This window comes from Leptopilina boulardi, unplaced genomic scaffold (genome assembly GCF_019393585.1).
Source record: "Leptopilina boulardi isolate dan_hultmark-lab unplaced genomic scaffold, ZJU_Lbou_2.1 LbouV2_341, whole genome shotgun sequence".
In the NCBI taxonomy this organism is placed as follows: domain Eukaryota; kingdom Metazoa; phylum Arthropoda; class Insecta; order Hymenoptera; family Figitidae; genus Leptopilina; species Leptopilina boulardi.
The window spans coordinates 5,850,503-6,073,538 of NW_026137909.1; the positions used below are offsets into that span (position 1 = coordinate 5,850,503).

The 223,036-nt window shown below is 29.7% G+C and overlaps 1 protein-coding gene and 1 long non-coding RNA gene across 13 annotated transcripts; one reads left to right on the plus strand and one right to left on the minus strand.

Annotated features, from left to right (window-relative positions):
* Positions 1-38,738: 38,738 nt before the first annotated feature.
* Positions 38,739-212,022, minus strand: LOC127285826 (disintegrin and metalloproteinase domain-containing protein 11). Of its 12 annotated transcripts, none has more exons than XM_051312025.1 (25): positions 211,541-212,022; positions 125,837-125,887; positions 121,260-121,408; positions 117,425-117,484; positions 117,243-117,322; positions 111,933-112,002; positions 99,487-99,633; positions 98,240-98,437; positions 97,466-97,540; positions 95,934-96,106; positions 88,747-88,916; positions 87,201-87,364; positions 86,798-86,968; positions 84,953-85,257; positions 83,691-83,810; positions 83,538-83,619; positions 82,978-83,073; positions 82,578-82,743; positions 71,377-71,476; positions 60,466-60,621; positions 56,922-56,990; positions 45,583-45,722; positions 45,062-45,497; positions 44,216-44,416; positions 38,739-39,781 (listed from the first exon to the last, which is right to left on the minus strand). In XM_051312025.1, the coding sequence occupies exons 1-25, from the start codon at positions 211,623-211,625 to the stop codon at positions 39,262-39,264; spliced, it is 3,984 nt and encodes a 1,327-aa protein (XP_051167982.1). In that variant the 5' UTR covers positions 211,626-212,022; the 3' UTR covers positions 38,739-39,261. The 12 variants fall into 12 exon arrangements, with proteins under 12 accessions (XP_051167982.1, XP_051167983.1, XP_051167974.1 ...); XM_051312026.1 differs by having other exon boundaries at positions 44,216-44,413; positions 71,338-71,476; XM_051312017.1 differs by having other exon boundaries at positions 44,216-44,419; positions 71,338-71,476.
* Positions 117,906-120,874, plus strand: LOC127285852 (uncharacterized). Its single transcript, XR_007843640.1, has 4 exons — positions 117,906-118,112; positions 118,508-118,597; positions 119,197-120,175; positions 120,529-120,874. It is a non-coding gene; the product is annotated as an uncharacterized LOC127285852 (long non-coding RNA).
* Positions 212,023-223,036: the final 11,014 nt, after the last annotated feature.

Here is a 223,036-nt window from a genome sequence, read left to right on the forward strand (position 1 = left end):
AAATAATTCTACAATTTTGCAAATAAAATTCTACAGTATAATATATATAATTTTTTTTTTTAATTAATTTCAATAGTTTTAATTCAATTTTTCAAAAATTCAATTATTTAAATTGTTTTTTAATTAATGTTTATATTTACAACTAAATTATAACTTTTGAAATCTCAAAAAAATGAAATAATTTCTAAAAATTATCACTCCATTAAAATTCAATTATTTTGAACATATTTCAGATGAAAATTCTCAAAATTCAATTATTATTGTCTGAAATTTGTAAAAATAATTTTTTATTCAAATTTATAAAAGTTTCTATTGAAAATCTCCTGAAATTCAATTATTTCCGAAAATTTGAAAACAAACACTTGAAAATTCTAATATTTTTGAAATTTTAATTAAAAATCTTCTGAAATTTATAATTATTTCACAAATTTTCATTTGAAATTAATGTTTTTTTTCAATAATATTTTAATCAAATTCTTCGAAAATTTAATTATTTAAAACATTTTCCAAAATTCTGAATTCGAATAATGTGCATAAATCAGACTTGAATTTTTTTTTTAATGTAGGGTAAATGTACTAATTACGGCGCGTTTCTAGTCAAAATACCTTTGAAATAGAAAATTCGACATTTCTATTGTATAAAGTAAATTTAAGACTTATTAAACTAAAAGCTTATATTATATAGATATTTGAAAAAAATTTAAACTTTATAAAAATCGATTATTTAAACAAATATGAGAAATTAAAACTAATACCGTAATTTTCTATTACGGTGCGTTTGTATTAGTTTTGGTGTATCAATTTCGGTGACCAAAATTACGTGTATTTTGAAGATACTTTGCCCGCCGTAATTGAAACCAATGGAAATCTTAAAAATGTTTCAATTACGGCGAGGAAAAAAATTTGATCTCAAATAATGAAATTAATAATTGTTTAAATATGCATCTTTATAAGTAATTGTATCAAAAAAAGATTAAAATAATTTTTTTTTAATCATTTTGCAACAGTTATATTAAATATACAAGTAATAATAGTTATTTTTTATCAACTTTAATGAAATTTAAATTATTATTTTTGATGTTATTGATGTACTCGCCGTAATTGGTACACTTATCCTAACTTTAAATTTTTGAAAATTTGTTTCGAAAGTGAATTATTGGAATTAATAAATTTTATTTAATTTCTAATAACATATTGTTACTAATAATAAAATATTTATCAACTAATTAAAATTGAAAATAAACTAGGTTCTCATTTCATGACCATTTAGCTTCCTCATCGCACTTATATTCAAGATTAAAAGAAGGATTACAACTAAAATAGCGATCAATTTTATAAATATTAGTAAAATGTAAACTTTGTATATCTCAATCGATTCGTTTTTATGCCAGGAAAGCAATTTTGACAAGAATTAATTAAAATTTTTATATCAGAAAAAGTTATTTCAAAAAATACAAAAAACGATTATTTTCAAAAATTCAAAAAAAAAATGATTTAATCTATAGATTACAGTAAAATATGAACTTCATATATGTCAAATTATAAATTTTTTGATGTTTAGAACCTGTTTGAAAAAAGTAATTTTATGGTTATTTTCTATACATGGGTCAATCCGTTATATTTCGAATGAAGTCGTCGCTGGCTAATTTTTAAAAATTATAATACTTTGCAGGAATGATTTTGAAGTTATCAAGATCACGAAATGAAAAGAATTTTATTAAAATTTTAATTATTTATTGGAAAATATGAATTTAAAGTAAATGAGGTGCTGAAAACTGTCAATTTTTTAGCCATTAAAAAATATGCAAAAATACGTAGAATTTACCATAAAAATAAAAAAAAATTGTTGTAATTTACTAAGAATGAATAAATTTATCATTATCAATTGATATAATTATTTAAATATGTGAAATAATATATAAAATATGATTTTCAAGTTCACCTGTCAAATAACCTAAATTTGCAAATTTCATCTATTAAATGTGAGAAAGAGAAGTCATTAAATTGAAAAAAACCTTACCAAATATAAAGTACCTGTGACTAACTTTTAATTTTTCTTAGCACTTTTTTCCTTTTTTCTTCATAAATGTGAAATAAAAAGCAATAAAAATTAATTGATAATGATAAATTTATTCATTCTTAGTAAATTACAACAATTTTTTTTTATTTTTATGGTAAATTCTACGTATTTTTGCATATTTTCTAATGGTTAAAAAATTGACAGTTTTCAGCACCTCATTTACTTTAAATTCATATTTTGCAATAAATAATTAAAATTTTAATAAAATTCTTTTCATTTCGTGATCTTGATAACTTCAAAATCATTCCTGCAAAGTATTATAATTTTTAAAAATTAGCCAGCGACGACTTCATTCGAAATATAACGGATTGACCCACATACATTATTGCTGGTTATAAAATGACTCATTTCAGTTAGTTCATTTGTTCTTGAAACTGCACGTCAGCCATTTCAAATTTCGTAAAAAAAATATTTCGAAAAAAATTTCTCCTTACTATAAGAATTGTTTAGCCCGCTTGAAACTCCTAGGATTGGTTCTACATATTGGTAAGAATTTATGGTAAAAATTTGAGAGAAAAACAAGTTGTAAATTCAGATGTTCATTACATGAACATTTTGCTTCCTCTTTACGATCAGCAAAAAAATTTGCTTCCTCGTGGAGAAAGCAAAGTTTTATTGCTAAAATGAGAATTTCTGATTTTTAAACTTTCATTAATTCTTTAAATTTACCTCAAATGTATACTTCATATATATCGAGCTAAACTAGAAAACAAATTCGGAAAAATTTTCGAAAAACTTAATTCGCGGGATAATCGTTCGGGAATACCACCAATAAATTAGGGAAAAAGTTTCGAACAAAAAATTTATGGCGCACTTTTTGATTGGTCCAGCGGATGCTGAGCTATAATAGAAAACAAATTTGGAAAAATTTTCGAAAAATTAAATTCGCGAGATAATTGTTCGGGAATACCGCCATAGTGATTAGAAGAAAGTTCTGAACAAAAAATGTATGGCGCACTTTTAGATTGGTCCAGCGGATGCTGAGCTACACTAGAATACAAATTTGGAAAAAATATAGAAAAATTAAATTTGCGAGATAAACGTTCCGGAATACCGCAAATAAAATGGGGAAAAAGTTTCGAACAAAAAATGTATGACGCACTTTTTGATTGGTCCAGCGGATGCTGAGCTACACTCAAAAATATTTTGGAAAAATTTTCGAAAAATTAAATTTGCAAGATAATCGTTCGGGAATACAGCCATAGTGATAAGAAGAAAGTTCTGAACCAAAAATGTATAGCGCACTTTTAGATTGGTCCAGCGGATGCTGAGCTACACACAAAAATATTTTGGAAAAATTTTCGAAAAATTAAATTCGCGAGATAATCGTTCAGGAATACCGCCAAATTCTTTAGCAAAAAGTAGCGAACAAAAAATGTATGGCGCACTTTTTGATTGGTCCAGCGGATGCTGAGCTACACTAGAATACAAATTTGGAAAAAATATAGAAAAATTAAATTTGCGAGATAAACGTTCCGGAATACCGCCAATAAAATAGGGAAAAAGTTTCGAACAAAAAATGTATGGCGCACTTTTTGATTGGTCCAGCGGATGCTGAGCTACACTAGAATACAAATTTGGAAAAAATATAGAAAAATTAAATTTGCGAGATAAACGTTCCGGAATACCGCAAATAAAATGGGGAAAAAGTTTCGAACAAAAAATGTATGACGCACTTTTTGATTGGTCCAGCGGATGCTGAGCTACACTCAAAAATATTTTGGAAAAATTTTCGAAAAATTAAATTCGCGAGATAATCGTTCAGGAATACCGCCAAATTCTTAAGCAAAAAGTAGCGAACAAAAAATGTATGGCGCACTTTTTGATTGGTCCAGCGGTTGCTGAGCTACACTAAAAAATAATTTGGAAAAATTTTCAAAAAATTAAATTTGCAAGATAATCGTTCGGGAATACAGCCATAGTGATAAGAAGAAAGTTCTGAACCAAAAATGTATAGCGCACTTTTAGATTGGTCCAGCGGATGCTGAGCTACACACAAAAATATTTTGGAAAAATTTTCGAAAAATTAAATTCGCGAGATAATCGTTCAGGAATACCGCCAAATTCTTTAGCAAAAAGTAGCGAACAAAAAATGTATGGCGCACTTTTTGATTGGTCCAGCGGATGCTGAGCTACACTAGAATACAAATTTGGAAAAAATATAGAAAAATTAAATTTGCGAGATAAACGTTCCGGAATACCGCCAATAAAATAGGGAAAAAGTTTCGAACAAAAAATGTATGGCGCACTTTTTGATTGGTCCAGCGGATGCTGAGCTACACTCAAAAATATTTTGGAAAAATTTTCGAAAAATTAAATTCGCGAGATAATCGTTCGGGAATACCGCCATAGTGATTAGAAGAAAGTTCTGAACAAAAAATGTATGGCGCACTTTTAGATTGGTCCAGCGGATGCTGAGCTACACTAGAATACAAATTTGGAAAAAATATAGAAAAATTAAATTTGCGAGATAAACGTTCCGGAATACCGCAAATAAAATGGGGAAAAGTTTCGAACAAAAAATGTATGACGCACTTTTTGATTGGTCCAGCGGATGCTGAGCTACACTCAAAAATATTTTGGAAAAATTTTCGAAAAATTAAATTCGCGAGATAATCGTTCAGGAATACCGCCAAATTCTTAAGCAAAAAGTAGCGAACAAAAAATGTATGGCGCACTTTTTGATTGGTCCAGCGGATGCTGAGCTACACTAAAAAATAATTTGGAAAAATTTTCAAAAAATTAAATTCGCGAGATAATCGTTCGGGAATACCGCCATAGTGATTAGAAGAAAGTTCTGAACAAAAAATGTATGGCGCACTTTTAGATTGGTCCAGCGGATGCTGAGCTACACTAGAATACAAATTTGGAAAAAATATAGAAAAATTAAATTTGCGAGATAAACGTTCCGGAATACCGCAAATAAAATGGGGAAAAAGTTTCGAACAAAAAATGTATGACGCACTTTTTGATTGGTCCAGCGGATGCTGAGCTACACTCAAAAATATTTTGGAAAAATTTTCGAAAAATTAAATTCGCGAGATAATCGTTCAGGAATACCGCCATAGTGATAAGAAGAAAGTTCTGAACCAAAAATGTATAGCGCACTTTTAGATTGGTCCAGCGGATGCTGAGCTACACACAAAAATATTTTGGAAAAATTTTCGAAAAATTAAATTCGCGAGATAATCGTTCAGGAATACCGCCAAATTCTTTAGCAAAAAGTAGCGAACAAAAAATGTATGGCGCACTTTTTGATTGGTCCAGCGGATGCTGAGCTACACTAGAATACAAATTTGGAAAAAATATAGAAAAATTAAATTTGCGAGATAAACGTTCCGGAATACCGCCAATAAAATAGGGAAAAAGTTTCGAACAAAAAATGTATGGCGCACTTTTTGATTGGTCCAGCGGATGCTGAGCTACACTCAAAAATATTTTGGAAAAATTTTCGAAAAATTAAATTCGCGAGATAATCGTTCGGGAATACCGCCATAGTGATTAGAAGAAAGTTCTGAACAAAAAATGTATGGCGCACTTTTAGATTGGTCCAGCGGATGCTGAGCTACACTAGAATACAAATTTGGAAAAAATATAGAAAAATTAAATTTGCGAGATAAACGTTCCGGAATACCGCAAATAAAATGGGGAAAAAGTTTCGAACAAAAAATGTATGACGCACTTTTTGATTGGTCCAGCGGATGCTGAGCTACACTCAAAAATATTTTGGAAAAATTTTCGAAAAATTAAATTCGCGAGATAATCGTTCAGGAATACCGCCAAATTCTTAAGCAAAAAGTAGCGAACAAAAAATGTATGGCGCACTTTTTGATTGGTCCAGCGGATGCTGAGCTACACTAAAAAATAATTTGGAAAAATTTTCAAAAAATTAAATTTGCAAGATAATCGTTCGGGAATACAGCCATAGTGATAAGAAGAAAGTTCTGAACCAAAAATGTATAGCGCACTTTTAGATTGGTCCAGCGGATGCTGAGCTACACACAAAAATATTTTGGAAAAATTTTCGAAAAATTAAATTCGCGAGATAATCGTTCAGGAATACCGCCAAATTCTTTAGCAAAAAGTAGCGAACAAAAAATGTATGGCGCACTTTTTGATTGGTCCAGCGGATGCTGAGCTACACTAGAATACAAATTTGGAAAAAATATAGAAAAATTAAATTTGCGAGATAAACGTTCCGGAATACCGCCAATAAAATAGGGAAAAAGTTTCGAACAAAAAATGTATGGCGCACTTTTTGATTGGTCCAGCGGATGCTGAGCTACACTCAAAAATATTTTGGAAAAATTTTCGAAAAATTAAATTCGCGAGATAATCGTTCGGGAATACCGCCATAGTGATTAGAAGAAAGTTCTGAACAAAAAATGTATGGCGCACTTTTAGATTGGTCCAGCGGATGCTGAGCTACACTAGAATACAAATTTGGAAAAAATATAGAAAAATTAAATTTGCGAGATAAACGTTCCGGAATACCGCAAATAAAATGGGGAAAAGTTTCGAACAAAAAATGTATGACGCACTTTTTGATTGGTCCAGCGGATGCTGAGCTACACTCAAAAATATTTTGGAAAAATTTTCGAAAAATTAAATTCGCGAGATAATCGTTCAGGAATACCGCCAAATTCTTAAGCAAAAAGTAGCGAACAAAAAATGTATGGCGCACTTTTTGATTGGTCCAGCGGATGCTGAGCTACACTAAAAAATAATTTGGAAAAATTTTCAAAAAATTAAATTTGCAAGATAATCGTTCGGGAATACAGCCATAGTGATAAGAAGAAAGTTCTGAACCAAAAATGTATAGCGCACTTTTAGATTGGTCCAGCGGATGCTGAGCTACACACAAAAATATTTTGGAAAAATTTTCGAAAAATTAAATTCGCGAGATAATCGTTCAGGAATACCGCCAAATTCTTTAGCAAAAAGTAGCGAACAAAAAATGTATGGCGCACTTTTTGATTGGTCCAGCGGATGCTGAGCTACACTAGAATACAAATTTGGAAAAAATATAGAAAAATTAAATTTGCGAGATAAACGTTTCGGAATACCGCCAATAAAATAGGGAAAAAGTTTCGAACAAAAAATGTATGGCGCACTTTTTGATTGGTCCAGCGGATGCTGAGCTACACTCAAAAATATTTTAGAAAAATTTTCGAAAAATTAAATTCGCGAGATAATCGTTCGGGAATACCGCCATAGTGATTAGAAGAAAGTTCTGAACAAAAAATGTATGGCGCACTTTTAGATTGGTCCAGCGGATGCTGAGCTACACTAGAATACAAATTTGGAAAAAATATAGAAAAATTAAATTTGCGAGATAAACGTTCCGGAATACCGCAAATAAAATGGGGAAAAAGTTTCGAACAAAAAATGTATGACGCACTTTTTGATTGGTCCAGCGGATGCTGAGCTACACTCAAAAATATTTTGGAAAAATTTTCGAAAAATTAAATTCGCGAGATAATCGTTCAGGAATACCGCCAAATTCTTAAGCAAAAAGTAGCGAACAAAAAATGTATGGCGCACTTTTTGATTGGTCCAGCGGATGCTGAGCTACACTAAAAAATAATTTGGAAAAATTTTCAAAAAATTAAATTTGCAAGATAATCGTTCGGGAATACAGCCATAGTGATAAGAAGAAAGTTCTGAACCAAAAATGTATAGCGCACTTTTAGATTGGTCCAGCGGATGCTGAGCTACACACAAAAATATTTTGGAAAAATTTTCGAAAAATTAAATTCGCGAGATAATCGTTCAGGAATACCTCCAAATTCTTTAGCAAAAAGTAGCGAACAAAAAATGTATGGCGCACTTTTTGATTGGTCCAGCGGATGCTGAGCTACACTAGAATACAAATTTGGAAAAAATATAGAAAAATTAAATTTGCGAGCTAAACGTTCCGGAATACCGCCAATAAAATAGGGAAAAAGTTTCGAACAAAAAATGTATGGCGCACTTTTTGATTGGTCCAGCGGATGCTGAGCTAAACTCAAAAATAATTTGGAAAAATTTTCGAAAAATAAAATTCGCGAGATAATCGTTCGGGAATACCGCCATAGTGATTAGAAGAAAGTTCTGAACAAAAAATGTATGGCGCACTTTTTGATTGGTCCAGGGGATGCTGAGCTTAACTAGAAAACAAATTTGGAAAAATTTTCGAAAAATTAATTTCGCGAGATAATCGTTCGGGAATACAACCAATAAAATAGGGAAAAAGTTTCGAACAAAAAATGTATGTCGCACTTTTTGATTGGTCCAGCGGATGCTGAGCTACACTCAAAAATATTTTGGAAAAAATTTCGAAAAATTAAATTCGCGAGATAATCGTTCAGGAGTACCGCCAAATTCTTTAGCAAAAAGTAGCGAACAAAAAATTTATGGCGCACTTTTTGATTGGTCCAGCGGATGCTGAGCTACACTCAAAAATATTTTGGAAAAATTTTCGAAAAATTAAATTCGCGAGATAATTGTTCGGAAATACCACCAATAAAATAGGGAAAAAGTTTCGAACAAAAAATATATGGCGCACTTTTTGATTGGTCCAGCGGATGCTGAGCTACACTCAAAAATATTTTGGAAAAATTTTCGAAAAATTAAATTCGCGAGATAATCGTTCAGGAATACCGCCAAATTCTTTAGCAAAAAGTAGCAAACAAAAAATGTATGGCGCACTTTTTGATTGGTCCAGCGGATGCTGAGCTACACTCAAAAATATTTTGGAAAAATTTTCGAAAAATTAAATTCGCGAGATAATCGTTCGAAAAATACCGCCAAATTCTTTAGCAGAAAGTAGCGAACAAAAAATGTATGGCTCACTTTTAGATTGGTCCAGCGGATGCTGAGCTACACTAGAATACAAATTTGGAAAAAATATAGAAAAATTAAATTTGCGAGATAAACGTTCCGGAATACCGCCAATAAAATAGGGAAAAAGTTTCGATTAAAAAATGTATGGCGCACTTTTTGATTGGTCCAGCGGATGCTGAGCTAAACTCAAAAATAATTTGGAAAAATTTTCTAAAAATTAAATTCGCGAGATAATCGTTCGGGAATACCGCCAAATTCTTTAGCAGAAAGTAGCGAACAAAAAATCTATGGCGCACTTTTTGATTGGTCCAGCGGATGCTGAGCTAAACTAGAAAACAAATTTGGAAAAATTTTCGAAAAATTAAATTCGCGAGATAATCGTTCGGGAATACCACCATAGTGATTAGATGAAAGTTCTGAACAAAAAATGTATGGCGCACTTTTAGATTGGTCCAGCAGATGCTGAGCTACAGAAAAAAATAATTTAGAAAAATTTTCAAAAAATTTAATTTGCAAGATAATCGTTCAGGAATACCGCCATAGTGGTTAGAAGAAAGTTCTGAACAAAAAATGTATGGCGCACTTTTAAATTGGTCCAGCGGATGCTGAGCTACACTCAAAAATATTTTGGAAAAATTTTCGAAAAAATAAATTCGCGACATAATCGTTCGGGAATACCGCCATAGTGATTAGAAGAAAGTTCTGAACAAAAAATGTATGGCGCACTTTTAGATTGGTCCAGCGGATGCTGAGCTACACTAGAATACAAATTTGGAAAAAATATAGAAAAATTAAATTTGCGAGATAAACGTTCCGGAATACCGCAAATAAAATGGGGAAAAAGTTTCGAACAAAAAATGTATGACGCACTTTTTGATTGGTCCAGCGGATGCTGAGCTACACTCAAAAATATTTTGGAAAAATTTTCGAAAAATTAAATTTGCAAGATAATCGTTCGGGAATACAGCCATAGTGATAAGAAGAAAGTTCTGAACCAAAAATGTATAGCGCACTTTTAGATTGGTCCAGCGGATGCTGAGCTACACACAAAAATATTTTGGAAAAATTTTCGAAAAATTAAATTCGCGAGATAATCGTTCAGGAATACCGCCAAATTCTTTAGCAAAAAGTAGCGAACAAAAAATGTATGGCGCACTTTTTGATTGGTCCAGCGGATGCTGAGCTACACTAGAATACAAATTTGGAAAAAATATAGAAAAATTAAATTTGCGAGATAAACGTTCCGGAATACCGCCAATAAAATAGGGAAAAAGTTTCGAACAAAAAATGTATGGCGCACTTTTTGATTGGTCCAGCGGATGCTGAGCTACACTCAAAAATATTTTGGAAAAATTTTCGAAAAATTAAATTCGCGAGATAATCGTTCGGGAATACCGCCATAGTGATTAGAAGAAAGTTCTGAACAAAAAATGTATGGCGCACTTTTAGATTGGTCCAGCGGATGCTGAGCTACACTAGAATACAAATTTGGAAAAAATATAGAAAAATTAAATTTGCGAGATAAACGTTCCGGAATACCGCAAATAAAATGGGGAAAAGTTTCGAACAAAAAATGTATGACGCACTTTTTGATTGGTCCAGCGGATGCTGAGCTACACTCAAAAATATTTTGGAAAAATTTTCGAAAAATTAAATTCGCGAGATAATCGTTCAGGAATACCGCCAAATTCTTAAGCAAAAAGTAGCGAACAAAAAATGTATGGCGCACTTTTTGATTGGTCCAGCGGATGCTGAGCTACACTAAAAAATAATTTGGAAAAATTTTCAAAAAATTAAATTTGCAAGATAATCGTTCGGGAATACAGCCATAGTGATAAGAAGAAAGTTCTGAACCAAAAATGTATAGCGCACTTTTAGATTGGTCCAGCGGATGCTGAGCTACACACAAAAATATTTTGGAAAAATTTTCGAAAAATTAAATTCGCGAGATAATCGTTCAGGAATACCGCCAAATTCTTTAGCAAAAAGTAGCGAACAAAAAATGTATGGCGCACTTTTTGATTGGTCCAGCGGATGCTGAGCTACACTAGAATACAAATTTGGAAAAAATATAGAAAAATTAAATTTGCGAGATAAACGTTTCGGAATACCGCCAATAAAATAGGGAAAAAGTTTCGAACAAAAAATGTATGGCGCACTTTTTGATTGGTCCAGCGGATGCTGAGCTACACTCAAAAATATTTTAGAAAAATTTTCGAAAAATTAAATTCGCGAGATAATCGTTCGGGAATACCGCCATAGTGATTAGAAGAAAGTTCTGAACAAAAAATGTATGGCGCACTTTTAGATTGGTCCAGCGGATGCTGAGCTACACTAGAATACAAATTTGGAAAAAATATAGAAAAATTAAATTTGCGAGATAAACGTTCCGGAATACCGCAAATAAAATGGGGAAAAAGTTTCGAACAAAAAATGTATGACGCACTTTTTGATTGGTCCAGCGGATGCTGAGCTACACTCAAAAATATTTTGGAAAAATTTTCGAAAAATTAAATTCGCGAGATAATCGTTCGAAAAATACCGCCAAATTCTTTAGCAGAAAGTAGCGAACAAAAAATGTATGGCTCACTTTTAGATTGGTCCAGCGGATGCTGAGCTACACTAGAATACAAATTTGGAAAAAATATAGAAAAATTAAATTTGCGAGATAAACGTTCCGGAATACCGCCAATAAAATAGGGAAAAAGTTTCGATTAAAAAATGTATGGCGCACTTTTTGATTGGTCCAGCGGATGCTGAGCTAAACTCAAAAATAATTTGGAAAAATTTTCTAAAAATTAAATTCGCGAGATAATCGTTCGGGAATACCGCCAAATTCTTTAGCAGAAAGTAGCGAACAAAAAATCTATGGCGCACTTTTTGATTGGTCCAGCGGATGCTGAGCTAAACTAGAAAACAAATTTGGAAAAATTTTCGAAAAATTAAATTCGCGAGATAATCGTTCGGGAATACCACCATAGTGATTAGATGAAAGTTCTGAACAAAAAATGTATGGCGCACTTTTAGATTGGTCCAGCAGATGCTGAGCTACAGAAAAAAATAATTTAGAAAAATTTTCAAAAAATTTAATTTGCAAGATAATCGTTCAGGAATACCGCCATAGTGGTTAGAAGAAAGTTCTGAACAAAAAATGTATGGCGCACTTTTAAATTGGTCCAGCGGATGCTGAGCTACACTCAAAAATATTTTGGAAAAATTTTCGAAAAAATAAATTCGCGACATAATCGTTCGGGAATACCGCCATAGTGATTAGAAGAAAGTTCTGAACAAAAAATGTATGGCGCACTTTTAGATTGGTCCAGCGGATGCTGAGCTACACTAGAATACAAATTTGGAAAAAATATAGAAAAATTAAATTTGCGAGATAAACGTTCCGGAATACCGCAAATAAAATGGGGAAAAAGTTTCGAACAAAAAATGTATGACGCACTTTTTGATTGGTCCAGCGGATGCTGAGCTAAAGTAGAAAACAAATTTGGAAAAATTTTTGAAAAATTAAATTCGCGAGATAATCGTTCGGGAATACCACCAAAAAAATAGGCAAAAAGTTCCGAACAAAAAATGTATGGCGCACTTTTTGATTGGTCCAGCGGATGCTGAGCTACACTAAAAAATAATTTGGAAAAATTTTCAAAAAATTAAATTTGCAAGATAATCGTTCGGGAATACAGCCATAGTGATAAGAAGAAAGTTCTGAACCAAAAATGTATAGCGCACTTTTAGATTGGTCCAGCGGATGCTGAGCTACACACAAAAATATTTTGGAAAAATTTTCGAAAAATTAAATTCGCGAGATAATCGTTCAGGAATACCGCCAAATTCTTTAGCAAAAAGTAGCGAACAAAAAATGTATGGCGCACTTTTTGATTGGTCCAGCGGATGCTGAGCTACACTAGAATACAAATTTGGAAAAAATATAGAAAAATTAAATTTGCGAGATAAACGTTCCGGAATACCGCCAATAAAATAGGGAAAAAGTTTCGAACAAAAAATGTATGGCGCACTTTTTGATTGGCCCAGCGGATGCTGAGCTACACTCAAAAATATTTTGGAAAAATTTTCGAAAAATTAAATTCGCGAGATAATCGTTCGGGAATACCGCCATAGTGATTAGAAGAAAGTTCTGAACAAAAAATGTATGGCGCACTTTTAGATTGGTCCAGCGGATGCTGAGCTACACTAGAATACAAATTTGGAAAAAATATAGAAAAATTAAATTTGCGAGATAAACGTTCCGGAATACCGCAAATAAAATGGGGAAAAGTTTCGAACAAAAAATGTATGACGCACTTTTTGATTGGTCCAGCGGATGCTGAGCTACACTCAAAAATATTTTGGAAAAATTTTCGAAAAATTAAATTCGCGAGATAATCGTTCGAAAAATACCGCCAAATTCTTTAGCAGAAAGTAGCGAACAAAAAATGTATGGCGCACTTTTAGATTGGTCCAGCGGATGCTGAGCTACACTAGAATACAAATTTGGAAAAAATATAGAAAAATTAAATTTGCGAGATAAACGTTCCGGAATACCGCAAATAAAATGGGGAAAAAGTTTCGAACAAAAAATGTATGACGCACTTTTTGATTGGTCCAGCGGATGCTGAGCTACACTCAAAAATATTTTGGAAAAATTTTCGAAAAATTAAATTCGCGAGATAATCGTTCAGGAATACCGCCAAATTCTTAAGCAAAAAGTAGCGAACAAAAAATGTATGGCGCACTTTTTGATTGGTCCAGCGGATGCTGAGCTACACTAAAAAATAATTTGGAAAAATTTTCAAAAAATTAAATTTGCAAGATAATCGTTCGGGAATACAGCCATAGTGATAAGAAGAAAGTTCTGAACCAAAAATGTATAGCGCACTTTTAGATTGGTCCAGCGGATGCTGAGCTACACACAAAAATATTTTGGAAAAATTTTCGAAAAATTAAATTCGCGAGATAATCGTTCAGGAATACCGCCAAATTCTTTAGCAAAAAGTAGCGAACAAAAAATGTATGGCGCACTTTTTGATTGGTCCAGCGGATGCTGAGCTACACTAGAATACAAATTTGGAAAAAATATAGAAAAATTAAATTTGCGAGCTAAACGTTCCGGAATACCGCCAATAAAATAGGGAAAAAGTTTCGAACAAAAAATGTATGGCGCACTTTTTGATTGGTCCAGCGGATGCTGAGCTAAACTCAAAAATAATTTGGAAAAATTTTCGAAAAATTAAATTCGCGAGATAATCGTTCGGGAATACCGCCATAGTGATTAGAAGAAAGTTCTGAACAAAAAATGTATGGCGCACTTTTTGATTGGTCCAGCGGATGCTGAGCTTAACTAGAAAACAAATTTGGAAAAATTTTCGAAAAATTAATTTCGCGAGATAATCGTTCGGGAATACAACCAATAAAATAGGGAAAAAGTTTCGAACAAAAAATGTATGTCGCACTTTTTGATTGGTCCAGCGGATGCTGAGCTACACTCAAAAATATTTTGGAAAAAATTTCGAAAAATTAAATTCGCGAGATAATCGTTCGGAAATACCACCAATAAAATAGGGAAAAAGTTTCGAACAAAAAATATATGGCGCACTTTTTGATTGGTCCAGCGGATGCTGAGCTACACTCAAAAATATTTTGGAAAAATTTTCGAAAAATTAAATTCGCGAGATAATCGTTCGGAAATACCACCAATAAAATAGGGAAAAAGTTTCGAACAAAAAATATATGGCGCACTTTTTGATTGGTCCAGCGGATGCTGAGCTACACTCAAAAATATTTTGGAAAAATTTTCGAAAAATTAAATTCGCGAGATAATCGTTCAGGAATACCGCCAAATTCTTTAGCAAAAAGTAGCAAACAAAAAATGTATGGCGCACTTTTTGATTGGTCCAGCGGATGCTGAGCTACACTCAAAAATATTTTGGAAAAATTTTCGAAAAATTAAATTCGCGAGATAATCGTTCGAAAAATACCGCCAAATTCTTTAGCAGAAAGTAGCGAACAAAAAATGTATGGCTCACTTTTAGATTGGTCCAGCGGATGCTGAGCTACACTAGAATACAAATTTGGAAAAAATATAGAAAAATTAAATTTGCGAGATAAACGTTCCGGAATACCGCCAATAAAATAGGGAAAAAGTTTCGATTAAAAAATGTATGGCGCACTTTTTGATTGGTCCAGCGGATGCTGAGCTAAACTCAAAAATAATTTGGAAAAATTTTCTAAAAATTAAATTCGCGAGATAATCGTTCGGGAATACCGCCAAATTCTTTAGCAGAAAGTAGCGAACAAAAAATCTATGGCGCACTTTTTGATTGGTCCAGCGGATGCTGAGCTAAACTAGAAAACAAATTTGGAAAAATTTTCGAAAAATTAAATTCGCGAGATAATCGTTCGGGAATACCACCATAGTGATTAGATGAAAGTTCTGAACAAAAAATGTATGGCGCACTTTTAGATTGGTCCAGCAGATGCTGAGCTACAGAAAAAAATAATTTAGAAAAATTTTCAAAAAATTTAATTTGCAAGATAATCGTTCAGGAATACCGCCATAGTGGTTAGAAGAAAGTTCTGAACAAAAAATGTATGGCGCACTTTTAAATTGGTCCAGCGGATGCTGAGCTACACTCAAAAATATTTTGGAAAAATTTTCGAAAAAATAAATTCGCGACATAATCGTTCGGGAATACCGCCATAGTGATTAGAAGAAAGTTCTGAACAAAAAATGTATGGCGCACTTGTTGATTGGTCCAGCGGATGCTGAGCTAAACTAGAAAACAAATTTGGAAAAGTTTTCGAAAAATTAATTTCGCGAGATAATCGTTCGGGAATACAACCAATAAAATAGGGAAAAAGTTTCGAACAAAAAATGTATGTCGCACTTTTTGATTGGTCCAGCGGATGCTGAGCTACACTCAAAAATATTTTGGAAAAATTTTCGAAAAATTAAATTCGCGAGATAATCGTTCGGAAATACCACCAATAAAATAGGGAAAAAGTTTCGAACAAAAAATGTATGGCGCACTTTTAAATTGGTCCAGCGGATGCTGAGCTACACTCAAAAATATTTTGGAAAAATTTTCGAAAAATTAAATTCGCGAGATAATCGTTAGTGAATACCGCCATAGTGATTAGCAGAAAGTAGCGAACAAAAAATGTATTGCGCACTTTTTGATTGGTCCAGCGGATGCTGAGCTACACTAGAATACAAATTTGGAAAAAATATAGAAAAATTAAATTTGCGAGATAAACGTTCCGGAATACCGCCAATAAAATAGGGAAAAAGTTTCGAACAAAAAATGTATGGCGCACTTTTTGATTGGTCCAGCGGATGCTGAGCTACACTCAAAAATATTTTGGAAAAATTTTCGAAAAATTAAATTCGCGAGATAATCGTTCGGGAATACCGCCATAGTGATTAGAAGAAAGTTCTGAACAAAAAATGTATGGCGCACTTTTAGATTGGTCCAGCGGATGCTGAGCTACACTAGAATACAAATTTGGAAAAAATATAGAAAAATTAAATTTGCGAGATAAACGTTCCGGAATACCGCAAATAAAATGGGGAAAAGTTTCGAACAAAAAATGTATGACGCACTTTTTGATTGGTCCAGCGGATGCTGAGCTACACTCAAAAATATTTTGGAAAAATTTTCGAAAAATTAAATTCGCGAGATAATCGTTCAGGAATACCGCCAAATTCTTAAGCAAAAAGTAGCGAACAAAAAATGTATGGCGCACTTTTTGATTGGTCCAGCGGATGCTGAGCTACACTAAAAAATAATTTGGAAAAATTTTCAAAAAATTAAATTTGCAAGATAATCGTTCGGGAATACAGCCATAGTGATAAGAAGAAAGTTCTGAACCAAAAATGTATAGCGCACTTTTAGATTGGTCCAGCGGATGCTGAGCTACACACAAAAATATTTTGGAAAAATTTTCGAAAAATTAAATTCGCGAGATAATCGTTCAGGAATACCGCCAAATTCTTTAGCAAAAAGTAGCGAACAAAAAATGTATGGCGCACTTTTTGATTGGTCCAGCGGATGCTGAGCTACACTAGAATACAAATTTGGAAAAAATATAGAAAAATTAAATTTGCGAGCTAAACGTTCCGGAATACCGCCAATAAAATAGGGAAAAAGTTTCGAACAAAAAATGTATGGCGCACTTTTTGATTGGTCCAGCGGATGCTGAGCTAAACTCAAAAATAATTTGGAAAAATTTTCGAAAAATTAAATTCGCGAGATAATCGTTCGGGAATACCGCCATAGTGATTAGAAGAAAGTTCTGAACAAAAAATGTATGGCGCACTTTTTGATTGGTCCAGCGGATGCTGAGCTTAACTAGAAAACAAATTTGGAAAAATTTTCGAAAAATTAATTTCGCGAGATAATCGTTCGGGAATACAACCAATAAAATAGGGAAAAAGTTTCGAACAAAAAATGTATGTCGCACTTTTTGATTGGTCCAGCGGATGCTGAGCTACACTCAAAAATATTTTGGAAAAAATTTCGAAAAATTAAATTCGCGAGATAATCGTTCAGGAGTACCGCCAAATTCTTTAGCAAAAAGTAGCGAACAAAAAATTTATGGCGCACTTTTTGATTGGTCCAGCGGATGCTGAGCTACACTCAAAAATATTTTGGAAAAATTTTCGAAAAATTAAATTCGCGAGATAATCGTTCAGGAATACCGCCAAATTCTTTAGCAAAAAGTAGCAAACAAAAAATGTATGGCGCACTTTTTGATTGGTCCAGCGGATGCTGAGCTACACTCAAAAATATTTTGGAAAAATTTTCGAAAAATTAAATTCGCGAGATAATCGTTCGAAAAATACCGCCAAATTCTTTAGCAGAAAGTAGCGAACAAAAAATGTATGGCTCACTTTTAGATTGGTCCAGCGGATGCTGAGCTACACTAGAATACAAATTTGGAAAAAATATAGAAAAATTAAATTTGCGAGATAAACGTTCCGGAATACCGCCAATAAAATAGGGAAAAAGTTTCGATTAAAAAATGTATGGCGCACTTTTTGATTGGTCCAGCGGATGCTGAGCTAAACTAGAAAACAAATTTGGAAAAATTTTCGAAAAATTAAATTCGCGAGATAATCGTTCGGGAATACCACCATAGTGATTAGATGAAAGTTCTGAACAAAAAATGTATGGCGCACTTTTAGATTGGTCCAGCAGATGCTGAGCTACAGAAAAAAATAATTTAGAAAAATTTTCAAAAAATTTAATTTGCAAGATAATCGTTCAGGAATACCGCCATAGTGGTTAGAAGAAAGTTCTGAACAAAAAATGTATGGCGCACTTTTAAATTGGTCCAGCGGATGCTGAGCTACACTCAAAAATATTTTAGAAAAATTTTCGAAAAAATAAATTCGCGACATAATCGTTCGGGAATACCGCCATAGTGATTAGAAGAAAGTTCTGAACAAAAAATGTATGGCGCACTTGTTGATTGGTCCAGCGGATGCTGAGCTAAACTAGAAAACAAATTTGGAAAAGTTTTCGAAAAATTAATTTCGCGAGATAATCGTTCGGGAATACAACCAATAAAATAGGGAAAAAGTTTCGAACAAAAAATGTATGTCGCACTTTTTGATTGGTCCAGCGGATGCTGAGCTACACTCAAAAATATTTTGGAAAAATTTTCGAAAAATTAAATTCGCGAGATAATCGTTCGGAAATACCACCAATAAAATAGGGAAAAAGTTTCGAACAAAAAATGTATGGCGCACTTTTAAATTGGTCCAGCGGATGCTGAGCTACACTCAAAAATATTTTGGAAAAATTTTCGAAAAATTAAATTCGCGAGATAATCGTTAGTGAATACCGCCATAGTGATTAGCAGAAAGTAGCGAACAAAAAATGTATTGCGCACTTTTTGATTGGTCCAGCGGATGCTGAGCTACACTCAAAAATATTTTGGAAAAATTTTCGAAAAATTAAATTCGCGAGATAATCGTTCGGGAATACCACCAAAAAAATAGGCAAAAAGTTCCGAACAAAAAATGTATGGCGCACTTTTTGATTGGTCCAGCGGATGCTGAGCTACACTAAAAAATAATTTGGAAAAATTTTCAAAAAATTAAATTTGCAAGATAATCGTTCGGGAATACAGCCATAGTGATAAGAAGAAAGTTCTGAACCAAAAATGTATAGCGCACTTTTAGATTGGTCCAGCGGATGCTGAGCTACACACAAAAATATTTTAGAAAAATTTTCAAAAAATTAAATTCGCGAGATAATCGTTCGGGAATACCACCATAGTGATTAGATGAAAGTTCTGAACAAAAAATGTATGGCGCACTTTTTGATTGGTCCAGCGGATGCTGAGCTACACTCAAAAATATTTTGGAAAAATTTTCGAAAAACTAAATTCGCGAGATAATCGTTCAGGAGTACCGCCAAATTCTTTAGCAAAAAGTAGCGAACAAAAAATTTATGGCGCACTTTTTGATTGGTCCAGCGGATGCTGAGCTACACTCAAAAATATTTTGGAAAAATTTTCGAAAAATTAAATTCGCGAGATAATCGTTCGGAAATACCACCAATAAAATAGGGAAAAAGTTTCGAACAAAAAATGTATGGCGCACTTTTTGATTGGTCCAGCGGATGCTGAGCTACACTCAAAAATATTTTGGAAAAATTTTCGAAAAATTAAATTCGCGAGATAATCGTTCAGGAATACCGCCAAATTCTTTAGCAAAAAGTAGCAAACAAAAAATGTATGGCGCACTTTTTGATTGGTCCAGCGGATGCTGAGCTACACTCAAAAATATTTTGGAAAAATTTTCGAAAAATTAAATTCGCGAGATAATCGTTCAGGAATACCGCCAAATTCTTTAGCAAAAAGTAGCGAACAAAAAATGTATGGTGCACTTTTTGATTGGTCCAGCGGATGCTGAGCTACACTAGAATACAAATTTGGAAAAAATATAGAAAAATTAAATTTGCGAGATAAACGTCTCGGAATACAGCCAATAAAATAGGGAAAAAGTTTCGAACAAAAATTGTATGGCGCACTTTTTGATTGGTCCAGCGGATGCTGAGCTACACTCAAAAATATTTTGGAAAAATTTTCGAAAAATTAAATTCCCGAGATAATCGTTCAGGAATACCGCCAAATTCTTTAGCAAAAAGTAGCAAACAAAAAATGTATGGCGCACATTTTGATTGGTCCAGCGGATGCTGAGCTAAACTAGAAAACAAATTTGGAAAAATTTTCGAAAAATTAAATTCGCGAGATAATCGTTCGGGAATACCACCAAAAAAATAAGCAAAAAGTTCCGAACAAAAAATGTATGGCGCACTTTTTGATTGGTCCAGCGGATGCTGAGCTAAACTAGAAAACAAATTTGGAAAAATTTTCGAAAAATTAAATTCGCGAGATAATCGTTCGGGAATACCACCAAAAAAATAGGCAAAAAGTTCCGAACAAAAAATGTATGGCGCACTTTTTGATTGGTCCAGCGGATGCTGAGCTACACTAAAAAATAATTTGGAAAAATTTTCAAAAAATTAAATTTGCAAGATAATCGTTCGGGAATACAGCCATAGTGATAAGAAGAAAGTTCTGAACCAAAAATGTATAGCGCACTTTTAGATTGGTCCAGCGGATGCTGAGCTACACACAAAAATATTTTAGAAAAATTTTCAAAAAATTAAATTCGCGAGATAATCGTTCGGGAATACCACCATAGTGATTAGATGAAAGTTCTGAACAAAAAATGTATGGCGCACTTTTAGATTGGTCCAGCAGATGCTGAGCTACACAAAAAAATAATTTAGAAAAATTTTCAAAAAATTAAATTTGCAAGATAATCGTTCAGGAATACCGCCATAGTGATTAGAAGAAAGTTCTGAACAAAAAATGTATGGCGCACTTTTAAATTGGTCCAGCGGATGCTGAGCTACACTCAAAAATATTTTGGAAAAATTTTCGAAAAATTAAATTCGCGAGATAATCGTTCGGGAATACCGCCATAGTGATAAGAAGAAAGTTCTGAACAAAAAATGTATGGCGCACTTTTTGATTGGTCCAGCGGATGCTGAGCTAAACTCAAAAATAATTTGGAAAAATTTTCGAAAAATTAAATTCGCGAGATAATCGTTCGGGAATACCGCCAAATTCTTTAGCAGAAAGTAGCGAACAAAAAATGTATGGCGCACTTTTTGATTGGTCCAGCGGATGCTGAGCTACACTCAAAAATATTTTGGAAAAATTTTCGAAAAACTAAATTCGCGAGATAATCGTTCAGGAGTACCGCCAAATTCTTTAGCAAAAAGTAGCGAACAAAAAATTTATGGCGCACTTTTTGATTGGTCCAGCGGATGCTGAGCTACACTCAAAAATATTTTGGAAAAATTTTCGAAAAATTAAATTCGCGAGATAATCGTTCGGAAATACCACCAATAAAATAGGGAAAAAGTTTCGAACAAAAAATGTATGGCGCACTTTTTGATTGGTCCAGCGGATGCTGAGCTACACTCAAAAATATTTTGGAAAAATTTTCGAAAAATTAAATTCGCGAGATAATCGTTCAGGAATACCGCCAAATTCTTTAGCAAAAAGTAGCAAACAAAAAATGTATGGCGCACTTTTTGATTGGTCCAGCGGATGCTGAGCTACACTCAAAAATATTTTGGAAAAATTTTCGAAAAATTAAATTCGCGAGATAATCGTTCAGGAATACCGCCAAATTCTTTAGCAAAAAGTAGCGAACAAAAAATGTATGGTGCACTTTTTGATTGGTCCAGCGGATGCTGAGCTACACTAGAATACAAATTTGGAAAAAATATAGAAAAATTAAATTTGCGAGATAAACGTCTCGGAATACAGCCAATAAAATAGGGAAAAAGTTTCGAACAAAAATTGTATGGCGCACTTTTTGATTGGTCCAGCGGATGCTGAGCTACACTCAAAAATATTTTGGAAAAATTTTCGAAAAATTAAATTCGCGAGATAATCGTTCAGGAATACCGCCAAATTCTTTAGCAAAAAGTAGCAAACAAAAAATGTATGGCGCACATTTTGATTGGTCCAGCGGATGCTGAGCTAAACTAGAAAACAAATTTGGAAAAATTTTCGAAAAATTAAATTCGCGAGATAATCGTTCGGGAATACCACCAAAAAAATAAGCAAAAAGTTCCGAACAAAAAATGTATGGCGCACTTTTAGATTGGTCCAGCAGATGCTGAGCTACACAAAAAAATAATTTAGAAAAATTTTCAAAAAATTTAATTCGCGAGATAATCGTTCGGGAATACCGCCAAATTCTTTAGCAGAAAGTAGCGAACAAAAAATCTATGGCGCACTTTTAAATTGGTCCAGCGGATGCTGAGCTACACTCAAAAATATTTTGGAAAAATTTTCGAAAAAATAAATTCGCGAGATAATCGTTCGGGAATACCGCCATAGTGATTAGAAGAAAGTTCTGAACAAAAAATGTATGGCGCACTTGTTGATTGGTCCAGCGGATGCTGAGCTAAACTAGAAAACAAATTTGGAAAAGTTTTCGAAAAATTAATTTCGCGAGATAATCGTTCGGGAATACAACCAATAAAATAGGGAAAAAGTTTCGAACAAAAAATGTATGTCGCACTTTTTGATTGGTCCAGCGGATGCTGAGCTACACTCAAAAATATTTTGGAAAAATTTTCGAAAAATTAAATTCGCGAGATAATCGTTCGGAAATACCACCAATAAAATAGGGAAAAAGCTTCGAACAAAAAATGTATGGCGCACTTTTAAATTGGTCCAGCGGATGCTGAGCTACACTCAAAAATATTTTGGAAAAATTTTCGAAAAAATAAATTCGCGAGATAATCGTTCGGGAATACCGCCATAGTGATTAGCAGAAAGTAGCGAACAAAAAATGTATGGCGCACTTTTTGATTGGTCCAGCGGATGCTGAGCTAAACTAGAAAACAAATTTGGAAAAATTTTCGAAAAATTAATTTCGCGAGATAATCGTTCGGGAATACAACCAATAAAATAGGGAAAAAGTTTCGAACAAAAAATGTATGTCGCACTTTTTGATTGGTCCAGCGGATGCTGAGCTACACTCAAAAATATTTTGGAAAAATTTTCGAAAAATTAAATTCGCGAGATAATCGTTCAGGAATACCGCCAAATTCTTTAGCAAAAAGTAGCAAACAAAAAATGTATGGCGCACTTTTTGATTGGTCCAGCGGATGCTGAGCTAAACTAGAAAACAAATTTGGAAAAATTTTCGAAAAATTAAATTCGCGAGATAATCGTTCGGGAATACCACCAAAAAAATAGGCAAAAAGTTCCGAACAAAAAATGTATGGCGCACTTTTTGATTGGTCCAGCGGATGCTGAGCTACACTAAAAAATAATTTGGAAAAATTTTCAAAAAATTAAATTTGCAAGATAATCGTTCGGGAATACAGCCATAGTGATAAGAAGAAAGTTCTGAACCAAAAATGTATAGCGCACTTTTAGATTGGTCCAGCGGATGCTGAGCTACACACAAAAATATTTTGGAAAAATTTTCGAAAAATTAAATTCGCGAGATAATCGTTCAGGAATACCGCCAAATTCTTTAGCAAAAAGTAGCGAACAAAAAATGTATGGCGCACTTTTTGATTGGTCCAGCGGATGCTGAGCTACACTAGAATACAAATTTGGAAAAAATATAGAAAAATTAAATTTGCGAGCTAAACGTTCCGGAATACCGCCAATAAAATAGGGAAAAAGTTTCGAACAAAAAATGTATGGCGCACTTTTTGATTGGTCCAGCGGATGCTGAGCTACACTCAAAAATATTTTGGAAAAATTTTCGTAAAATTAAATTCGCGAGATAATCGTTCAGGAGTACCGCCAAATTCTTTAGCAAAAAGTAGCGAACAAAAAATTTATGGCGCACTTTTTGATTGGTCCAGCGGATGCTGAGCTACACTCAAAAATATTTTGGAAAAATTTTCGAAAAATTAAATTCGCGAGATAATCGTTCGGAAATACCACCAATAAAATAGGGAAAAAGTTTCGAACAAAAAATGTATGGCGCACTTTTTGATTGGTCCAGCGGATGCTGAGCTACACTCAAAAATATTTTGGAAAAATTTTCAAAAAATTAAATTTGCAAGATAATCGTTCGGGAATACAGCCATAGTGATAAGAAGAAAGTTCTGAACCAAAAATGTATAGCGCACTTTTAGATTGGTCCAGCGGATGCTGAGCTACACACAAAAATATTTTGGAAAAATTTTCGAAAAATTAAATTCGCGAGATAATCGTTCAGGAATACCGCCAAATTCTTTAGCAAAAAGTAGCGAACAAAAAATTTATGGCGCACTTTTTGATTGGTCCAGCGGATGCTGAGCTACACTCAAAAATATTTTGGAAAAATTTTCGAAAAATTAAATTCGCGAGATAATCGTTCGGAAATACCACCAATAAAATAGGGAAAAAGTTTCGAACAAAAAATGTATGGCGCACTTTTTGATTGGTCCAGCGGATGCTGAGCTACACTCAAAAATATTTTGGAAAAATTTTCAAAAAATTAAATTTGCAAGATAATCGTTCGGGAATACAGCCATAGTGATAAGAAGAAAGTTCTGAACCAAAAATGTATAGCGCACTTTTAGATTGGTCCAGCGGATGCTGAGCTACACACAAAAATATTTTGGAAAAATTTTCGAAAAATTAAATTCGCGAGATAATCGTTCAGGAATACCGCCAAATTCTTTAGCAAAAAGTAGCGAACAAAAAATGTATGGCGCACTTTTTGATTGGTCCAGCGGATGCTGAGCTACACTAGAATACAAATTTGGAAAAAATATAGAAAAATTAAATTTGCGAGCTAAACGTTCCGGAATACCGCCAATAAAATAGGGAAAAAGTTTCGAACAAAAAATGTATGGCGCACTTTTTGATTGGTCCAGCGGATGCTGAGCTACACTCAAAAATATTTTGGAAAAATTTTCGAAAAATTAAATTCGCGAGATAATCGTTCGGGAATACCGCCATAGTGATTAGAAGAAAGTTCTGAACAAAAAATGTATGGCGCACTTTTTGATTGGTCCAGCGGATGCTGAGCTTAACTAGAAAACAAATTTGGAAAAATTTTCGAAAAATTAATTTCGCGAGATAATCGTTCGGGAATACAACCAATAAAATAGGGAAAAAGTTTCGAACAAAAAATGTATGTCGCACTTTTTGATTGGTCCAGCGGATGCTGAGCTACACTCAAAAATATTTTGGAAAAAATTTCGAAAAATTAAATTCGCGAGATAATCGTTCAGGAGTACCGCCAAATTCTTTAGCAAAAAGTAGCGAACAAAAAATTTATGGCGCACTTTTTGATTGGTCCAGCGGATGCTGAGCTACACTAGAATACAAATTTGGAAAAAATATAGAAAAATTAAATTTGCGAGATAAACGTTCCGGAATACCGCCAATAAAATAGGGAAAAAGTTTCGAACAAAAAATGTTATGCGCACTTTTTGATTGGTCCAGCGGATGCTGAGCTACACACAAAAATATTTTGGAAAAATTTTCGAAAAATTAAATTCGCGAGATAATAGTTCGGAAATACCACCAATAAAATAGGGAAAAAGTTTCGAACAGAAAATGTATGGCGCACTTTTTGATTGGTCCAGCGGATGCTGAGCTACACTCAAAAATATTTTGGAAAAATTTTCGAAAAATTAAATTCGCGAGATAATCGTTCGGGAATACCGCCATAGTGATTAGAAGAAAGTTCTGAACAAAAAATGTATGGCGCACTTTTTGATTGGTCCAGCGGATGCTGAGCTAAACTCAAAAATAATTTGGAAAAATTTTCGAAAAATTAAATTCGCGAGATAATCGTTCGGGAATACCGCCAAATTCTTTAGCAGAAAGTAGCGAACAAAAAATGTATGGCGCACTTTTTGATTGGTCCAGCGGATGCTGAGCTACACACAAAAATATTTTGGAAAAATTTTCGAAAAATTAAATTCGCGAGATAATCGTTCGGAAATACCACCAATAAAATAGGGAAAAAGTTTCGAACAGAAAATGTATGGCCCACTTTTTGATTGGTCCAGCGGATGCTGAGCTACACTCAAAAATATTTTGGAAAAATTTTCGAAAAATTAAATTTGCGAGATAATCGTTCAGGAGTACCGCCAAATTCTTTAGCAAAAAGTAGCGAACAAAAAATTTATGGCGCACTTTTTGATTGGTCCAGCGGATGCTGAGCTACACTCAAAAATATTTTGGAAAAATTTTCGAAAAATTAAATTCGCGACATAATCGTTCGGAAATACCACCAATAAAATAGGGAAAAAGTTTCGAACAAAAAATGTATGGCGCACTTTTTGATTGGTCCAGCGGATGCTGAGCTATACTAGAAAACAAATTTGGAAAAATTTTCGAAAAATTAAATTCGCGAGATAATCGTTCGGGAATACCACCATAGTGATTAGATGATAGTTCTGAACAAAAAATGTATGGCGCACTTTTAGATTGGTCCAGCAGATGCTGAGCTACACAAAAAAATAATTTAGAAAAATTTTCAAAAAATTAAATTTGCAAGATAATCGTTCAGGAATACCGCCATAGTGATTAGAAGAAAGTTCGGAACAAAAAATGTATGGCGCACTTTTAAATTGGTCCAGCGGATGCTGAGCTACACTCAAAAATATTTTGGAAAAATTTTCGAAAAATTAAATTCGCGAGATAATCGTTCGGGAATACCGCCATAGTGATTAGAAGAAAGTTCTGAACAAAAAATGTATGGCGCACTTTTTGATTGGTCCAGCGGATGCTGAGCTAAACTCAAAAATAATTTGGAAAAATTTTCGAAAAATTAAATTCGCGAGATAATCGTTCGGGAATACCGCCAAATTCTTTAGCAGAAAGTAGCGAACAAAAAATGTATGGCGCACTTTTTGATTGGTCCAGCGGATGCTGAGCTAAACTAGAAAACAAATTATGGAAAAATTTTCGATAAATTAATTTCGCGAGATAATCGTTCGGGAATACAACCAATAAAATAGGGAAAAAGTTTCGAACAAAAAATGTATGTCGCACTTTTTGATTGGTCCAGCGGATGCTGAGCTACACTCAAAAATATTTTGGAAAAATTTTCGAAAAATTAAATTTGTGAGATAATCGTTCAGGAGTACCGCCAAATTCTTTAGCAAAAAGTAGCGAACAAAAAATTTATGGCGCACTTTTTGATTGGTCCAGCGGATGCTGAGCTACACTCAAAAATATTTTGGAAAAATTTTCGAAAAATTAAATTCGCGAGATAATCGTTCGGAAATACCACCAATAAAATAGGGAAAAAGTTTCGAACAAAAAATGTATGGCGCACTTTTTGATTGGTCCAGCGGATGCTGAGCTACACTCAAAAATATTTTGGAAAAATTTTCGAAAAATTAAATTCGCGAGATAATCGTTCGGGAATACCGCCATAGTGATTAGAAGAAAGTTCTGAACAAAAAATGTATGGCTCACTTTTAGATTGGTCCAGCGGATGCTGAGCTACACTAGAATACAAATTTGGAAAAAATATAGAAAAATTAAATTTGCGAGATAAACGTTCCGGAATACCGCCAATAAAATAGGGAAAAAGTTTCGAACAAAAAATGTTATGCGCACTTTTTGATTGGTCCAGCGGATGCTGAGCTACACACAAAAATATTTTGGAAAAATTTTCGAAAAATTAAATTCGCGAGATAATCGTTCGGAAATACCACCAATAAAATAGGGAAAAAGTTTCGAACAGAAAATGTATGGCGCACTTTTTGATTGGTCCAGCGGATGCTGAGCTACACTCAAAAATATTTTGGAAAAATTTTCGAAAAATTAAATTCGCGAGATAATCGTTCGGGAATACCGCCATAGTGATTAGAAGAAAGTTCTGAACAAAAAATGTATGGCTCACTTTTAGATTGGTCCAGCGGATGCTGAGCTACACTAGAATACAAATTTGGAAAAAATATAGAAAAATTAAATTTGCGAGATAAACGTTCCGGAATACCGCCAATAAAATAGAGAAAAAGTTTCGAACAAAAAATGTATAGCGCACTTTTTGATTGGTCCAGCGGATGCTGAGCTACACTCAAAAATATTTTGGAAAAATTTTCGAAAAATTAAATTCGCGAGATAATCGTTCAGGAATACCGCCAAATTCTTTAGCAAAAAGTAGCGAACAAAAAATGTATGGCGCACTTTTTGATTGGTCCAGCGGATGCTGAGCTACACACAAAAATATTTTGGAAAAATTTTCGAAAAATTAAATTCGCGAGATAATCGTTCGGGAATACCGCCAATAAAATAGGGAAAAAGTTTCGAACAAAAAATGTATGGCGCACTTTTTGATTGGTCCAGCGGATGCTGAGCTACACTCAAAAATAATTTGGAAAAATTTTCGAAATATTAAATTCGCGAGATAATCGTTCGGGAATACCGCCAAATTCTTTAGCAGAAAGTAGCGAACAAAAAATCTATGGCGCACTTTTTGATTGGTCCAGCGGATGCTGAGCTAAACTAGAAAACAAATTTGGAAAAATTTTCGAAAAATTAAATTCGCAAGATAATCGTTTGGGAATACCACCAAAAAAATAGGCAAAAAGTTCCGAACAAAAAATGTATGGCTCACTTTTAGATTGGTCCAGCGGATGCTGAGCTACACTAGAATACAAATTTGGAAAAAATATAGAAAAATTAAATTTGCGAGATAAACGTTCCGGAATACCGCGAATAAAATAGGGAAAAAGTTTCGATTAAAAAATGTATGGCGCACTTTTTGATTGGTCCAGCGGATGCTGAGCTACACTCAAAAATATTTTGGAAAAATTTTCGAAAAATTAAATTCGCGAGATAATCGTTCGGGAATACCGCCAAATTCTTTAGCAAAAAGTAGCGAACAAAAAATATATGGCGCACTTTTTGATTGGTCCAGTGGATGCTGAGCTACACTCAAAAATATTTTGGAAAAATTTTCGAAAAATTAAATTCGCGAGATAATCGTTCGGGAATACCGCCATAGTGATTAGAAGAAAGTTCTGAACCAAAAATGTATGGCGCACTTTTTGATTGGTCCAGCGGATGCTGAGCTAAACTAGAAAACAAATTTGGAAAAATTTTCGAAAAACTTAATTCGCGAGATAATCGTTCGGGAATACCGCCAAAAAAAATTTTTGGAAAAAAGACGATAAAAATTTTTTTTTGAGGTATTTTTAAAAATCCTTTGGTCAGATTTGAGATATTAATATGAAAAATGTGCCTACCCAGATCCGAGTAGAGGAAGACCATTTTTACCACCAAAAACGCATCCAAAAGCATAAAAAACTTACCAAAATATTGTAAATTCAGATGTTCATTAGATGAACATTTTGCTTCCTCTTTACGATCAGCAAAAAAATTTGCTTCCTCGTGGAGAAAGCAAAATTTTATTGACAAAATGTGAATTTTTGATTTTTTAACTTTCATTAATTCTTTAAATTTACCTCAAACGAATACTTTATATATATCGATCGATTCGTCTTGACGTATAGAGTGCGTATAGAATACGATTTTATTATATATAACCTTAAATTTTTCTATTTAAAAATTTTTTCGATTAAAAAAAAATTTTTGGAAAAAAGAGCATAAAATTTTTTTTTGGAGTATTTTTCAAAATCCTTTGGTCAGATTTGAGATATTAATATGATAAATGAGTCTACTAAATTTTATCTAAATCCATTAAAACCTGTTAAAGTTATCTTCTAAACAAAAAAGGGATCCACACACACATACATACATCCGGACAATTGATCAGGATCTCATATAACATGTTTCTATAAAAAAAAAATTTGTTTCCTCCACTTTGAAAAGTTTTATAAACGAAAGGACTACAAAGCTTCCTCCACGAGGAAGCAAAAAGTGGGGTTTTTGAGAAAATTGACTTTAATGATTTTTAGAAAATCATCTCCTGTTTTATTAATTTTGAATCTTTTTTCAAATTTCAGATGGGATTTTAAAGAGGAATATACCCTCTACAAGATCCAAGAAAAATAATTTGATTGCATTCATTAGAAAAAAAATTACAGGCGAAACAATTTTTTTTCATTGTTCTTTCGAGTTTTATTACTCAAACTTCAAATATGACCATAACTTCGTTAAACATAATTTTTATGAAAAATAAAAAAAATACGTGTCTCTTTATTTTTCATTTAGAATAACATATTTCATCGACAGAAAAATCTACAACCTGAAGGTGATCGGCCTGTACGTTTTGAAATGGATTCAGCCTAATCGTGTAGGCGGGTTTTCCTGAGTGCAATATTTAATTTGTACGGTTATATTTTGTTGTATTTAATCGTTAAGAATTTTTATTATTTGTTTTTAAATTTTATTCCGCATATTATTGTGTAGAATTTTTTTTTTCAGAGTTAACGGTGTAGGGTTTTCCTGTGTGCAATTGAATGTGTAGAATAAAATTATGTTTGCGATTTAATTGTGTAATGTAAAAAATTGTTAATTAATTTTATTTTTGCTTATTGTCCAAGTGTAGGATTTTTTTTTTGTAAAATTATCGGTGCGCAATTTTCTCGAGTAGGGTTTATTTGTGTAGAATCTATACTGCCTCCAGGGAAATTAGGGAATTTTATAAAAAGTACTGGAAAAATATCAAATTTCGAAAAATGCTACTAAAATTATAATTTTTGATAAATTTACCAAACTTTTGCTTCTAAAAATTGTTGTCTTACATTTTTATAATTGCCTAGGCCTCCTGATTGACTTTTGAAAGAAAAAAAAATCAATTTACATTACAAGAAAAGTCTAAAAAGTCCATTTTTGCTTCCTCATGAGGAAGCTTTGCATTCGTGACGTTTTTCGATTTTTAAAAAATTGGGTTATATGGACTCATTTTCATCTAGAAATAATATATATGAAGTCCTGAGCAAATGTCCAGATGTATGTGAGTGTGTGTGTATGTCACAAAATATTGTGAACAAATTATCTCAGGAACGTTTTAACGGATTGTCCTAAAATTTTGTATGCTTATTGTAATCATTAATACCTAAAATCTGATACAAGGATTTCCGAATATATTCACAACATTTTATTTTTTACAATTTTTTCAAAATTAAAGAAAAAAATTTTTTTTCAAAATATTTTTTTCTTTGTAAATTTTATTTTGTTTAGTAAAAAAAAACTTATTTCTTGCATTAAAACGAGTCGATTAGCCTATATAATGTTCATATTTTACTGAAATCTATAGATTAAATCATTTTTTTTGAATTTTTGAAAATAATCGTTTTTTGTATTTTTTTAAATAACTTTTTCTGATATAAAAATTTTAATTAATTCTTGTCAAAATTGTATTCCTGGCATAAAAACGAATCGATTGAGATATACAAAGTTTACATTTTACTAATATTTATAAAATTGATCGCTATTTTAGTTGTAATCCTTCTTTTAATCTTGAATATAAGTGTATCATGATGAGGAAGCTAAATGGTCATGAAATGAGCACCTAGTTTATTTTCAATTTTAATTAGTTGATAAATATCTTATTATTAATAACAATATGTTATTAGAAATTAAATAAAATTTATTAATTCCTTATAATTAGAATGTTTTACAGAAATATTTTCAAGAATTTTTCATTTTAAACCACCGAATTAAACAGAGACAAATTTTCAACATTCCAATAATTCACTTTCGAAACAAATTTTCAAAAATTTAAAGTTAGGGTAAGTGTACCAATTACGGCGAGTACATCAATAACATCAAAAATAATAATTTAATTTTCATTAAAGTTGATAAAAAATAACTATTATTACTTGTATATTTAATATAACTGTTGCAAAATGATTAAAAAAAAATTATTTTAATCTTTTTTTAGATACAATTACTTATAAAGATGCATATTTAAACAATTATTAATTTCATTATTTGAGATCAAATTTTTTTCCTCGCCGTAATTGAAACATTTTTAAGATTTCCATTGGTTTCAATTACGGCGGGCAAAGTATCTTCAAAATACACGTAATTTTGGTCACCGAAATTGATACACCAAAACTAATACAAACGTACCGTAATAGAAAATTACGGTATTAGTTTTAATTTCTCATATTTGTTTAAATAATCGATTTTTATAAAGTTTCAATTTTTTTCAAATATCTATATAACATAAGCTTTTAGTTTAATAAGTCTTAAATTTACTTTATAAAATAGAAATGTCGAATTTTCTATTTCAAAGGTATTTTCACTCGAAACGCGCCGTAATTAGTACATTTACCCTACATTAAAAAAAAAATTCAAGTCTGATTTATGCACATTATTCGAATTCAAAATTTTGGAAAATGTTTTAAATAATTAAATTTTCGAAGAATTTTATTAAAATATTATTGAAAAAAAACATTAATTTCAAATGAAAATTTGTGAAATAATTCAATTTCAGAAGATTTTTAATTAAAATTTCAAAAATATTAGAATTTTCAAGAGTTTGTTTTCAAATTTTTGGAAATAATTAAATTTCAGGAGATTTTCAATTGAAACTTTTATAAATTTGAATAAAAAATTATTTTTACAAATTTCAGACAATAATAATTGAATTTTGAGAATTTTCATCTGAAATATGTTCTAAATAATTGAATTTTAATGGAGTGATGATTTTTTTTAGAAATTATTGCATTTTTTGAGATTTCAAAAATTATAATTTTGGTGTAAATATAAACATTAATTAAAAAACGATTTAAATAATTGAATTTTTGAAAAATTGAATTAAAACTATTGAAATAATTAATTAAACAAAAAATTATATAGATAAAAATTTAGAAAATAAAATTCTCAATTCAATTAACATTTAATTAATTATTAAATTACTAATTGAATTTGAAAGAGTTCGAGGTAAAATTTTTTTTTGATGTAATTCAATTTCAGAAGATTTTAAATAGAAACTTTCATAAATTTTAATTAAATAAAATTTTTTTTGCAAACTTTAAATATTGATAGAATTTTAGAGTATTTTTGTTTGAAAAACTTTTTATTTTTTTAATTTAACAAATTAAATCAGCGAAGAATTTTAAATAAAATTTTTGGAAATAATAGAATCGTAGAGAATTACAGAGAATTTTCAATTGAAAAAATGTTATAAAAAAAATATTGAATTTTCGATTTTTGAAGTTTTCAATTAAAATTTTAATAAACTTGAATTATTGAAATTTTTAAATAATTATATAAACAAAAATTTAATTTTAAAGAATTAATATAATTAAAAAACGTTTTATGTAATTGAATTTTTGAAAAACTTGATTAAAGTTATTAGAAATAATTAATTCAAAAAGAAATTGAAATTGAAAATATCTATTTTGGAAAATTAATCCAAAAATATGAATAATAATTATTTCTATTTTTAAAGAAGAAAAAATACGTTAAATCTAATGGCAAAAATACCTATTTTGTAAAATTAATTCAAAAAATGACAATTTTAAAAATTACTGTCTTGAAACAGAAAAAAATACGTTAATCCTATATAATTAATTGAAAAAGAAATTGAAGTTAAAAATTTGAGAAGTAATTGATTTTTGAAAGAACAATAGTTAAAATTTTTGTAACTAATATTGAATTTCAGGAGATTTTTAATTAAAATTTTCGTAAATTGGAATTTTTGACGATATTTTATAAGCTTTAAACAATAATTAAACTTTGGAGAATTTTGAATTTGAAAATGTTTTAAATAATTGAATTTTCAAAAATCTTGATTAAAATTATTAAAATTAAATTATTCAACAATTTCAATTTTAGATAGAAAATTTAGAAATAATTGTATTTCAGAAAAGTTCGAGTTAAAATTTTTAGAAGTAATAATTGAATTTCAGGAGATTATTAATTGAAACTTTCATTTTGAATTAATGATTTTTTTTTAAATATAAATATATAATAAAAAAATAATTTTTATACTTACTTTTTTTGATATAAAATTTCCTTCGTATGACAGTTTCTTTCTTCATTTAAAATATTTCGTTGATTCAATTGATTAATTTTTACAAATTTTATGTATACTTTAAAAATATTTCTTTATGAAAACAATATTTGTACCAAGTTGAGAATAGAATTCTTGAATTTAACACTATTAATTTTACCAGATATATATGAATTATATAATGAGAAATAGTAATGAGATGTCAATATCAAAAGAATATTACATTGTCCAAAAAATTCCGAATCTCTAAATATTAATTTTTAACGTAAATCAAAATAACAATTCCTAATAATATACATAATCGTTAAATATTGTAATTTTAATTTTAAACGTAGAGAGAAATTTTTAATTTAATTTAAAGTAATATAATTTCTAATTGGAAAAAAAAAATAATTTATGATTAAAAAAATAGTTTTAAATTCGCAATTTTTTGAACCTTTTCTTTAAAAATATCTACATCCCATAACACTATTGAATTAATGAATAATGAATCTTAACAATGAACAATAATAATAATATATGAATATTGAAAATCGATATTTTAATTTTAATTATCATCATAACTACAGCAATATTAAAAATATATGGTAAAAATTGTAACAAATAAATTCATGTTAAAAGATTCACGATTCTTTTTAAAACAAAAGTTATTTTATTGTTTCCTCATGAAAATTGTATACATTTGACTACAAGAACTTTGACAAACATTATTTTTATTTTTTTTTTTTTTTTCCAAAAACGTTTTTAATTCTAAGAAAGGCATTCTCATCTTTGGTGGCATTTTTTCTACTTTTTAAATAATTAATTTTTCTAATTCATCGCAATTATTTATTTAATTTGGGCAAAAAAAAAAATTTAATAAAAAACGCTATTTATATAAGGACCGATTTCAATAACTCTTATGGGAAATTTGACAATTTATACAATTAAATTTAAAAAATATAAATTAAATTTACTAATACTTTCATTTAGTTTTAGTAGTTTTTTTTAAAAGTAATACCTATACATACATAGAATTTAAATTCGCTTTTTTAAATAATTTTTCCTTCATTTCTTGTAGTAAAAAAAAGTATTACAAGACGAAATTTATAAAATTTGTAATGTTTTTTTGATTCTTTCGCTTAAGTACAACGAACAAACAAATATTTATTTTTGTTATTAAGTTATAATAAATATTTTTCAATTCTTTAAATTTAATACTTTAAAGAAAAATACTAATTATTTCCAGTAAATTATTTATGCAAATATTTTATGTTATAAATTAATATTGTATTTGTTAAACTTAAAATTTATTTAATTATAATTTTTTTTTATCATTTATTGTATCAGTTTTCTGTACGTATATAATTTTAGGCAAAAATTAACAAATATTTTTTAAAAAAATTCAATTTTATCAAAAATTCGAATTAATTATTATATTACTAAATTACAGTCGATGAAATCGGTCCTATTTGTATTAAATTACATTCTAACTTGTTTCTTTTTTTAAATTAAATTTTCCTTGAATTTTGACTTTTTAAAAAGTTCTATTACCTACAAGGTATATTAGAATTCAAATACTTTCCAACGAAAAAATCGCTTTCGGTGTATACGTTTTATATATCCAGTAAATACATTTTTAAAAATACATTTTTGTTCATCATAGTTTAGAAAAGTGTACCTGTGTTTTTTGCAATTAAATAAAAATATGATGTTATTATGATATTATTAATAATAATATAATAAAATAATAATTGTTAATAATAATAAAAATAATAATAATAATAATAATAATTAATAATAATTAATTATTCATTAAAATAATAGTAATGTTAAAAAGAAAGTACAAAGGGTAAATAAAAATTTTCAATTTATTTTAAATAATATTTAAAATATATTTTAAAAGAAAGAAAATTAAAATTATGACATTTTACTATTTCTAAGCAAAGTATAAAAATTTGATTTAATTCATGAGAATTACAATTTTCTAAACAGTAAAAAACAATTTAGATAACATAACCTCAAAATTTGACGATAATTTCTTTGAGAATTTTGTTAATCTTTATTTGAATAAAATATTTAATTAATAAATTTTTTACTGAAAAACGTTTTTAATTAAAAAAATATATTTCATTAATTTTAATTCCATATATTGGAATATTTCTTTTTAACCCTTTGCGGTACAAAAACCATTTTTGAATAGTTTCTCATTATTATGTGGCATGTATTTAAATATATTAGGTTCGCTAAAATAAATTTTAAAGTTAGATTTTGAAAATTTAAAATGGCGGATTTAAAATGGCGATATTTTTTTTTAAATGAATTCATATTAAATTCGTTATTCGGAAGAAAAAATCCCCATAATTAATAAGTTTCAAGTGAGAATCAAAGTAATTGAAAAATAGATGTCAAATTCATGTAAATTTCAATGAATTTTTAAAAAATCTTCCTCCATTTTGGACCAGCCATTTTAAATTTTGAAAAACAGATGTCAAACTTGTAATCAACGACCTTGAAAACCCCCGAGTAACAAATTTCAAGTGAATCCAATCAATTTTTTTAAAAATCGTCCGCCATATTGGATCCGCCATTTTGAATTTTGAAAAACAGATGTCAAACTTGTAATCAGCGACCTTGAAAGTCCCCGAGTAACAAGTTTCAAGTGAATCCAATCAATTTTTTAAAAAATCGTCCGCCATATTGGATCCGCCATTTTGAATTTTGAAAAACTAATGACTTTGTAATCAGCGACCTTGAAAACCCCCGAGAGTAACAAGTTTCAAGTGTATTCAATCAATTTTTAATCCTAGACAGTACAATTGACTATCTGTAAGCTTAACTGTCATGGCGGCACACAAACCTTAATTCAGTTTAGTTATATCGAACTATCAATTTTGACCCTAGCGGCGATTATTTACTTTTATAATAACTAGTGGTGATTAATTGAAAATTATCATTATTATAATATTATATAAAATCGATTATTTTGTGAAATGATGCAGAAGAGCAGTTTGCCAGGAACACACGTACAGAACCACACCCAGTATTTGTGAAACTTGCTAGGAAATTGATTGAAATATTTATTAAAATTAATTTGAAAATATAAAATTTGGAAAATTTTTCATTATTTTACATATTATGATTATTCAGAATAAAAATTATTGATTAAACTTATTTTGATATTACTTTTTAGGGATTTTTTTCATTAGGGAAAATTCTTGTTTTTTGAACTTATTAAGAGTTCCAATTTTTTTTTCTAGTTTCAAAAAACGTTTATTGGGCCTTCAAGTACATCTATTCTTAAGGCCAGGTCCAAGTGAGGCAGCGCCATCTACATTGAAACTAAAATTTTGGAAAATTTTCAACAGCCTTTTCTTGAAAACAAGATGGTGAAATGCTTTTTCCTTTATGGATAATTGATTATTGGCAAGATATACACCAGCTAAAACTTTTTTTGAGTTAAAAATAATAAGAAAAATTTCATGTCAATAAATTAAATATGAGCACTTTTTTCACAAAAACTGTAACAGTACTTTCTCAGAAATTACAATCAAAAATGCAATTTCCATTTGGAAAATTAATAAACGCTAAAAAATACACGACCTAAGATTTACCAATCACGAAAATAACAAAAAAAAAGTATTTTAACATAACATATTTTACTCATTATGACAGCCGTTTGGCAGGTTATATATGTCACCAGACGATTCGCAGTTTTGCCGAAAGGAGGAGATTGGCGCTGTTGCTAACCACCTGAAATACATAATCTACCAAAGGGCTGTCACAATCAGTAAAGCAGTATCAATATGTTAAATATTTAATAAAATTTTTTTTTGTGATTTTCGTGATTGGTAAATCTTAGGTCGTGTATTTTTTAGCGTTTATTAATTTTCCAAATGGAAATTGCATTTTTGATTGGAATTTCTGAGAAAGTACTGTTACAGTTTTAGTGAAAAAAGTGCTCATATTTAATTTATTGACATGAAATTTTTTTTATTATTTTAACTCAAAAAAAGTTTTAGCTGGTGTATATCTTGCCAATAATCAATTATCCATAAAGGAAAAAGCATTTTACCTTCTTGTTTTCAAGAAAAGGCTGTTGAAAATTTTCCAAAATTTTGGTTTCAATGTAGATGGCGCTGCCTCACTTGGACCTGGCCTTAAGCTATAGACCTAAGCAGAATAGCTTCGCGAAAGACGTTCGCGAACGTGAAACATGAGTTAGAAAAGGACAGAGATATATTCGTATCCTTTTCTATCTCATGCATCTCGTTCGCGAATCTATTGTGCGTTGGTCTTATGTTGTACTGTCTAGGGTTAAAAAAAATCGTCCGCCATATTGGATACGTTATTTTGAAATTTGTATTCAGCGACCGCAAAAACCCTCCAATTAAAAAGTTTCAAGTAAAATCGAATCAATTTTTAAAAATCGTCCGCCATTTTGAATTTTGAAAAACTAATGACAAATTCGTAATCGGCGATCCAAAAATAAAACCCCCTTAATTAACAAGTAAATCCAATCAATTTTTAACAAATTTTTTAAAAACAGATGCGAAATTTGTAATACCCCTGAAAATCTCCGAATAACAAGTTTTAACCGCAAAGGGCTAAGGAACCTATAAATAAAATATTTTTTAACTAAAAATTTTTAAAATACTTTCCGTAAAAACAAAAAGAAAAAAAACGTCAACAACTGGCACGACAACTAGTACATATAATATTTATAGATGAATTGCATGGATTTTATTTTGTAATATGAAAAAAGTGTAATGTAAGTTTTTTTTTTTTATATGTGAGAAATAATTCGGCAGGCTTAGAATTTCGATCTCATCGTACATTTATTCGTCCGTCATAAACAATAGAACACAATTAATCGTGTATATATAACAAAGATTATTTCGTTTTTTTTTTTTTTTTGATCGGGCGGTGGAAAAAACGTACGCCGTCGGCAATAATAATAATTTTCTCGATCGACGTTGTTTCGCGTGATACACACGCGCGCTTTCAGCAATATCTCGATTTAAAAACCGAATATCTTATATAGAAACCTGGACGAGGAATCAGGAATTCGCTGATCATTATTTATTTATTTTTTTTTTTGCTTGTCGCCAGCGAGTAATTATCGTACAACGACTCTTTTTTTTCCGTTATAAGTTTAATAATCACTTTTGCTAATGTTTATTTCATAAAACATTTTTCATTATAGATTAATTTTAATTCAATTTATTATATTTATATATATATATATATTTATATATAATTTAATACCTGGTTGTCGCAATGATAGTTTATCGTTATTTACACTATTCAGTATAAAATGCGAGTTCGAGATTAAGTCACACCACTAGATCTTTATTTTTTTTTTTTAATTTTTTTCTTTTTTTTTGGACACTATCTGTCGTCGATTAATAAATTATCAATGCTTGTACTCGGGAAAATGCGAAGAGGGCTGTAGGGCAGTATTTCCATTATCACTAGCGTTGTTGGTATTTAATCCTTTAGGGGAACCGTTATTCATTATGTTACAATCTAGACTAAAGTTACCGTCTAGTGGGCATTTTTTAATATTAGGCGAGTGTTTCACATCGATTCCACGTACGTCGGGGGGATTTTCTTGTTGGGATTGAGCATTTTCAGCCTCGTCATTGACGAAGCCATTATCGGTGTGGGGTGGGGATGGATAGTAGCCACGCTGTTTGATTGGCTTTTGATCCGTTGTCAGATGCTGTTGCTGCTGCTGCAGTATTATCTGTTGAAGCTGTTGATGATGATGATGATGGTGGTGATGATGTTGGCTTTGCTGCTGCTGCTGCAACGGCATCGGTGATACAGCCAATGAAGGTGGTGATGGCGGTGGCTGCTGTGGTAGTCGGTGTTGTATTCCCTCCTCACTCGTCCACCGGGCTACTTGTTGTTGAGCTTGAATAAATGCATCACTAGAAAATAACAAGATTATACGAGCCCGTGGGATCTATTTCACGACCGCTAGTGCTAGACGCGAATTTATATGTAAAACTTAATTCCTCTTTTAATAATCCCACATCTAAATTTGCAGCAATACATTGCGGGAATAATAATATTCTAATGTGATACCTCAGATGAAACAAATGAAGAAAGGGAAGAATTTCATGTGACGTCACTGCCACTAAAAACTGCTTGGGATTACAAATAGCGACAGCTAGTGTTCTAAGGACAGTAAATTACGTCAAGAAGAGAAAGAAGATTACGGTAATTTACCGGTAAATTACCGGATCGTTTTTTCTCTGAGAATTTATGAGAATTTTTACTTGTACTTTTATCCTTGTCTGACACGTGCGTTGTCATGACAACGTGTATGACGAGGATAAAAGTACAGACATATGTTCCTGACTGTATAATTATTATTATAATGAAAAATATCTTTGTTACAATATATAATATATATATTAATATATTAATATTGATATAATATTACATTATTATATTGAATCAGGTACATTTATATGCCTGCACTTTTATCCTTGTCTAACACACATGTTGCCATGACGACGCACGTGTTAGACAATGATAAAAGTGCAGGCATATATACCCGACTGTCATCTTGTCAGTAAGAACACAGAGAAAATTAGGGTGCAGTCCCATGGAGCAGATTAGCAGATTAGACGTTGACCAATAAAAAAACAGTCTCTAACGGAAATGCAAAATTTGCCGCGAGAGACTAACTTTTGATTGGCTGAAATCTATTCTGCTAATCTGCTCCATGGGACTGCACCCTTACAGTCTATTATATTCATTGTTCAAATTATTCATTTAATAACATGTCGGTCGTTTATTTATAACTTACATACTATAAAAATACATATTTAAATTTAAAAAAGGCAATTATCAATCACTTAAATGAATATTCTCATAAATTCTCTTTTTTTCGGTAATTTACCGCAATTTTCTTTCTTACATTCTCAGGTTTCAATTTTACCGAGAATTTTAAAACACTAGCGACAGCGCTACGAAGATTTCGCTACGTAGCGATTCTAAGCAACATTCACTTTAAAAATTTTTTTAGCTATCGGGTGACTCAAAAAATGGTATCATTTTGATAGATAGTACAATTGTTTTTCTGTGTATTTTTTCTCATATTTGCTTTATTTTATAATTTAACAATTTTTTTTAGAATCAAGAATGTATCAAATTCATAAGGATTTCCCACGATGAAGAAATGAAGCAATTAAAAGAAATATCTAAAAGCCTGACAAATTTTTCAAGTGTAACACTTCAAATCGCAAAAGTTATAAAAAAGACAATTCTAGACAACGATAATAATTAATATTATTATATTAACATTTTTATTTCTAAATTTAAACCTTAAATTTTTTTATAATTAATAATTATAAACTAAATAAAACATAATAATAATAAAGAAAAAAAGGAGACATTTATTTCCAATTTCCATCTTTACAAAAAATCAAGAAAATAATTCAACTTTATCCAATAATAATAAACTATTTACTTTTCTATTTTATATTAATAATTAAATATTTATTGCATTTATATTTATTATCTTTTTAATAGGATTAAAAGTTTCTATTAGACATTGTCTAAAATGGGAAAAAAAATTTAATTAAAAAAATTTTGAAGATATTACCTCGAAAATAGAATTTTTGTTCTCACGCAAGGGTTAACTAAAAAAATGTATACGGCATTTTTTGTGAGTTAAAGAGTTTATCAAGAAATGAAAATTTAAATCATTTTAATTAAAAAATTATTAATTAATTTAATTAAAAAAATTTATCAATTTTTAAATTTAGGCTGGTAAAGAATATCCTAATTTTAAATCTCATGCAATTATTATTTTTAATTCTTGCAATATAAGATTAATTTTCTTAATTTTTATTTATTAAATTAAATTTAAAAAATTTATTTCCTTTATAAATTATTTTAACATTAAACTAGATAATTTATTTTTAAAGTTGTTATTTATTAAATTAATAGGTTATTTACAATATTAAAGTACAATTTATTTCGTCACTAGTTAATTATTTTATTTGAAACTAACAGTTGGCAAACATGAAGTTAGAGATTTGATTCCACCTTCATATTGTATTTGTTTGCTACGTAAATAAAATATTTTAAGGAAATTGACATGAATTCTATGTCAATGTCCTTATCTAGAGGGGTTATGTTTATATTTTCTTCTAAATTACCATCTTGCAGTTTAAGCTTTGAAGAAACTGTCAACGGTAATTTATTTTGGTCATGATTTGGAACAAGTTTCACTAAAAATATGTAAGTTTTTAATTCTAAATAACGAAAAGCGCTACATAGCGACTAGCGCTATTAGTAATCCCAAAGCTCTAGTTGTAAAGCTACTATTTTCTCAATTTTAATTTTATGACTCCAGTAGTACATGACAACATCGGGATATTTCGTGTGATACCGAGTATTTTCGACGAAAAGTAAACAAAGCGATCTTTCTAAATAAATACCAACGAAGTTCAAAAAGTAAAGAAATAAGTGAGATTAAAATCAAAAAGTGACAAAATTGATAATAATCGTCGTTAATTAGCAATTTTATAATTCAATTTTTGTAAATTCATTCCAATGCATTAGAAAATTTTTTAGGTTAAAAAATATTTTTTTTTTTATTTTTTTTTTAATTTAATGAATGTAATTTAATTTTGTGCTGTCAAAATATTACGTAAATAAATTTCAAAAATATATTCGCAAATAAATATTAACAGGATTGCCACAAGTCAGGGAAATGGCAGGTAAATTAATTTTTGTCAGGGAATTTAATAAAAAGTGATGGAAATATATTGTAAACCTAGATTTCCTTTAAAATATTCATTTGTTATGAATTTATTATACCAAAATAACAATTTTACAGTTAAAGTTAAAAACGGTGACTACGAATACGCGAAAACCATATTAATTTAATTTATTGCTGCAATTTTAGATTCTGTGGTAGTAGATACAAAAATTCGTTATTAAATTATCATCTTCCGAAAAGAATCTCGACGCAGTGCGTTTTGTATAGAATACAAAAAAACTTTGTTTTAAATAATTGAATTTTCAAAGACTATTTATTTAAAAAAAGAGGTAAATAATTGAATTGTATAAGTTTGAAAAAAATAATAGTTTTTTTTTGTTTTCAAAAGTTTCTGTATACTTTGATTGAAGAAAAGAATTGTTCAATATTGAACGTTTCATTTTCAATGTTTGTGTCATTATTGTCACCTGTCGAAATTTGCTTCGCTTTTCTTGAATATAAAAACAAAATTTCAACATTTGGCAAAGCGCGACAAACGAAATACCTTTATGTCAATTTATCAATGAACATTGACGTAAAGTGCTCATTTTGGTTTCACCTTTTCATTTTATTTGAAAATAAATTCTTATGACTAAAATTCAAATTCATATTATTAAAAACAATTAATTTTTCTTGTAGTATTTTTAAATTTAGATATTCTTTTTTAGATATTTTGTATATATATGTATTATTAAAAACGATTAATTTTATATTGCAATCCATTTTTAATCACTTTTTTTATAAGAACAAAAAGCATTGAATCCCTCTACATATTATATAGATTGCATGTTTTATATCATCGGCATTTACTGTGTGCTGATTTTATTTATCAATAAAATGTTTATTTCCAAAAAATGTGTTTCATCAAAATTAAAAAAGGTTTGGATTTCATTTTATTGCATTTGGAGATATTTAATTTAATCCATTCTTCTTTTTTTTCCCTCTTTTTATAACTTTTTGTAACAGTTTATATATATATATACAAAACTGTCCGAATAACGACTTCATTAAATTGACTTCTTTTAATTTACTGGAATTGATAGGCATTAAATTGAAACTCTTCAATTGAATTTAATTATTCTGTTCCAGCGTACGATATTACGTAAATGAAAAATAATACCTATCAATATAGAAAATATTGTCTTAAACTTTCAATAGGATGTAATTTAGAAATTTGATTTGTAATCAGTGTTTTAAAATATCAAGGATTAAAATATTTCGTAAAACTGGTTTTTTTAAAATCAAAATTTTTCTTGAAATAAAAGCTTAATATCTACTTTTTTGACGCACTGCTTCGGTATTCTTTAATATAGTGTTAGTGAAGCGAACTGCGAAGTTTTGGATAAGGAGAGAGAGAGAGACACGATAAGAAAATTCGATTTCAACAAATTGGATTTTAAAATAAAAGTTAGAAAGTGAATATGTAATGCAAGTGGGTCGTCGAGTCTACAGAATTCGAATAAGAGTTTAAGGAAACAATTCCGGAATACGGTTCTAAAAAGGGTTCCGAATAAGCTAATTTTCTAAAATCGGTGTCGGACGAACTATATATATATATAGAAACTAAAATGATTATTATCGATACCTTTCGCTATCGGGCGTATCGCCCCTATGATTTGAGCTTCCATCTTGATCAGCAGTTTCGTAGATTCCTTCTTCCTCATGTAATTGGTGAACATGCTGATGACTATGCTGATGAGATCCGTAAGGACTTCTCGCCGATGGCTGCCGATATCGACCGTAGATAAATCTTGGGTCGTCATCACGACCTCTGCTACACCTCCTGCTTCTAAGTGATTTATTTTATTAGAAGACATTCTTGAAATTTACTTTCTATGAGTGTTTATATCATCAATTGCAACAGGAAGTATTTTCTCCTGCGTTTTAAGGGAGGAAATCACAGGAGTTTGGAAACCCCACATTTGCCAGGAGAGTTCAGTTCAGATTTTGATACCAGCACGTCAACTTCATATACAAAATTAGAACTACTGTTACTCTGCCCGATTTCATACTCAAGTTCGATTTAGAAGAATCTCTGTGTCAAGTGTTAAAAGTTTCTGAATTAAGAAGAATTAATTCAAGTATTCAAGGCTTTGACTTTGCCATAATATTTGGAAATTGTTTAAAGTGCTATTCTGAAATGTGCAACAGAACTGATCTGTGGACTTCCTCCAATTTAGGGAATTTAATTGCTAGTAGAGAGCTAATTCTTCACGCCTAAGAATTTTCGCTTTTGGAATTCGCAAAAGTTCACAATGTTTGGAGATCTCCCACTTAATGTTAATCCCGTAGTTTGGACTTAAGCTGTTCAGTGGGAGATCTCAGTATTTAGGGAATTAGATTAGATTCCTTATCTCCGTTTAATGAATATTGTTCCTACCTAGATTAATAACATATACTTTTTCTGATAATTGAAGGAAATAAAACATACCCTTGGGACGATTCACTGCAAACTGATGAAGCCACTCTGTAAGGACGATCGGCTTCTGTTTCCGACATCCTAATATCCTCGGATTCACTAGGACTCATGTGTCGTGCCGAATGATGTTCTAATTGTCTAATGATATCTTCTAGCGTGCGTATACGAATAGGTCCACCACAAGATGGTAACTCTTCCTCCTCATCATCATCCTGGTTGTCAATATTATCCTCATCATTTGACTTTCGATAAGCGTCACCATATCCACATTCAGCTAGGGATTTTCGAATGGATTCATCATCCAGTATGTTAACACTACCGGACGGTGTTGTTGACAGGCCTTGATGGCTCGCCGCTGTTCTCAACGCCTCAAGTATATCATCATGATAGCCATTCAAACTATTGAGTGTTGTTTCAACATCGGTTAGTTGGCCCCCGCTACCTATAGCTAACAAAAAAATTAAATTCATCTCCAAAAATTCTCCATTCGAATTAATCTTGAATTTTGTAAATTATCAGCGATCACAATATACCGTAACCATCGTGTTTCTTTAAAATTCCCTTCTCAGGCAACTTTGGAAGATTGTTTGCGTTCAGACCAATGAATGAAACAACGTCTCCTGTTCCCGTAACTCCTTCCTCAACGTCAACTCCCAGTCGTGTTTTATGCTCCCTGAAATGTCAACAATTCTCAAAGTTAATCACCCCTAGTTTCATAGTGTCTTGCGAAATGAAGTATTACGATATATTACGCTTTTTAATAATAAATTGTTAATATTTAAAGCGTTATGAACGTAACACATCTTTCGCATACAAATACATATATACAAAGAATTATTGTGCATATGAAAGCAGTGTGAGCATTTGTGCATGACTAAATATATATGATAAAAACAAATTTCAATGGATTTATTGTTAGGGAGGGTCGGGAATTAGGATTCAACAAAGTCTGATGAATACAATGAAGAAAGTTATAACTAGCAGAGTTTGAAGCTAGTGAAACAACGAAACGTGCTTTGTGTGTATACATATATATTATATTTGAGGAAAAGACAGGTCATATACAAGAGGTTTGAAATAAATTTCAAATTATAATAAAAACAAAATTCACATTGCAAAATTAATTAGCTAAATATGTTTTTTATTTCGGCAAAATCTGCGAGGGAAATTTAGTTCGAGTCGAAGTCATTTTAATATAGCCTAACGGAAGGTAGGAGAGTTGTTATTTATGGAAAAGTTTTGTACGTACTTCAATATAACTGTTCGTGTTGCGACAGTTAGTAAAAGTTAGCGCTCCGTCGAGCGTTAATTCGCAGTTCCTCCCATATACAATAATTCGCGATGTATTTTATATATATATATCTCTCAAAAATGATGATCGCGAGAGAGGGCGCCACACATCTATAGTCATTCAGTCACGCGTATATCGCGTTCAAACAGGAAAACTAATTGTCATTAAAAACAAATTATCTCCAAATCCATTTTAAATTAATTGAAATTACTGTAAATTCATTCCAATAGAAAAAATTTGAATGAAAAATTTTAAAATTCTATTCCCAAATTAAAAATTATGTAAATTTCAAAAATCTCGTTTATGGAATTAAAAAATTCGACATTTTTCCATATTATAGAGTTCAATTTCAACAATTGGAGACAAAGGTTGACTGACGCGAAACACGACATTACTACTTAAAAGCATACTGATGCGCGTCAGTAGTGACATTGCCTTTCAGTCAGCCAGTCTGCTATACTTTTTAACTAGACAGATTATTTCAAATATAAAAAGCAACACTTCATGCATCAGCTCAAAAGCAAAAAAGCTGTTGTCAGGGCTTTTCTAACTTTTCTTTTTTTTTTTTATATATTCTGCGTCATTTTTTTTTTTTTTCGTCAAATCGTTTTTTATGAGTTCAACTATATTATATACACCACTGCACTGTTTTTATTAATTTTAAAATTAACTAAATTTTATTTATAATTTTTAAATAAAATCATCCGATTTTAATTGCAAATAAAATGGAATTTAGGAGCAATTCTGTATTACATTAAACTAATTAACGTGGGTTAATTGAGGTTCTCATAGTGTCTCATATTTTCCCTGGATTCTGAGAGAAACTATCTAAGGAAACCTGAGACCCAGAACACATTATACCAAAGGCGACACTTTTCACAGCAGTGATCACTGAACTAGAACCGCCCCCTGCATCTTGAACGTGTCTGGGTTTGAACGACCCCTACAGCACATAAATCTTTCTTGTTAACCTTTGAGATTAAAATGTTTGAAGTCAATTACCAACACTCTAACAATAAGATATTTTAGGGATGATTTACATTATTTCCTATTTACATTTCTCATATTGTATACCATTTTTAACTCGTTTCTAAATTTTCTCGTTTTTCCTTCATGTTGCAGAAAATTGTGTTCTACTAAAATTAGATATGTAACTTTTCTATTTTAACCCAATTTGGCATTAGAATTAAATCTGTAACCCATTTGAATCGTTATACGAACCTGTCTAGAATTTTGTACAATTTTTGAATTTATTCCCGTTTTATTTTATGACATAGTCTTGAGAGAATAATATTAGAGGATAATGGAGGAGAGACTTTTTGGATTATTTACTTCATTTTTGTAACATCTGGATTGAATAATAAATTATTATTATTAAGAAATAATAAGGAGTCCCTGAAATACCCTTACAACACGTTCCCTGATTACTTTTTAATATTTCTCATGATTTAATTAATATAATCGATCTTGGAATTCCGTGACAAGAGAGCACAAGCATCTTGTGTATCATTTGTTTTGTCTGTCTTCTATTTTAATCCGCCATTTTAAAAATTATGTCATAAATTAAAAATGTTTAATTAAAGTGTTTGTAATTTTGTTGAATTTATTGTATTAATTCAAATTAATTTTTTTTGTGACAATATTTGTAGCATTCTTTCACGAATTCCCTTTCTCTACCGATTTATTTTGAGTAGCCGAGAAAATCAAGTCGTTGCAATTTATTATTAAATTTTTTTGTGATCATTCGCGGACAATTTTATTAATTTAAATTTTTATTTATTGGCAACGCCAGTGTAATCTTAAATTTACTTCTATTTAATTACAACTAGCGATGTATTCCTCGCTCGCTCGGTTAAAATTGTACTTATTGTTGTTTACTTATTGTAGTTTATGTATATTATATATATAATTTATGTTTTAAATTAATATCTTATTAATATTGTATAAAATTTATCTTAAAATTGAAAAAAGATGTTACATAAAAATAGTTTGTAAGATTTTCCAAAAGCATATATGCAAAGTATTTTGATTTATTTGAAAATAATTGATTATAGATTTTTCAAGGACGGTGTCGAGGTCACGGGGTCGGTGTCGTTTTTCGAAATTTGTTAACTTAATATAATAGAAGATGTTTCGTTTTAAATTAAGAAATGTTAAAATTATTAAGTTAAAAACATTTGATTTTAATGACACTTAAAATTAGACACAATATTATAGGTTACTAACTAAAAATTGAAAAAACAACAATAAATAATAAAAAATAATAATAAAAAATTGAAAAAATCAAAAAATTCTTAAAAAATTGCAAAATAACCCTTTTTCGGGATATAATTGCAAAATAACCCTTTTTCGGGTTAAAATTGAAAAATAACCCTTTTTCGGGTTAAAATTGAAAAAAGATGTTACATAAAAATAGTTTGTAAGATTTTCTGAAAGCATATATGCAAAGTATTTTGATTTATTTGAAAATAATTGAAAATAGATTTTTCAAGGACGGTGTCGAGGTCACGGGGTCGGTGTCGTTTTTCGAAATTTGTTAACTTAATATAATAGAAGATTTGCAAAAAGGGTTACAAATCTTATTTTAAAACCTTAACATTTCATTTGTTAATCTAAATTTAGTCTTTACTGATTATTAATTAAAGAAAATTAAGATGTTTGGTATTAATTAATTATTATTTAATTATGGAAGGTGGAATTTTTTTGGTATAAGAGATTAAATAGTTATATCTTTCTTTAATTTTTTCTAGTGTATCAATTGGATAACCAATTTTACGTTACGGCGACGTAAATTGATTGTCAAATTTTAAATTGCGGACTAGGACTATTCTTCAAAGAAAGGACCTACCTCAATGTAACATAAAACTTAGAAACTAACGACACAACATAACTACATGGGTAGTTGACCTTCGAACGCCATCCCTGGAATTCCAAATTACGAGGTTTTGCTTCTCACCCCATTGCAACATTCGAACAAGGGGAGAGAGTAACTCATAAATCTTTCCTTTATCGTTTCCTTGTGGTAACACTATAGAGAGGTTATTTGGCAAGGCGTTTCACGAACTACTTGAATCTTAAAAGCAGGATAAGTTTCCAAGATTTTTTTTACTTATTTTTCGTATAACCCTTATTCCTAAACTATCACTAGTTTACACAGATTTTAATCCACGACATTTAACCCACATTTCTCATCTAAAATGACCCATTGAATCCAAAAATAAAGTCCAAAATTAAAAAAGTATAACAGTTTTTTAAGATATCGTTGTTTTTTCACATTTTCCACAATGAAAAAAAAATCGATTTATTTAAATGTAAATATATTCGGTTCCAGTGAAAGGATTTAAATTTTCTTTTTATTAAATTAGAGGTAATTAATTTTCCAAGCAACCGTCTATAGAATATTTTTTTAATGCGACCATCGTCTTAAACGCTATTGATGAATATATCAAAAATTTTGATTCAAATTTATGAAAATTTAGAAAAAAAACTGGATTCTATTGATTGCGGTTAAATAAAATTTTTAATGAACCGATTCATGATTGATAATTAAAGTCTATAATGTGTAATGCTAAAAATAAGCGGTTATGAAAGAAAATCGGTTGAAAAATATATAGAAGTTGTATTTTAGAAAAAAATACAGAAATTCAATTTTTCACATTTTTATGATTATCTTGATTTTATTGAATATAGTGTTAATTTAAAATCTTTCAACATATTAAAAGTGACTTATGGATTATTTAGTCTTTCTTTTATATTGAGTTGTAGTTTCTCTAATTAGAAACCAACAAAATTCACTCAACATTGCTTCATCCCTAAATCCCAGGTACCGATTATCCATGGTCTTGAGTTGTTGGTGAAATTATTGTAATAATTATTTATTTATTATTATGTTATTATTATTATGATTACAATAATTCTTTTTCCATTATGAATAACATTGAAATTGTTTTAATAAATTACATAAGGAATAAAAATACTTCTAAATAAATATAAAATTTGCATACAAATTTAATAGTTTTTACAAGTAAATTTATGTTTATTTTGTTATTAAAATTTTTATTAAAAACTAGTTGAAATATCTTAGAAAAAAATAAAAAAAATCCTTTTGTTAAAATGTTTAAATAAGTTTACTTAATTTGTTAAAATAAAAAAAATTTCTCAAGACAATGGAAAATACCAGAGATTTTGAGATGAAGCGATGATGGGTGACTTTTGTTGGTTTCTCATTAGAGAAACTACAACTCAACATAAAAGAAAGACTAAATTATCCATAAGTCACTTTTAATATGTTAAAAGATTTTAAATTAACACTATATTAAATAAAATCAGTTTAATCATAAAAATGTGAAAAATTGAATTTTTTTCTAAAATACAACTTCTATACTTTTCAACCGATTTTGTTAAAATGACCGCTTATTTTTATCGTTAAAAAGTTGGAATCAAAATTTTCAATTAGCTTTTACTTTGGAAATAAATTAGGAATTTAAATATTTAATTGCAAAATTTATTTATAATATAGAAAACAATTATTGTTAAATTCAAGAAATGTATATTCCTAATAATAATCTAACGTCAAATTTTTGCATGGGCAAAAAGTTTCCTGCTTTTTATTTAAAAAACCAAAATTTTAATTCCATTATCATTTTTTTAAAAATGTCTAATCACGTTTTACTATTTTAATTTATTACTAATTTGCAAAAGTTGAATATTAAACAGTGCTCGCATGTATTGGATATGTTTTCTGTCCTCATTTTGAATTTGTAGTGGAATGGGTGCGAAAATAATGAAAAAGATAAGTTTGAAAAGCAGAGTTATGAATATTGAACGTGCACCAAAATCCGTGACGCGAGAAGCAATTTACTCTATGTTGGAGGTGGGTCGACCGCATCGAGTGTGTTTATAATCATGTGTTGGAAATTACGTGATTATGTTGCGGAGGTTCGTAGGCGTATTGGAGGGAGGGAGAGGAAGAGAGAGAGAGAGAGAGAGAGAGAGGATATAAAGCACAATGTCCACTTTCCACGCGTGGAGTGTTGCGTTCAGCGGTTAATGTTAGATTGCAAATATTACACGAGTCGGTGCTACCATAGCCAGTGATAACTTCTGTAATCGTGTGACGCGTAAAACCGCCGGGTTTCGCTAGGACTGCTTATTCGATTCTGCTCACTCGGTGCAGTTGTTTGCAAACGACAAATATGTACGTCACCCTACCTTTATCTCTCTCTCTCTCTCTCTCTCATCATCCATATATTGAATTTTAAATTATTCATCACAGCGAAATATTATATAAACAATATTCTATTGTATTTTAAAAAGTTTTATTTATTTTAAATATTCTATTTAATCCTCCCAACTTTTGCAAAACAAAAGAATTATATTAAATCATTTTTACGTATCAAATTAGCGGTTTGAATTTTTTAACATTGACGTTCGCCATATTGGATCCGCCATTTTGAATTTTTTGAAAATCGACCTAATTCGTAATTACCCTTGCAGAAATTTGAGTTAGATTTTAATAGGGACTTCGCTGTGCGTCCCTATTAGCTCCCTTTAATCGATTATTATTAAATAAAAATTAATAAATATTTAATAAATCCAAAAAACATATTCATATAAAGATCCAACGTCCTTTCTTGCGTGTGTGTTTTTGAAATTGTAGAGTTAAAAACGCCCGTTATGCTATTTATTATAGCCGTGAAGTTTAATTGAACTTCCTAACCTCCAAACAGTACTAACACAAATTTTAACCAGAATTATAAATAAAAAAGTTAGAAATCATAATATTACCTGAAGAAATTTGAATAATCATAGTAAAAATTAAAAATTTGCAATAATGATATTAACATAAATACAAAATTTGAGGTTAGAAAACCAAACAATATATTTTTTACTTTTAATATTCTAAGTACATATTTCATGTTTGTTGGCTTAATATTAAATATTCTTAAATTGATAATATTATGTTAATATTTCCCTTCTGATAAAGAAGATAATTGATTTGAGTCATCTAAATTGTCAATATCCATAACTTGCTTTTGAACATATTGCATTCTATTTAATTCAACGCGTACGGATTTCACCTCAAGATATTGTTTGCTACGCATTCGCGATTGCTTTTTTTTCCTCTCATTATTTTCCATTATTAATTAACAAAAGAACAATAAAATTCAGGTTCACACAAAATGACATGTGCACTTGCACCATTCATGTCATCATTCTCGACGATGGAACATCGATATATTGAAAACTTCGATACATCGATTTCGATATTTTCGATTTAAATTTAAATATTATTTTTAAATTAAATAAAAAGTGAAACTATATATAATAATGTAATTTATTAATAATATTATTTTGATTCTATCACTCGGTGGTATTTAATAATAAATTTAATTTATTTAATAATTTTATTATTATAATTTATTATTATTAATATTTATTCTTTTTATTATTATTTCTAAAACGAACATTTTAAAAATATTTGTGTCCCTTATTGTTGAACATAATTAAATTCATATTTTAAATAAAGAAAACATCGAAAAATAATCTAAAATTCGAGGTATTTCTGGCTAGAATTTAGTAAGGGCTTAATCAGATTTTTCTAGTTTGAATTGCCTTTCTAGAATTCAAACGGGATCTCAGCAGATATTTCTAGTCTGAATTTCTCACAAGAATCTAATCAGGTTCGAGTACGACTTTTCTAGGCTAAATTTTCTAGCGCGGTTCTAGTCGGAATCCGCATTATCACATTGGGAAGCTTAGGGACATTTCTACACGGGTCCCAAAAACCTCCGAGGAATGATTTTCGAGTAGATTCGTTAGTTTCAAAAAAATTGTCAAACTTTAAGTTAAATTTTTGTACATTTGGTCGCCTTAAAGAATTTAAAAATATAATCTATTTTAGAAAAATTGTTTTGGTGACAATTTTTTTTTTTAAGTAGATATTGAATTATTAATTTCGAGTCAATAAACGAAATAGATTTCTATTATGTCCTCTCGGCAAGTAATTAAATGTCAATTTGAGTTCGATTAAAGCCGTTGGAATACTTAAGTGTTCGTATAGCCTCGGGAGAATATATCAAGGCAAGTTCAATGTAATGATTTATCGCGTGAAACTAACACGTGATACTTGTACTTTTCTTGTCGACGCTTCAGTAACGTGATTATTTAAAGGGGACCTTTTGATTTAATCTGCGGTACAATTAAGTAGTGACTAGAGAGAAAGGTTGAATAATAAGGTGAAGAAGAAGAAGAAGGAGGATGAGGAAGGGGAGAAGACTTAAGCGACAAGAGTTTCAAGTGCAAAGTTTTAGATGATGTGAAAATCTATATATATAAACTCTTCAGTCTAGGAAAATTTCCCATCACTATAAATCCTACTAAAATGCTGAATATAAAATTTCTTGATTTGGAAGAATCTAACAATTTCATTCACCAACAAATTTTATTGAAAAACAAATTGTTTATCATTCCAAATAAGTCTGTTTTATTACAAAGCTTAATCCTTTTGAATCTTGAAACATTTTCGTATCAAAATTTTAATCCCTTTAAATTCGGAATGTTTTGGAATTAACTGAACAAAATCTTTAATATCTTTACTGATATTTTTTGAAAAGTAGAAAATACTTTTCAAATAAAATTAAATTCATATACAAAACGCAGCTCTATTCAAGAAATATATAACGTCACAAAATTCACCTCTGACTTTTATAGAGTAATTCCATTCTAATTTTTGTGAAGAAAGGGAAGATAATTAAATTTTATGTTATTTCACACACTCTTTGGCGTATTGCGCCTTCTTTTGTAATATCTACTCTGTCACTATTGAAAGCTGCGGGCCAAACGAACTGGAAAAATGAATATGTGAAAAATGAAAAAACATTTGAATGAAATAGAAGAGAAAAAAAAAAATATATATATATATATATTCGCGAAAAATACGAGGAATTCTTTTATTGCCTCATAACACGCTTTTGAAAACAACGAGAAAAATTGGTTCGAGTTGACTTTTGCTGCTTTCCGATGACCTGGAAAGTACGGGCAATAAACATTTTTGAGAATCGAGTGTTTGTTGCTGTAAAGATGAGTGATTGTAAAAGTGTAGAGAGAGTGAGATAAAAGTATTTTTTATTAATCTATAGAAAAGGTGTGAGACGAATGAAAATATACTCTTTCTTTAAAAATCATATCCTTTTGTTATTATAGCACAGAGAGAGAGATAATATTTCTTCATTCCTTCGATTTCACTCTTTTCATGGACAATAAAAATTTCTTTCAAGTTGGTTTTTGTGGAATCTAATTCTTGTTCCATTGTTCTCTACTTTTTAATGTCAATAGTAACACAAAAAAAACATTCTTTAACTCTATTTCACTTAAGAAGGTCATTATTTTCAAAAAAATCGATTTTTTTTATTAAAGTAAATCTAAGAAATGTTTACCTAAAGTTTCCATTATCCCCACTCGCCATTTGTCATATAATTCTCATCAACTACCTCACCCTGCTCTAGTAAAAATTTAGTGACTTTATTGTTAAAATTAAAAATTACTATGAAGTTAGTAAATTTTTACTAGAGCAGGGTGCGGTAGTTGATGAGATTTATGACAAATGTCGAGTGGAGACAATTAAGTCTGTGTCAGTTCATCGAGATATTTCGAGTTCGAGTATGACGTCAGATAGCTGCAGGGAAAACAAGCAGACGACACAATGTTATTCTAATGAGGAAACAAATTTTTTCTTTCTCTTTTATCAATTTTACTCATATTTTATACATGGAAATCGGTTGTTGATATATAATCAAAATAAAATGTGTGTTGATAATTAACTCCAATTTCTGGTTGGTTTCCATTGTGCCCACTCGTCATTTTTCATAATTCTCGTCAACTACCGCACTCTGCTCTAGTGAAAATTTAGTAAATTTATAGTAACTTTTAATTTTAAAAATAAAATCACTAAATTTTCACTAGAGCAGGGTGCGGTAGTTGACGAGATTTATGACAAATGGCAAGTGGGGACAATGGAAACCAATCAGAAGTTGGAGTTACGCCATGACATTAGGCTCGATTCACAATGTTTCGAACAACTTTATATGAAAATGTATAGTGTTTTGTAAATTTTATTGAAAAACTGAAAGAAAAATGTATTTTAGGATCCAAATCAATGGTGGAGAATAACATAATCTGTCAGTTAAAAAGCTGATTAATGATAGTTTCCTTATCTAAAATTCATAAATCAGATGTATGTATCTACTTTGTTTTCCTTTTCGTAAACATAACCTCCAATTGCAAATTATACATTTTTCACAAGTTTTACAGTGGCTGAACAAGTTCTTTCTTAATATTTTTTTTCTAAATGTTAAAAATGGTTTTTAAAGTGAAATAAAATACTAAATTTCGGTTAAATAAAACTGCCAACACGAGTGTCCTTATCATTTCTCAAATTACTACTTTTTTTAAGCACCAATTCCTTTCTTATTTATCAGGTATTTTTATCCTGGCTTTAATGTTCTTTTTCAATAATTACTAATTTAGTTTTAACAATCAATAATATTTTTTAAATCATTTTTTATTATCAGTGCAGTGTATTTTCTACAATTAGTGCTCGAACAGGTAAAATAATTTTTTTTTGCCGACAGTTGATAATACGACGCATCGTTTAGTCCTAAAAAATCGTCTTCAAGATGATGCGATTTAAATATTGTGGAAAGTTGGTTTCCATTGTCCCCATTCGCCATTTGTCATAAATCTCTTCAACTACAGCACCCTGCTCTAGTAAAAATTTAGTAACTTTTAATTTTAACAATAAAGGTACTAAATTTTCACTAGAGCAGGATGCGATAGTTGACAAGAATTATCACAAATGGCGAGTAGGGACAATGGAAACCAACCGAATCATGGTTTGCAGTTGCGTTGGTAGCCCTGACTTCAGGCCTCGGCAAGTAAGCCGCCTAATTTCGTACGGGGAAAAACCCATCACTATTTACGATGCCACGTGAGACTAAAACTATGAAATTTTTACCTCACTCTAAGTTTAATTTTTCTTTTATATTTTTTTATTGTTTTAATTGTCTTCTGTCTATGATATGTTTTGCGACTGATCGTATATATATATATATATATATATATATAACAAAAATGATTGATTTCTTTTTAAATTTACAATAAATATTATTTCAAAATTCATTTCATTAACATTAAAAAAATACATTTCCCTATCAAAAATTTCTTTAAAAATGTTTTGACAATATCTTTCAAATTTCCAGAACGTGAAGAATGTCTGGCAATTAAAAACTTTCCAGACTCGCGAAACAAGTAGAAAAAAAATAACATTAAATGCAAATTTAGAGAGAGGAATATAATTTTTTTTTACGTAGCGTGGAATTAAACGAAGCAAAAGTCAGAGGTGGAGATTTTTTTTACTCTCTCTCTCTCTCTCTCTCTCTCTCATTCTCTCGTGCAAGAGGCTCTTGTTTCTTATCTTTTAAAGTGGATGTGGATCTCTACTTATGTTTAGAAAAAGGTAGGAAAAAAAAAGAAAAAATTAAAATGAAAAAACCAAGAAACGTCGAGACGCGTGACACTTACTTGAGTCGTGTCCCGTCTGCATTGCCAATGTTATTTGGGGGTCGAAACAGCACGCGCTGGGTCTCGCGGCTAGAAATATACTAATATAGGCATGCCGCGGGTATTTTCATTAAAAGATTTAGTCATGTGCAACGCAATTGTAATTTGCAATTTGTCATCTTCTCTCTCTCTTATGAAAATACATCCGTAACAAACAAATATCGTAAACAGTTTTATATATATATGTATATATGTATATATATATATGTATATATAAATTCGACGCGAATTCACGACATGTTTACTATTCCCGCGGGAATTTACGCTTCAATCACATCTGTCAACAACTCAATTTTTTAGTTTTTTCCTTTAAATATAGAAATGGAAATATTAAAGTAAAAAGCTTTCAATTTTTATACCAGGCAACGGTCAAGTTTTTCAATTCAATGCGATATACAATAGATTATATATGTGAATCAATTTACAATTTTATCGAAAAAAAATCAAGTTACCGGAAATTAGAGAATTTTTTAAAAATCAACAGAATATATTACATATTTTTATATAAGTACTGAAAGAATATATTCAAATACAAAAAAGAAATGTAATTAAAAAAAATTTTGTCAAAAATATTTCTCTATAACATAAAATATTGTTATAAATTATTATAAATATTTTAATTAAAATTTAGTAATTTCTTGATTTTTAAAGAGAAACGAAGAGACTTAAAAAAATGAAGCACTTTACAAAAATCTTCACCGTTGTCTGAGCTGAGCTTGAGTACTAGAAATTATTAGCAAAATTGCACATTAACCCCTTAAGTCTCAGTGTAATTTATTTATTCACTGTCTTACGATTTGTGTTCTTGTTACATAAAATACATAATTTTTAATTATATTTTTAATATTTAAAATATTCACAACTTTTATATTCATTTTCTAATCACAGAAAAAAAGGTGGGTAAAAAGTTGTAAAGAAAGAGGATAAAATTCGTTAGGATACAGGGTAAAGGATAAATTTGTGATGGATAAAAATGTTACTAAAATATTACTAGAAAAATGGATGTCATATTTGGGTAAACTGTCTAATTTTAATAAAAATATTAGTAATTTTACACTTAACTTATTAAATCCACAAATTTTATATAAATAAGTAATTGCATGTGGAAATATTTTGCCTATAATTATTGTCTATTAATAAAAATATCTTTGACTAATACAACTGACAGCTGACGACAGTGCGTAAATAATCAGAACTGGGAAATTACAACTCAACGTCTGTATTGTTGCACGAAAGCAAAGTTGGGTAGTAACTGAATTTTTTGTGCATATTAGGCTGTGTCAGTTCATCGAGATATTTCGAGTTCAAGATATGACGTCAGAGGCCTGGAGAGACAACAAACAGACGACATAATGTTATTCTTACGGGGAAGAAAATTTGTTTCCACTTTCATCAATTTTATTCATACTTTAAACACAGAAAACGCTTGTTGACATATAATAAAATTAAAATGTGTGTTGATAATTAATTTTCTTATATATTTGATTCAATTGCATTTATAGATTCTCTGAATTCGTGATAAAATATAAATATTGAGGTTAGAAAAGTTTGTTTACTAATCACATTTTACATTTTAACATTATTAAACAATATCCAGTATGCATGTTATTAAAAAAGATATAAAATATATATTTTAAGTGGGAATTACCGCAGCAGTATAAGATTTCAAGTTAGTAGACAAACACCCCTAACCTCAAAATTTATATTTTATCATGAATCCAGAGAATCTATAAATGCAATTGAATCAAATATATAACAAAATTAATTATCAACACACATTTTAATTTTATTATATGTCAACAAGCGTTTTCCGTGTTTAAAGTATGAATAAAATTGATGAAAGTGGAAACAAATTTTCTTCCCCGTAAGATTAACATTGTGTCGTCTGTTTGTTGTCCCTCCAGGCCTCTGACGTCATATCTTGAACTCGAAATATCTCGATGAACTGACACAGCCTAATATGCACAAAAAATTCAGTTACTACCCAACTCTGCTTTCGTGCAACAATACAGACGTTGAGTTGTAATTTCCCAGTTCTGATTATTTACGCACTGTCGTCAGTTGTCAGTTATATTAGTCAAAGATATTTTTATTAATAGACAATAATTATAGGGAAAATATTTCCACATGCAATTAGTTATTTATATAAAATTTGTGGATTTAATAAGTTAAGTGTAAAATTACTAATATTTTTTTTAAAATCCGACAGTTTACTCAAATATGGCATCCATTTTTCTAGTAATATTTTAGTAACATTTTTATCCATCACAAATTTATCCTTTACCCTGTATCCTAACGACTTTTATCCTCTATCTTTACAACTTTTTACCCACCTTTTTTCTGTGAAAATAAGATCTTAATTAATTTATTATTAAATAAAAAAAAATCTAATTCAAATTTTCATTATGTTAAAACTAAAATTTCAATGCGAAATAATAATTTTCTCTTCTAAAAACAAACTTGAACCTTAAAGGGTTAACGAATATTGTAAAAGACAGCCAAAGAAATAACACTATTTTAGCAAAATTAGTGTAACTATATGGGCGTGTCAGTTTCGCCTAAAATGTTTTTTTTTTTTTTTTTTGCGAAAGCAATATATTTAGAAATATTTTTATTTTCAACTAAAAACTTTAAAAAATACTGAAATTTACATATATATATAAAAAATGAGACTTATATGAGTAAAGCTTGTTTATTTATATAAAAACTTGAAAAAATTGAATGTTGAATAATATATATTATATTTATATGTTGAATATCTCTAGAAATATATAGCTAAGCGGTAAAAAAAAATGTAAAACTACGGCATTTAATAAATAAAGAAAAAAAAAGTCCATTGAAAAAATTTACTTCACGGTACTAGAATTTTTTTTGACCACTGTAATAAATTTTTTCTACACATATATGAATAAGTATACATGTTCGATATGAATATCATGAATATGGGGGAAATAAGGTTCAGTTAGGAAAAAAGAAGCTATTTTAAATTTTTATGATTTCATTCTCTCTGAATGTCTCGCACTATCGAAAAAAAATATCGAAAATGTTATTATTATTGACTTTTTCCATTGAGATTTTATTTTTTTCAAGGAAACAAATATTTTTTGACATAAAACCAAAATTGCAAATTACCATTTTTTTGTATTCTAATGTGTAATTATTTTTTTTTTGTTACATCATTAAAAAATTGTACCCGGAAATAATTGAATTGAAAATAATTAAAAGTATCTGATTATCAACAGCCGATAAAGTAGGAATCTGACAGAAATTTTAATTCAGTCGATAAGGTATGAAAACTAATTCCTACCTTATCGGCGTAGTTGAAAATTTGTTAGATTCCTACTTTATCGACCGTTGATAAGGTAGAAATCTTAATTACCGACTTGAAAAAATCTCAAGGGAAGAAGTTTTAAATTTTTGTAAATGAATAAGTCACGAGTTAGTTTAATGAAAAAAAGTTAATGAATTCGTGTTTAAAGCGATTTGGAAAAATTAATGATCTCACCTGTACTTAGGCATAGTGTCAGTAAAAGTGATGATCTTATTGACGCTATCTAATGCTGCAACGTCTGAATGATGATTATTTGATGGACCACTAAAGTTCTTCGGTGTCGGTTTTTGCGTGTACGGTGGATCGTACTTGTGGAAAGTACCCTTCCGTCTGTGAGAAAATAGTTAGTTAAAAATTTTTTTTATTCAAATTCAACAAAAATGTTCAGAAGAACAGAATAAAGCTCATGCAAGCTACATTATAGGTTTACGAACTGTTCTTGGGCCAAGTGCATCAGTGGGCTAGAAATTTGTTTTTTTTTTTTTAATGAATTTTTTTTTCTGACTACACCGTAAGTGGACTAGTCACACATTCAGATTCGTTCACCATTTCTTTTTTTATCTCCTAATTCCTAAAAAAAATTCCTCTTTATATCTTATTTTTCATCCTTCCACTACTCTGTGTGCGAACATTCCATTAGATCTATTAATCAATCATTTCACTTATTAAATTTTTTTTTTTTAATGAACTGTTCAGTCATTCTTCCTCTACATATTATTTATATTATATGTATATGTATATATACAAATGCCAATAAGATACAAAGAGGATAAATATATAAAAACTCATTTGTTTGAAAAGTTTTACGGAATAAAAGAACGTAAAAATTTTTATGCAGAAAATAGTATAGATAGTATATAATATTATTCCTTGATAGATGGTCCTTCTTTTTTTTTCTCTCTCTCTCTCTTTCTCTCTCTCGAGAAAAACGTTCACAACTTTTATGGAGAAACAATAAATGCTATCAGTTTATGTTGGAAACGTTAAATAAACGATGAAAATCCGATTCGTTCTCGTGTGCACGACAGTAAAAGTTTATCTCGGAGAAAAAGAACGGGAACAAATCTGATGTTAGGTTATATTTTCATTTGGGGGGGGGGAGGGGGCTTTTGGCTATTTATATATCGGGGCTACCATCTACTCGTGGATTTCGCATGCGGTAAAACATAAATGGTCAACCAGTCAAATGGTACACCCGCAGCTGGCCTTTAGCCTTTTGTCTGCTTATTGTCGAGAGCCCTCCACTCTGCAGTACCCAATAATCAACGAGTAAAAATCATATCCTAATTTTCGACACGTCACACATTTTTGGAATTAAGACTTCAAACGATTCTCAAAGGACGCATCTTTTTTTTTTTTTACGTCCAAGAGAGATTTCACTTTTACATTATTTTTTTTTCATTAAACCTTGTAAAAATATTGGTTCTTAAAATATTTATAACATTTACTAAAATTATTTTTGAATTCATTTTTGATTCATGAAAAAAATTTGGCCCCATTCATAAAAAGCTGAAATTGGGAGAAAATAACTTACCGCTATATGTTCACAATTTATTTTTATGTCCTTATGTTAAACATAAGAAAAGAATTTATATTTTTTATGTTATTAACAGAAAAAATTATTGTATACATAGCCTTATGCCTCCTTTGTGATTTCACCTTAATTGCACCATAACTGGTAATTAGATATACGATCCATTCTGCAGCTGCTCAACCCTGGTGTTCTGAGAGTTTCTACTCTATATATTGTGAACTTCTGGTAAGTCGAACGAATATTATAAAAAAAATTGCTTGCTCCTTTAATTTATTTTAATTTTTTCAAATTCGATGTTTACTATTTGGTCGTGATTTTGTGTATTGTAAAGTTAACCTTAAAAAAAGTTTGAGTTGCTGTTCACTTTTATTCATTAAAGCAATGCGACTATTACTATTTGGTCGTGATTTTGTGTATTGTAAAATTAACCTCAAAAAAAAGTTTGAGTTGCTGTCCATTTTTATTCATTAAAACAATAATTGTTATTTATTATCAGTAAAAGTAATAAGAATTATTAAATCATTTTGTATTTCAATATTTTCAACAAACTAGCGTTTTTAAAATGTCAAAAATTTTGAGTTTCGAATTTTTCTTACTATACTGACTAATATTTAATAACTTATGTTACTAACATATAAAAATGATTGACTTTTTCTGTAAACTACATTATAAATAACATGATTACATTATAATAATGAAGAACATTAATCAACATTTGAAAAAAATTTTAAATCACGATAACTTTTTAAAAAATAAATATTTTTAGAATGTGAAAATTTTGATCCACGGAAGGTATTTTAAATAACACAAGTTTTATGTCATTTTTTAATTTATTGCTAAGCAACGTTTCGATGACATGGTTTTGTCATCCTCTTCAGGCAAGTATAAAATTGAAATTACATTTTTTGTAATTAGTCAAATGAATATGAAATTTTGCGTCTTATCATGGCAAGCGAATTTTCGAAACTGAATATTTTAGAATAAAAATGAATATTTTTGTATGAGATTTGAAATTAAGACGCATTTTACATGTGAATTGCTGAAAAAGTTACAAAAAAAAAATTAAAATATGATTTTTATCTAATTCATATGTTTAATCTATGTGTTTTTAATTTTAAATCATATCTGTACATAAATGATTGAAAAACGATGTGAAAAACCAAAATTCTTGACCAAGTGACGTCGCACGTAGACGACAAATTAAACATTTTAATATAATAGAAGATTTTACTATAAAATCGGTTGAGTATAATATTTTAGAAAGATGAATTTTTTGATTTTCACTTCTATAACTTATACAAAATCAGAATATTTGCTGAAAAGTTTTATCCCAATGGTATACCAACTTTTTGGTACTAATTTCAACCTTTTATGGAATGGGCTCAAGTTTCGCATATGCTTACTCCTCCATAACCTTTCCATTGTGCAACTCGGGATGTCACAGATTTTCATCCAAAGGAAAGAATTTTTTTTTTTATTTTTTACTCTATTCAATATTTTTATTTTAGTGGAAAAAAATTTGTTCCATAAAATTTATATATTTTTAAAAATCCATCAACACTATATATATACTATATGCTATGAATATTTTTCATGATGCGTTCATACAAGTGACAGCAACTGACAGATATCTGAAATAACGCCAGTGAAATCTCTCTCTCTCTCCCTTTATTTCACTACCTATGTACAGTAGTTTTTGTGAGAATCCGCAATATTTTTTTTTTCGTATCCTTCCTATAAAACAAAAATTTTGAATGCAGAAAAAATGGTGTAAAAAGAATAGAAATTAAAGAGAAGACCAACAAAAAAAATATCAGTTTAATTGTCAACTTGACACAGTTCGTAAGTAGGCGAATATTGCGAGAGAAATGCATTGTCGTCAGAATTTGTCAGGAACATGCTCGGTTACACTCGCAATGAGACTTACATTATATATATATAAGAGAGAAATGCATTCAATCTAATATAAAAATTCTTCTATTTTAATCAATTTCTTTAATAATATTTAAAAAATTTATTTTTATAAAAATATAAAAGAGACGAATTCAAATATATAAGAATTGAATGAAAATCTTTGAAAACTCCTCCCGACAATTAATTCTTTGTTTGCTCGCATGCTATCACGAAGCCGACAATCATAAAGCACTATATATATAATCAAGGTGCAGAGAGAATGCAAAAGAAAGGGTCGCCAATTTATTTTTTCAAAAAAAAAATTCGTTCAATCAGCATATGGATATTTATCGCTGTATTATTTATTATTAAAAAAACATTTTTAAATTCATGTCATTTGAAAAAAATTATAAAATATTTGAAATAAAAAAACAAAAAAAAGAGAGGAAAAATAGTTTTAAACCGAAACTTGGCGACCCTGTTTGTTCAAGTCCCATTAGCCAAGAGGCGAAACAGATACACACCGTAGAAAAATATTCACTTGGTTTAAAAAAAACAAACAATTAACATCTCGCGTTTCTAGTCACTTAAACTCTCGTCGTATTACGTTATTGACAAAAAACCGAAAAGCACTATAGAATTCGCCTTGTAAAAAATATCAGCCAAAGCGAAGTGATGGCAATGAGAGCATAGCTTCTATATGAATAAAACGATTTTGTTTTTTGAATTTTCATAAAGTGGTAGATTCAAAAGTATTTTATTTACTTTAAAAGGGAAAATTTGCTTGATTTATAAAAAAAAATTTTTTAATTCAATAAAAGTTTCAATCAAAATTATTTTCTTCAATTTTTGTTTTTTGATTTAATAAAATCTTTCCAATCAAAAAAAAATTTGAAATTCACAAATTCCTTTGATTCAGAGAAATTTTTTTTCTGGTGAAAGAAAAAGTAATAAAAATATTATTTGAAAAAAAATATAAACTGTTTTCTGGATTTATTAACGCATTAGTTATTTATTGTGCCAAGTTAATTATTAATATAATCATTAAATTTTAATCAAATGCTAATGCTCAATTAATAACTCTCAGTGCCATAACTGCGAAAGCGTTATCAATGCCCTTATATTTGCGGTTTACAGCGAGAAATTGCAACTTGCCCTTACTTCCTGTTACGTCACACCCAATCCAATCCGAGGTCCCTTTTCACTCTCCTTGTCATTTTCAGCATAGAATTTCATTCTTTATATATACATAAACAAAACCACTTTCATATATATATATAAAGAATGCAATTCAGATCTGACTTGTTTCAAATATATATTTATATTCTTTTGTTTTTAAACCCTATATAAAACAAATATATATTCTCGAAATGGTAAACGGAATGAAATTTTTTTTTCTTGAGAAATTTTAGAATTAATTTTTTTGAAAATTTTTTTCAAATTTATATAGTTAAGAAAATGAATTATAATTTAAGAAATTCAAATAATTATAACCAACAGTTAACGCATTTATTATTTTTGTAAAATTACTCATTGAAATATTAATTCAATGTATTTTACCTAAAAGAATAAAAAAAACGATTGAATCAAGAAAATATCGCTTCAAAAAATCAGAGGTGGCACTTCTTAAGGCACTCTCACACCTTTTTGGCTGCCTGCCTGCCTGCAGGTTACCATGACAACGCACGAGTGTGAGTGAGACAGAAAATTTGAATATTCAAATTTTTAAATTTTCTGTCGCACTCACTCTCATGCGTTGCCATGGTAACCTGCAGGCAGCCAAAAAGATGTGAGAGTGCCTTTACGAAAAAATTTTGAATTTCGAATTTTTTTCAAAAATCAATAAAAATTATCAAAAATAATAAAAGCTTGCATTTTTTTATTATATTAACTCAAATTTCACTGTAAAATAATTTCCTTTTCAAAAATAATTGATTTTAAATTTTTTTTTGAAATTTCGAATTTTTTTCAAAATCAATATAAATGATCAAAAATGATTAAAACTTGCAATTTCCTATTATATTAACTCAATTTCACTGTAAAATTTTAATTGAATTTAAATTAACCGTTATTTCGGTTAATTTCCATTGTATTCATTTCCAAAATTTGCACTTCCCATTTGTCATAATTCTCGTCAACTACCGCACCCTGCTCTAGTACAAACTTAGTAACTTTTAATTTTAACAATAAAGTCACTAAATTTTTACTAGAGCAGGGTGCGGTAGTTGACGAGAATTATCACAAATGGCGACTTTGGTGAATGGGGACTATAGCAACCAACCGTGTCAGAACCCAAGTTTACTTTGAAGTACAAACATAACCTAAAAATCATAACCCACAAAATAACAATCGCAAAGAAAATTTGAAAAATAATTCAGTTGTAATTTATGCATTGACCTGTTAAAATCTAATTAGCATGAATATAAACTTGTAAAATATTAAATTTTTTCTTTCCAGGAGTGTTCAAAATTCTTAAAATTACAATATCGTTTAAATCTTTAAACTTAGTTTCACGAATAGTGAACAATGGAAAATAACCTTCAAATTCTCAAGAATTAAATAATTTACTAAACTTTTGAAAATCATTGATAATAATTAGAAATAAGTGAAAAAATTTAGTTTCGAAATTTTTCCGCAAGGAACGCCACCTCTGTAAGTCCAATATAGGCTCAATGTATAGGTTTAAAATAAGTCGATTATAAGTTATGTAGATTCAAAATAGGTCCAATATAGATTATTAGGTTTAATGTTGGAAAAAATAGGTCAAATTTAGGCTCAATGATAAAGTAGGATCTAAATATATTTTGATATATAGAAATATAGATTAAATTTCGGGCAAATATAGATCTACATGTAACTAAAATGCATTGTAACCAAAAAAAAGGGTTTTAACTTTTTTGCTTTATTACTCTACTTTAGCAAGATGGAGATAATAAATTTTCCTCCTCACAGGCCTCTGAAAGTTTAAAATCTTAAAACATTTTTCTTTCTGGGCCTCTTCGTCACATCACTTAAAAAAAAAGCTTTTAAAGTTTTAAATCACTAGTAGAAATGGAAAAATATTTCAAAAAAGGACGGTAGTATATCACTGGTATTAAATATCCTGGGTTCATGACCCTGCCGACAAGGTCTCCCTAGAAGCGCACAGTGCGCGCATTGAGGTAAATGGGCTTTCAGGGAGCCTTCAGTTCATATCGGTAGGGGATGGTATGCGCCTTGTTTTAATGGCGGTAATAAAGCAAAAAAAAAAAAAAAAACCTTTTTGTAAGTAATTCTTTGAACTATTTTTTTTTGTCTATTTTTTTTTATTGTTACGTACATTTAGAAAGAGACTATTTTGCATAATTTATACTTTATCTTTCTTCTAAATATGCTCTAACATGTCTACAGTTTTTTTTTTTAATAATAACACCGGACTTATTTTTTTGAAATAAGCATTTTACTCAAAAATACTAATATTTAAGTTATTCAAAAGAATTTAAAAAAAACTTTTTGAAAATATTTGTTTGATTATAAATTATTTTTAAGGGTATTTACTTTAATTTTCAGTTTTATTTTCATTTTAACTGAAATTTCCACTAAAGAATGAAATTAAAAATGATAATGTTAGTTAAAATGAAAGTAAATGTCAAAATATTACAAAATCGTATCCCAGGTTGCTATGGTAACGCACAAGAGCAAGAGAAACAAAAAACTTTTCTATCCCTCTTACTCTTGTACGTTCCCATAGCAACCTGCAGATATACCATATAATAGAGAAATACTTTCGTGATTCAATGTCAATTCTATTTTAGAATATAGTAAAACTTAAGCATCACTAAAAAAATTTCTTTCCGTTTAAAAAAAAGTTAAAAATCGTTTTTTTTTTTTTGTAAGGTGAAAAAATTCTCATCAATAGTTTAGATTGCAAATAAGATGACGCAAGTGGGGAACGTCAACTCATTTAACTATAGATAACGTAAGAGAGATAAAGAGCAATTACAAGTGCGCTCGAGCGATGCGCGTGCAATGCGTCACACAGCCGTGAAACTTCGTCAAAATGTCAAACGATTCTCGTTTCCGTCAAAACAGGACAAAGTCAAGTATGTGTATATATATATATATATATATATATATATATATATGAAACTCCGCAGTCACAGCGACATGGCGCGCGAATCGGACGAAGAAAATCGATCGCCGCTATATACACCGATGTATTTGCGACGAGCGAGCAAATTTGCTAAACTACTACGTCGACGACCTCGAAAGTTAGACGATATTTCAAACCCCAAAGCAAACGATCCGATCGATACCTCGCAATCTCCAGATAATCTACTTCAAAGACGTCAACTCTCACAGCGGGACTCAAGCTCAATAAGAACTTTCATTAAATATTCTGATTATCATGTGCCACTCAAATTCTACTTCCTGCCCAAACGAATTGAGGCTTCGTGTACTCTTGTCAATGTTATATATATATATGTATAAATCATCTAGTGCTCAAAATTATTTCCCAATATAAATATGTATTGTTTTTTTTAGATATAAAATGGCATCTGTGAATCTCAAAAAAAAATCTTGGATTCTGCCTTTAGTTCTTCCTTTGTCTTATGAACTTCCAATTTTAGTAATATTTTTAACCTGTAGAGGGCAAAATCGACATGAATAAAATTAAGAAAGTTCACTAGAAGATCAAAAAATGCCCCTAGAGTGACATTGCAATTGTTGGAGATCCTGAAATTTATGTTTTTAATTATTATTTGAAGTTTTATTATTTTTATCGGGATCTTGAATACTACGATACGCCATCTGGTGTCGATACCGTTGTAGCAGGCATTTTTCGTTCCGTTTCTCTTTTAACCTATGTTCAAGAATTCTCCAAATTACCAATGTAGTAGGTTGATTTCCAAAATCCCCACTCGCCATTTGTCATAATTTTTATCAACTACCGCACCCTGCTCTAGTAAAAATTTAGTGACTTTATTGTTAAAATTAAAAATTACTAAATTTTTACTAGAGCAGGGTGCGGTAGTTGACGAGAATTATGACAAATGGCGAGTAGGGATTTTGTCCATGTGGAAACTATGGAAACCAACCATTCAATATGCCATGGATAGGAAACTTTTTACTGACTCCATTTCTAAAAATACACCCAATTGTATAAATACTCTTCTTCCGGTTTGACGGCTTGAAAAGTTCGGCTTCTTTACTAATTTTAATAGTTCGTGGCATGTTGGTGTATATTGGTTAAGGCCTGAGCAAAATAGAAACGTAACCGGAATAATAATCGCAAACGCAACCAAAAGAATGAGTTAGAGAAGGATAGACATATTGTTTGTCCTTCTCTAACTCATTATTCTGGTTGCGTTTGCGATTACGATTCCAGTGACCGGAACCGGAAGGACAGCATTTAAGCAGTTGGGTGTATTGTCATATTTCGATTAAAGATAAATATAAATAATAGTATTGAAATTTAAAAACTACTTAATTAAAAAGTTTTTAAAATAAACCATAATTTTCAGAAACAATAATATTAGAAAATAATTTTTTAACTATACAATCTTCAAAGACACAAATTTGTCTCGTATATATCTGAAATTGCTATATTTATGCAACCATATAAGTCAGTCATGATGAATAACACATCACTATTATGAATACCTAATGTTAATGTCAGTAAATCACTGTACCCACAAACATTTCATATTACATTGTTTCATTACACAGTTTCGGGTCTGTCTAAAATATTGACGGTGATTAAATTTACAATATTACAAAAGTAGTTGCGTACGGAAAGCTAGGTACGTTTTATTGCTTCAAAATGTGAAATTTCCAAAATTACATTTTTGACTTAAATTATATATGAAAGAAAATTGCATATTTTTTGTTAGTATTAACGCAAATTCTAATTATATATTATCTATAAATATATATATGTGAAAAATTATTATATACTAACCTCAAAAATTCTATCCAGAAGAATGAAGACACAAATAGTATTGTACTCAATATGTCAAGAACTCGACCCTTAAGTTTACAACTATAACGACCCAATTGGAAAACGTTTCTCATTGGCTAATGATATTTTCAAGTTTTTACCATCAGCCAATGGTAGCAATTTTCCATGACAATTGCCCAACCCTGATGCTTTCTTGTCACTCTAGTAAACAGACCCGACAAATTGCAATTAAAACAGCAGACACATTAGTTAGTTCAACCTCCATAGAATGAGGCGTTTCGATTGTGCAATATAAATGCAAATAATTTGTCACGACATGACAAAAATTCCAATTGGACGACATCTGCCGTTCATACTTTAGGTTGGTTTCCATTGTCCTCACTGGACAAAATCCCCACTCGCCATTTGTCATAATTCTCATCAACTACCGCACCCTGCTCTAGTAAAGATTTAGTGACTTTATTATTAAAATTAAAAGTTACTAAATTTTTACTAGAGCAGGGTGCGAGTGGGGAAAATGGAAACCAACCTTCAATGAAATCTAGTGAATGTTTACAAACTTTCTAGTTACAATTGAAATTTTTGGAAAATTACTAGAAAGTTACTAAACATTGACAATTGTTTACTGATGATACACCTGAGTGTTTGTTGCGTAACTTTACGTTTGTGTTGTACAACCGAAGCGCCTTATGCAATGGAGGCTGAACTAACCAATGCGTCAGCTGTTTCGATTGCTACTTGTCAGCCCTGCTAGCAAACTTCTGACCTCTTCTAATGTTAAATGTTATTCCTGTCCATTGTTTACTCTCTGTCTCATAACCCTAACAGCATCCGGATATTCAGATTATGCTATAGATGTCCCAAGGTTATGCTTTCAGTAATTAGGATCTAATTTCCAAAAGCATAACCTTAGGACATCTGTAAAATCTAAAATATTCGGTTACTGTACGGGAATCTCAAATAATTTCTAGACATAACCTAGAAATCGATATAATAGCAGATCTTGTTAGAATGATAAATGAAAGATGGAAATTAATTTTTATGTTCAATGATTATATAAAGCTGTTTCTACAACAACTTTTTTTTTGCATCCATTCACACAGTTAGGGTACAATCACATGTACTAGATTTCAGCCAATCAGGCGATTGCAATTTTCTGATTGGCTGAAATCTACTACATGTGAGTGTACCCTAACAATAAATCGATACAAAAAAAGTTATTGTAGACGCGGCTTAAGAAAATTAGTAACAAGTGTAACAAAGATGAAAAGAAGGGATTCGTTGACGTCTCCTGGTTTATTATGTTGGTAGAGGTAGTGGATCGTTTGCTTGGGTTTCGTGCGATGTAAAAGAGCAATTAGCGGCGCATCTCGATTATCGTTTATATGCAAAATAAAGAATTATAATTTTTTGATAACGTATAAGGACAGAGAGTATCTAAGTTGTGGAAACGATAAAGATGAATAAAAATGTATATATATAATATATATATGTATAAATTTGTAGGTAATATAAATATTTTTTTTTTTTTTTGTTTATATGTAAAATACAAATGAATAAATGAATTTGAATAACAATGATAATGAGAATAAAAAAAAAATATGAAGGACATATATATATATATAGAAAAGATAGATAGAGAGAGAGAAATTCTACGTGTAAGTATCTGCACACTAACCTGAGACAGAGGGAGAAGTTTCTATGTACTACGACTGACCTGTAGCAGAGAGCCATCAGAGCAAATACTACGAAAACACCCCCTACCACCGACATGAGCATACCAACTAAAAATACAGTGTTAGAGCCGTGGTAGTTCTCTGTGATTTCGTGACAAATGGTTGGACAACAATATTTGGTCATCCATAGCGAGATCGAGTAGGTACCATTTGCATTTGTACGTAGTGCGCGGTAATGTTGGTGGTTTAGTTTCCGTGAGCGTCCCACAGCATGCAGACAGACAGAGATGCCAGTGACAGACAGAAACAGACAAGAAACAGAGAAGCCAATATCAGCACATATAATTTACAATATGTATACACCATTGAGAATAAATACACAACTTTACGTAAATATATATATGTATATTATTATTTGCTTTCATATCTCAATCAGTCGATTGCTGTCTTTATTTAATACAAAAGAATTATTTATTAATGTAAATCACAAATTTAACTAATTGAGGTGTGAATGCACCTTTAATATACTGGAACCTCCAAAGTGTGGCACTTTCATAGTGTTTACATATTGGTTTCCATTGTCCCCACTCATTTGTCATAATTCTCGTCAACTACCGCACTCTGCAAAAATTAGTAACTTTTCATTTTAACGATAAAGTTACTAAATTTTCCCTAGAGCAGGGTGCGGTAGTTGACGAGAATTATAACAAATGGCGTGTGGGGACAATGAAAACCAAAGCTGTTTACAAAATAATTTCTGCTGTTAAGGACGCAGTAAAACGAAATCGAGTTCTACACTATAGAGGTTTCAGTATATTTTTTCATTTAGGGTGACCCTTAAATTCTAAATTTAACTCTGGATATTGTTATACATCCGTTCTTTCTGACGGCATTTTGAAAAGAAAATGTCCTCACTGTGCAAAGTTTCCGTTCGTCATTTGTCGTAATTCTCGGTCAACTACCGCACCCTGATCTAGTGAAAATTTAGTGACATTTTAATTAAAAATTGAAAGTTACTACATTTTTACTAGAACAGGGTGCGGTAATTGACCGAAAATTATGAGAAATGGGAACTTTAGGGTTGATTTCCATTGTCATTTGTCATAATTCTCGTCAACTACCGCACCCTGCTCTAGTAAAAATTTAGTGACTTTATTGTTAAAATTAAAAGTTAATAAATTTCTACTAGAGCAGGGTGCGGTAGTTGACGAGAATTATGTAAAATAGCGAAACGTTTTCTATTTTTTGTAAAAAGTCATAAAATATCCAAATATTTGGAAAAAAACCTAAAATTCTGATCTTCTCAGTAATTATAAAAATATTAATAAGAAAAATAAATTACTTTTTTTTGAGTTAAAGAAAATTATTTTTTTTTTGCAATAAGGGGCACCCTAATGTTTATATAATAATGTATGATATGACAATATTAATATATATGTACACTAAAAAAAAGAATTATTTTAGTAAAATTTATTTACTATATCATAATTGCAATAAAAATGTTTTATTTTATCAATATTTAGAAAATAATTCTTTTTTTAGTGTATTTATATATTTTAAAAACTCGTCGCACAATATTGTCGACTGGCATGGTTGGTCTATCTTTTTTTTTTTTTTTAAACAATGTTGGCACCTATAGAATATAAAAAAATTGTTTAAAAAAATTTACAAATGTAATATAAAATATATAATGCACCTAAAAATCACTTAATACTCCTTGTGATCGCAAACGATGCAGGTACATATCATTTTGGTGCATTTTTATTATTTTAAAATAGGTATCTTATTGTGCTTCAAGGAAAAATGGAACGCCGTTTATTATTTAAATTTAAAAATTTTTTTTTCTTAAAATAAATATTTATTATTATTATTATTATAATTCAAAGTCGGTCACATGAAAGTATAAAATTTGTTTTGTTAAAAAGTGATCAAAAAAAAAATATATTTTCTTATATTTATTAACTATAATCAATTTTCCAAATAAATCGTTCATATTATATATTTAAAGCATTTTGGTTGATTGGCGTCTTCACCATATTTCACTTGCAAAATACGGTCCGAGTGATTGGATTTGGTTTCTCTGAATGATGCATTAAATGATTCATGCATATATAATATTGTTTTTGAAACTTTGTGATAATATATTTCTTTAAGAGATTTATTTAATTTTCTTTTTTAAAATGTTTTGGTAAATAATTTTTTAATTACGATATATGTGATAAATTAATATATATAGCTCACGTAGCAACAATTAGGTTGAAATCAACAAAATGCCAAGAAGATAAACTAAAAGTTAATGGATCTCTCTTAAATTTCATATGAAATCAGACAAATGTTAACTTTCTGATGATGAGAAACCGTCAAGTTTCACACGATCAATTATCTCAAAGTTTCATGTAATAAAATGAAAGTTAGTCAAGTTTTAAACTCAAGAGTGGAAATTCATTTCGTTAATAAAAAAAAATAATTTATTTTCTATCGTCGCTATGTTTGATTCTATTTATAAGTAAAAAGAAATTAAAAAATATAGTTTTTTTTTGTTTGAATAAAACAAATATTAGAAAATGATGAGAGAGGGTTAGAAATGAAATTGCCGCCTTGAGATTCTTGACACAATAATTGATAAGGGCGAAGTCCTATGATAACGTTTTGTGTTATGTATTGTAAATAGACCATAATCGGTTGGTTACCATTGTCCCCACAACAAAAACCCCCACTCGCCATTTGTCATAATTCTCGTCAACTACCGCACCCTGCTCTATTAAAAATTTAGTGACTTTATTGTTAAAATTAAATGTCACTAAATCTTTACTAAAGCAGGGTGCGGTAGTTGACGAGAATTATGACAAATGGCAAGTAGGGATTTTGGCGAGTGAGGATAATAGAAACCAACCGTAAAGAAAGTATTGTAAAACAACCTTAACAAATGCTGAATGGTTGGTTTCCATTGTCCCCACTCATTTGTCATAATTCTCGTCAACTACCGCACTCTGCACTAGTGAAAAATTAGTAACTTTTCATTTTAACGATAAAGTCACTAAATTTTCCCTAGAGCAGGGTGCGATAGTTGACGAGAATTATGACAAATGTCAAGTGGGGATTTTCACGAGTGGGGACAATGGAAATCAACCCAGTCTATTGAGAAAACGCTGCCATGTGAATTCACCCTAATAGTGGTTATAGTAAAAGGGGAATACCTCATTTATATAGACTTTTCATAAGGTTAAAAAAGAAGGGGGAAAATACATACGTCGACGATTTGAATATAGTTATTGCGAAAAGAGGAGCGCATAAAAACAAAGTACATATATATATAGTAAGACATTGAATAAGTAGGCTAAATTAATGATAATATAAGAATGAGAGCACTGACGGCCACGTGCGATGCCTCCTTCAACCAGCTAGGCACGAATTTACGTGACGTCAACAGGCGTTGCTTTATTTATTATTATTTTTTTTTTTTTTATTGAACCCACTTAGCTCAATTGGGCTCAGTGGGCTCTCATCACTGCTAGAAATTTTGCTACTGTACCTGTAGCAAAGAGCCATTACTGTAAAAAGAATGAAGACGCCCTTCACCACACTCACTAGGATTACCACCAAAATCCCTCTGCTAAGAGAGCCGCTTTCTTGTCCTGAAACCACCAATCACTATGTACCCAAATGCCAATTATATAATTTTGCATTTTCGATCGGCACTTTTATTTTATCTTTGGTAAACTTTGGTTTACATTAGTTTTAAATTTTTCCTCTTATTTCAATAATTTTCACAAACTCCTAAGATTTAAGGCATAATTATTAAAATTATAAAATTGCGACGTATAAAAATCTATTACATAATAGTCTACTAATTATTTGTATTAATTAAATGTTTATTTTCATTACACAGATAGTTAACTAACTTATTAAAACAAAATTTTTACATTCATATCCTCTTTAACAATATTATTATTTTGGGTTGTTAAAAAATGTCATAAAAAAAAGAACTCCATAAAAAATGTTGTTTAAACGGAATATTTGCGTGAAAAGAATGTTTAATCGGCTTTTAGGAAATTTTACGTTGAACACGATGATTGCCGGAAATGCGTACGATCATAACCGTGTCACGTTTGGTCAAGCCCATATTCTCTCTCCAGTTTTAGTGTGTAGAAATTTTGGTGTTACGATCGTTCATGTGGATATGCTGCTAATTATATTGGTCAGAGTTAATGCGTTCCATGATAACGATCTAAAATTGCTGGTTGCATTTTCTTGAAATTGAGCTCATTTTGCCCCTCTAATACAACTGCGGGGAATTTATAGTGATCGAGAATTGACAATGGTATACGCAATTATATTCTCTTTACAATTGGCAGTCGTTTCAGTTATATATCCCCCTTTGCGAACTTATATGACACACGTTAAAATTTTCCATGTTTTAGCTTGATAATAAATCAGGCTAATTTTCCAAATTCTTGTTTTAATATTCTTGTTCGAAATTCAAAATTTAATTTTCAAAAAAAGGAGAGAATTAAAAAATTAAAAGAGAAAAATTAAAGTTTACTTATTTTTTTTTATTTTTTTTGGGGGGGAATTTGAGATTGTTTTACCAAAATTATCTAAAAACGTGACAGTTTTGGCCAAGTTTCTTACAAAGGCGAGACTCAATAATAAAGTTGTAAATAACACGTAAGTAACGAAATGCAGAGTTTCCGAATTCCATCGCTCCTTTAGAAGAAAAGTTTAACCGAACAGAATAACTTCGAATTAGAAGTTAGAGTTACAAACTCAACTCCAACTCATTGGAAGAAGCCTGGCACACTGCCATTGTTATAAAAACACTTTCATAACGTTGAAATTCTATTTTCTTGTTTTCAATTGAATCAACTTTTTTTAAATTACGCCAATGCATTGTTGATATCTGATAAGGTATTAAGGAGTTACACAACTGTAGAATTTTCAAAAAATCGAAATTTTTTTTTAGCTTTAAAAAATTCTTTGAACCTTCTAGAATAAGAGACAAAAGTATTCGACAGAATTCCTTTTTATTGTTGATAGTATTTGAAATATACGAAAATTAATAATTCTGATTAATTTCTATTATCGGCAAAAAGTTGAATATTTAAAGTCTTTTGTTAAAAATATAATTTTGAATTTTTTATTTTCGCACCGCGACGCAGTAAATAACGAAAGATAGAAAGCGCATGCGCGCAAATAATAGGTCAGGGTTGGTAAACTTTTTTCCTTGACTGATTTGTGTTCCTCACTTGTAAACTAGCCTTTATTGGTGACCGAGTCGAATTGTCGAAAATCTTGACGCGTCATTATTGGACTTCGTGTTAGAATAAATCATTAGAATTAACTATTGTAACGTGGTTACAGTAATTACAAGCCTGACGGGAATTTGACGATTGATACCGGAACTAGTCGAAAGTTTCCGACGGGCCAATTTCCAGATTCCCAAACTTGATACGATACTTGACGCTCTTCTGCCAGTCGCTCGTAAAATTGTTACTCATCTCTTGTGATAATCGACGACCTGTTTTCCCACATAATATTAAATATTCTCCGGATATTTATATTAATTTAATTAATTACACATTAATTTTTTATTACTATTAAATAGTGTTTTTATGAATTTTTTTTTTTAGTCATGTCGACTCAGAAGAAATCGAAATTCTACAGTCAAACCAAGGGAAAAAGCATGGAAAGTTAACTGTGGTAAAGTTTTGTTAAACGCAGTGATATATTTAGTAAGTAAATATTAATTATTATTCAAAACTGTTGAATGAAGAACTAGTGCATCAGCTTCTCATCCAAAAATGGAGGAATATGTAAACGCTTCGAATGTAAATATAACGAATTCAGTTTTGCACATTTAACCTAAAAATGAAAAATAGTTTAATTTATTAGAACCCAAATTTTGATTCCAACAAAAGTATCAACAATTGATACACTTATATCCCCCACAGAACCGAAACTTTCCTAAATATTTCCTAAAGATTTATTTGAAATGTTCGGAATATTTAATTGCAATGTTTCGTGAAAATTGTGAAAAAAAAATTTAAATGTCCCACTTGAATAAATGTTCAGAAAAGTTTCACACTAAACATTTATTTAATCAGGACATTTAAATCTTTACACTGTAAACTTGATGGTATAATTTTGGACTCTTGTTTCCCAACCCTGTTTGTTCACAAATATCATATATGTCGATTATGATATTGTGTAATAGGAAATTATTAATTGCATTAATTGACAACGCATTAGAAATATTTATCAAGCGTGCATTGCTTAAATTTTGTTCATTTATAATAAATAAATTATTGATAATTAAAGAGCTCCACGGAATAACGATCTATGGCACAAGTGAAAAGCTTGGTTATGAGCTTTCAAAAAATATAAAAATTTTATAAATTAATAGCTGTAAGCGAATTATTGTAACTAATAGAATTAATAATAGTTACCAATAGTGTAATAAATAACAATTTACATATACATACTTATTACAAATTTCATGAAAATTTACGTTTTTTGAAAGCTCATAACCAAACTTTTCTATTGTGCCATAGATCGTTATTCCGTGGAGCTCTTCAATTATTTGAACCACAAAAATAATTAAAAATTTTCAAGTATTGTGATTGTGAACTTAACATAAATCTTATGTGATAAACATAAATAAAGATTAGTGTATTTCATTTCATTTCGAAATAAATTTTTTCTTATTTAATTGCTCGCAATTTATAAGTTTTCGCTTCCTTCTTTCTTAAAATTCATAATAAAAGTATTTTTAATAACTGAATATTCAGTGCAGTGAATAAATTAATTAATAAACTTGTCAATGCCAGCCATGACAGTTATACTTTGATACCAATTCAGGTATCAAAAAATGATCCCATATTCTGGATCATTTCTAGAAAATGATTTAAATATTTGGATCAATTTGATACCTTATATCGAATCAAAACGTTGCATGAGTTGATCTTAATTCTTGTATCAATTTGATACAAACACAAGAAAACTGTGTACACAATTTTCACTAAACATTGCAATTAAATATTCCGAAAATTTCAAATAAAGCTTTAGGAAATATTTAGGAAAGTTTCGATGCTGTGAGAGATATGGATGTAGCAACAAATCAATAAATCGTCTAATAAAATATCGATTGGAAAATATATATATAACTATATGACACTATCGTTTAATGGAATATCGATATATTTTTCATGAAAATTGAAGGGAAGGGGAATAGGTGTGATACTATGATAGACAGGCGCTTATCAGAAATGAGCCAAAAGTATTGGCAATCCATTCGCGGAGTGACTTTCCGGATACTCGACAATATCGAATGTCCGATCGCAGGAGGGGTTGAATAATCCGCGTTTATATAACACTCCGGATAACGATTTCCCGCATGCCGTCGAGTGAAATTCAAGCCCATTTCCTGATGTGAAAATTTATCTAGACAAACTTTCACATACATCAGTATCACAATTATACATATATATATTCTTTGAAAATACATTTTTTCAAAAAAAAAAAAAAAATTGATATATGCATTCTATTTTATTTGCGCACAAAGCCAAAGCATATGATTACATTACATTTTCATAGAGAGCACACGTGTGAATTTCATTCACCTCGAATATTTCCTCAAAACCCAGGAAAATCCAGAGCTCATTAAAATCTCATCGAGTTGTCGGATTTGAGAAAATCCAACAAATTGGACATTTATTTTTCACATTACGCCAAAGGGCACTTGAAATAAAAAAAAAATAGATAGCTTTTCTTTTTTCTTTTAAATATAAAATAAATTTTTGTTTAACTAATTACTAGATATTTAATTTTTTTTTATTTCTGAATAATATTCTCTCACAACACAAGGATATTCAGGATATCCCTGGGACGTCCTGGGGATATCCATTTGCTTTTGGCGATTTGGATATCCCTAAGATATCCTCTGGATATCCATGGACATCTCTAAGATATCCCAGGGATATCCAAACCGCCGAAAACAAATCGATATCCCCAGGACGTCCCAAGGATATCCTGAATATCCTTTTGTTGTGAGGGTTGAAATATATATTTTTTTTTTGCCTATTTTCACATAATAATTAACGGAAACATTCTCAATTGTGTATTGCGCGATAAACGGGGATAAATGCTTTTTTTTAAATGCGAAAAGATTGAAAATAATTTATATTCACTGCACGTCGAATAATAAATTTTTTTTTTTTTCATTGTTTTGAAAGTTGGCCGAGAATTTTTTTCACAGAGTATTTTTATGTAATTCTATATCGATCCTTTAACGAGACACTTTTATGAATATTCACGCGTGCATATTCACTGCATTTGAACATGAAATATTCAAAAGGTCGAGTCAAGTTATCTTAACTATCCATGAAACTAGGATTTAATCTTCAAATTGAAATAATCAAGCTTCCCTTTATTAATAATAATTCTCGCATAAAACAATATAGTGGAGTTTACTTTCCATGAGAGATTTTCAATAAGTTTTTGAATATTATTAATTTCATTATTAAATAAAAAAAAATTTGTAAATTGAATAAAAAATATTAAAAAGTTTTTTTTAATTTGAATGAAAAATTTTTGAGATTGAAAAAAGAGGTAACTATTTTAATTTGAGAGTAAAAAAAAAAAAATTTTTCTTCCTGGCTTGTGATAAATTGAAAAAGTCGTAATCTTCTAAACACTAGTTGGGGGGAGAGAAATAAAAAGAGTGATAGAGAGGGGAGGGAAAAAAAACGCTTTGTATTTTGCACGGAGCCGTAACCAGAATCGAAATTTATCTCGAGCGATGTTTTTTCCGGAAAACTTTCAAGAAAAGAGCTTGAACAAACTTCCCTGATGGGGATTCACCTCTCCAACATCGATTTTCTCCTTGTAATAGAGCAAGAGAAAATCTATGTTAAGGAAGAAGAAGCCCGTTTATATTCACTTCGACGGTCTCTGGCCACTTTCAACTCTGCCAATAAGAGTTGGATTTTTAAAAAAAAAAAAATAAATGTCAGAAATCGTAGAAAAAGCAGGGCAAAGAAAGTAATTTATAGGGAAGTCGCACACAGGGAAGTAAACCCGAAATTAAGAATTTTCAAGTAGCAGGATGTCAAGGAGCTCGATGAATAGTTAAACTTTGATGAGCAAGAAAGAAGAGACACGGTTCAGGTAATGAGGAACAAATTGAAAAATGCATAAGATCGAAATCTAGGTAAGGACAAAAAAACAAATTGATAAAGAAACTAAGATTAAATTTTTTTCTTTTCATGATGAAAGAAGATAATATTGGAAAAAAGTATTCTTCCAAAAAAACACTAATTTCTTTATAATGACGTAAAGGACGAACTAGCTAAATGGAGAAATCCATTGGGTCAGAGTCTGTAATTTCTGGTAAATGCTTGGGTCTTGGAATTCAAACAGTCGGTGATAACCAAACACCAGAAGGAGCAACTAAGGACTGTAGTCAAGCTAAAACACTCATGGGAATTAATATAAATGAGAACAGCAGAATTCCGCAAAGTAGGTATGAAAGAGAGGCAAATCATAACAGGACTTAAGGGGTTACATAAAAATATGCCTAATATCCTTTAATTTAATTATCTTCCTATTTATCCTGCCACGAAAGAAATAGCAAAAAAAATGTTTAATTTCAGTCTCCTACAGTAGTGTAACCCCTTAAGACCAAATACGGAGATATGGGGAGGAAACGAAACCTTGAAACAAGTGGTTTTTCGTTATAATCTATTAATTTCTCCAGCCTGTTCGCTTCTTGTTGGTAGGTGACTACAACTATGAGCTTCATCCCTCGATTTCTAAAACTGTTACCTTTATGCTTTATAGTTTCTTTACTTCTTCTAGCGCCTAATAAACTTCTTCCTGGGTAAGGCAATCTAAGTCACGGATTTTAAAATAACGATCCACTGACTGAACCTTGAACATTACTAACGCTTCGTAGTGAAAGTCTTGTTAGAGTTGGCTACTATTTTAATCAGATGTCCTGCTTTGGTAAATCCAAACAATTCTCCTCTGACTGACGCGTCTTGATAAAGGAAGTTTGATCAGAATGTCCGCTGATGACTTTCCTTCGGCGCCAATGATCATCATCGTTGATCCTCGTCCTTTTTTTCGATCTTCGATACCTTTCCCTCTTTCTTTCGAGCTACTTCCTTCCTCTTCTTTAGTTAATCTTTAGCTTCTTAACTACCGGATCTATCTCGTTTTTAGCATATCTGGGTTTTTAGCATCTTAATTGATTGCATACAGTGGGTCTATAAAACCTAAAATACTCCATAGGTCTTCTATTGTTGGAATATCCTATTTTACTATTTCAGTGGTAATAACGAATGGTTTGTTAAACCACTAATTTTATTTATTTTTTACTTTCTTTTTTATTCAGACTCAAAAAACAGGACACTAAAAACAAAAAAATTCCTTAAAATTGATTAACTTTTTGTCATTTTTAACTTTAACCATTTAATTTATTTGCATACTAATATTTTCAGAACCAAAGTTTATACATTTTAGTGGCACTAATGTTTTAATTGTTTTTAATATTGTTTTATTCATTTTAATATTATACTATATGTCCTTTTTTATTATTGAAATTAAAATGTTTTCATTTAGTTTCTCAAAATAACTTGACACGTTTATTGTAATAAAAATGGAAATCTTTTTAAATAAATAATATATCGACCCTTTTTATATCACTATAATTAATTTAAAGATTTAAATTTTATATATATTCTTTTTGAGTTACATTTCTAAAGAGAGATTTTAAGATAAATGTTGTATTTAAATTCAATAGAAAGAAAATTACAAATTGCAATACGATCAACAATATTAAATCTTTACTAATTGCGGTTTTATTTTGAAAACCTTTTCGTTGCTAAATCCTTTTCAGTCTATAATTATATATTTCCAACGTTCGCCTTCTGAATGTCAGAGGAAAACATTTTCTCCTTGGAAATATAATCCATTTGGTAAACTTGTTTCTTGCGGAAGTTTTTTCATAATTTATATTAAAATTAAAAAAAATTACTTAATTCATAATTCACACAGTGAAATATTATGATTGAAACAAAATGATATGAAGAGAGAATGAAAAATATTAGATTGCATGTATTTTGTAAATAAATGTTGATGTTGTTAAGTTTAAATTTGATAAAGTTATCCTATACAAGAGGCAAAGTGGGATGTAGAGAATATAAGTAATCATATAAGTTATGCAATATAAAGTTTCTCTTACCGTAGGGGGTCTCTTTCTTGTCCAGTTTAATATCTGAGTTACTTGCGTTACCAGGGCCGACGGTGGTTGAAGTGGTTGAGGCCGCCGTTGGTATAGCTTGTTGTATCGAGCAATCGGGACCCGTCCAGCCAGGATTGCAGTAGCACTTGTTAATATTAGTGCATACCTGATAAACAGAAAAGTAAACTACAAATTTCCAACACTTTACATTGCGTCGCCATATGATGAAGTCAATTTTGATCCCTGAAACTAGATAAACATTGAAGATAACTTTGTAATAAAGTTCTATAAACAACGGTTTAATAATTATCAGATTTTCATTGGAAATAAAAATTACTGCAAAAAACTCTTTTCTCCTCTTCTCATATAATAAATAATAATTCTTTATATTCTAACTTACGCCATTTCCCGAACACTCGTTGTTATTATGATTGCTAGGACATTTTGATTGGTCCACATGAGGAAAGATGCTCGTGCAAGTATGATTCAGGCAAATCTGAAACAGAGACAATTATTTTTTTCCTAAATACAAAATTTATAAGGAGCAATTTACTGACACGACCATCAAACCTTTCATTGAAAATATGTAATAAAACGAGAATTTGATGAAAATATCGAAACGGAATATAGAAATAAAGTTTGGAAACTAATTTTATTTGGCAATTACGTGTAATCGGAAGAGCGTAAGGCAGAGTTCTGGACGATAGGGTAAACACTGGACATAGTACGTTTTGCGCACAAATTGAAGGTAAATAAAGCCTTTGTTGACGGTCAGATCAGTTTAAGCTGGAAATTAGATTCATTCCCTTCGAACCGATGGAATATTTTAACGTATAACGATCTGCTCGAAAAACAAATTTCCCTAATCGCTTTTTAAATTGCGACCAATGCGCGTACATCAGTGTGTTACAGATTTTTTTTTTTCCCGCAAACACATCCATTGACAATTTTTATACTCACCAAATTGTCTCCACAGGGCGTTCCATCACGAACTAATCCCAACTCTGGCATTTCAGCCCCCTCCACTCTTGCCGTTGTGGCTCTTTAAAAAAAATTTCATTTTTTTTTTAAAACCATAATAACTTTCTGCAAAATTGAATTTAATTTACTCACTTGCACTCGATTTGTTGTCCCTTGTTGTAAATTATGGTTGTAGAAAAAAGATCATTCTCTCCATTCGTTACTGGTTTAGTATTTCCATTTTTACATTGAAGTGAGCCACAACGAACATTTCTGTAACATAGAAAAAATTGATGGCAAAAATCAATTTTTAATTTCATTGAAGAAGCAAATTTGTGTTAAAAAATTGACGAGAGTGTGCGCTTCTCTTGAAAACGGAAGTTATCGATTAGTCAAGTGCTAATAAAGTATGCCACTGGGTCGTATCCCTTTTCTTTTGTTATAAAAACCTTAAAGCTTCAATTTCTTTATGTAATAAGATCTGCTCTTTTCTCAAAAAAAAAAAAAAAAAAAGATGGTTGTAAAGCAAACGCTAAGAAGACGCAACTTCTTAGGGAAACTAATTATTAGATTCCAGTTTCTCGTTAGATCATTATTTGACACTCTATAATTAGATTCTGAATATGAACTTTACAATAATTAAAGTCATCTTTAAAGTTAATTTCAGAGATAGACACGCGTCTCATAAATTTATATCATTTGTGAATAAATTACTGGCTAACTTGTAATATTAGATAATATAATAGATTTTTAAATTCCTATATAATTAAAAAATTAATTTGATAGCCTCCCTTAGTTTAAAAATTTTGAATTTAAAAAAAATATCCAACTTTTTAGGGATTTAATATGTCATCACGTAATCATTTTTTTTCGAGATTCATCTCTCTTATATAATAATAATCCTTTATAACAAAATCGGTTTAACTTTTATAATTCTATTACGTAATTTTTTTTTAAAAATATTAATATGGAAAGAAATTTAATCATTTTTTAATTATACATAATTTTAGCTTAAAAACCTCTTAACAAGAACGAAATGTAATATTGTAAAAGATTAATAAAATCGTTACGTATGAAATATTGAAGAGGAGTATTTGTTGTTCTGAATTGGAAAGCACCACGAGTGCTAATCGATAAGCAAGCTCTTGGAAGGATGGGAGAGAGAGAGAGAGAGGAAGGAAGAAAGGATGGTATATCGAAGCTCTGAAATCTCCATTTCTCAATTTGATATAGATTCCGTAGAACCGCCAAAGTGGGAGAGGGTAATCTCGGAAATTCATGCTCTCACATATCTGGTCGATGAAGCATGACGATTGTCTTGCTGTTGACGTTCGCAGACTATCGGACACATCTATTTTGCCGATAATCTACGTCAAATTGGCGGACACATCATCTTGAATAACAATTTTACTTACTCTGGTTCACACTTGATGTAGAGACCGGAACTGTCCATGCCGCAGTGACCGTTGATCGATCCCTTCGAATTGAATTGCTCAAAGCACTGTTTATCGGACGCTGAGCCGCCGTAGCCCCAAATCTGCTCGCACTGCATATCCAAGACTGGACAGAATCCGTTAAAGCAGTAGCCATTATTGTTGTAGCATGAGTTTCCGTTTTTCATGTAAACGTCCGGTGGACATTGGCCCGTCTCACCGGAGCACACTTCCGGTAAGTCACACTCATTGGTCGATTCACGACAAATGACTCCTCGCGGCCGCAACTGAAACAAAAGGACAATGCTTGTAATTAACTCCCAAGGAATTCAATTCAATTATCAACTCCAATATAGTGAACGTAATGCCGGAGGTTTCAACCTAACTGCTAACTGCACTTTACTATCAAGTGCACTCACGCTATATTGATGAATATATACCTATAAGGCTAGGTCGAGAATCTTCCGGCAAGTTCATTTATATTAAGCCCGGACTTCTTCATCGATAATTCCACTAAATATCCCAATTAAATCATCTTTGTTTTAGGAAACCGAAATTTTCATTGCGGGAGAAAAATTTATCACCAATATGATAATAATTTACTCGGTAACAATATTCGAGAAAATCAGGGAATTTAGTTTCTCTTGAACTGTGACTTTAATGACTCCCTTTGCTTTACAGTAATGATGCAATATTTAATTAATACATTAAATTGTATTACAACCTTCTATCATGGGAAACTTCCATTAATATTCAAATATCTAAATCTTCAATTGGAATATCGAGGGAACCTTCCACTAGATCCTCAATATTCCGGAATTAACTAAATTTCTCCACTATATTACACTAATGTAACAATCAAGTCTCCGCCTCATTCGCTTGCTAAATCGAAGGGAACTTATTTCGATGTCCAATGCCGTATACCTCGAGATAACTAAGTGATTTTTCTATATATATATTAAATTTTTTTATAATAAATGTAAAATAATTAAGTGACGACATTGAATAGAATTAATTTACTCTCAATTTTTTCTCACCCCAAAAAAAAAATTATCCTGAATACTGTAAACACTGTAATCACTAACAACTACAAACTATTCTCCATTTTTTCTCACCAGAAAAAATTTTAATAAATACTGAAAACACTGTTATCACTCACATGTGACATTTTAAATTTTATTTTTCTTGGAACTACAACTATATTTGCGACAATATTTATTTTCTATGTACAAATAGTGAAATTTAAGAAAAATTGTAAGGGTCCGTTTATGATCTCCCCACTTCATGTACATCCCCGAACGAAGGTCCTAAGGTAATTTGAAGCCAGTCCTCGTTTACCCGTTGTCAAAATAAAGCCTATACTATTTTTCATACCAAAAATCCTTGTGTACATTTTATTTCTCTATCCAGTCTTTGCGCGTATATTCTCTGTATTAAGTTAATATTCTAACAATATTTTAATTATGCTGTGAGTAAAAAATAACCTAGGATTAATAAATCAACTTGAAATAAATTTTTAGAAATTGCGCACAATGTTTTTCCAACCTTCCGTGATATAATTCTAAATGTGCTCCTGACAATACGATTCCTTTCAAGTCGTTTGACTGTAATTTACAAATTGGATATTTTATTCCATACAATTTAGAAATGTGAATTTTTCCGTCGTTCCAACTGAAAAACACTCCTCTCTTGGTAAGAAATTGTCTTCCAACTGACTCGAGAGATCTTGCGGAGTCTCATGTGAGTGAAATTGAAAAGCATTCCCCTTTCGTTTAAGTATAGAAAAAAAGAAGACGATTGAGACAAAAAAAAAGGGTAGACAAATACCTTACACTTGTTGCAACAAGGACCGGAGGCGCATTCAGCTTCGCTTGTCAGTTTGCAAGTGATGGGATCGCAGCAGGGATCGAACTTATGACATTCGTCAATATTTCCACAGTCGCATTCCTCCCCATCGTCGATTACCCTGTTTCCACATGTTCGTCTCTGAATTCCCGACTGCAATTTGACAAAAAGTCGCCTCAGTGGATCAATTCTTATTTATATATATAGAAAGAGTAATTTCACATTTAAGAAAATGAAATGGATGTAAGAGAAAGAGAAAAAAAACAAAGGGAACTCTTGATAAGAAGGAAATCGATCCAAGGAATCAATGTCTAATGCAAATATGATTCCCACTCAAGGAAGCGGAACGTGCACTGAATAATTAGAGAAACTCGAGTGTACTCACCTCGTTTGGTTTGTTCAATAGGCACATTCCATCACCTTTTTTTAATACCTCTGAGTAATCCGTTTTGCTACAATCAGAAAATTTATAGGGCTGTACATTTTCCAATCCCACGATAGACCGAGCCATGATACATCCGTGCCAGTCCCGACAAAAGCATTCTTCTCCTGTAATATGACAAATGATTTAAAATTATTTTTTTTTTGCTTGATTCAAAAATTAATTGTAAAATAGTAATTTAATTCGTCTATTGAAAAATAGAAGCTATTTTCCCGATGAATGCTTCTGTTAATGAGGAAAGGGATAAACCGTTTCATTATCCGGAGTGTGCGAAGACTAGGTTGTTGAAAAAGTAGAGAGAAAATTTTTATTGGTTCAAACTAATCATATCACGATCGCGTGATAAATTTTATTAAGTATTTTTCTTTTCTACAAACTATAAGAACATAAAGGAAATGCAAAGCTTAGATTACAAACGATTCTAGTTTTCCAAATTATAGGATTGCTGGAAAGCAATTTTTTTTAAGGTTTAAGAAAAAAAAAATGATGAATGCTTGCATCATCTCACGTAATCTAAAGCTACTTGAGTTAAATGTAGAGTACCGCGAAATGTAGTCATCTTGACCTCGTTAAATTCATCCTCGGAGCGGTCAAATTGCCTTCCTCTCCATCTTTTTTTTTTTTTATTCCACTAAAAGCAAGTTTCCAAGGAAATCGAAGATTACAGGAGGGGAAAAAAATGTGAACTAGTTTAGATTCCCTGAACATTCACGTAACAAGATATCAACGAATGGGAATTTCTATCCGCGCTTTTGTCGATATTGACCAGACATTTGCGGTTACACAACAATGCAAATATCCAACGATATACATTATTCATGTATACCAAATTAAGACTCGTCGATTTCTTAAAGTTTCACTGCGGTTTGCATTACAAACGAGTTTCCCTTTAATTTTCTTTCGCTAAATGTATTGCTAAGGAAATTAAACGCATTTCTGTTGTTTGTCGTTTATTTCGAATTCATTCTGGTCCTTAACGACCTCGTCTCTATGAAATAGTCTTTCTCTCTCTCTCTCTCTCTACACTTTTACGATCAACATTAACCAAGAAGGACCTTTAAAATGCGTCACAGCAACCACTCATAATACTTTTACTATTAGAAAAGGTAATACAAAATTTTCACCATTCTCCGTAATTATTTCTTCAATAAGTTTCTTTAATGTAATATGGTAATCGAATCTAATAGAGAGGTTTTAAATGGCTTATTTTACAATTGTAATCAACTGAATTTATAAGCAATTGATTTAAAGGTTTTTCAAGATTCGCATCATGATTACCATTTTGAGAAAAAATAACTTCGTATATTGTAAAAATAATCTTGAAGACGCCTTTATTACTTTCCTTTATGGTTATTGAACAACATACTTTGTCTATTGCCCATAGTCAGAAATGATTATAAAAGCACACAGGTGCATCGTGCAAACCACATTGTTTAGGCGGCAGAGATTGCCTAATTTAACGTCAATGAATAGTTGGTTCTATACTTACTTCCATCATCGTGTCCCATGCCGATGTTATGACCAATCATATGAGCCATCGTGCCAGCCAACACATGTGGTTCATAAGAATTGAGATCGACACTAATTCCTATGGCACGTTTACTACAAATGGTGCCTTGCGCAGCCATTCCCGATTCTCCGCCTTCAAAAGTTTCGCCCCTGTAATCAAAAAGAATTTAATGTGATATTACCATTAAAAAAGGTAATACCAGTTCTAACTTTCGAAAAATCGATTTTTTTGCATTTTCTTAAACTAAATATTTTTAGAAGTGTGTCTGTAAATTTTTATGTTGATCCAGTGAAAAATAAATAACATTACGAATCCGATGTCATTTTTATAAAATTCAAAATGGTGGACCCAATATGGCGGACAATTTTTTACAAATTATTAAAATTTGCTCGAAACTGGTTACTCAGGTATTTTCGGGGTCGCTGAGTACGAATCCGATGTCAGTTTTTCAAAATTCAAAATGGCGGATCCAATATAGCGGATAATTTTGTTAAAATTGATGAAATTAATCACAGATATACACACACACAAAAGCGCCATTTTGAATTATAAAAATCCAAAGTCATATTCATAAACAGCAACATCAAAAACATCGTAGTAACAAGTTTCAAGCAAATCCGATCAATTTTTCATTTTGTCCAACGTCATATTCGTAATCAGCGACCTCAAAAACCCCCGAATAACAAGTTTTAAGCAAATACGATGAATTCTTCATTTTGTCATCCACCATATTAGATCCGCCATTATAAATTTTGATAATCCAACATCATATTCGTAACGAGCGACTCAAAAACCTTCCGAGTAACACGTTTCAAGCCATTCCTATAAATTTTTCATTTTCTCATCCGCCATATTGGATCCGCCATTTTGAATTTTGAAAATCTAACGTCATATTCGTAATCAGCGCCCTCAGAAACCCACGAGTTACAAGTTTCAAGGAAATTCGATCAATTTTTAATTTTGGCATCCGCCATATTGGATCCGCCATTTTGAATTTTGAAAATATAACGTCATATTCATAATCAGCGCCCCCAAAAACCCACGAGTTACAAGTTTTAAGGAAATCTGATCAATTTTTCATTTTGTCATCCGCCATTTTAATTTTTGAAAATCTGATGCCAGATTCGTAATCAGCGACCCCGAAAACTTTATAGACATTATTGTTAGGTTATTTCCTATTGTTGTTTAGTCACAATTACATTTATTGTAAAAAAACGCTATTTTTAAACTTAATTTGTTTATAACATTTATTTTATTTATGACAAAAACTTTTTTAATGTAGTTATATTGTAATAGACTAGAGGGGCTACGCCACCCTGCGCGCTTTGCGCGCCAACCCCCCTGTTTTAATCATTTTTTTTTAATTTTCCATTGATCTTATTTTTCCAAATGAACCACCTATTTCAAAGAATTATTATTACAAATTCATTGAAATCTGAATAAATATTATTAAAATTAAAATTATTAAATTTTAATTAATAAATTAATTAAATTAATAATAATTAAATAATTAAATAAATAAAAATCGACATTAAGAAATTATTTTTAAAAATAATTTCAATGAAATTGACTAAAAACCAATAAATTATTAAAAAGTCTTGAAACGAACATAACCTTTAAATTCAAGTCATTTTTGGCGGGAACTCCACCTCCACTTGGGGCTATATTGAAAGTCTTGAAATTTTCGTAACCTTAAAATTTATGTCATTTTTGGCGGGAAATACAGAGAGAGATGAGGGAAGGGGGAAGGACTTACTGCTTTATTAGGGTCTTAAAACAAACATAACCTCAAAATTTAGGTCATTTTTGGCGGAGGAGGGGAAATGAGAGGAGGGAGGGGGGACTTGCGGCTATATTCAGAGCCTTGAAACGAACATAACCTCAAAATTTAGGTCATTTCTGGCGGGGAGGGGGGGGACTTGCGGCTATATTCAGAGTCTTGAGACGAACATAACCTTAAAATTTAGTCCATTTTGGCGGAGGAGGGGAAATGAGAGGAGGGACTTGCGGCTATATTCAGAGCCATGAAACGAACATAACCTCCAAATTTATGAGGGGGGACTCCCCCCTCCTAGGTCAAAAATTCTTGAAACAGCGTCGGCGGAGATATCTTTTTGTAATATAGGAAGATATTCTAAAATACATTTTAAATATATTTTGTTATTGAAATGTGTAAAATAGTGGCTGAAGTATTCAAAAAAGTGCAAGAAAAAAGGTGACACTCAGGAGTGTCACTATGCCGCAAAGGGTTATACATACACGGTTACTATTGAACATAACTTCATCTTAAAAAATACAAAATGTATATTAAATATTATTTAACAACAAATTGCAACTGAAAATAATTTTTTGATTTCAGGTCAAAGTATTTGATTAAGAAGCTGCATGTTCCACAGATTTTAATGCAAATGAAACTGGTGATATGGCCTACGGAAATCTGCTATCGATTATTTTAGAAGGCGAAGAAACTGAACAAATTGTATTAGACGGATCAAAGCTTTGTTAATACAACAAATTGTATTGCCTATTTAACAATTTAGTTTTGTTATTTCAACTGTTCCATAAAAATTTTCTTTGTTCATCAAACAATTCCCAAAAACAAATAGAACTGCTGGTTCTATATTGACAATCCGGAATTGTTGTGTGGACTTAATTTTTAGTAACCACAACAATTCTTTTTTCTCCGTGGCAATAGGGGATTTCCCTTTTATCCTCCTTTTCGGAAGAGAAGAATTGCTATATGGTCTAGGAATTGACGACTCATTGTAAAATGCATTTTTTTTCAATCCTTCGATTGGGAACTAGACAATCTTATAAGAAATGTAAATTAATTTCATTTTACATTATAAAATTTTTTTTTATTGTCAATTAAAGTTCTAGACACGTACTTTAAGGTAATAAATTAAAAAAAATTCATGGTGCGTGCAATGGAGCCCCTCCAATAAAAACCATCTTCGAAGAACAGCAAAACAAACGTTAAATTTCAGCCTCCTACAGTGGTGTAACCCCTTGGTAAAATTCTCATCCAACTAATATATTTACCAAATTATCATATTTTTTAAATAATATTGGTATTAATTGTTATTTGTTTCTGTTAGGGAATATTGAGAATGTGTACAAAACGAATTTTCGCGATATCGATATCGCAAACGCAGAAGGAACAAGAGCTTCTGAATTCCGTCTTCTCGGTTACCAGAAGTCCACAATGCATATCGTAATGAGATCTCTCTCTCTCTCTGTATTTTAGCCCCTTTCTTCCCACCCTTACTCAACCCGACCAACAGTCGGACTTCCAGACTTTGAGAAGACCAACTTTAATGACAAAATTCTAGAAGGCATATCTGACTCTCCGCGGAGGCGTAAACTTTCATGAAACTTGGACTTATTCTGATCCCTAAGCCACGAAGTTTAAGTCGATACGATTTTTTTTTTCAAAAAACCTTCGACCCAGTTTTTGCAATGACGCGATGAAAAGCATCTACAAGTTGTAACCTGTTACATACTATCAACTTTTGGAATTGGATAAAAATGAAGCAAAATCAATTAAACAAAAATCATTAGATTACTTTAAGAGATATTAATGCCATTTTTTTTATTATCCTTGCAGGCAGTGTCTCTGCTTGATTTTACCTATATATAGAAAATGTAATGGTAGAGAAACATATTTGTAATCTCTACATTCAGCCTTCGCGTGGGTGAAAAAAGGAATGTTATTAAAGAGAATTTTTTAAGAGATGTTCAATAAAAATTCGTAAGATGTAAAAAAAAGTTCTTGGAATTTTTTTATATTATCCGGTTCTTTTATATAATTAGAGAGGAATTTCTAAAACTAGGTGAGTTCCAGGGTTGGTGACCCCGGAGGGGAATGAAATCTACACTCCGGTGGTAACGAAACGTTATTAATATTCTAATAAGAGCTTAAGCAGAGCTCCACTGAAGGTTTATCTAACCCCGTCGGCTCGCCAGATTGGAAGGGTCCGAGGAACGAATTTGATTAAGTATCGAGATAATTTAGCGGAAAGCAGCTGAGGCGACAATATTATTCGAATTGTGGACAATAAATTTTCAAAGTCCAGTTAAAAAAATGGTTCTAATACTGACATAATTTAGGTCATTTGGAACTTGGGAAAGACGAAAATCATCAAGACATAATAATAATAATTATTATTAATTGATTATCCAAATATTTCGGAATATTTCCTTTTTTTCAATTTTGTTGTACGATTTTAAATTCCCCAGATTAATTCTGATGGCTTATTGGACAACGATTGTTGTTTCCGTCTCATTGAGAAACGGACTGTTGTTTTCTCTTGAAAGTCATGTTACCAGCGCTAATCCAAATCTCGTGTCAGTACTGGCTCAACATTGGAACGCTTATAAATTACCTTTCTCTCTCGATTGGAGAGACGAACTCGTATTTCTACCGTTTCGCGTTAAATGATCGAGAAGGATGAGGAAGATGTCCATTCTGCTTTCCGGAGTGGAACACTGGTCACCGGCTGACCCGAATTGACCGCATTAATCAACTGTTCCGCGAATCACAATCGATTGCGATACGTTATTGACAATCCCCCGCGATTCGAATGCGATTGAATGATTTAAAGCTTTTTCTCGTTCATGGTAATGCCTTTTTTCTAAAAAAAAAAAAAAGAAAAAAAAATCACCCAAACTACGCATCCTGTCTATTCAAAGCCTATCTGTATGCACCAATATACATATTGATTATGGGCTTTTAAATTACTTTTTCAACGAAAAAACATAATCATGGGATTCAAATTCGTTGACGAAATCGCTCTCGGAGGAGTTATCGGTTCAAGTTCTCTGGTTGTTTTTGTAAAACAAAGCCACGTTAACTAAATATATATTTCCCAGCATGCATCGCACAAAGAATTATTGGATTATTTTGTTGACTTTGGTATATCGTTATTAGTGAAATATTATTGTATACCATAAAATTAATTATGTTGAATAATTAAGTCGAATAATGGAGAAGAAATTAATGAACTAATATGTAATTGCAAAATGAAACAATTAATGTTTGATTGGAAAAAATTATTCCTTGTGAACATTTTATATTTTATTTCGATAATTGACAGGTTTCAATGAGCAAGATATCGCGATCGTTTTCCTCTTACAGCCACAGATAGGCAGTGCCTGTTCCAGTAGTACATATTGTAACGCGGCATTTTATCGCGTATAAATTATTTCAAAATAATAAATTATAATAGATTTTGTAAATAAATGACATTAGGGTGAGAATCCATTCATAATGGCTGTAAAATGTTATAAATTATAAAAATTCTTTTTATGATACTCACTTCTTTTTGTTTAAATAATAAATTCACGTATTAACAAACCAACTTGCTAAAGTCGTCAGATTAATAGTCGACTCGTAATGAATAAATTCGATTCTGATTTGTCCTTTCGTTCTGTTATGAAAAATTCTCGCGAGGCATTGAGGATTCTTGCTGGGTCATAAAGACGTTGAGGACATCACTATCTATCATTGAAATTAATTAGAAGTCATCAAGGGATGAGCTTTCTGGTTTATATATTAGGATGAGAGTTCCGAATATTCAAGAATACCAAGAAGACGAAATTGCTGTTTTGTTGACAATCTGTCAAATCAATAATAGCTGACAATTTCCTATGGACTTTTCGCATCAATCAATTTAACATCGGATAGTGTAGAGATCTGCATTACCGACGACTGCGTATCGATTATCGATCGCGGGTATTATATTATTGAATATTAATTGATCTCAATGACACCAAGAAGAGAGGCCGCTGTTTAGCGACGCTTTCGAGTTTGATTCGTCAGCCATTTTACTCTCATTCTCATCCTGGTGTTCGTAGAGTCAAGTTGTTTTCTATTCTTTTTCGTGTAAAATAATTAAAATTATAAAAATGAGACGAGGCTTCATCGTCGTCGTCAAATGGACGTCGAGTCCCAATAAATTAATTAGGAGTCGTTTTCTTCAGAATCGATCTCATTATTATTAAAGTATAATTGAATAAATAAAATATAAATCTTGTCTTTTGGCCTTCTGCCATTATTTAACTTTTTCTAAAATTTAAAGTGATAATTAATAAATAGCGACATTGTTATAGAATTAAACTATTACAAATTTTATATTTTAAAAGTAACTGCAGTGGTTATGTGAGAAAAGTCATTTGTTTAAATTTCTCGAAATAAGAAAATATGGATTTATCACGTTTTGAAAATTTGCTCCTCAGTTGAATTATTATAAAATTAGTATTTTTTAAAATTTCATTCTAATTCCCAATAAATCGTTTTTCCGTCATGATCCCAATCATCGATAGTAATGTACCGGTCGTCTTTAATTATGCTTTTAATTTAATTGTCCTGATTAATTTAAATCAAGAAATAGATTTAGAAAAAGTTATAAGTTCCAAGAACAAGTATTTATTGAATTCAAAAATTGTTATTAAATTGAATTTTAAATAATTACAATTATTAATTTTTTTTGTTATAACAGTAGAGCGCATATCCCATGATTTTGAATTTAGGTTAAATCATTTAGAAAATTGTTTTTGTGGATTTTTCTTTAGAGTCCCGTGCGTTGTAACGTATTTAAAAAAGAAAAAATTGAACTGTTACATAGACAAATTACGTAACTGCACTTTAATTTGTAACATATTCTTTTGCTGTATATGATGATAAAGGATCCAAATATAGTATGCTTGGCAATTAGAGCACAGCAAGTCGTTTTTGTCTTGTTGGTAACAAGCGGGCATGTTTGTTCTGTATATTTACAATTTAAACTTGTTTGTGAAGGTAAATTTAAATAGATGCAAATTTAGTGAAATGTAAATATCAAGAAACTGAGAAATTATAAAGAATTAAGAAATTGAAGAATTTTAAAGAAATGAAATGTATTTATTCTATCACTAAAAAAATATCAAAAAAAACATCCAAAGCAATTGAGGCTCCTCAATTGAGGACACACACTCGAATAAGTTTTCTTGATAAAAAATACAACTATTGTATTTTTATTGCTTTTTTATTATTATCGAAATTATAGATGTGATTGTAAATCATCAAAATGGATATATATATATCGATATTTCTCTAGACTGACGTTGCATCAGTATTTCATGTAGTAACGTTGGCAATAATTGATAATAGCCTTTGGTTGACTTACGTGAGCAGCTGAGTTGTATCGGAGCTAACAGTATACATGTGTCGCATATTGTAATCGTTGAAGCCCAGCAAGGCACGACCAATATCCATGGTTTTATCGATACTCGCTCGGTTACCGCCTTGCCATGTTTCGATGTATACTACTGATACTCTAGTGTTCAATGTACGGAAGTACTGTAACAGACATACGTCATTTACATTCCAAGACAGCTACACGCAATCTTTAAATAAACTATTTATAAGAAAGCAGGTAAAAAAAATCACTTTCCTTTAAAAAATTGCAATTTGCGGAAATTAAATTTATATAAATTTAATATGAAAATCAAATCGTTTTTCTACCTAAGATTACAATAATTTTAATTCTTCCGATTTGAACAGACCGGATCTATTAAAAAATGTTCTTATTGTGAAAATTTTACACACCCCGGTGAATTGAACGATGGAAGGAGAGGATCTCTATATACCTTTGGATAATTCTATGGACGAGGAACGTGCGACATAGCGGCCATCTTGAATTGTAGTATAGGTAGGGGAATAGTGTCAGGGTTGGACACATGGCTTTTTTTAAATAAGAACACTAGCGCCACCTGTGTGCGTACGTGACGAATCTTCTAGTAGTGTAACCTAACTTTTTGTGGCATTACATTTTTGGAGAATCAAAAGTAGTGTCTCCTGTGACTTCGGTGCAATCGAAGAGACAAAAAAAGTTTTGTTTGACTTGTGAATAAACCTAAAAATTGTGTAAAAAAAGCAAGAATTCGGCAAGGTAAGCTTATTGAATGTATTGTAGGGTACATAATTTAAGAAGAAAAAAAGTGAAAAATCGAATCGCGACACATGTCTGGTTATGGTTAGCACAATTCGAAAATGATGCTTCTAGTTAGGGTTGGACACCCATATTATGAATTTGACACAATTTATAAATAAATATACAAATAAATTTTATTTTATTGATATTACAGTGCAAAATTGTGCCAAAGATATTAGAAAAATAATACTTAAATTGTATAAATTTTGTTCATCATTTCATTGAGTTATTTGGAACAATAAAGCGTTATTTTTTGTAATTTGAGTTTATTCCTTTTTTAAACTCATGAAGCTTTACAATTTGTAAACAATAAGTAAAGATAAACATGAAAAACATTACAAATGTTATTTTACGTTTTTACCAATAATGGGTTTCGATTTTCAAAAAGTGTCCAACCCTGACTAGATTTTTTTTAAAAATGTTCATAACTTTTTTAATTTTGGACCAACATATTTAATTAATTCATATATTTATTGATTGTAAAACAATATCCAGGTTTTTAATATATCCCAGGTTCCACTCATGGCCTATCCAGAAGTATATAGAGATCATAATAAGATAATATATCATCTTCTATTTTCCATTGCGATTCACCGAGGTGATGTTACATATGAGTTACGTAACAATAATTTAAAATACATATATACTAATATAATTTATATATAAGAAAATAAATTAAAAGAATTAATAACATTTCAATATAATAAATATGAAAATTGACTTACCAAATCGGCAATATTGGCAATTTGAATAATATCGTGGACGACCTCAGCTCTAGAGCTACCGTTTCGTTTATCGAACTGAAAGTTGAAGGAGTTATTTGAAATAAACCCACGTCATAAAAGAAAACGAGAGAGAGACAATTTTTTTTTTGCAAAAGAAAACTGGGAATTCTTTATGGTGACTGTCGAAATAAAGATGGTACGATATTGAGATGTTTTTGAATTACGAACATTTCCATCACCTTTTCTATGATATAATAGAATTGAACGCGAAAAGCGTAGATGCAAGAAAAATGCTTCATTCAAAATCAAGTATTTCATTGCACACGATTCTTTCATGTTCTGATTTTTACATTTTGTCTAGATGTAAAAAAATTTTTCATCTCAATTTCATAAAAAAAAGCCAAATTGATATTTCAAATAAACTTCTAATAAATGAAAATTATTCGTGTTCAAAAACTTTTAAAAACAATCTTGAATGATCAGTTTTTTTTTTCAACGAAAAATTTAAAATTTATTTATCAATTTCACATAATTCAGTGTCAATTTTTCATAATTGAAAAAAGTTTGAATTTTTTTTTTTTATGTAAGTCCTCTCTGGATAAGAAAGTAGACTTATCCGTGGCTCAAAGATGAAATCTGTCACAATGAATTTAATGTTATACTCTATAAGGCAAATTGAAAAAGTGTGGGATGGCAGGAAAAGTTAATCCGATTTGAAACGGTCACTCGAGATATATAAAATGGTTGATGGAATGAGACAGATTTTTTTTTTACCATGGCTTTGTCGATAACGATGGCAGTTTCGATGAATTTCTCAGCTTCACGAACGTCTCTTTTGAAGCGATTGAAAATCGGTTCCGTCAGGCCCACATGTTTCTGCCTGCGGTTTTTCACAAGCCACTCAAGATTGCCCGAATTGGCGCAGCCTTTGCTAGCTTTTGTTTTTGCTTCAAATATGACGTGAGGATGTTTCTGCTAAAAGAGAGTTTAGTATGTAGTACACGATTCAGAAAAAAAATATAAAATACTTAAAATTTAAGAATCGAAAATATTTAGCTGAAGAATTTGGTATGTTAGAATTAATTTATTCGGTATTGTTGAAACGAAAATTAAAAATAGAATTGCATTTATTTTCTGCTTTTACATATTATTTTCTACTCTATTGGCCATTGTGTGCACTTTTCTGGCGAAAGAATGCAAGCAATGGTCTCTTCTAATTACAAAACGGGCGGTAAACACTTCGTTTCGGAGACCCTTTCTAAAAACCAAGAGTTTACACAAGTTCGGATGTTGCTGTCTTACCAAGAATCGTAATTCTTTGTATCCGGGATTTTAGCCATTAACAGTCTACGAGCTTTTACAACTGTTCCTTTTTTGCTTTTCCCTTTTACTGCAAATTGTACTGAAATTAAAACATCCAACTTCTTTTACCTCTCTGCACTATATTGTTATTTTTCAGTTCTCTTTTAACGTACTTAATTGCATATTAAAATAAAAAAAAAATACAGTCATTTGTTTGCGAAAGCTAATTCAATTGATAATTTATCAAAGATTTGTATAATTTTTAAATTAATGAAAATTTCATTAAATCCTTCTTAGCTGAGAATTAGGTTTTATCATAGTTTTACCAAGTTACAAAGTAACAAGAACAATTATTGTTATAAACGATGATACTCATCGGAACGTGAAACTCGGTTACAACTTTTGGCTCGATAAAATCATCCCAAGAATGTGATGCAGCTTCGCTAAACTTGTTAAGGCAACTCTCAAACGAAATTTCCACCGCCAAAATTATAATTTTGTTACACACAACACTAAAGAGCATGCATTAAGTTTGTTTCATTCTCAAAAAAATTATTCGCTTCATCAATCACAAACATGCGTCATTCGTCTCCTTTAATAATAATAATTGACAAATGTAATCTGTAACGATTAACAAATATATAGTAACTTTTTGTAATTTTTAAGTTATCAAAAGAAAAATAATTTATTATCTGATAATTAGGAACAAATAAACTGACCGACAAATCTCCTCCGTAAAAAGGATGTATGACAAAAGTCTCGTTGCCTAAGTGTATTACCCCGCTGACTCCGTTGCATGTATGAAAAGCCGCACTGGCACCTGGGTAATCCCTCACAGTGCCATGGTAGTAACAATGTTCTATTTCCTGTAACAATACACAAATACAATTGTCAAATGCTTCCATAGCGACGACTATTTATTACTTCCATATTTTCAATGCGAAACTGTTTTATATGTAAGATGAAGTGTAAGAGACTATAAAAGTAGAATTCCATTTTAAATTGATACCAATGTATTCGTAAGATAGAAAATTTGAAAATAAATTGCTACAGAAAATAAAAATTTACTTTTTGCTACAAATTACGAAATTAGCTTTAACAATTGATGATTTTGGTAATCAATTTAACAATTAATTTAGGTTATCAGATTACAAAAGTCTCCGATAAGACTTAGTTGATATTAACAGATTTGCTTCTCTTCATAACCTGTTGATAAAAGTTATCAAGATCAAGTTCCAGCGGAAGCTAATTTAACCAAAAATTAATTTCTTATTTAACGTCAAAGTACATAAAAATTAAATCTGTTAAGTCAAATTTGTGACCACTAATTATTAATTTTTTGGAGAATAACTCCTTGTTAAATTCATGCTACACTGTAAACAAGAGTCTTTAGCATATAGGAAAGGAGTAATTTATTTCAATTTTGTAAAATCATGTTTGCGATAATTAAAAGGTATAGCCACAAAATGCAAGAATCTATTTTGAACACACTCGATCATAGTCAACTGACCCTCAATAAGACCATAAGACAGAGTCAAACTCAATTATAGGTTTCACTAGTATAACGCCACACAAAGATATGTACTTCCTATACTGCTCTTAAAAGTTTGCTTCTAAACTCTACCCCAAATAATTAGTTGTAATTAAATTGAGGTGAATGTTAGAATAATCGTTATAAATTAATCAAACCAAAGCTAAACAACTGCAACGGCAGTTTCACCCAAGAAATTGCCAAACAGAGGTTAAGCAAATGATTATCTGTACACGTTATTTAGAATTATGTGGAAAATTTTGTTTCATTTAGTCTTCTATTGCTATCAATTATTTCTCTAAAATTTAAATAGACATAAGCAGTTAAAATTTTTAGATAATATTTTCAAGTGTGTAACATAGTTACAATTCTAAAATTAAATTTTAGATAACTATTGTAGAGCTCTAGTTACAATTAATAGTTACATTATTAAATTATAAATCACAAACAAGTTTATTGATTTCCAAAATTATTTTCTAACAGATTAATCTATAATATATTATTTTCACGATATTTTTATTAATTATAATTAATTTATTAATAATAATTATAATACCACTAACTTTAGTGTCTATTAATATAAAAATTAATTTAAAATTAATTTAAAATTAATTGTAAAATTAATTTAAAATTAATTGTAAAATTGATTTTATTTCAACATTACTGATTTTTGAATTATTAAAGAATTTAATAATTTAAAATTTTCATTATTGGAAAATGATTGACAGTAATACAATGGCATTGTTCTCGGAGAGCGTTAGAAACGTATTAATAGAGACAAAAGTCACTCTGTCCTTATCAATACAAATTAAATGTTATTGGATATATCCAAATTAGACGCAATGAAAAATTTTTGATAGAAAATATAGAGGAAATATTCCGAAGGCATATAATTAGAGATTATTAAATGAATTGTAAAAAATCAATTTAAAATATTTCAAATTGATATTGATTGTTTCCTTCAAATTGTATTAAAATTATAAAAAATTTCAACCACTTTAAAAATAATTTATTAAAAAAAAGTACAGAAAGTAAATTTAGAAAAGGGAACCAACAAAATGCAGTTTCGAAATAATTTTGAAAAAAATTTCCTTGTAAATTAACAATAAGTTAATTGACAATATAATTTCGAAGATTGACCGTAAATAGTTTCCTGTACTCCAATAATTAATAAGTTTCAGATATAATTAATTGAGTTGAAATTAATTATCTAGAAGGGAATTTTCAGAGATAGATCGATTAAATTTTCATTAAATAAATTATAATTTCTAATATTATTTATTAATTATAAAAATTAATTTAAATATAATAATATAATTATATTAATTAATTATTTTGTATTTACAGACTTTGGTTAGAGGTAAATTTTTATAAAAATTTCATTAACTTTATTATTAATTTTATTAATTAAGAACTACTCCACAAGAGTTATTTTATAAAAGACCTACTCTAATTTATTGTTTCTGCATTTATTCTGAGTGAATTGTTTATTTAGCCTGTAAACATTTGAATATTTGTCCTAAACTCATTCCTCTCTTCACGACCTGCATAACTGAGCAAAACCGGCGAGTGCAAATTATTTAGTTGAAACACGGTTGTTTGGTCTATTCTTAATTAAATTCAAGTTTAATTGAGAGTCTAGTTTAAATTGTAATTATTTGAGAATTTTAGGTTTAGCTTAGTTCGATTGACCTCAACGATGACAGACGAATTTTCCAGTATATCGAGGATATAAACATTAATTCTACTCTTTAAATGAATTTTAATTTAACTCTTTGATATAACAGAATGTAAGTAGGAATTGCTTTACTTCTCACAGAATTAAACAAAATTTTGGCTGCCTTGTGCTAGTATAATATATATAACTACTGATCAGAGAGATAAAAATTGTCATTAAATTCGAATGAGGTTATTTTTTTATCGCCTAGGAAGCGTTTCAAGTGTTTCTGATGTCAGCAGTATAGGAAGTTTGATTTAGTCTGACCTAGACAATGAGACAATCGAAGAGGAACGCGGGAAGTATTTAAAGCTTTGGCGGGAGGAAGCTGAGTGTCTTTAGAAGATCGAAGATGGTAAAGTCTTGCAAAGTCCAGAAGAATGTCAAAATGACTATTAAGGACAAACTTAAGACTCTTTAGGATCTTATCAGTGAGGTGAAGTAAAAGGACGCCCTAGATGATAATGGAGATAGCAACCTTGGTGGCACTATAGGCTATACGGAGGTGAATCAGGAAGATTGGAAGAGAGTGTATTCATGAGAAACGGATTTGGTGATTAATCATAGAGGCCTAGAAACGAAGAAAATGCTCTGGCAGTACAGAAAGGACTGACGCCGAGGAGAGACAAAGAAGAAGCAAGAGGAAGCACTTCTTGTCAAAAAGATTCCGAAGGTGACGGTAACACCGAATCCTAAGCAAACCAGTAAGAAGAAAGCAACGATTAGATCTACAATGGAGATCCGAGTCGCAACAGGAACAACGTATGCCGACGTACTGAGCAAACTTCGAAGGGAAGTGAATCCGGACGCAGGTCACAGGGTTTGTAACATGTAGGTCGAGGGTACAAGGCCTACAAGAAAGGGAGATATCCTGATCAAAATCGGAAGAGACTCCAATAAGGAGGCATTCATTGTTGAGGTTACCAAAGTGGTTGGAAGCATGGGAAAGGTGTAGATCGTGGATCGACAGGTCACATTGGAGATCTGACGTACTGAGCAAGTTTCGGAGGGAAGTGAATCCGGACGTTAGCTACAAGTAGGTCTTAGGTGCAAGGGATACAAGAAAAGGAGATTTCCTCATCAAAATCGGAGGAGACTCCAATAAGGAGGCATTCACTGCTTAGGTCATCAAAGCGATTGGAAGCTTAGGGAAGGTTCGACAGCTCACACTGGAGATCCGCGACCTGGATTGACTTACCCAGAAAGAAGAGATCCAACAGACTGCTTGGCTAAAATCTTCTAGAAGCCAAGAAGCAGAAAAGTGACGGTCCTAAGACCCAATTGACGAGGAATGAAGCTAGCAGTTGTAGTTACTGACCCAGAGGAAGCGGACAGGCTGGAGAAATTGGGACGCAAAAAGATTAGCTTTATGTGTTGCTTAATAAAAAAAAAAGGTTGATGGTCGTTTTGGTGTCACCGATGCCTGGCGTACGGACACATAGAAACAATCTATAAGGCAGCGGACAAATCGACTGCGTGCTTTAAGTTAATTTGAATCAAAATTAAAACTAAATTTTTATTTACTATTTCCCAGATTAAAAACAGGGTATTTCCAACTTACATTCTGATTCAAAATCCGTATTTTATTCCATAAAGTGATTTTATAATATATTTTTACTCGTATAATTTTACAACTATTAAATATTAAGAATTATGCAATAATCCTCATGTTTCTATATAATTCCATTTTTTATTTTTCCTTTTCCTGTATTTGATATAAGTAGGAGAAATAAAATTACAGTTCAAGTTATATGGTAATATTGCAAAGGTAGAACATATATATATATATTGTACAAACTGTTGTCATCAGTCAATATTATCATAACATTAAATCATAGCAATCTTATCTGCACGAACAGTGGCACATCAAGAGTGCATTGAATTATCATAGCCTGCATGTGTAAACCAATCGATCATACGTGCCAGTTGTGTAGATTGACATCTTCTCAATTTAACTTGCAGTGCAACTGGCATAGCATCTGCTTTAGTTTTCCCTTTGGAGAGATAAACTTTGACATATGATTTAATGGCTTTATTTTTATAACCAAAATGCTTTTTAAAAGCTATTAACTTCAATTCATATATATTCTTTTGACAATAAATTCATATATATCTATACTTTAAGATTGATTCAATGTTCCAATATATGAATGAAATTTTTTTTTCCAACTCGAATATAAATTGTGACTCAATTAAAAACTTTTTTTATAATTTTAAAAACGGATATTATATATCAGTTAAAAAAAATTTATTGAAAAATATTGGATTTTTCAAAAGTGATACTTGTGATTTTATCAATTATAAAGTTTCGAACAATGAAAAATGCTTTCTATTAAAAAAAAATGTTTTTAAACAACTTTTTTTTATGAAAAACTCTTTTCACTAATTTGTCTGAAAATTAGTAATCACCTCTGCATTTCGAGAGAATATTTTGAAATGGCCGGATATTTTTTTTTTAAATCCTGATATTACAAAATGGACGGGAGAAAAAATTGAAAAATGAACATTTTAATGATAAACGAATCGTGAATAATGAAGAGTGTCAAATACAAGCTCGTCAGTGTAATGAGAAAATCACGAAACGAATTTTTGCTATGTAAACACAAAAAGCAGACAGTACAATATAAATATGAAAATTATCACTGTTAAAAATATTGGCACATAAAATAGAATTTTAAATGAAATATAAACACAAGTGAAATTGAAAAATAATGAGTGAAAATATAAGGCAAATTAAATAAAATTTATATGTAAAATTAAAGTGATCAGTTTGTATACTAATTCACTTATTGTGTAAATATTTATATAAAATTTTTTTTTAGAACAACATTTTATTCAATTATATGATATGGAATTTACTGTACAATTTATTTAATCAACTTGCAACAAATTCAAAAAAAAATTCCTGTCCTTCTACTTTTTTATATAAGTATTATTAGAAATTGTATACATATTTTTCCTCTTTTTTTTATGGAACACATAACGTGTGCAATTTAAAAAGAAAAAAATTTCATTTCACGGAGTATATAAAAAATTAAAAATTAGAACGACTCCAAGGCAGGTGGCCTCGTATTAAGTGTCGGCAATATAAATGTGAAAAATGTATGTAATAAGTTATAAAGAATGTAGCGTAAAACTGAATAATAAAAAGTTGAAAGTGAAATAAACAAAATTAAATTTTTCTCTGGTTTTGTAATTTAAATATAAAATAAAAAAAAACTGCTGAATGTGAACAATTTTGAAAAAAATTTATTGCTAAACTAGATTTGGAATTAAAGTTTTTGTTAAGATTTAGTAATTTTTAATGATCTGAATAGATATATTTCGCAATATGTGAATATAAATAATTTAGTGGACTTTCATTCGTATGTGTATCGTTTTACACGAATTGGAAGTATTTATTTTTTTAAATTATTTCTTTTACATGAAATTAATTTATTGTGATTTAAAATACTTTAAACAAAGTTAACTATTACGGGAGAACCATTAAAAATGCGTTAATAACTTTTACATTTGTAATCAGCGAACTTCTACCTTTCTCTCCAAGTTGAAATTAAAGTTTTATGGAAGTAGGATTTTGTAATTAAATTAACACCTATTTACATTACCCTTTGAAGTATTTAATTTTTCAAAAGATTGGAGATTGGGGAACTACTATTTTCAATGCAGAAAATAAAGCAGAAGAGCAAAATATCTCCTTAAACGCACTGTTTACTATCCTATTGGATAAATTTATGTATCTCTATCAAAAGGAAATCCATAGAAAAACAATTAGCAAAACTATTCAATCTTTTAATATTGATGAATCTACTTGAAATTATCTTTCCCATGATATATTTTTCGATACTCAAAATTGTCAACGTAAAAATAGATACACCCTTATTTTTCTAATGAACGAGACCGGGCCGCGCCCTTGTGCACGCGTGCTAATTTTTTGTAATTTAATAACATAACATTTTGAACGAAAATTTATTACAATAACAAAGAAAAAGAATACAATACAATATATTTTTCTTGCCCAGTTCATAACTTCTTTAACACAAAAACTGAAATCACTGTAAAAATACGAAAATTAATTTTAATAGTGCACTGTAATCACTGATAATTAGTTACAAATGGTCACTAAATTTTTTCACACCAAAAAAAAATTATCATGTACACTGAAATCACTATAACAATTAATTACAAACTAACACTCTCAATTTTTTCTCACCAAAATAATTATCATGAATACTGAAAACACTGTAATCACTAACAATTAATTACAAACTAAATTCTTTATTTTTTCTCACCACAAAAAATTATCCTGAATACTGAAAACACTGTAATCACTTACAATTAATAACAAACTGACACAAAAATACACAACTTTTTCAGTAGTGCTATTATGTGCCTAGCACCACCAAATGCACAGGCTCACTTGAAGTTAGCTGCAAGTATCTGATGAAAGTATGTCGTCAGTTTTGACCAATCACAATTTATAATTTTGAATTCTACCAATAAGAATAGGTGTCTACACTTGAAGATAGGCAATTTCATGTTTTCTTTTTAAGATGGGAGGGTTGTAAGTCCCTCTACTTAATTCGGATTAAATATTTCAGTTATACTTGAAACTCAATTTCTATCAATTCCGTTTTGATATTTCGCTGACACTTTTAAATTCTTTTGAATTCTGTAAATTAAAAGTTCAAATCTTCAGAGCGTCAAATTTTTTCTGCACAAAATTTTAAAACCGAATTGAAAAGAATTTAACAATCTCCTTATTACATGCTAAGTTCTAATTATAAATAATAACAGATACCTTTATCTGAACTGATTATTTTATTTTGAAAATTATAAACGAAGATTTTAATCAAAATAAAATTTAGCATATCAAAGATCAAATTTTGCCATCAGAAAAATATTTTCCTTAAATAGAAGGTTTTGGATGATCACATCAACGATTTATAACTAAACATTTATACAAAATGAGATATAATCCTAAATGTTTTTTTAACAAAAGTATTTCTCCACAAAACAGTTTGAGGAGTAATGGCAAAGTTAGGCAAGGCTTTTCAAGTATCGAAAAGCGAAACGATCATCGTCACTGAAATGGCACTTTTAGCACCAACACAGATTTAAACTAGAATTTTATACGGATTTAAATAAAAACTTCGACTGCTAACCAGGTCGACAAAGATTTCTATCTGCTTGATATAAACTTGTGCTGTCATTCTGGATGATAATAAAAACAGATTGACATCTTTTATTTAGGTAAACGCATGAAATTGATTTAAGAAGTAGAAAATATTTATATACTTTTTGTCATACTGGAAGGGAATACGACTTTTTAGAAAAAAAATTCCAGTTAAAAAGAAGTTGCTTGTATAAATAAATTGCAATCGCAAGACTTAAACTACTGCGTTGGGCTCCAGTTCCATAGAGTGGGTTTCCTTTGAAGTTCGCTTAGCAGCGATATATTATGGTAGGCATTTTGTGGGCGTTCAGTAAAGTTGAACAATCTTCAATAATCAAGTTAAATTATATGCAAAATGTATTTCAGTGGAAGCAGCAAATTAAACTCTATCGATACTTCTGTTTCAATGCATATCAGTTTATGATTTTAGCTTTCATTTGATATTTAAGAATATAAAGTATATAAAATGAATAAATGTAACATTCTATTTAATTCTCTTTTGCGAAAAGCAAATGTGATTGAAATTTTGTTGAACATTTTTATGTATGAAATTTTAATATTTTGAAAATTTGATATGATATATATATACTTACAACAAAAATTATAGTAGTCTTAAAATTTTTTAGAATCGCTAATTGAATTAGATTTTAAACAGTCGAAATATTTTATTCAAATTGAAGTACAATTTTCATTATATCTCATTTTTCCCTGAATTTTGTTAAATGGACATTGAGCATTGAACCGAGATTTGGTATATAATTAGGTACGTACATTTGAATAACTATGAATCAATGCCAATACTGGCGGAGAGATGGAATGATATAAACGCAAATTCTGGCTCAGTTTGCCCGACTTTGGCTGCTATTACTGGACTAATATTAGTCATGTTAGATCAATGGATCCTAAATGAAAACTTGTTATTTGTGAAAGCAAATAGAAAACACGTTACTCATGAAAACAGATGGAAATTATGCTCTTATGTTTTAAAAACATTAGAAAATAGTTATTTTTCATATTTTCTGATTTAATTTAATTAAAGAATCAATTATTTGATTAGGATTTTTAATTATTAATGAAATCAATGACGCCAGGTTATTTTATAACAAAACCCAAAAATGGATTAATCTAGAGAAGGAAAATTATATTTTTCAAAAAGGAACCAGCTCAGTCGTAGCTGATCTTGATAAATATCTCGACATAAGTGTATAATTAGATTTACTATTATTCCACCATTTTACTAAATTACAAATATTTGATGACTTTATGAAGAAAATCTTTTTTTGATATTTTGGTGGAGGATTTCATTAATATTCTAGAAGAGGGTTCCCTTGATATTCCAGAGGAAAGTTTCCACGATGTTCTAGTGGATGATTCCCTTGGAATACTTCAAAGGAATTTTGGGAATCTTTCCCGTAAGTCATTAAAATAAATTAATTACATACACTCATGAATTTTAATTCTCATATCATTCGACGAGACATCCACTGATCTGTAATTCTTTAACTACACTACCTGAGGAGTGATACACAAGACTCTTCCTAATTACACTTAATATATCTAAATCGTTCCGCATTCAACTAATTGTTCCCTTTACTTTTATTTTAACACGTGAAGTGGCGCGGAACAGTTTTGAATTATCCCACACAAATTATCCTGACCTTGAGTAGTCTTGTATTCGTTTTTTTTAATATTTAATGATTGGTATCATTATTATTGTAATTAGGAAATCAGTATTCCTAATAAATTATATCCAAAGTAATATAATGTTACCTTATAATAACTCAAATTTCATTAGATTGTCAAAAATTCTAAAAACATACAATATACATACTATCCCAATAGTTAATAAACATTTAAGATCTATTATAAAATTAGGTAAGGATCCTATTGACAAGTGGGATGAAACGAACATTGTTTATAAATTTAATTGTAAAAACTATCCAGCGAATTACATTGGAGAATCTAAGCGTTCATTAAAAACACGTATTAATGAGCATAAAAATATTAAAAATAAAACATCTGCTCAATCAGTAGTTGGATTACATCGATCAGAATTGAATCATGAGTTTGACTGGGATAATGTTCTTATACTAGACCGTGAACAAAATTATAAAAAACGATGTTTTTCAGAAATGTTACACATAAAAATTAATGATTCCACTATTAATAAAAAAGAAGACATAATGTATCTAAACAAAATATACTTTCCTTTAATTTCCAAATTAGACTCGTGATTCTATTTTTCTGAAAATATTTCACTTCCACGTGCTGTTTACATCTAAGTTCATTGACTCCTCTATTTCATTTAGATTTTAAATTTTGTATTTTCAATTTAGTCATGACGATACTGGTCTATAAACCTGACGTGCCAGCTTAATCTGAGCAAAATAAAATTTTCTAACGCAAAGATGTAACGGTTCAACTAATTATTGGTAATTGTTATTACTTGTGTATTTTTATTATTTGAGAAAAAAAAGATAATGTGGTGTTATAAATAAAATTATAAATATTTTCATTAGATTTAACCAGAAGATGATGACGAACCAAGTCATTGAAACGTCGTTTCTTGTTTTGTGACAATAAACAATATTAATAACATACATTTTTTATGTTATTTTATTCCTTCCAAGGATCGAATTTTTCTCAACTTATTATTAAACATTCCGGAAGGGAAAATCCTTACTCTACAAATATATATATATATACGCAAGTGTCAACATTCAAAAGTTTAAGTTTTCGTGGGTACCAGTGTCTATCAAGCAATAAAAACAATTTTTACGAGCGGTCGTAAAATTTCCATAGAAGATCCAATCTTAGGTGATCAAGTGTTATAAGAAGATAATTGGAGACCCATCAATACACGTATTAAAGTAATAATACAAAACCTTATAAAAACAAGGATTATATGATTGTTCATTTAAACAAATATTAATTGTCAAGAAAATATCATTCTTATAATAAATAAATAATCTTTTATTTAATTATGTTCATTCATTTAATAACCTCTGGCCCAACTTAATTTCTCCAACTAAATTAAATTGAGGAATTAGAGTGGGGAATAATTATAAGTTCCTAGATTAGGAAAAATTAATAAAAATTTAAATTAAATAATTCACATGAAACTTGCATTTATTCTTTTTTTAATATCAGAAATCAGTATTCATAATAAATTATATCTAAGTTAATTACGGTTTGATCTACTTTCATTATCATCTTTATCATAAGAGATAATTTCAATTCATAATTTTCTTTTATAGAATTGACTTTACATGGTTGTGCTGTTTGGGTTTATATTTTGAGTTCACAATAAAAACCCGGGCTCAAAATGATCTAGCTAGCAGGATCATTTTGGTCCGCAGCAAAAAATGAGTCAAGTAGGTGGCGCCACATTCTATGTCTTTTAGCATTGGTTCATTTTTGCTGCGGATCAAAATGAGCCCAGGTGAACATATCGATATCCATTTTATACATCGATATTCCATTACTGATGACGAATATTGGCCAATTTAGTAAAAAAGGGAAAAAAATGCCTCTTGCATCGATGAGGGTATTAAATAAACTAATTTTAAAAGGAGGAGGAGAAGAGGGAAACAATTTAGTCGGCGACACGGTGGTGGCGGTACTAGTTAAAAGCTGTTATGCGAATTACCGGAAAATGAAGCTTAATTTATTTTTCAAAAGCGTGTAATGGGGTCTGCGAGGGAGAGAGAGGGAGAGAGTGAGTGAGAGAAGGAAAAAGTTCAACTAGTTTTGCATCATATTCTCGTTGCTGTTCCAGCAAGATTTTTCCTGCATTGATTATGGTAATGGTCCAGGGAGGTTGGCGCGCTCCTTTATATACCTTTTTACGTATAAAATATAAAAATCGAGATTACGCCGCTCGCTCTCTTGTCGACGTTAAACAGTCTTTCGCTTTCACTAAAAATAACTGCTGCGTGAAAACTTTTATGAATATGACAATGTTCTCCATGTGCTCAACTTTCCATTGCAGATATTTTTACCTTCTATGTGTTTTCTTTTTTTTTTTTTTTTTTTTTTTTGATATCTTTTTTTTCCATTTTTAGCTTGGGAAATTTATATTTCAAAGTTTACTTTTCTAGTTAAAAGTCGACATTTTCTCATATTTTACAATTCTTATATATGTATGTATCCTTTGTGTGACAAAAGTTGCCAACTTTTAGCAAAGCCCATGGATTTTCCAACTTGTAAAAGCATTAACGAAGAACGCTTCTGCAAGTGAAGAATTTGAATAATTTTTTTTTTTTTTTTGACAAAGAGAAAACAGATTTTTTAAAATTCTGACATTGACCTGTACAATCAAAGTTTTTAATGGTAAACAAGAATCCTTTGAATAAGATTTTTATTTTATATAAAAATTGATGTAAACTGAGATATAACAGGAGCTAATGTTTTATTTTTATATTTCATTATTATTTAAATAAACTATCACGATTTATTGAAGGTATTTAAAATTTTAAATAGAAAAATATATTTTTTGTAAAAATTAAAAAAATATAGAAAAACCAATATTTTTCAACCCTGTTTCTTTTTAGAAATATTCATATTCACTCAGGTAGTTTTAAACATATTTTCCTTATTTTACTCATGGAAAAACTTTTATTAATTAAAAAATATTGAATTTTCTAAATTTTATATGAAACCAGTAATTTTATGTTTACAAAAAAATTACGAAAAAATGTTTTGTAAAAAAACTATGTAATTAATATAATATTGTTATTACCTGTTTTGCAACTTGTTCCGCGTTCTCAACTAAAAAGTCTTTTTGAATCAAATTCGGTGCTAAAAGTTGCCTGAAACATATATAATATGCAATGTTATTTGTGAGGTTCGGGTATATATATATATATATATATATGAAAACAAACGAAGAGAAAAAAAAATTGTTTCTTTCATTACTTAATATTTCTCTAAAAGCTTCGATCCATTAAGGAACATGAATGTCGAGTGGAAAACAGCAAATAAAAAACGAATAAACTCTACTCTTAAAAATGTAAGTTTTAATGCATGTTTATTTAAGAGAAAACGCTATCAAGTCGTATATTTGAAATTATATTCCATTTCAAGTAAAATTCAATTTTTCAGAGCTTTTTTCCGAGGCAACGAATTCACATTTTTCCTCTTTTCCTGATGTATTTCTCGTTTAGTTTTTCAGCAATTTCTTTATTTTTTTTATTAATATATATTGAGCGTAATTAATAAGTTGCCAAAAAAGCTTTTAATTTTTTTTTGAGAATGAAAAATAAAAATTAATTAATATAATAAAAAAGGAAAATAAAATTTAGAATTAGTTATAGTAGATTATTTAGATTCGTGGGAATTCATTTTTAATTACGACATTTTGTTATTTTTCATTTCTAATGAAAATTGTTTTTCAATTGTGGAATTATTTCAATTGTAAAGAATACTAAGTTTTAAATTGACAAACTCAACCGGTTTTTTTTCGATAATATTGAGTTTAATTTTAAATAAAATTGACATGTAAAATAGAAGCCATTGTTTCATATACATACTACGTTTATCATATTGAAAAATACAATTATTAATAAAAATTCAATTTTTTCCTTAACCATATCTTTTCTTATACAATTAAATGATAACAATAGTCTATTATTATTTATGTAAACATTTTCATTTTTCAAGTTCTTGGAAAAATAGTAATTTTTTTTAGCAGAGAATAAACACTTCATACCCATTATTAAAATAAAGACTTTGTTTGGAAAAATATATTGTAAATATAATATTACAATGTTCGAGTCTAGAGTCATATTTCTAACTGCAAAGATCACAAAAATACAGTAGTTTAATTAATTACATTTATTTCAGTAGATTACATAAACTAATTTTTATTCGATTTTTGTTAAATATAAATTTTTTTTTGAATCAAACAAAAAAAGAGTTTTTATTTTATGACGAGTAAATAAAATTTTATTTATGTATATTGAATTTTTAAAAAAACAAACATAAATATACACGCAATATTATATGTAAAGAATATCATATATTTTGTATTGAAGAATTTCACAAGATTAGCTTGTGGAACTTGAACTGTCCTCGCAATAAATATTGCTTACTCAAGCTATTTTATTGCTTTCGAAATATCGGAAATAACTGCTCAGTCAGCAATAAAATTCCGATTTATATCGATGGGAATTTTCTCCTAAACACGTAGCATTCATTTGCAGTTTTTATATCTCCTTCTCAACAATGTTTTGATAACATATTTTTTTTTATTCGAATCTTAAAAATAAAGGCAATTATATTTTTTTATAAATTCCCTTGGAGGGATCACTACAATTAATTCAATGGTTAATTCAATTTAGACATGAATTTAACAGAAGGAATTTTTTTCATTCCTCGTCGGATGGGTTTTAGGACTGTCACCTTCCTGCTGCTTGGGTTCTGGAGCACTTCCGCCAACGCCTATTGGATCTCCTCTTCCTGGGTAAGGCAATCCAAGTCGCGGATCTCAAATGTGACCTGTCGATCTACGATCTGCAACTGCTCCACGCTTCCAACTATTTTGATAACCTCAGCGGTGAATGCCTCCTTATTGGAGTGTTCTCCGATTTTGTTCAGGAAATCTCCCTTTCTTGTATCCTTGCACCTAAGACCTGCTTGTGGCTTACGTCCGGATTCACTTCTCTCCGAAGTTTGCTCAGTACGTCGGATTTTCAATGTGACCTGTCGATTCACGATCTGCACCTTCCCCATGTTTCCATCCACTTTGGTAACCTCAGCAATGAATGCCTTCTTACTGGAGTGTTCTCCGATTTTGATCAGGAAATCTCCCTTTCTTGTATCCTTGCACCTAAGACCTGCTTGTGGCTAACGTCCGGATTCACATCCCTCCGAAGTTTGCTCAGTACGTCGGATTTCCAATGTGACCTGTCGATCCACGATCTATACCTTCCCCATGCTTCCAACCATTTTGGTAACCTCAGCAATGAATGCCTCCTTATTGGATTCTCCTCCGATTTTGATCAGGAGATCTCCCTTTCTTTTAGGCCTTGTACCCTCGACCTACATGTTACAAACCCTGTGACCTGCGTCCGGATTCACTTTCCTTCGAAGTTTGCTTAGTACGTCGGCATACGTTGTTCCTGTTACGACTCGGATCCCTATTGTAGATCTAATCGTTGCTTTCTTCTTACTGGTTTTCTTAGGATTCGGTGCTACTGTCACCAAAAGCATATCTTTCAACAAACCTCTTCTTACCAGGTAAGACAATCCAAATCCGATTCCAAAAGTTACTTTTCGATCCACCAACTGCACTTTTCCTTTCAACCCCTGCAATGACGGTCTGTTACGAGATTAAACACATTATTGTCTAGAACAATAAACGAAATAATCGCTAACACTGACGGCTGGTTCGACAATTTTATTTGCAGACAAACATCACGATAATAAATATGACGTGTTTAAATTTATATGTGAAATAGACGATGCTTCCATAAGTGTACATTTTAACTGCAATACATTAATAATCCTTCTGCAGGTTCACTAACGGAAATCATGTTACAACAATTACTTCCTCTAAATGTTCAAGTTTGGTCATCTTCCTCGGCAATGCCGAAACACTATCACGCACCAATCCGAAGTTATCACTAAATCATTCAATCGCCAATTGCATAAATTCTGTCCTTTCATTTTGACGATATTTTGAAAAGTCATGACACTTCTATAATATTTTTATTGTTTTATGATGTAACCAATGTGTACACTAATAAAATTATTATTATATTATAAGTGTCACGACTTTTCGAAATACCGTCTCAGAAGACGGAAGGAAGGACATCATTTATGCAATTGGGTGTATCAACGCTTATGACTTCCACTAACTAATAAATAAAGACACAATCCCTAGCACGAAGGAAGTTCAGTGGGTTTTCTGAGCCTCTTGGCTTAGGAAAATATGCTGATTCCTTTAGTCTATCGTTTCCAGAACACCTAAAAGGAATCACATACCTGTTATTGCTCATTCTCGTGCGATTAGAAGCCGCCTGTCCGCCTAAGAAGTTTTGGTAGTAAAAACCCACCGATTGAGGCTCAGGACTTTTAAGATACCAATAAGGTACGCCTATTTAACAGATTGAAGTATCGTTCGTTATCGGAATTATTATTAATAGGAAAAATCGCTTTGCACCAACTAAGTGCGGTCATCAAGAAAGAGTCCTCAATCTGTAAATCTTTACAGTATCCGGGTCTGGTGAAATCTTCCATATTGAGTCAAATTATGCCACATGGTTCACTCTTGGTATTGTCCCTTTCGTCAATTCCTTTAAGTTTCATCTTTACAAACATACTTCCACCCGAAATTAAAAATCTTCACTCATCTAGGTCGATAAAAAAACTTAACCTAAAATGAGTCCGGAATAATTCGGAATTTGTAAGCAAGAAATTTGGTACTAGTCAGCAATAATCCGGTCTTAATCTGGTATCACATATCTTAATCCAAATTGAGTCCGGAAAAATCCCCAATTTATATATGTACAAAATCATCATTGTTGTGGACTAATACCAAATTGTTTTACATACAGATTTTCAAGTAAGAGTTTAGATCTAACTAAATCGGAATTTGTTACATATAGATTGTCCACTAATTCGGAGTTCTTTCTGATTAAGATTTTTTTTCAGACTGCGACTAATGATTTAGTACATAATAATTCCGAATTCTTACGGATAGATTTCGGATGAGGATTTTTTACCAGATCTTAATCCGGATTGTTGCGTTCTGTTTGAGGATAGTTTACATAAAAATTTTGAATTATTTTGGACTCATTTTGGATTGTATTACTTGTAAGTTAAATAAAACGAAAATTATATAGCTCAGAATTTCGCCAAAAAATATTTTTCAATTACAAATAAATACCACTTACCAATTACCAATAAATACCACGATTTTTCACATAAACATTTCAGATTATTACGGACTCATGTCGAATTCAGTTTTTTGACAGTACTTAATAATAATTGTTACGTACTGTTTGCGGATAGTTTACATATAAATTCTGCATTATTCTGAACAGATTTTGGATTGTTTTTTTGATGTAACTAAAATCAAATTGTTGTAGGCTAATTGCGGATTTATTTCATTTCAATTTTAGACTATTCCGAACTGATCATGGATTAATCTTTTCATCCAGATTAATTGCTGACTAATACGGATCATTTTCAGATTGTTTGCGTATAAAACTAATGTAGACTGTATGTATTTAATCTGAAATCAGTCCAAAATTTTAACCAGGGCTATTTTTGTTAGCACACTATAACTATTGTTTAAAATTCATTTATGATAAAGTCTGTTCATCATTTTCACTTTCATTCTTAGTTTGTAACCTAGACATAAGGTTTGAGATTATTTATTTCTAGGGAAAAAACAGTCTCCATTGGTTCAAAATGATTAGAAATTTTTATTGTCAATTTTTATCTCCACTAATCTTTTTTAATATGTAATTAATATTCTTAAATTCTTAGTATGTAATTAATATCTCTTAAATAGATATAATTCCTTTTACCAAAGGTACAATTTTAAATTTCTATGATGGAATATTAATTTCACAGATTTTATACGATTTTTCAATTTGGCATACACATATTAAGTTACAAAATAATTCATTTAAAGTTCTGCAAATTTTTTTTACCAAACAATTTTTCATTTTAAAATTCATATTCAAAACTTGAGTTTCATATCGTATTTCAGAATAAAAAATTTATTCCTGACTTTTTTTCGGTGAACAAAAAAAAACTAAATGATAAATGACGATGACACGGATAAAATTGAGTAAAGGTATGCGAACTCCAGGACCCAAAAATACGAACTCTTAACATACCGTTAAAAGCCGGTTATAATATCCTAATGGCACATGTTCTAATGGTTTTTTTTTTAAACTCAAGATCAGTTTGTAAGATCCTAAAATAGCGACGGCGCTATAATGTTCCCATATGATACTAAATTACAATTAAATTTTTTTTCCTCTTTGTAAAATTTTCTTCTCACAATAGAAAAAAAAAAAAAGTGAAAACTACTTACGTATTTAGCTCTAAGTCTAGGCGAAATTTGTGATTGAAGGCCTTGATTAAAAGGGACGTCCGATGATAGTGTCTTCCACTCTGTAAGTACAAAAAAAATAATTTTTTTTTATAAAATACCACGTAAAAGATTGGCTATATTCCACAGTATAAACTTAACTAACGAATGCTATTAAAACTTACTCTGGGTCTTCCCCTAGCATTTTGATATCCGCTGTCTCCGAAGCCACCTCTTTGAGGGTACTGGAAAATTAGTTTTATATTTAATTTACATTCAATATTCTTTATTAAATAACAAAAAAAAAAAAAATTTCAACTTTTTTTTATTATGTTTACAATATGACATTTCATTTTCTTTTGGAAATTAGTAAGGAAAAAAAGAAAATAAAAAAATCTAAAATTTAATTAATAAATAGAAAATTTACAATTACAACTGATAACATAAAAAAAATTTATGTTTGTAAATTAAATTTAATTTACTCTCTAGGGAATATTTAATTAATTTTTTTAATTTTTGATCCGTTTTTTGTAATGTAAATACCAAAAACGAGATTTAAGGATAAAAATAGAATTTCAATGTAAATATTATTTTATCATTTAATAAAATGAATATATGTTTGAATAAATTAATATTTCAAAAGTAAATAAAAAATTTACATTTATTATCCATGAGTGAAAATATAATAGTAAGGGAATTTATCAGTTTATCTTTTGGTGACGTATGTGCTTTAATAATTTGTACCCATACAAGAAAATCCACTTTTTGTTTCGCATTCGATTCGTCAATATCTAATAACTACTTATTTGTAAAAAATATAAATTTCGACTGTAAGTTGAAAAAAAAAAGTTTACACATTTTTGGAACTAAAGGGTAATTAATTTCTAATTATTATTATTATTATTAGTAGTAATTTATTATTATTGTTTGCCTCTTGAAATTATATTTTAATACATCATTTTCTAATTTCAAAATTATTGTTAATAAAAATAATAAAAAATAGTTAAATTGTAATTTTTAATGTTTCTTACACTTTCTTCATTTTAAATTTTCTAATTTTTTATTTTAAATTACTCTAATCGGAAATTTTTTATTTCAATAATTCTGAGATGATAAAATTTATCAAAAATTAAAAAAAAAATATTTTCTAATGAAATAACATTGAAAAAAAAAATTCTATATAGTAAAATAGAATATTTATGATTTAATAGACTTCCTATCAGTCATTCATTTGAATTTTGAATGTAAATGTAAATTTTGTTATCTAGAAAAAAAAGGCTGCGTACTTATCATAATACAGTGACTCTTCAACAACAAAACTTGGACTAGTTGTTTATATATAAACTTTATACTTAACAGTAAATAATCAACTTGAATTATTTATTACGAAGAATTTTTTTTTTTGTTTAATTTGCTAAAAGTGAATTTTCACATTTTTCAGCATATGGTATAACGAAACTTTAAATAATTGAGTGAAAAAAAGCAATTTTATGCAAATGAATGACTCCTTAAATTAAAGAAAAAAGAAAATAAAAAAAACACACAAGAATTATATATAAAAAAAGTAAAGTAATGTCATTAACATTTCAACTGTTTTTTTTTTTTTTTTAATTGTTCGCAAATTGCCGCGCAAATGTTATTTTATTATTTTTAATTGTATTTCCGTCAATTTTAATGAACTCTGCAATTACTTTCACTTATTTACAAAAAAAATTATTTGTAATTTATTTTTAAAAATATTTCTTTTAATTTCCATTATCAAAATAATAAATTTTATCTCTCAATTGTTTTTCAAACATTTAAAACGTGTTAATTATTTTTATTAGTGAAAAAAAAGAGCCGTTTTTATAAATTTAAATTATTTTTTCAATAATTTTTTTTAAATATTTTATTAAATGTTAATGTCGATTGTGTAATTTTAACCAATAATTTTAATTTTCAATTTCTTTTTCAGAAGAAAAATTGTAATTCAAAAAGAAAACCTTCATCACGTAACCAAATTATTCAAATTTGTTAAAAATTTATTTTTTTTTTGTAAAAAAATTATTTACAAATAATTTATTAATTAATTTTTATTTTGAAAATTTTTGTTTTGAAATATTTTTCTAAAATGAATTCAACACAACTTATGGCTGAGGCAGATTCTAATAATAGCAATTCTTTAATTGGTTTTGTAATTAATAAAATTATTGGTATAATTGTTAATTCAATAATAGGAATAATTCCATTAAATTATTGTGTGAGAAAAATTGTTGGTGGTGCGTCAACGCTTAGTATTTTTGGCAATTGTGCATTAGACATTATTGCATTGATTCCAATTTTTACTCCATTTGTCGTTGCATTTCGATTGGGTTTAAGTACTGTTTCAAGTGCATTAAAATATATTACAAAAATATACAACATTATTTCAAAGATATTTAATTTCATTTTTGGCAGTTCAAATAATTCAACAAGTACCTAAAATTTAAAAAACAAAATTGATTCCTCGAAGAAAAAGAAATTTTTTATTAAAAAATTTTAATTACATTATCTGTACAAAAAAAAAAATAATTGAATTTAATTAATAATTCAAATAATTCAAAAAAATTTAGAATTATTATTCCTATTATTTAGAATTATTTACTATTTGATCAGGCAAATTTTTATTTATATTTTTTAATTAATTTAATTTTTGAAATAAATTAAATTTTTCTTTTCAACTATAATTACAATCGATATTGTTGAGAAATATATTACTTTTATTTATTTATCATCTATTTTATTATATTATAATATTATATTTTTATTAAATTATAAAATTATTGTTCTTATCAATAGGATAAAAATTTTATTTATCATTTTTATTATTTATTGACTTTTTTGAAGTAATTTTGGTTACCAAATGGTTTTCATCAAATTTTTTCCAATCTTTGGATAGTTTTTCACTTTTTTATTTTGTAAGTATATATTTTTCAGAAAATAATTTAACTATTGTAATTAATACACTGAAAAAAATTTATTTGATTCAAATAATTCATTACTTTGTCTATTATCAAATAAATATTTCCTTGAACTAAATACTTTTTTTTTTTGAGTCAATTAAATTTTGTTTCAAATACAAAAATTATTGATTCAAAAACAGTTTATTTATAATTCAAATAAAAATTATTTTTGGTTCAAATAAATATTTATTTGACAATAGTCAAGTAACCGATTATTTGAATCAAATAGATTTCTTTTTTTTTATTATAAGTAAAGTAAAACTAATTTTTAATTATTTACGATAATGATAAAAAAAATTTAATTTCAGAAGCATTTTTAAATGAATTGAGAAGATGAAAAAGAATTTTATTAAAATATTTTTTGTAAATTTGGACGAGAAAATTCTTAGTCAAAACGAAAGGATATGGATCAGAAATATTCAAAATGGCGGACGCAATATGGCAGTTTAATCTTGATCAAAATTTGCTATAGTACAGTAAAACGAAAATTAAACTATAGCAAAAAAAGGATAATTATATTACAAATATGTTATCATTATTGTGCAAGTTAAAAAAAAACAGCCAAAATTTCATTATTTTTGAAAATTTATAAATAATTGAAATTTATTAAAAATTGTTAATTTAGTGAAAGAATTAAAAAAAAATCGAATACTACTATAATCATAAATTTTTAAACCTCAATAAAATAAATTATAAAATAAAATTTTTTTTGTGGAAAAAAATTGAGTTCCTCAATAAGGAATAATAAAAAGTGAAAAGTACTTTTTTAAGAACATCGAAGAATTCATCAAAGATATATATATATATATATATATATATATATCACGACGACATAATATTCGAAGAAGACGGTGTTCGTGATCGTCCTTGCTTTTCTTGGATAAAATAAAAATATAAAGGAAATCAAATAAAATTACGGGGATCGCGTGATGCTCTCGAGGGGGTGGTTTTCTTTTTTTTTTTCCTATTCCTTATATTCTGCAAAAAAAAAGCAAAAAAAAAAAAAAAATAGATCGTATGATTCTTTTTTGTGGCTTACCTTGGGAGCGCTTGCGTCTCTTGTGGATATCCCCATTTTCTCGTGATGGCGAAGCTGCACTGGATAGATGATCTGATAGTAATGCGATCGGATATTTTGTACTAGTTCCTGGTTTTGTCGATACTGACGTAGTAGTCGTTCGACTTCACCTGAAAATCCATTTCTCGTTAAAATCAATGCCGCTCTAATTACTTTGGCATTGCTATATCCTATAATCGCTATATATATATATATATATATATATATAATATGTTCTCAAATGCTTATTATCCCCCCCTCTCTTTTTTTCTCTATCTTTTTCTTGTTTTTTTTTAAGAAAAAAGTTTTATATTTGAACCATCTCGTCACTACGCATTTTTTGGAACAGTAAAAAAACAATAGGGTGGGCATCAGTGGGCCACACTGTTTACAATGGATTATTTCATTTTTTTTGTTGGAAAATTATTTCAAAGAAATTAAAATTAGGCAAAAAATCAGAGTCGGTATCAATGGGCCACGCTATTTACAATGGATCATATCGGTTTTTTTTGAAAATTAATTTCCAAAAAACTAAAATTAGTCAAAACTATAGGGTAGGGATCAGTGGGTCACAGTTTGAAATTATTTCAAAAATACTAAAATCAGTGATAAAAATAGGATGGCCATCAGTGGGTCACAGTGTTTACAATGGGCTGTTTAAGTTTTATGAAAAATTATTTCAAAAAAACAAAAATTAGCCAATAAAATAGGGTGGGCATCAGTGGGCCACACTATTTCCAATAGGTTATTTTCCTTTTTCTAAAGAATTATATCAAAAGAACTGCAATTAACCAAAAAAATTAGGGTAGGCATCAATGGGTCACTGTTTTTACAATGGGCTGTTCCAGTTTTATCAAAAATTATTTCAAAAAAATAACCAAAAAATTAGGATGGGTATCAGTGGGTCATACTGTCTACAATGGATTATTTTGGTTTTCTAAAGGATTATTACAAAGAAACTAAAATTAGCCAAAACTGTAGGATAAAAAACAATGCGTTATAGTTTTTACAATGGACTGTTCCAGTTTTATGAAAAATTATTTCAAATTAACTAAACTTAGCCAAAAATTAGGAATTCCACACTGTAAAACGAGAGGTATTAATTTAATACCAACTTTAGGTACTAAATTACCTTTTGGTTCTATTTTAATACCTAAAATCGGTACTATTTTAGTACCTTCTTTTTACAGTGTATCAGTGCATCACAGTGTTTACAATGGGCTGTTTAAGTTTTATGAAAAATTATTTTAAAGAAACTAAAATTAGCAAAAAATTTAGGGTGGGCATCAGTGGGCCACACTACTTTCAATGGGTTATTTCGGTTTTCTGAAGAATTATTTCAAAGAAACTAAAATTATCCAAACAATTAGGGTGGGCATCAGTGGGCTACACTATTTACAATGTTTTATTTCGGTTTTCTAAAGGATTATTACAAAGAAACTAAAATTAGCCAAAACTGTAGGGTAAAAAACAATGGGTCATAGTTTTTACAATGGACTGTTCCAGTTTTATGAAAAATTATTTGAAAAAAAACTAAATTTAGCCAAAAAATATGAATTCCATAAGTGGATCACAGTGTTTTCAATGGGTTGTTTTAATTTTATGAAAAATTATTTTAAAGAAACTAAAATTAGCAAAAAATTTAGGGTGGGCATCAGTGGGTCACACTACTTCTAATTGGTTATTTCGGTTTTCTGAAGAATTATTTCAAAGAAACTAAAATTAGCCAAAAATTTAGGGTGGGCATCAGTGGTCCACACTGTTTAGAATGGGTTATTTCATTTTTTTTGGAAAATTATTTCAAAGAAACTAAATCTAGGCGAAGAATTATCGTGGGCATCAGTGGGCCACACTATTTACAATGGATTATTTCGGTTTTCTGAAGAATTATTTCAAAGAAACCAAAACTAGGCGAAAAATTATAGTGGGCATCAGTGGGCCACACTATTTACAATGGGTTATTTCGATTTTCTGAAGAATTATTTCAAAGAAACCAAAAGGTATCCAAAACTTTAGGGCGGGCATCAGTGATCACAGTGTTTACAATGGTCTATTTCAGTTTTCTAAGAAGTAATTTCAAAGAAACTAAAATTAGCCAAAAAATTAGAGTGGTCTTCAGTGGGTAACACTGTCTACAATGGATCATTTCGTTTTTCTAAAAAATTATTTGAGCCACGTCATTATTTCTAAATATGTATGAGAAATCGGAAAAAAACCTCTTTTGAAAAAAGTGGCCCACTGTTGCCTAATTTCTCTTAATTAATAACATTTCTTAACGTAAGCTGTTATAATGATATTTAAACTGATATTTTTAAACCCATTATTAGGTTATAACAAAACAGTAGTAATTTTTATGTAACACCTAATTTATATAATTATCATTATTATTGAATGTTTTTCTTTATATAAACAAACATTGAGTCATCCAATTTAAGTAAAAGTCCTCCCCGTTTGGTTAGTCGATTTTTTTTTTGCATTAATTAATCGCTAATTGCTTCACTTTCGTCAGATCCTAAAGAAATTGTTGAATATCTTAATACAAAGGTTTACTTTCATTCGAGAGGCAGATTCGCGAATCACTGAGTGAAGGCAATTCAACGCGGCTTTAATTAACGCTTATCGGGAGACTTTGAATTGTTTTCCCTTTGAATACAAAAGCAAAACTTTTTAAAGGAATGAAATGTTGAAAATAAATTCTTTTTTTATAGAGAGAGAGAGAGAGAGAGAGAGAGAGAGAGACAGTTGAAAACTCAATTTATTTACAGAACACTCTTTTTTTTGTAGAGATTTTAATAAATTATTTGTTTTCATTTCTTTTTAATTAATAGAAAATACTTTTATTTATTAAAAATGTCTAGTATTTTTATTTTTGTGATTTTGTTTGTTTTGTTTTTTTATTCCCCTGACAAGCGATATTTCAAGTATAAGAGAAATAGAACGATAATGAATCTTTTACTGGAGTTTTTTTTTAGAAAATTCCTCCCAAAGGAGAAGGATGATATTTGAAAATAAAATTTATTGAATTTTCGACGGTGACGAAATGTAATTGAATTGAGGTCGGGAAAGTGCTTTTAAATTCAAGACTAAGGAAATTTAAAAAGGAAAATACGTCAATTATAAAGAAGCTTCTAGTCACGTTTCAGAGTTGTTATTCTTATTGCTGATATAAAAGAGTGCTCCTTGGCTTGAGGGGTAACGTCACGGGCATTTGAGGATGGCACTTTAAAACGCCTGAAAGCCAAGCGGCGCTGATATAATCGATTGGGAGAACTGCGAAAGATAAACCCATTTCCCCTCTTTCTCTCTGCATTTATCTTAATTTCAAAAGAAAAAAGAAAGAAGAAATTAATAAGTAAAGAAAATAGTATCAGAAACAACAATAAAGATCACTATTTCTAAATGAATTTAAAAAGAAATAGATAAATTAAAACAGGAGACAAATTGTGAAAAAAGATGTAATTAAAAATGATTGGGTTGTGAAAAGACGAAAAAAAAATGGAAAAAAAAGAGATAATAAATAAGAGTGGAAAAGAAAAAAAGTTGTCATCGATCCCAAAGTAAAATCATCATTTCCCTCTGGATATAAAGAATTTCAGAACCCTGACTTCTCATTCCTTCGCTGACATTAAGGACCGAAAAACAAAATTACTCCCAGGAAAGTTGTCGTGTTGTTCAAGCGGAAAGAAAACTGGGCAGGAATTCTCACAAGTGTCTTGAGAAATTCAATTTGTCGACTGAAAATGGAATTAACGAGAGCTTCATTAAGAAGACAAAACTCAACGGCTGACAAGCTTTACGTGAAAGTATTTTTTAAAAAAAAAAATTTGAATCTGAATATTGAGAGAGGCGACTTTTCTTGGGAATGGAATTGATCGCTGAAGAAAAGGGAAAAAATAAATAATTATGATATTGACATTATCCAAATCAATTTACTTTATAGAATTCATTAAATATTTTAAATAATTTTCCTCAACATCGATATTAATATATAGCTCAGAATTTCGCCTATGAAGTTTTTAATTACAAATAAATATACCAAATTAAATATGATATCGAAATGAATTTACCTTAGAATTCATTAAATATTTCTAATAATTTTTACATCGATATCATAAATCATTGTTTTATAAATGATTATTTCATCCGGTGCTATTTTTTTTAGAGATTTGTAGACGAGACAAATGGTTGGAGATAAAGAGCGATGTCTAGATTTTCCAGAAAGTATATATAAAAAAAAAAACAGAAAAGAAAACAAGAAATCGACTATATTCCTAGACATGAATCTTTCTCTCCTTCTCGTTCGCCAGAAGACGTCTGCTTTATGGAGAATCTCAGTGAAATTCCTGGATCGCATGATAGCGATGAAACTTGCCACAATCTCTCCCCTCGCATGCTCGTAGAAACTTGACGCTTAATGGGATTATGGCACGAACTACGCGCAACGAGCAAATAAAGAAGCAATAAACTGTTATGGTTTTTCACCATATAATCCCCAATTGTTATGCATTTTGTGGCAAAAGAAAAAAAAAATTTTACAACCCAAAAGAAATATCACTCACCAGAAGGAGATTCCTCATTCCAAAAGGAATCGTCCAATGTATAGTCAGCTTCTGTAACAAAAAAAAATAATTTTCCCATTATTCTTTATTCTAATCTGTGAACATTATGTAGTAATTAACAATTATTATTAACAATTATATGTTCTAATTGAAGTATTTAATGATATAAGATAATCTTAGTCGATTATTTTATTATATTAAACTCGTTTGGAAGTTTAGTCACGTACTGACGACGTTTAGAAGATCTACTAATTTCGAATTAGATTATATGTAGAAGATTTTGATCTTGGGAGAATTATTTATTACTTAATTTGTTGTAACGGGGTGTATTTGCAGCGACATAAGAATCAATTTAACTTGATTGTAATAAAACCATCAGAAGTCGTATACCAATAGATTTATTTTTATTTAATTTCATTTACAATTACTTCTAATTAAAAATTAAATCAGGTAACAAATTAACGGAGGTTTATTGCTAAAGCAATACAACGAAATAAATAATTTGAATTTATTAAAACTGTCCACTAAAAATCTATTACACAAATCGAAAGGTCGGGTCCGGTTTTTGTCATCCGGAATCAGTTCAGCTAACTCCGAAATTTTCCCGATATGTTATTAACCAGTGAATCCGGAATTAATCAGTCCTCAGATTTTTTTTAGCATACAAAATTCATTAAAGTAAAGTTTAATTGAAATCATTATATAGTATTAAAAATCATCGCAAAAGCTTGTCTAAATCTTACAATCAACGAATTAGGTTCATTTAACAGTATTTGTATTCCAAAAAGTAGTAAAAATCTACTACAAAACTAATAGTTAACTCTTCATAAATAAAATGGTCGTGTTGAAAGTCTATCGAATAACATATATAGAGTAGTAAAAATCTACTATACATAAATTTTATTGTTAGTCTATTCCTACAACTCATATGTTGTTTTCCATTTAACTATGTATTTATGTAAATTTAACTACTGCTCGTTAACTATATAAAAGTAGTAAAATTTAAACTACACACAAAATGGTTAAACTAATTAAATACATAGTCCCTTTAACTACTTTCTATTAACCTGCATATAGAGTTAAATTTACTATACTCATGAAATGTTGAGTAAACATTATTACTATATATCACTATAGTTATTTTTTACAACTTGTTTGAAAATTGTATGAAAACAAATCATTCTTTGCGAGTCAATTTTATCTTCCTCTTAATTATTATTTTAATTATTTCAAAATTGACTATTAATTATTAACTTGATAAAAATAAACAGAACTTCACCATTTACAATCAGTACATAAAAGTTAAATTCGCCTAATACGGTATTATCTATTCAATTATCTGAATTTCCAGTCGGTCTTGATGATTAGAATAAGCTAAATCTTCATCGAAAGTTTTAATCATATATAACATTAAGCTAGAAACTTTGTCTTCAGTTTTTATCTTCATTAGACTTAGACGTTTCAAAGAAAAGTCACCTAATTCATCAAAAAATGAGCGCCTATTACCTTTGAAACTATTATTTTGCGTGAAATCAACATTTTATGTTTGAAATTCTGTATTTACATCGAGGCTTTAAACTCCGGACCTACATCAATAAATTTCCTGTATGTCCCGTCAACCACTTTACCCAGTTTTGGGAAAACTGTTTTATTATTTACTGCAATTATTATCAAAGGGGTTAAAGACCCATTTATTGCTCTTCCCTCAGGATATGGAGAATTCCAAACAATTGTAATTTTACTGATTACAATTTTCAAGAGATTTATTTAAGAGAGGATAAAAGTGTGACACAAGAGAATATTAATAAAATTAATATTTCCTCTTTACGAAGGATACGGTTACAAAGGAAATCTAGACACAGCGTCTTTTAATTACAATTAGAGGACAACTTAAATTAGAAAATTATTAATGTTTTAAAAAATCTAATTTGAGATCCTTAGATATTGTATTTGATTTTATTTCTTTTAAAGAAATAGTTATTTTTTTCAAAAGCTCGGATTTTTCACAAGCATTTTGTATATTGAATAGAGGCAAACAGAAAGGATGAGTGTGAAAACGAGAATCTGTAGACTTTATTATCTGCTCTCTATTATGACCCGTAACATTTGAGTACTTGACAGTTTGTATTGGATAATGGCGGCGATCGACAACAATGTAAACACGTAAATTGGTATAGCGTTGATGCTTCCTATATACTCTCTCTCTATTAGGCTTTCATCTTATCACCCCCCTGAGTGTTTACAAAAGGAAGGAACAAAAAAAATAAGGCTCTACAAGAAAAAGAACTGTTTGAAGATTAATACTAAAAAAAAATGATTTCCCAAATCCTAATTATATATATAATTACATTTGTAACAAGTTATTCCTATCATTTTGAGTTATTACTGTTATTCAATTGAGTCTAATTTTAATTGAGTTTCCAATTTGCTAATTGGATTTTGCATCCCTTGGTGTGTCGAAAAATTATGCTAACACATTGTAAAATGATTCAATTTAATTCCATCTCACAATTGTTGTGAATTAAAAATTGATTTTCAATATTAAATAAAGTTTCTGGTTTTTTTTGTCAATCTGAATTATTATCAATGTTCAATAAATTTTTTTCAATATAAAAACCGTGCCTAAATCTAATTGAAAAAAATGATATATGTAACGAAAAAAAAGGTGGGGAAAAAATTTGACGTACCATAAAGTTTAACTTGCATTTTTGAAATACGTTGCACGTCAATTAGAAAAAGTCGTAGTTCTAAAGAAAATCGGCAAAAGAAACTGCTTACTTACTGCCCTCATTCTTGCAGATTGGTGTAACTTGGTCAATTTTCCGAGTTTTCACATCAACCTTGGCTTAAAGTGTTCTTAAGAGTTTGTGAGTCAGGGCAAACAAAAACGCAAAAGTTTTTTTTGGGAAAAAAAAACTTTAAAAGATGTGTATGGGTTACTTAAATACCTCTTTCAATTTTACTAGTAGGTTACCAAAAAATTCACAAAAACTGTAATTTGACAATAAAAAAAAAAATTTATGTCGGATTCAGTTTTTTGACCCCTTTTTTTGTATCGTTCTACGTTCATATATTGTATTTCTAAAAATATATAATTAGAAGCGAGAAACTCAGTATTTCCTTAAAAGGACATAAACGAGTGTCCTCTTATGAAAACTTGATATAAAAAGGCTACATTTTTACGGAGAGTTCAGTTCAAAACTTTATATCATACACGTTACTTCTACTTCATATTTGGATATTTGGTGCCAGTTCATCGTTCTTATATATACGAAATCTAGTTACTTGGACGATTTCTATACAAGTTCATTTTACGAGTGAATTCTAGTCAAGTGTTATAAACCTCAACAAAAGGAGTACTCATCTATTCAAGGACCTGTTCTTTCCATATATTTAGAAAATATCTATCCTTCCTTTTTGTGGTGGAATCTCATTGTTGGGTCTTAGTCACGGCAATTCGAACTCCGGATCTGCGGTAATTACCTGGGCCCGTCAACCTTCCTGAGGTTGACTGGTACCAGCCTTTTTTCCTGCCATAACAGAAGACACCACAGTGGTTCTATTCATATATCTTACTACTAATTTAAAAGGTAAGTGTTTTATATTTTCACCCCCAACTTTTCCTACACTTCTCATAAATCTGTAGTAACCCTTGCATTATCCTTGTTACAGTGGAATGCTGAACTCTTTTTCCATGGATTGGTTGCTTCGAGATTCTCTCTCTTAAAAGAACAATTTTTACTCTAAATTGTTTGTCATAAATAAAGTGTAACGTTAACATTTGAAATAATTTCTCTTTCTTACCTGTACCCCTAGCCTTCTGCTCTGTAATTGAAACAGGAGAATCACTTAATCACCATAGCGGATATAAATAAAAATATTTTTTCTTTAGTTATTTATTTTGAGAAACACTTGTAAGTTAAATAAAACGAAATCATATAGCTAGGAATTTCGCCTAAGAATTTTTTTTTGATCTAACTAAAATTAAATTGTTGCTGGGCTAATTGCGGATTTATTTCATATTAATTTCATACTATTCCAGACTGATGTCAGATTTATCTTTTCATCCAAACTGATTGCTAACTTCTACTAAATTTTTCGATTTTTATAAAAATAAGAAAGTTTTCTTTTTTTTATAAACTAGTTCCAATTTTATTAATCTTTCTTTTGGAAAATTTTGTCTTTTGTTATAAAGCATTGAATTGACGCAGTGTAGTTATAGTAGTTTCAAGGATTAACCACAACACTTGGACTCAAAGAGAAATTGAGGTGCAAATGTTACTCCTCAATTCGCGACAAGTAGGAACCAAAGTCGCAAGTTCCATCCCCGACTGTAATTTGATTTGCGCCAGTTTACATCTAGTGGAGCATCAAGAGCCTTTATTCCCTCTGTCACTTGTATATATATATATATATATTAACCAAACCAGACTCTGATGATGGATTATCATAACTATAGAGAAAATTGAATAAAGTTAATTATTTACATAATAATAACAACGGGATTGAGCAGATAGAGAGAGAGAGAGTGAGGTGCGTATAGGTTTGTGGTATGCCTGAGGCGTGAAACATGTCTCAACGCGTTCCTGACTGTCGGAGTTGACAACTTGGAACACCGACGTCGTCGTCGTCGTCTTTTTTGTTGTTCTCGTGAAAAAAAATTTTAATTAATGTGCCACACAAACTTTTTTCCATCCTGGGAGAGAGAACAAACTGACAAAACGTCCCTCTGTATCCAACTTTTTAAACAAGCTCAACTGTCAATTAAAGGAATGAGATTTCACAAATTTATCGGGGAAAAATTGCAATTTTCTTTTCTTTACAAAAAAAAATATAATTATTTCGCATATTTTTCTATTAAAAATGAAGAAAATAAAGGAAGTTTTGAAATTTTTAGGGATTTTTAGGAAATAGATACTGCTTTGATATTGCACGCGACTTAAGGATCATAATCGAGGTCAGTGCCCGAATGAAAATTTCAGTTTGACCTATCTTTATGTTTACAAAATGTAAGTGAAAAAGTCACGATAAAAAGGGTTGCTTACCGCATAAGGAGTAAGCTTACAAAAAGTGCCGAGGGCATTGCAATGTTTTGAAACTTTAAATATAGGAGAATCGGTAAAGAATATGCGCATCTTTTTATTATAACGGGAACGCTTGTGCACGCGTGTTAATTTTTTGTAATTTAATAACATAAAATTTTGAACGAATCATAAAATTTATTTATTAATTTTAAATGTATAATTTTGTATATATAGATCATTTTTAACAATACAGTAAAACCCCGACTTACGCTATCCCGTTTTTAGCTAATTCGGAGATACGCGATTTTTTATGGCCGCGCGAATTAATTAATAAATAATTTATTATTGTTTTTTACGTTATTTTTATTAATAAAAATGTAAATAGTTTTCTTGCTTGATATTTTATTAAACATATTTCTTCTAAATTCTAAATAATTGTATTTATTTTATATGAAAACTTAAACCCCAATTTACGCGAATTCGACTTACACGGTCGTCGCTCGGTTCCATCTATCGCATAAGTCCGGGGTATTACTGTATTTTATGTTTGTTGACTTTCAAAAAACATTTAAGAGATTTCCCAAGACCAAATTCGTGAAAATTCAACATATAATTGACCATGATTAAATACATCTTTGCTTAGATCAAGTTAATAATCTCAAAAGTTTGCTTATCAAAATTAGTAAACAGATAATTTCAATTAAATATCACAATAACAAAGAGAAAGAATACAATACATTTTTCTTGCCCAGTTCATAACTTCTTTAACACAAAAACTGAAATCACTGTAAAAATACAAAAAATTATTTTTAATAGTGAAATCACTGTAATCACTGATAATTACAAATGATCACTCAATTATTTTTCACCAAAAAAAATTATCATGTATACTGAAATCACTAGAACAATTAATTACAATGTAACACTTTCAATTTTTTCTAACGAAAAAAATTATCATGAATATTGAAAACACTGTAATCACTAACAATTAATTGCAAATTAAATTCTTCATTGTTTCTCACCACAAAAAATTAACATGAATATTGAAAACACTGTAATTACTAACAATTAATTACAAATTAAATTCTTCATTTTTTCTCACCACAAAAAATTATCCTGAATACTGAAAACACTGTAATCACTTACAATGAATAACAAACTGATACAGCTGCAGGTATCTGATGAAAGTATATCGTCAGTTTTGACCAATCACAATTCATAATTTTCAATTCTACCAATAAGAATAGGTGTCTACACTTGAAATTAGACAATTACACATCTCGTTTTTAAGATAGGAGGATCTAACAAAAAAAAATTATTTAGATCTTTTTTATGTCATCACTCAAGAGAAAGAAAGTGTTATTTTTGTTAATGCGAAACTGGGCCACTGAATTCACTAGACCACTAGTTTCTGTCTTCGTTTTCACCTACCCCTTTTCTTCCCATTTCTAACTCCCTCTCCAACTTCTAATCCTCAACCCCTTCTCCCTTTAAAACCCGTCCTCAACGCTTGCCCTGCATCCACGATATCTCTTCGTCTTTCCATACCGAGGCTATTTTATGAATTTTCCGAAAGCTCGCCCGTATGGAAATGAAAAAGTTTCGTTTTAATGAAACTTTGCAAGGCAACTTTTTTTTTTTTTTTTTTTGCTGAATCAACCACACTACTCTCATCCGCAACTAAACCCCGCTATACCTACAACCTCGACTAACAAGACTTTTTAGTTTATACCTTGTCACGCAAAGCCAACCAGAAATCCAAGTTGGCAAGTGCAACGAGAAAACGAAAGATGGATGGATTTTATACATTAAAACACATGTTTCTTTTCATATATGTATTTTCATTCAACGCACATATATATATATATATATATAAAAAAAAAGCTTTTACTCACACAAATTCTTTCTCGAACTTTTTCGTTTCAAGGAAACAGATTTCGCATTAAAAACTATATACTAAATCCTCTTTTTATTTTTTGCTGAAGTTTATGAAATGTATATATTTTGTAGGAAATAGCCATTTATTTCTTATTTGCATTAGCGGTCTAGTTTTATATTATGGGATTGCTAAGGATCGAAAGTTTCTTTTGGACAAAAAGTGAGTCAATAAATATAAATAAGGTGTGATGATAAAAAAATATAAATGTTAAGAGGAGCAAAGCACTCCTAAGAATATAGATCAAAAGTTTATTGACTTTCCAAGAAAAAATACTGTATACGAAGAAACAAGACTTCTGAGCAAAAAGGAAAAAGTCGACTACACTTTTTTTTTTGAAAGGAAAAAAGTAAATTTAGAAACTCTTGTACAATATATAGTGTGTTTCCTGTGAAAGTTAAAAGGAACCAAAAAGTTAACGAAAACAGTTGAGAGAGAGAGAAACATTTAACAATTCTTACAACGCCAAACGCTTCTCTTTTACAATAATACTGTTTCACATACTTAATTTAATAATCCCTTTGGCTGAAAAAATCAAAAAATATCCAACTTTCTTTAATTGAAAATACTATATTAATTTTTAGACGTCAAGTTTTGATTAAAGATTACCGCTTGCAATCTTCTTAAACGTTGAGAAAAAGATTTCCGTTGAGATTCCACTTTTCTTACGTCTACCTATTTGTAGCACTTACTTATGTTACTTCTGGGAGCCGTTGGTCGTACAGAGGGTAAAGAAAGAAAGAAATTCATCAAGGATGAAAGTAGCAACATCTCTTTAGTGCAATAAATTGTACTCCTTGAAACGCCATCTTTTTCTTCAGTGAAAGAAGAAAAAAAAAAGTCTAAGACAATTCACCTCACGATATCAGTATAGCAAACCTGAAGGCGGCGCGTGGACATTCCAAGTGCTCGAGAGTGGGCGCCGCGCCCATTCCACAAACACACAGCAAAACTCTCAGATGCTAACGTCACAAAGAACCTCCCTTATCGCTTTCCATCCCAACCATCCATAAATCTACACTACAATTCTCTTTCTCTGTTCAAAAACTAAAAACGTGAATTATATCGGACTGCAACTACTCAGCCAGTATGGAGAGAGAGAGAGAGAAAGAGAGTTCTGTTAGTCACAAAAGTTGGAAAAATATGAAACTTTCTGAAAATAGAACATGGATATTTATCACTTTAGTGGCTTTGTAAAATTCAAATGCACAACGAATCAAAGTTAAGTGCCATATTTAATATTTCCTATTGTTTCAATGAATTTTATAAAAATTATTTATTATTATAACACATTACCAAATTTGTGTTAAAAAAAAATCTTCGTATAAAAATAAAGAGCTAAGAAATGTGAAATTATTGCTTTAATAACAATTTTCTTATATATTTTTTAGATTATAATAACTACGTCGTCGACTATATGAAACAGAAAAAAAAAGTTTTCAGTTCAATACAAATGTACTGAATGTTTTAGATCTTGATGAAAATTGGTAATTTTGAATTACAGCTTCAAAATTGTGTCTATGGAAAAAATTAATATTTCCCTCTCATTTAGGAGAAAATATTTTTTGGTGAAATTCTGAGCTATATAGTTTTGTTTTACTTAGTAAAAGTAATACAAATGTTATTAAAATTAAATAATATATCAATTAAGATTCGTCAAGATTTGCGGTAGAAAATCTACGCCAAGTAAAAAAAAAAATTCGCGAATATATTTTCTCAAAATATTGTCATTTTTCGATTAAAATTGGATATCTCGAAAAGTTCTTTACCGATTTCGTTCAAACCTTTTTTGCCGGATAAAGAATGTAAAAAAAAATTATTTCTGTGCTGCAAGTGGGAGTATTTCCAAAGAATTATGAAAATTAGGCTTAAAAAACTGAGAAATTGATGATTTTTTTGATTTTTAGCCACGCCTGGAGCCTATAGAGTTTAACGGATTAGCATATGAAACTTTCAAGTAATATTAATTATTGTATAATCTCGATATATATTTCAGGAAATTTCAATACACTCAAAAATTTTTTCAATTTTCGATGAAAAAAATTTTTTTTGATTGATTTTTAGATAGACGCGAAGCTCATAATTCTTTACCGATTCACATGAAACTTACCAATAATATTAATTAGATTAAAATCTCGATATATAAATGTGGATATTTAAATACATTCAAAAATTTTTTTAATTTTCATTTTTTATGACTAAATACTTATGTTTCAAAGATATTTGGTCATTTACTGTAAGTTTCGTATAGTTTTAACGGGCTATAATTTTCATCCTTTAAAAAATATAAACAAAAAACGTCGTTTTCTTGAAAATAATTAAATGAAATAATCATGCTTATAATAAATTAAGTATTTATTATTGAAATTTGTTGTTAATTAGTTTTAAATTAATTAGAAAAAAAACCACTTAATGGTGTAATAACGAAAATATTTACAAATAAACGTTACATTAGCGGCTTTAATCCGCTCTTCCCTATATTAAAAAAAATTAATTAAAACTTAACAATAATCTTAAAATTTACTTGGTTAACTCATTTCACGAATTTTTTCTATGGTTAAGATAATTTTTGCTTGCGGCGTAACTTTTTGCATCAAATACGTTTTTGTTGTGAAAAATTATTAAAAATAATTTAAATAGTAATAATAAGAAAATAATAATAAATAAATCTTATTTCACTGTCTCATCTTGAAATTATAAACTTCTTATTATGAAACAGAAAAAAGATTTGAAATTTAAATAATAAAAATTAATTTTCACCTAATTTAACGATTCCCGATTATTGGGAGAGACGAGACTTAAGTGATTTTTTCAATGCTGTATTTTGCAGTGGGAGACTCAAGGTGGCACGTGCCCATGACAGAGATGTTATTGTCAACGTTGTACAATGTATCGATCGCTGGGGAATTCGCGGAAGAGAATTCGAGTCATGCCTGCGCTTCGTAAGGACCAATGGGGGAGGAGAAAGGACGTGTCGAATATTCTAAAGCAGCCTTGCACCCTCAACCCCTAACTCATTCCCACCTCTTCCCTCCCAATCCCTTCTCTCTCTCTCTTACTCTCTAGTTTCACATCTCCACCTTACTCTTCATCCTCTGTCTCTAATTCTCTCTTCGAATTCAAATTGCGCTCAACCATACTCCCATCCTTCTATAACGCTGTCGTTACTGAATTGCAAGCGTGTGATGGATTCAAACATGGACACGAGAAACTGCTACGATTAGGATTAGAGAATGAGGGGGGTGACAAAAAGATGATATATTATTCAGTATTGAATGCTTATCCTTTTCCCTAGAAGTTTATTGTACCAGAAGATTGTCCAATTTTCTGTCCATTTATGGACTCATGTTTTATCAAACCCTTGAAAATTTTCAAGAGAGGGAAGTTTTATAGTAGCGAGATTGTTCGTTTTACCGATATATCAATTTCACACATGTCGCTTTTATTGGATTATTCCTATTAAATTATATTTGGTGTCGAATTACGGGGAGGGAGGGGGAGATGGAACTTCATATATATATATATATATAGTAGGAAAGTTGATACCTTCGATTTTTTTTTAAATTTCAATTTTTACGCACTCGCTATGAATATCATATACAGTGAAAATTGTCAGTTATTTGCTTTATTTCTGCATTTCACGAAAAATATATAAATTTTTTTTACAGATTTCAAAGTAATTATTGAAAAATAGTGAGAAAAAATTTTTTTGTATATACGCTTTGTGAATATTTCATTGATATTACACGTTTCGGGCAATGGAGGGAAAAATAAATTTATACTAAAAGAATCATTTGAATAAAATTGGATTAAAGTAGAGGAATCTCTTCTTTTCTTGATTGTAGACTGATTTTTTTTGAAAATAATTTGTGAAATACTTTTTTTAATCTCTCGTAGAAATATTTACAAATTCAACTTTGTAAGTCTCTTTCAATAGTTATATTCTTTAAAAATTCTCACTGTCTCGAATTAATAAGTATTGTCAGAGAAACTGAAAAAGTAATGTCATCGAAGAGAGCAAAGTATCCGGTATAGGAGGAAAAGTTCCGGAGATACTTGTTGGATAAGAGAAAGAGAAGAGAGAACAAGTTTTAAAGTCAAAAGTAATGAATTATCAAGATCAAAGATAGAGCTTTCACGTTACAGATGTTGCAGATAAGTTTCTTGAATTGAACTTTCATAATCCACTGTGTGAAGAAAGAGAGAGGGGGGGGGAGCAGGACGAACGTTTTAAGGATCGACGTTTGCGTGACGACAGAGACTTGGAGCGGATAACTTGGTTATAAGTGTTTTCAACTGTAAGTCCTGGCTAGATTTGAAGTCGAGTTTAAACGGACCGAAAGTCCGTGCTTGCACTTTATTCGCAACTGGCATTTCCGCCCTCTTCCGTGCTTCATACTCAATGGAAGAGTCCGTAAAAGATAATTCCTCCTCTGACGCCCGAGCGTGGCAAAGTTCGTTCAACCTGTAACTCTAATACCACTTTCCACGGCAATGAAACTTGCCCTGCAGAACTTAGCTACTTGTGCACGCGCTATCAAAGACGCTATTCTAGGAGCCACAAAATAGGATTTACAGTAATTGCCCAAACGGAAATAATGGACTTAGAAGGAAGAAATTATTTATGTACTATATATATATATAAAGAGATTTTGAAATCGGTGTGAGTATCTTCATCATAATGTGCTGCCATTGCAGAAAGGTGTGAAATTATTGCTTTGATAACAAAAAAACCTTATTTATTTTTTAGGTCAGGTTAATAACTACGTCGACTCAGAAAAAAGTGCAGTACCAACAAATCCTTATATCGTGTTGCTATTGGTAATTTTGAATTACAGCTTCAAAATTGTGTAGTGTCTTCTCTCTATTGGGAGAAAATATTTTTTGGTGAAATTCTGAGCTTTATGATTTCCTATTACTTAGTAAAAATAATGGATTGAATATATTTTAAAATTAAAATACACTATTTTACTAACAAGCTATATTTGTTCTGGTGCAAACAAACAATTGTAATATTCTGAAAACAGAAGCGTGATTGCCCAAAAGAAAAAGTTGCAAAAAGGAGTAAATTTGGCAAGACGGGGAAGACAAAACAATAAGAGAGGCTGCCGTGCCAAATCTCGTTCAATTTAGTCAGCTTCTAGAAGAGAATCGTGGTATCTAAGAATGGTGCTGACTCTAATTTCGCGCATATTTTAGAATTATTTTCCAGGTCTCAAATTTACCTCCTTTCTCGTAGTTATAATAATATTTTGATTCACGAAACATCTCGAATTTCTTTTACATAGCTTAATAAATACTCTTTTGGGAATGTTGCATACTTCAAATAGTGTACAATAATAAAATAAAATATCTGCAATACTAAAATATTTCTAAATAATTAATTACAAACTGAATCATTATATTTTGAAATCAAAACGGATTTATTTAAAAAAAAGATTGTATTTCTAGTTTTGTTTCCTAAACTCTAAATAAAGTTGAGATCAACAGAAATCCTCAAAGGATAAAAGTGATTGACGCACGAAGGGTCAACTTCCTGCTATCTCATGGGGGAACTTATTTATCCTTAGACACAAAACTTGAACTCAAATAATCATTATTCAAGATCCAAAGCATTATTTGAAAGATAAAATACCAAAGTGATAAAAGCCACGATGATTTAATCCGGGGGAATTGGGCTATATATTTGATTTTGCGACCAAACACATTTCACCTCGAGGATGGTCAGGTTGACCCAATATATATATATATATATAGCCGGATATGAGCGGTAAACGCTCGTCTATATTAATTTCCTTTTGAGAGTAAAAAATCATCGTGCTACAATTTTTAATTAAAAAAAAAATTTATTAATAACAGTTCCTCTTTTTTGTGTCATTTTTTTTTCAAATGCAATGACAATCAATTTCCAAACAAGCTTCCTTATCTTAGAATCGAACCTAAAGACGAGAAAAACAAGGTCAGGCAACCGGAAATGAGATAGAGAGACAAGAAAGCATTGTTCTCGGCTTCGAGGCGGGTAGAAAAGAAATTTTATCTATCAAAGTAGTCGATCTTTTAAGATCCCACCTGAACTTTAAAAAGTCAGACATTATCAATATTGTGAGGCGATTGTCTTTTACGGAAGATCAGAAACTTTATTTTTTTATTTTCGTAAAACTTTGATCCGGGTCGACTCCCTTTCTCCCTCCCTCTCTCTCTCTCTTTCTTTCCCAGTGAGAATGAATTAGCCTTAATGAAGACAAATAGAAGCACACAATTGTCCCTGTGTAAATTAAAGGAAATTAAAAAAGTAATAAGGTTTTAAAACTGCACACACATTCACGTCATCCCTTTAGCCATTAATTTTACCATTTGTGACTGCTTTTAAAAACTAAACTGCTTTTTAAGTCGAGCTGAGCTACTAAACAGTTTTATCTTTCAAACATCATGGAGAGAATAAAATATTAAGGAAAAATACTTTTTAAATTTTTTTATTTTAAGAATCTTAAAAAATTCACTAAACTCTTGTTATTAAATATTGTCACGTCACCGTAACATTTTTTTTATAAATAAATAATATTTTTTGTAAAATTAAAAGCCTTTATAGCTGGTCCCGCCAAAAGATTCACATACAAAAGTGTTTCTATATAAAGAGAAACCTTTAACATTAAAGGCAGTTCCAAAATATATATACGCAAGTGTCAACATTCAAAAGTTTAAATTTTCGTGGGTTACGGAGTACCAGTGTCTATCTAGTAATAAAAAAAAATTTTACGAACGGTCGTAAAATTTCCATAGAAGATCTAATCTTAGGAGACCAGGTGTTATAAGAAGCTAATTGGAGAGCCATCAATAATACAAAACCTTATATCGTGTTGCTATTGGTAATTTTGAATTACAGCTTCAAAATTGTGTAGTGTCTTCTCTCTATTGGGAGAAAATATTTTTTGGTGAAATTCTGAGCTTTATGATTTCCTTTTACTTAATAAAAGTAATGGATTGAATATATTTTTAAATTAAAATACACTATTTTACTAACAAGGATTATATGATTGTTCTTTTAAACAATTATTAATTATCAAGAAAATATTATTCCTATAATAAATAAATAATCTTTTGTCTAATTGTCATTTCGTTCAATTTAATAACCTCTCCCCAACTTAGTTTCTTTAACTAAGTTAAATTTGAGGAATTATTGTAGGGAATAATTATAAGTTCCTAGATTAGGAAAAATTAATAATTAAAAATCTTAAATTAAATAATAATGACATAACAATTGTTGACAGAATAATTTTAATTTTTCTCTAAATATAAAAATTTACATAAAAAATTTATTATAATTTCAATAAAATACAATATAATAAAACGTTTTTAAACTTTGTACTCAAACGTTCAACATTCTTAACCCTTAGTCGCATAAAGAATAAATTTCCACCGAAAAAGAATAAAATTCTTTTATGGCAAGTTTTCACTCCGATTTTTATCTCTAGATTCTTTCCATCTCCAGATTTTTATTACTCCAATATCCGGTGCATCTAAGAACCTCTACAAAAAGAAAATTTCATCTTTCTTTTTTTATCCCCCTGAAAAAAGTTTTTTTTTGCTAAAGAAAAACATTAAATTTTTTCTACTTTTTTTTTTTTTTTTAATGTTTCATTATAACTTGGGATATATAGTGAGAATGATAAAATTTATAGTTTATAACATTTATATGACAAATGCCTTTATAAGCAAGAGGTTATAAATGTCATCGTATATATATATTTTTATTTTACAAAAAGTGATGTACATATTTTCACAATTTATCTTCTAAAAAAAAAGTAGTTTTTAGATATATGTAAGAAATAATTTTCCATCAATCATTTTCAAAAGATCCTCAAAATTGAAAATCAATTTGCAAAACTATATCGACTTAATTGTAATTAATTTTCGAAATAATTAGGTTGGAAGATTTCGACGAAGATTCGAAGAAAGTTGAACCAAGTCTCTCCACTCTGTTTCCGTGTGAATGAGCAATAATCAAATGTCAATAAAATCCGAACAGAAATTCAGTAATCAATTGTCAAGTCATAAAACTTGGTTCTCTAAAGTGAATGATTCTTAGAATCACAGCGAGTGTGTCAATCGATATAGTTGCGAATATGTATATATATATATATATGAATACAGTTGCAGTGGTCTGAGTATAAAAGCCCGCGGCGGGTGGTTTTCCCGCCAAAAGTTGGGGCGTACTGTAAACCCAGAGGGAATCGGCCTAGGAGCGTCAAGTGCTTGCAGTTCAGCGCTCCCTGAGCAGCCTTCTCTCAAAACTACATAGGCGTAGAGACGTTGTGGATGCAGAATTGGACTCGTGGCACACTGCATCCCGCACATCTCGCAGGTGCAGGGCGTGGTACCTTGTCGGCAATATCGATTACAACCCGGGCGGTTGCGCATTTACGTCGACACGTGGACGGACGCAGCCAGACTAAATTTGCGTTGCCCTATATTTTAGGTCCGCACTCATCTGCCTCTCAAAGATTGATTGCTTTCCCCCTAACTCCGCGATTCCCTACTCCCCCTCTCCTTACTCTCACAAAATCCAAACGACGTGGCCAAATTCCTTTACCACCTCTCTCTCTACCACATTCACTCATCCTAGCTTGACCGACTCCCACCTTTTTTTCCTCCTTGGATCCTCATCCATCCAGACCATTCCAAGACGATAAGCACTTGTCGCGAGTAGGTGTGAAGAATCCTCGAGCGGGGGAGGGAGGTGATAACCTCCTGGAATCGCGAACTTGCACTCCATCGAGCGCGAGCACATAACAAAGAAATTTCTCAACAAACGTTTTTTTACATTATACAAATATTTGTAGCAAAAAATGCCTAAGAGAAATTGTGAAAACTGCAAAAAAAAGAAATCATGCTTCTTATGTATCTTAGGCTTCAATTTGGACTTCTAAAAGTTGTTTCTAATTTTATAAATTCTACTGGGATATTAATATGGAATTGGAGGATTCTTGCTGTGGTCAATGAAAGAGAGAATAATGATCGTGTCATCAATACCTACTGAGAAATTATCAAAGAAGTGAAGGAGGATTGATCATCAGTTGGGTGCTTTAAGATTATAAATCCGCAGATTGTAAGAAGAGCCTAACTTGCTTCTCGTGTTTAACTTAGCCAGTGGAGGATACGAAGTCTTCAGTTCAATTTTTGAGGAAGCACAGAAGAATCTCGTGATGATAAGGGAAAAATCATTAAGAATAAAAACGGTACGGAAGAGTCACGTAAGAGACAAAGAGATGTCACCTCTAAGAGGAACCGGAAGGTAGTTCAGTGAGCCAACCCTAACAGTATCCGGATATTCAGCATATCCTACGGACGTTCTAGGAATAACCGGACGCTGCTGGAAACTAGGATATCTATATGATTTATTAGGATTGTCCAAGTCTATAGACATTCATAGTTGACTGCAGTGTAAAGAAATTCTGGTGGTTCTAAACGATGGGGTTGACCAGGATAGCGCACCCCTCTCACGGATTAGGGATCTAAGGGAAAGTCGGCGTCAATTAGTCAATCGATACTAGATCTTTTATTTGAGAAGTCGCATTTCTGGAAATCTCATATTTTTCTAACAATCGCCTTTCATGCTTTTATTGTATTTAAGACGTGTTAAACCACTGTAAAATTGTCAAAAAATCGAAAAATTTTTGTTTTGGCTTAAAAAATTCTTTGAACTTTCTAGAATAAGGGAAAAAAGGATTTCAAACGATAGGAAAATTTTTTCCTTCAAATTTCGCATTTCTTCCCAAGCCGTACCGTTTTTTTTGGTCGAAACATCGACAGTAAGTAAAGTAATATCAAAAGCTCACCAATTTAACAAAAATGAATATTTTCAAAATCAGCCACGTATTTCTCTAGCTATTCTAATGTAAATTAACCCTTTGCAGCACACATTTTTCATTCCATTCAAAAATACAGATGATCACACCTATAAGGGTTTTTGGTGTCGCTGATTACGAATCTAAAGTCAGTTTTTAAAAATTCAAAATGGCGGATCTAATATGGCGGACGACCTTTTCAAAACTTAATGCAATTCGCTTGAAAATTGTTACTCGGGGATTTTTGGGGTCGCTGATTACGAATCTGAAATCAGTTTTTAAAATTTCAAAATGGCGGATCCAAAATGGCGTACGACTTTTTGAAAATCTAATGCTATTCGTTTGAAACTTGTTACTCGGGGGTTTTTGGGGTCTTTGATTACGAATCTGAAGTCAGTTTTTAAAAATTCAAAATGGCGGATTCAATATGGCGTACGATTTTTAAAATCTAATGCAATTCGTTTGAAACTTGTTACTCGGGGATTTTTGGGGTCGCTGATTACGAATCTAAAAATCAGTTTTTAAAAATTCAAAATGGCGGATCCAAAATAGCGGACGACTTTTTGGAAATCTAATGCTATTCGTTTGAAATTTGTTACTCGGGGGTTTTTGGGGTCTTTGATTACGAATCTGAAGTCAGTTTTTGAAAATTCAAAATGGCGGATCCAATATGGCGGCCGACTTTTTCAAAACTTAATGCAATTCGCTTGAAACTAGTTACTCATGGGTTTTTGGGGTCGCTGATTACGAATCTGAAATCAGTTTTTAAAAATTCAAACTGGCGGATTCAATATGGCGTACGATTTTTAAACTCTAATGCAATTCGCTTAAAACTTGTTACTTGGGGTTTTTCGAGATGATTTGGTAGCCTTGAAAAAAGCTGATTGTTATAGTTGCTGATTTCAAATATCACGTGTGTTTTTTAAAATTAGGAATGGCGGATCGTAAGTAAAATTCCATTTTTAGTTGTGATAAGCGGCGAAACAATTTCTTGCTGGCAATAGGCAGAGTGGAACATAGCAAGTTTTACAAATCCAGGACGTTCTCTTTTGGTCAGCTTTTGTACTACAATGAGCACATATTGGATCCACATTTTGAATTTTGAAAAACTAACATTGGATTCGTAATCAGCGACCCGAAAACCCCCGAGTAACAAGTTTTAAGCGAATTTCGTAGATTTTTAAAATTTTCGGTCGCCATTTTGGATCCGCCATTTTGAATTTTTAAAAACTGACCTCAGATTCGTAATCAAGGACCCCAAAAACCCCCGTGTAACAAGTTTCATACGAATTGCATTAGATTTTCAAAAATTCGTCCGCCATTTTGGATCCGCCATTTTGAATTTTTAAAAACTGATTTCAGATTCGTAATCAGCGACTCCAAAAACCCCCGAGTAACAATTTTCAAGTGAATTGCATTAAGTTTTGAAAAAGTCGTCCGCCATATTGGATCCGCCATTTTGAATTTTCAAAAATTTTAATTTGCCTAACAATAGCCTTCAATTTAATTATCTTCCTATTTCGTCTTTCACGAAAAAAATAGCAAAAAAAACGTTAAATTTCAGCTTGGGATAGTTTACATACAAATTTTGGATTATTCTGGACTCATTTTGGATTGTTTTTTGATCTAACTAAAATTAAATTGTTTGCCAGCTAATAATTCTTCATGAATTCTTCTGACTTTCCCTTTGCCAAAAAAGTTAATATTAATTAGACAAAATTATCATTCGTTTAATTTTCACTACTTGCAGAATTGTTACAGTTACTTAGAAACCAACAAAAATAGAAGAAAATCCAACTACGAAGATAGTAGAAACATGAATCCAGACGGAAACCAAAAACACTTATTCAAAGATATTAGAACCCTATATCTATATTCCTTTAGGATTCTATTAGCCATTTTTTACTTGGGATGTCATCTTGGTTATGAGAATGCTGTTTCTGTGAAATAATCCTGATATTCAAATGACTGTTATCAAATGTAATGTTGTCGACTTAGTGTAGAAAATGGAATATGATAAATAGAGATTGGTTGGGATGAAAATGAATGGGTATGTAATCCATATGCAAAGTATGATGGAGTATCTAGTTTTATGCCTTTTCTGTATTAGAAAAATAATTAATAAAGTGACTGAAGAAAGTCTAAAAAGGCTAAATAGTAGATAATACAAAGATTTTTTTAATCTAAGTTTGTCATACATTTATAATTAAATCTATTGTAAACGACACACACGTTCTTCAAGTCGCAAAATGTTAGAATCTATTTTGGATTCGTTCCAGCCTAATGAGACATAAAAAGAGGAAACAAATAACAGATCTAAAAATAGATACAGAATTCTTATATAATAGAAATATTATTGAATTTAGAAATGTTTCTTGTGATGAATCTAAAAGTTCCGGAGTGTTTTGTTAATTATTATAATCTTGAAAATCGAAATTAGAAAAAATAATCCAAGGTTGCTTACTCTTGTTACACTTGGTAAAATTTCACTGAAAAATTCAGGTGGTAAAAATTTGAAGAAAGAAAGAAGATACAATTTTTAATAATAATAAATATGTGTTTACCAAAGTGTTAGAATTAATTAAATTAGTGCCGAAAATCAATTTCTACTTAATTACTAGTCCTGTTATTGATGCTGCTTTTGTTCAATTTATGTTGCTATATATATACACCTAGGTAGAAGTTTGTTCAGTAATTACTGGTTTCATTCTAGTACCTTTGAAGTTAGAAGTAAGTTTTACTTGACAAGAAAATCTAGCAACTGATAAGTGTCTAAGCAGTTTAACTTGACATTCTTTTTATTAATGTACTTTTTCCAAAGTCACCAAAAAAAAAAACTGGTCAGAAGTTAATTTATCATCCAAGACATTTTAAAACTTTATTTAAATCCGCTAATTTTTAGTTCTTTCATATGTATTAAAATTTCAATATACTATTTCCAATGAAATTTTTTTTTTTATCAAAGTATATCAATTCTTTGAATGTTGTCGAAAAAGTTAAAGGAATTTGGAAAAAATTACACTCGACCGAGTGTGAACGGTTACGACGATGAAATTTCGCGAATTCTTTTTCAATTCGCGACTGTATTACTTGACGTTATATGGGAAGGGGATTTGAACGCGGATATTCTAGAATTTTACGCTTTTCGAAAAGCTCTAAGACTTTAATCGGCTTAAGTTTTACATCTTCAGCAGATGGAAAGCGCGCGCACACACAGAAAAAAAAGAAGAAATGACTTGTGTCTAAGGCTGTAAAAACATGCTTATTATTCTGCATGTAAGCGACCGCTGGAAAAGTAAGTGGAAATGTACTATATATACATATATACATATATGGGAATACCGGAAAAATTCTATTTGCATATTATAAACGAAACTCTGACATCAGGAGAAGGTTTCAGGTTGGAATTTCTCTGTTTCTGGAATGAAATTTTTATTTTTCCCGTGTGCACTGCAAAAGCTTCTTCTTCTTTCTCACATATAAGGATGAAAAGCTGCCAGTTTTCCCTTGCATTTGGCCGGGAACAATTTTCAAAAGCGGAAAGAATGAATAACTCAAGAATCTTGCTGAGTTTGGACAAAATAGTCTTATCACTCGGTGGTGAGGTTAGAAAAATGATGAATAATTCAAAAGGTTTTACATTTTTTGTGCTTGAGTTTAAAAAAAAGAAAGAAAAAAATTTCTCCCTTTTGTAAAAAAAAGTGTGATATCCTTAAATGTACTCATGTAAACAACACTGTTGGACTTATTTGAATTATTATTTTCATTATGTTTTGGAAGTCAGACAAATTTTTGTTTTCTAAGAATGGAAAATTTTTACAGGGTCAAAAATCTTCTGAGGATGCTTTCCCTAATTCTTGACGTTATCATAATTAACTGCAAGGTCACCTAAACTAAAATTAATTCCTTAAAGTAAATTTTAATAAAATCATTATTAATCTTAAATCATTGTGAATACTTTGCCTAAATTTTGTCATCATCTAAATTCATTGAAGAAAGTTTAATTACATGAACTGCAAATATTCCTATCTTAAAAACGAGACGTGTAATTACCTAAATTCAAGTGTGGACACCTATCCTTATTGGCAGAATTAAAAATTATGAATTGTGATTGGTCAAAACTGACGACATACTTTTATCAGATACTTGCAGCTAACTTCAAGTGTAGATACATTTCTTTATTGGTTATTTTGCACATTTTTTTTAATTTAAAAATAAAATTTAATATTTTCTAAAAAATAAATATTTTGCATGAAGTATTAAATAACATAAAGCTAACATTTTTTGAAATAAATATTTTACAAATAAAGATGTGAATCCATTAAAAATATAAATAAACTTATAAATTGGTGCAATTTGCTTTTGTCAGGGTTGGGTAGCTACCTTTATTTAAATATTTTCTTTAAGGTGTGCATTTGGTGACGGTAGGTACATGATAGCACTACTGAAAAAGTTGTGTATTTTTCTATCAGTTTGTTATTCATTGTAAGTGATTACAGTGTTTTCAGTATTCAGGATAATTTTTTGTGGTGAGAAAAAATGAAGAATTTAATTTGTAATTAATTGTTAGTGATTACAGTGTTTTCAATATTCATGATAATTTTTTTCGTGAGAAAAAATTAAAAGTATTACTTTGTAATTAATTGTTCTAGTGATTTCAGTATACATGATAATTTTTTTTGGTGAAAAATAATTGAGTGATCATTTGTAACTAATTATCAGTGATTACAGAGATTTCACTATTAAAAATAATTTTTTTGTATTTTTACAGTGATTTCAGTTTTTGTGTTAAAGAAGTTATGAACTGGACAAGAAAAATGAATTGTATTCTTTCTCTTTGTTATTGTGATATTTAATTGAAATTATCTGTTTTCTAATTTGATAAGCAAACTTTTGAGATTATTGACTTGATCTACGCAAAGATGTATTTAATCATGGTAAATTATATGCATTGCATTTTCACGAATTCGGTCTTGGGAATCTATTAAATTTTTCTTGGAAGTCAACAAACATAAAATATTGTTAAAAAGTATGTATATTACAAAATTATACATTTAAAATTAATAAATAAATTTTATGATTCGTTCAAAATTTTATGTTATTAGATTACAAAAAAATTAACACGCTTGCATAAGCACGCGGCCGGTCTCATAAAATAAATTGATTTAAAGTTACGTTGAATTTTGGTATTAATTGTGATTTAATATTAATTCTTACCTCGGCGTGATTTTTTTTTATTAGAAATTAGAATTTTAAATTAACTGTTCAATCTAAATAAATTTCAAATTCAGTTATTCCTCCAAAAATAATTCACTGTTTTAGGAAATTTCATATTTAAAGTCAAAATAACCGGTAAAAAGTAAACTAATAATTAAAATTAAATTTAATTCAAAATTAATTTAAAATTCTTTAAAATAATTACATAATTTAATAAATTAATTGAATATATATACATAAAAAGAGTGTCAAAATATTAAAAATCAACCTTGTTGATATGCCACTAGACTTTTGTTTTGATAACACATATCAATTCTTATTTTCAGAATTAAAAGTTTCATATATAATATTGTCAAAGCATTTATGAATATAACCAGCTTGTTACGCAAGTTGAGCTTTCATGTCGAAAAACATAGTCAAGGATTTATAAATTTATAATTATTATTCATAATCTGAATTAAAAATATAATAATGAAATACATTTGCTTTAATTATTAATTATTAAATTTTCAAAGACTCTCTCTCGAGTTCAAAGTGTATTTTGGTTTATCGGTTGATTTTACAGTAAACTAATTATCTCCGTAAGTTAATTAACATTAATTTCCAATATTTTATTAAATCATACGCTTTTATCAATTTAACCACAATTTAATGTTATATTATTACTGTCCACATTGTATATTATATATATTTAATAAATTTATTCAATATTTTACTCTCGGGAAGAATATTTAGCATTGTTAAACGATTTTGAAAAAATTAATTATTTTCTAATTTACAAAATATTTTATTTTTCACTTCTTCTTTAAAAAATAATATTCGAGATTGAAACTTTTTTTTTTATTTTAAATTTGAAAAATGGCGTAATTTAAAAAAACGGTCAAAGTTGAAATTGCAAAGCGTTTTATTGAAAAAAGGAGGAAAGTCGTCACCAGTGGTAGCAACAAAGGGATAAAAACTGAACAGCCGATAAAATTAATTTCACCGCAACTCGTGCGTTAAATGCGACTAGCGCACACGTGAAAATTGAACGAAGCAATCAATCGCACGTCCTAAGCGGCAGTGCGAATCAGTCGATGCTTGATTCGTAACTGCGATAGTTTAATGTTTGACGAATTGCTTTCCACTCTTCGTCGTTGTCGTTAACGTTTATTGTTAAACAATTTTTTTTTTCCTCACAAAATTGTTAAAACATATTATACAAAGTCGCAAATACTTACTTAAAAAAAAAAAAAAAATGTTATTGAAAAAAATATTTTCTTTTCACCCCTCTCAATGATACAAAATGTATTGCGCTTCTCTACTCTGCAATTTATTTTCACTGACAAATGGTTATCACATTCGAAATGTGATAACAACACTCATGTCCACGATTCAATCTACATTTTAGATATATTCCATCATTCGGATTTATTAGAAGCAATTACGAGTTTGATTACTGATTCGAAATTCAAATTTCATGATTTAATTTAGATAAAATGGAGAAAATACATTTCACAGAATTTCCAAGAATGTGATTTTCTTTTCAATAATTTTTCTGTTAATAATATGATTGTATTTGTAATTTTATTAATATATTCAATTTGAGGATTATATCTATGTAATTATTTATTTGTGAATTTAATTAACATTTCATGTATTATTTAAAATAATTATCACGATATAATTTTGAAATTAAATTAATTACCGTGGAGGATTTTGACGAGAAGTCAATAATGAATAAATAATTTTTCTTTTTTTTGGCAAATTGTTATCTCACAGAAAATTTTTGCTGATTAAAATTTAATAGATATGATAATATTTTTATAATTTATATTTAAAAACATATATAAATCCCCTTGTGGTACATTTGCTCTTCCTTTGAATTGAATTCAATAAGGTATTGATCTGTTTTACCTTTGAAAACGAAACCAAAGCCAGCTGCGAACAAATAAAAATGCTAATGCGAATCAACCCTCCAAAGTGATGACCAAGTCAGCTTCAAACATCAAAAGATGTGATATAGTGTAAATAAAGTGTCATTGTATTCGAACACCGAAAAGATAATTACTTTTTCGTTTGAAAATCTAATTTAGATGACAATTTGTATATAATATTATTCTCTTTTACGGAAAATAGTTTCCCTTTAGAAATTTAATTGGGAATTAAAAATCAGATCTTAAACAAAATTTTTGAATTCTTTCGAAAAATCTGGATTTTAGATTTTATGAAAAATCAGATTCAGAGTGTTGGAAATCAATTAAGGCTTGAGCAGAATAGAAACGTAACCGGAATCGTAATTGTAAACGTAACCGGAAGAATAAGTTAGAGAAGAAAAACAATATATCTATCCTTCTCTAACTCATTATTCCGGTTGCGTTTGCGGTTACGATTCCGGTTCTATTCTGCTTTGGCCTATACGAAGAATTATTTATATGTAAATAATACATTTAAATAAAAATTATTTTTAAGAATTGCTTTGAATATTTAAATTGTGTAACGAAAACTGTAGCCAAAGTTACGGTTACCACTTTTAAATTTATTAACAGAGGTGTCGAACCCTAACGGGAACATTTGATACCTCCGAAATTTCGTCTGCTAAAAGTGAAATGAGCGATGTAAACATGGAGAATCTCCATGGATAAATAAACATTATATAATTATTTATGTTGTGTAAAAACACAGTAACGAAGTAAAATTAGTAACTGCAAGTGAATATAAATTATTAAACTGTTTAAATTTTATTTTAATTATGGTTGTGATAAAAATATACTTTAATAAGATTTATATTTAAAATGAAACTCATCATTATTATTTGGATTTCTTTGAAAATAGTTTTGTAAATAGATTTATATTTTGTATTGCCTTTAAGACAATTTGTTTTGCAAGCTTTAATGGAACCACTAATCATATTTCCTTACTTTTCATTAAATTATTTACAAAAACCAGAAAAAAAACAAATCGATATAAAAACAATCAGTTTATGCAGGTTATGTCACGACAGCCATTTTGCGAAAGTTAGTTAGTAACTGTATGTCAGTATGTACACATTTTGTGTCAGTGTGGGTAACTAGTTCCCAAATTTTCCGATAGGTTCGACACCTCCGTTAATTGTAAGAGAAACGGGGAAATCAGCTTTCACATTTCGTGGGCTTAATATAGCAGTCGCCTTATACTACTTCGTGTGTATATCAATTCATAAATCAAAAATTTAAGGTTAGGTTTAATACACGTGAATTACTGTAGAAAACTACTGATGTAAATTACATGGTAAATTACTGTAAAAAATTGTAAATTACCTGAGGTAAATTACGTACCCATCCCTGATCCGTGCGTGTAGACCCTATATCCGGCCGGTATTACGGCGTGACGCCACTTTTACTTCGCGTCAAAAGCATGAACAGTTATAACCGTGGAAAAGTTTTGTTAAATGCAGTGATATATTAATAAGTAAATATTAATTATTATTCAAAAATGTTAAATGAAGAACTAGTGCATCTTCTCCGAAAATGGAGGAATATAAAAAACGCTTCGAAAATAAGAATAACGAATTCAGTTTCGCACACTTAACCTAAAAATAAAAATTAAATATTTGATTATTAAAACAAAATTTCACGCTTTCCCAAGAGATTTTATATCTTTGTACATATTTTTTGAATTTGGCGAAGGTGGCATTTTTAATTTTTCTGTTATTAAAATTCAGTAAAAATTGTTTTAAGGCACTCTCACACCTTTTTGGCTTTAAACTTAATATTCTCAAATATATTTAAAAACTCCAATTGACAAAAATTACTTTAGGAATAAACTGTACTAAACAGCAATGCAGGGCTCGGCACGTAGAAGAGCATTCTTTCTTATAGAACTGTGTGACTAATTTTGATTGGCTGGGTCTGCAAATTCGCTTAATCTACATCAGTATAGCCAATGAAATTCTAGTTTATACTTAGAGTGACCGTACTTTTAATACTTCAGATACAATTTACGTAGGAAAAATAACATTTACGTGAAAACACTAAAAAATCCACTAAAGAAGAAAAAAGATACTAAATTTCCTACTGAAATATTTCTCCCACTATAAAAGTTACTTAAGGACCAAAATCTTACTTAGTGGGAAAACCACTAACTTGGCATAATATTTAATTCAATGAATTATTATTTTAGTCATAGAACAGATTATTTATGCTGCTTGAAATCATCCATTCAACAGATGAACAAATATAACATTTGTTGGATAAAAATATAGAACCAAATTGAATTTAAAGGGATTAGAAATAATTATTTAGAATCAGAAACAACTTTAATGGGAGAATTACTTAAAAGGCAAAAAAAATGCAAAACTAATCGGAATTGATTAAAATGCAAGCGACATTATTAGCGAGTGAGTTTTTTTTTTTGTAAAGAGTTGTAAGTGCAAGGGCTTTGAGTGGCTTTTGGCGGCAAATGTGAGGGTGAAATCGAGGACGTGTCACCACAGGTTGTCTTCGGGGTTGGCACGTGAGGGTTGTTGCGGGGGTCGCTTTGGCAATCATATGTAGATCCCACGTGGCATCAATAACGCCGGCTTAAGTACCAGCGTAACTTCCGGGATCCTGCACTAAAGTAGCAACAGCAAACGAAGGGACTTGTGGCAGAGGACGACGCTCGTTAAATTGTCATTGAAACCCCAGTGAGCTGATGCTACATTGCCGTTGGCTTCTAGGCAAAATCTGCTTCACTTTCACGACTCCCTGTCTTCACTTATGTTGGTTTCAAACTAAACTAATTTCCCACTTTCTCAATATTATAATTTCATTATTAAATACGTTTTCCATTTGTTTTTCTCGATTTCTATTTTCACTATTTTTTTCTATTTGTAAAATTAAATATTTTTTAAAAATTAATATTCATATCGTCATTAATTTTCTATTTTATAATGAACCAAGAGATGCCAACGTCACGGAAAATCCAAATCCTTGCACTCTATTCAATTTTTCGAGAACCTATCAAGATTTCTTATTGTTCTTGGAATTAAAACAAAGCACTAAGAAATAAACGTCAATTTTTTCCTATTAATTTTTCAGTCAAAAACGGTAAAAAGAAATCAATTTTTGGTTTATGATTCATTCGAGTCGAAATTTAAATCAAGGTAATTAAAATTAAACCTTTTTTCTGTATTTAAATTCCCTAATTAAAACCTAATTATCAAAATAACTATTGTATCCAAAGTTTATTTAGTAAAACTGATATGTGATTAATTTCTATGACAAATATGAAAAACTTTTTCTATTTACTAGAACGATTCTTGTAATTAATTCAATCATTACTCTCACTATATTGTTATTTATTTGGAGTGAACAAACAAAATAGAAACTGTTAGGTTTAACAAACTTTTAAGATTGATTTCATCAAATTAAGCGATGATTGCAACGAGGGTTGAAATCTACACTATATGTACATATATATGTGTTAGGCAGCATTTTTCTTCTTTCCCCCAAAGCCCTAAAGTAATTCTTTCGGCTATAAGTAGATTGGCAGAAAGCAATTAAATTAAGTAGTTACGTTTATTTTTTTTTCTGCAGTAATAGATTTAACCACTTTAAACGTTGTTTTAATCAATATTTATTTTGCGCAAATAATTTTAACTACTTTTTCCTCTTGATAGGCAAAAATGCTCTTCTAATGTCTTCTTGCGCAGTAAATGGATTTTCAAATCAGCCGTTACTTTACGAAACAATTAATTCTTAATTGGTCGATTTTCCTTAATTATTTTTTAATTAAAAAAACTTAAACGGATATTTTTTTCGTGCTTATTTTTAATTTAATTTTATTTCAAATTGGGTTTTTTTTTGTTGTTTAATTAATGAAATAATTTTTTATTTTAAGTTTCTTTATTTCGTCGTCGATGATTGGCCAGTGAGCAGAAAATGTTTTATGGAACGTTGCCATTGCCCCCCACTCTACATATGTCATAATTCTCGTCAACTACCGCACCCTGTTCTAAGGGAAAATTTAGTGACTTTATTGTTAAAATTAATAGTTACTATAAAGTTACTAAACTTTCACTAGAGCAGGGTGCGATAGTTGATGAGAAGCATGATAAATGGGGACTTCGAAAAATGATGAAAATGGCAACCAACCGTGTGAGAACCCAAATTTACTTCGAAGTACAAAGAGAACATAACCTAAAGATCATAACCGAAATAAAAATCGCAAAGAAAATTTGAAAAATAATTCAGTTGTAATTCGTGCATTGACCTGTTATATCTATTCAGCATGAATATAAACTTATAAAAAATAAATTTTTCCTTTCTGACAATGTTCAAAATTTTTAAACTAACTTCGTAATATCATACACAAAATTAGGTTAGTTTATTCCCAAGATTTCTTCAAATCGACAAACAATAGTTTATATAATATCCATAACCTTAAAATTATTAATAAGATTAAAAAAAACTTTTGTTAATAATAAGATGAAATATGTCGGAAATAAAAATCGTATATACATTGGCGTTAGGAATATTGTAAAATATTTTGGAGCTACATGTATATATGCATGGCGTTTCTCTTATTTGGTGGGTCTGCATAAAGTTTGATTTAGAGCAAAGTGTGTTTCACTAAAAATTGTGTATTCCAAGGCATAGGAAAAATGGGGAAAAATAGAATGCAGTCTATATATATATGTGTGTGTAAAAGGTATTTTTCTTCAACGGACGTTCTACACTTCTTTGTCGGTAGATGTAAAAGGCTGTTGCGGAGAAAATGGGAATTTAATGCAAGATCGCACGATGTAAAAGTTATTATTTTCTCGCGAAGCAATATGTGTGAAAGTCGAGTATAATGTTATTTTAAATAGGGGATGCATTTTATTAAATTTTTTTTCCCTTTTTTATATATGCCTCTTGATACTCGTTTACCTTTATTTACGTATATACATGCGTCCAGTAGTTTCTATTTTCTTTCTCAATTTAAAAAATAAAGTCAAATTTTTTTTTTAATGATGAGAAATAGAAAATAAATTTTGATGAGGTGGGATATAATTTCAAAAAATATGCAATAAATTAGGAGTTTCAAAGTGGACTTCAATTTATTAATTACATTTTGTTTGCTTGCAGGGCTTCGCCGTCTATTTACAAAGCTCCTCAAGTTATAATTAGGTTTGTTATACGATCATAATTTCATATTTGCTAGACGCATGCAAGTTTCAACTGCTTTTGATTTGTATTCGTGACTGGAATTTAGATTGAAATTTGAGAAAACCCCTTTGAACATATATATATATTTAGACAAAAATTTGCAAATTCAGTACTACATTCCAAAGCAAATAGACTCTATTTTTTTGATTAATATTTAATTTTTAACAGTGTTGCATGATTCGTCGCACATTCATAGTTAAAAATGCAAAAAAAAACAGTAATTTTCATCAAATTTTTATTGATTTTCCACATTATTTACACTCACTGTGAATGTGCGACGATTTTGTTGCACATTCACAGTTTGCGTTTCACCATGGGTTATTCGCAAGAGTTTTGTTTAAAAATATAAAAAAAAAATATAAAAGAAAAACATATTTTGCAGCTTGATATATATTTATTGGTAACAATATATGTCACAATAATACAAAATGAAAAGATCACAAAGTCACTTGTTTCTTTTATTTTTAGCAATGTGGTCTGAAGGAGTTGAGTTTACCAAACAAATGAAGCAAGTTTACTTGAAATAAAAGACACAAGTGACTTTGTACTTCTTTTCTCTGTATTTTCCACTGTCAAACATTCGCAAGTCCATTTTATAATAAAATTGTTTACAAATTTCTTTTTATTGCACAATAAGAAAAGTATTAGAAAAAAAATTTTTTTTTCTCTTTTCCGATTTTTACAAATGAACACCAGAAAATAAAGTGAGGAAATAGAAAAAACAAAATAAAAAATTGTTGAAAGTCGAAAAAAAAAATTGTTTTTTAATTCCCACAATGTTCGACGCAAACTATACGATTCTAGGTACTAGAAAAAAATTTTGCAAAAAAAAAATGAACTTAGAAAAAAGCAACGGAATAAAGAACTGAATACTCTTGCTCTTAATTGGACACGTGTAATTTGGTATGTTTGAATTTGATTGCACGTTCGTTATTTGGACGCGGAGGGATCGAAAATTTAAAAAGATAAATAGAGACTGAAAGAGAGAAAAAAAAGGGAGAGAGGGCGAGAATGGGAAATAGCTGGAGTTGGCATGGCGTATTGGCCCATGGAAGCGAGGTGCAAACTCGACCGGGAAACCGAACAGCCTTTGCCTCTCTCTGTGTGAGAAAGAGAAAGAGAGAGAGAGAATTTTCGCAGTGAATCGATTCCCTCTCTGAAATGATGGGAGTTGCAATGCCACGCCGCCAACAGCAATCACAAAATACGCCGAAAGGCTCAGCTTGACACAGACAAGCCGATTTTAGAAATTCCCTATATCTGTCCGAACGATAATTCTATTCCAATTGTGTATTAAATGAGTAAAATTAGGCGCCAATGAAACTTTTACTGTGGAGTTTTACATATATATATATATATATAGATGCACTTGAGCTCATTATTATCACATCACACTGCAATTGATATACCTATACTCAATTATCAATTTCATCATTTTCATTAAATTCACTTGATTCTGTGAATTTCTCTGGCGAAAATTTATTCCAATGAATCAATTTTTGCTATCGTTATTTTCCAACCTTGTTCAATAAATTAAATCCAGTAGAATGGTTCAATATTCCCGAAAGTAAGTTTAAAAATTAGAAAACTAATTTTTCTAAAGATTTAAACGATTGGAATTTTAAGAATTTTAAACACAGCCGGAAAGGAAAAATTTATTTTTTATAAGTTTATATTCATGCTGAATAGATATAACAGGTCAATACACGAATTACAACTGAATTATTGTACAATTTATTTTTTATAAGTTTATATTCATGCTGAATAGATATAACAGGTCAACACACGAATTACAACTGAATTATTGTACAAAATTTTCTTTGCGATTGTCATTGTGGGTTACGATTTTTAGGTTAACGTACCCTTTGTACTTCAAAGTAAATTTGGGTTCTGACACGGTTGGTTGCCAACCAAAGTCCCTATTTGTCATAATTCTCATCAAGTACCGCACCCTGCTCTAGTGAAAATTTAGTGACTTTATTATTAAAATTAAAAGTTACTATAGAATCTCTAAATTTTCATTCTCGTCAACAACCGCACCCTGCTCTAGTAAAAATTTAGTGACTTTATAGTTAAAATTGAAAGTTATTATAAAGTTACTTAAGGTTGGTTTTCATTGTCCCCACTGGCGAAAATCCCCATTTGCCATAATTCTCGTCAAGTACCGCACCCTGCTCTAGCAAAAATTTAGTAACTTTTAATTTTAACAATAAAGTCACTAAATATTTACTAGAGCAGGGTGCGGTACTTGACGAGAATTATGACAAATGGCGAATGGGGATTTTGGCCAGTGGGGACAGTGGAAACCAACCTTAATTATCACTAGAACAGGGTGCGGTAGTTGACGAGAATGATGACAAATGTCAAATAGGGACAAACCAACCACACTCGTAGACATGCCATCTGGTGCTTAAAACCTAAACTAGTTTTCACCACCAATTTCCCTTATTTTCTATTACAGCTCTATTATTAATTATTTTATTATTACAAAACCGTATTTTCTTCCAAACAAAAAAAAATTGTCCTCTAGAATATAAGAAACAAGAAATATAATTTTTTTTCTTTTACCTTTAAACTTTCCTTCTTATTAAATTATTTTAAAGTTGAAGAAAACGGATGCAACTGTTATAAGAATGAAGTTTGCATAAGCGGGGAAGTGAGATTTTTGTTTCTTTTCTTATATACATTATAATAATAATAAACTTTAACGATGTTTTTATGAAAAGTAGATAATATTTGCACTGGGCGACGTCGGGAAAGTTTTATATTATGACTTTCTCCACAAAAGAGAGATATTTAGTTACGAGTGGATTAATTATGTTCTTCACCGACACAGAATCATTTGAGTCTCCGTTAATTAAGAACTGTATGATGAGAGTTATATATGTATAGCAACAATAAGAAAAGACGACTAATGAAAACCACAGAAAAAAAAGAAGGAAACAAAAAAACGATGAAAAAGAAATATAAGAGAAAAATAAAAAAAAATGGAAATGAAAAAAAGAATCATAACATTTTTAATAAACAAAGAAAGGGGGAGACTTACTTTTTTAAAAATAAGTCTTCTAAAAATATTTAGTAGAAAATAATTTCTGAAAACCAAATAACTGTTTTCTGCAAGTGTAAATTGTGCTTTCAATATCATGTTCCAAAATGAAAAACTTGAGAAGTACAGGTGTAAAGTGTAATAAAATATTTTCTACTTTCTTTTTTAAGATTGAGAAGGGTAATATTCTCGTATTTTCTTTAGAGATTTTTTTTTGGGGGGGGAAGGGGAGGGGGATAAGAAGTAGTCATTTGAGGCGTGAGCGTAAACATCGATTCAAGCGCGCGGATTCGATATCTATATATGTGTCACCTCTAACGATTGGTTATAGCTATGCTCCATTGCATTTCGCGGTGGTAAACATTGAACTACGGAATAAGCTGCTATCGAGGTCGAAAGAGGACGTCACAGCGCGCGTTCTCACTGTTTATTTTCCCCAACACACATTGGCGCCATGGATTCAGCATACTATATAGGAGGATTGGCCAACGGTATATTCCACTCTTTTTTTTCATCCCTCATCTCTCTCCGATATTTAATTGTACAAAATTGATTCTCCAATAAATCCAAACGGAATCACTGTCTCTACAAATAAATATATCCAAAAAACTTTTAATCAAACAAACGCGAGCCTTCAAATATCTAACCTTAGAATATAATATCCCTTTAGTGATAATAATTCTAAATTAGAAAATTACTATGGATTTATTATTATAAAATATTCTCCTATGGTAGGATTCTGTAAACTTCATTAAGGAATATTTGGGAAAACTGCTAATTACGATGGAGTCTTTAATCCCTGGGTAACATGTTCACTTTTAATCAAAAGCTGCTGTTAGCCGAAGGTGGTTACAACTTGGACGTGTCGTCAATGCGGATATGCTAAACTGAGAGACCACGCCCTTAATCGCTCGCCGGTTAACATTGCTTTTGTCAAAAGAGAGAGAGAGAGATGAGGTCATGTGGAATAACATCTCCCTCTCGAAACAAACATGTTTTATTATTTCTTTAAAGCACTTTGCATTTTTCATTCCTTTTTCTCTGAATTTATTTGAATATCATATTATTCAATGTCGGTGTGTCAATGCCTGTCTTGTTTCATAAAGAATTGATGTTTAAAGGGTTTCTCAAGTGCGAGATACTCTCTCTCTTTCTCTCTCTTTCTCTCACCATTGAAAAGATATCTCATTTAAAGAAGACTCTTGCCAATAGAATTCGTGATCCGAATTTCCACGGCTTCCAAATGGAATGCCACTGACATCACTTCTTCTCAGTAAACTTTTGTATAAACGAACGCCTCGCATCTCATCTCCCTCTCCTCTCCCTTTTTATGTTCCCCGTGTTTTTTTTCCAACCCCTATATCGGATTCCCTCACTCCTGCACACCTTTATCGTCGTCCTTTGACCTTTCTTTCCACTCAATTGCCACATGAACTTTCTTTATACTCTCCATGATGATACTTCCTCTCCTTTCTTCACCACATTTTCTTCATTTCTCAATCTACAAGTACTTCTTATTTTATCTCTTGTCTTATTTTGGCACTATTCTTCGCTCTTTGAGTGTTTCTTGCAATTGCCTGCCAACAACTCTTTTTATCACCCTCTCCTCTTGATATTTAAGTTTTTTTTTTAATTTATTAACTCTTTTTTTAGATGTAGATAGTATTTGAAAATAATTTCCCCGTTAACAGCATTTTCGTCGATTCGACAATGTTCCCTCTCGTGAAAAATGATAAATTTCTTCGCACCTCGCTGGAATAACAATCGAGTCATTTATAACGTTATATATATATATAGAAAAAAACGAGGCGCGAGCTACGCTAAATTCACTGCACTACTATATAAAAAATAAAAAAAAAAAAGAAAAAATAGAGTCCACACGAGAATCGATTAATCGCGCTTTTATGAACTCAGTACAGGGCACTTTATCTAATTTTATTATTCACTGGTCATGCGATAATTAAATTCTTCTCGATTATATCGATTTTTAATTATTTCATATGTCGATTTACGACATTCATATTTACAACTATGTATATATCGATTTTAATGTCAGACAAAAAGAAGTTTTCTAATATTTATCGGTTAAATTTTTTTTTAAAGATTAAAACTAATTTAAGGAAGTAATTTTCAAGAAAAAAAGAATTATTTCACTTGTATGGTAAAAATTAAAAAAAAAATTTTTATGGGAGAATATAAAATTTTTAATTTTTTTATAATTTTATTAATATTTACAAACTGAAATTGTAAGTGGATGACGTAAAATTAGTTTTTTTCGACTGTTATGCGCGCATATTACAGTCGTTAAAACTCGCCTTTAAGACGATGTGATTTTATTGTAGAAACAGCCTGAGGGTGTCATGGCGGCTGCCAGCGTCACGTGATTCACAAGACGCCATGAAAGCATGTTTACTTTCATTTCACTCTTGTTCCGTGCTTTCGACTTTTTGCTTTTTTTGGAATATATTAATTATAAATTACATAAATTTAAAGATTTTCTGAAAATATGGAGGCGAAAAATATAAAGTTTCATTAAGTTGTACAAAATTTTGCTGAAAAATATATCATTCGGAAATTTTAATTAAAACTTTGGGTATCATTTTTTTTTTGCTAAATTATATACAAAGGAACATTTATGTACAATATTAGAACAAAATATTTATTTGACAATCAGTTTTATAAGTTAAAAAGTGAAAAAATGCTTAAATTTCATTTGAATTTCTTGAAAAAGTTTATAAATTCTTAACGTTTTTATTTTTGCGGCGTGTAAAATATCACTTCAGCTACTATGGAAATATCTAATAGATATATTTTGTCAAAAAATTTTCACTATCCCATTAGTGTGCCACCACTAAAACTAAAAATACGAAGGTTTTGATTGAGTAATAGCACTTTTTAAAAAAATTCAATTGAACGTCTTCTTATGAAAATATCTATTACGGCGTTGGATAAAAATAAAATTTCAATGCATTTCTTAAAAGGTGAAAAACAAAAATTTTAAGACCTTCTTCAATGATGTGCCTTTAATTGTATTCCCGTGGCAACAATTTAAAGATGATAATAAAAATTGTGATTTCATTAAAAAATTTATACATTTTTGAAAGGCACAACTGCATTTTTGCTTTAAACAGGTCAATCTATGGTGTGATCGAAACATTTTCATACATATATTTGAACACAAAAACGCCGCTTAAGGATTTTGAGTGAAATAAATTTTATTAAGTTAAGAATATGCAGAAAAAACTTTTTTGGAGTCTTTACTCCCTCTTTTCTCAAAATTCTGACCCTGAGTAGTAATTTTTAAGTATTTTAAAATCATTTTTGTCATTTTTTGAAAAATCGTCCGCCATATTGGCTCCGCCATTTTGAATTTTTAAAATCTGACTTTAGATTCGTAATCAGCGACCCCAAAAATCCCCAAGTAACAATTTTTAAGTAATTTTTAATAATTTTTGCCATTTTTTGAAAAAATTGTCCGCCATATTGGTTCCGCCATTTTGAATTTTTGAAATCTGAATTTAGATTCGTAATCAGCGACCCTCAAAACCCCTGAGTAATAATTTTTAAGTATTTTTAAATCATTTTTGCCATTTTTTGAAAAATTGTCCGCCATTTTGAATTTTTAAAATGAAATTTGTAGTGCTAAAATGTACTTAAACGTGTATATTGGGATCGGCTAAACTGCAATACGCCATCTGGTGGGGACCCATTCTCTCCCTCCATTTTCTTTCTTTGTCTCTCTTCAATTAATAGGTTAGAAAGAGTAGAAAAAACAAAATGGAGGGAGAGAATGGGTCAAAGTTACTAGATTGTTACTAGACCACCGTTCCCAATAAGGTGACATCAATGTGCCTGCAAATTAAAAAAAGAAATTTTTTTTCTTGAAAATTTAAAGTTTCGTGGATGTATAGTTTTACTTTAAAAAATATATTTTCATTAAAAAACTATTTCTCTCTCACAAATTATTATTAATCATTCCAATATTTGAGATTATTTTTAAAAAAATTTCTGAATATGAAATACTTGATAATTAGTTCTAATTATGACTAATTAGCGAAATCATAGAATTTGAAATAATTGTAATAAATTGCAAATTATTTCATCGCTTTAGTGAATTCAAATAAAAACTTTTGCTAATTAATCAAATTTTGATTGTCGACCGAATATTCTTTATAGTCACTATTTATTTAATTATAAAATTTTACATTTTAAATTACAAAAAGTAATTAGCAATATGTGAAAATTAAATTTTTCCACATTCATTTATGTTTGAATTTAAAAATAGGAATCGCAAATTTCGCGACAACTTGATTTTCAATAAAAAAAAAAATTTTTAATATTTTACAGTCCTGTAAATCAATTTTTATAAGAGCCCATCCGACCACGAATTATTGTATTTGACGTTTGACGGTTTGAAACATTGGACAATTTTTATTGGACATCATATTTTCTTAAAAGCCTTGATGTATCAAATATTTTTTTTTTTAAAGAAAATTTCTTTTATTATTTTATTTATTTATTTATTAATATTGATATTTTGGTATTAATTATTAATATTCAATAAATTTATATTGAAATTGTAATTACTGGCGAAATATGAATATAGCTACTATTGTAATTTAAAATCCATAATTCCGAGGTAAAATATGGCTTAAACTCTTGTTTTATGTATAACGTACTTTTTTTTACGATTTCATTTTTTTTTTAAAGTCCGTTCTTTGGAGAATTAATAAAAACTCGGTGCACATTCATGTTTCACAGTGCGAAACTTTTTAACGCTAATATTTAACGTTGTTATTTAGAGTTTAAGCGTAAAAGTCTGAGTTGAACGCGCGCAAATGATGAATATTTTTCTTTAAGTGGCGTAAAAGTGTAGTAACGTTAAAAATAAACCGCGTAAAAACCAGTATGTCAGTTGCATTAAATTCTCGCAAAAAAAAAAAGAAAAAACAAAAATTATTTAAAGGCAACGGAAATAGGTTTTTTTTTTACTGGGTTGGATAATTTATAAACTATTAGTATTATTAAAAAAAACTAATTTTTTTAGACATTTATAATAGTAGAAAGCGAATAATTTAAATAGGTGTCTTTGGATATTTTTTACCGCGTTTTTTTTTTTGTTTTTTCTCAGTTGACGAAGCTTTAACAGAAAAAAAACCTTTCTGAAATTCGATCTATCGTATTGGTAACTCGACAAACTGTGTTTTATGCAGTTCAATTGCAAATATAGATAGTAATGCTAAAGTTTCGACCAATTCAGCGAGTTCCTCTCTCATTGGGCGGACAGTTTTACTTCGTTTCCACAGAATGAGATCGTTAATTATGTCACTCTACGTGAGCAGAGATTCCACAAACAGTCGCGGATGCGTTGTAACTTTCGACAACTCCAATCTGTCACTGATGGGCACAGTTATACAAACTTATTTTAATTCCTCCCCCTAATTCCACCTACTTTTTTTCCATCTTCATTTGGACAAAAACATTTTCCAAACTTTTTGGCACAGTTTGTTTAATTAACAGAAATTAACGAAAGTAGAATTCATAGAACTTTTCGGAAAAAATTTAATCTCGTTAAAATATTTTTTTTTTTTTTTTCAAGAACTTAACGGAAGAAAATATTTCAAAATTATCAAAAAGTATTGAAAATTTAATTGCGATTTGATGGCTGGAGATTAAGAGAAAAGTTGAGAATATGAAAACTAAATGCTCCAACTTGTTAATCTTCTCTCTCAATTGATGAGATTACTGAGACCTAACCATCAGCAGCATCAAGTCAATCGAACTACAATTGAATTTAACTTCTCAGCTGCAACAAGAGTACCGTGGTGGGATCAATTAAAATTGACACCAACACTTTACTCAATTTAATTGATAAGTTCGGTATCTTTCACCTATATCTTTTCTTGGGGTTTATTGGAAACTGTTACTCGGGACTCGTAATTCTCTTTCCAGTTTCTATCACTAACAGACTTAAAGAATTTTCCTGTTAACTAGTGCAACGTCATTCGCTTTTTCATTAGAAATTTTTCACTTCCATCTTTTTTTAACCATCAATTTTAAAATTTCAGTAGAAAAAAATCTTTTTAGAGATATATATATTTTTATATATTATTCATATTTACTATTTGTATATTTATTTACTTTAGAAGAGGTTTGAATTAAACATTATTGTTGGTCTTGTGAATTAAATAAAGAATAATTTTTTTTTCTAAATGTCAGAAAAATTAGGTCAAGTTTTTTTTTTATTCGATCAATGGGAAGATAAAAAAAACATATTTATGGCATTTTTAAAAGTTGGAACGTTTTTTCTTACGGGGGATATTAATTTTAATGAAGCATTTTAATAAATAATAATACCAAAATAATTAAAATTTTATCACTGTAAAATTAACCCAAATAGAAAATTATTAAAATTGAAATATACAGTTAAAAAAAAGAAAATTTTTCCATTTCAACTTAATTTGAATGACACAGAAAAAAAGGTGGGTAAAAAGTTGTAAAGATAGAGGATAAAAGTCGTTAGGATACAGGGTAAAGGATAAATTTGTGAAGGCCTGAGCAGAATAGAAACGTAACCGGAATCGTAATCGCAAACGCAACCGGAAGAATGAGTTAGAGAAAGATAGATAGATTGTTTGTCCTTCTCTAACTCATTCTTCCGGTTGCGTTTACGATTACGATTGCGGTTACGTTTCTATTCTGCGTTGTCATTGATGGATAAAAATGTTACTAAAAGATTACTAGAAAAATGTTTGTCATATTTGAGTAAACTGTCTAATTTTAATAAAAATATTAGTAATTTTACACTTAACTTATTAAATCCACAAATTTTATATAAATAAGTAATTGCATGTGGAAATATTTTGCCTATAATTATTGTCTATTAATAAAAATATCTTTGACTAATACAACTGACAGCTGACGACAGTGCGTAAATAATCAGAACTGGGAAATAACAACTCAACGTCTGTATTGTTGCACGAAAGCAGAGTTGGGTAGTAACTGAATTTTTTGTGCATATTAGGCTGTGTCAGTTCATCGAGATATTTCGAGTTCAAGATATGACGTCAGAGGCCTGGAGGGACAACAAACAAACGACACAATGTTATTCTTACGGGGAAGAAAATTTGTTTCCACTTTCATCAATTTTATTCATACTTTAAACACGGAAAACGCTTGTTGACATATAATAAAATTAAAATGTGTGTTGATAATTAATTTTGTTATATATTTGATTCAATTGCATTTATAGATTCTCTGAATTCGTGATAAAATATAAATTTTGAGGTTAGGGGTGTTTGTTTACTAACTTGAAATTTTTTACTGCTGCGGTAATTCCCACTTAAAATATATATTTTATATCTTTTTTAATAACATGCATACTGGATATTGTTTAATAATGTTAAAATGTAAAATGTGATTAGTAAACAAACTTTTCTAACCTCAATATTTATATTTTATCACGAATTCAGAGAATCTATCAATGCAAATGAATCAAATATATAACAAAATTAATTATCAACACACATTTTAATTTTTTTATATGTCAACATAAGCGTTTTCCGTGTTTAAAGTATGAATAAAATTGATGAAAGTGGAAACAAATTTTCTTCCCCATAAGAATAATATTGTGTCGTCTGTTTGTTGTCCCTCCAAGCCTCTGACGTCATATCTTGAACTCGAAATATCTCGATGAACTGACACAGCCTAATATGCACAAAAAATTCAGTTACTACCCAACTCTGCTTTCGTGCAACAATACAGACGTTGGGTTGTAATTTCCCAGTTCTGATTATTTACGCACTGTCGTCAGTTGTCAGTTATATTAGTCAAAGATATTTTTATTAATAGACAATAATTATAGGGAAAATATTTCCACATGCAATTACTTATTTATATAAAATTTGTGGATTTAATAAGTTAAGTGTAAAATTACTAATATTTTTATTAAAATTAGACAGTTTACTCAAATATGACATCCATTTTTCTAGTAATATTTTAGTAACATTTTTATCCATCACAAATTTATCCTTTGCACTGTATCTTAACGACTTTTATCCTCTATTTTTACAACTTTTTACCCACCTTTTTTTCTGTGATGAAAAATAATTAATTTTTAAGAATTTTTTTGTCGAATTCAAAAAAAAAAAAATAATTTTAGGGTGATTTACGTTTTTTTCATTTCATTCATAAAAGAAAAATAAAGTGACGTCAATATAAGGAAATAATATGTTCATGAAATGAACACAAAAAAGTTACGAACTCCAAATAAACGTTATGGTCACAATTTGGCAGCGGTTTTTATATAAAAAGTAGGAAAAAATATTTTAATATTTTCAAACGTTAAAAAGTATGAACGTATAAATTTAACGTCAAAAAATAAACTCCTATAGTAAAAGAAGATTTTTAAATAGATTTCAGAAAATTAGATCCATTAAATTAATCACTAAAAAAAAAAATTTTATACAGAATTTTCTATTAATTAATTCAAGGGCCAACGATATGTTCATCTATATACGATCCATCAAATTTTTAATTAACAATTTTTTGGTCAATTTTATTCACTACCCTTTGAATATTTAAAACTTGTTTGCGGATATATAAAGATAAAAAAATTATTATGCAACGATATCGAATTCCTTGCCGTTATGCAACGGAATTAAAATTTACAGAAGCAAAAATTAAATCATAATTTCAGTAAAAACGTTTATAATTTAAGTTTTAACTCTATATAAAGACAAAATATGAAGAAAACACGAGAGAAAGAGATAAAAAGAAAAAAAAATACATGAAAGATTCTAAAAGCGGAAAATAGGTACAAACAGTAAGATCGACTATTAGTGGGAGTTGATGCTTTTGCGGGTCATGAAATCGGCTTATGTGCAAACACATCCGTATAATCCTTAACCGTATGCGGCAGGAGAAGTAGATGCTTGAAAGCTCAAAGGGACGCGAGCTGGTTCCAGTTGGGCTTTAACGTAACTCGATATTCTATATCCTTCTAATGGAGCCTTGTGTGTGTATGCTAGATAAAACGACAACCAGGAAAGTCCTCTCTTTCTATTTGCTCTTCGACGTGAAATATTCTATCCATTTTTAAACCGACTCCTCTGATGCGTAAGGAACACGTATTCTCTTGAATACAAGCTTCTACTTAAAATATCCTACATCTGCGCTTTTTCATATAACGAAAGTTGAAAAACTTTTTTGCTTATTCAGAAAGAAAAAACTTATGTGGGATCTGCAGTATAAAGAAACATGTTATCAACTTCTTGCAGGACAACCAAAAAAGAAATTTTTTTTTCATTTTCCAATCAAAGAATATTCTCCGTATCAGAACTCAATATTATTTCTATTGATGAAAAACAATCTTTTAAATTAGAGGAAAATTCCTTTTCTTTCCTTTTAAAAAAAAACCGATTGAAAATTCCCTCTTGAGGCTGAAGGAGATTCATTCAAGGGAAATGCTTTTGAAATTATTTTCATGGAATCCTCCAAATTCATCTAAAAAAAATGTCAACAACATTTTTTGTTAATATTAATGTAAAAAAAAATTGATAGGCACAAAATTCAGACAATGGTTTTATTCAAAAAGGCTTCTCGTGTTCAGAAATTCTTTTCGATCTTGTGATACACATCCGCAGGTATATTGAATACGTCTGGGATGTATAATGGAATTGCTCAGAGCTATTTTCGAGCGGTTCCTCTCACTGAATATCGTATGTCTCGTGATATTCAATATGCTATTACAAACAATCGTAGTAGTGCACTTAATGATCCAAATTGGAAGCTGTCTCCAAATCCCTTTGGAATTATTAAGGAGATTTGTCTGAATCGATTAAATGTCCCATTAATGACTAAATAAGTATTTAATAATTCATCCGCTCACTACATCCTCTATTACCGTTTTAATCAATTGCTTATACTAAAAAGCATCATCCATCAGTGAAACATATTTTATGTCCTCTGATGAATATTATTTTGACATCGACAAATTTTCATCATCAATAATTTTATCAGACAACGAAAATTACATTAGCCCTCGCTATATGTTCAATGCAATTGAAAATTACGTCAACATTACTTTCAAAATGCAATAACGAAAATTCACAAGTGCATTTTTTCGAATATTCTCAAGAAATCCGTTATATTTAGCTTTTCTCCTGTCATACGAAGGGAACGAAAGGAAAAAAGGTTATTTTTTCTCTTTTTTTAATTAGTATGTTGTATTTCAGGAAAGTTTATACAAACTAATCACAGAAACGTAGGACGATTTCCGATGATGTGTCATTTCCCAATCCTACTTGTCTGCCATTATAGAAACAATATTATCACTCTCAATATTATTCTCGTCGATTTTTTTTCCTCACTTCCTTTGACGAGAGTTTTATCACATTTCCCACAAAGTAAAGCAGCTAGAAAGGGTGTCGACTTTGTATTTATTCTATCCAATGAAAATAAATCCTTAATTGAAAAGATTTTTAAAGATAGGAATTAAAAATCTGCACACGGAGAAAAATGATTTAGCTGTAGCAGAAAATATGCATTAGCTGAAATCAATTAGCATGTTGTGTAGGAAAATCATCTAGTCCAAATTTATAATAAATAATATATCGTTGGAAAGGAACCCACTTGGAAAGATTCCCCGGAAAGTGCCCCCTGGAGGTTCTATCAGAATTCCGCCGGAACTTCCAACGTAATTCCGTCGGAATTCCATCGGAGTTCCAAAGAATTTTCGATGGGATTCCGACGGAATTCCGATTAATTTTTTTCAAAATTTTTAGAGTCCTAATTCCGTCGGAATCCCATCGGAAATTCTTTGGAACTCCGATGGAATTCCGACGGAATTACGTTGGAAGTTCCGGCGGAATTCTGATAGAACCTCCAGGGGGCACTTTCCGGGGAATCTTTCCAAGTGGGAAATTACCTTACGAACCGTCAGTTGTAGAATAAAATCCAATAAAAATTGTCAGACTAGTTGATCAAAGTTCAAACATGCAAATTTTGATGATTTTTAGATACTTGTCTAACTTTTGTTAAATTTTTCTAATCCAAACAATAAACAAAGTTCATGTTTTAAATATTTTATCGATAGTCTATTATTTAATTACAAACATTTTTAACCCAAATAGAGCACAATCGGATGAAAAATAAAAATTCTACACTAGATTTAGTGAACAAAACAATTTTTTTTCGTAATCTCTCAAGTGATTTCGTTCTAAATCTTTTTTTGTATTAAAAAATCCATTTTTTTGATAAAAATTTAAATATCTTTGATTATCACATTAAGCTAAGGTTTTAAAAATCTCTAATCGTTTTTGGAACGAGATGCATGCGTTAGAAAAGGACAAAGATATATTCGTATCCTTTTCTATCTCGTGTATCTCGTTCGCGAACGACTGTTGCGAACCTATTGTGCGTTGGCCCTAAATCTAAGATAAACTCACGAAAATGACGTCACTTTTACTTTGCGTCAAAAAGCATGGACAGTTAAGAGTGGAAAAGTTTTGTTAAATGCAGTGATATATTAGTAAGTAAATATTAATTATTATTCAAAAATGTTGAATGAAGAACTAGTTTTTTTTAAAAATGAGAAAATATCTCTGAAAATAAGACATGGAGAAATATATAAACGCTTCGAAAGTAAGGTTGGATTTACATGTTGATGTAAATGCAGAATGCAAAACCGAAAATAATGAGAGTGAAAAGAACAGGGATATATCACTATCCTTTTCACTCTCATTATTTTCGGTTTTGCATTCTGCATTTACATCAACATGTAACTTCATCCTAAGAATAACGAATTCAGTTTCGCAAACTTAACCTAAAAGTTATATTTATTTATAATAATTTATTATAATAATTCTAGATAAAATTTATGAGCTTAAGAGCATGGAATAGACATTAAACTATAAAAAAAACACAAACAAAACATAACCATTAAATTCTTTTTCACTTTCCCAAGAGATTTTATATCTTTAATTTGACGTAGGCGGCATTTTTAATTTTTATTTTATCAGAATTCTGTAAAAATTGTTATAAAGTTAATATTCTCAAATATATTTAAAAACTCCAATTGACAAAAATTATTTGACGAATAAACTGTACTAAACAGCAGTGCAGGGCTCGGCACGTAGAAGAGCATTCTTTCTTATAGAACTGCGTAAATAATTTTGATTGGCTGGGTCTGTTACGTATAGGAAAAATGATATTTAGGTGAAAACATTAAAAAATCCACAAAGTAAAAACTAGATAATTATTTCTATATCGGTTGGTTTCCATTGTCTCCACTGGCCAAAATCCCCATTTGCCAAAATTCTCACCAACTACCGCACCCTGCTCTAATGAAAATTTAGTGACTTTATTGTAAGAATTAAAAATTACTATATAAAGTCACTAAATTTTCACTAGAGCAGGGTGCGGTATTTGGTGAGAATTTTGGCAAATGGGGATTTTGGCGAGTGGAGACAATGGAAACCAACCATAAACTTAAAATCAACTCAAAATCAAATACAGACAAACTTATCTCGACATATGACAAAATTAAATCTCTTATCATTTAAATAATAAATTTAACAATTTTCCTGCTTATAATATCGAGAAAAATAAATAACAATGAGAAAGACTTTCCGAATCATACTAAATATCACCGAGAAATTTCTCAAGTAATTCTGCTTTTGTTTTAAAAAAAAAAGATCGTGATATTTACTTTCTTGAAAGCATTTCAAGTCCAACAAAGGCACTAAAGATACATCAGGAAAATTGAAACTGAAAGAAAACAGTGACCGCGAAAAGTTAAATACTTTTTCGAGTGTAGAATGAGAGAAAGAGAGAGAGAGAGAGAGAGGAAGGGAAAAGATATAACGTTTACGGTCCTAAAATTTTTATAGCTCTTTCATTCGTCTGTACTTTCATCGTGTAAAAAAGAAGCGAGGAACTCACACTGGCAGAAATAACGATTCGGCTGCTGCGCATAGAGCTATTATGGCGTTGAGCGACACACAATTTCTGTTTCATTCTAATGAAGCTCATGGAAGTCAGTTATTGGATCCGTTTTGTGTGCCGGATAATCTGTCTCCTTTTAATTCACAGAGCTTTTTGCCAGAAAAAGGGACAGAAAGAGAGAGTGGGAGAGGGAGACAGTTGGCGCTTTTATAGAACGAGAGGAGGATCTAAAGCTCTATGGGACTATATAGAGATGCATGGAAGCGTGGAGGGCTATGCGAGAACTATACAGTCCTTGAGCGTTGGATACTATATCTTTCTAATTGAGTCCGGCGGTTCTGGTCGCCCTGTAGGGTCGATATTCTTTGTTCGCTGCGTGCTCATTGTTCCGTTGTTTTTTTTTTTCCTTTTTTTTTGCAAATCAGAGAACTGTATCAGATTCGCGACGTTTCACGAGACCTCTGCCCTATTTTGTTTCTCTGCAGCAGTTTCTGTGTAATGCGCACCTCTCTTTCTCTCTCTCATCGACGTATAGTGACGTGAGTGTGCGACTATCGCGTCATCACAACGGATAGAAATCTATATGCGCGCACGGATACAAGATCGAGGACTTTTTAAAAAGGCAAAGGTCTTATCGAGATCAAGAGGGAAAAACGTTTCGTTGAGCTTCGACTTTTCCATGAACCCTTTCCCCTACTCATGAGAGCAGTCTTTCATTTCTTCTCTCTCTCTCTCTCTTTCTCTACCTACCAAGAAACCGATATCTCCCTTACTTCCTGAATCAAAAAAAAAAAAAATGGTTCTTTTCAAGTTCTATTCTTTTATTGGAAACCTATTGGAAGATAATTTATTTACAAAAAGAAATAGCTGCTGCATTATTCTTTTATATCTTCAAAATGTACAGTATTGTTACAGAAAAAATGGGTAATAAATAGTTTTTTAAATTCGTCGGTTAGTTTCCATTGTCCCCACTCGTCATTTGTTTTAATTCTCGTCAACTACCGCACCCTGCTCTAGTAAAAATTTAGTAACTTTTAATTTTAACAATAGTCACTAAATTTTTACTAGAGCAGGGTGCAGTAGTTGACGACAATTATGACAAATGACGAATCTGGATTTTGGCGAGTGCAGGGATAATGGAAACCAACCTTTAATCAACGGCAGGGATGGGTAGGTAACATGTACAATGCGCGTGAAAACGAGAATGCGTCAGTCAGAATATAGTTACGTGTGAATAAAATGAATACAGTCCAAGTATATCCAATTTCAATATAAATTAATATTGTAAATAATAACAACATTGTAAATTATATGAAACAGATTTTAGCGTTAAAATTTTACTAAAATGATAAAATTTCATTAAATTAACGAATATATCCGCTTTAAGTAAAAAAAATTGATATGGATAAAAATTCATTGATAGATTTTACGTCCAAATTTTCTTGGATATTGGAAAGACAAGAATAAATTAGGTAGTCTTTCCCGATCACCGACGAGAAGTTCTGTTTTGAATTATTTAGATGTCTATATTTATTTTTCGATTTAAGAAACTAGCGAAGAGAGTTGTAAAATTTTAAGGGAATGTATCACAAACCAATTGACTTCAACGTCAGGGACAAATGGAATTTGTTAAAATTTTATGTAATATGGCTCCTTCCACAAATAGCTAAATCGCAAAACGTCTGCAAGACAATACGATTTTGCTATTGTGGAATCAGCGTAAGGTACACAACCTGTTGGTTTCCATTGTCCCCACTCGCCATTTGTCATAATTGTCGTCAACTACCACACCCTGCTCTAGTGAAAATTTAGTGATTTTATTATTAAATTTAATAGTTACTATAAAGTTACTAAATTTTTACTAGATCAGGGTGCGGTAGTTGACGAAAATTATGACAAATGGCAAGTGGAATGGAAACCAACCAACCTGCTCAAGTGAAAATTTAGTGACATTCTAGTTAAATTTAAAAATTACTATAAAGTCACTATAATTCACTAGAACAGGGTGCGGACCGAGAATTATGACAAAATAGCGAATAGAAACTTTAGCCATTGGCATATTTTCATTTTGCATTTAATAAATGAATGGAATAACGAAACGATATTAATTTACATAATATTAAAATTAAAACTACAGAATTAGAAAAATTACCCTTCTTTTGAGATGACATATCTCGCAAAAGAGTTATAAAGTTAATATCATTTTTTTGGTTCAGGACGATGTATATATTTGTGTTTTAGTTTTTGCTTGAGTTTTATTTGACGAAGAATTTAACATTATACATAGAACGTAGAGAGAGAGAGAGAGAGAGAGAGAGAGAGAGAGAGAGAGAGAGAGAGAGAGAGGTCATTTGCACAAAGAAGGAGGAGAAAAGTTATGTAAATACGTTTGCTAAGTCGTTCTATCTTTAAATTCGTAAACGCCTCCTTGATTCACGAGGACGTAAAAGAAACTTGAAATCAAATAAATGTGCAATCAGGGAACGACTGGGAAGGCGGTACTTTTCCCCTTTGAACAGCACTCTCTCTCACTCTTTCTCTCTCGTTGGATTTACTCATGCGATTCTATGCTCGTCGCGGCAATTTATTTACCAAGTTTATGGAACGTCTGAATCGCCGCCGTGTCACCGTGTGCGCGAGAAAAAAAAAATTAAAAAGAAAAACATTAACCTCTATATATATATACAGAGGTACGTTGGGAGATTTTTTTTTCAAATATTGATCTCGAAACAGTTATCAAGTCAGGTGAAATACATTTTTCTTGTGATATTCAATTTTATAGTTAAATTTTTTGTTCACTATGAGTGCGAGAGGGACAAATGTGTATCTTTATCTTTTTCTTACAAATGATCTAGTTACAAAATTTGACGCTTTAAGCTGAATCTACAGTGACGTTACGTTTTGTAACGAGATCATAAAGGTGATTCCACATTGGCTACAAAAATGACGCCAAGGTTGGTTTCCATTTTCCCCACTAGCCATTTGTCATAATTTTCGTCAACTACCGCACCCTGCTCTAGTGAAAAAGTGACTTTATTATTAAAATTAAAAGTTACTATAAATTTACTAAATTTTCACTAGAGCAAGGTGCGGTAGTTGACGAGAATTATCACAAATGGCGAGTGGGGATTTTGAAAACCAACTAGTTAAAATTTGTTGTGGCTGTTCTACAATACTTTCTTTACATCAGTAATTTTGAAAATTCCCTAAAAAATGAATTAACGTAAATTACAAAACGATAAATCGAAACCACTCAACCACATCGTTGTCAAATAAATATTATTAGAAAAAAAATTTAATTATTAAATACAATAAAACCATTCGTCATGCTGTTACGAAGTAACGAAAAATACTATTTTTTAGCATACATATACTGTTTAACTCAAACATTTCCACTTGATGATAGCTTTAATTTTACAATTTCCATTGCTATTGTCTAAATTAATTAATTAAATTAGTTAAAATATTGAAATCTATAATTTTGTAAAAGGCATATATTATTGCAACAATTTCGTATCTGATTTTGCTCTAATTAGTAGCTTTTACAACTAAATTTCAACAATCGACTCTTGATAATTATTATCAAACAAAACCAATTATTTTGAAAGCTGAACGTTCATTTCAAAATAATAGTAATTTTCTCATAATAAACGCGTCGAATTATGTAATATGAGATAATAAAATTAAAACTAATAGGTATGCGCACGAATAATTGAATTATATTTTTATATATCGCGGATTTTTCATGATCTTCGAGTTGAAAATTTGCGTGTACATTCGTCTCAGATTTCAAACGCTTTGCCACATTAAAATTTCGGTAAAGCGTAGGAATTCTAAAACAAATACCACGCCCAAGAAAATGTACTTAAAGCTTTCTTCTTCTTCTTCTTCTTTTTTGCTGTCCATTCAATACGTATTCTCTTTGTTATTCATCCCTCAATTTGTTTGGAAATCCGACGCCTCTTCTTCTTTTTTTTTGGACAAGTCTCCATTTTCAGGATTGATTGAACTTCTATGCGTGTCAACAGTTTTCTCGTCTTTCAGTATTTTTTTAAGTTTCCTTTCTCTAAAAAGAATAGTTAATTTTGTTTCTTATCATCGCCCACTGAATTTTTTTCCTTTTCAAACTATGAAGGCAAAATTTATATTAATTTTTCAGTTTTTTTTATAGATCTCTACATTAAGAAAAAAGATTCTTTATTTCAAAGACAGAATTTATTTAAATTAAAGAAAGAATTTCTTTGAATCAAAGACAGAATTTATTTAAATTAAAGAAAGAATTTCTTTGAATCAAAGACAGAATTTATTTAAATTAAAGAAAGAATTTCTTTGAATCAAAGAAAAAATTTATTTGATTTAAAAAAATTTTATATGGATAGTTAGCACACTTTATCTTTTTCCTAAATATTAACTTTTAACAACATTTTTCTGTCTATTTCCAATCTTTTTTGTTTGTTTCTCTATTCATGTTGTTTTTTTAACTTCATCTTTTGTCGCAACGTTTTTCTTTTTTTTTTTTTTTTTTTTTTAAAGTAATAATTAGTCAAAAAGAGACAAAGCGCTCTTTGGTGTTCGCCTCTGAAACCTTTCAAGAGAATGGAAGAGATGTCTCTCGATTCTTTCTCTTTTCCCCATTCTTTCCTGATGTCATGTATCTTGGGAGATTTTATTCCTGTCTTTCCTTAGGCTTTATAGAATCGACGCTTCTCGAGAGTTCACTCCTTCTTTCTTCACCCCCCCCCCCCCACCCCCCGCTGTAATTCGATGGGATTACGCGCCCTCCTAGTTTTTTCGTCTTCTTAATCAGCTTTGCCTCTTGGACAAAATCCTGACTCTTAGTATTTTTTTTTTTTCTTTTTTTTTCCTGCGCGATATATAGTTGAATAAGCTGCACTCGAGTGGAAAATCGATATTCGCTCTTTCTCTAAGTTTCCGTCTATCAAAAATGTACTTGGACTAGAAAAGGATCGATTTTATCGAATCAAAAGAATTCCATGCGCCTCGAGTAACTTCGATTAACTTGAAAAACGAAAAGTGTATCTTGCCTCTTAAATCTTAAATCTCGTGCGCATATCAACTTCCTGGTTATAGTCTTTTTTTTTTCTTCTTCTTCTTCTTAAAGTTACGTGTCGTAAATTTGAGTATTCGTAAATTTTCCCGCCCTTTTACAGTTGAGGTATCTGTTAAATAACAGTAGAAAAAAAAAAATTTTTTTATACTACAAATCAAATGTATTTTATAGATGATGAAATTCCTACAAATCTTTGTTTTTAGAGATCATTTTATTTTTTTCATGAATTTAAAATGGCTCAATACAAAAGACAGTTTTTGTGAAATTTAAAAAAAGAAATTCTAATCCAAATTAAATTTAAAATAAAAATTTTCATTTTGTTTTTCGATTCTCATTTAAATATTATTGTAATCCAATAATAAAGTGTTAATAATGTTGACAATGTTTTTTGTGAGATAAAATCTTTTCCCCTGCGTAGAATATAAATAAGAGCTTATCTTATATGAACAATCGTAGCTAATATTTATTTTTTAAATTTCATTCTTATTTCAAATATAGAGAACCAGCTTTAATGTATAAAAAATGCAAATAATTTTTCTTTTTCATGAGCTTATCTCTTTAATTAAACAAATTATTCTTATTTATTCCCGGGTTTTAGAAATTTTAAATTTATTTTATGTATAAAGGATAAAAAAAAATTATATATAGAAATATTTGTACAATATATTATAGTTGAATAAAAAAAATTTTTACATAAGTTTTATTTACATTACAAAGAGCAAAGATACCTTTTATATCAAAAAGTTGAAAAATATCTTTAAAAGATAAATTTTGTAAAATTTAATTGACTAAGCAAGCGCCGACTATCAAGTTCGCAGTAAATCAATTTAAAAATGCATAAACTCGTAGAAATTATTCTACACTGAGCTAAGATAGATTTAAATAATCAATTCCTTGGTGAGATACATGTCATCAAGTTTGGAGACTAAAAACTTCGAAATTTAAAAAAAAAATCTTTTTTATTGTCAATTATAAACCAGATAATTTTTAACAAATTATTTTATGATTTTCTTCAATTTGAAACATTTTTTTCATTATTATTTGTCAACTAGCGATGTATTCCTCGCTCGCTAACGCTCGCTCGGTTCAAATTGTACTTATTGTTGTTTACTTATTGTAGTTTATGTATATTATATTTATAATTTATGTTTTAAATTAATATCTTATTAATATTGTATAAAATTTATCTTAAAATTGAAAAAAGATGTTACATAAAAATAGTTTGTAAGATTTTCTAAAAGCATATATGCAAAGTATTTTGATTTATTTGAAAATAATTGAAAATAGATTTTTCAAGGACGGTGTCGAGGTCACGGGGTCGGTGTCGTTTTTCGAAATTTGTTAACTTAATATAATAGAAGATGTTTCGTTTTAAATTAAGAAATGTTAAAATTATTAAGTTAAAAACATTTGATTTTAATGACACTTAAAATTAGACACAATATTATAGGTTACCAACTAAAAATTGAAAAAACAACAATAAATAATAAAAAATAATAATAAAAAATTGAAAAAATCAAAAAATTCTTAAAAAATTGCAAAATAACCCTTTTTCGGGATAAAATTGCAAAATAACCCTTTTTCGGGTTAAAATTGAAAAATAACCCTTTTTCGGGTTAAAATTGAAAAAAGATGTTACATAAAAATAGTTTTTAAGATTTTCTAAAAGCATATATGCAAAGTATTTTGATTTATTTGAAAATAATTGAAAATAGATTTTTCAAGGACGGTGTCGAGGTCACGGGGTCGGTGTCGTTTTTCGAAATTTGTTAACTTAATATAATAGAAGATATTTAAAACCTAATTCATATCTATAACAATGTCTATCTAAAAAACAGAAGTAAAAAATGGATCCAAAATTGTTTTTGCTGATTTAAAAATATAACCTAAAAAATTATTAGATGCAGGATCTCTTATATATTTAGAAAATAAGTTAGCTGCCCATTCATGGTGGTGCTTAACTACCCAACCTTGGCAGTTAACTTCAGGTTGATTTCCATTGTACCCACTAGCCATTTGTCATAATTCTCGTCAACTACCGCACCCTGCTCTAGTAAAAATTTAGTGATTTTATTGTTAAAATTAAAAGTTACTATAAAAATACTAAATTTTTACTAGAGCAGGGTGCGGTAGTTGACGAGAATTATGACAAATAGCGAGTGGGAACAATGGAAACCAACCACGTCTAAATAAAATTTTTAGGTTATAAAAAAATTTTCATGACTTATCAAAAACCGATAAAACAAAACGACAAATTCCGTAAAATATGAATAATTAATCAAAAGCAAATTCAATTAAATGAAAATTTTTTTAAATACAAAATTTGATTTATTTAAAAATTGTTCAAAAAAATCCCATTAAATGACAATTCGATTAAATAAAAATTTGATAAAACAAAAATTCTCTTAAAAGTAAAATTTTTATTGTGTTTTTAATTAAAATACGTACGTATATATAAAATCTTAAAATGAAATAAATATATTTTTTATTTAAAGAAATTTTTGCATTAAAATAAAAATTTATTTCTTTGATTTAAATAAAAAATTTAGTAAAATTAGAGAAATATATTTCTTTGTGTTAAGAAAAAACAAGTAAAGAAATAATTTCTTTAAATCAAAGAAATTTTTTTTACCCTATAACATTGCACAAATTTCTTTGATTCAAAGAAACGTTTTTTGAAACAAAGAAACTGTTTTTTCTAAGTGTAAGAAATATTAATTAAAAGCGGAAATATGAGTCTATTTTGCCATTTTTTTCAGATGATAATAATAACAATACAAAAATAATATTATCTATTATATTTTCCCTACTTTTCCACATTTATTTTTCTTTGTACTTTTTGCCCTTTAATTTTTTTTTTGTAACTTTTCCCGCTCTTCATCCTTTTGTTTTCCCCTGTTTTTCGTATTTCTTTTTATATATATAGGTGAGTTGCGTGTGCGGGCTTTTATATATAGGGGAGACTTGCATTCAAGTATGAAGGGCAAATTGCGAGTGATGACAGACTCATTTCTCTGCGATGTCATCTTGAAATCGCTCTAGGACGTGTGAAAAATAAGATTCCAAGACTCCTGGACCATTTTCGATCAACTCATTTATCATGTATATACACAAAGCCTTTCCATGTAATCGCTTCTACATCCAGGCAATAAATATTTATCTATATATATAAAGCATTCGTAATAATTCATCTAACATTTGTAAAACATTTTATTATTATTGTCATGACGGAAAATTTCTTTTTTTTAAAAAAAAGAGCGCTTATTTCCGCTAAATCAAGTAACTAAAGAAATAACTGAACAACGTTGAAGTATTACGTGTTCAGATTAACTCGTGTCCAAACCCATAGTTGCGAGTAGGGCGCACGCTTGTAATGCTAAACGGATGAGAAATTTTAGTGGGACATAAAAGAAAGATTTGCGACTGCAGTAAAGGCGACCCTCATTTGTTTCGGTAAAGGCGAAATGGCCTTGTGAACCGACCGCACATGACAAACTTTTGAATAATTTTAATGTCTCAAGCGCGGAAACATAAATTAAATATTACTTAGTATTAAAATTTCATTGTATATATAATATATATCATATCTCCGAGGGCTTTAAATAATTTATAATGAAAATAATTCTACGAACGTACAATGTTATATTGTAACAGATTTTTCGCTGATGTGCAAAAAAAAGAAAGTCATTCTTCTGCAATTTTTACCAAGAGTTTTTATTTGAAAAATATATACATTTTTTTAAATATTGTGATAAGTTTAGTCATCAGAACAAAATTAAGAGACGTATTAAAATCCCAGAAATTTTATTGGGCAGAAATTTCCTGCACTTGACAGAATTTCCGTTAGGGTATGTTCACAATTCAGCTGCTTCAGTAGGGTCGTCATGGTAACCTATAAGAGTGAGAGAGATAAAAACATTTTTTTATTTCTCTTACTCTTATAGGTTACCATGACGACGATGACGATGAAAGTAGGGTCGTCATGGTAACCTATAAGAGTAAGAGAAATAAAAAAATGTTTTTATCTCTCTCACTCTTATAGGTTACCATGACGACCCTACTTTAGTACACAGAAAATTAATTATAAGGTATTAAAATAAGCTGCAACGCTTATTATTTTAATCCAATTTTGCTTATTTTAATACCAAAATGGATAAAAATAAGCAAAATTGGATTAAAATAATAAGCGTTACAGCTTATTTTAATGCCTTTTTATTTTCTGTGTAGCTGATCTGTGAACCTACCCTTAAACTAAAATATTAAGCTATGTTTACAATGAGAAAGAGATTGCCCCCATTCGCAATTTGTTATAATTCTCGTCAACTACCGCACCCTGCTCTAGTAAAAATTTAGTGACTTCATTGTTAAAATTAAAAGTTACTAAATTTTTACTAGAGCAGGGTGCGGTAGTTGACGAAAATTATGACAAATGGCGAATAGGGACAATGGAAACCAACCGTTACTTGGATTTGTCACGCATGTTACTCGTTTGGTTTGCTACCTAACGTTTGTTACATTTTATGACGTCAATCAAAAGTAAACATAGCCTCAATTTTTCTGTTTGCCGACAATCCTATTTATTATTATTTTATGTTTGAATTCTGTTTTAGAAATAAATCGGTGTGGAAGGCCTCTTAATATTCAAAATCGAAAAATATTCGTATTTTAAAATAAAAAATTCATGAAAATTATTTTGATAAATATCTAATATATTATTTCCGTAAGCAGTCTCTGATTGTAATAAATTGCTTTTATTTGTATATTTTCCTTTTAAAAAGTAATTTGAGCTAAACATAACACTACATGTTCTAGAAAAAGTGAGGTTTGTGACACATTTGCTACGTTTACGACAATTTGTTACGTATATTACATCATTTAGACGACATAAGTAGAAAACCTCGTATTTGTTACATTTACCCATCCCTGGGGACATTTCGTGTGACACGAGAATTTTCGACGAAAAAATAATCAAATCGATCTTTCTAAATAAATACCGACAAAGTTAAAAAAAAGTAAAGGAATTAGTGAGATTAAAATCAAAAAGTGACAAAATTGATAATAATCGGCGATAAATAGCAATTTTATAATTCGAAAATTTTTCTAAATTCATACATATCATAATGCATTCATTAGAAAATTTTGTAGGTTAGAAAAAATATTTTTTTTTAAATTTCTTTTTAATTTAATGAAAGTGATTTAATTTTGCTGTCAATATAACGTAAATAAATTTCAAAAATATATTCGCAAATAAATATTAAGGAAAATATAAGAATCAAAGTAAAATATACTTTTTTTTGTTATTGAGTAATGTCTAAGGTGTGATTTTTGCTTGTATTTTAAATTTTTTCTTTTTGTCAAATGGAAATATAATTCAAAGTTTATTTGCAGCTATTATTGTAAGTAATATATTAAAGTTGATATTATACATAAATAATTTTATGTATAATTTTTAATAAAAATAGACAATGAAATATTAAATTAAAAGAGATGATAAATTCACTTTTCAGTTATTTTTTCCATTATTCTAAATCTAAAATAATTATTAAATATTATTTAATATTAAAAATGCTATTTATCAAATAATAAAACTTGACAGAATTATTAATTATTAGCCTTTAAGGAGGATGGCGGGTCAACATAACCTCAAAAACCTGTCAAGACTAAAAAATTGTTTTTAAGGCAAACAAAAATATAATAAATATTAATTTAAAACAATTTTCGAAGATCTAGATTTCCTCCTATCGAAAAAAATTATTTTTTTCCAAAATATTTTGTCAATAATTATTTTTTTAAAATTTAGTTTTTTTTTCTTTTAAATCAGACAAAAATTGCAATTTTTAACCAATTTTTATAAACAAAAGCTTATTTTACTCAGTGAAACATTCTCTACAATTGTTACTTTTTTATATTGAGAACATACTTATTACAATATAAAAAATTAAAAAAGTAACAATTGTAGAGAATGTTTCACTAAGTAAAATGAACTTTTGTTTATAAAAATTGGTTAAAAATTGCAATTTTTGTCTGATTTAAAAGAAAACAAAAACTAAATGTTAAAAAAATAATTATTGACAAAATATTTTGGAAAAAAATAATTTTTTTCGAAAGGAGTAAATCTAGATCTTCTAAAAATGTTTGAAATTAATATTTATTATATTTTTGTTTGAGTTAAAAACAATTTTTTAATTTTAACAGATTTTTGAGGTTATGTTAACCCGCCACCCTCCTTAATCATTTTATCAGTCTGAATAAGAAAATATTCATTTTATATTTGTATGATTTCTTCTAAATGTACTTTTTTTTCTAAAAACTAATATAATTTTTAATAAATGAAAATTGATTGATAAAGCTAAATTTAAATTTCCCGCTTCATTTGCCACTCAAAACTGCTGAAGTCAAGTGTACGATTATTTTTATAGTTACTCAACGACTCTGCCTTCACTTTTACATTGCGTTTCACCCCCGTGATGTAAACTTTAGGCAAAATTTTACTATTAGTGAAATTTGTTTTCCACCAATTTAGAGAGAATTTAATCAAGAACTGAATTAATAGTGGTAAACAAATAATTTTTTTTTCAAAGCAAATATCGTAAATTTAAAATGTATACAATTTATCAGAAAACCGAGAGTATAAATTTTTGTTCATTGTTCTCTCAATATTGTGGATCTTGAAAAATAGTTGGACGATCGTCTATTTATTAGAGAACCGACGCCCTTTATTTATTAAAGTGGAACGGTATAAGCAAACGGAAATAAAAGCGAAGACGTAAAAAGACGTTAAAGGACAAATATATATATATATATATACACAAGAGGCGTGAAAGGACGAAGACGTAATGGTTACAAGTATAAGAAAAAGCAAAGGCATAAAAAACACTCGAAAGTATAAAAAGTGGCAATAAAACAAGTTGTTGAAATGTTGAATAAAAAAAAAAAAAAATTCCAAATAATGAATAAATGGAACTTTAGATGAAAGAGAGTAATTTTAAGGGTTAGTCAGTTAGAAATTAAGGTCTTTGTGAAAACTCTTTTGCCGCGCGCATGAAAAAGAGAAAGAGAGAGAGAAAAAAAACGTGGAAACTAAATCGACTAGTGGACGAAAGTGGAAAGGACGTTCTTGTATGAAAGTAAACTCAATTCTGCTTTTGCGCTTGTTTGTGTGTGTTATGAGGCATTTTACACTGAGTAAATGGAAATATTACCTGGAAAGTAAATCACTATACCTGTCATGGCGTCGCCCAAGGCAAGGATTATTTACGAAAAGCTCGCTAAATTACGATTCTGGAATAGAAGATATTTGTATATAAACCTCTTGGGCTTCTCTTAAAGCCCATTGGACGTTTCTCAATTCTCTTTCACAAATTTACACTATTTAATGGATATGAAAAAGAAATCGTTAACAACGAATGAAAAGGATAATAATAATAATAATGGTTTTGCTCTTAAAATAGAACATGGAAATTAAATTGAAATTTTAGAGAAAAACTGTTTCGAGATTTTAAAGGCTAATTGAAAAGGAGAAAAAAAAATAAATGTAATTTTTTTTACAGAATGCTTTTATTTATGATTGTTTCTTTTTTTCTTTAAAACTTTTTTTTTACCATTTTTTTTCAAATAAAAATTAATCTTTCCCGAATTATTGGACGTGAATCTAGACTCAAAATAACTAATAGATGAATATTTTTTAATATTTTTTAAAATTAAATTTTTTTAAGGAACCAACAAGGTTCCATGAAGTTTCTAGAATTTTCAATGATGTTTCATAAAGTATTTATAAAGATGATTTCAAGAAAATTTTACAATTTTCCATAAACAAAAATGGTTATTAATAATTTATAAGAAGATTTCATCAAGTTCAACACTAAGTTTTCAGAAGGTTTAACCAAGTTTCCGAAATATTCCATGAGGCTTATAGAAGGTCCTATGGGGTTTCTAGAAAGTTTCATGAAAGCATCTAATAATCGTTAATCTATATTAAAAACTTTTAAATGTTGTGTTTGGTAAAAAAAGAAATAAATTGAATGTAACCGAAAAAATTTCAATTTGACTATAAGCTGTTTTTTTTTAGATTTTACGAGCGAATGAATTAAATTAAAAGCTTTTTAAAAAAATTAACTTTATAAAATCGTTACAAAATAAAACAAATTTGTGTAATTATTTCCAATTAATAATGATGGCAATTTTTCATAATCATTCGTAATTAAATCAGAGAATTAATAATTTTAATTAAAAAACTGATTTAAATTACAAAGGTATATGAACCAATATTGTACAGTTTCGTTAATTCCGCAATATTTACCTATTTTTCATTTAATAAAAATTGCGTTACTTTTAAATGATTTAAACTTCATATACCGAATTAATTATTTCATAAATTTTTCACTGATTTTATTATATTTAAAATAAAATTTTATTTTTTTATATACAAAAGCAAATTTTACATATATATAAAAAGCACAAAGATCTGTACAATTGTAATCAATGAAATGAGTGAGTATAATTATTCCCCAATAGCAGAAAAGTAGTGCGAGTGGAGTTTATTCTTTTGAAAGTTTGAACAATTGGACTTATATAGTTTTTACATTCTTCTTTTTTTTGAAACAAAAAAAAAAACTATTGGCATTTTTAGACGTGTCTTTTGTGTGATGAAAATAATTTGTCGAGAACGGTAATAAACACGTCTCTTTTGTCAAATTGAAAATAGAATTTTTCATTCAACTCATTTTTCGCAGCGATTGCAACAGAATTTTTAGGGATTGCTTATTGGACATATGAAAGAATGTAGAAAAAAAAATTCAATCACAATTTTCTTTTTTGAATTTATCTTTAATGACAATTTTCTATCAAAAAAGGCAATATTTAAACTGTAAATAAAATAAAAAAAAATATTATTAAAACTTTATATACTTTAAATACAAAATTGAAAATTAAAACAGTTGTAAAGGTACTATATTAAAATATATTGTGACATGAAAACAAAATGGTGATTTGATAACACATTCCCTGACAGATAGAATTCTATTCTATTCGGGGGATTTCCCCTTCTGATTTATATAACATTCAATAAATGGCGAAACAATTTACTTGATTTAGATATCAAAATTTTTCTTAAACATAAATATTTCACTTGAGATAGCAAATACATTTTTCATAATCAGACATTTAGAGGGAAGCTTAATTCAAACAATTTTTAAAAAACAATTTTTTTCAAAAACAGACTAAATATGTAATGCGTAACTCTCACTTATAAGGAAGAAAATCAATCTTTTCTGCACCCCTCACATGAAAAGATTGATTATTAAACCAGTTTTGTACATTGAAAAAATTTTGGTGCAGCATCTGCTCTAAACGAAATATTTTTATATTCAATTAACTTCATATACTTAATATCTGCCATGAGTTTTTTTACATTTAAGTAAAGTTTGCTGAATGTAGAAATTTTTCGTTTGTAGCAACTGCTGCATCAAAATTTTTTAAATTATATCAAAAATTTAATGGATATGAAATTAAGTATCAGGGAGTATTTAAAATTGTTAATAACCTAAATGTTTGCAAAATTCAAAATGGCGGATCCAATATGGCGGATTGTTATAAAAAAAATTATCATAAAACTGAATTGCTAATTCAGTTTAAAGATTTTTTTTATAGTTAACAAATTTAGTACAAAAAGATTAAAATCTTTTTTTACATTTTATTTGACGTTTAGTCATTTGTCATTTTTGTATTCGCACCCTTATGTTTTTTCTCCTTCATTTGCCACATTCACACACATTTTTTATTACGCCCTGAGGTTTTTTTTTTTTTTTTTTCGAAAACCTCATTTGTCCCAAGTTTTATATATATGTGGACAAGCAAAAAGTTTTGTAATGTGTAATGTTTATCAAGCATGTGCACACCTTTATATTTATGACTCGACGGACGATTTCCAGGGGAACAACCGCATATGCAGAGTTGAGTCGTCAATGTAAAATTGACAAAGTCGTAAAAAGTTGTTGAACTACGTGAGCGCGCAAAAGCTCTTGGATATGGTGAAAGGCACGAAGGAAAATGATAAAACGAAATTTCATCGCTGTTTGAGTTTAGTTGCAACTAAAGAAGCTCAACAAAAAAGCCGCAAATACACTTTAAAAAAAAAGAGGAATTTTCAGTTGAATAAAAAAATTCCATAAACTCTTAAAGATATAGTTCTTTACTAATTTGTACTATGTTTTTTTTTTTTTTTTTAGAAAATTGTTGTCCCATACAAAAAATATTAAAACTAGATTTTGGTGAAATTATCTAATAAAATTATCTATTTAGTTTTTTAACTGGTTTTTATACCTAAAAAACAAAATCTTGTTCAACATAACCTATAAAAAAATTCTTAAGGGAATTTTAACTATTTAAGATAAAAGTACTTCCAAATTTACTTATAGTAAAGAAATAAAAAAATCGTTTAAATTAAAATATATACAAAATAAAAGAAAAAGAACTAGCACACGACAATTTTCGATATTTCGATATAATGATCAAGTCAAACAGAAACAAATAGAAATGTAAACACAACCTAAATTTAATTTTGTATTCGTTAATGGAGCTCATTGTAGACACAGCCTAATGTTTGAACCATTTGTGATTTCACCTTTATGTTCTGAGAAACCGCACATGCGCACCAATTCAACACACATTCGACATTCCCAACTCTGCATTATGATATTTACTGTAAATCAGAATGGCGTTAAAAGAATTAATTTTTATTACATTATTTCAAGTCTATTTTGTGTTGTATATTGAAATAATTCCAGACTTGAATTTTTCAGATAATATTGAATTAAAAAAAAACTAATATAATAAAGCATATTAATAAAATTTTATTATTTAGAAAGGAATGCTATACGTTAACATAACCTCAAAATTGAGAAATTTTTAACAATTTAACGCAAACAAAATTATGATTAAAATTAATTGCAACCAATTTTAGAAGATTTTTGTTATGCATTTTGCAGAAAAAATTATGTTGATTTAAAATCTTTTTTTAAATTATTATTTTTTTTAACGATAGATTCGAAACGATAGATGATATTTATTTATATCGAAACAAGTAGAAGTGAATGAGAAAATAAACAGCTGATTAACCGAACAATTATTGGATCAATTATCTCTAATTTGGTAATAAATGGACAAATTTTCCGAAAAAAGAAAATAAATATTTTTCTTTAAATATATCATAAATTTAAAAATTAATCGGTTACTTGACTATTATCAAATAAATGTTTATTTGTATTAAATAATTTGTCATTTGGATCAATTAAATGGTATATTTGTTTCAAATACAGAAATTATAAGTTTAAATACAGTTTATTTGATACAAATAAATATTTATTTGCATTAAATAAATATTTATTTGATAATAGTAAAGTAACCGATTTTTAAAATCAAATAAAATTTTTTTTTTGGTGTAATCGATTCTATTTTCATGAATTCCTATTTGTAACTTCGTAGTTTTTGACCTTCCAAAATTCTATATAATTTTTAAAACATTTTTTTTCCGTGATACAATACATCGTTTCAAAAAGTAAAGTAATTATTTCACTGATTGATAGTCATTTCCCGCAGTAAAATTGACGAGCACTGAAAATTTCTGATTGTCGCAAGGTAATTTTACCCGAAACATTATCAAGCAATTGCGTGAACAATTAAGCTGATCAATATTGTGATTTTGATGACTTTTTCTATATAAATGTTGATTTCTTTGTTTCGTGCAATATTTAAAATATTTGTTAATATTTATAAATAAAAAAAAAAAAAAATTGACAATCTCATTGTGTGCACGTCTCAATTTGAGTGTTAAATGTCGTAACAAAAATTGATGCCACATTTTTTTTTTTTTTTTTTTTTACAGTTAAAAGGGGGAAATGTGTGAAGTTCAATCTGTTACCAGACCGCAGCTGTTCCCGTGAAACGCACTCCTGCTTGTCATAACTAAAACCGTCGAACATGAACCCCAAACCCTCCAGATACGAGAAATAAGCGACTTGCGTGTGTATCTGTGTACGAAAAAACCCTTCAAAAAAAAAAAACTTTCGGAGATCAATAGATGTGAGAAAAATTTGATTCATATATATTTTTCTCAGCGCGACAAAATGAATTGTATATATATATATAAACGAATCGTGAAGCCATATTGGCAAATATGTAACGCGTCATATTGATGTTTGGCTTCGGTAATATTGCTCGTTGCAACAGGTTTCTTTTTTACTGTGTGATATCAGCAAAAAAAAAAAAGCATGCTCGTAAGTCTTGAGGAATATTTTCATCCTTTTTACAGACGAAGCTTTGACGATAAAATTTTTTTAAAAAAAAGTAAACGCAATATGATACAAAATAAAGTATCTGTACTTTTATCACAATAACGCATCTCTTAACCCTTAAAAGGCCACATTTTCGAAAAATTTCACAAAGTGCATACTTGGGTGTTTGACACCTAGTAATGATCAAGTGTGTCTCATTCGGAAGGAAATAGACATAATCCTTCAATCGAAATTTCTTAATAGAATATCTATTTTTACCATAAAATAAGTTTCATAAACTTAATTTTAATTAGGTCAAAAAAATTATTTAAAAAAATAAACGGAATTTTTAATTAAAAATTGGTATATTTTACTAATTTTTTTGCTTCAACTTTAAAGATAGTAAAAACATTAACCCTTTGCGACACACATTTTTCATTCCATTCAAAAATACAGATGATCACACCTATAAGGGTTTTTGGGGTCGCTGATTACGAATCTAAAGTCAGTTTTTAAAAATTCAAAATGGCGGACGACTTTTTGAAAACTTAATGCAATTCGCTTGAAACTTGTTACCTGGGGATTCGTAATCAGTGACCCGAAAACCCCCGAGTGACAAGTTCTAAGCAAATTTCGTGGATTTTTAAAATTTTTCGGTCGCCATATTGGATCCGCCATTTTGAATTTTCAAAAACTGACTTCAGATTCGTAATCAAAGACCCCAAAAACTCCCGAGTAACAAGTTTTAAACGAATTACATTAGATTTTCAAAAAGTCGTCCGCCATTTTGGATCTGCCATTTTGAATTTTTAAAAACTGACTTCAGATTCGTAATCAGCGACCCAAAAACCTCCGAGTACAAAATATCGGTTCCCTGTTTACCTAAATTTTATAAACCTAAATTGTTTATAATTTTGCGTAAATATTCTTACTTTTATTTTCGTTTCATTCAATAATATGTTCTCATTCACTTTAAAAAAAATTAATGAATATTGCTTAAAAAACTTAAAATACATTAAGTAAAGTTGTAAATAAAATAGGTGGTAATCTGGGATACCACTGTGCCGCAAAGGGTTAAATCTAAATAGAAAAAAAAACCTCATTAAAAAATTAATAGAAATAATTGGAAATCTACATCTATTAGGATACATTTATAATTTAGCCATTGTTACTAAGTGCGATATAGCTAATGTCATAAAACACTTTATCTGTTGGAGATTTGGAAATAAATAATTAATATTTAAGATGGGAAAAATCATAAAGCGAGAAAAATATTTTTCCAAGAGTCATGCCATTAATTGCATAAAGATGAATGAGCGAAAAAAAAGTATGGAATTACTTTTAGGATACTTTTAGGATATTATGACCAAACGGCTTCTGAAAGATAATGATTAACGACAAAAAAATGATACAGATAAAAAATTATATTTGAAAAGGTATAAATTGACTTTTTTTTTCTTATTTACTTCTATTTATATTCTCATATAGTCACGTAATAATTATTTTTTGTATATACTCTCTACTTTCATTTATCTCAAATCACTCAAAGGGCATAGTTATTTTATAAGAAAAAAAAATGATTTAGCTGTAGTAGCAAATATACAGTAGCTGTAATCAATTAGCTGGTTGTGCTAACGATTCAGCTGATACGAAATATTATTTGCTATTGCAGCTAATAGATATTTACAGTGATTTCTTTTTATGCAATTACGTAATTTTTGTTATTAAAAGAAAGAATTTAAAAAATTAGGACCATGTACCTTTATATATCTGGAAGAGAGCGTGAAAAAGTTATTTCTCATTTTTTACTGTCTTACATTAAAACAGAACATAAATTATTTCTTTTATATTATTCATAATAAAATTTCGATTTTTATAAAAAAATGTGTAATAATTGTAAATATTAATTAATACTTTTAACAGAAAATTGAATAATAAAATCGTGAAATTTTTAGAGGTGCTAAAACAACATTTTACTATTTTTAACTTGATTGCTCCCTAAGGGAATATATTACTCCAACTAAGTTGCGACATTAAAGAGTCTTCTGAATCAAAATTTATGTGACATTTTCATTTCTCTATTACAAAATAAGCCATTAAATGTTGAGGTAAATATTTTATAACATAAGAATAAATACAAGTAGAAGAAGCGTTTTTGTAGTGGCGCCATCTGTTTACGAAACACTCTCCAATAGTCTACAAATTGGAATTCCATCGGCAAACTAAAAATTCTATTTTACCTGTCGGTAATGAATTTCTACTATTTCGTGATAATTCGCAAAAAAAATAATTGTGGCATCTAAATGAATGACAGCAAATCATGTACGCCGAATGACAAAAGACAAAGTCAAAAATTGTAAAAAAAAAAATCTTTTTAAGATAGTTTACAAAAAAAGGGGGAAGAAAAAACAAATTGAAGTCGAGGACAAGATAGACTTGTGATATTGTTGCTGAGTGTGTAATTTTACAAAACCATTTAAATCCGACAGTGCGTGTTGAGTGATAATAATTCTCTCTTCATAAACGACCTTTCATCTACTTCCATTTTGCTGCTGCTCTCGCAGTTATCTCGACGACATGCGTACGCATATATATACATACTATATAGTGTGTGTCTATGTCCATCCGAGTGCACGTGATGTACATATCCCATGATGGATGCTTCTGTAGATATGCAAGTGTTTTGTTAACCACAGCCCACGACTAGAGTGATCTATCTCAGTAAGTTAAGCGTATGTCGTGCGCCTCCCGCGTGTTACCTTTAGTAACAGCTGCATCGTTATTTTACGATTTCCTCTTCATCTCTATTCTAACCCCTCCATTTCCTTTCTTCCTCGCTCTCCTCTCTGCAACCACGCTCCACAAATGACCTCTTTTCCTCGTTTTTTTTCTCCAACCTACTAATGACATGAATATAGCACACTAATATTCATCAAATTTACCCTTCAACAACCCAGACAAATTGTAAATTTCTATTTCAATCTATTTTCGGCTATTTTAATCATATTTTCCCTTGAGATCATTTTTAAATTAAGGAGTTACATCACTGTAGAATTTTCAAAAAATCGAAAATCTGTTTTTGGCTTAAAAAATTACCTTCCTTTTCGGGTCTACATAATACTTTTGAATTAAATTTCGAACTTTTCTAATTCACTAAAAGATGTCATTAGAATGTCAACTATATGGTCCTAGAATAGCAGAGTAATGGTAAAAAATTTTTAGTAACAAATGTGACGCGATCTGAAGAAAGGGACCTTAGAAGCAAAAAAATTATAGGTTACGTTTTTAAATTTTAAAGTAAAAATACCCAAAAACGTTCAACTCGTAATGCAAACTAATGATATTTAGGTCTTCATTACCACGAAGTAGTATAAGGAGTCCCCACTATGCAAAATGAATATGTACCGAGTTTCCCGACAGCCTTTCAATTTGGTAGGTTAGCGATACATCCAAAATATTCAATAAAAACTGATTTCAATTTAAAAAAAACAAAAATAAATTTTTATTTCAAGTAAAACTGTCGTAAACATAACCTATAATTCATTTGCTTCTAAGGTCCTTTTCTTCAGATCGCGTCACAAATATTATTTTTTCATGTCACTTGTGTGCTGCGCGCAATGGAGCCCCTCCAATAAAAACCATTTTCGAAGAACGGCCGCGTAACTCCGACATTTTGTAACTTTTTTTTTAAAAAAAAAAATATTTTTACAAACATAAAAATATGCCTAACAATATCCTTTAATTTAATTATCTTCCACGACAAAAAATATCAAAAAAAACGTTCCTCCTATCACAGAAAAAAAGGTGGGTAAAAAGTTGTAAAGATAGAGGATAAAAGTCGTTAGGATACAGGGTAAAGGATAAATTAGTGATAGATAAAAATGTTACTAAAATATTACTAGAAAAATGGATGTCATATTTAAGTAAACTGTCTAATTTTAATAAAAATATTAGTAATTTTACACTTAACTTATTAAAGCCACAAATTTTTTATAAATAAGTAATTGCATGTGGAAATATTTTGCCTATAATTATTGTCTATTAATAAAAATATCTTTGACTAATACAACTGACAGCTGACGACAGTGCGTAAATAATCAGAATTGGGAAATTACAACCCAACGTCTGTATTGTTGCAAGAAAGCAGAGTTGGGTAGTAACTGAATTTTTTGTGCATATTAGGCTGTATCAGTTCATCGAGATATTTCGAGTTCAAGATATGACGTCAGAGGCCTGGAGGGACAACAAACAGACGACACAATGTTATTCTTAGGGTACGGTCACACTTCAACGAAATCTAGTGAATGTTTAGGAACTTTCCAGTAATTTTCCAAAAATTTCGATTGTAACTAGAAAGTATTCACTAGATTTCGTTGAAGTGTGACCGGCCAAATGTTTCAACATGTATGCACAGTGCATGCATGAGATAGTGTGACCGTACCCTTAAGGGGAAGAAAATTTGTTTCCACTTTCATCAATTTTATTCATACTTTAAACACGGAAAACGCTTGTTGACATATAATAAAATTAAAATGTGTGTTGATAATTAATTTTGTTATATATTTGATTCAATTGCATTTATAGATTCTCTGAATTCGTGATAAAATATAAATTTTGAGGTTAGGGGTGTTTGTTTACTAACTTGAAATCTTTTACTGCTGCGGTAATTCCCACTTAAAATATATATTTTATATTTTTTTTAATAACATGCATACTGGATATTGTTTAATAATGTTAAAATGTAAAATGTGATTAGTAAACAAACTTTTCTAACCTCAATATTTATATTTTATCACGAATTCAGAGAATCCATCAATGCAAATGAATTAAATATATAACAAAATTAATTATCAACACACATTTTAATTTTATTATATATCAACAAGCGTTTTCCGTGTTTAAAGTATGAATAAAATTGATGAAAGTGGAAACAAATTTTCTTCCCCGTAAGAATAACATTGTGTCGTCTGTTTGTTGTCCCTCCAGGCCTCTGACGTCATATCTTGAACTCGAAATATCTCGATGAACTGACACAGCCTGATATGCACAAAAAATTCAGTTACTACCCAACTCTGCTTTCGTGCAACAATACAGACGTTGAGTTGTAATTTCCGAGTTCTGATTGTTTACGCACTGTCGTCAGCTGTCAGTTGTATTACTCAAAGATATTTTTATTAATAGACAATAATTATAGTCAAAAATATTTCCACATGCAATTAGTTATTTATATAAAATTTGTAAATTTAATAAGTTAAGTCTAAAATTACTAATATTTTTATTAAAATTAGACAGTGTACTCAAATATGACATCCATTTTTCTAGTAATATTTTAGTAACATTTTTATTCATCACAAATTTATCCTTTACACTGTATCTTAACGACTTTTATCCTCTATCTTTACAACTTTTTACCCACCTTTTTTTCTGTATATACAGTGATGTAACCCCTTAAAAAAATTTGTTTTATGGTTATGTAATGACTAATTTAATTTTTGATTTTAATTTTACAAAAAATCATATATCGGATTGTTGAAGGAGCAGTTTTAGTAGAAGTCTTTAAACGTTCAGAAGAACATGAACCTAACGATAAAGAACATATATGCTGACATTTTGAGTAAGCTTCGCAAAAAGGGTTTCTGTCACACAATAGTATTTGCCAAACCAATGACAAATCGAACATAAATTCGCAGATTGTAAGAAAATCCTGAATTTACGAAATCAAATAACAAAAAACAGCAGAATAACGAATTTATCTAACTTTGAGATTATTACGTGGCATTAGGCGAGACACACCTTAATCAACCAATACGTTCCTTCTCTCCACCGTTAACTATCCTAGCGGGTGGTCTATTTGCGGACATAATGAATTAATACCAAGCCTATTATAGATTATGATTAGACGAGATATTGTATGATTATTGTGAAATGTCCGTTACCTGAATTCATATAGACATCTGTGATGAACCCAGAATAGATAAGGTTTTATTATTTCAAGTACAGCAAAAATTGCGCACACTGGTAAATTTTTTATGAGGAAAAGAATAGAGATATCAAGGGAATTCGTCATGAAATGGAGGAGAAGAATGTATTCGAGTGGAAAAAAGGAAAATAGCAGAGTCGTGCGCACAACTTCTGATACCCATCGAGTTGTTTTTTTTTTTTTTCGTTTTATTTTTTTTTCCTCTCCTTTTTTTTGAAACCCCTCGTCCGATTACGAGGGCACATAGAAAGAAAGCCGGTCAAACGTTCTTGCATTAAAAAGTACGAGGCCAATAAATTAGAACTGGCACATTGCCATTTCAATCTCGCGGGTTCTTATATGCGAGAGACAAGGAGAGGAGCACGTTTATATATCATCCGGACGAAAGCTGGCTGCAACTTTGCGGTGAAGCAACGAGAATCGAATACTAAACGAGCCTTCGACAGTAATCTAACATACATACACTTCAACCTCACTCTTTCTGTATTCCATTTTGAATTTATCTCTCTACGAATGGGTTATTCCTGATCAGGTAAAGGTCACGAAACTAGGCTCCACCTAACTACGTTTTAAAAATTTAACAACCCAACTTTATGTCTACTTTATATGCTCCCAACGTACACGCCGCCTTATACGACTACAGAATTTTTATTTTCTCAAGAAAAAGCACATACATTGTATGTGCTCACTTTTTTTTTACAAAAAAAAAAAAGAAAAACTTGTACCAAACTTCTATCAATGTGGGTGTTGTATATAACTTATATCTAGGTGTGATAAATCGGTATTGTGTGAATTTTTGTCTACGTGCAACATTTACGTGTTCAATCGTGAAATGATTTTGATTTTTTTTTATTTTTAACGGTAACTTTTATATGTAATTATTTTATATTTTTTCCTATTCTGTAAACTTAATACTTACTTTAATTTAATTAAACTGTAATTAAATTATAAATATTTATTTATAAATATTTATTTGTTCATAAATATATTTATTTGTAAATTTATTCCGTTAAAAATTTACATAATAATAATAATATAAGCATTTTTTTTTTACAAAGAACGTCAATTTAATTGAAAAAAATATATGCAAATATTATGCAGGTATTTACAAAATATGAATATACAATCAACGAACTAACAAATTACAATTTAAATTTTCATGAATAAATGTTTAAATTTAAATTACGCTATTAATTTGTTACAAAATGTAACGAAAAAAAAATTTTATTTATAAAAAAGGAATGGGAAGTTTTGTTCTTTTTTTTTTATTGCAATAATTCAAATGTAAAAACACTTTTAATTTTATATAATAATGCCACGATCTTTATCTATACAACGAATAGAAAACAAATTGCATATTACAATTTAATGGTTTTATATATATATATATATATATATATATATGAAAACGACTATTTAAACGAGACTAATCTAGAGATAATTCTAAATAATTGCCTATTAACACTAATTAGAATTTACAAGTGTTTAAATACTTAATTACAGTGACAATTAGTATAGTGTGATATATATTATAACGGCAATGCTTAACAACTACACTATTTTCGACTCGAATTTTAGATTTTATCGTGAAAAATATATATATAAATATAGAGGGAATAAAGAAACGACCCTCTTTTGAGAAAACGGGCAGGTGTAAACATAAAATCCAGTAATGGAAGTCGTCTACGCTCGAGGCGAACTCTTACCAGTGAAAATTCCATGTTTCGTCATAAACTTTTCCACACTCTTTTTTTGTGGGATAGCAAATTATTTCTCTAATTTTACAACTTTATATTATATATATATATAAAGAACTTTATAAAAAAAGTTATTTCAATGATATTAACATATTTTCTTTACAGTTGTCATATTTTTTCTTTTATTTCTTTTTTTTTTTATTTATAAATAAGATTACATTACGAGAATCATTTTTCAAAAGTGAGATGAAAGAGAAAATGTATTTGGACGAGCTTAACTAAATTTGTCTCTGGAATTAATTTAATGAAATGCAGGAAAAAGGGAAGTGAGAATATCAAGAATATAGAGGATGAATAGAAAATACATATAATGAATTTGCTAATACAATGGACCCCTATATATAGTCATAGAAACCATTAATATCCTAAAATCTTGTATATACATATACAGAGAACAACTTTAAGCTTTGCGTGTTATCTAACATTCACCCTAAATTTTCTCAAATTCACTACATTTTCTACTTCAACACATTTCCCTCGACCCTCGCCACTTTAGCTCTCTCTATCTCTCTCTCATTTATATACTTTTCCGTTTGCTATCTGCGTATGGTCCGACTAAAGCTGGTTTCAACTACTTAATTTCTCTCCCATCCTCACAAGCATAGTTTGTATCTGTCTGACTAAAACTCTATTCCTCTACTTATATCACGCATCTGCCACTCAGTTTAGAGAAACTGTGTTGCAGTTTTACCACATTGAAAAGTTTCGTTTTTTTTAAAAATTATTATAGAAATCGAAATTTTTAATTTAATATATAAAAATTCTGTTTATATATATAATTATTCCTATTTTTTAATAATTTTTTATTGCAAATTAAAATTTTCTCGGACATTATTTTTGTCGGAAAAAAGAGATTTTAGTAATAAAATACGATCAATTCTATATTTGCTGTATAATAGTATGTCTATATATACCTTTATCGATATATTGATTTTAAAATTATCAAATTGAAATGCAAATACTAAATTTAATCTCTTCTATGTAATCTTAATGTACGATCCTATATAATCCTTTTTCTGTACTTATTTGAATTTTTCACAACGGTAAGATTATCGATTTACTATCTTAAAAAAAATTAAGGAGAAAAAATATTTTTTTTTATATAAATACGTGTTTTAATTTTTTATAAATCAGAAAATATTCCCATTGCATTGTTACAAGCATTTTTTTTTATTATATTTATTAGGAATTAATTTACGTTAACTAAAATTTAACTAACTTTAAACTATTTTTTTAAACTCAATACATTTTTTTAATTGTAACAATTTGTATAACAATCGTAACGGATATTTTTATTGATTGTTAAATTATTTTTAGCAATTTAATATAAAATAAAGATTTTTAATTTTTAAAATTATTAATTTATAATTTTAAGAAATTTGCCGAGAGGGAAACAAGTAAAAAATTTGGTGTACACCTGCTTTATACTTCAAAATAATTCATGATAATTCACGATACTTCAGATAATTCAAGATAATTCATATACTTCAAGATAATTCATAATAATTCAAAGTAATTCAAGGTAATTCATGTTCATTTCCCGATACTTCAGATAATTCAGAATAATTTATATACTTCAAGATAATTCAAAGTAATTCAAGGTAATTCATGTTCATTTCCCGATACTTCAGATAATTCAGAATAATTCATATACTTCAAGATAATTCAAAGTAATTCAAGGTAATTCATGTTCATTTCCCGATACTTCAGATAATTCAGAATAATTCATATACTTCAAGTCAATTCAAGATAATTCAAAGTAATTCATTATAATTCACGATATTTCAGATGAAGGATAATTCATATACTTTAAGATAATTAATTGTAATTCAAGATAATTTAAAGTAATTCAAAGTAAATCAAGGTAATTCATGATAATTCACAATACTTCAAATAATTCATGTAATTCAAGATAATTCAGGATAATTCAACACAAGTATACACCTTATTTCAAAAGTTATTTCCCCCTCGGAATTTTCATTTATAATGTTAATCGAAAATTATAGAAAGGTAGGAATTTATTTGACTTATATTAATTATAATGAATCATAATGAATTTAAATGACGCCAAAGTTTATACGAATCCTGCTGCGGATGATTTAACGCTAATAATAATTTTTTTTATCCCTCAGGCACAAACATAGCGCTTTTAGATACCTGACGTCCCATCATTTATTCTTCCATCTGAAAATGGCGTACACGTTTGCCCTAGGGTTTAGGAAAATATTTCTGGATAATTTAACACTAATAATGATTTTAAAAAAACTTTACTTCATCAAACTTTGATTAAGCCGAAAGAGCAATGCTTCCTTGATGATTTAACACTAATAATCATTTTATTTAAATAGTTTAACGTCCGAGAAATATATTAATTAATAATTATTAATTAATCATTTTATTAAACTTTCCTTTAATGAAATTAAATGATGTGAAAGTTTAGGCAAATCCTGCTGGATGATTTTACACTAATAATGATTTTTTTTTTAAATTTACTTTAAAGAATTTAGATGATGCCAAGATTTAGGCAAAGTATTCTTGATGATTTAACACTATTAATGATTTTATTAAACCTTATTTTAATGAATTTAGATGATGCCAAGGTTTAGGAAAATCTTCACAGAAAAAACCTGAACTCAAAATGATAACGTATGCTACTCATTTTGATATGCAGCAAAAATGAGTCAGGTTGGTGGCGCCACTGTCTATGTCGTTTAGCATTGACTCATTTTTGCTGCATATCAAAATGAGACTAAGTTTTTTCTGTGTTCCTAGATGATTTAAGACGAATAATGATTTTATTACACTTTTCTTCATCGAATTTTAATCTAACCAAAATTTGGGCAATGCTTTCTTGAAGATTTAAGATTAATAATGATTTTATTAAACTTTTCTTCAAGTTGGTAATAACCAAACGAAGATTTAGGCAACGCTATCTTGATTTAACACTAATAATGATTTTATTAAACTTTTAATTAAGTGAAGCTCATCTAACCTAGTGATAATGACCACACGAAGGTTTAGGCATAGCTTCCTCGATAATTTAAAGCTAATCATGATTTTACTAAACTTTAATGAATTTACCTAAGTCACTTGGTCGCAGGATGACCAACGTCTTTACGTTACCAATCACCAAATCGAGAATATAAATAGTTACAAAACTATTCAATCTTCGCCACGTGTCGATAATCGCGACTCTGCTGAACGATGAGTAAAGTTCAAAGTGGCGATCGATCAGAAAAATCGATACTCGGCTGTCGAGGCATGGAGTGTAATTGCGCAGTGAGACGCTATCATCACACACATGACTTCGGCAACATGGCCGCTCTCATCTATTTTTTGACAAATGACAAACATTTTCCTAAGGTCGCGAATCGTCTTTCTGATATTCTTGAATAATTAGAACTCACATCCGATTATTTGTGAGAGGAATCACTTCCCACGATTACTTAGAATGACGTACTTGTTAGCATTGACCGAATTTCTCCGGCATTGATCTGGCGAAAGCATCATCAGCTACTCACGTAGTGTTCATGAAATTGATAACTATAATTTTTAATGATCCTGGTCTTGTAATCCGTTAGGTTAGTAAATTACTAACTAATGAAATAGGTGCGACAAATGTTTAATTAAAACTAGCGATGTATTCCTCGCTCGCTAACGCTCCCTCGGTTACAGTTGTACTTATTGTTGTTTACTTATTGTAGTTTATGTATATTATATATATAATTTATGTATTAAATTAATATATTATTAAAATTGTATAAAATTTATCTTAATTTTGATCATTATTATTGAAAGATGAAATGACAATTGTTAAAAATTAAATGTTTTAATTTATTATAATTATAACAACAATATTAATTATATTATAATATATTATATTATAATATATTATATTATAATATATTATATTATAATATATTGCTGTAAATTGCCCCACAAACACATGGAGATTTTGCAAATTTTTGAGAAAAATGTTCATAATAAATCGAAAAACCTTTTAAAATATCGGTATTTATTTTTATTATCCAGAGTAAACCTTTATAAAGAGATTTTAAAGGTTATATATCCAAAAATTTGTAAAAATTTGCATAAAATTGCAAAATAACCCTTTTTTTGGGATGAAAATGCAAAATAACCCTTTTTCGGGTTAAAATTGAAAAAAAATGTTACAAAAAAAAGTATGTAAGATTTTCTAAAAGCATATGGCAAAGTATTTTGATTTATTTGAAAATAAGTGAAAATAGATTTTCAAAGGACGGTGTCGAGGTCACGGTGTCGCTTTTGGAAATTTGTTAACTTAATATAATAGAAGATGTTTCGTTTTAAATTAAGAAATGTTAAAATTATTAAGTTAAAAACATTCGTTTTTAATGACACTTAAAATTAGACACAATATTATAGGTTACTAACTAAAAATTGAAAAAACAACAATAAATAATAAAAAATAATAATAAAATTTGAAAAAATCAAAAAATTCTTAAAAAATTGCAAAATAACCCTTTTTTGGGTTAAAATTGAAAAAACATGTTACAAAAAAAAGTATGTAAGATTTTCTAAAAGCATATGGCAAAGTATTTTGATTTATTTGAAAATAAGTGAAAATAGATTTTCCAAGGACGGTGTCTGTGTCGCTTTTGGAAATTTGTTAACTTAATATAATAGAAGAATATTTCTACTTTAGAAAAGTCTCTCATTGATATGCAGAAATAAAAAAAGCCAAACATGACCTTCAGTCTTGTAAATTTAGAATTTATATAATTCGCGTGACCGGTAGAGTGGCTCGTTAATCGCAATAAGTCGCTAAGCATGGCGTGTGCCGAATATTGGTTGCCTGTTGCGGACCGTCGAGCATTTCCTTCCTCTGCAATTTCCGTTCTGTAGGCGTGTCGGGTTAATTGAGTTGGCTTCTTGTCCCAGAAATGCCTTTGAGACAGAGATGCTGTTTTAGCAAAGAGAAAGAGGAAGAGAGAGAGAGAAACAGAGTAGCAAAAAAGAGAGAACATTTAGTAAAAGAAAATGAAAAAGTATAAAGGAAAGTATAGAAGAAGGAAAAAAAAACGTGTGTAATGTCGATAAAGGGGAAGATGAGAAAAAGAGGCCGAGGGGGTAAAGCGAGAAAGGACGAAATGATAAAATAAACCTCTCTGCGGAGAACGAACGGCGCGACCGTTCAATAATCTGCTACTGCGTGTGGAAGCTTCTCTGGTTCGAGACTTTGAGTAAATCCCACTTGAAGCAGAAGGAGGCTTCGGCTTCTGTGAAAAGGGATACGGGATGAATTTTATTTGTTGAAACAACACAGCCAATACTTTTTTTTTTTTTTTTTTTTTTTTATCTCGTTTCTTTATATCAAGAGAGAAAAAGAGAAACCCGGAAGTAGACTACCCACTCGTCATATTACGAGGCTTGTTAGCAGCAAATAAGCATGGCACAATTGGGCCACAATTTCTCGTTTCTGTAATTGGCCGCTACGGGTTCCGAGATTAACGTCGGAAGGATTTTTCCTTATACTATATACAAAGTCAAACACAACGCACAAAAATAGCCATATACATTTTTGTATTTTTTTTTTCCCCTATATTCGTTATTCAATGATTTTAATTTTCATGTCCTTGTTAGCTTCGTGTAAACACGAGCGTTTAATTGGAATCAATACCAGTGTGACGAAGCAATAAAGAGATGAGAGACTTTTTTTTTACAAATACAATTTTCATTTATAAATCCCAATATCTCAGAGCTAGATATATATTTATTTTTTTCAAATAAAATATTAGAAAAATTTTTTATTTAAAAATTTAAAATTTTTTGTAAATTTATATTTAAAAAATTTTTTGGTTTTCAAATATTAGTTTGGTCTAAAGATGAAATTTATAACTGGATTCTAGAAACGTACTTTTTTCAAAAATTGAAGGAAACGAAAAATATGATATCAATTTAAAAATACACTGTTACCTATTAGTTCTCATGCAAAATACTTTTCAGTCAGGCAAATGTTACTCTTAATAATTATATCATCGTTTAAACTGTTTTATGGTTCATAAAGTCTTTACGACTTTCGCTTAATAGATATTTTATATACTGTGCGCAATAGTGTGGTTATTTACGTGCGGAGGATATATAATAATTTAATGTCGCAAATTCACATTCGGATCATATTGTCAACTTTTTAAAACATTTTTTTTTTAAATTATTTCAGTGCAAAATTGTTGTTGAACAAAATTTGGTATATCTTTTTTTATATTTAAAATAAAATATGGCAACGCAGAATTTACAGGAAATTGTTTGTTATAAACAATTTTTGTTTCAATTTCTCTGGATAATAATGAATCAAAGTAGCTTAAACTTTTTGTGAGATTAGTGGATTAAAAAAATCTAATTTGTAGTTAAAGTTTTGGTAAAGTTTTTTTTTTCAAAATCATTTTCCGGAAAACTGAAATCACCCATTGATGACCCCTTAGCTATATATATGTGAAGGATGTTTTATCTGAGTTGGAGAACAAGAGACATTATCTATAGAAAACTCTCACAAAAATTTAATAAAGAAAATGGGGACAATCTTTTACTTTACTTTTTTAAATCTCTCATTAATGAAGTTCAAACGCTTAAATACGAATTGCTAAATTATTCTAAAAACTTTTACAAGATTCTACTTTTTAATTTTCACCCCGAACGTGATTCGATTCACTCATGAGTTGAGGTTTCATTCTCTTATATAGAAAGAGAATATTTTTCAACTATTACAAATTACTTACACTGTAAACTTGATGGTTACAAATAATAATAATAAATAATTAATTATTAAGATAAAATCATTTTTTCTACCTTTAATGTAATAAAACTTAATAAATAAAAATTATTATAAAAAAAATTTATTTTCTTAAAGTTTTTAAAAATTAAATTTTTTAGAATCGTTGATAAAATAATTTCCTCGATATCAATGTTTGAAAAATTATGGATTTATAAAAAAATAATTGAATTTATTTATTTAAATATGTAAAATTTTGATTAAAAATAAAGTTGTTTTTCTACAGATCCTCCTTATATTTCGATCAACGATGTCAGCGACATTAAAAAACTGGAAAAAAATGTGGACAATGAATATTTGCGCAAGGGAATTGAGAGAGTTAAAAAAATAAATAAAAATGAAGAAAAAGAAGATGATTCAGAAAAAAAATTAAATTAAATTTAAAAAAAATTGATTATGTTAAATATTTAAATAGAATTTAATTGAAGAAGCTGAAGTACACAACGTTTACCAAGAAATTTTTTTAAAAAGTTGTATATTAAGCCTAAATTACATATTAAAGCATTCTTCAAATAACTATTCCGCCTATGTTAAATATATGTAATTTAGACGTAATATTTAACTTTTTTAAAAAAATGTTTTTATTGATAAATGTTGCGTACTTCAGCTTCGTCTCAATTCTATTAAATATTAATTATATAAAAATATAATTTTCATTATTATTATTATTAACAATGTAATAATATTATAATAAATTAAAAATATTATTGATAATATTAATTTTAATTTCTTTATAATAAACAATTACATCCCTAATTTCGCGCGCGTTTAATTTTGTTAGTTTAATATTAATATTCTTAATTAATTTTAATCTCTTAATTTTTAACGCTGCAAATATTTAAAGTTAATTATTAATAAAATCAAATAAAATCATTAGTCTCAAAATATTATTAAATGTAAAAATTTAAATTTTCCTTTCGAGTTGAAATTAATCGTTACAATATGTCCATACAAACATAAAATTTTGAAAATTGATAACTCTGAGTGAATAAAAGACTTTTTTTTTTACTCACATATAATAATATAAAAGTTTGTGTTATATGAAAATATTGATTTTTGAATTATGCATTCGACAAATATATAATATATATATCTACACTATACCTGTAACTGAGTGAGTGTAACAAAAGTCAATCGCATTTTCTATATGGCGTCAAATAACTGAAATTCTCAAATTACAAACTCCGACTACTATACAGTAAGCAAAGATGAGAACAATAGAGTTTTGAAAATAGAACACGCGCGAAATCCAATTAAATTTTGTATAGGAGAAAATGCAATTTTCAAATAATAAAAAAAAAGCAAGCTTCAATATCAAAAGTTAATTGTATAAGATTTCTATTTTTAAACACACATATATATATATATATGGTGACATATTTGTCTCGCGAATTTTGTGTTTCAAAACAAAAATAAATGAACGAAAAATATAATAGACAAGAAAAAAAATGAAACGAATGATAAAAATTGGGTATATTTAATGCATTTTAAAAAATTGAAATATTTTTTTTCCATCTCACAAAAGCCTCTTTTATATTTTACGATCAAAAACGAAAAAAAAAGGATTTGAAAAATTGTTCACGACGACGAATTGGTAACAACCGCGTAAGCCACAACGGAAGTGGTATACACATTCCAATATCTGTTCAAATCTATTATTTCAGTTCTTTTTGGTAAATCCTTATAAAATATTTAAATCCCCTTTATTTAAGATTCATATTTTATAATTCTTTGACTTTTTTTTTAAATTTGTGCACAGATTTAGTTTTTCTGTTTGTTTTTAGCCTCGAAAAATATTTATCAGTTGTGAAAATATTCTCATATATATATATATCTCAGTATAATCTCCTTAAAATTTGTTGGTGAATTTTTATTTTATTTCTATTGTATAAATACTATAAATATAATACTATATAATTTATAATATTTTAAATATAAGTGAAATAAAATTGAAATTTTTTTGCATAAATCAATTTTCTATGTAACAAAAATGTTATAATTAACCCTTGGAATAATTACATTTTGGGATTACAGTCGCCATTTTTGCTTTGTATTAATTTACGAGATATTTAAATGTTTTTCGCATCGATTATTATTCAATTTTGATAATTCAAAATATAATTAAATAATAAACAGGGAAATGTTTATAATATAATGGAATTTGTTTTTTTTTTATTACATGGATGTAAATTTAATAAGAAGGATTAAATTACAGCTATGACCATAGTTTTGTATATCGCCATAGAGTATGCAATCTGGAGATGAGGTTACTTGGAGCAGTGTTGCCAACTTAGTGGTTTTCCCACTAAGTAAAGGTCTGAGAGAAGGATAGACATATTTTGTTTATCCTTTTCTAACTCATTATTCCGGTTGCGTTTGCCGTTACGATTCCGGTTACGTTTCTATTCTGCGTTGGCATTATGATTTTGATCCTTCAGTGACATTTTTAGTGGGAGAAATATTTTAGTAGGAAATTTAGTATCTTTTTTTCTTTAGTCACGCAGTTCTATAAGAAAGAATGCTCTTCTACGTGCCGAGCCCTGCACTGCTGTTTAGTACAGTTTATTCGTCAAATAATTTTTGTCAATTGGAGTTTTTAAAAATATTTGATAATATTAAGTTTAAAACAAATTTTACTAAATTCTGATAAAAGAAAAATTAAAAATTCCGGCTCTAGTGAAAAATTTAGTGACTTTATTGTTGAAAGTAAAAGAAACTATAAAGTTACTAAATTTTTACTAGAGCAGGGTGCGGTAGTTGACGAAAATTATGACCAATTGTAGGTGGGGATTTTGACGAGTGGGGACAGTGGAAACCAACCTGGCAACACTGACTTGGAGCTACATACATTAAGCCCTATACACACTCACGATTGCTAGAAATTTCAAATATTCAAACATAAATTAGACTTGTATAGTAAATATTGTTATATATTGAAGTGAAAAATTTGCAATAAGTCGATTTCATTTTGAAAATAAGAATTTCTCATGTAGATTGTATATATATATATAGGAGAAAATTTACAAGAGAAAATTTACAAGTCTGCCATCTTTTATTAAGTACATCCGGAATACGTGTAACAAGGTCTGAATTGCTTTATGATTGGCAGGACATGCCAGCAAAGGCGAGTGAATTTTGAATTGAATGTTATATACAAGACAAACATCACCCCTCGGGCGCGTTGAGTTTCGAGGGGTGTCTCACACACGCATATACGTGTATGGTCAAGCATAAAATATATATATATATATATATATATATAGGTAACGCACTTGGAGTTTTGTCGTCAACCCTTCGGGAGTTAGTTGTGATTGTAACACGAGACTCTTTTTCCTCCTTTTAGAAGCAAACTTTTGGCTTTGTTTGTCATAGTTAATACTTTTTTTTTCTTTTTGGTGTTCCACTCGTGTGCGACTTTTAATTTAATCCAATGAAGAAAAATACAACAGCGACTGCGCTTCGTTGCGGAGAAAGTGGACCACGTTAAACGCTTGGTCAAGTGCTTTAGATCCCGCACTAGGTCGGGAACAATGTAGCACTACTTCTTGGAATTTCGTGTCGAGAGCTCCTAATAAGGAGGTTAAAATTTCTTCAGCTAAACGTCATGAGTTTAGAGTTGCATGACAATTTTGTATCATCAAAGGCAAATAAATTAAAAATATACTTTTTTTTGTGATAGAAATCTTATTTGAATCTATTGGATTTTGTCGCATTGCAAGAATTTAATTCGAAACCACTAGAACGGGAATAGCCATGAAACTGATTTTTTAAAATTCTTTTTGTAATTTACTAACCTAATGGATTGCAAGACCAGGATCATTAAAAATTATAGTTATCAATTTCATGAACACTACGTGAGTAGCTGATGATGCTTTCGCCAGATCAATGCCGGAGAAATTCGGTCAATGCTAACAAGTACGTCATTCTAAGTAATCGTGGGAAGTGATTCCTGTCACAAATAATCGGATGTGAGTTCTAATTATTCAAGAATATCAGAAAGACGATTTGCGACCTTACGAAAATGTTTGTCATTTGTCAAAAAATAGATGAGAGCGGCCATGTTGCCGAAGTCATGTGTGTGATGATAGCGTCTCACTGCGCAATTACACTCCATGCCTCGACAGCCGAGTATCGATTTTTCTGATCGATCGCCACTTTGAACTTTACTCATCGTTCAGCAGAGTCGCGATTATCGACACGTGGCGAAGATTGAATAGTTTTGTAACTATTTATATTCTCGATTTGGTGATTGGTAACGTAAAGACGTTGGTCATCCTGCGACCAAGTGACTTAGGTAAATTCATTAAAGTTTAATAAAATCATGATTTAAATTATTGAGGAAGCTATGCCTAAACCTTCATGTGGTCATTATCACTAGGTTAGATGAGCTTAACTTAATTAAAAGTTTAATAAAATTATTATTAGTGTTAAATCAAGATAGCGTTGCCTAAATCTTCGTTTGGTTATTACCAACTTGAAGAAAAGTTTAATAAAATCATTATTAATCTTAAATCTTCAAGAAAGCATTGCCCAAATTTTGGTTAGATTAAATTTCAATGAAGAAAAGTGTAATAAAATCATTATTAGTCTTAAATCATCTAGGAAGATTTTCCTAAACCCTAGGGCAAACATGGACGTTATTTTCAGACGGAAGAATAAATGATTGGCTTTACACCATGACGTCAGGTATCTAAAAGCGCCATGTTTGTGCCTCAGCGATCATCCGAGCAAGATTTGCCTAAACTTTGGCGTCATTTAAAGTAAAGTTTATTAAAAATAAGTATTAGTGATAAATCATCGAAGACGCTTTATATTTTTTGTGATATGAAAATAAACTGCACGAGTCATATCGGCCTAGACAAAGGAAGAAATATTCCCGTTACGCACTATATACATCTCTCTTTGTCAGCGAACTGACCCCATCGTCACTTGCACGTGAAATCCTCGAAGTGTTTCCGGCAATTCGCAATTTCGCACAAAGCGCGAAGGACTTTGACAGAGAGTGACAATCAAAGTAAGGTTAGGTTAGTCATTTAGACATGATTCGCACACAAAAGGTACGTGAGGGCGCATGACTGCTTCCTAAAGTTTTAATTTGATGTAATTGTATTATCTGCTCGAATTTCAAAACCTTCTAATTAAAATTTTGCACACGAAAATTGGTTTATTAGAATTTAATTTTGAAGTTTGTGATTTTTTTCACATCATATTATAAATGAATATTTTTGACCTAATTTATTATTATTAGGATAATTTTTATTCAATTTGTTTTTATTTTAGAAAAATTGATAATTTTTCAAAAATTCCAAGTAATTTTATTACTAACAATTGCATAAATGCTGCGTCGTTCTGGTTTTGACGACATTTTGGAAAGTCGTAACATTTCTATAATAATTTTATTAGTTTATGGCGTATGGTATATTGAATGTATACACCATATGTCACGAACTAATAAAATTATTATAGAAATGTCACGACTTTTCAAAATATTGTCAAAACCGGAAGGGGTTTGTTTTCCACTGTTTCCACTCACCGTTTGTCATAATTTTCAACTATCGCACCCTGTTTTAGTAAAAATTTAGTGATTTTATTGTTAAAATTAAAATTTACTATAAAATTACTAAATTTTTACTAGAACAGGGTGCGGTAGTTTTTTTTTGTGTAAAGTTGCATTCACATGACGGTGCAAATGCAAAACAGGAAACCGTGAGTGCAAAAGAGATAGAATGATATCATTGTCCTTTTCACTCTCATGAATTTTTGTTTTGTATTTTATATTTGTAAAACGTTTTTTGGTAAAATGTATTTGTGTAAACATTTTAAATGATGGTTTTTCTTTGATGTTAAAAGTAATATTTCTAAATTTTTCTTGAATCTTCAAAAAAATAATAATAGTTTTAAGATTGGAAATAATAACAATAAAAAAATAGTAGTAATAGTTTTTTAATACCAATTCACTTTTAAAAAGTATATATATAGAAATTAAATTGACCTAAATTTAATTGCTCTTTTCCGAGGTGTTTTCAAATAATCGCATATATGTAAATGACTTTTTTGAGTCATACGATATTATACGCAGTAGATGAGAGCAATTCACAAATGTATATAAAAGCGATAAAAATCTGATTTCAACATATGTATTTCCAATTATAATACCAATAACAGTTCAATGTAAACTTATTATTATTATTACATTATTATTATTATTATTATTATTATTATTATTATTTATACCATTAAAATGATGACAGCAATATTTGTCATCGTTTCTAAATTTTAAACTAAAGTTTTCAAAAGTCTTAATTTTCTTTTGAAAATTTTAAGTAAACACTTTTTTACAGTTTATTCTAAAATATTTTTAAAAAAAATTATTTCATTATTATAAAAATTTTTTTTTGTTCTTTATAGATTATAATAAAAAAAGAATTCCGCCGGAACTTCCAACGTAATTCCGACGGAATTTCATCGGAGTTCCAAAGAATTTCCGATGGGATTCCGACGAAGTTCCGACGGAATTCTGGCGGAATTAGGACTCTAAAAATTTTGAAAAAATTAATCAGAATTCCGTCGGAATCCCATCGGAAATTCTTCGGAAATCCGATGGAATTCCGACGGAATTACGTTGGAAGTTCCGGTGGAATTCTGATAGGACCTCCAGGGGGCACTTTCCGGAGAATCTTTCCAAGTGGGGATTATGTTGCTTCCATAGTCCGAAGCTACTTTAGCTACTTGTGGTTTTATATAATATACATATCCATTTATATTTTTAAAAAAAATTACCCTGAGACCAAATATGTTTTTTAATAAAAAAAAACAAACTATTTCATGCGTAATTTCAAATTTAACTTTTTATTAGAAATGTAAATTTATAAGAAAATATAAATTTATAAACTTAACTTTAGTAGAAAAAAAATAATTACAAATTTAAAAAAAATAATTCAAGAAAATATTTTTTTAGAAACAATATACCCTATAATTACAGAAATTATTATATATGTAGTTTATTTGATTCAAATAAATATTTATTTGTTAACAGTCGTTTTTTATAATGATACAAATAAATTTTTTTTACAGTTCAAGTTTGTGAAGTTACATAAAAAATTTACTATTTTTTTCAACTTTATCGAAAACTTTATGTTTCACATTTGAATTTTAAAATGTTAAAAAGTTTAAAAAAAAAAAAATCAAAACTTTCAAAATCAAATATGTTTAACCCTTGCCACTACAAAAGTTAGAAAAAAAGTTTTAAACTCAATATTTGAAGAAACTTTCGTCAAATTATAAAGAAAATAATAATAATATTAATAATAATAATTATTATTATTATTATAATTACACCTAGTGAAATGATTGAATTGAATCAAATATAATATATTTGAGTTAAATAAACGTATATTTGTCTTACAGCCTACTAGTATATTTATTTGGCGTGAATAAAATTTTTTATTTCAATCAAATAAAAATTTATTTGAATCAAATAAATATATTTATTAGGCTGTGAGAAAAATATATCATTTCTCTGGGTGTATAATAATAATAATAACAATAATAATAATAATAATAATAATAATAATAATAATATTAATAATAATAATAATAATAATAATAATAATAATAATATAATAATGATCGTAAAAAGAAAAATTGAATTTAGGGAAAGTCTTGGGGGGAGTGTTTGGTTCATCAGTGTAAAGATGGAGGGATGAAGTTTCGGGTACAATAACCCCATATTAAGTATAGTAATAAAAAGTTGTCTTCTTGCTCGCATCTTGGACATTATTTTTATTTTATGTTTTCACTTCACTGACCTTTGCTATTATTAACCATTTTTCTTATTTTTTCCTTTCCTTAATTTTTCGACTATTATAATTTTAGTTTTCTCTATAATGAAATGTTCACGTACTTTCACGAGTAATATTAATAATATAATAATAAAAAAAAAATAATAATAATAGTAATAGTAATAGTAATAGTAATAGTAATAGAAATAATAATAATAATTTTAATAATAATAATAATAATAATAATAAATAATAGTAATAATAATACCATAATCAGTTTCCTTCTGATTTCTATTTCTTTTTTTTTTATTTTTACGCTAAGTTCAATTTGAACCTAAAAACATGTAAAAAGAATTTTACAATGTACTGATGTAAAAAAAAATTTAAAAGCAGCAAAAGTGAAGATTTTTACTCGCTTTTTATATATAAGTAGTTTATGTGAATTTTATTTTTCCGCTTTTATGAAAGTCTCCCCCATTTTTTTTTTATTAGCCTCATAAAAAAATCGAATGCCTAAAATAGCGGAACTTATAATATCAATGATGAGAAGAAAATATACATACATATATAGTCAGTGTCGACATTTCAAGTGTTTTTCCGAAAAAGGGATACTTATCGAGGCGTGGAGTGCAGTTTAGATACGAGATGAGGGTGTAAAATGGATTTGGGTAAGGTTGGGGTTGTAGATCGTCTTAGGAGGGTCTCTCTCTCTCTCTCTTTCTCTTTCTAATCGACTTGCTGAAAGGTCCAGGAAAATAGGATTCAAAAACCGGATTAAATAAGCATTAAAGAAGGCAAAAAGGGAAATGAAGAAAATAGGTGAAGAAAGATGAAATAAATCTGTAAGGGAGATAAATCTGAAATTGGAACTTACCTCGTTTGGACGTGCTGTCGGCGCTGCTAATAAATCCAGGTACAGCGATCACGAGAACAAAGAGTCCACAATGTACCCAAAACATGTTTACGTCTTAACAACATTGTTTAATTCCATATTACATGACGCTCGTTAAACACTAGGATGGCGTTACTTCTTCTCGTCTCACGCATAATCGTCGCAAACTACCTGACCTTAAGACTCATACGTTATGACTATTCTCGCTCTCTCTCTGTCCGGCTATTGGGCCAATACAGAGAGACAATTTTTTTTTTCTGTTTCTCTAAAATACCAAAAAATCCGAATCTATAATTATGTATTCTATTATATAAATGTGTATGTGTTATCAGTACATGCCGCCGCGGAGGTTCACTCGACGCGAAAACCGTGGCAGACTGAGCGCGTTCTACTAGGGAAGTGGACCGCCGATAATCACGCCTCGGCTGCCATCTTCTTCCTCCGGTGGAAGTCGGGAGTATGAAAATATTTGCAGCCCCTCTACCCTGGTGAGAGAACGGCGGACCCACCTCTCTTTATCGATTCCTGCGCCATTTCCCGTCATTCCTATGTCGAATCAATATAACCGCTCCTCTCCTTTTGCACACACACACACACTGTAAACGCGGAGATCAACGGAGATGCGAGAATCGGGAGCTGCCGCGCAACCCATCACAACGCGCAGCCTCCAGCCACCGTGCGAGGAGAGCCGCGCTGGACCGTCCGACGACGCAACGTTTTCGTTCCGCACCCTTGTGTGTTCTCCATTCCTCCTTCTTATATATGAGAGTAACTCTACAAGAGAAGAACTCGTAAACTACTCTTTGAGTAAATCATTTTTTTTGTTTTATTTTTAGAATATGTGATTCTGCTGATGATCGTCTTTCTGGATTGTTGTTCTGAATAACATTCCTAGGATAACTGAATCGTTGGAGTAGATCTTTCAAAAAATCGGGTTTGGTTACCCTAAATATTCCGGAATATCTTGTTCTGGTTAAAACTCCGAATGTCTCCGAATAACTGGATCGTTGAAGTAGATCTCTTAAATATCTCGTTGGTTTACCCTATGTCTTCCGGAACATCTGGATTGTTTTGGTTAACACTCCGAATGTCCCTAGATAACTGAATTGTTGGAGTAGATCACCTAAAAATTGAGGTTGGTTACCCTAAATATTCCGGGATATCTTGTTCTGGTTAAGACTCCGAATGTCTCCGAATAACTGGATCGTTGAAGTAGATCTCTTAAATATCTGGTTCGTTTACCCTATGTCTTCCGGAACATCTGGATTGTTTTAGTTAACACTCCCAATGTCCCTAGATAACTGATGGTTGGAGTAGATCACCTAAAAATTGGGTTCGTTTACCCTATGTCTTCCTGAACATCTGGATTGTTTTTGTTAACACTCCGAATGTCCCTACATAACTGAATCGTTGGAGTAGATCACCTAAAAATCGGGTTTGGTTACCCTAAATATTCCGGAATATCTTGTTCTGGTTAAGACTCCGAATATCTCCGAATAACTGAATCGTTGGAGTAGATCACCTAAAAAGCGGGTTTGGTTACCCTAAATAATCCGGAACTTCTAGAATGTTCTGGTTAACACTCCGAATGTCCCTACATAACTGAATCGTTGGAGTAGATCACCTAAATATCCTGTTTGGTTACCCTAAATAATCCGGAACTTCTAGAATGTTCTGGTTAACACTCCGAATGTCCCTACATAACTGAATCGTTGGAGTAGATCACCTAAATATCCTGTTTGGTTACCCTAAATATTCCGGAACTTCTGGAAGGTTCTGCTTAACTCTCCAAATGTCCCCGGAACTAGGATCACCTAGATATCCGGATCTAGATTTCCCTGGATAACTGGATCGTTGATCTGGGTAACCTCCTGAATGTCTCCGAATCTTAGCTTCAGATTCTGTGGTACTCTCATTCCCATCGATTTGGATGAAGTTCCATAGAATAATTAAATGCTTTCGTTTCTGCCGTAATGAACAATATTTGTTAGCTAGTCATTTAATTGAAAAGCAAGTCTATTTACAAAACGAAAATAATCAGTCCTTCTTGGACTTTAGAGAAGACAATAAAAATATTATCGATCTATGAATCGCGGTTAATTAATCCAACCTGCTTCTACACTAGTATAATTATTCCACTAATGCAAAAAAAGTAGAAGATTCTTTCAAAGAGTAAAAGATGTATTGAGTTTTTTTCAGTATATATTTCTCGTTTCGTTCTGTCTTTACGCAATGTAAATACCCTCTCTCTTTTTCTCTCTCTATTCCTCAACTGTGTTGGAGCGTTCAACGAATTCCACCTGCTTAATGCCTACAGGGACCGAATCACACCACTACGGAACACGAGAATGCACCGATTTTACGATCACGTCAACGACCTGCTAACGACTTTATCGGTTTCGATGCTTTCCGTCGGTCACTATGCTTGTTAAACCCACTTGCCAAATGATTTATGCTCTTTAAATTGATTTTAACAAACTTTTTCATCATCTTCCTCTATGAATACTTCTTTTCTGTTTTACAAAACTTCGACTAGTGGTACTGTTAAATGTTATACCAACTAGAAAAATTTTTTACTAAACAAAATATTCTACCAAGTTATTAAAACATAACTAAATTTACTAAAAACCATAAAGATCCTTCATTAAATATTTAATTTGAAATTTAATTCAAAATCTTTTTTTATCATAAAATGAAATTATTCTTCTCATAATACAACTGAAAATTCTGCAGGAGAAACATAATTTTCAAAGAATATAATGTAAAAGTAATTTAAGTATTTCTTCATTCTCTGTTCTGAATTTTAATATTTTTTTTTTTTTTTACCTTACCACAGAGTGATTATGGTTTTCCCTTGTTGCTCATTTTCCACTGTATTCTTCGGTCGTTCGTCTTCTACACTCAATACAATAAATTACTGCACTGAGAGAAACATGGTCGTTCACCGTTAACATCTTAATGCTTGTTCTATGTTAAATAACGAAAATATTTAACTAAGGGAAATCTAGTTGGACGTTGTAAACTTTATAATAACGTTGAAATTAAATTTTAACAACTACAAAAAAATATTATTACCGTCTTATTATAATTATATTTTCCGTGAATTAAAGATATTTTTTATTGGGAATATAAAAGTAAAATTAAAAAATTTATATATAAGGGACTTTTTATGTCACATATAGAAGTAATCTGTATACATAATTCTTTGGGGTAGTTTGAGTTTACTAAAGTTTTTGAAAAATAACTTAAATTACTTAAAAATTGTTACTTAGGGATTTTTGGGGTCACTGATAACAAATGCGATGTCCGTTTTTCAAAATTCAAAATGGCGGATCCAATATGGCGGAAGGAAAAATTTAAAATTAATTAAAATCACCTGAATCTTGTTTTTCGAGGGTTTTTGGGGTCGCTGATTACGAATCAGCTCTCTAAATCTGAATTAGTAAAAATGTTTACTAATTTAAATTAGTGACTCACTTTTTGCTTCTCAATTAGTTAAAAGTTACTAATAATTAGTAAAATTTTACTAATTGAGAAGCAAAAAGTGAGTTACTAATTGGAATTAGTGAACACTAATTCAGATTTAGAGAGCGATGTCAGTTTTTAAAAATTCAATATGGCGGACGGAAAGTTTTAAAATTAATTAAATTTGTCTAAATCTTCTTTCTTGAGGGTTTTGGGGTAGCTGATTACGAATCCGATGTCAGTGTTTCAAAATTCAAAATGGCGGTCAAATTAATAAAAAATTGTTAGATTTTTATGAAACTTGGTATCTAGGGGTTCTTTTGGTCGCTGATTACGAATTTGTTGTCAGTTTTTAAAAATTCAAAATGGCGGATCCAATATGGCGGAAGGAAAAATTTAAAATTAATTAAAATCACCTGAATCTTGTTTCTCGAGGGTTTTTGGGGTCGCTGATTACGAATCCGATGTCAGTTTTTAAAAATTCAATATAGCGGACGGAAAGTTTTAAAATTAATTAAATTTGTCTAAATCTTGTTTCTTGAGGGTTTTGGGGAAGCTGATTACGAATCCGATGTCAGTTTTTCAAAATTCAATATGGCGGACGGAAAGATTTAAAATTAATTAAATTTGTCTAAATCTTGTTGCTTGAGGGTTTTTGGGTAGCTGATTACGAATCCGATGTCAGTTTTTCAAAATTCAAAATGGCGGTCAAATTAATAAAAAATTGTTAGATTTTTATGAAACTTGGTATCTAGGGGTTCTTTTGGTCGCTGATTACGAATTTGTTGTCAGTTTTTAAAAATTCAAAATGGCGGATCCAATATGTCCGTCGAAATAATTAAATATCGTTTAGATTTGCTTGAAACTTGTTTCTGGGGGGTTTTCGGGGTCGCTGATTACGAATTTGATGTCAATTATTAAAAATTTTAAATGTCTTATATCATATAGAGAAAAAATTTTTTTTTTAATTTATTGAATTCAATTGAAATTTGTTCTAGAAAAAGTTAAGAATAATTCCAAAAACTGCATTATATTGTCAAATGTAAAAAAAATTAGAGAGATAAAATTGTAAAAGCTGTTATAAAATTGACTCATTCAATAAAATCAATAATTCCAACTGCACAAAAATATCCCGACATTTTCCCCGTAAAGCAGCTATTGCGTGTTTAATGAACAACAAGAAGTAAACTTTTAGTTTCCAACGTCTCTTCGAGCGGCGTATCGAACATCAAATAGAAAACTACTTAGAAAGCCGCAACGTTGAAAAAGAGGAGAAACTTAATGAGTTTTAGCTCTGGTTTGAACAATTTCTCTCTTTTTTTCCAAAAGAAAATGACAGAGGTAACGAGGAACCTTCCTTTAGGACCTAATGGAATTCTTGGTTTTTTGCCCAAAAAAAAAAGTATAAGCTTAAATGCACCAGAAATTAATCATTTGCATTTTTTTTTTAAATTGTATTTTATAATAAAATTATAAAATAAAGTGTAAAATTTATTTTCTACAATATCAGTAACAATATATTTATTAAATTTTTCAGTTTTTAAAATAAAAGAAAAATTAATATTTTTGTTAAAACAAAATTAAAATTTATAGTAGAAAATTGATAAATTTTTTAGAAAAAAAAATAATAAAAAGTAAAAAACGAACTTTAAATCGAATGAGTCAAAATTAAATGGACTTTTATCAGTTCTATTCGAGTTTATTCCATTAAAGTTGAAAATTGCATTTTTTTTTAAATTGCGAATTATTTTAGAAGCAAATGTGAATTTTTAATCTTTCTCGTTTCACTTTGAAATCAAATACATATATATATATATATATATATATATATAAAGCTCGAATGCTTTTTGAATTTTAATTTTATATTAATCAATGTTATTGAAATCTATCGTATATATATGTATACATGAAAAAAAGAGTTCAATTTACTTTTCAATCATATATGAATAGTCTGTGAAACATATTCGGAAACAAGAAATTTAAACTTCTATTTATTAAATTATTATTAATACATAATAAAATTATTAAATGAAAAAAAATATTTCGTATTTTATTCTTAAAATTAGAATATAATATTTTTAAAAAAAGAAAATAATTTTTAAATTAAGAACTATTTCTTAATTTAAGAATCTTAAATGAAGAATTCTTTCTTATTTTAAGTGTATTTTATTCTAAATTTAAAAGTAAAATGGAAAATATTCTTAAATACATGAATGTAGTAAAAGTGTCTTAATAAAATATGTATCCCTTAGTTGATGTAATTTTTGAGAATATTAAATTCATTTTTATGTAATTAGAAAATTTACTCTACTTGTAGTAGTAAATCATAAGAAATAAACTTAATTATGCTGAAACGTGACTTTTCGTCCAACACGCCAAAAAGAGGCGGTTTATTTTTACTCATTTTTTTTTCCAAGAAGTACATCAATAAATCTGCTTTAAATATTTGGGCCAAAGACACCTTATTTGCCCATTTCTTTTTGTAAAGTAATATATATTTCTTTTTTTTAAAAAAAAAAAAAAGTTTATTTTTAATTTTTTATATCACTTTTAACGTTATTAACATATTTGGAGTACTAATATTTGCTGGAGTTATAGAAACTTAAAGTCGTGTTTATAATAGCCCCAGGGCTGGGGCTATTATGAATACTAAAACAAAGTTTGTTTATTTATAATAAAAATAGAGTGAAAAAAGTTTATTTTCACCGTTTTTGTCTATATGAAATCATTTCTGTAATATAATTTAAAAAAAAGGCGGAAAAAAGTTTTTGTCAGAATTATTGTTTAAAATTTTGTTTTCTGCAACAAAATTTCTGTAAATTAATTTTATATTTTTAATAATTTATTTTAATTTTTGAATATGTTACTTTTGATTTTTAATCAGCCACCAAAAAAAAACTCCTAGAAACCAAGTTCTTTGGACAACCAATGATTTTTTGCGTTTTTCAGTCGGCCATATTGGGTCAGCCATTTTGAATTTTGCAAAACTGACTTTAAATTCGTAATCAGCGACCAAAAAAACCCCTAGAAACGAAGTTCTAACCAAAACCAATAATTTTTTGCATTATTGGTCGGCCATATTGGATCCGCCATTTTTAATTTCGAAAAACTGTTTTCAGATTCGTAATCAACGACGAAGAATACCCCTAGATACCAAGTTTCATAAAAATCAAACAATTTTTTAAAAATTTTACCAAGAAAACCCCTAGATACCAAGTTTCATAAAAATCCAACAATTTTTTAAAAATTTAACCCCCATATAGGATCCGCCATTTTTAATTTTTAAAAACTGACTTCGTATTCGTAATCAGCGACCAAAAAAAAACCCCTAGAAACTAAGTTCTTTGCAAGACCAATGATTTTTTGCGTTTTCAGTCAGCCATTTTGAATTTTGCAAAACTGACTTTAGATTCATAATCAGCGACCAAAAAAACCCCTAAAAACGAAGTTCTAACCAAAACCAATAATTTTTTTCTGTATTGGTCGGCCATATTGGAGCGGACATTTTTAATTTCGAAAAACGGTTTTCAGATTCGTAATCAACGACCAAGAAAACCCCTAGATACCAAGTTTTATAAAAATCCAACAATTTTTTTTAAATTTTACCGCCATATAGGATCCGCCATTTTAAATTTTTAAAAACTGACATCGGATTCGTAATCAGCGACCAAAAAAACTCTTAGATACCAAGTTTAACAAAATTTCAATAATAAAAGATTTGACAGCCATATTGGATCCGCCATTTTGAATTTTGAAAAACTGACATCGGATTTGTAATCAGCGACCCTCAAAACCAATTAGAAACAAGATTAAGACAAATTGAAATAATTTTTAATTTTTCCGTCCGTCTTATTGTATCCAACATTTTGAGTTTTGGAATACGGACATCGGATTCGATACTGAAACCGACATTTTGAATTCTAAAAATCTGACTTTAGATTTCTAATTATCGACCTACAAACCCCAAGTAAGCAAATATTATTTAATTTGTAATAATTTTGATTTACACACTAAAATTTATTATTTTTTTTTGATGAAATTTTTGTTTACAAATTATAACAATATGAAACGTCCCAAATGTTACGTATATGAAATGTGAGTTGACTTCCATTGTCCCCACTCGCTATAATTCTCGTCAACTACCGCACCCTGCTCTAGTGAAAATTTAGTAATATTAACTTTTAATTTTAACAATAAATTCACTAAATTTTCACTAAAACAGAGTGTGGTAGTTGATGAGAATTATGACAAATGGCGATTGGAGACAATGAAAACCAACCAGTGATGAAATGTTACATTTGGAACGTTCTAATTAATAATTGCAATGGCCATAATAAATTGCAATAAATTTTGACTTTCATTACCCTGTGCAAAATGGCCATTAAGTGTATGATGATTAATTGTGAGATACATCCAATAGCATAAATGCTGTCCTTCCGGTTTTGACGATATTTTTGAAAAGTCGTGACACTTCTATAATAATTTTAACAGTTTATGGCGTATGATTAAAGGTTCGTTTCCATTGTCTCCACTTGCCATTTGTCATAATTCTCGTCAACTACCGCACTCTGCTCTAGGTAAAAATTTAGCAACTTTATTGTTAAAATTAAAAGTTACTATAAAGTTACTAAATTTTTACTAGAGCAGGGTGCGGTAGTTGACGAAAATTATGACAAATGGCGAGTAGAGATTTTGGCGAATGGGGACAATGGAATCCAATTATAACATGTGTCATGAACTAATAAAAATAATTATAGAAATGTCCCAACTTTTCAAAATGTCGTCAAACTAGAAGGACAGCATTTATATAATTAGGTGTAATTACAGATGTTAAAATGTTATTAATTTAAAAAAGTCAATTTTTTATAATAGCTCATGGGGTGTTAAAAAAATCCCCAATTGACAATTATTAAATACCTGGTTAAATATTGAAAAAAAATTCCACCATACTATATATATGATAAGGATGGAAAAAATGTTAATTTCCTCGGGACATTCATAAGTTAAAAAAAGCAAAAGTTAGCTTAATGAAATCAACAAATTGTATTAGGACGTGAGAGAAAATACCACAAGTCCATACTAATGGAAACGTATTCCTCTTTAAGATTGCTGATGGTTAGGGAAAGAGTAGAGGAGAATGAGCAGGAGGAGGAGGGGGGAAGGGTGAAAACAGTGGTACTTTTTATGCGTGAAGGAATGCGGTTTGTCGGAGCACGTGTTTCGATTGCCAAAATACTGCGGTCTTGCTTGAATCCCTTATATGTATACATGACCTGAGAAAAGAATTTTTCAGGATTGCTAACCCAGCAAATCCGTCTTTCCACGGCCTAACCCTAATATATATATATATATATATATATATATATAAGAGCATTGAAGAAGGGACAACGAAAAATCTTTTCGAATACCATTTTAATAAATCATCTCTGTCTCAATGCTCGCCCTTCACAACCCCCCCTCTCAATTTAAATCTGATAAAAATAAACTTTCGATAAATATGATTTTTATTCCTCTGTTTATTGGCGATTATATGTATCATTCTGTCCTTGAAAAAAATATATATATTATTGCATTATCCTTTTTATATAAATATAAAATGGAGATGTTTCACACATAAATTGACTGAAAATAAATGATACGTTTTTTTTCATGAATTTCTCAAATCGCTGGAGAATTCTTAAAAAAAAACTTTCCAGACTTAATACACCCAATTGCATAAATGGATTGATTTCCATTGTCCCCATTTTGTCATAATTCTCATCAACTACCGCACCCTGCTCTAGTTAAAAATTAGTAACTTTATTGTTAAAATTAAAAGTAACTAAATTTTCACTAAAGCAGGGTGCGGTAGTTGACGAGAATTATGACAAATGGCAAGTGGGGACAATAGAAACGAACCTTTAATCATACGCCATAAACTGTTAAAATTATTATAGAAGTGTCACGACTTTTCAAAAATATCGTCAAAACCGGAAGGACAGCATTTATGCTATTGGATGTATCTCACAATTAATCATCATACACTTAATGGCCATTTTGCACAGGGTAATGAAACTCAAAATTTATTGCAATTTATTATGACCATTGCAATTATTAATTAGAACGTTCCAAATGTAACATTTCATCACTGGTTGGTTTCCATTGTCTCCAATCGCCATTTGTCATAATTCTCATCAACTACCACACCCTGTTCTATAGTGAAAATTTAGTGAATTTATTGTTAAAATTAAAAGTTAATATTACTAAATTTTCACTAGAGCAGGGTGCGGTAGTTGACGAGAATTATAGTGAGTGGGGACAATGGAAACCAACTCACATTTTATATACGTAACATTTGGGACGTTTCATATTGTTATAATTTGTAAACAAAAATTTCATCAAAAAAAAATAATAAATTTTAGTGTGTAAATCAAAATTATTACAAATTAAATAATATTTGCTTACTTGGGGTTTGTAGGTCGATAATTAGAATTCTAAAGTCAGATTTTTAGAATTCAAAATGTCGGTTTCGAATCCGATGTCCATTTTCAAAAACTCAAAATGTCGGATACAATAAGACGGACGGAAAAATTAAAAATTATTTTAATTTGTCTTAATCTTGCTTCTAATGGGTTTTGAGGGTCACTGATTACGAATCCGATGTCAGTTTTTAAAAATTCAAAATGGCGGATCCTATATGGCGGTAAAATTTTTAAAAAATTATTGGATTTTTATGAAACTTGGTATCTAGGGGTTTTTCTTGGTCGTTGATTACGAATCTGAAAACAGTTTTTCGAAATTAAAAATGGCGGATCCAATATGGCCGACCAATAATGCAAAAAATTATTGGTTTTGGTTAGTACTTCGTTTCTAGGGGTTTTTTTGGTCGCTGATTACGAATCTAAAGTCAGTTTTGCAAAAATTAAAATGATTGACCCAATATGGCCGACTGAAAACGCAAAAAAATCATTTGTCTTTCAAAGAACTTGGTTTCTTATACTAGCGCCATCTACTTTCGTTTAAAAAATTTTTTCTGTCTTATTCTTAAAAGAAAATGAAAGAAAAGACGAAAGAAATTGTAAAATTTTATGAAATATTTTAATGAGTGTAAATGAAATTTCTCAAAGACTAGCACTTTATGTTTACTAGCATCGATGTAAATGTATGTAAATCGCAAATAACAGTCTTTGAAGTTTAAATGACGCGCCATTTTGTGTGTTCATCGAGCCAAAGAAGTCATGCACAAATCCCTACAATTTGCCAATCTATATGAATTTACATCGCGTGACTCGCACTATGGGCAATTTCGCCATTTGTCTACCCTGACGATCTTACTTTGATAAAAGCGCACATTAACGTCATTTTTTTTTTGCACCAGGAAGATTTTCTTGAAAAATATTGCTAAAGACTATTATGTTTTAACGAATCTCGATCTCCATGTTGTTATATATATATACATTGTACATATATTTATTTATATGTATGTGTATTAATGATTTCCTAGATGTATTTATATTTTTTACAATATATAATTTGTACTGCAATTGTTGTTACAATTACAGCACGAGTTGTTTAAAGCGATGTCGAAAGAAACTTTACAGTATTATAAAATAAAAAAAAATGTATATATATGTAATGTGGCACAATCCGGCAAAAATGCTGGAATTAAAAAGAATTAAAAAAATCAATTCCATTTAATACTTGATTTTTTTGTTATTTCGTAAGTCTATGTAAGGGATAGACATCAGCAAACTGGAATCCCTTTTAATTCCGTTTTCGTAAAGCAATATGAAATAGAATATAAATAGAATATATTTGAATGAATAAAAAACGTTTTATTAATAATTTATTTATTGAAAAAAATCTGAGTTATTTTTTTTTTACTCAAAATCTACATTATTCCCATAAAAAAGTGAAGGCGACTATTTTATATTCAACGCATAACCTAAAAAAATGTTGAGACAATTTTCAAGTTCAATTTTTGATGCTTCACGTTTAAATTTATTAAACTTTTTTACAAACATCATATTCACT

Excerpts from the sequence above, each read along its gene's own strand:
- LOC127285826 (XM_051312016.1), bottom strand. The coding sequence starts at position 211,625 with ATGTTTTGGGTACATTGTGGACTCTTTGTTCTCGTGATCGCTGTACCT. Across the intron at positions 88,917-95,933 it reads GATACAACTCAGCTGCTCAC|GGGCGAAACTTTTGAAGGCG; the intron begins GTAAGTCAACCA and ends TTTTGATTACAG. Across the intron at positions 83,811-84,952 it reads TACATCAAGTGTGAACCAGA|AAATGTTCGTTGTGGCTCAC; the intron begins GTAAGTAAAATT and ends TCTATGTTACAG.